This window comes from Hemiscyllium ocellatum, chromosome 32 (genome assembly GCF_020745735.1).
Source record: "Hemiscyllium ocellatum isolate sHemOce1 chromosome 32, sHemOce1.pat.X.cur, whole genome shotgun sequence".
Lineage (NCBI taxonomy): Eukaryota > Metazoa > Chordata > Chondrichthyes > Orectolobiformes > Hemiscylliidae > Hemiscyllium > Hemiscyllium ocellatum.
This window is the reverse complement of record NC_083432.1, coordinates 34,764,994-35,053,351: the sequence shown is the minus strand read 5'-3', so window position 1 is coordinate 35,053,351 and position 288,358 is coordinate 34,764,994. Positions and strand designations below refer to the sequence as shown.

At 40.3% G+C, this 288,358-nt stretch overlaps 3 protein-coding genes across 11 annotated transcripts; 2 read left to right on the top strand and 1 right to left on the bottom strand.

Annotated features, from left to right (window-relative positions):
- Positions 1–53,685: 53,685 nt before the first annotated feature.
- Positions 53,686–141,225, bottom strand: LOC132830933 (breast cancer type 1 susceptibility protein homolog). Of its 4 annotated transcripts, none has more exons than XM_060848891.1 (25): positions 141,082–141,225; positions 140,150–140,301; positions 133,846–133,958; positions 130,285–130,391; positions 123,226–123,279; positions 120,343–120,417; positions 117,949–118,037; positions 113,722–113,861; positions 112,415–112,514; positions 111,488–111,536; positions 106,728–106,876; positions 93,317–96,970; positions 91,899–91,981; positions 90,950–91,109; positions 87,636–87,759; positions 86,515–86,690; positions 84,662–84,885; positions 78,000–78,087; positions 77,238–77,315; positions 75,291–75,331; positions 73,064–73,147; positions 70,852–70,909; positions 58,575–58,648; positions 56,770–56,830; positions 53,686–55,427 (listed from the first exon to the last, which is right to left on the bottom strand). In XM_060848891.1, the coding sequence occupies exons 4-25, from the start codon at positions 130,362–130,364 to the stop codon at positions 55,315–55,317; spliced, it is 5,754 nt and encodes a 1,917-aa protein (XP_060704874.1). In that variant the 5' UTR covers positions 130,365–130,391; positions 133,846–133,958; positions 140,150–140,301; positions 141,082–141,225; the 3' UTR covers positions 53,686–55,314. The 4 variants fall into 4 exon arrangements, with proteins under 4 accessions (XP_060704874.1, XP_060704875.1, XP_060704877.1 ...); XM_060848892.1 differs by having other exon boundaries at positions 141,133–141,225; XM_060848894.1 differs by lacking the exon at positions 133,846–133,958.
- A 248-nt stretch (positions 141,226–141,473) lies between these two features.
- Positions 141,474–220,388, top strand: nbr1a (NBR1 autophagy cargo receptor a). Of its 4 annotated transcripts, none has more exons than XM_060848663.1 (22): positions 141,474–141,710; positions 163,497–163,559; positions 164,678–164,696; positions 167,156–167,178; positions 171,484–171,702; positions 173,436–173,513; positions 177,085–177,302; positions 179,311–179,475; positions 180,734–180,940; positions 182,366–182,504; positions 184,698–184,982; positions 185,621–185,710; positions 187,267–187,431; positions 187,687–187,762; positions 190,655–190,762; positions 194,073–194,228; positions 195,238–195,342; positions 198,082–198,439; positions 199,194–199,300; positions 202,415–202,487; positions 213,362–213,461; positions 216,602–220,388. In XM_060848663.1, the coding sequence occupies exons 1-22, from the start codon at positions 141,609–141,611 to the stop codon at positions 216,773–216,775; spliced, it is 3,030 nt and encodes a 1,009-aa protein (XP_060704646.1). In that variant the 5' UTR covers positions 141,474–141,608; the 3' UTR covers positions 216,776–220,388. The 4 variants fall into 4 exon arrangements, with proteins under 4 accessions (XP_060704646.1, XP_060704648.1, XP_060704647.1 ...); XM_060848665.1 differs by having other exon boundaries at positions 187,264–187,431; positions 194,073–194,153; XM_060848664.1 differs by having other exon boundaries at positions 187,264–187,431; positions 194,073–194,216.
- Positions 220,389–233,957: 13,569 nt separating this feature from the next.
- tmem106a (transmembrane protein 106A) lies at positions 233,958–266,412 on the top strand. 3 transcript variants are annotated; one of them, XM_060848831.1, is made up of 10 exons: positions 233,958–234,015; positions 240,111–240,190; positions 240,430–240,523; positions 245,017–245,253; positions 247,336–247,399; positions 247,498–247,657; positions 257,503–257,643; positions 259,025–259,068; positions 259,950–260,003; positions 261,162–266,412. In XM_060848831.1, exons 4-10 carry the CDS (start codon positions 245,034–245,036, stop codon positions 261,307–261,309), a joined length of 831 nt encoding a protein of 276 aa, XP_060704814.1. In that variant the 5' UTR covers positions 233,958–234,015; positions 240,111–240,190; positions 240,430–240,523; positions 245,017–245,033; the 3' UTR covers positions 261,310–266,412. The 3 variants fall into 3 exon arrangements, with proteins under 3 accessions (XP_060704814.1, XP_060704813.1, XP_060704815.1); XM_060848830.1 differs by lacking the exon at positions 240,430–240,523; XM_060848832.1 differs by lacking the exons at positions 233,958–234,015; positions 240,430–240,523 and adding an exon at positions 238,122–238,181.
- The last annotated feature ends 21,946 nt before the right edge of the window (positions 266,413–288,358 follow it).

Below are 288,358 nucleotides of genomic sequence, written 5' to 3'. Positions count from 1 at the left end.
CATTGCTTTTTGTTATCTTTATAAATGATCTAGAGGAAGGACTTGAAAGCTGGGTAAGCAAGTTTGCGGATGACACAAAAGTCGGTGGAGTTGTGGATAGTGAGGAAGGAAGTGGTAGGTTACAGCGGGATATAGATAAGTTGCAGAGCTGGGCGGAAATGTGGCAAATGGAATTCAATGTAGCTAAGTGCGAAGTCGTTCACTTTGGTAGGAATAACAAGATGATGGATTACTGGGCTAATGGTAGGCTACTTGGTAGTGTGGATGAGCAGAGGGATCTTGGTGTCTATGTACACAGATCTCTGAAAGTTGCCACCCAGGTAAATAGTGCTGTGAGGAAGGCATATGGTGTACTGGGCTTTATTGGCAGAGGAATTGAGTTCCGGAGTCCTGAGGTCATGTTGCAGTTGTATAAGACTCTGGTGAGGCCTCATCTGGAGTATTGTGTGCAGTTTTGGTCGCCTTACTATAGGAAGGATGTGGAAGCTTTAGAACGAGTGCAGAGGAGGTTTACCAGGATGTTGCCTGGAATGGTAGGAAAATCTTATGAGGAAAGGCTGAGGCACTTGGGGCTGTTCTCATTGGAGAAGAGAAGGTTTAGGGGAGATCTGATAGAAGTGTATAAGATGATTAGGGGTTTAGATAGGGTAGATACTAAGAACCTTTTACCACTAATGGAGTCAGGTGTTACTAGGGGACATAGCTTTAAATTAAGGGGTGGTAGGTATAGGACAGATGTTAGGGGTAGATTCTTCACACAGCGGGTTGTGAGTTCATGGAATGCCCTGCCCGTATCAGTGGTGAACTCTTCTTCTTTATGGTCATTTAAGCGGGCATTGGATAGGCATTTGGAAGTTATTGGGCTAGTATAGGTTAGGTAGGATTCGGTCGGCGCAACATCGAGGGCCGAAGGGCCTGTACTGCGCTGTATCCTTCTATGTTCTATGTTCTATGTGTCTCGGAGATGTTCCCTAAGTGCTCTGCTAGGAAGCGCCCAGTCTCCCCAATGTAGAGGAGACCGCATCGGAAGCAACGGATACAATAAATGATATTAGTGGATGTGTAGGTAAAACTTTGATGGATGTGGAAGGGCCTTGGATAGAAGTGAGGGAGGAGGTGTGGGCACAGGTTTTACAGTTCCTGTGGTGGCAGGGGAAAGTGCCAGGATGGGAGGGTGGGTCGTAGGGGGGCGTGGACCTGACCAGGTAGTCATAGAGTCTTTTATGTAGTATCATTTGAATATTGCTGAAAAAAGAAATAGATTTCCAAAGTTTTCCATCTTGCCTTTTTCATGACATCTGTCAAGAATGCCAAATTTCCAAAATGTCTGACCATTTTTTATGACAGGGGAAAGGTGTGCAGGTTTGGTAGCAAGTTGAATTGAATTGGCCGAGGGTGATACAATGGAGAAAGCAACAGGAAACAATAGCTTCCTCATGCTTCCAGGTTATTCAAAAAATACATTAGGCTTGAAAATCCGTATCACAAAGTATCTGGTGACTTTCTAAAGAAGTGATTATACAAGATAATTATAGGTGACACAGACTGGGGAATCAGGAACAGTGCCTCACATTAACAGTGACTATAAGAAAATGGATCACAAATTCGAACCAGTTCAGATGTCAAGAAAGGACCTCCAATGAATATGGAATGAACTTCTACATGGAATATGCAGTCCTACCTGTGGAATAATTCATGCAAAGATTAAAGGTCTTAATAAAAGGGTCTTCGGACTTTTATAGAGAGATAAATATGATGAAATTGATGTCCTTCTTTACCATCTCGATCCTGTGAGCAATGTCATCTCAACTGAGGGGTGGCCAGCACATGATATGTTTGTAAAAAAGAATATTTTCTTCAAATTGCCATGATGGAACCTAATCCAACATATATCAGCATTACTTAGTTTAGCAAAGAATTGTTGTGAAAAAAAAACCTCTCAGCCCTGTCTTGAATGTTGATTTGTGTTAATGAGAAATGTTCTGAACAACAACTGCACTCTGCTGTCTCTGGGGAGAAAAAGGCACGCTCATACTATTTGTTAAAAGAAGAGTTTTAACTCTGAGCTTTCTGGTAGTTTCATTCATTTTATAAACTTATAACTTCTTTATACTGCTTCTAATGTAGTGAGGTTTAAAGTCTCACGTGCCATTTTCCAAAGACTTTATCCCCCACAGAATCACTCATGTCTGTGCATTTTCCTCAGTTACACGCTACACGTGCAGCATTCTCATCCTCCCCCACCCCGGCTCAGCCCTGTAAACAGTTCTGTCGTGACAGCTGCTGTTTACACGCTGACATGCTGGCAGTGCCTTTGCATGGACAGCGAGGTGTAGGAGTCTGGGAACTGCCTGGCAGGCTGGGGAGATTAGGAGACATGTGCATTCAGCAAGATGAGCAGTTTGCCAATTAAGATTTTCAATATCTCAGAAAATTCAAAGTCATTCAGAACAAAATGCATTCCAGGATATGGACACATTCCGAGATTGCAATTAATAGAGGCTGAAAGATTTGCAACTTCTAAATGAGGTTTCTCAGCCTTGGAGCTGAGATTCATAGTCTTGTAATTGTTCATACAGATTGAATTAGAATTAGAATCCACATGGTTTAATAGAAATGTTCAGTTTGAGGGAATATTTACTTTAGCACCAATTTATTGTTCAGGCACCTGACTCACTTAATGAAATTTAATGAAATTGAATATGGGGATCACTGTAGTTGCAGTAGGGTGTTTTCATTAAGGCAGGTATTGTGTTTACATCTTCACATTCTTCCCTTAGAAAAACGTGTGAAATCGTGGAATTAATAACAGATTGATTAAAGATTTTCTGAATAGTGTGAACAGTCCTTCCATGAACTTAACCATATTAATGCCAGCCAATGAGTGCTTCAATAAAACAGAAGCTCTGCAGGTCTCGCAGCATCCGTGCGGAAGACATAGAGTTAAGGTTTAGAGTCCAGGGCCTCTTCATCAGAACAGTTCTGATAAAGAGATACATTCCTGATGAAGGGCTTTTGCCCGAAATGTTGTCTCTCCTGCTCCTCGGATCCTGCCTGACCTGCTGTGTTTCTCCAGCACCACACTCTCGACTCTAATCTCCAGCATCCACAGTCCTCATTTTCGCCTACCAGACTTGAAACATTAACTCTGCTGTCTCCCCACAGATACTGCCAGGCCTGCTGTGTTTCTCCAGCAATTTCTGTTTTTGTTTCCAATCTTTAGAATCTGCAGTTCTTTGTTTTATTTTAGGCGAGTGGTTAGTTTGTTTGCACTCGGGTCTGAAAGGGTTAATGCTGAGGAGTGCATTAAGTCACCACCAAATTGGACTGTGTCATACGGACTCAGGCAATGGAGTGTGGAGGGTGGGAGCAGCTTTGGTCCTCAAAGGAATAAGACTTAAATTCAAGGCTTTCCTCATATTCTTTGTAACCAATAGTTACCAATGTAACTATTTGGCATGACCATGCCAATGTAATTATTTGGCATGACCATACTGATGTAACTATTTGGCATGCCCTTACTAATATAACTATTCGGCATGCCCATATCAATGCAACTGTTTGGCATGCCCATAGCAATGTAATCATTCGGCATGCCCACATCAATGTAATTATTTGGCATGCCCATACCAATGTAACTATTTGGCATGCCTATGCCAATGTAACTACTCAGCATGCCCATAAAGACATTACCAATTTTTATAGATGCACCATTGAAAGCATCCTATCTGGATGCATCATGGCTTGGTGCAGCAACTGCTCTGCCCAGCACCATAAAAAAACTACAGAGAGTTGTGAATGCAGCCAAACCAACCTTCCATCCATTGACTCCATCTATACCTCTCACTGCCTCGGGAAAGCCGCCAACATAACCAATGACCCCTCCCACCCCGATTCTCCTCCCTTCCAATCTCTTCCAACAGGCAGAAGATACAAAAGCTTAAAGCTTAAGTTTACCAGTTAGGTTCATTTTCGGCTTTGTTCAAGGAGACCTTTCGCAGCCTGCCTGAGTGTGAGTGCCTCCATAAAAACCTTGAAAAGTGACTTGCTCCCCTAGAATCGGGACATGAAACATCTCCCAAATCTACTTTGAGCTGTGCTGACAGGTAACACACTAAGTTCAAACCACTGAGGGGAACAAAAAAAGCGTTTTCAATTTCCAAATAATCCCAGTGCACTTGGAACGATAACAGGTTGTGGGTCAAAAGTTCACTTCTCCTACTTAAAGAACTCTTTGTGGCTGTTGTGAGAAAATTAGCTCAAGATAAGGTGTGAGGGAAGAGAAAAATGAAATCAGCACTAATCTTTATCTTGCCTTTCCAATACGTTATTTGTGTAGCGATTATGAATGCTGAAATCACTTGACACAAAATACTTTTGTGTCAAATTTTCTCCACGAGCTTCTGAAAACAATACAATCGTAATTTAATACAAACATGTGAAATGTTTGTATGACCATAGTACCTTTTCAAAGTTCACGTATCGCAGATTTTCCTCTTCCATAAGAGAACAAAAACCATTGGGGCTTTGTCTCAGTTCTCTGACCCATTGAGCAGAGAAATTCATGCTGGGAATTTGCCTCTTTTGCAGTGTTTGTCCAGCCTAGCACCACCACTACAATAGCAGAAACAGCAAAGTGTGTTTCCCAGTGTTCCACCAGACTTTTTCAGTGAATACATCAGCTTCAAGCTATCTGAAAAGACTTTGTGTAAAGACTTTGTATCCTAAATGTTCTGGGGTCTTTGGTACCTTGGACACATGGACTTATGGGATTAGAATAATGTTTTGTTTTTGGCTAACACAGATTTAATGGGCCTAGGTTATGTAGTCATAGAATCATACAGATGTACAGCATGGAAACAGCAAGAAAGCATACAAAACACCTTCTTCACTATCCTATCTACCTGCGACTCCACTTTCAAGGAGCTATGAATCTGCACTCCAAGGTCTCTTTGTTCAGCAACACTCCCTAGGACCTGACCATTAAGTGTATAAGTCCTGCTAACATTTGCTTTCCCAAAATGTAACACCTTGCATTTATCTGAATTAAACTCCATCTGTCACTTCTTAGCCCATCTGATCAAGATCCTGTCTTAATCTCCGCTGTCCACTACACCTCCAATTTTGGTGTCATCTGCAAACTTACTAACTGTACCTCTTATACTCACATCCAAATCATTTATGTAAATGACAAAAAGTAGAGGACCTAGCACTGATCCTTGTGGTTGTGTAAGCCTTAAACCCACAGCCTTCTGTCACAGGGATAAGTGGGCTATCAACTGGACCATTGCCTCTGAGGCTGAGGGTGCTATGAATTGCTGACTTGCTCTCTCAAGTGGCACCTTCATCTCATAACCCGACTCAACAAACCCCAGCAGCACTGCAGTGAAAGCACCACACCCACGCCTCAGATCAAGTGGCCGTCGCATCTGTCCAAAAACAGTGGCAGCTGCAGCAGTTCCTGCATCAGAAGTGACAGGTGCCTTGGCAACCGTTGGAATAATCTCACTGATGGTCTCTAAACTGTGACAGCAAACCTCAGGTGATTTAGCACCGGCAGCTCAACTCCTGTGTAGCTTAATGCTGCCCTTTAACCAATTCAGTGTTCCCACATCAGCCTGTTCTTCAGTCACCCTTGCTTCCTGAAATTTGGCTTTGCTGCCTTTACATCTTTTGTTTTATTGTGTAAGTGCCAGGCAACATAAAGCAAATGTGCAAATGCAGGCAACAAAAAAATGTGGAAATCATTACGTTGTTCCAGCGTTTGTCTTTATCTGCTGCCACTTCTGCACATTTGGAAATGTTTTCATCCAGTATTTCCAAATTGCCTTTCCTGTTTGTTTTCACAATGCTTTTGGTCTGTTTGCATTTTCTTTTGGCTCCTTCTGTTGCTGCTCACTTCTTTCATTTTTATTGCACCCGTAGGGATCATTTAAAATGTGCCTGACCAGTGGAATCCAGGCAGCTAAAAATGAACAGCTTACCTCCCCACGCGGCCCTGACTATTTCCAATCATTTACAATGTTAATTTGCTGGGCTTTGCTCGCTGATGTTCTGACCAAACCAGATTCCGAGATTCATGGAATTAAGAATCCCATTACTTTGACGGATCCCTGGTGCTGTTTAAATTGGAACCTTCACAAGCTCTGCCAGACAGGATCAAGTGAGGGGCTTTTCACTCCTGAACACACCCTGCTGATGACACTTAGAGATGGGTGCTCAGGTGTAAGGGAATGAAGATTGCATTGGAAATAGCTGCAAAGTTTTAGCACCTCCCCCTCCTCAGTAGCTATCAAAGCCCACACAAAGAAGAATGACATTTGGGCGAAGATTTGACAACTTAAAGGTGCCTACTGAAGGGCTAATTCAGCAAACACTCAATCACCTTCAGGAGATAAAACAATGGACTTGTCAGGGAGATCAGGCCCCGTATAAGAATACAATGGTTCCAATTTCCCCCTCCCTGGGGGTGGCTAGTAGGAGGAATAATTGGGTGAGTTTGTCATGGATAGAAATTAAAGTGTAAGTGAGAAGAGCCATGGGTAATCTTCTTGACCTGAAGCCAACTAAAGTCCTTCACCAGTCAATTCATCTCACTTAAGGGCCTCAATTTACCACCTCCCTGATCACCTGCCTCCCTGGAGAGTGAGAGAGGTGGCTCAATTCCTGACTGGAGAACTGTGCTGACCCGCCTGCCAAGTTGAATGTTGGGTGTCTTCCAACTACCCCAATATCGGGGCAATCAGAGGCACCTCGGCTGGGGATGATTCGGCCGCTGAAAGCCACGTCTCTGCCTTGTCTCTGACCCCGGTGAACTCCACCCTGCCAGAGGAGTACAAAGATATCCTCAGCAGGATCCCCACAGAATAGGCTTCAATCGTTGGACTTAAGGATTCAGAGGCTTTTGGCCTCTGATGGGTCAGTCCCATCAGATGACCTGGGACATCATGAAATCCAGTTACTTCCTTATCAACTCTTAATGACCTGATTGGCAAGGGGTGATTAGACAAGTTTCCTCAGCGCTGGGGCTAGTACATTAATCACCACCGATCTAGTACACCCCCACTCTTTAAAATGTATGAGAAAATTCCAGCCCTTGAAACCGTATCTAGAGTAAAGTGTAACTTTTGGTATCCCCATTTAAGAAAGGACATAATTATATAACAGATAAGGCGCACCCAGCTGATTCCTACAGTGTGAGAGTAAAGGTAAAGACACCAGAGTCTCAGAGGATGATAGGACTCCTCTCAGTACAGAGAGATAATTGATGGTGGTTTATCCTGAGGGTCACCCTGCCAAGGGTGAGGGCTGAGGATGAGAAGCTGGGACTTTCATGGTGATCTCAGCCTGCGTGGGAATCGATTCCATGCCATTGGCATCACTCTGCATCACTAACCAGCTGTCCAGCCAATTGAATGCTGAGGGAGTCATCCTATGAGAAATATTTGGACAGATTGGATGTCTATCCATTGGAGTCAAAATGTGTGGTGCTGGAAAAGCACAGCAAGTCAGGCAGCATCCGAAGAGCAGGAGAGTTGACATTTCGAGCATAAACCCTTCATCAGGAATGACATTCCTGATGAAGACCTTATGCTTGAAACGTCGACTCTCCTGCTCTTCAGATGCTGCCTGACTGGCTGTGCTTTTCCAGCTCCACACTTTTTGACTCTGATCTCCAGTATCCGCAATCCTCACTTTCTCCCAGTTGTCTATCCACTGGAGAGCAGAAAACTGAGCGGAGATTTTATTGAAAATCCTGAGAGGACTTGACAAGGTGGACACTGAGAGGATGTTTCCCCTAAAGGCTGAGGTTAGAATTAGGGACACACGTTGTGAATAAAGGCTCTCCTATTTAAGATGGCGATAAGGAGAACTTTTTTTCCCTCAGAGGAACATGAGTCTGTGGACTCCCCTTCCTGAAGGCCTGGTGGAGGCAGGGTCATTGGACATCTTTAATACAGAGATTGGTATATTCTTGACTAAAAAGGGAGTCAAAGCATACTTGTGAATAGGCAGGAGAATAGGGTGAGGCTATTAACAGATCCACCATGGTTTTATTGGTTGGCAGAGCAAGCTCTACTGCTGCTTTTTATATAAATGTTCATATGAAAATCCTAAGCTATATCACTCTGTATCTAAAATATCTCATGAGCTGACTAGAATAGTGTTGCTGACCCTACAGATTTTAGGCTTGCTTCATTTATGGCAACTAACATTTATTTGACTGCAGACGATGTTAGATGGCCATCTGGACAAGCAGACAGCCAACTTGCAAATTAGTTGCGAGGGACACAATTTCCGAGCCTCAACCATTATTGGATACTGGGAGTTTCAAATCACTCAATTTTTTTATTAAAGTGGAGCCAAAATGTTTCATCCGAGTACTGAGTAGCAGCTGGATGCAGGGAGCGGTGGAGAGTGTGTCCAACACCCATCGGTGGGTGAGTATCAATCTGTGAAAAGCTGGGGAAGATGGTTTGAAGATGCTGTAACCAGCAGCCGTCTTAATCAGGCGGAAAGGGTGGAGGCTACTTTTTCTGCAGCTTCCCTCACACTAGGATAACATAAACCTGAATACTGTCTACACACAGACAGACAGACAGACAGACACACACACACATACACACATACACAGACAAACACATGCACGCACATGCGCATAGACACACACAGGCAGACACACACGTATGTAGGCACACACACTGAAACACAGACAGACACACAGACACTCACACATACATACACAGAGACATATAGAAAGACAGACAGACACAGACACATACACAGATACAGACACATTCAGACAGACAAACACACACACAGATAGACAAATAGACAGACACAGACAGACAGATACACACACACACACACACACACACACACACACACCACAAAAGGCTCAGTGTTGCACTCCTCTTCTCCCCTAAGCCCAAATCAAGGCTAAAATACCATAAATGCTAGAAATCTGAAATAAACTTGGAAGTGCTGGAAAAAACTCAGTAAGTCTGGCAGCATCCATGGACAGATCAAAATAATTCATTTTGGACTTGAAACATTAGGCGGCACGGTGGCACAGTGGTTAGCACTGCTGCCTCACAGCGCCAGGGACCTGGGTTCAATTCCCGCCTCAGGCGACTGACTGTGTGGAGTTTGCACGTTCTCCCCGTGTCTGCGTGGGTTTCCTCCGGGTGCTCCGGTTTCCTCCCACAGTCCAAAGATGTGCGGGTCAGGTGAATTGGCCATGCTAAATTGCCCGTAGTGTTAGGTAAGGGGTATATGTAGGGGTATGGGTGGATTGCGCTTCGGCGGGTCGGTGTGGACTTGTTGGGCCGAAGGGCCTGTTTCCACACTGTAAGTAATCTAATCTAATAAAAAAACATTACTTCTGTTTGTCTCTACAGAGATGCTGCCAGATGTGCCGAGTCTCTGTTGTGCAGCATTTTCTGTATTTTTTGAAGGCTTTGCTTTAGCTACTCATTGGATGGTGTTAGAGTCCTGTGCCTCAGCTGTTACTTTCGGGGGTTCCAAGTTTGAGGGGTCACAGGATGAGTATTTGCGGTCTCTGTGATATCAATGGTGGCTTTAGAAAGGAGACTGAAATTAGCTGTGAGGCCCCTTTAAATGCTCACAATTGTTGTTGGGTGAAAACAGCCCAACGTGACTGCCTGAGGGGCCCCGATAGCTGACAGCAATAAGGCCTGAAATTGGGAGATGTTCGACTTTACCTTTGTGTACTTGTGTCCCTGACCCTCGAACTTCCCAACCCACACACAACTTCACACCCTCACCCCAACCAGAACAAGTCACCTCTTTTGCAGATCAATCTTCATTTACAGTGGGCATCACTGGAAAGGTCAGCATTTGTTTCCCTAATTGCCCTTGAGGACAGTTAAGCATTAATTGCATTCCTGTGGGTCTGCAGTCACATGTATTACAGAATAGACCCTGTCCACTCAGGAAATAACTCTGCCGTCCTTCCCTGGTCTGACCAGCGTGTGACTCCAGACTCATAGTAATATGGTTGGTTTTCAAAGTGGTCTTGAAATGGGATGGACGACAAATGCAGCTCTTGCCAATGTCTCCCACATCCCATCAAGGAATATATTAAAGAAAGAATTAGGCAAAGATGGAAGATTTCCTTTTCCAAAAGGCATTCATAAACAAGGTGGAAGTCCTTTATGGAAATTGATAATAATTTCACACTATGCATTCCAGATTTTTTAAAGGGTGGAATTTACATTCTACCAGCTGTCGTGGTGGAATATAAACTCATGGCCTTACAATATTGGGATGAGTCTTAAATTACTAACCCACTACCATACCATCCTCCGTACTAATGTATAATTGCACTTTGTTTAAAGCGGTTATTAAAGATTTTAAATGTTTGTCCACTAAATATTTCAGAATCCTTTATCGGTAAATTTACAATTCATATTTAGGATTATAATTCAGATGGGGATGATCTTGATCATTAATCTGTTGAAAAGGGTTCCTCCAACTGGAAGAGTTTGAGAACCTTTCGATGAATCAGTTATTTGGAGCCCATTGGGATTTTCCAATGTGTCACAGAGATATTCTCCATCGGGTGCGGGAGGGAAAGGGAAATGCAAGGAGTGAACACGAATACATAAAAGACAAGCCGCCAATTTGGTGTAAATTAACTGCAATCATAACCACTTTTAGGAAGCTTTCAGCAATGACATTTTCAATCAAAAATGGATTTATCCTTTATCAACTCGACAAATATCCGACCATACAAATCAGGAGCAGGAGTGGACAATCCTCTCTCTTGACGCTGCTTTTATTATTCCATAAGATCATGGCAGATCCGATGGTGGCCTCAACTCCATATGCGCACTTCCAGCCAATAATCTTTGAAGACTTATTAGCCAAAAATCAAGCTACCTCTGCCTTAACAATATTCATTGACCCCACTTCCACTGATCTTTGGGGAAGAACATTCCAAAGACCCTCAGAGAAAAATAAAACTTCTCGTCGTACCAGAGATATAAGGCTGGTAAAGCCACTTGTCTAACGAGATGAAAATCAAAACTAAATAACAGGTGAGAATTTTTTAAGCAGAGTTTTGTAAACCATCTACAGATGCAGAGATATAACTTTTATAAAGATTAAATGAGCCAAGGCTGTCAATCCATTTGGTTTATATTTATAAAAATAAAAGCACTCATGATTTGTAAACCAGACCCTTCGAACGTTATGAGTTTGTCACTTGATTTATGAAATAATGGGGTTTGTTACTGGGCGAAAGGTGAATGTATAATTTCAGAAGAGCCTTGGTTCCTTAACCAAAAATCATTCATTCTATTTAATTCCAAGTTATGCACAGTCTGCACTGTTCCCCTGAACACCAGGTGGGACAGGCTCCTGATGTAGACTGCCAGGTTTTGACCTGGTGCGGATGACCTCACATTGAGCACATGTGCTTTTGGCTGAGCAATGAGATGAGCTGACATCTCGCCCTTGCTCCCTTCGCACAGCAGATGCTAATGTAGTTACCAACCACCAGTACAGCTGGTCTGACTGGCAGCGTTGTTTGTTCATCCATAACAGGGAGCCTGTCTACCACCATCTGATAATTGTGTGGAACTTTGAGGGAGAGAATTATTTTAGCAAGCCTCCATCTGCAGCTGTTTTACAGTTACAGCGCAGCTGCCATGTATATAATATATAGATGGGAATCAAGGAAATTGCACTTCCAAGGTGTAGAAATACATGTATTCCTCTAAAGATTAATTAAATTCAGAGCTGAGCAAATTAAACACCGTGGAGATTGGTGATGCAGCTAATAATTTGCAACATCTGATATGAGGAGGATCGCTGTTCTCTATTCATGATGTCATATTGAATGACATCACCCTTATTCCTCCTTAATACCAGGGACTCATGCGGCCTTCAACATGAAACACCATCTTGTGTTTCCAACAGCTATTGTGAACTTCTTACTCCCAGAGAGTCTCAATGGTGTGAACCCCAGAGAGGGATAATATAGATAAAAACAAACTGGATAACCAGCAGAGCATGACTAAAGCTATAATGATGATGGCACATTGGACTTTGATAATTAGTTCAGACGGTGCTACATTTACCACACCTTTTGTTGTTCAACACATTCAATTTCTTTACCATTGCTGTCATGATTTGGAACAGCTGGTATTGGACTGGGGTGTACAAAGTTAAAAATCACACAATGCCAGGTTATAGTCCAACAGGTTTATTTGGAAGCACTAGCTTTCGGAGCGCTGCTCCTTCATCAGGTGGATGTCATACCGCCTGGCGAAGGAGCAGTGCTCTGAAAGCTAGTGCTTCCAAATAAACCTGTTGGTCTATAACCTGGCGTTGTGTGATTTTTAACTTTTACCATTGTTGATCACACTTTCTCTTTTGTTTCTCCTGGCGAAAGCTATACAGCCTTAAACAGCTTCAATAGTGGCCTGGTGGGATTTTGGAGACTCCGCCATTCGCTCCAAAGCCAACCACACAGAGGGATTTCAGCTCTCAGCAGCATCAAATCCATCAGATGGCCCTCACTGAATCCAGTGGGTGGGGAACCCTGAAATAGACCCAGAAGGGAGAAAAATAGTAAGAATAGCAGATGACAGGTACTGATCTCATTCATCTTGTATACTTCAAAATGGAACTCTGGTGTGACCAGAGTGTTTATCTCCTGGTATTACTTGTTTTTGTTTTTCCTGTTTTGTCCCAAGGGGAAGAGGAAAAGAAAGATTTGCACTTACATAGCACCTTAGACTTTTCATTGGGTGGGGACTCAATGGTTGTAGGAAAAAGGCAGGAAAGTGGAGTTGAGGATGATTATATTAGTCATGACCCCATTAAATACTGGAGTAGATTTATTGGGACTGAGTCATCTATTTCTGCTCCTATGTTTTATATTCTGTATCAAACTTCCTCTTAAACGCAGCCTAGTTTCAGTTTATTGTTTACTTCTTAAATCAAAATTAGGGTGAATGGGATTGTCCAATGAGGAAATGTTGGACAGGTTGGGCCATATCCATTGGGATTTAGAAGAATGATAAGTGGTACAGTTGAAACATAGAAGGTCCTGGTGACAGCATGGATCCAGGGGGATGGTGGTTGGGGAGGGGGGCAAGGTTTGAGAGATAGAAAGAGAAAGAGTGATCAGGGAGGCCTGAAAGAGCAGGGTGGAGGGGCTGAACCAACCAGAGTCTCATAAACATACATCCCTCTGCCTCTCACATCCTGTCAACCTGCAGCCCTGGTCCTCAATACTATCTTACTCTCACCTTGGCTCTCGATACTCATCAGGTACATCATCCTCATTTCAGCCTTCAAGGTTTATTGCTCCGCCCATTACACACACACACACACACACACACACACACACACTCTTCTCCAGACTCCTCCCTCCTCCTCCTCATCCCCTAACTCCCTCCGGATACTTAGGTTTTGTCAGGACTTCCAATCCCCCGAACCCCACCTCACTCTGAGCTGTACTCAGTTGTTTTTCCCTGAAGAGTTGATCTCCCTGGTGGATATTGAAGATCCCATGGCACAACTTGGAAGGAAAGCTGGGGAGTCGTACTCTGTGCCCTGACTAATGTTTATCCCTGACAGAATTAGATTGTCTGGCTTAGTCTCGCCTTGCTGGTTGTGAGAGCTTGCTACGTGCAAATTGGCTGGTCTGCATCCTGCGTCACACTTTTAAAAGTACTCGATTGGCTGTTAAACACTTCGGGGTGTCATAAAGTTCAGAAATAAACATGAATTATAGGAACAGGAATTATTTGTTTAGAAGTAGATGGGGCTTAATATCTCACCCTGGAAATCAAGTGCAAGATGCAGTGGTGATAACACAACACAATAAATGGTCCCCTTATGAAACACTAGCTCTACGGTCTAGAAGAAAAATAGCTGAACAATGACAATCCGCAATGAAATATGATTGCAATCTATAAAACTATTAACATGAATGCACAAAACACGTTTAACTCTTTTTGATGTATGTTTAATGGCATTTACTGCTTTGCTTGGAATATTTTGTTATTCTGTTTGCCAACCCTTTTTTGCTGCCTTTGATTATCAGCAATTCTCAGTCCTCAATGCCTGATGAAATTCACAAGGTTGCAAGAGATTTGTACATGATAAGCCACCATAAATTAACATACACAGTGAACATCAGAAAAGGTTTCCTCTTCAGGGCATTCAAACAGCTGTGCTATTGGTCCTCACCACCAAATTCTGTCTAAGCCCCAGATAAAACATTTTGATTCATTGAAAAAACTATTTACATACATTAATAGGTTGCTGAGATCCTCTCCAAGTATTCTGTTGCATTCACTCACACTGAGCCTGTTGAAGAGTTAATCAAATTGTACAGCTACTGCAGAAAGTAACCAATTCATAAATCAGGCAGCCTCAGGCTCAATCCCTAGTCTAATCTGTTGTCAACTGGAGCAACAGTGGAGATACAATAGTTGGCCTCAGTCTGCTCGGCTAAGGAGGGGAACATCAGTCTTGGCTTTGCTCCTGATGGCAAAATCGGTGACCCTTTTTGGGAAGGTGTGTGCCTGTGAATGTTGGGGGAGGACTGGCAGTGCCTCAGCTGTGATATTCTTCACGGATGAAAAGCTTGATGGCTCGAGCTCTGTGGTTGCTTTTCCAAGGCTGTGAAGGACACTCAGTGTCCACAGACCCATATTCCAGCAGCCATCAGTGCTGTCAGGAAAGGATGAGAGAACAAACTCACAAAAGACCTTGAACAAGCTGTACTGCGATGGCTCAGCACTAAATACGTTATCGTTGCTACTCTGACATCCTCTTACTCCCACACTACTAGTTCACATAGGAATCAAAAGTCAATCCTTGTTGTAAGCATTCAAGTACTGTCAGAATTATTAAAACAACAGAATTATTAATGCAAGTCCAAGGCTTTAATTTTGCATTATTTTCAACAAGGAAAATATTCAGGTTAAAAGAAGGTTGTTAGTGATGTTATAAACCATACAAATGAACACTGAACTGCTCCCTAAAATGACTGGTTAAACTCGCTCCCAGACAATTACTAGTCATACTCATTGTGCTGCATAGTCAATGAGTCATAGAGATGTATAGCACAGAAATAGACCCTTCTGTCCATCTCATCCAAGTCAACCAGATATCTTAGATTAATCTACTCCCATTTGCCAGCATTTGGTCCCTATCCCTTTAAACCCTTCACATTCATGTACCCATCCGGATGCCCTTGAAATGTTGTTATTTTACTAGCCTCCACCATTTCCTCTGACAGCTCATTGCATACGCGCAGCACTCTCTGTGTTAAAAAGCTGCCTGTTAGTTCCCTTTTAAATTTTTCTCCTCTCACCTTAAACCCATGTCCTCTAGTTTTGGCCCCCTCTATTCCAGGAAAAAGGCCTTGGTAATTCACCCTATCCATGCTCTTCATGATTTTACGAACCTCTATAAGGTCATCCTCCAATGCCCTAGGGAAAATAGTCCCAGCCTATTTAGCCCCTCCCTATAGCTTAAACCCTCCAACCCCAGCAACATCCTTGTAAATCTTTACTGTACCCTTTAAAGTTCCACCACATCTTTCCTATAGCAGGGAGACCAGAATTAAATACAGTATTCCAAAAGTGGCCTAACCAATGTCCTGTACAGTCAATGTACAGGACTGACCGAAAAAGGCAAGCATACCAAACATCAAACATCTTCAATGCCATCTTCAAGGAACTGTGAACCTGCGCCCCAAGGTTTATTTGTTTGGCACCATTCCCTAGGACCCTGTCATTAGGAGTATGAGTCCTGCCCTGATTTGCCTGACCAAAATGTAGCACTTCACAGTCCCAAGTAGTTATTCTGAAATTTGACTTATATATATGAAATGCGATATATGGTACTGTTAATTAACATCCTTTGAGGTCTTACTTAAACATGCTTTGCTGATTTCTCATTATTTAAAAGTCCTGAAGACAATAGGGAGCTATAAACAAATAATTGCTGGTCATTACATGTTCACTAGAAAACTCCTATTGGCAACAGGCATTGCTTTGTGGGGGTATGGACAGCATTGGTATTTTTTTCTTATACGTGATGTGGACATTACAGGCAAAGCCAGCATTCGTTGTCCATTGCATAAGTATGTCACACTGCGTGCCTGACTGGTAATTGTAAATGGTTATCAATGTAATCTTACATACATAGGAATATTTAGCAAATGCTGTCCAAGATGAAACCATTTCTAATGTTGGACTCTGTATATCTCACTGTGCATTGAGAAAACTCATGAACAAGCTGAAGGCTGCCATTTTGGTCTTAGAAACTGTCCAGTCTACATTAGATTATCTCAGATGTATGAGCAGCAGGTGCAGCTGGATAGTTTACATTGCAAAATGGATTGTGTTCACCATTAACAGAAGGTTTTCAACAATCCAAATGACTTTCTGTCTATCACACAGTGAGTAATGTGGTTTATGATTCTCAGTGTTGGTGTGATGCTAGGTATGTAATCCTTTTGCTGGTGGACCATATTAAACAAAATGTCCCTTTGGCTGTTCACAACAAGCAAGTTACTGAACCAACCCATCCTTGCAAATCTCACAAAGCAGTGCTCATAGAACAGTATAGCACAGGAACAGGCCCTTCAGCCAACCATGGATGCCATTCTAAATCTCATCTGCCTGCACACATGGTCTGTACCCCAAAGTTAAATGCATTCACTGCCAAAACCGGGCATTGAACAAGGGACCTTTGAATCTACAATCTAATGCTCTCTGAACTGAGTTATTTTGGCTGTGGATGTACAGCAAGTAGATATGATTCTGCAGTTGGATAACATTTATGAAATAGATGTGTGAATCACTAAGCTGACAATTGGTACTGCTGGTTAGGTCACATCCCAGAATGAAACCTACCTTAATAGACCATATGCTCAGCTTTTGTTTGTTAACATGATGGTTAGTCACTGAAACATATTCACACGAGGCTGCATGAGATTATCTTTAACAATAAAACATAAGTTTATGACACAAAAGATGCAAAATACAAACTGAGCAATAAAGATATAGGAGAGACTCAATGCCAGAGATCTTATTCTCAAGTTCCAACTCCTTAAGCTTCTACATAACTGAGTCAGAGAGATGTAGAACAAAAACAGACCATTCCAACTTGTCCATGCTGACCAGATATCCTAAATTAATTGAGTCCCATTTTCCAGCATTTAGCCCATATCCTTCTAAACCCTTCCTATTCATATACCCATCCAGATGTCTTTTAACTTGTGGGTGGCATGGTGGCACAGTGGTTAGCACTGCTGCATCACAGCGCCAGGGACCTGGGTTCAATTTCCGCCTCAGGCGACTGACTGTGTGAAGTTTACACGTTCTCCCCGTGTCTGCGTGGGTTTCCTCCGGGTGCTCCGGTTTCCTCCCACAGTCCAAAGATGTGCGGGTCAGGTGAATTGGCCATGCTAAATTGCCCGTAGTGTTAGGTAAGGGGTATATGTAGGGGAATGGGTGGGTTGCGCATCAGCGGGTCGGTGTGGACTTGTTGGGCCGAAGGGCCTGTTTCCACACTGTAAGTAATCTAATCTAATCTAAACTGTTGTAATTGTACCAACTTCCACCAGTTCCTCTGGCAGTTCATTCCATACTTGCATCACCTTTCCCCTCTCACCTTAAACCTATGCCCTCTGGTTTTGAACTCCTGGGAAAAAGAACACGACTATTCACTTTATCTATGACCCTCGTGATTTTATACACTTCTATAAGGTCACCCCTAACCTCCAATGCTCCAGAGAAAATATCTCCAGACTATTCAGCCTCTCCCTATAGCTCAAATCCTCCAACCCTGGCAACATTCTTGTATATCTTTTCTCAATCCTTTCAAGTTTCAGAACATCCTTCCTATGGCAGGGAGACCATGCAGTGTTCCAATAGTGGCCTAACTGTACAGCGGCAACATGACCTCTCAACTCCTATACTCAATCCACTGACCAATAAAGGCAAGTGTGCCATCCTGTCACTGGTGCCCCACTTTCAAGGAACTAAGCACCTGCACTCCAAGGTCTCCTTGTTTTCCAACACTCCCCAGGACCTTATATTAAGTGTATAAGTCCTGTCCTGATTTTCTTTTCCAAAATGTAGGACCTCACATTTATCTAAATTAAACTCCATCTGCCAGTCCTGAGCACATTGGTCCATCTGATCAAGGACACCTCCCAGTTTCCTTCCAATTTTACAATTCCTTTCAATGTCTGCAGGCACAGACCTTACACAATACTGAGGATCAAAACTTTCCCAATTCTAACAACTTGAATTGTATACAAGTTCTATACAAATTTTCCCAGCTTGGAAACTCCACTAATGAGAAAATTCTTCTATTGAGGTGACTGGTCCTCCTAAAATTAATTGTACTAAATTTTCTTCAGAACAGAACTGGAAAACTTGCTTCTTATGTCATGAAGTACATACAAACTAATGGCTTTATTCTGTTTACTCTGCCTGTCATAAACTCACCAGTACAAACATTCTATCCATTAACACATGAGGGTTCTCCCAGTCACTTGATTGCAGTTATCTAAAGTGATATATTTAGGTCGCTGTTCAAATGTCTTTTGACTTACTAAAAACAACATTTTCATAGAATTGAGTAAAGTCCACCTGCCTCTACTTTTTAAAAAAATCCAAATTCTAAAAACAACAATAATTTATATTCTATGCCTTTCGTGACATAACCAACAAAGGAATATTAGTGAGGTTTACAAAGGTTGTGCGCTTGAATGCACTGGAATTTACATATATTAATACACAGGGCCGTGCTCTGTACAGGCAGGGAGAAGATGTAAATGCACATTCCAGTTTCAATTCAATGAAATAAGTCAGAAGTCACACGACTCCAGGTCATAGCCCAACAGGTTTATTTGAAATCACAAGCTTTCAGAGCATGGCCCTTTATCAGATGAAGTGAGAGAAGCACACAGATACAGAGTTTATAGACAGAGAGATCACAAAGATCATACAGATGGTGTGAGTGAAATGTCAAATAAGGAATCTCTGCAGGTGATCAAAAGTGTCAGACTGTGTGAGTAAAATGTCAATAACAAGCGAAGAGATTACCTATAACGCAATTATATGAGGCAGAGAAAATTAAAATGAGGTGATACTGGAGTCAAACCAAATTACTGGAATAACATGATTGGTATAAGAGTCACATGCAGAGGGCCTAATCAAAGTAATAAATAATCCAAAACTGCACAAACTAATTAAGGTAGGGAGATCTCAACAATTATCAAGGTCATGGTGTCAAAACTGGATGGTGAGGGAGATACAGAGTAGTATGGTGAGATTACATTTGGCATGTCATGAACCCAAAATCATGGTTGAGGCTGTTTCATGGGTATGGAGGTTGGGTATCAGTTTCTGCTCAGCGATTCAGCGTGGTGTATCTTGAAGGCCACTTACCTGAAGAGTGGAGTGTTTCCCCACAGGGAGGGAACATCCCTGTCTGTCCATGTATCTGGTGTATAGCAGTGGTCTGAGGTCCTGTGCAGCAAAGAAGTCTTGCTTGAACTACAAAATAAGTGACAGCCATTCACTGGTTCACTTCTTAGGGTAATGTCTTGACCAATAAGAGTCAACTTACCTAGTTTAAAACTTGAACAAAACTTGGCAGTTAATTGTCAGTTATTATCAACTAGTCTATCCTCCACTACAACACCTCTACCAACAGAGACTAATTGTCAATCAGCACTCTTTTCTCATTTTGTTCTTTGGAATTTCTTCTGATTTGTCCTGATGAGTGCAAGACAACAGGCTTGACAAAATATGTCCGTTATTAGCAAAAATCTCAAATATGTCATAAATTACATAACAACTAATTTCAGATTTTCAGTAGGGGTTCACTTATGCCTTCTGGAAGCTACGTATATTTATATACACGGGGACAAGTCCTCTGCAGAAAAAAGAAACAAGCCCTGACATTGTATCTCTAATTAATGCAAAAATATAGGAGACCATACTTCCTTGGTGCATGCTTTTGGGACATGGTCTAAATTTCATCAAGGCAGCTAGTGGAATTTAAATTTAATGGATAAAGCATCCAGAGTTGAAAGGTTATCAATGATGGTGATCATGAAACTATCAACTGTCGTAAAACCCTACGCAGTTCATTAATGCCCTTTAGGCAAGGATAATACATTCAATCCTTACCTGATCTGGTTTACATATGATTCCAGATCAACAGGAATGCAGATAATTCTGAAATGGCCTTGGAAACTAGTCAGTTCAGGGGCAGTGAGGAATCTACAACAAAAACTGGCCTTAATAGTGATGCCCACATTCCAAGAAAGACTTCGTGGCATTAAGGGGGAAGCTATTTGAATAAAGACATACCCAGAAAGCAACGTAAATGTATTGCATATAACATAGTATATATGCAATACATACTGATGAATGTCGTTAGCCTGAAACATTAACCCTGTTTCACTCTCCACAGATGGTGAGTTTTTTCTAGCACTTCTTGACTATATTCCAGCATCAGCAGTACTTTGCTTTTTTGCATGTGGTTCAATGTTACTGACATTACAGAAGGGCACAACATCTGACTGAATGTGAGCAACAGCACAGGAACTCAGCTAGCAAATGTAAACAATTTCCAGCCCCTCATGCTTCTGAGCAGTTGCCAGCGATTCTCAGAGAATCATTTTCTCAGGGCAAACTTGGAAAGTCGATACTTTCCAAGAATTCCTGAAGAAGGGCTTATACCCGAAACATCGATTCTCCTGCTCCACGGATGCTGCCTGGCCTGCTGTGGTTTTTCCAGCAGCACATTTTTCAACACTGGTACTCCAGCATCTGCAGTCCTCACTTTCTCAAAGTTGATACTTTGCCAATGTAGTCAAATCTCAAGAACACAACAAAACCCCAAAAAGCGATCAGTTAAGTTTACAGTAAAGTTGTTTTAAAATGTGAAATTAACAGCTATACACTGTTGCTGTTAAAAAAACACCAAGGACCATCAGAGATCATGTAACTCAGACTGAGTCTGGGATATTCTAACCTTGCCTGGATATAATAATGAGCCAGAACTGCAAATGAATTTTACTTCCCTTTAAGAAATTAAACAGTAAGGTTCACTGTGAAAGACATTATGTGAAAATGATTTAAAAGAAATAAACATTTTTTTTCAATTCCTTAGAAATATGTGTGTGTTCATGACAAACTTTAGCACAATGAAATGTGAAGCTTGAGAGAACATGATTGTTGTAACCTGAGTATCTGCAGAGGAGAGGGGCTGGTACACCTGTATGTGCATGACCCTTTGACAGGTTCCATATAGCAGCATCAGGTGAGCTGTCTCCTTGTAGCACAAACAGAACCACTTTTGGGTAAAGGAACAGCTGTATCGTTCTGCAGTGTCAAAGAGCACCTCCTGACCACTCACCCAAGTAACAACATTACAAAGGCCAATCCCTGCTGACAGGAAAGACAGTGTATTATGGGAAGAAAACTGTGGGGAGTACAGGGGAGGGACAGAAACAAAAGCAAAAATAAAATGGGACTTCAGGGAGAGAATTTTCACTTTATATGATAATATAAAATGATTGATAATGAATCAGCAATTCATGTTATGTCCTTTCCCATTCAAGACAATGCAATTAAAAATTGCAAGAGATGCTGATTTAGTAAAATCCAACTTATTATCATATAAAACCAATGATGTTTTAAATCTAAATCATTCTCTAGCGAACAATGCAAAAATAATGAAACTCAAAATCCCTGTAAAGACATTTTATATAATTTGTTATGACTGGGCCAGACCACTCAAAACATGAAACTATCAACTGTCATAAAACCCCAAGCAGTTCATTAATGTCCTTTTGGCAAGGATAATACATTCAGTCCTTACCTGATCTGGTTTACATATGATTCCAGATCAACAAAAATGCAGTCAATGGCCTTGGAAGCCATTCTTAAATAGGCAGCCTAGACCATAACTTTGCAATTTGTTTTGGTAAGTGCTCAATGAAAACTACCCAGATTAAGTTAGCTAGGTAACTACTAGATTTTAAAACAGACAAAAATGTATTCACAGAATTACACAATGAAACACAAAGTACATAATAAAGAACCCCTACAGAACTCAACCTATCCAACTAGACTGAATAAAAACCCAGTATAAATGGAACACATGCTTACAGGTTGAAGTTGAAGGGTAGAAAAGAGACAGAGTTTCCATATAGCTCCCTGTTGAACCTCCCAGTTCAAGACTGAACTAAAACTGTTCAACTCAGGTCAGCTAGAGAGCTGACCAACCCCCCTTTCATTATACAGGTCATTTCTAAAACATGACCACTTTGGCCTGAAGTCTCATCTGTTCACATATAAACAAAAGACCTCTCAAAATCCTTTTCATCTCTGTAACAAACCAGACAGATCAGAGCCCGGCCTGGTTACTGCTTCTCTGACAAAAAATCAAGGATAGAGTCTCCCTGACCTAAGCAACAGCTTTTAGAAAAAAAAGGGACTAGTTTTGTACTTCCAATTCTTCTGTTGTTTTACTCAGGTGCAAGACAGGTTTTAAGCTGAGTATTTTTGCTGTGGTGAGTTTGAGTGGGTGTTAACTCAGATGTGCCACATGTTTAAAACGGACCAACTCAGTTGGCTGCCAGTCAGTTACAACATGTGGTGAAGCCATCTCTCCACCTATCTGCACATGTTCCATCAGCAATCCAAATGACATCATTACACTTTAACATAACTGAGGACTGAGAGAATAAACACCATTTAGTTCACTTTGATAGACAGGATTGTGATGCTGGCAATATATAAGTATGTGAGAACCAGGACCAGGAGTAGGCCATCTGGATCTTCAAGCCTGCTCCACCATTCAATAAGGTCATGGCTGATCTTTTTGTGGCCTCAGCTTTACTTACCCACCCTCTCACCACAACCCTTAATTCCTTTACTGTTCAAAAGAATTATCTATCTTAGCCTTAAAATATTTACTGAAGAAGCATCAACTCCTTCACTGGGCAGGGAATTCCATAGATTCACAACCCTTTGGGTGAAGATGTTTCTTCTCAATTCAGTCCTAAATCTGCTCCCCCTAATTTTGAGGATATACCCTCTTGTCCTAGTTTCACCCACCAGTGGAAACATCCTCTCTACATATATCATATCTATTTCCTTCATAGTTTTACATGGTTCTATAGGATCCCCCTTCATTCTTCTAAATTCAAATGAATATAATCCCAGTCTAATCAATTTCTCCTCATAAGCCAACCCCCTCAACTCCAGGATCAACCTAGTGAACCCCCTCTGCACCCTTCTAGTGCCAGTGCATCCTTTCTCAAGTAAGGAGACCAAAACTGCACACAGTACTCCAGGTGTGGCCTCACCTGCTCTACAGCTGCAGGATAACCTCCCTGCTTTTAAACTCAATTCCTTTAGCAATGAAGGACAACATTCCATTTGCCTTCCTAATTACCTGTTGTACCTGCAGAGCAACCTTCTGTGATTCATGCACTAGGACACCCAGGGCCCTCTGCATAGCAGTATACTGCAAAGTTTTACTATTCAAGTAATCATCCTTTTTACTTTTATTCCTACCAAAATAGACGACTTTGCATTTGTTAACATTGTATTCCATTTGCCGGACCTTTGCCCACTCACTTAAAGTATCTATGTTCCTTTTGCAAAGTTTCACAGTCCTCTGCACACTTTGCTCTGCCATTCATCTTAGTGTCATCTGCAAACTTTGACACAATACACATGGCCCCAACTCCAAGCCATCTATATAAATTGTGAATAATTGTGGTCACAACACTGATCCCTGATGTTTTGAAGTTCTTTTTATTGATATGAATGTATAAATGATGGTAGACAGGAAGCGGATTCTCTGGGTCTGAAAGGATATGAAGGTCCTGGAGAGGATGCAGCAAAGATTTTGAGAACAATTACAGGGATACACTGATTAAGCTGGGGATATTCATTTTAGAGACAAGATAGTTGAGATTGGTAGAGGTTTCCAAAGTCATGATTCAACATCTTGACAGAGGAGATAGAAAGAAACTGTTCACAGAACTACAACATTATATTGGTTGAGAAGGAGGCTAGTTTGCTCATTGTATTCCCAATGGCGGAAAACTGGAAAACCAGCAGGAAGTTTGGATCTGGATTTGAGAGGGTGTTAGAGGGAGATTGAATCTTTCAAAATGGAATTGAATAGTTATCCATGGGGAATGAGGCAGTGAGATGTGCTGAGTGGCTGTTACAGAGACGAGGCATGGATGTGACAGGCCAAATACCTCCTTTTCGTTATTCTCTCATGGAATGTTGGCATTGCTGGCTGGTCAGCATTTATTGCCCAACCCTCCCTTTAGAAGGTGGTGGTGAGCTGCCTTCTTGAACTGCTGCAGTCCTCATGCTGTAGGTAGACCCACAATGGAGAGGTAATTCCAGGATTTTGGTCCAGGAACACTGAAGGAACTGTGGTATATTTCCACTTGAGGATAGTGAGTGGCTTGGAGACAACTTGAAGATGGTGATGTTCCCATGTATCTCGTTCATTTGTCCTTCTAGAGGGAAGGGGTCGTATGTTTTGAAGGTGCTGTCTGAAGGTCTTTGGTAAATTTGTGCAGTGTATTCTGTAAATAGTACACACACTGCTGCTATTAAGCATCAATGGTGGAGGGAATGGATGTTTGTGGATGTGGTACTAATCAATTGGGCTACTTTGTCCTGGATGGTGTCAAGTTTCTTGAGTGTATTCCGTTCTGTGTAGTAACCACACAACGATTCTATAAGTCTATGCTATATTGAGACAGTCCCAGATGATAATGATACCTTCTGCACAGAATACAAATTCCTCTCACCCACCCCAAACAAAACCTGTCAATATTTCCAAGGCTAGTAATAATTTTAAAGCATGTGATATTATACCTTCCAACGGTCTTTTTGGTGATTTAGAAAATTCTACTTCTGAAAATCTGACAAGATATAAAACTCTCACAATAAAATTCAGTAAAATTGCTTTTAAAGACAGATCAAATATCTCTCACAACCTCCTGCTCGTGAGACGTCACATCTAGAACAATACATGGGAATATTTTAGGCAGAAGATGCTCCGAAATCTTAAAGACACCACCACGCTGCCTTCATCAGATTTTACATATTTGCGTGGAAAGATCTAAATATACAAATTAATTTTGCAGAATAAAAGACTGAAGTGAAAGCAACTAATCAGAGGGTACTGAAATCGATGAGATTCCCTGCCTGTCACCACCACTGCTTGCAGTGAAAGGACAGTAATTGCACCCTACGATGAAAAAAATTATAGTCAGTAGCTTTTGTCACTGTCATGGCTATCAGTAGATCCAGCTGTTAGTCCCAAGTCTACAAGGCTTCCTGCAGATGGTAAGTGGGTCGACCTCTATTTAGCTTAATTAAGCAAAATCTCACTGGAGCTAATTTAAAGTTTATAATGAATACATGTGGCTTGTGTATTGGGCTATCTGAACTTAAAAAGCTATTAAAGACAAATGTGTTCGTATCATAAATATAATATCCAGTTTGCTAACTCTTGTGAGCATGACGTTATGTTCCGAAATTGAATTGCAGACTATTGAAATGTGCGCATCACAAGTAACTTATCAGCATTGCAAAGTGGGTAAATAATTAGAATTTGTGCCTAGTTAATCCTTAGAGAATAAGATGGACCAAAGGGTCTGTTTCCATGTTGTACATCTCTAAGACTCTTAAGAGGAGAGGATGCACCTGGGCTCAGGAACAGTGGCTTCCTGTTCACCTACTGACCTGTGATCAGCAGCTTAGCATCATCAAACTCACTGTCACCTGGATAATTGTGTGGGTCTCAGATGGCTTTGCTTTCAATAGCGCCTCACTCCAACTGACCACCAGGTTCCCCTGGATATATGCCCCTCTTCCTCAATTCAGAGACAGCTGCACAAATGTGGGTACTAAGTTCAGCATTTCCCTTTTCCATTCCCCAATGTAGTCAGAGCTAAAGAAACGCACGTTGCAGCCTGCAGCAACCTAGTTGCGATGTGTATCATTGAACTGCAAATTTGAGGCCTGGTCATAGTTGAGAAATCCAGCAACCAAGCAGCCTGCAGTAATCAGCTTTATCGCTCCCCCCTCCCCCATCCCCCACCCCTCTGCCTCAACACCACTGTGCTTCTGAGCTTGTTCTCATTGAACGAAGGACCAACAGACTGTTCTGCCAAAAGCCTGCAGCTTCATTATTGACAGCAAGGGCTGAAAAGCCTGCAGGTTCAATGCTTCTATCATGCTGCTGTCCAGAATTAGAACAAAGAGATCACATGCAAGGCCTGCAAAAAGGGCTGACAGGGAAGAAAAAAATATACACGCACAGTCACCCACATAAGCAAGACAATGGAGTACGTACAGGGCAAGTAAATGAACAAGAATCTAAGAATAATTCTTTTTCTCATCCTCCACTGAGACCTTCCATATTGTCTTTAAGTGTTTACTCTCACGACAGTAATTTTCTGTTTTTGTGCAGTTTATCACAAAGTGAAGCTATTTTGTAATGAGAGAAAAGGAAAATAGAGGTTATGTTTGTGTGGGCTACTCTTGTGAGCCTCTTATACAACACCTCACAGAGTCACAATGAGAACAGCCCCTATTGCTACAAGTTCTTAAGGCAGGAAAAACTTTCTCACTCTATGGAACATTTTAAGAAATAATACAGGTTCACGATTTTTGCTGTTCATTAAGGTGGGAGATGTCACTGCTGTGCAATGGAACAATTTGCTTCTTCTGGTATTTACTGTCAGCACCAGACACCTGGGTACAGCACAGGCAAGACGTAGAGTTAAAGTTAATAAGCTCCTGTAGAGTGTGCCCTGCTCCTGACTTCAGGAGCATATTCTTTAATACACTTGAACGATTGCTTTTCCTCACCCACACAAAACATCCTGTTGGCTGTCTGAGGGACATTGCTAATTTCTCTCAAACCTGTGGGCAGCAGCGTGTTGATTGCCTGTGTTCATTTGGAAGAAGCCTGACCTCATGTGAATTAATAAACTACTCAGGAGTGAAATAAAGATGGGAAAGCAAGTTTGACGAATCCTTCAGGGAGAAAGGGCAAGAGGCTGGGTGAGAGAGAATGTAGTGACATGCTGAGCCACAATAAAATGGAGGTCAGTAGGGCACAGGGACTGAAAAAAAAGGCATTGCTTCAGTGGCAAAACACTAGCAGTAAGGAAAGCATTTCAAAATTTTAGCAGGAAGAGCATAGTCAAAGAAAAGGGAATGACAATAAAAAAATTCACCAGCACTGAAAGCAAGGATAGTTAATATATTGAATAATTATTTCCTTTTTACATACATTTGAGGAACATGTCATCCCTTAACAGAGATAGCCCAGGCAAAATGAATTGATTATCGATTAAATGGAATTCCTAGAAACGCTAAAAGTATTGAAAATAAATAAATCCCCAGAGATGGATAGCATTTATGCTAAAATGCTAAGGGATGCAGGGACGAGATTTGTGAACCATTAGCAAAACCATTAACAATCATTGGAAAGTGTCATCATGGATACTTGGAAGGTATGAAGAGATTGGAAGCTGGCTAATATGGAAAAGAAAGTCACAAAATAAACAATGACAGGCCAAACCACTTGTCGAATTCCTCTGTAAAATAATGAAATTCAGAATCCTTCCATCAGAATACATCAGCTGCACAATGCTGAAATGAGTATCTGTTATTTATACTGCCTTTTGGACAAACCCTTATCCATTTCTAAGGTTTGCTTTAAGTTCTGCCAGCTTCCAGACCATTCATGTGGAACGTTTTCTGGGCACAGCACCTTGTAGGTTATTCCGGAGTCCACTCAAGATGTATGTCACTGCTTGGAAGAGGTCAAGCAGGTTTCAGGCAGGGCATTCCCATCCTGGAACTAAAAGTGGTCACTTTTGTGTGAATTATCAACCTTGATGAAAGACCACCAACCTGAACTATTCACTGTTGCCCTCTCCGTAAATGCTGCCAACATTTTCTCTTTCAGTTCCAGCAAGATATTGAAATCTTTAACCAATAACAAAAGAAAAGGAAATCAAATCAGACTCCTCTGAGGATACTGGGTTTAATTCGGGACACAGATTCAAGCTTTGTAGGCCCAGTGGGAAAGAGAGTTAAAGTTAATCATAGCATCAGGCGATTGCATTGTGAGGAAAGATTACAAAACTTTACAAGAGCTTGAAAGAATATCTCCTGAGAGGTGAAATAGACAGGATAGTCAACAGTTCAGAAAAGATAGATCTGGAATTTTGATAAATGGTATAAAAAGACTCATGAGGGATCATAGATTGAAACTATCTTCAAACAACCAATTCTGAAGAAGAGTTTTTGGACTTGAAACATTAACTCCTGCTTCTCTCTCCACAGATGCTGCCAGGTCTTCTGAGTTTCTCCGGCATTTTTATTTCAGATATCCTGCATTGTTTCTATTTAAACAATCTTCAGCGATTTCTAAATCGTCACTATTTTCCTAGATGATTATTGCTGGCATCTGCTATTGGTCGCATGGCACTTGGATTGTGTTATTTGAAGTAGTTCACTGCCATTTATCTTCGCATTATCTTGGGGCTATCAGTGACAAAGGATACACCGATGCAGAGTATCTACAGAAGAGATACTGATCTTAGTTAACACAAAGGTTTATTGCATGACAGCAATATATACAAAGGTAGACTAGAAGGTAGAGTAGAACTATCTGCCTTTACCCACAGACCGTGTGACATCAATAGAATACATGAAGCCAATGTAATATGAACTTTAACCCCTACAGAACAATTAGCTTATCTGACAGTCCTGATAAGATATTCAAAATAACCCTTCTGAGCAAGAACAGAAAAGTTCTGTGAATCACGGGTTTTAAGGATCATAATGCTTAATATTCAGAGAACAGGGGTTGCATTTATAATTCCGCATTTCTTCCCCAGCTGCTGTGATGATATTAGACCCTGCACTTTGGGCCAAGTATTCAGCAAATGACTTCCCATTGCTCCTCGTGGCACCTCCACGGAGAAAAGCTAACAGCACAGAGCGGGATATTGAGAATCAGAACATTGAGAAAGCCCCTGTTGGTTTTGCTTTCACCTCCCACCTCCCCCCACCTCCCCCCCCCCCCAACTCCCCCCACCCCTCCACCCCCCCACCGCCTGGAAGATGGTTCTAAACAGTTGTTAAAAGATGATCTCCCTGACATCAGCTTTACATTTGTGCTACAGCCTTGGTTTCTCTCCTCTTGTATCTGTGCACATACACAAGCCTGCTCATAGGCCTTTACAAAGCAACACTGCCAGCCTGATCTGGGGATTTATCAGGATGGAAGGAGAAATGAGGAATAATTCCATTTAGTATAATGAATAAAATGATTACAGTATATTCCCACTTAGATACACTGAGGTTGAATCCATTAGCACACATGTTCACTTCTGAGATTGTGTCATCAACTATTTTCTCAGAACAGAAAAGTCTTGATGTTGTAGCAACCCCATTGTCACAGTGTGAACAGGCACTCAGTGTGTGCTGAAGTACCTCTTCTTGTGGGTTACCAAAGTGACAAATGATACAAACAGTGAGAAGTACAAAATGTCTCAAACTGCATGTTCACTGATAGCATCAAGCACTCTCGAACTTGTTCTGGGGAAGACTTGCTGTAACATTGAATTAACCCAGAAAAGGGCCTCAGCTGCATCATCACCCAGGCGTCGCTGCTTTATTGAGCCACTCAGACCTTCCCTTGATTGGAGTAATGCTGAATCGCTATTAATTAGTGCCAAATGTACAGGTTGCTTTGTGTGGTAGAAGCTGGCTTGAAAGTGCCTAAATGCACTGCACTTGTGATCCTTAACAGCCAAGAGAGAGGAAAACATTATCTACCCATCTGTCTGGGTTAGTATTCAACTCAGACTCTCCAGGGTGAAAAGGTTGTTCCAACACACTGGGCCACCCAGAGCTTTCAGAATCAAAATTGGATTATAGCACGTCAAATTACTGCAGCAGTGAAGTGAAATCTGACCCATGGCATGTAAAAATGCCCAAAGCTCCTTTTAGCCTTTTACAGATTGCCAATTAAGCAACAGCTTTTGCGATTGTTCCATTTTGACATCATGTACTTTGGCCCTGCAGGGGGTGAGAGGGGGTTTCTAGGGAGGGAGATTCCCATGTGACTGGGAGACCAGTGCCAATTTTGTTACAGTCTGGTTCTGCGATTGCTGAATATCGACTTCCGTTAGAACCAGGTGACCATTTAACCAGATGTTTATTTTGATTGGTTCGGATTTGGATGTTGCCCAGTGATTTAACCATTCCAAACCAACATAGGTGAACTTGCCAGGGTGTGCACTCTCCAGGATACCAGCCTGTGAGTTTTCTTACTTAATTTAAGTCGAGTGGGACTCTCTTCCAGCCTCTGCCAGTTGTCTTAACCAAGTCATAAATCCGATATGGATTCTCCTGGTTTTTTAATTGCCAAGTAAAACTGTAGTGTCTCAGAATTAGAGAATGCTTGGGGTCATAATATTCCTTAACTATATCTGTCAATTTTTGAAAGGTTTTAGTATCTGATGCCTCAGGGAAAGCTAGGCTCCCAATAACCGAAAATGTTGTGGGTTCAGGAGGTCAGGAGAATTACTCGTTGATTTTCATCTGCCCCAATGTCATTTGCCTGGAAAAATTAACATATTCTTTCCACATACTGGGCCAGTCTTTGACAGCAGGGTCATAGATGGCAAGGTTCCCAAATAATGGCATGATGTCAGAAATGCTCACCCTAACTCAAAGGCGAGTGTGGCGAGTGGATTTCTTCAGAACCGTGCAGTTCTCTCCTCGCCACTAAAATAACACTATAGAGGCCGGTATCCCATCACCGAGTCACCCTATATTTACATGTGGGCAGTCTTTAAAGCTGGGTGGCACAGTGGTTAGCACTGCTGCCTTGCAGCGCCAAGAGACCCGGGTTCAATTCCCTCCTCCGGCGACTGTCTGTGTGGAGTTTGCACGTTCTCCCTGTGTCTGCGTGGGTTTCCACCGGGTGCTCTGGTTTCTTCCCACGGTCCAAAAATGTGCAGGTTAGGTGAATTGGCCATGCTAAATTACCCGTAGTGTTAGGTGAATGGGTAAAGGTAGGAGAATGGGTTTGGGTCGGTTACACGTCGGTGGATCGGTGTGGACTTGTTGGGCCAAAGGGCCTGGTTCCACACTGTAAGTAATCTAATCTAATCTAATTCAACGCCCTCAGAGCCAACTCTGAGAGGAAACAGAACCCCTGCCGCTCCTGTTCTTTTTTTTTTGTGGCCTGTGACGAGCAGTGCCCTTCACATCAAAGGGCAATGCTGTGTGATCAAAACAGTGAAGAGGAGGGCAGGGACTAAATCAAAATAGAGTTGGAGGGGGAAATGATGCACTCCACTCCCTGCGGCGCCCACCTCTCCCTGAACAACTCCAGGGTGTTGGTGGACACCGCGTGCTCCTTCTCCAAGGACACCCGGGCCCTAACGTAACCGCGGAAGAGGGGCAGGCAGTCGGCCCTAACGACCCTCTCCACGGCCCGCTGCCTGGACCTCCGCTCCTGTTCTTATCTGTCACCCAGGGCTCCCTGATTGGATCAAATTAACAGTCTCAATCAGGGAACTCATATTCTATGAGGTCCATCTGGCTGGCCCCATTACAATCTATACACCACTATCACTGCATGACTATGGTGGCAGAGACAGAATGAGATCCTTAATTGACCTTTGATTATCCAGTTAAGGGCTTAATAGACCTAAGGGTGTTTTGAGGTTTTACCCATTTCGCTCCCCCTGCTCCCTGGAATATGGGGTAACAACTGGGTGGGGAGATGCTGAGCAGGCCATCCCTTTATTTCATGCTAGTCTCACCTTCAAACGCATTGGCGATGTGGCAGAACACTCAGCACCTGGTTTTGAGTCACCCTCAGATTTCCATCTGTGTGTATTACTGGTACCCTGTGCTGCAGGGAAGACAGCCTCAGTGGTGAATGCAAGTTTGCTTTCAATCTGGCACTCATTTACAAGATTGACACATCAACATCTTCATTTTTAAACAGTTTTTAACCTTTGCGATAAATGACATGAAGTTTCATGTCAGCTGTGATGATGAGTCATCCAGACTCAAAATGTTAGCTTGTTCTCTCTCCATGGATGCTGCCTGACCCACTGTGATCTCCAGAAAAAGTGGCCCTGATTTCTGTGAAATCTTGGATTAAATACTAACCTGCTTGGAATCATGATCATGTTGCATCCAGTGAAGAGGTTACTTGCACACAAACCAACCCATTGCAGTTAAAGTCAGAATTGGACACACTGATTTATGCTCAGGGTCATTTTCTTCCGTTTACTGTGCAGTTGCATTACCTTCCACCTCATCCCTTCCAAATACCTTCTGATTGGATGGTAATACTAGTCTATTTAACAATGGATTGAAAAAACATTTATCTTGACATGTTGCTAAATGAAGGAACGTGAAACAGGTAAAAGCAGAGTTGATACAATAGGCCAAAAGTATGATGCTTTGAGTGAGGATTTGCTGATCTAAGCTGGTCCCATTCATCTGTCGTTGAGTGAGAGGATTTGGCCCATGGACATGGTTTCCACTGTGCACCACATGTTCCTAATCCCAGCTTCATTTCAACAACTTGTTCATGGCCAGAGAAGGAAAGTCAGGAGTAATATTGCCTGCAGGTAAGCTCATGTAACTTCTAACAGCCAACTCAGGAACAAGGCTTTCAGAGAGGCTCATGACATTCCTTCTCTGGCCATGAGCAAGGTCTATCAGCTCTTTGGGTTGGGGGAGCAGCATACAGCCTGAGAAGTTCCACAAACATTGGAATGGAATGCATTTTAAAATATGAGAGATAAGAATAAGTGGAGTACAAAGCTGAAATTCTTCGTGCTAGGGGTCTCTCATTAACTGCTGATTCAAAACCTTTCCTGGAGAATATTATCGCTGTGTGCTATGTGTAATGAAATCATAAATGTGTTCTTTATTAGTGGGCTTGCAATTCCATTACACAATGTACAGAGGAAATTGTAGTCCCTTAGTTGGTGTTCACTTGCTGCAGTTGATAATAAGATAATATCTCACAATGCCTCCAATCTTCACTCGGCAGTATAATTTCCTCAGGCAGCTTCCTCTCTTACTGGTGCTATAATTTTAAGCAGCAGTAAGTTTTATAGCAGCCACTTTCTGCCTCACTCTGTCCACCTAACACTGGAGGAGGTTTCTAGCTTATTATTGCAACAGATGCAGTCAACTTGGCACTCGCCTTCCAACTCAAATTTTACAAATAGTTTACAGAGTGGAACTGTGCCCTTCCCTTACTGGGCTAGGTGGGCAGAGAAAGGCAAACTACTTTAATTTTAGCCAGCAGTGAGTTTTAAAGTGCTGGTGAAGGCAGACACTCAGAGTGCCCACCACGTGAAAGAAAAATATTCCTGCTATACCCTATCACCTCACAATAGGGCAAGAAACCCACAAAGCACTTCTCCAGCGTTGTGCTCAATAAACTGTGTGACAAACATTTCCATTTCTCTCCAGCATTATGCAGTTTCTTGCTGTGTCCATGCACAAACATCAAAACAGTGCAATAAATCAGAATTGCTGTGTGGCTGTTGTTAATAACAAGAACGTGATGCAGGAACACTAACTGCAATACACATGCTGCTATCGCACAGACAGGCATTAGGTTTTTATGTGGAATGAATATGTTGCTAGGCAGCAAGATATGGTGAAGATGCTCATAATGTCATGTCTCCATCCAGCTGCGATGAACATTATCATGTTTTAGTTAAGTATGGGAGCAAAACCATCATTTCATTTGAATTTCCAGTAGCCTTTGACATAATGCAGCTCCCACTTGCAAAGCAGTTGAGCTCGGATAGAACATGACATTTTTGGATCTTTCAGGATGAGACCTGTTTTAATCTAAGACAAAGCTACATCCACAACTTGAAGTCTCCTAAATTGCAGAAAATATAACATTTACTTTATTCTGACAACACTATTAACTCAGAGTTGCTGCATCTAAACAGCTACTTGACGTTTGACTTTGCTGTAGGATCGTGTCAATAAAAAGAGCTGAAAAGGCCATGGGTTGTAGACATGACTTGCCTCATAAATCTTGATTTAACTTTGATAAACCTTTATAACCACAAGGCAAGTCATGAAGTTGAAAAGCTTATGGCTCCCCATTAGCACTAGTCATTAAATAACTATTAGAAAACAATATTGCCATCCACCATTGAATTATTTAATGAGTTAACACTAATTATGAAATACTCATTATGTTTTAGGCACTAAATTCATTCAGGCATCAAAATCTTTTGTTTGGTGTGTCTTTTTTAAAAACTTTATCCTAGCCCTGTACCTTGCAGCAACTTAAAGACACATCCTCTGTTAAAAAGTGAAGGTTTAATAACATGAAATTATTAACAAAGTTAAGAAATTTTATCATAATAGAAAAGTCAATAAAATTTAGCAAGTATTGATTTTAATTTTCAGAAAGCCAATTTCAACACTTGAAATTAAGTATTGCAAAACTCTGATCCATCTTAAAGCTAGAGTTTATTTCAACTTTAACAACCGGATTAAACTGAATTATATAACTACTTAAATTCCAAATTCTTACACTCAACTTACTCAATCAAATTGGATGATCATTACCTTTTCACCTGTCTTTACCTCTTTAAAATACTGTTTTAAAAATCTCTCCAAATTCCATCTACAGTTAGAGAAACAATGTTGTCTACAGCATGGAAAGAGGCTCTTCAACCTAACTTGTCTATGCTGCCCACAATTAAACTAGTCCCATCTGCCTGTGTTTGGTCCATATCTCTCCTATCCATGTAACTGTCTAAATGTTTCTTAAATGACGGAATTGTACTTGCCTCCAACACTAGCTCTGGCAGCCTGTTTCAGACACTCACCATCCTGTGTGCGTGAAAATGTTGCCCCTCTGGGCCATTTTGTATCTCTCTCCCTAACCAAAAACTTATGCCCTCTAGTTTTAGGTTCCCCTATCACGAGAAAAGCTGTTTGCTACCTACCTTATCTATGCCCCTCATGATTTTATAGACCTGGAAGGTCACTCTCAGTTTCCTACATGCCAGGGAAACAAGTCCCAGTATGTCTACCCTCTTCTATAACTCAAACTTCCTTTGTCTTAACTTGTAATTAGCCCTGAAGCAGGGAGCAGAGCTTATCAATACTTTTCCCCCCAAAGAATCAGAAAATGCTTATTTCAATTTAATATTTACAAAATTACTTGCAAACATCCAATAAAATACTTTTGAAGCGTTACTGTAGGCAATGTGTTGTGCACTGCAAAATGCCACAAATTGTAATCTGGACAAGGCAAAATAATCTGTTGAATGAGAGAGGAATATTGTCCCACACATTAAGGAGGACATCCAGCCTCTTCTCTGAATTGTGTCATTGGATCTTTTGTGCCGATCTGGGAGGGCAAACACTGTTTTAGTCAAATGGCTCTTGTACAAGGCAGCACTCCCATAAGTATGGTCCTCCTTCAGTTCTGCTCTGGAATGTCAGCCTGGATTATGCACTCAGGTCTCTGGAATTTGAACCTTCATGATAGTAGAAGCAAGAGATCAATCACCAAACCAAAGCCGTTCCGTTATCACAAAAAATTAAATGAGTAGCGATGAAATCAACACATTGATCATAATCCATAACAATATCTGATGGAACAAGGCTGTGAAAAGGATTATAAACAACGGCCAGCATTAGCAAGCTCCCATTGTTACTGCCACAGCTTCCAAGTGCTTCAAACTTTGAATGGCAGAAGCAATGCTGGTGGATTATGGAGACAATGGTGGCAGACAGCAGAAAGCACCGTGGGGAGTGTATATAGGCGAGCACAGCAGACAGATGGGAAGCAGCCCAGGCTGTACAGGGTACTGAAACAGAGAAGCCAGTGGGTATTTGAAGGGGGGGGGGGGATAGAATATTTGTGTGGTGGCAAATGCAGATTTTTTTATTTTGAAAAGACATATACGTCTCACTTACTGATTATGACACTCTGATCCAGTCCTCTGGTACAAAGGGTTGGATCCCCCTTTTTTATTGTAAATGAACACGTGCAACTGGCAAAAGCTGAGCCATGGGGTATAGGCAAAGCAAGAGCCAGAGAAAGGATAGATTTGCAACAGTTTAAATTCTCTGAATTGCTCAAGTTACATTTATTAGAATGCACAGGAAAATAACTGGCATATTTCAATATTTACTAATAAACATAGGCAAACTACAAATATTTGTACCTGAAAAGAAGTGATAAATAGCAAATCTTGACAGCACCACTGGCATACAACTACGTTTAGATTTAGATCTGTCACTATATTCTGACAAGGAGATATTTACCTGAAAATTAGGAATGATTTCAACTTTGAGGATTTGAACAATTTTATAGACAGAATGAATGACAAACTCAGTGATCAGAAATACACCAAATCATATCATGCCCTATAACAACATATCCCTGGAAAGCTGGAGAGTGAATAACATTGGGATGGACTCAAAATGACTGCTTCATGTCTTGTTTTCTGAACCATCTTTGGAGACATTTACACAGATGGAGACACAATAAAACTTCAAGCTGAAAGGAGGATGGTGATGGTGAAGCAAAAGCTCCATCATTTAAAGCTTCAATCTTACTTCCCATCATTTGTGACGTGTAATGATATGCAAGAAATATAATGAAGCAGAGCTCTGCTCTATGTTTCCCAGTAGCACGGACATCAGAAAGAGAGAAACACGAAAAGCAGTCAGTATCTCCAGAGAATTAAATACATACAAGGGAGTTTGTCAGGAAGTCAGATTAGACAGATACAGTAACAAGAGAAATGGATAAGATAACACAGAAAATGCTGAAAGCAGAAATAAAAGCTGATCATTAGGGAGGAGACTATGAAAAGAGGATAAGTGAAAGATAATCAAAATAGATGGAGGAAATCACAAATGCAACAGTATAAATTATATCAAGATAGAGGTTGTTGAGATCGTGCCTGAATGAGATAATATTAAATTGTTTAGAGTAGGTAAGCAATAAAAGGTTAAAAATCATTTTTAATTTTAACACAATCCAAATGAAAGTAAATTATCTGTCGCATAGTGCAACTAAACCAGCTTGAGATTTAAGGCAGAATGTCCGCTCCCAAGTCGGGTAAGCAGAGGACCAAAATTTCCTGACACTAGCATCAGAATTAGAACGAGATTACTCAAATACAGGAACATCATGAAAAATGTACAAAGTTATCATTCTATAGCACCATTTTAAAATGCAAAGTACAAAATCAGAATTAAAAAAAACGAGAAGAAATAAAATGAACTAGAGTCAAAGGTAAAGCCAAAAAGGCGGCATGGTGGCTCAGTGGTTAGCACTGCTGCCTCACAGCACCAGGGACCCAGGTTCGATTCCAGCCTCGGGTGACTGTCTGTGTGGAGTTTGCACATTCTCCCTGTGTCTGTGCCAGTTTCCTCCAGGTGCTCTGGTTTCCTCCTACAGTCCAAAGCTATGCAGGTCAGGTGAATTGGCTATGCTGAATTGCCCATAGTGTTAGCTGCATTAGTCAGAGGGTGGATTACTCTTCGGAGGGTTGGTGTGGACTGGTTGGGCCAAAGGGCCTGTTTCCACACTGTAGGGAATCTAATCTAAATGAAAAAAGTGACCAGACCTTAAAGTTCTTAATCCAAAAGGAAAGAAAAAAAAAACAATTTTAAAGTCTTACCTCCCCACCCCCAGCCTCGAGTTTTGGTCAGCCTCCTCCTAGGACAGCAAACCCAATTAGGGGGACCTTTTCCTAAATGAGTGTAGTTTTACTCCAGGGTGTGCAGGTGCCTCTGTGCTCACATGTGCATGTGCTCGTGGGAGGGAGGGTGAAGTCAGATGCTCATTAGAATTGGGGTTAGTAACCTGAAATACAGTTTGGAGGCATCACAAGAGTTGCCAAGCATCGGGACAGGCTGTCTAAAAGGCCCATCTTAGTGCCCTGGGACTTTGTCCCAGTTTAATAAGACCCTGCAGTCATCACCACTCACAACCACCCCCCCAAGTCCCATGCACTCCTTCTGCTGACCCATGTCACTGCCACCCCCTCATACTCTCCATACCAATCTATACATTTCCCCTCTACTCATCCCCATTGACCTGGTTATAAGGGGCAACCCATGACCTCCATCCCTTTGCCCTTACACCCTTTATGCCAATATCCAGCAGTCTGCCATAGCATAATGGCAAGAAAGTCAATAACAATAATTGAATGCACTTTATTTTAAAAAGATGTTGGCTAACTTCAGTGAGCCAAGTAGAAATAAGCAGTGCAGAACTGTAGATACCATTCTGATGGGAGTGCTCAATCAGACAAGAACATAAGAAATAGGATCCACTGTACACCAAAACACTCCAACCCTGTCCAATATTTCAGGTGGCCAATGCCATTGGCCTTAGTGAGTTTTGAGAAAGATCCATTGGCCCACAGAACAGTTTAACAGCCCATGCAAAATGAAGAAATGCCATACAGAGAGATTTCATCAAGTTGGGACGTCATATTGAGGTCGTGCAGGGTGGTGGTGAGGCTGCTTTTGGAGCACTGTGTACAATTCCAGTCACCCTGGAAGGATATTATTAAACTGCAGAGGGTTCAGAATAGAAATACCAGGATATTGGTGGGAATACAGGGTTTGAGGCTGGAACCTTTCTCCTCGTAGCATAAAAGGTTGAGGGGTGACCTTATAGAGGTTTATAAGATCACGAAGGGCATAGATAAGGTGAATACCCAAGGTATCTTTTCTCTAAGGTGGGGGGAGTCCAAAACTAGGTTGCATATTTTTAAGGGGAGAGGAAAAAGCTCTATAAAGCACATGAGGGACAACTCTTTTTTTACATCAAGGGTGATTCATGTAATTAGATTAGATTACTTACAGTGTGGAAACAGGCCCTTCGGCCCAACAAGTCCACACCGATCCGCCGAAGCGCAACCCACTCTTACCCCTACATTTACCCCTTACCTAACACTACAGGCAATTTAGCATGGCCAATTCACCTGACCCGCACATCTTTGGACTGTGGGAGGAAACCGGAGCACCCGGAGGAAACCCACGCAGACACGGGGAGAACATGCAAACTCCACACAGTCAGTCGCCTGAGTCGGGAATTGAACCCGGGTCTCAGGCGCTGTGAGGCAGCAGTGCTAACCACTGTGCCACCGTGAAATGAATTGCCAGAGGAAGTAGTGTATGTAGGTACAGTTACAACGTTCAAAAGACATTTGGGTAGGTACATGAATAGGAAAGGTTTGGAGGGATAAGAGCCAAATGCAGGCAAGAGGGAATGATTTAGTTTGGGAACCTGATGGTGTGGACTAGTTGGACCAAAGTGTCTGTTTCTACGCTGTATGACTAAATCTGCAGATCTATCATGGAAAAAAGGTGTAACTGAAACTAAGTGATTGATTATGAAAATTTCTGTTTTGTTTGTGCCAGTTGGTTTGAGGCTGTGCAGATAGTAAAGCAGGTGAGCAGAAATCTCTGCTGCCCATTCAGTGATACAAAATACTGAACATAAAATCATTGGTTCGGGTCAGCTGCAAGACTGGCCAAAACCTGAATGGCCTGGTAAGAAACAGGATGAATGGCTACCCCAGCAGGTTGGACTTCAATCTCAACTCCATTTTTATACCTTGTCAAGCAATTCCCTGCGTTTCTGGAAACTACCTACAGAGCAACTTTCATTTATTCACATCTGGTGCTTGCTTGCTTGTTGGATGTTCAGTGAAGAAACAAACTTCTGGAAGGCACTATCACCAGATCAGTGCCACAAAACTTGCATAAAGACACCTGACCACCAGCAAGAACAGATTCTGGATCAGTGGTGCTGGAAGAGCACAGCAGTTCAGGCAGCATTGCTGCTCCTTGGATGCTGCCTGAACTGCTGTGCTCTTCCAGCACCACTGATCCAGAATCTGGTTTCCAGCATCTGCAGTCATTGTTTTACACCAGCAAGAACAACTGCATTTTAAACTACAGTCTTTTACTGCTTATATCTGGACTTCAATAGAAATCAAATACATTTCAAAAGTCACAGAGAAAATTCAAAGAATACTTTTTGGAGAATAAAAGAATCGACTTGAATTTCCAAATCACTGAGGTCCTTTTCTTTTTCTTCTCATTGTTAGGTCTCCCCAATTTGTCTGCCTGCTTAACAAGCAAACGATGCACAATCTAATCTCAGGTCTGAAATACTAGAGTGTAGAGCTGGTAAAGCACAGCAGGTCAGGCAGCATCCGAAGAGCAGGAGAATCGACCTTCCTGATGAAGGGCTTATGCCTAAAACGTTGATTCTCCTGCTCCTCGGATGCTGTCTGACCTGCTGTATTTTTCCAGCTCCACACTCTCGATTCTGAGCTCCATTTTCTTCTCAGGTCTCGAATAATCAGATTCCTTAACACCAGGGTTATATAACCCAAAGAAATAGAAGGACTTTTCTTGGGTCATATGTGAAGCCATGGCTAAAATCCCAAGCACTGCAGTGTTAATTTTCATTTTGGCATTGGCGGAGAACTAATGATTATTGGACTGGGTTTCCATTATTTAACTAAATGGTCTGCTCAATCAGTGTACTTATGGCCCCATATCCAAATGAATCTGTGACTTTTCAGCAAGGATAGCAACATTGTGTTCCAAAGAATTCTTGGTTGATTGTGTATCTCCTTTCTCCTCTTAGATGCACTGCTTTTAGTTTAGAACTAATCACCAACTGAAGACAACTCATTGAGCATGAACTAGGAATTAAATTGTTTTTGCAAGAGTGGTATAAAACAATTTAATTTGAAATGCTGATCAATATTGGAACTTATTTGAAATCAACAGTATATTCAGAAATAAATCCCTAAACAGTTATATTGCTGAATTATAATGAAGAGCAAACAGATTACAGTTTCTGAATTTCAATTTCAAAAAGTCTTTGAAATTTTAACTGATTAAAGAAGTTAGATGTTGAGAGGGTTAGTATTCCTTAAAATATCTACATCAATAACAGGCCAGTGGTACTACGTACTTTGTATCTTTATGAAAGTTTTACTTTAATATTGATAAGTTTTTTAGAGTCAAATTGTGAAAAGCAATTGGAGATAAATTTAGTCAGACCACCTTCAAAGGTTGCTGTTGCCTTATTTGGCAAATATCCTTGTTCTTTTATCCTTGTGTCACTGGTTCTACCCTCTCAGAATTTCACCCGCATCTGAATATCGCTGCAATGTGTTCAGAGTTCTATTGCCTCTGGCATAGAACCTGGAAAGTAATTCACGTCTGTCAGCCTCACATCTCTCTCTGAATGCATTGCCAGCCTTTTATACAATATGCAAGGAGCTTTTTTTCCAAAGTGGAACTCTGTTGATGCTAACTTTCTCACACACATCGATACAGCCACATAAAAATTCATTGAGAACTCAAACCATCAGTACTTGATTTCCCCGAAAAAGAGGGGGAACACCAAGGCCAACCTCATCAGATGCAATGCTTCCTAAATTGCTACTACAGATTCAAATATCTTCCACTGCACTGTTAATTCAAATCAATCAGTAGAGATTAAGATTAATGACACTCACAGGGCTGTCGAAAGGCTGGTAATAAGATACAAAATGACTCATGGCAGATCTGATTCAAATTTAAAGTTGCTTGTGACATGAAGTGAGGAAACAGGTTAATTTTCTTTAAAGGCAATTATGTTGTGGAGCGGTTGGGGATATTGTTAGAATACTTCTGAAGAAACACATTCAGGATTTAGGCACCTATTAGAAACTCTTGAATGTCGAGAGCTATTAATTAAAGTGGGCACGTTGTGCAGGCACAAGCCATGGCTGTTTAACCTGTGGCCCACATCCAGAATCTACACGATCATTAGATTTCGGCCCATCTGGGGTCTGCAATGACACATGCACAAAAATGTAACACTCTCGAGCATCTGTCAACTCACTGACATACAGTTGCTGTTGTAGCATTCTACCAAGAGCAAAATGGGCTCCCAGCATACAACTTCCTTTTGAAAAACTGACACTGCCCACTAGAAACTGAGGCAGGAATCCCCAATGGTGTCCATTTGTGCAGGGAGTCCCCACTGACAATATTAGTGTCGGAGGATTATTAGGTAACAGCTGGAAACGTACCACAAGGTATAGAAGCCTGCACTTCTGTGTCAAGTGTCAAACACAATAAAGATTGTGCATCTAAATTTAATTCATTCAATTTTTTAGGGTTGTCCCTCATGTCTCACACTGCCAACTATCCACAAACCAGACAGCATTACATTTGGAAATTAATGAAGTTGTCCAGAATAGTTCCAGGCTGTAACCTCCGATATGCACAGCTATTGCTTTGGCAAGTGTCTTCCTTCTACATAATAGTTAGGTAAATACTGAAGATGGTAAGAACAAAGATACATTGGAACACACTGCTGACCATATTCTGCCCTTCACTTGTTTTGAAGTATACAGCAACTGTATCAGAAGATAAACATTGCAGCCTAGGGTGTTTCGATGAGACTGTGCCCTAATGAGGACTTTGTAGTGGAGCAGGGTTAATGCTTGCTGTGCTGAGTTGGGTAGCATTAACTAGAACAAAACAAGAGCACAGGGTATAGAAATAAAGCCGCAAGACCACACACAATATTTTATATTTGACCTTTGTTTCTCCAAGGGCACTGTCACAAGAATAACAAATTTCAAAGTCATTCAGGCAGCTTGTCAAGTTGAATTTGTCATACAAAAGCTCTTTAAGCTTAGCAATTTAAACAGTGTACACTTTGTGGGCTTTTCATCTGTGATATTCATTAACCCATCAGCTGCCTTGGTAGTGCAGCAATTGGTGAGTCAACCCCTTTCTTTCTGCAACCCACCGCCACCTCATCCCAGCACAGAAAGGTAGAACTCGTTTTGCCTCAAAGTTGAATCCCCAACTTCATTCTCAATGTCATTTCACAGGAGATTTGGAAGATTTGATTCATGCTGCCTCTCCCAGTGCAAGCCAAAGGCAGTGCTGCATTGCCAGAAAAACGGTCTTTCAGTTGATACTTAGATGGAGTATTTCAACCCGAAGTCTGACCTGTCTGTTCAGACAGACATGAAAGAACCTACTTGAAGATCAGGTGAGTTAATCTGGGAGCTGACAAGTCATCACAGAAACCAGAACTGGTTTACTTTTTTTTACAATATGTCTGCTACATTTACCCATGAGTGCAGCTTAAAAAGCTATAAGACACTTTACAACATTGTGAAACATGACAGGCCAAACCAGTTTGGTGCATCACTAGGAATGGCAGATGCTACAATGTCCTCTGATTGTGATTTGTCACTGCTTTTGATTTGATTTATTATTGTCACATGTGCCAAGACAGAGTGAGGAGTATTGTTTCGTTAGCTCTGCAGGCAGATCGTACCTCATGAACTGCAACAAGTATTACAGCTGTAGTGAGAGATCAACACTAATATTTGAAAGGTCCATTCCAAAGGCTGATAACAGCATAGAAAAAGCTGCACTTGAATCTATTTGTAAGTATATTCAAACTTTTATGCATACTGCCTGACAAAAGAGCTTGGAAGAGAGTATAATCAGATTGGGAGGGGTCTTTGATTAGGTTAGTTGCCTTCTAATGCAGCAGGAAGTATAGATGGAGTTAATGGACAGAAGGCAGGGTGTGTGTGATGGACTGCGCTGTATTCACAACACTGCAACTTCTTGTGGTCTTGAGAATTGCAATTGCCATAACATGCTGTGATGCACCCAAATAGAATGTTTTCTATAGTGCATGTATAAACATTGGTAAGAGTCTTTATTGACGAGCTGAACTTCCTTAGCCTCCTGAGGAAGTAGAAGCATTGTTATACGACTTTGTTCATAAATTACTTTCATTAAAGTTCTGTTAAGACCATAAGACATAGGAGTGGAAGTAAGACCATTCGGCCCAACGAGTCTACTCCGCCATTCAATCACGGCTGATGGGCATTTCAATTCCACTTACCAGCATTCTCCCTGTAGCCCTTAATTCCTCGAGACATCAAGAATTTATCAATCTCTGCATTGAAGACATTTAGCGTCCCGGCCTCCACTGCACTCTGCAGCAATGAATTCCACAGGCCCACCACTCTCTGGCTGAAGAAATGTCTCCGCATTTCTGTTCTGAATTGACCCCCTCTAATTCTAAGGCTGTGTCCATGGGTCCTAGTCTCCTCGCCTAACAGAAACAATTTCCTAGCGTCCACCCTTTCCAAGCCATGTATTAGCTTGTAAGTTTCTATTAAATCTCCCCTTAATCTTCTAAACTCCAATGAATACAATCCCAGGATCCTCAGCCGTTCCTCGTATGTTAGACCTACCATTCCAAGGATCATCCGTGTGAATCTCCACTGGACACGCTCCAGTGCCAGTATGTCCTTCCTGAGGTGTGGGGACTAAAACTGGACACAGTACTCCAAATGGGGCCTAACCAGAGCTTTATAAAGTCTCAGTAGCACAATGGTGCTTTTATATTCCAACCCTCTTGAGATAAATGACAACATTGCATTCGCTTTCTTAATCACGGACTCAACCTACATGTTTACCTTCAGAGAATCCTCGACTAGCACTCCCAGATCCCTTTGTATTTTGGCTTTATGAATTTTTTCACCGTTTATAAAGTAGTCTATGCTTTTATTCTTTTGTCCAAAGTGCAAGACCTCGCATTTGCTTCCATCAGCCATTTCCTGGACCACTGTCCCGAACTGCCTAGATCCTTCTGCAGCCTCCCCACTTCCTCAGTGCTACCTGCCTGTCCACCTAACTTTGTATCATCTGCAAACTTCGCTAGAATGCTCCCACTCCATTCATCCAGATCATTAATATATCATGTGAACAGCTGCGGCCCCAACACTGAACCCTGCGAGACACCGCTTGTCACCGGCTGCCATTCCAAAAAAGAACCTTTTATCCCAACTCTCTGCCTTCTGTCAGACAGCCAATCCTCAATCCATCCCAGTAGCTCACCTTGAACATCATGGGCCCTCACCTTGCTCAGCAGCCTCCCATGTGGCACCTTATCAAAGGCCTTTTGGAAGTCTAGATAGACCACATCCACTGGGTTTCCCTGGTCTAACCTACTTGTTACCTCTTCAAAGAATTCCAACAGGTTTATCAGACACGACCTCCCCTTACTAAATCCATGTTGACTTGTTCTAATCAGACTCTGCTCTTCCAAGAATTTAGAAACCTCATCCTTAATGATGGATTCTAGAATTTGACCAACAACCGAGGTTAGGCTAATTGGCCTATAATTTTCCATCTTTTGTCTCGATCCTTTCTTGAACAAGGGGGGTTACAACAGCGATCTTCCAATCATCCGGGACTTTCCCTGACTCCAGTGACTTTTGAAAGATCCCAACCAATGCCTCTGCTATTTTCTCAGCCACCTCTCTCAGAACTCGGTTCACTCTGATTTCATTTTATATTTTCAATGCCTATCCATCAGGCAGTGTTCCTGGGCATATCCACACCGTCATTCTCTAGTAATTTCACTCAGACGAAAATGCTCACAGCTTCCTCTGGGTAGCCATCATTTAGCTCAGGTCAGTTCTGCTCTAACATGGGAGCTCTGTTCTCATGTAATCTCGTGTTATAGAAAAATTGTCTAATAGCAGCACCATTTTAGTCAATACACACTTTAAAATTTTGTGTTTTATAAACAGTGTCCCTAATTCATTAATCATGTTAAGCAAATTCATGTTAATGAAATGCTCTTAGAGCAGAGCAACCTGTATTTCAAATATGAATGACAATAAAGTAATCCCAGGAAAAGCAGTCAATACAATGTTTGTACTGATCACTTTCGCATTGAATTCTGATTGCAAATCAATCCGCAATTGTGTTTTGACACATTTTACTTTAGATGACATTATTGCCAAAATCAACATTGTAACACTGAATGGTTAAGACTCTGGCATTACTTCTGCTTCCTGGTCTGTCATTTTGAAGAGGGAGAAAGAAAAATGATTTTGAGGGATTGAGTGCAAAACCTAATAAAAGTTGTAGGAATTAAGATATGCATCAGCTGAAAGACCATTTAAAATCCTCTGCTGTTCTCAATGCAAGGCTACCTTGAGCTCCCAGCACTGATGCCCAAAGCCTTCCCTATCTACAAACAATTGAAGTTTTAGCTCAGGGATTATGTACGGTTCAAATCAGATGCCCTGAGGGGGGTTTGCAGTCTAAACCAGAGATCTTAAAACAACCATAATCAGAAATCAGGAACTGAACATTGAAGATTCACAGCGTGAGTACACAATCTGGTTGAGTTTGAAAACCACCATTGATGTCAGTCATAGAAACTAATACCAATTAGTCAATAATGAAAAATTTATTTTCAGTAAGTGATGCTAATCAGGTTGACATTCCATCATGCAGACGTGAACAAAATACTGGAAATCTGAAATTAAAAACCGTTTAGATGTACAAAACAGGCTGATTAAAATCTCTAATGGCCAAACCCATGAGTTTTAGAAATACGCAGAACAAGCGGCAGACACCAAACAACTTGCAGATCATTTTTAATAACCAGGAGACCTGCACCTTTACAGGACCTATTAACCCGATGTCATTTGCAGGCGACTAGGTTTTCTGGTCCCCAGAAACCTCAGCAATGTCGAGACTGGCTGAAGCCACAACGAGGTAAGCATCTTTATAGCACTGCTTATCAGCCAAGCACAGGATCTGTTTTCTCTGGGTTCAAAGTTTAAACCTCCCTCCCACCCCACCCTAATAATCTACCTGTTCCACCCTGAATACCATCACAACGCTAAAATCAGTCAAGCTCACATCCACCAAAACAGGAAACTCGCTCAACCAGTCATGATCTTTTCTAGCTCCACTCTTTCCCAACTTGATCCCTTGGTGTTAAACCTTGTGAAGCTGATTTCTCAGCTGAGAAACCTCCATCCTGTCATTCAGGCTGACAGTGGGAACCCCTACTTCCAAATAAGCTCTATGGTTAAATTCAGCAAAATACTTACAAAAATCATTCTTCTGACCCTAGGTCTCCAGCTCAGAAGAACCCTTCAGGCTAAAATACAGGCATTTGCCTTCAAAAGGGAAAAAAAATCTATTTTACAGCACTCAAATCCCTTACCTAATTATAAAAATATTTTCTGATACTTTGTACTAATTAAAAATATAGTGTTTCATACATATCTGGCATGAAATGTCTTTGAAATGAGGCTTCGGCATCACAACTTGAATACCATAAATTAGGGCAGCACATTTCATGGGGAACATATTAGCGATTGCTTGAAATGAGAATAGTCACCAATGAAATGTGCTGTGTTCTGTGGGGATTGGTTCTGAGTCCTCTCTTGTTTGTCATTACATGAATGATGTGAGAATATACAAGGTTTGGATGGTAAGTTTGCAGATGACACTAAAATTGGTGACATTGAAGAAGGTTTTCTAAGATTACAAAGATCAAATGGGCTAGAAAAGGGCAGACAGAGTTCAGTTTGGAAAAATGCAAGGTATTATATATGTTAGTTCAACAAACAGGGACAAGACGAACACAGTTAACAATAGGGTTTTGGCAGTGTTGCAGAACAGAGGTACTAATGTGTTTGTATATGTAATTCTTGAAGTTTGTGTCACATATTGATAGGGTGATTAAAAAGGCATTTAGTACATTTGCCTTCATTGTTCAGTCCTGTGAGTAAATGAGTTAGGAAGTCATATTGAGGTTGGATAGGACATTGGTGAGGCCTCTTCTGAAGCAGTGGTCAGTTCTAGTTGCCCTGTTATAGGAAAGATATGGTTAAGCTTGACAGGGTTCAGAAGATCTACCAGAATGTTGCCGGTTATGGTTGGAAATGCTGTGACATTTTTCACTCAAGAGCAGGAGGTTGAGCGGTGACCCTAGAGGTTTATAAAATCATGAGCGATATAGACATAGTTAATAGTCTTTTCCCTAGAATTGGGACTTCAAGATGAGGGGGCATATTTTTAAAGGTGAGAGGAGAGATTTTTAAAAATACATGAGGGGTAATTTTCTTTTAAACACAGAGTGGAATGAACTCCCTGTGGATGTAAGCACAGATATAATATTTATAAGACATTTACATAACTACATAAATAGGAAAAGTTTGGAGGGATATGGGCCAGAGTTGGCAGGTGGGACTAGTTTAGTTTGGGATTATGTTTGGCATGGACTGGTTGGCCAAAGTGTCTGTTCTCATGCTGTATGTTTATGAATGCAAATCAAAAACTGTTCACTTGACTGATCCTGGGATGAAGGGGTTATCTTATAAGGAAAGGTTGGACCTGTATCTATTGGAATTTAGAATTATGAAGTTTTTTTTAGTGAAAGCTACAAAATCCTGAGAGGACTTCACAGGATGAATGCTGAGAGACTACAACTGGGAGATACACTTTGAAACTACAGGCTTCTTCATTTCAAGATGGATTTAAATTTTCTGAGGTTTATGAGTCTTTGGAACTCTCTTCCCAAGGCAATAGCGTAAGCAGGGTCATTGAATATTTGAAGGCAGAAGTAGGTAAGGTTGACTAATAAGGAGTCAAGGGATTTGGGGTTAGCGAAGAAAGGGGAGTTGATGAGGCCACAGTCAGATCAGCCATGATGTCAGAGAGAGAGAGAGGGTGTGCGTGTGTGTGTGTGTAAAACACACACACAGAGTATATGTAAAGCTGGGGTGGGTGGGGTTGAAGTGACCAAATCACCTATTTAACCTCTTATTTTGACATTCTTAATGGTTTGCACCATTAGTGAATAAGCAAGACAATTCAAATAAAGTTAAGCCATCACCTCGCCTTCTCTGCAATTTGAATTATACACACGAAATAAACACAAAGCTCAACAATTTGGAGTATTTATGCTTACTCAAAATCATTCCTGCAGTGATATAAATCTCTGAAAATGTCTTGAAGTTAATCCTACATCAGGATCTGATGCAATTTTGCTTCTGGGCTAATTCTCTTCCTGGATTTCAGACTCTTATTAGACCCCTGGACTTTGGGTTCAGAAAGAAAATAATTTGGCTTGGACTTGGGGTAATTAAATTAACAGATGAGGACAAGATGATGGTGTAGAGGCAACTTCACTGGATTGGTGATCCGGAGGCCCAGGCTCATGCTGTGGGGTTACCTGGTTCAAATCACACCACAGTAGTTGGGAGAAATTAAATTCAATATTTACATGCATTATGATGTAGCCATCATAAATTGTCATTGGGATAGATCTGGTTCATTAATACTGAGTGAAGAAATCTGGCATCCTTGCATGCAACTCCCGATCCACAGTAATATGGTTGGCCCTTAGTTAGCAAAGGACAGCAAGTGCTGGAATTGCCAGACATCCACATCTCATGAAAGAATTTTAAAAATAAATTATGATGGGCACTATTTTTCTCCTGCTTTCTGACAAAATCAGAGACCCAGGACCAAGATTTGGGTTCATAGGAGGTAACAACAAAACAAAAAAAAAACAGAAATACAGGAGAATGTTCAGCAGATCAGGTAGCCCTTTGGACAGATAAGCAAAGTTAACATTTAAGGTTGAAAATCTAGATCTTTTCTCATTACCTGTAATCTGTTCAGAGATTTTACTACACAGGTCTGGAGCAGGTGGGATTTGAATTTTGGTCACTTGGCTCAGAGATGGGGTCCATAAGAGCTATTGTGCCAAAAGAGCTTGTAAGGTGAATAGCCTATCATCAGAATAATTTAATGATCAAATAATCATTTGGTAGCACAAACTTGAGAATTGATGCAAGAAAACTAATTTAAGGCAACAACCAATATTTATGTGGTATGAAGGAGAATTCTACTTGATTGACAAGTGGTCTCTTATTGAAAGAAGTGTTGCTAGGAAGGAATTTTTTTGAAAAATCTTTGATGGGATGTGGCTCTTGCTGGCTGAGGCAGCATGCATGACCCCTTCTTGTTGACCAAAGTGCAATTAAGAGTCAAACAAATTGCTACGAGTCTGGAGTCACACGTGGGCCAGAAGAGGGAAGAATAGTAGATTTCCTTGCCTGAAATGACATTAGGTTACACTTAATGATTGACAGATAGCTGCAAGACTTTGTTTATATTTTAAGCCAGGCAGGTTGCCTCTGATTAATCAAAGCATTGCCCTGAGAAATGACCCAGTCAATGGCTGTCACCTATTTTATTGAGTTAAAGCAGGCACAAAGAATATGTCACTCATTTTGCTTGCAAAAAACAGCTCTGTGTATTAATATAGGTAGTTTCCAGCACAGAGGCAACACACTATGAGGCTAACTGATAGTGCTAAATTGGCTGTCAGTCTAATTATTCACACACTTAGGATTATCCAGCAAATGTGGTCCATTTGTGAATCACAGCTAATGTTGGACACAGTGTTATCAGCTTTACAAGCAGGTACTGACTGGGTGTAGTCAGAATTTTGCTTGTTGCAAACAAGTGAAGATTGGGTGAGCTATTTGACGTGATCTGCAAGTCTTTGGGATGGCCACACACCAATGTTAAAGGTAAATTTAACAGCAATGAACAAAATAGTGGCCTCGATCATTTGCCACAATAACTCACTTATTCTGTGCCACACATATCTGACAGTCAACTGATTTAATTTGCATAATTATAGTTTCAGTGAAATTAAGACCACGACTCTCAGACACCTGCTGCACTGTTCACAGATCTGCTCCTTCACCTTTCCAGTGCAATCAGCACATCCAAAAAGTCCAAACCAACACTGATGTTCCCCTATAGCTTTCAGCCAAAGATCACATCCAAACCAAAACTATAACATTATGTTTTGTGCAATGGATTACACACAAGAGAAAACCAAAAATCAGTCAATTTAGGGTACAGATAGTAGCTGGACATGTTGAACTGACCAACTACAGTGGGAACAGTATTTTCCTTTTGGTACACTGTGTACTTAGGTGCAGAATTGCTAAACAAAGTGCTGTAACTTTCCACAGTTCTCTGGATAAATATATCCTATATTTACAAGAAAATCTGATTTTATTTTCTGCAAAAAAAATCGCAATCAAATTTGAACACAGTAAATCTGGTAAGTGAAATGACAGCATTTTTCTTGAATACAATGTGTAAATAATTATAAGAAAATGTTACTATAATCCAGTGAAAATGTTATTTCCTATTAATTCTCAACTGGATGCTTAAAACCTGCCTGCATTAGCTACTAAATAATTTTAGAAAGTAATTCTTCAATGAAGATTCAGGCATGTTTGCAAGATACCGCGAAAACATGGCAAAAACATTATATAGAAGAGGCAAAATACTTTGTGTACTAGAATCTGCATGAGGTCAGGCAACATTTGTGGAAAATTGAAACTGACAGGGCAGCACTTTCGTGAGGACTTGTGGTTAGAAATATTTCAATTACAGGAACATATCATTATTTAGTGCAGTGCTTTTTAAATATGAAGAAAAATACTACGTTTGACTCGAGTCGAGACGCTTGAAATATGGAAGAAAGAATTAAGGCAGGGCATCATCCAGGTTTGTAGATATAAATATAACCAGACATCCATAAACAGAAACATAAAATGCAAAACTAGAGGAGATTAAAAATTAGAAGGGAGTTTCTCCTTCTCACCTATCAAGGTATGCTGAAAAAGACTCTTGAACAAAGGGCTACAGCAATGTGTGGTTTAAAAAAAAGCTGCACGAACATTTGGTTAGGAATGAGACTGAAGGTTACACAGATAAGCAAAGGAAAAGATAATCAGGGTGAACACAATGAATTCTGTGGTACAGTCACAATGGAAAGATTATCCACATAAAACAAACATTGATATTTGAATAATGCAGAACATTTCCTCAGGACATTAAACAAGCAGGTTAGAGGCTCCGATGGGATAAATTGGTTACATGGTTAAAGGCGGATGGGCAGACAGGCAAGCTGGAGCAAATGGCATTTTAAAGTTCATGATTTGTTATGATGGTACTAAATTAGAGAAGAGGCATCATGAAGACACTTATTTAGAATTCTATGGGAAACTAATGAATTGCACAGATGTGAAGTTGTGTCAAAATGCAGCCCCAGATGCTTAAAGCCTGTGCATTTGTTCATAATGGCACAGCAATAACGTACTGTTAGTGTTTATCACACATTGACTCTAATGATTCAGGACTCTTAATTCCATAATCAGTTAACCATAAAACAAAGACAACAATAAGTTGCCATCTACTTCCATTATACAGGTATTAGTACAATATAGTTATACAGCAATAGATTTCTAAAGAGTGTTATTTTCTGTGTAATGTTTCTAGTGTGTGGCTCAGATTCACTAATACGTTTGCTGTGTAAGGTTTCAGCTCAGTGTAAGCCTGGCTGCATTCTCTAAACTGCGAAATAACTAACTGTAAATCATAAAACGGACATGGCCAAGTTTGGCGCTCATCCTGAAGCTTTGGTATCCTCCCTATTACATGGTTATCTTTATACCTATCAGCTTGGGACATCTTTCATTTCTATTTTCTTTTAAAAGACATCTTCCCTACATTATCATTGCCAAACATTTTGGAACTGGGTTTAGGCTACCCATCAGCAGGACATGTCCGACTGGTACAGCCATTCATGGAGAAACATCAAACCACTGCCCAGTCACATGAAAAACCTCAAGAGCTATTCAGATGAGCACTACAGTCCCTTTAGTGGCCTGGGCAGCAGAAGTGTTAGATTAGGAATCTAGCAGCCTCTCAGGTGTCTCACTGTATCAAAGCTCTTGCATGGCTGCTGAACACGTAGAAACAGTGGAAGTGAACCGTAAGCCATGTGATCAGCAGATAGCCCTTCTTGCCTACCTATTAATCAATCTTTTTGGTCTTTCCATCTAAACTTTCACTTGTCGATTCAGTACGTTTTAGCTTGGAGATGATTTTCTGCATTAATAGTTTCATGTAAAGCTCAACATTACAAGGATAGTATTGTATTGACAAAATTTGCAAAAGCAAATTATTCATTTCTTCAAAACAATTACACTCAATACCAGAGCTGACATTTTTTGGTTTTGTTTTGTAAAAATGAAGAGCTTAAAGACAAGACAGTGCCCAAACTCTTCCTTATAAAGCAGCACAACATACAACTTGCAAACAGAAACATTCTTGATACAAGAATTAAATCAAGTGAGTTATCACACATACCCAGCTATGGTGTGAACAGATCTTCAAATTAGACGTGAGCGGAACAAAATATTCCTATAGTTCTACATATCCTTGACAGTGGAAATGAGATAATTAGATACTTTATAATTACTGTACATGAATTTCTGAAATTCATTTCTTGAGATAAAGTTTAAGAAATTTTCATTGTAGACCACGGCCCCATTTTAAAAATATTAAATTGTGTTCCTCATTTATATGCAAAAAGCTCAATCGTTCCACAGGATACATGTCTACAGTGGACATGAAATATGCAGATACAGTTCAATTTATTTTGCAATTGACTGCATAGCCCACCAGCCCCAAAACTATAATCGAAACTTTGTTGTGAAGTTTTATTCTATTTTGATCAAACTAACATGAACTCAAATTACAAACAAGGGCAAAGCACGGAGAATGTTCTCAATTTGTTTTAATCATTATTGTCAATGACATAAAATTGTATTTTACACTGTCTACAAATGAAAAAAAAATGTTACATTGGTCACAAGAAGCACATCGGTCTTATTTTCCCTGACCATTTGGGAAAAGATAACCATTGATGAAGTGGACCACCGTAATGGTGAGAAGAAACTGGTTCAGATTTCTGATGCACCACAAGAGTTCCCAACCTCACACTGTAACAAGGAGGTGCTCATCACTTCATATCATCTTACGAGAAATGGACAGAAATACACACTGTATTACTGGTCAACGTTAGAACCAGGATGAATAAGAAATAAATTCAAAAGTAAAAGCAAAACAAATTGTCTATCAAGTTTTCAATCACTGATACATTGTTAAATTTATCAACTGAAGACTTAATATTTTCAAAACTGAGTGAAGTCAGAATGCTTTTGTTAATAAATTGAGACTGCGTAGATTTTTTTTAAAAAAGCTACTGACTTCATCAGATAAAGACTAACAGTTTTCTGTTCAAAGACAAATCTGTAGCTTCTTAATTGAGCAGCTTTCTTCTTCTCTTACAACTCCAGAAAAATAGTTCAGAATGCACTAAGGAATAATAATTACAGAATTCTCAGAGTGAGAGAATTTCATGGGCTACACTATATATCACAGACATTGGAGAAGTTACAGACAGACTCGGGTTTTTGTAGTCTCATTCGCACTCTCGGGACATTTCAGGGAATTTATTGCAATGTAGGAAAGTGATATTACAGCAAACGGAATTACCAGATATTTTGTTTTGTGATGCTGATGGAGGAAAAATATTTGCCATGACAAAAGTTGACAATTAGCACCCTCGTCAAAATAAATGGGCCTTAGTTCAACATTTCATTCAAATAACGACAACTCCAACAGTGCAGCACTCTCTTAGCAATGCACTAGTGTCAACCCTGGAGTTTTGTGCTTAAGTGCACACTCAAACTCAGAATTGTCAATGCAGGTGAATATGCTACCAATGAGCTACGATGGATTTTAGTATTACAAAAGTCAGGAGACATTAGTTCTGCATTTAATGTGAACTAAGATAAGCAAAGCTGAAAATTATTATTTTTTTTATCCACAACTGTCAGCAAAACATTTACTCAGTGGAAAATTGTTTTGCATCAGTAACTAAAAAAAAAAGCCAGCATAATAACTATTGGCTTTGTAGATTGGATTATTGAGTGTTGGCGAGACCTGTATATTGTGTTGCCATCACTGTCAACAGGCAGTATTTTCGATTACTTCCAAAGCTGAATTTTATCACTAGAAAGTAGTGCACCAGCTGGTGAGAGGGTGAAGGTCTACAGCTACCATTTAAAATTGTTTTGTTTGTTTTCATCAGCCCCACATACAATAACGTGTTCACACGGAGAATCTTGCAAAAATAAACAGGACAACTGGACCACTTCTGAAACATTGGACCCAGTAGATTGGGCTGATGAGAAAAACCAAACGAGATAATTAAAATGCAGTTTCTCTGCAAACATATTTATGATTAGAATTTTGCTCAATCTTTTCATAAAGTATTACCAGCTCAGTTTTCTGTTATTTACATTCTACATAAATATTAAATACATTTTCAGAATGTCCAGCTTGTATTGGAGTTTCAACGTGGAACGCAGACCAGATAGGCTTCCAGTTGATGGTTCTGATAGCAAGCAACACTGTCCAAAATCCATTCTCGGGAAACTACAAAGTTGCTGTACTGTCTCTGGATTGCTGTAACAATTTAGAACATTATGCATTCTGAGAATTAACTTCATAATAGCTTTCAACGTAAACATTTAACCATATAAAAAGAATTTCAAATCAACATTAAGTATTTCTCTCATCAATGTCAAATCTTTAGCTGTCCTGGAACAGACAAATGATTCACAAACAGAACCACCTCTGGCCCAGAACATAAAACCAACCTCCAAAGTGTGGATGAAAATGCAAATAGAAATTAATTCAGCTCAGACCATTGAAGCCTTTTGCTTGAGCACAGACCAGTCAAAACTAGGGTTTGAAAAAGAATGGAGATTGCTATGATAGATACTACTTATTTTCAAGACTCTTCATTTGGTTCAAAGGTTCTGCAAATTACTTGTGTAAACAGCTTTTAAACCGGACCTGCACTTTTAGTCTCTATCCATTTACCATTCAATTCTCTTCCATTCACCCCAAGGTGTAAAGTGTAAAAGCAAAGCAAACAGGCAATTTAACCTTCAATGTCTCAAGCACAGATACTTTAAGTATTATTCAGCTGTTACAAATATGTTACAGGAAAGAAAAGGAGAATAAAGAGCTCTATTGGGCCCTGTTTAAGAAAAAAAAATGAAGCAGACCCATACCGCTTGCTTAATAAAAACTGGAGGATGATTTTTGGGCTCTTGTGATAGTGATAATGTCTCTAGCCCTGGAATGAAGGCCTAGGTTCAAATCTCACCTGCTCCAAAGATTTGTAATAACATTTCTTAACAGGTTGATTACGAAAAATAGATTAAATTTAAAAGAAAGCAAAAATTTGGGGTAAATAGAAAATAAATGGCACTACTGTATCCTTTTTAAAAAAAATAATAAAAATTAAGCAGACATATAGGGCCCTCTGTAAGGAAAGAGATAAAAAGGAGTTGTGGACCCTCTTATAGTGTAGAGGTAGTGGAAGCCCAGGTTCAAGTTACACTTGCTCCAGAAGTGCGTAGAAACACCTCAGAACAGAAAAAAAGGTGACAAATAAGTTGGCATTGTTGACACTCCCATAATGGGCTTTGCATGCAAACTTCTAAATAGCTGTACAGGTCATTACTGGTGGCGATTAATCGTTAAAAGGCAAAGAAATGCACGATGATTTGATGGTGGGAAAGTTGTTCGGTCGTGTATGGATATATTAAACAAAACAAAGTTAGTGCTCGCTGTTTTTCAGTCTTCACCAATAGTTATCCTAGGGATGGATGAGCTCGAAATAACATTTATTTAAATATTTATCAAAATGTAAAATTTAAGTAGATAACTTGGCTGATGGTTTTATTGATGTAGAGTAAACTGTACAGTAATGATGCAGATTCAACTGTAAACTCACCTCGATAATCAGTGTTTTCTGGATTAGCATCAGGTTGCACAACCACCACTGCAGTATGATTCTAGGACAGGAATAAATGAAAATTAGATTAGGTTATGCCAAAAACTTCCTTATCCTTTTAGAAGAACTCATGGCTTCTCCATAATCCATCAACAGTAAGAAAACACTTGGTTCAAGAAACACAGTAAAGATTTTCTGTTATTCATTTAGGGATGTCAGCTTCAGTGACAAAGAAAGGACCACCTTGATGTTATACGGTAGTGAATGCTAAAGATCTTCTATTCTGGAAAAGCTACAAGATGCACTGCAGGAATTCAGCAAGGCTCCATAGAGAGCACCTTCGAAACCCGCAATCCCCCACCATGTTGAAGGGCAAGAGCTGCGAATATATAGGAGAATGCCACCACCTGCAAGTGCTGCTTCATGCCACATGTAATCCTGATTTGGAAATATATTGCTGCTGCTGCACTGTTGCTATTGACCCAGTGGTCAGCATTTATTTGGTCAGCCCTAACTGGCCTTGAGAAGGTCACGCTAAAATACCTTTTGGAATCGCTGCAGTCCTTTGAAATAGCAACAGTGCAGCAGCAGCAATATATTTCCAAATCAGGATTACATGTGGCATGAAGCAGCACTTGCAGGTGGTGGCATTCTCCTATATATTCGCAGCTCTTGCCCTTCAACATGGTGGGGGATTGCGGGTTTCGAAGGTGCTCTCTATGGAGCCTTGCTGAATTCCTGCAGTGCATCTTGTAGCTTTTCCAGAATAGAAGATCTTTAGCATTCACTACCGTATAACATCAAGGTGGTCCTTTCTTTGCACAATTTGCACTTTCCATAGATCTTAATAGCGAACAAATTAAAATTGGACTACTCCACTGGTCACAGGAAATTATTGAGACCCAATTTGAACAAAAGGAGATTTAGTTATGAACAAAATAAATAATAATCAGTGTTGGATTTTGACATTCCTCAAAAATTAATGAACAAACCAAAAATTCACTTTTACATATTACAAAAATACATAATTTATTATTAATTTTCAAGGCTTGACTTTGAGGACCAGGTGCTTTGACAAAAAGTCATACTTTACTTTGAGATTAATCATGCTGGACTTAACTGAATGTAATTGTATTGTACAATGCATAGCCTGAGGAGATGTTGGACCTTAAACGAAGAGTCACCTTTTGTTACAAACAAGCTCATACCTGTCTGCTCATTCGTCCAATTGTCCAATGCAAATTGAATTGCCCAAAAACCTGAGAGTAATATGCCTACTGCTTAAAATGGGAAAAGGAACCTGTGAATTTGCCCCATATTTTCAACATTCTACAGGCCAATAGCACAAAATGTAAAGGTTGCTCAGGTGACAGCAATGCAACACTGTTAAGGATGTTTTGGTCAAAGATTGGTAATGGAACAAGCGTGGAGAAAGCAGAGATCAGGGTTGAGTAACATACCAAAGTTCTGCAACTTTAGGTTTAGTCTGATAATGACAAGTCACAGAAAACCCTTCTGCAATGCAAAGTTGAGTCAGGAAAACTTTGCTGATGGTGACATTTAGCTGGAGGAGATTTCAGTTCAGAGATCTTGAAGACAGATAGGCAGATTAAGAAAGTGCCAACGGCCTTGAGGGAATTTAAAAGGCATCATCGCTTAACTGCTCAATTTACTCCCTAAATCATTAGGCAGTCATAATGTACTATTTAATAATACAGGATTTCAATTTCTCTTCATTAAGACACAAATCTAATTTTCTTACTTTACGGGTTCTATGACCTTTAGGCATATTATCTTGTACTTACAGGACTGTACGTGAATAAATAAGGTTCCTTAATTATGGAGGCACCACACAGCTCTACCATCCACTCTAGCTGATCTGCAAGATACAGTAGTATTTATTTATGAAAGGTTTCAAACCTACATTTCACAGCAACAGAAGGCTGGATTTAAAAAAAACATTCCACCACAATTCAAAATTGATTTGTTCAGCTTCAATTCCCAAATTTAGTTGAGCAGAAAACAAAGCAATTGAGAAAACTTATGCAGTGTGTGTGACCTTATGTAGCATTTGTACAATGCCATTATAAAATATAACCATCTACTGTCCACATTACAATAGAATAACTATGGTCTAACTTTCCACTGTGGTTTTATAAAGTGTGACATTGAAACTGCTTGAAAATATATGGATTGTATAGGACTAAAAACACTATTACTGAAACAAAAGTTTACACTTTGGACTGCATCCCTATAAACTGTGCATGTGCTGCATTCAATTTCTGTCCATTAATTTTAATGGACAAAAGAGACAAAAATCTAGGGCTATGCAAAAAAGATACTCCAATGTTCACTGTCCACAGAAGTAATAAAGCTGAATATTAATATTATACTATGAACAAAGCTGAATATTAATGCTTCATATTTTAATGGAAGAGTGACTAATTTAAATACAGCAATAATATTTTTATTTAGAAGATAAAGTTTATTTTAAACACTCAATGCAGTAGAATTTTATAACTCAAAATTTACTGCTTAAAAGGAAGCCCTTCAAACCATCACATTGGGGATAATTCTGCCTCCAATCTAATTTCTCTCTTTCCTTTTCATGTTCTTTTTAAATACCTAGTAACTCCGTTTTCAGAAATTCTAGTGTCAATGTCCATATTCACATGTAATTTTCTAAGCAACTGCAATGTGAAATTGCCTAATTTTCACCTGGATTTTTGAATCTTTGTCCATCTTTCAGATGAAGTAAAGCTGTCACTGCATTTAAAAAAAAACCTCTAACTTCTATAAGGTTTGAAAATTTCCATTAGATCTCCTTTTAACTCTCTGTTTGAATAAAGAAGTTTGTTCTCATTTAAAAGTTACAACCTCTTTCTTGGGTTCTGGTGAACCTTTATTATATCTGGTTTCGAGTGTCAGAGGTACACAGCACAGAAACAGACACTTTACTCCAACTTGTCTATGCTGACCAGATATCCTAACTAAATATAGTCCCGTTTCCAGCATTTGGCTCTTTTCCCTCTAAACCCTTCCTATTCATATACCCATTCAGATGTCCTTTAAATGTTGTTATTGTACCAGCCTCCACCACTTGGAAAAGCAAACCAGGGCAGGACTTATACACTTAATGGTAAGGTCCTGCATGAAAAAGTTGCCCCTTTGGTCCCTTTTAAATCTTCCCCCTTACCTTTAAACTATGCACTATAGTTTTGGATTTCCCTATCCGAGGGAAATGACCTTGCCTATTGACCCTATCCATGCCCCTCATGATTTTATAAATTTCTAGGTCATCCCTCAGCCTCTGACACTCCAGGGAAAACATCCCCAGCCTATTCAGACTCTCCCTCCAGTTCAAACCCTGCAACCCTGGCAACACCAGAAAAAATTTACAATGAACCCTTTCAAGTTTCACAGGGAGAAACAGCATAGCAGGGAGAACAGTACTATACACAGTATTCCAATAGCGACCTGACCCATGTCCTGAAGAAGGGCTTTTGCCCGATTGTTGATTTTCCTGCTCCTCGGATACTGCCTGACCTGCTGTGCTTTTCCAGCACCATTCTGATCTAAACTCTGGTTTCCAGCATCTGCAGCCCTCACTTTTGCCCAATGTCCTGTACAGTCGTGACATGACCTCCCAACTCCCAAACTTAACGCACTGATCAATAAAGGCAAGCATACCAAACACTTTCTTCAATAAATTATCTACCTGCGACTCCACTTTCAAGGAACTATGAACCTGCACTCCAAGGTCTCTCTGTTCAGCAACACTGCCCAGGACCTTACCATTAAGTGTATAGATCCTGCCCTGATTCGCTTTTCCAAAATGCATCACCTCTCATTTACTAAAATTAAACTGCATCTGCCACTCCTCAGCCCATTGGCCCATCTGATCAAGATCCCGTTGTAATCTTCTTGGCTGAGCACGATACTTCCAATTTTGGTGTCATTTGCAAACCAACTAACCACATCTCTCCATGTTTACATCCAAATTATTTATATAAGTGATAAAAAGCAGTGGACCCAGCACCTTGTGGCACATGGCTAGTCACAGGCCTCCAGTCAGAACGGCAACCCTCCAACACCCTCTCTCTTCTAACTTTGAGCCAGTTCTGTATCCAAATAGCTAGTTCTCCCTCTATTTTGCTTGATCAAACCTTGCTAATCAGTCCACCATGAGGAACCTTGTCAAATGCCTTAAGTTTTATTGTTCTATGATTCTAATATACATATTATGAAGTGTAGGTGTGTACTATAACTTAGAGAGAATGGAAGCTGGCATGGACTTAGAGAGGCACAGAGTGTGCCGAAAAACTTAAAAGTGTAACATTTGGTTGTAAAACATATGATTGGAGCGGAGTTGCTATGGTACACAATAAATTTGAATTCGGCCAATCAATTTAAATTTTGCCCCGATTACCAAAATCCAACTGAATTTGAATTTTAATGTTTTGATGACATCAAACCAATGAGGCGGTCTGATGTTTTGGGGTATATAAAATGGGATACTTTGAACAGTTAGCCAGAGTGGCAAAGAGCACCAACAAACAAAGATATGTAAAATTTGTGAAGTAGAAGACTGAAGACCCAGGAAAGTACAGATGAAGAGACCAAACTTGCTGGTTTTGAAATTTGATTTTTTTTGTTGTAAACTTTATCCGGGGTTTTATCGGATCGGTATATTGTAGGGTGGGAGATAGATAAATTGATCAAACAAAGGAGGATTACAGGGGAGATAGTTGGTATTTAATGTTCGTGTTTCTCGGAGTTAAAGAATAAATTATTAATCTTTTTTTCTTTATACAGAAGGATTTTTGTATTTTTTGGTCACTCATACTTTAACAGGTGACAAGGCGAGGTGAGCTTTTCTGTGGGTCTGGTTCAAATTAGCAGAAGGGTTTACCCAATATCACAACATACAGTGTAGAACTGAATATGCAAAGCTCTTGGGAGAACAGAGCTATAATATGTTTAGAAACATTTTGGAGGCTGGTATGAAAAACCTATGTCAAACTTCTGCTAATTCAAATCCAGTGATAATGCATGGACACATGCTAATATTACTGTCCAGACCTGCACTCAAACTGGATTTAGAGCAGAAAAGCAACTTCGATATACAGACACTTTTTAAGCACTGAAACCTGTAACCACAGGTATGTGAATGGAACAGGGGGATTTTATGATGAAGAATAACGTGTCTACCAGTATTTAAAATTACATGAGAAATACCTTTTGTTGCCTTCCAAAGACATTAAACTATATTGTTAGCCTGATCAATGCAGTTCATTCTGACAGCTTGTGAACAGACAGTCTGATGAAACATCACTTATGCAAAACAGAACCTCTGATGAAGCATCACTTACGTACGGTCCACAGAACCATTTTTTCCCTACTCAGAATTGCAAACAAGTAGTCAAAACAGGAACGGAAGACCACCAGTTCAAATAATTTTGAAAACATTTTAAAGATTCATTTTGGGTATTTAAAAAGGAAATTGCCCAGTAGAAGAGGATAACAGCTATGCTAACTGGACAAAGCAGTAGCAAATCTGGTAGGTAAAAGTCATGGCCAAGGGTTTCAGGAACCCTAAGCTGAGAATGCAGCATAAGTGATAACATTCTCATTGATTCCCATTAGGTTCACAGATATTCAGCTTGAGGTTGAATCAGCTAACAAGGCTGAAATCAGAACAATTCAGACTGCAAGAATGGGGCAGGAGAGACAGAGAAAGTCAGTGGCAAGCATAGGTGACAGGAAATCCAAGATGACAAATGTTATAAATGGTTGTCCTGTTAGGAAATAACCAGGACATGCTCCATAGATAACAAAGAGCATATTGGAGCAAAATTACAGGTGCTGGTTTTTCCCAGTAAGGGGACTTGGTTATTAGGGGACGGAGAAGCACAACAGGTCAGGAGGCAGCTGAGGAGCAGGAGAATCGATGTTTTGGGCAAAAGCCCTTCATCAGGAATGAGCCTTGTGGGCCAGGGGGCTGAGAGATAAATGGGGGAGGGGGTGGTGGTGCTTGAGGGAGGTGTAGGTGAGAAAATGATAGATAGATGAAGGTGAGGGAGAAGGTGATAGGTCGTGGGGGGCTGGAACAGATAGATGGGAGGGGTTATGGACAGGTCAAGAGGGTTGGGGGCTAGGGACTGGAACAATTTGTAAGGGGAGGGGGGGAAAATGAGGAAACTGTTGAAATCCACATTCATCCCATGCGGTTGCAGGGACCCAAGGCAGAATAAGAGCTGTTCTTCCTCCAGGTGTTGGGTGGCAACAGTTTGGTGGTGGAGGAGATCCAGAACCTGCATGTCCATGATGGAATGGGAGGGGGAGTTGAAATGTTCAGCCACGGGGCAGTGGGGTTGGTGGGTGTGGATGTCGGAGATGCTCTCTGAAACAATCCGCATGAAGGCGTCCTGTCTCCCCAATGTAGGGGAGACCACATCGTGTGCAATGGATACAGTAGATTACATTGTAAAGGTTCAGGTAAATTTCTGTCAAATGTGGAAGGATCCTTTGGGGCCTTGGACAGAGGTGAGGGGAGTGTTGTGGGCGCAGGATTTACAATTCCTGCGGTGGCAGGGGAAGGTACCAGGAGTGAGGTGTGGGCTGGTGGGTAGCATGAATCTGACGAGGGAACGGTCTCTCTGGAACACTGATACTGGTGGAGAAGGAAATATCTCTCTACTGGGGTCTGTGTGGATGCGGCAGAAGATGATGTAATGTATGCAGAGGTTGGTGGGGTGGAAAGTGAGGACCAGGGGGTTTCTGTCCTTGCTATGTTTGAAGGGGTGGGTTCAAGGCGGGTGATGAGGGAGGTGGAGGAGATGTGCTGGACGGCATTGTCGACCATGTGGGACAGGAAATTGCGATCTTGGAAGAAGGAGGCCATCTGGGATTTCCCAAGGTGGAATTATTGGTCATCCTGAGAACAGATGCGATGGAGGCAAAGGAATTGGATAAGGGATGGTGGTTTATAGGAAGTAGGGTGGGAGGAGGTGTAGTCTAGGTATTTGTGGGAGTAGGTGGGCTTGTAGTAAATGTCTGTGGTTAGTCTGTCACCAGAGACTATGATGGAGAGGTCTAGGAAGGGGAAGGAGATGTCTGAGATGGTGAATTTGAGGTCGGGCTGGAAGACGTTGGTAAAATTGATGAGCTGTTCAATCTCCTCATGGAAGCACAAGGTGGCACTTATACAGTCATCGATATAGCAAAGGAACAGGTGGGGGATAGTGCTGGTGTAGCTGCAGAAGACAGACTGTTCCAGGTCCTCGACAAAGACGCAGGCATAGCTGGGTCCTATGCAGGTGTCCCCATTTGGTTTGAAGGAAGTGTGGGGATTGGAAGGAGAAATTGTTGAGGGTGAGGACCAATTCAGTGAAGCGAATGAGGGTGTCAGTGCAAGGGTACTGGTTGGGACAGCGTGAAAAGGTAGAAATGGAGGGCTTGGAGGCCTTCGTTGTGGCAGATCGACGCATACAGGAACTGGATGTCCATGGTGAAGATGAGGAGTTGAGGGTTGGGGAAATGAAAATCTTGGAGATGGTAAAGGATGTGGGTGATGTCCCAAGGATAGATGGGGAGCTCCTGGACTAAGCGGGACAGGACGGTGTCAAGGTAGGCTGGGGTGAGTTCAATGGGACAGGTGCAGGCTGAGACAATTGGTTGACCGGGGAAGTCTCATCTGTTCTCAAGATGACCAATTCCACCTTAGAAAATCCCAGATGGCCTCTTTCTTCCAATATCACAATTTCCCTTCCCACGTGGTTGACTATGCCCTCCACATCCCACACTACTGGTCTTGAACCCCACCCCTCCCTCACAACAAGGACAGAATACCCCTCCCCTCAGTCCTCACCTTCCACCCCACCAAACTCTGCATACATTGCATCATCCTCCCCCACTTCCGCAACCTCCAAACAGAGTCAATTTCCCTCCCCACCCCTATCAGCGAGCCGGAGGGACCATTCCCTCTGTGACTCCCTCGTCAGGTCCACACCACAATTCTGGCACTGTCCCCTGCCATCGCAGGAATTGCAAAACCTGCGCCCAGACCAGTCCCCTCAGCTCTGTCCAAGGCCCCAGAGGATCCTTCCCCATACGACACAAATTTATCTATACCTCTACCAACGTCATCTACAGAATCCATTGCACACGATGTAGTCTTCTCTACATCGGGGAGATAGGACACCTACTTACGGATCGCTTCAGAGAACATCTCTGGGACACCTACACCCATCTGCCTTGGGACCCTGCAACATGTGGATTTCAACAGTTTCCTCATTCTCCTCCTCCCCCCACATTATCCCAGTCCCTAGCCTCCAACTCGGCACCGCCCTCCTGAGCTGTCCATCATCTTTCCCATCCCATCCGCTCCACTCACATTCCCCCCCAAACTTATCAAGTTCTCCCTCACCTTCATCTAACTATCGCTTTCTCAGCTACCCTTCTCCCAACCCCATCCCATATGTCTCTCAGCTTCCCGGCCCACATTCCTGAAGAATGGCTTATGCCCGAAACATTGATTCTCCTGCTCCTCAGATGCTGCCTGACCTGCTGTGCTTTTCCAGCACCACATTCTCGACTCTGATCTTCAGCATCTACAGTCCTTGCGTTTTCTACATTGAGCAGGGAGTATACTTAGAGTTTTTAAATCAAATTATGAACTGCAAATAAACAACTGTGGAAGACCGACTGACTCCTGCCTCAACAGAAGACAGTAAGTTCAATTTTACTGCTCAGCATGAGGAAAGAGTGCAGTTCATCCAAGAGTAGATTATGGATGACCAGTCTAACTCTGGGATATTGAAGTCAATAAGAAATTGTGGTTATTATTGTGGAAACGTATCACAGGAGGTATCCACAAATCAACATCCATAGGAGAAGACAAAGATAGGCGATTCTAAATGAAACATAACAATATGTTGACAAAAATCACATTGACAGGCAGTATACAGTAAATCAAAACAATCATCATCCTAGATACCTACTGCGTGACAGACTTTCTATACTTGTTCAAGAACAGAATCGTATGCAAGGAAATAAAAATCTTAAATTATACTGAAATTAAGTTACTGTTAAAAATGTTATTAAAAATAACATGAAATCTCAAGAAAATATGTCCATCTGTAACTAATGGATACTGAAGGAAGCATATTAAATTTATCATAACATCCTGAAACTTATTTATATACTAATAAACCATTATTAATTCTGCTTTCACTCTTTCAAGTGTTTAATAATGCACCCAAGAGCCTCAGATTACCAATCACATGTGTGTGGTCTCCACACAACAGTAGTTTATTTTCCTTTGTATAAAGTGTTAAGGCATGTAGGAATTAGAGTAGAATACACAGGAGATTCCTGCCCATCACACAGCATGCTTTAGAAGTTTCAACGGGAATACGCAAAATGACCCATGACCTCTAATCGAGGTGGTTTAATAGTAGCTGCACCCCAGTCATCAAACAAGAAAGAGCTCAGATATTCCAAGGTCCATTGCATAAGGTTAAACATGTGCTAAACCGGTAAGAAACTCCCACTGTGCCTGACTAGCATTGAGGACATTTGAAATGCAGTGAAAAAGTGATGCACAAGAAAGAGGTCTTCCTAGGGTCACTTGTTGTAAATCATCCTTGGACATAGCATATTTTAGCTAAACATTTGCAGTCAATATCTTAGAGATACAGTCCACATAATCACGAGGCTAAGTAAATATTTTAAACTTCTCACCGCTTTCTTTATAAATTAGCTTTCTTAAAAAACAGTGAAGTAAAATGGTGTAAAATTGGTAAAGGAAATGTCAGCGTCATCACTTAAGTAATCCCTTATAGAGGCCGATGTGGTTTATTTCATAAATAACACAACTAAAGAAACCTTAAATACTGAAAGTGGCCAATTAAGAATTTTGTAGCAATGATTCAGAAAGGTCCTTGACATCCATGAAAATAATAACTAAATGCTTTATTGATACTTTAATAACTCAATGGTTTTAAGGCTTGATTCTAGCAAAGAATTTTGCAACTTTACAGAATATGCATACACCAAATTTTCTGGTAATCAACTACAAATTGCCATTTGTGGTAGGACATCATATCCATTAACTCTGTTGTGCACTGCATCAACACAGAATGCATTAGCAGTTGTGTTGAAACTGGCAGCCAATGCCAGAACTGCTGAATTAATATCATTTGCATTGTTTCACTGACAGGTACATCCATAATTTACTATGAATGATTTCCTCAATTACAATATCTGCCCAACATTCTCTCGAAACAAGATAAACATTTAAGATGCATCGACTTGGTCAACAGCATAGCCGACTCAGAGAAAATGCCCCCAACAGAGAAGAGCCACATTTCAGAGAGATAATAGGTGTTCTTGTGGTATAGCATAGTTCATATTGGTCAGTGGAAAAGCCACTGTGCAGCTAGTCAAAGACGGCATGAACATAAAGCCTAGAAGCAGCTTTTCTGTGTCTCTTGGTCATGTTTGGTGAATGATTTACCCAATTATCAGAAAATCCAGTAAAAGAATTCCATCAACACCACCACTCCTAAGCAAACGCTCAATCTCTAGCGAGATGTCAGGATTGGCAATGTTAAGTAACAACGGTGAATGAAAATATCTAAATGTTAAGCAAAGCTCCTACCACTGCTGTTCATTGAATGGAATATCGGTAGCTTCACTTATCTGTGCAGAGCTTGAGGATGAGAGTTTAAGAGCAGATCCATGGAGCTACAACCCTGCAGCAACTATATTTCACACTTGTTCCCACTTCCAAATTAAACAAGGCATCAGAGTTGTTAATAAAAAATACAATTGCATACTTTGATTAGGCAAACATTAAGTGTTATTTCTTCTGCTTGCCTCCAAGCTTTCACTGCTATTTAGGTGCTGGTTTTACTTAAGAGGCTTGAAAGCATTTCAGGAGTTTGAGGTCTGATTACATTTACTAATGTAAGGCTGGATTTTAAAAAAAATCCAGCGGCAATGTGCGGCAATGTTAGGACATGAATAAAAATAGATTAAAACACACCTTTAACCCACAAGTGAAATATGTACAAAATTAATTCCATACCAAATTACTGGACACCTTCACCATGGAATGAACTATGAAAGGTCACTCAACTAGCCCCTATCTCATTTAGGCAATTAGAAAAATGACCTTGAAATAGATGAGAGTACCAGATCAGAGATTTATTTCAATGAAGATATTGCTATCAGTATTTAATCTCCCAAAATGGAAAACACATTTAATGCATGAATACATCCATGTGTACTTAGGTCAGTCTGTAGCCCTTGTGCTTCACTCTCATAATTCAATGCATGCTTTTAAACATTAGGAATCCTGATGTGAAACCAAGATCCCATCCAAATGTTCAAGTGGTATGATTCAAAGAGGAGCAAGGGAGATCTCCCAACACCATAGTCATACAGCACAGTCTGAAGTGAACACTTTAAACCTCCATTTCTAACTGAGATCTTTTGCGTGTAAACCATTTGTTGTGGTTGCCTACATAAGGTTAACAGTCCTGAAGAGCAATTCACAAGGGTTCCATGAATATGGCTTTCTTCTCCTATAAAGCCACAAGTATGCCAATATGACATTATGACAGCACAGACCAGATGGGCTGAATGTTTTTGAGCTGCACATGCTGTGTCAATAAAGAGACAACAAAAGCAGAATAACAAAACTTTTAGTGAATGTAACAGATCCTGTCACGGTATTGAAAACGTTCAGCTGTGCTGTTTATTTATAGGACAAATCCTATACATTCAAGTAAACTTCAGGTAAAATAATTTAGGCCAGCATGCACGTTACAGTTGTATAGCATGGATGGGAGAATAAATGAGACAAGCATCACTAGCTGATCCTGTGACCAGACCCCAGTAGAAAATTTGTTCTACCACATTTCGTTTGGCAAGTACCTGGAAATATAAATTATGGGGGGTATAAGCATTTTATTTGGGTCAACTATGTAACAGGGAGTTTATTTTGCACTGACATTCCAGACTGCTTAAGGGTAAATGTGGTTACCATAGTTACAGCTGGCACTTAGTGATGATGAAATCAGATGCACAGATGTTTTGATTTATTTTTATAAACGCTGGTGGCTTGTGGGTAAGTTTATGTCAATGAAGTCCTGGATTCAAAGGCAGGTGATAGGATTGTTTTCTGGGCAACAATTCTACATTCAAGGAAAAGGATGCATCATTTTCTTTGGTCCCAGTGAACCCCACCTCACATAAGCTCAAGCCAAATAGGTGCACAGACAACCTGTCCCCATTATTCTGCCAAAAACGCTCTGCGAGCAGCTGCTACAAAAAGGGGAGAAAGGAAGAGTAAACTCTTGATTCCCCCTTCCTCTCAAAGATCGCTGCTTGAAGCCACCACACAAAGCATAGTTAAAGGTAATAAAACTAAAGGACTAGACATTTGAGGCACTAAGCAACATTCGAACACTCTGCAACTTTACATACTAGAATGGACATGTGAAACAGAAGCATAACAGCTTCTCGATTCCTCCCCCCTCAATTTCACCTCACACAATGGACACATGGCAAAGACAGAATTGGCTTTAACTGTCAGATAGGCTTTTGATACAAGTTTAGAAACATGAAGAATTGCCATTTGAAAAGATATGTAAGGAGGAATAAAAAATTAGAACTTAAGGCTACAACAAGCAGCAAATACCGCCAATAAAAAGGGGAGTAGCAAACATGCTATTTAAAATGTAATACCAATTAAAATTGTCAAAAGACTTTCATTAATGATAACACATGTATACATTTAGTTTGCTCTTCCTCATGTTTAGAAGGTTGTGAGATGATCTGACCAATCCAGGATATAGAAAATGAGAAAAGATTCACAAGTATAGATACAGAGAAACTATTCCCTCTAGTGGAGGAAATCAGGATGAGAGTTAGAATCTTAAAATCAGTGCTAAAGGCATTTAGAGGTGAAGAAAGTTAAAAATCGCACAACACCAGGTTCTCGTCCAGCAGGTTTAATTGGAAGCACACTAGCTTTCGGAGCGACGCTCCTTCATCAGGTGGTCGTGGAGGGCTCAACCCTAACACACAGAATTTATAGCAAAAATTTACAGTGAGATGTAACTGAAATTATACATTGAAAAATTGATTGCCTGTTAAGCCTTTCATCTGTTAGAATACAGTGAAAAGCATTTTATAATAGTAATGAGGAACACTGGGCTGTCCAAGTTAGGAAAACTGCAGTTTTCAAGATCAAAATTGATTGATGATTGTTCTTGAGTAAAGAATTAAAAATATAGGTTAAAAGCAGCTATATTGAGTTGAGTTGAGATTCATTTCAGCCATTTTCCAACTGAAAATAAACACCTGTATTTATGCAATGATTACTGTGAGTACAGATCATTTTCAGCTTTATTAAAAGTTATACTGGAAGAAAGTACCATTTTTATCTACAGAATATTTCTGGCATACATAAATAGTTGTATTGTGCATGGTTATGCCAGTTAATATTTGTTTCACACATTTGAGGGCTCACAATTGCTAACATCATTGAACAAAAAAAACAAAGGCCAACCAGGAGAGCATACTTGAACACTTATGCCAACTTGGTCATCTACAACCCACTGTACAAAGCTTACTCCCTATTTATGTATTACGTATGCTGAACCACAAAACTAATATTGTTGAAATCATATGCATGTGCTCTCACCAAGCAATTAAAGCCTCAGTAAAACCCTCAATTTTTATTGAATCATTCCATTCACTGCACTTATCAAATGCACATTTATAAATTTGAAGAGCATCTGACAGCACTTGAATCCATTAAGCTCTGGTTTATTGCACCATGAAACACTGATGTAAAGCTAATCTGTGCAGCAAAATTGCATAAATATACATGACAATGACTAATTCAGGTGATTTAATTCCTTTTATGGATGAGAAAGTGACAGTATCCTATCAAAACTACCATGGATCTAAATGCAGGCATTAGCATGGATCTAAATGCAGGCATTAATATAGTTTCAGTCCAAATTAGTCTCACAGGAGTTTGAAATATTATTGAGAATCCCTTACCTCTGCTCATACCTGTAAAAGAACCAAAGCAGCAAACCTCATAATGGCTTAACAGCAGCTGAAAAACATATATTTTAACATTAGCAAAAGAAAGTGAATTTAAGTTAGCTAGTATGAAAAAAATTTCAATACGAATTTATAAAAAGCAATTAGAAGGAAAAAGGCATCAAATACATAGGAACACTATTACTTTCAAGTTCTCTTCTAAGCCACCCATCACTAGAACTTCAAATATATCACTGTTCCTTCAGTGTTACTGCAACAATAACCTGGAACCTCCCAAATGACACTGCGTCTACCTAATCCATCCACACTGCAGCAGTTCAAGAAGGCAGCTCATCACTACCTTCAAGGGAAACTAGAGACGGACAACCAATGACAATGGCATAAACATCCCACTTATGAATAAAAAATTTGTTTCAATGCACTACATTCCCACAGCATTTCCACTTTGAAAAATATCCAAGGCCATTTCAGAAGGGAAAGAAACAATTGCATTTGGACAGACAAATAAATGTGTAGGGATCATTTATTCTGAAAAACCAAGTAGTGCAAGTTGATATGAATTAGGAAACAAACTTAAAAATAGGAACAAAGCTGAGGCTGGAGGTTCTACCAATGGCACATGAAACTTGAATTAGAAGTTGAAGCTTGGAAAGGAAGTGAAAGGCTGAATGAGGAGTTGTTTCCAAAGTTAAGGCAGACAGAACTCTGGGTGAAATTTCAAATTAAGGACAAGGAATTTTAAATTTGAAATACTGGGACAAGGCAATGAGTGACCTGTTCAGGGCATGAAAGAGACAGATGCAATTTGGGCAAGTTAGCATTTATTTTGAGTGAAGAACCGATTAGATTAGATTCTCTGCACTGTGGAAACATGCCCTTCGGCCCAACAAGTCCACACCGACCTTCCGAAGAGCAACCCACCCACACCCATTTCCCTCTGACTAAAGCACTTAACACTATGGGCAGTTTAGCATGGCCAATTCACCTGACCTGCACATCTTTGGACTGCGGGAGGAAACCAGAGCACACAGAGGAAACCCGCAGACACGGGGAGAATATGCAAACTCCACACAGACAATCGCCCAAGACCGGAATCGAACCTGGGCCCCTGGTGCCCAGCAGTGCTAATCACAGAGCCACCATGCCACCCCATAAGGTATTGGGACTAGAAGCAACAAAGAGACGGATTTGGGTGTTAATACTGGCAGGGAGTTGGGGACAGGTAATATTATCAAGATAGAAAGGAGTAGGTACAGGTTGTTCTGCTATAAATGCGCATTTTGTTAATGCGAATTTGCAACAACACAATTGACAAATTGGAGACACTGTTTCTAAAGAGTGAACTTTTAATGCAGGTACTAGTTGTTAGGAGATTCTGGCCCCATTGGTTTAAGTGGTGCTGCTATTACATGATTTTCTTATAACATGGGTTGCACGAGAACAGAACTACCCCATTGTAGCAGAACCAATTGTATATAAAATATCTTTCATATTCAAAGTTTGGGTTAAAAACACAATTTATGTGGCCAAAGCAGAAAACAGTTTGCTAATTAGATGATGGGGAGGAGAAGCATGGAAGCAAAAGATTTAGCTGTCTGCCGCAACAATGGACGAAGGTAGTAAAAATATTCCTCTGTAAATCCAGTCAATTTCTGTTCATTTGTTAGTACAGAGCCTTTTCTAACAGGAATATTAATAACCTGGTAATTGATGTGGGTTGTACCTGCCATATAAATGTTGCCAATCTACAATATAATTAAAATTCTGCACTGCAATAAAATTCTTCAGATATTTGGTAACCTATTTTATAGTCACAAATGTAGATGATCTAACTTGTAGTTAATTGTTATTCCTCAAAAACAGTCTCTAGACTATATTAACAATGAGATTGTCTTGCCACTGGCTATAATTACTGTGATGACTTTTGAACTCAGTGTATATACATTGCATAACAGTGATAATAACAGTCTAACATAAGTCCACTCTATTTCAGACGTCAATTTGATGTTAAACTGTTGGGTCAAAAGAAACCAAAGTTATCAATGTACAAAAGAGATAATTCACCTTCAGAATTCTCATGTTTTTCTATATACACACACACTGAATGACAAATATATATACTAGTTAATAAAATTACAATTTCGATTAAAGAAAGGGATGGGAAAGGAAACAGCAGCTATCACTATAACTCAATCTGTGACCTTACCTTATCATCCGCTGTATTTCTTGCTTTTCTTGGGCCACTGTGACTTCTTCCATTGATTACATCACCCTTCACTTCAAACTCATGCTGCAATGTTTCAAAACAAAAAACAAACTTGTTGGAATAACTTGAAAAACAACAGATTTACTTAACAAAATACTTCAAGATTTAAACTGCTGCACCCTTTATATTTTGAAAGGCAGGTTTCCAACTGTTCTAACTAATAAAACATACAACAAAAAAAACCTCAAATTAATTTCTGGAATGAGGTTGCTAAAACTGTATAGCCATTATGAATGAAAACAATGTACAAGTTATATCTACATCTACATTTAAACTGGATTACCAAAACAAGAGGCTGCAGAAAAACTTGGACATGATAGGTGAGTGGGCAAAGAAGTGGCAGTGGAATAGTGTGGGAAAGTGATGCTTTGTTTTTTGGTAGGAAAAATAAAGGCGTAGACTATTTTCTAAATGGAGAAAGTCTTTAGAAATCTGAAGCATGAAGGGACATGGAGTCCTGGTTTAGGATTCTCTGAAAGTTAACATGCAGGTTCAGTTGGCAGTTTAGAAGGCAAGCTAATGGTACCATTCATTTCAAGAGGGCTAGAATACAAGAGCAGGAATATTCTGCTGAGGCTGTATAAGGCTCTGGTCAGACGACATTTGGAGTATTGTGAGCAGTTTTGGGCCCTGCATCTAAGGGAGGATGTGCTGGCCTTGGAGGCAATCCAACAGAGGTTTATAAGAATGGTCCCAGAGATTAAGGGCTCGTCCTTTGAGGAGCAGCTCAGGATTCTAGGTTTGTACATGATGATGTTTAAAAGAATGAAAGAAGGAATCTCATCAAAACTTACACAATACTGAGAGGTCCGAATGAATTAAGTGTGGAGAAGAAGTTTCCAATTGGAGGAGAGACTAGGACCAGAGGGCACACAATAGGGAGGGAGTTCAAGGAATGTGACCCAGCAAGTGGAGAAATGGCATGATATATTTCCAAGTCAGGATGGTGAGAGACTTGGAGGGAAACTTGCAGGTGGCAGTGGTGTTCCATGTATTTGCCATCCTTATTCTTCACGATGGCAATTTCAAAGGTGCTGCCTACTTTGTGGATGCAGTGCTAATCAAGCAGGCTGCTTTGTGTTGGATAGTGTCAATCTTCATGTTGCTGGATCTACACTTATCAAGGCAAATGAATTGCTATTCCGTTACACTCCTAACAAGTAGTATCTTGTTGATGGTTGGCAGGCTTTGGGTAGCGAGACCATTAGTTACTCATTCCAAGACTTCTAGTCCCTGACCTACTCTGAAAGGCATAGTATTTATATGGCTGATCCAGTTCTTGATCAATGGAAACTCCTGATATGTATATGGTAGAGATTTAGCAATGGTAATGTCATTCTATGTTGAAAGGCAATATGTTGCTCGTCTCATGTTAGCCCAAGACTGGATATTGTCCAGTTCTTGCTACATTTGGACACAACGCTTCAGTGTCTAACAGGTTGTGAATGGTGGTGAACATTGTGCTATTGGCAGCAAACACCCTTGCATCTGACCATATGACTAAGTGAAGGTCATTGATGAAGTAGTTGAAAATTTTTGGGCCTTGGTCAATACCCTGATGAACTCTTGCAGAGGTAACCTAGAACATGGGTAACTGACTTCCAACTAACACTTACTTTGTGCTAGGTATGAGTAGTTAGGAGTCAGTAGGTTCACAGTGGTAGAGGCAAGATAACAGAATAGCCTTTATCAATGCAAAACAATAATGGAAACTTGATTAGATCTTCAAGCTTGAGGAAGAATTTGCACTCTGACTGTATATGGTTATACAGCTTATATTAATACAAATGGGAATAATAAAGGAGGCAGAATGATATGGTTTAAGTTTGTCACAGGGTGACAAATCCATCCAATCCAAGGTCATTAAAAACATTAAGTAGTGAAGGTATTAACCCACCCTAAATCTTCAAGTTAAATTTTGTTTGAAATTCTGAATTTCCTCAGTAAACAAATACCTTCAGCCAAAAATGAATGTTAATATTCAATATCACTGGACTGGGAATGATCAAAGTTAACACACTAGAAATACCATCAGCTTCAACAAATGTACAATGAGATGTGCAAGTGTTTTAAACCTTAATGCACTAACTTCCACTTGACCAAAATTATTATAGTTTTTATCTGGTGATGAAAAAATATTTTCTGTAGGAAAAAAATACAAACATACCTCATCAATCACCATGCCTTTCCTGAAACATTCAATGATCCCTGAAAATAAATTGTGGCAGTCATTTTACAAGCATGATAAAACCTTAGTAAAAATGTTGGTCACGTTAGCCATTTAATGACAATGGCTTTCAATTGGAGGGGCTGCCATGGTTTCACAAAACTGATTTCCAGGTGTTAAGTCTTGGATCAGTGGAAGAAATGTCATTGATTCACAAAGTCATGGCTTTAACTCATGGTCTCAACTCCAGAGCTAAGCTGATAACCTAAGCTGACATACAAATGCAGAGCTAAAGGAATGCTGTACTATCAAATACTGCTGTCTTTTAGAAAGGAAGTTAAACTGAAGGATCCTGTACTTTCACAGGTAAACACAAAAGATTCGCTGGAACTATTTGAAGAGCAGGAGTTCAAGCGAGAACCTATCCTTTAAACAAGATCAACAGAACAAGTTAAGAACATAGAACATAGAAAAAATACAGTGCAGTACAGGCCCTTCGGCCCTCGATGTTGCGCCGATCCAAGCCCACCTAACCTACACTAGCCCACTATCCTCCATATGCCTATCCAATGCCCGTTTAAATGCCCATAAAGAGGGAGAGTCCACCACGGCTACTGGCAGGGCATTCCATGAATACACGACTCGCTGAGTAAAGAATCTACCCCTAACATCAGTCCTATACCTACCACCCCTTAATGTGAAGCTATGCCCCCTCGTAATATCTGACTCCATACGTGGAAAAAGGTTCTCATGGTCAACCCTATCTAAACCCCTAATCATCCTATACACCTCTACCAAGTCACTCCTAAACCTTCTTTTCTCCAATGAAAACAGCCCCAAGTGCCTCAGCCTTTCCTCATACGATCTTCCTACCATACCAGGCAATATCCTGGTAAACCTCCTCTGCACCCGTTCCAGAGCCTCCACATCCTTCCTATAGTATGGCAACCAAAACTGCACACAATACTCCAGATGCGGCCGCACCAGAGTCTTATACAACTGCAACATGACCTCAGGACTCCGGAACTCAATTCCTCTATCAATAAAAGCCAGTACGCCATATGCCTTCTTCACAGCACTATTTACCTGGGTGTCAACTTTCAGAGATCTGTGTACATGGACACCAAGGTCCCTCTGCTCATCCACACTACCAAGTATCCGACCATTAGCCCAGTAATCCATCTTCTTGTTACTCCTACCAAAGTGAATCACTTCACACTTACCTACGTTGAACTCCATTTGCCACCTTTCTGCCCAGCTCTGCAGCTTATCTATATCCCGCTGTAACCTGCCACATCCTTCCTCACTGTCAACAACTCCACCAGCTTTCGTATCATCTGCAAATTTGCTCACCCAACCTTTTAGCCCCTCCTCCAGGTCATTTATAAAAATGACAAACAGCAATGGTCCCAAAACAGATCCTTGCAGAACACCGCTGGTAACTGCACTCCAAGATGAACCTTTACCATCAACTACTGCCCTCTGTCTTCTTCCAGCCAGCCAATTCCTAATCCAAACCTCCAACTCACCCTCAAGGCCATACCTCCGTATTTTTTGCAGTAGCCTACCATGGGGAACCTGATCAAACGCCTTACTAAAATCCATATACACCACATCTACCGCTTTACCCGTGTCCACCTCCTTAGTCACCTAAGGAGGTTAACTGGTCATTTATCTCCTTGCTGCTTGTAGACATTGTTGTGCAAACATCCTATTATTTTTGAAGAATCATCACTTCTGTATTTAATTAATGGTGAAGTACTTTGGGACTTCAGTGGTGAAGGATGATCTATATACACACAAATTCTCTCACTTTCATTTGCACTTCAGTTATGAACTTTTAAACTTTCATTGAATTCAGTCGCCTAATTCATGGTAACTGGAGCCAGCAAACAAATGCAGTTGGTAATCAAATTTATGGCAGAGTTTTTGTTAAATTGTGCTTACATTGATAACTGACGACCCATCGCCTCCCTGCTATGCCCATGAAGTACTTTAGCGTTCTCTCACAAACTAGATCTGCATCTAAAATATAAATTAGTAAATAAACATAGAATTAATTTCAGAGTTTGGCTTAGGTCATAAATTAATAGTTTTCAACATAAAATTTCCAGTATATTTGTAGTTGATCTCTCTTACTTATTTTCTTCTTCGTTAGCAGGGTCACAACTTGCACTGAATTGTAACACCTTATATTTTTATTTTAAAAAAAGTAACCTTAATCAAGTTGGATCAACTAAATTTATAATCTATCAACAGCCTCAATAAGTTGCTTTTCAATATTTTGCCATATCAAATTTGGATTTTACTGGGATCCTAATAACACAGTAACTAAACAAACATTAGGAACTTGTATTTGGTACAAGTGCAACCAAAGTATTGACAGAATTGAGGTGAACACTTCAAAAACTTGATGGGATGTTTTTTCTGAAAAGATTGAATATTAATACTTGGAGAAGGTCATATCCATGCAAGAATTTCTATTAAAAGAATTATTATATTCAAAGGAAGAGAAGAAACTAGAAAAACATGGGAGTATGGTAACAGGTCAGAGTGGGAGGAGGCATGAAAGAAATATAGAACTGGCATTGACCATTTGGTGATGAATGGCCCATTTATGTGTTGCAGATTCTAAGTTACCCTACTTCAAAACATTGATCTTCTTGCTGGGATTCAATAAAATGTCCAGCCAGCAAAATAATACTATACCTGTTTTCATGATGACATGGGTTGTGCTGGATGAAAAAGTACTGTGAAACGTGGCCCCTGTTTTTCTTGCAAACATTTCAACCAACATCTGAAATCAGCAAAAATAAAAAGACCCACTTACATACAAGTAATTTTTGTTAACCACTGACTTAGTTCAGTTCTTGTATAATTAACTTTCTTTCAGTCTCATAACTGTCAAACGGATAATTCCATGGACATGGAAAGTAATTGGAAGTTATGGACTCCAAAACCCTTTCAAATATACCAAGGAGACAACCTAGACCTAACTTTTATCTTATTTAAAGGCAATGTAAGCTACTGTATTCCAGATGTAAATTGATTAGCTACACTGCTCAGCTTTAAGCAGAACACACCTCATTCTTACCCTGTAGTTAAAATACAAACAAAAAGAAAGAAGAATCGATATAACTTTAACTCTATTGCACAACAGAATATATTATTTAACTGCTCAGAGCAACTGCTCCAATATAGTAACATCCCATAAATATACCCTTGGCAAAGACAAATGTAATAAAATAGACTGTCTCACATGAAACTCTCACAGCAGACAGAACTCCCGCTTTTAGCTGCAATGCAGAGGGCAATAACAGCTTCCACATCCAATCTCAAGAGCCTAGCAACTGCTAAAAGCTTAAACCAAAATTCTGGTACTGTGGGAGCCTGACTCCACCCATTCAGGCTGCTTCTATTGTTCCACGCTTAAAAAAAAACCCAAGTCCACAACAAGCTGTTTATTTTATTGGCTTGGAGCAGACTACCCGGTGGCTCTGTCTCAGTCCCTCTTAAAAAAAAAATGAAAGGATAAAACACAACTCTTAAAGCCATAGTATCATCACAAGGTTGCTTTCTGAAGAAATGCACATGAACTGTCTGGTCCACACTTATAAAAACATCAGGCTGGGGCAATAAGACAATGAAATTGTAGAAACAAACTACCCTATGAAATATCAAAGTTCCAGGATCTTTATTGAACAAAAATCTCATTTTGTTTCAACAATTTAGGGTGGCTAGGTGGTTCGCACTGCTGCCTCACAGCACCAGGGATTCTACCTTTGGGTGACTGGCTGTACAAACTCCACAGATTCTCCCTGTGACTGTGTGGGTTTCCTCCTGGTGCTTTAGCTTCCTCCCACAGGCCAAAGATATGCCGGTTCGATGGATTGGCCATGCTAAATTGTCCATAGTGTTCAGAGATGTGTAGGTTACCTGGATTAGCCATTACATTAGGATCACTTGGACAGGGTAAGGGAATGAGTCTGGGTGGGATGCTCTTTGGAGAGTCAGTGTGGACTTATTGGGCCGAATTTCCTGTACCCAGACAGTAGGGATGCTATAAACACACGGGAACTGAGATCTCTTGGCAAACTGACAGCGAAGAAAGTGCTGAGTCATAAGTTCTAGGGAAGAATCAAAAGAAATTATTTGTGGCAGTTGTGGTTATGTTTTATTTTGGTATGCCGGCAGCAAAAGGTGGCACAGCTTGTAAATAATTGCATCTCATTGTTAACTGGAATACTCTGTCAATGCCATCTCTTTGTCAGCAGCAATATTAGCATACAGAACGGAGTATGCAATGTCATGGATGCTGGGTTTTAATATTTTAGTTCTTTGAGATTACAGCCACATTCAATGGTTGAATATGTCATTCACAGAAACACTAGTTCTTTACCTATTTTGGCTTCAGGATTAGTTTCATAGCTTCACTGCTTTCTTGTCCACAGCAAAGATGTCAGCATTTGTTCAGACATGAAAGTATATGACAGCTCAAGAATTAATGAATTCCTATTATAGTTGCCTTCAAGTTCTAGCATCATGAGCATGCTTGGTACAACAGTAGAAATATAGAACTTGTCTTCATTTAAGCTATGTGTCCTCAGACTCAGATGTTGTCTTCAACATAAATGAACTTCTGAAGTTCACTCCAAGAACATGCAATGCAAAGTAACATACTTTTCTGCAATAATATTAAATTCCAGTAAGTTATGGGTCATCAAAACAGCTAAACACTTCTCTGGTGTTTGGAGAATGTCATATTCATACAAGTACTGGCATGGAAACCATTCTTTGCGGTAGACTTGTTCTGCAAGTAGCTGATGTTTTTCAAACGTGAACTGAATAAAGGCTTTCTTCCAATGTTAAGGAGTGAGATGCTTCTGTAGTTATTGCAGTCTCCTCTCTTGTTTTTGTGTCATGTGATGATTTTGCATCAGACCCAGTTTGTGGAATAAAGCCTATTTTCCAACAGAGAATGTAAAAGGTCACAAAGGTGTGGTACTAGAGGGGAATTTGTGCTCAAACAGTTTGTCTGATAATCTATCCTTGCCTAGTGTCTGCATGATCAGCAGACTCTGGCCTCTTGAAGTCCATATCAAGGGTTTTCCATTTAACTCATCCATGACAGGAGACAGCACATCGAAATACCTTAATTCACTGGGGCAGACTTCACTAACCATCAACTTCGGGGAACAACTTTGATGACTGTAGGACTAAGTGACCTCTTGATCATTTCAACATTGCTCAAGGATTTTCATTATCACTGAGAAGTGATTTCTTGACATACATTGGTCCAATATTTATTTGCACAGCACCTCTATCTTTTGTACAGCTGTCTTTGTTTGTTGAGGTCCATAAGAAACTATAGAAGGTTGTGTGCACAGTCCAAACCGTCACAGAAGCCAACCTCACATCCACAGACTCCATTTACACTTCCCACTGCTGTGGAAAGGCTGCCAACAAATCAAAGACTCCTCCGACCTCAGGCAGAAGATGCAGAAGCTTACACACACATATTCAAGAACAGCTTTTTCCATACTGTTGTTAGTCTGATGAATGGACTCCATAACTTCAAATAGTTTTGATCTCGTTAATGCTGATCTTGCTTTGCGCACCTCATGTGCAGTTGTAACCTGTATGCCTTGTTCTGTCTAAGCACCCTTTGATTTGTATGTCCTTGCTTGCTATGATCTGCTTGTACTGTTCACAAAATAAAGGTTTCACTGTACTTCGGTACATGTGACTAAAATAAATCAAATCAAATCAAATCAAATCAAAACACTGAAGCTCCTCACTCTCATCTCCTTTCTCCATAACATCATGTACTGCAGTGAACAACTTGATGGTTCCACTTCTTACAGTTTCAGTGTGAAGATTAGAGTGCAGTAGGACAGTCTTAGCCCTTCAGCATGCCTGCCAGATATAGAAGGATTCTGTCTGCACAGATGGCAAGCTGTACAATTTAGGAAGACTGAAAGCTAAGACAAAAACTTATTCTGACCTGATCAGGAAAAACCTCTTCACTCACAATACCCACAATATCAGCCACATGAAAACTCAACCTCATGCCCATAACTTATTCTGTCCAACTGTAAACATAAAAAGAGCTGTGGTCATGGAACAAGATGATATATCACTACCCTGACCACACTAAATAACTGAAAGTGTTTAGCAAATTCTGTTGCTTTGGCTGCAGAGACAATCTGTCCTTTGGAGCAGAACAATGCACGAACAGAGGTATGCACAATACTAGAGAGAACAGTTCCATCTTTGCTGTTTTAGGAAATGCACAGAAGATAATATCAAACTCACCCTTAGGATCAAAATAATGGTTTGTAAGGCACATGTTTTGGTACCTTGGGTATGGCTACGAAATATGAATGACTTACTGCCAAAAAAAAAGGGAAGTTCAATAATGTCTATCTTCAATGGCTGCATCCTGCCAGGTCAAAATCACAAATCACTCTCAGGAATAGCCAGCACTCGGAGGCAGTTTCTTGGCTTGGACACCTCTACAGAATGGGAGACTGTCATATATCCAAAGAACTGCTGCATAATGAGGTAACTGGAGCCAGATGAGGAAACACAAAGCTTTTCTTCAATAATGCTTGCACAAATGACTTGGAGACTCTAAAATATCAACTATATCTCAGTCTAATGTCTGTTCTCCTATTAATACAATCTAGCTGATAACCAACACAGACACCTCCAAATCATTGTTGATAACTGACACTGTGTCTGTCAATAGTTTTCTTGACAGTAAATTTCTCTTCCTTCAGCAGATGTGCTCTCAGGACTGGATTTCTTATGACTAAGTCAACCCTATCTCCGCTGAGATGGTATTTCAATTGTCTAAATTTACAAGTACCAGCTAGATGCCCAGCACACTTTATATACTGATCAATATTTTCCTCTTACCCTTGAATTCTCATGTTGAGCACATACCATTTTAAAATAACTTAAGAAGTGAGTTCAAAATGTGTCTTAAGGGGTTTCAAAATTTGTCCAACCTGACTTTGTGCTCTTCAGTGAGATCTAGGATGCAGTATAGCTTTTAGCACTCTTTCCCCAGAAATAATCTCACTATTGTTTCTCTTACTCGTTCAGGCTTCCTGAAACACTTTGTTGTTACTATTACATAATTTTGCCATTAAGACTGGAAAAAGTTCCAAATCAATCTCGTATCATCATTCATTCCACAGCATCAAGAACTTGAAAATTCACAATCATTTTCACTCAGCATTTCAAATCTATAGCATTCTGTCATAATTCTTTGATATTGTTAAAGAGTCATGGAGATCTACAACACCGAAAAAGGCCATTTGGCCTATAGTGTCTGCACCAATCAAAAACAACCACCAAGCTATTCTAATCCCACTTTCCAGCATTTGACCCACAGACTTTGTAATGCTTTGACATCACAACTACATATCTAAGTACTTAAATGTTACATGGGTTTCTGCCTCTAACACCTTATAGGCAGTGAGTTCAAGATACCTGAAACAAAAATCGAAACTGCTGGAAAATCTCAGCAGGTCTGGCAGCATCTGTGGAGATAAATTAGAGTTACCATTTCGCGTTGAGTGACTCTTCACAGAACAGAGTTCAAGATGCCCACTACTCTCTGGGTCAAAAAGATTTTCCTCACATCTCCTCTCAACATCTGTTTCTCAAAATGAAGAACTGTAACCAGGGGTGTTCCAAGGATCTGTGTTGGGACTACTGTTGTTTGATATCCATAAATGATTGGAAGGAAGGTATAGGTGGTCAGATGACAATAAGGTTGGTGGAGTAGCAGATCGTGAAGGGGATGTCAGAGATTGCAGCAAAATGTAGATAGATTGGAGAGCTGGGCAGAGAAATGGCAGATGGATTTCAATTCGGGCAAATGTGAGGTGATGCATTTTGGAAGATCCAATTCCAGAGTGAACCATATGGAGTGTAGAACTCAGTTACTAGGGGTCATGAGTTCAAGGTGAGAGGGGAAAAGTTTATGGGAGATAGGCGTGAAAAGTTCTTTACAGAGGTTGGTTGGTTTCTGGAACGTGTTACCAGTGGAAGTGGTTAGGGTTTAAGATGTATCAAGACAGATACACAAATGGAAAGGCCTTAGGGAAAATCATTGAACAGAAAGATCTGGGTGTTGAGATCTATTGTATCCTGAAAGTGGCAACACCGGTCAAGAGAGTGGTCAGAAAGGCATGCTTTCCTTCATCAGATGTTCACTGAATACAAGAGTTGGCAGATCACGTTATAGTTGTATACAATTTTGGTTCGGCCACATTTGGAACACTGCATACAGTTCTGGTCGCCACATGACCAGAAGGATGTGGAAGCTTTGAAGAGGGTGCAGAGATAGTTCACCAGGATGTTGCTTGGTATGGAAGGCACTAGCTATGAAGAGAGGTTGAGTAGATCAGGATTATTTTCATTAGAAAGACAGAGGTTGAGGGTGGACCTGACTGAGGTCAACAAAACCATGAGAGGTATAGATAGGGTGGATAGTAAGAAGTTTTTTCTCCAGAGTGGGGCTCAGTTACTGGGCGACTCAGTTACTAGGGGCCATGGGTTCAAGGTAAGAGGGAAAAAGTTTCAGGGAGATATGCGTTAAAAGTTCTTCACAGAGGTTGGTGGGTGCCTGGAATGCGTTACCAGCAGAAGTGTTCAGGGTGGGCACAATAACGTCATTTAAGACGAATCTAGACAGATACATGAATGGGCAGGCAGCAGAGGGATATTAGAAAATAGGTGACAGGTTTAGATAGAGGACCTGGATCAGCACAGGCTTGGAGGGCTGAAGGGCATGTTCCTGTGCTATACATTTTCTTTGTTTGATCACATCTGAGACAGAAAAATAGTAACATTGGTTGGTGGAGAGCACCACCAGCATGGCCAGTAATTACAGCAGCTTAGGAGATATCAATGCCAAACCCAATAACAACCCACAATTATACCTGGTGTAGCATTTATGGCATAACCTGCCTTTCAAAGATTCATCACTTCAGTAATCAGCAAAGGTGCATAAGAAGGCATTCCATCTGGAATGTATTTGTTCACCGAGCGTCCATCATCTTTTATAGAGAGAAGGGCACTAGCCAGTGAACTACCTCTGAACTCAATTATTTTAACAGGCAATTCTGCAATCTCCAATGATTAGGTTCAGTAATTTCTCATTGTGGGGCAATACACCAGAAATTCTGATCAACAGTCAAAAAAATTAATTGGGAGTATATAAGATAAAAAAACCCCAAAAATTAATAATTTAAAAAACATTAGCTCTGCTAAATGGTGCTCAATGTTTACATCTGAAGAGAATTGATTGCTCATTTGCTTCTAAAAACATGAAAATTAACACAGCTTCAACTTACATTTTCATTTTTGTTCAGCCCAGAGGCTACTAAGGACATTTTACTTTGAACTGTTACAAGTGAGTTCTTGGTCGTGTTTGAAGTTTTATTGAAAACAGGAGATGAAGTTGGTGAAGATGTACTTTGTTCGGAACTTTGCATCGTTGTCTTTCTGTTAGTGTTCTCATTTTCAGGCTGTAATGTACTTGCATTGCCAGCTACATTCTCTGTAGGGTGGCTTTCTTCTATGAGAGACAAAATAGAAAAACTACTTTTTGATGCCAAAACATAATCCCTTTTCGGGTGTAGGTTTGCTTGCTAAGCTGTAGGTTTGATATCCAGACGTTTCATTACCTGGCTTGGTAACATCATCAGTGGCGACCTCCAAGAGAAGCGAAGCTGTTGTCTCCTGCTTTCTATTTATATCTTAGACATGTATATTTATAAATAGAAAGCAGGAGACAACAGCTTCGCTTCTCTTGGAGGTCGCCACTGATGTTACCTAGCCAGGTAATGAAACGTCTGGATATCAAACCTACAGCTCAGCGAGCAAACCTACACCCTAAACCTCAACCTGAGCTATAAACCTTCACAAACCTTGCAATAATCCCTTTTCCTGCACTAATTTGTAACCAGTCTTTCAGCAGTTCCTCGATATCAACAAATTAGCAACTTGTCCAATATTACATGTTGTAGAACCCAGACAATTTTGAAAAGCATTAGCAATCTTTGCTAATACAATTATGACATTTGAAAGATTTTTGCAATTGAAGTCTCTCTTTAAAGGCAAAATGAAAGGGTCATTGGACCAATTCTTTAAGACTGCTTGATAGATAGCAAGTCTGGGTGCTTTGATTGCTAAAGTGGCCCAGACTGATTTGTTGGTAAAGAGGTGCAAAGTCCTGGAGATAATGGCAGCAGTATGTGTACTAGCAGTTGTTAGACTGAGTCTCCAATATTCGTGAACAGTGTTGAAAACATCAGATTATCAACCAGTGTACTTCAAATGCTCCAGGATAGAAGAGATTTGGACGCATAAGGATAACAAATCGGCATTTACAGGCTGGATTCGAGGTCCAGATGATTGATGCTACCACAGAAATGGGCTTTCAAAATGTGGAAAGGTTTTTAAGAAATCCCTGCAAACTTAGACCTAATTAATCTGTCTGCCAGAATGTGGGTCAGGGAGAAATATAGGCAAGATGGTTCACCATGCAGGAAACCAGGTACATGATTCAAACTGTTCCTCATCCCTTGGGGATGCTTACACCTGTAGCAGTGGGAAATGTCACTAAAATATTTGCAAACCACAGTAACAGTACATTCAAATACCCGAAGTTTCCTCAAGAAATTCTGCAGTTATAGCTCTTGATAACTGTCTTGTAAAACTCTTCGAGTGATGTTGCACACTGGCTTTTTGCTACAATAGGTCGCATAAGTGTAAATAGTCCATATTAGACCCCAAATAAAAAAAAGGGTAGAAAAAAACAAAGTGTCATTCTAGGTTAACCTCTGGGAAATTGAGAATAAACTATCAATTCTTCTTTTGCTCAACCTCCACATGTAAACAAGAGGGAATAACCAAATTCCTGCAAAATCATTAACTGTTACAAACTCAGCTGGGTGGAACTCTTCAGGACAAACACACTTAAGAATCAGGCGCATTATATCAAGACAATAATACTAAGCTTGCAGACTATGGCACGCTAGTTTTCTCCATTCTAAGGCAGATCTTTGTGCATTACACTAATTGTGTTAAATTTCTGCAGTACCTTTAAAGCAGAGAAAACATATTGATAGGGTCCCGCCACCAAACTCTAATGCAAACACTTGTGGATATTTTGACTGTTTGTTTTCCTTGACATGAGAAATACCTTCGCAATTTGGGTTTACGTGCACCTTTGTCTTCTCTTTCTTCTGTGCTGCATTTGGAGAATCGATCATTTCATCTTTAGATCCAGCTTTAGCTTGGAATTGGTTCAGCAAGTCATTCACTGCCTGAAGTTTCTCTGGTATTTGTTTAAATTCCAAACCCCCAAGCGACTTTGGGCTGGCAAAGAACAGAAGCAGCAATTTAAAATCATCTTGTTATAAGCACAACAATCGTCAATACCATTTACAATTCCTCAGACACAGAAGTACATCACAACCACATGCAGCTGAATCAGATTTTAATTAGCAGAGATCTGTGACAGCAAACTCAACACATAACAAGATTCAGAAACAACCTTGAACTGAAAAACATTCAATAGCCATTAAATGAAATATCGTGTGCAGTTTTTCTAGCTTAAAAAAGTGATGGAGAAACCAAAGGATCCCAACACTCTCCAAGTTTTTCACATCTTTACAAAAAAAACAGTAACATCATATACTTTAAAATATTCTGAGAAATTATAGGTTATCATGAAATATATGAAATCTGTAGCACTGAACTTTTGCGTTATTGGTTTTTCAAAATAGTCATCATTTGTGTCATTCTATAACTTTATTTTTGTTGTACGAGCATTTTGTTTAGGATAAACTCTGCAGTTCAAAAGATACGAAGAACTGTTATGAAGATTACTGAAGGTTTATCAAGCTTGTAGAATTTGTTTATGATCAGCCTGGTCTTGAAAGCTGTTTCTGACCTTTTGCCAGAGTTCTATTTAACTTGCTGATTGAAAATTTGAGAGTTGGCCATTTTTTCCCATCATCCAATGTTAAATGTTCCCCACAATACCACAGGACAACTTCACACTTGGGCAGAATGGTGACAAGTAATACTCATACAACCCAAGAATGTGCCCATCACCTTCAGATGGTGACCAGCTTGTTGCTAAACTGAACTTTTAAAAAACAGCAATAATTTAGGTTATGCAGTCTGAGGGGAGAAAAAAGAACAAGGGTTCATACTGTGAACATATTCAGAGTCTGCATGTTGTACTTTTAGTCAGGAAATGTATGCAGATTTAAAACACGCATATTATCATTTGGGTTTGTAAAAGTAATATTTTACCATTCAGACTCCTCTTTGTCCTCATGCATAAAGGTTACACTTGTATTTAGGGCTTCAGCAACTGGAAGACATGTTGATCTGCTTTGCAAGTTTTCCGTGTGCCCCTGATGAAAGCCAGCACTCACTGTTAACATAGAGAAGAAGGGGTTTTTAAATTATATTTATTTATTCTTACACAAAGTTACAACATAGAAGCAACCTATGCAACTCAGCCAGTTTGCATCCAGATCTGTAAAGTTTTAAACAAATGTCAGAATTTCATTTGTGCTTCTGAAGTTCCACCCAGGGCCAATTATGCTCCACTGTAATGATTATAAAGAATCAATCAGCATAAATAATTCAAAACTCCACCCAGTAGATTATGAAGGTTTGACTAACTGATCAACATTAACCTGTTGCTACCTGTAATATTTAAGAATTTGCAGCGCCCACCATCAGATGAAGTACCATTTTCCAATGAAGATGTTTCATTGTCCTTGATTGAGGTGAATGGTTCAAGAGCCACGCAAAAACCGTCAAGGGAGAAAACAAAGTTATAAGAGGGTCTGAATCCTCCGAGAAAGGTACACAGCTTTTTTAAAAAAAGCATAGATCTCACTATGAAAGTGCAAGAAGCCAACAACTTACAGAAAGTCATTTACCACAGTGAAGTAGTGTCTCATTATACAGAAACACTGAAAATCAATGGAAAAATATAACCTTCAAAATTAAATAAGAATTTCAGAATTCAAGGAGAGGACAGGGAAAGGATGGAAGTAGTGGTGGAAGCATTGAGTAAACTCAGAATCACAACCTGAATAATCCATGTATTGTAAAGTAGCTTTGATTGACAGTATGCTGAATTGTTCCTGATTTTTCACTGGGGAAATATTTAGGGTCTTCAGTTTAAAGTGATGGGCTGTAACCAGAAACCCTTGATTTTCAAAACTCTGGATGAAAACACAAATCATGTGTCATATCACAGACGTAATCAGTACAAGACTGCACTACTTTTTCAGTCTTGCGGTAATAACTTGAAGTAAAAACTGTCAGTTGTGAAATGCCTTTGGAGTTAAGAACTTGAGACTGTGATGGAATAGCATTTTGCAAACAGTTTAAGATCTCGTGTTAAACAGTCGTACATGTTTTTGATTAAAACAAATGGAATTCTTATGGACTGCACATATGTAGTCACCCACTTGATTGTAAGTAGTGAAGTCAAAAGTCACATCCAATATCACAAGTTCAGCTGCTAGTATGTGCATGTAATAGTTTCACTAACGCCAGATGGAATTCAATTGAAATTCTTAAAATGTCAATAATATCATTTGTTTGGTTTCTGCAGCAAATTTACAACAAAAAAAAACTTAGAGAACCTTTTAAGAACAGAAAGGCGCTAACGCAGATTAACTTCTCAACTGAATAAAAGTCAGAGCAGATTGCAAAAATTGAAATGTGAATTTTTTTTTAGGAAAAATGCGCATGAAAATCACCATTTAAAAACAAAGTGCAGATGTGAAATGATTGCAGATGTGATTTTCAGAACATGCTGAACTGAGCTGATTCAATCTTCCAAGTGCGATTGGAGAAGTCTCAGTGCTCCAAAAATTAAACAAGTCATTAAGGGTACTTGCTTCTGATCAATGTCATGCACCCCTGCTTTAATTCAGATAGTGCTCCCTCAGGCAAGGACAGGAAATGCTTAGATGGGATGCCCCAGGAATTCAATACATGTAAAGATTCAGTGAGAAATTTGCACACAAATAACATTTAGCCACAGAACCACATTCTCCAAGCACTTAGCATCCTAAGTGAAAAGAACAGAAGAGGGAAAAAAAAAGACAAAGTATATTCACAGCAATAATAGATTAGCTTTTGGTGCTCTCAATATAAATCAATGCAAGCGCTTTTGCAGCATAGGTCAGTAAAAGGGTGTTTGGGGCAAGCAATTTGATCCCATCTCGTTTTAAACACTCTTCTGAAAATTTTCTTTCATGTGAATAATATCGCTGTTGAAGTGAGATTTAATTTCAAAGTTATTTCCTTAAATTTATTCCAAATAATGTGCATGTTAAATCTTTCCAGGAATTTCATACTAAAAGAAAATAGTGAGCTTGAAAATTTGATTAGAATCTTCAGTATTAAAACGAGATGAGGTCCAGAGCAATTTAATTTTTAAACTGGCTGATTCTATTCTGGGTTCAGTTCTGCAGAGTCAGCAACAGTTCTTATTAAAACGAGTGGAAACTGACAGTGAAAAGTTGCAGCTTATCTAAAGGGTAGTTTGACTAAATTTTAATTATAGACTTTAATTACAGGTTTAAATTGTATTTTACGGAGAAAGATTGCAATTAAACCAGTTTGCAAATTTAACAAAATGATGCTTCATTGTATCCTGTTCTCTCTTCTACCATCACACACATGACTGCTCCTGTTCTGAAGCAATTATGCAACTGTTGGAAAAAAATAGACTGCAAATTCACATCATGTATGAACTATGACATGATTGGCCAACTATGTTAGTTTCCAATCAGAGATGAAAAGTTAGATTTCAAATTAAACACTAACCAACATGTAATATGAACAAAGTTTAATTCACATCACACAAGCCTCCCATCTTGTGTAAGAAAAGTGTTTCCAAAATTGCTTTGTCATGTAATAACTTCCAGGTGCTTCCCTCAGCTTGAGTCGTTTACAAATTCACGACTTCTGACGATTATTCTCCCATGTCTCCATTTCAGTGAAATCCTTAAGTGACGGTGATATGTCTCTCCCTGGTAACTGGCTCTCGCAGTTCACAAAGTTCATCAGCCTCTTTTCTTTGCTGACCATATCAAAATTGCTGTTGATCATATAATTTGATTTGCAGGGAAGCCTGGAATTGGATCTCAAAAACTGATTTCCTCTACATCTTTCCCCATGACAACTTGAATCACATGGATGTCACATCCAAACAGAAATGCCGGAGCGGTCAATTCTCTTTTCACCTTGGAATTAAATGGACTTCTTAAAGCACAATTGTTTATAATGTGATATTCTAATGTTAACTGCTCATTTTCACTCTAAGATATTGCAAAATCACCTAGATTTACTGTTAGATAGACCATAGAACAGGTCACATCACCTCTTCTGATTTGCCTTAAAAGGCACAGCTCCAAAAAATTTTGAAAACCTAATTTACAACAATCCAATTAAAGTATTGCATTTTCCTCTGTTAATATTCATGCTAAGAGACAGAGAAAGTATTTGCACAAAAACAACGGAATAAATCTCACCTCCAGATTTTGTAACTTCATGATTCATGAACTTTACATTTTGAAAAACAAATGAACTACCTGCATTCCCATCATGTTCAGCTAACTCTGGACAGCCTTCTAAGTGGTTCATTGACAGCAAGTGCTCAGAGTCTTGGCTTCCATGTTCATCCAGGACTGCCTCAAGCACAGCCATTTCACGTTCAAGTTTCTTGATGTTATCTTGTATTGCACGTCTTTGCTTGGAATGTAAAACAAGAAGTCTCCAGTTGAAATAAAACTTGTTTCAAAAAATAACAATGTTGTTTAAATGTAGCTTGTTATTTTCAAAATATTTTCAACAACTCAACTTCTACTCAATTATAATGGTAAAAGACACTTAGTTCTGATCTTTACAGCTCCAAATTTATACGGAGGATTTTTAATCATTATGCAATACTGATGACTGACCTCATTAAAAAAAAAAGGGTTTCTTGCCTAAAAATCAACTAATTTCTTTTAAGTACTGGATTTAGATGATAAATGCACACTACAAGCTAAGGCTACTTGCTGCACCAGACCCACTTTCAACTGACTAGGCAAAAATTACACCATTATGATTTTGACCCTACTTAATGTCACAAGGTAGGCTGATAACTGCAGACAAAATTTGAAAGATAGGGCTCTGAGAAACCTGGAGCTAACCCTTATGGTAACTGAGCAATAACACTTGGACATTGATTTATGTGATGCTATTTAATCCTGACCAGTACATTGCTGGTCCAAAGTGGTACAGTAACCATCATATTCTAAAATATTATTATATCATCTTATTTCAACTTTGCTGTTACCCAACAATTTAAAAATGTAAGAGGAACATGACAGTTTTCAAATAACAGGTCAATTCTACAGATCAGTCTTGTGGGAAAATATTGCCACAAATCTCAAGTCTTGTACTTTGTAAAAAAAAATTAATTCTCTGCAATAAGATTTTTCTCACGGCACATTTCAACCTTTTATTTTGATATCAATTTATAACATTATATTTTACCTGTGTGGTTAGAATCTCACTCTCTGGAGAGGAGTCATCCGTATGGCTGGCTTCACTACCATTACCAGGTATGTTCTGACCTTCTGTTGGCAAACATTGTTGAGAAACCAAGATTATTACAATCTGCGCCTTCAAACTAATACTTATGTGTGGAAAAGGAGATCAATTAATCAAATACTCCCGTCCTGAGCAATAGTTCCCAAGTGTTTCAACTCAGATCCCAAAATCAAATCTAGTGCTCCAATGTTCTAACTGAAGCAAAGCATCACAGACTGCATTCTTCACTACCACCCTTCAGCCCCATTTTCAACCCAAAATAAGTATTTTTCAGTACTTCTGGTTGAAGATTGTTATGTAATACATGGGATATGATTTAAAAAATTAATAGCAATTTGCCTTACAAAGTTGACCAATTCTTTGAATTCTCCCCCTCTTAAATTTATTTAAATTATTTTGAACACTGATCTGTATTCACCTTAAGAGATACACTATTCCAAACTCTAGCGTTACCTCTGATCCTCTTTGGATCATCCCCAGTAATTGTCCTGACTTTTATTTCCACTTCCAGAACCATCAGCTCTTTCAAGTCCTATTAGGAGATCTAGGAACTTGTTCTACTCTCAATCCTGCTTGTCCAGGTTGATCAACTAATTTGATAGTTACACCCAAACTTTCCTTATCGCAAAAGCAAAAAAGTATCAGATAATGAATGCAGAAATCAATGAACAGTAAAAATACTGGAAATTCAATGCCATTAACAATTCAACTATAAAATGCAGAAATTAAAACCACTGCTAAACCTGTAACACATCTTGGACATATTCAAATGCAAATTCCTGCACACATATAGTCTCCTACTAACAAACAACTAGAACGTACCACAATGAAAAATTGACTTGTTAATATGAAGTGATGCTGCTTGCAGTGTCAGGGCACACCAGATTTGGGACATAGAGCATTTAAGGCAACCAGAAATGTTTTTTTTAAAAAGAGTACAATGACCACAATTGACCTTGAAATATTATTCTGAAATGATAATGATTCAGTTTATGTTTCTTTGCCAAAGTATTTTTGGGCACTTACATTTTCTTGTTCACTAGAAACCATGGTCTTAAAATTGATTCGAATTTCCTAGTCAACTGGTAAACCAACAGAATTTAAAATCAGAACAAAAATAGCAATAGTTGGGCCCTTTGAGCCTGCTCTGCCATTCAATAGCATCATGGACTAACCCAACATTCCTCACATGTACTTTCCTACCTTTTCCCAATGACCCTGGGCTCGCCGACTGATGAGGAATCTATCTGCCTCAATCTTAAACTTTGTCCCATGTTGAAACATTAAATTGCAGTCGTTTTGTGGATCAACTCACATTAAAAACAAAAACGTTTTCCCAAAATTACCATTAATTTCCATACCCAAACACGGTGGCTGCAGACATGGAGCTCCCACTGTTTCTTCAACTGTGCTGTAATGTTTCTCTTCTCGATTTTCCAATTCAACAGCACTTAAAGCACTTATTTGTTTCAGAGTCTGACTGCTCATTTTTGGTTGGGGACTGGCATCAAGGGATGAACCATCAGATTGAGAGGAGAACAGATCAGGAGATTCTCCAGATTCTTGGCTTGGGGAAAGGCATTCATTTTTGAGACAGCCTTCGCTACCTACATTTTCTTGCAATTTATTTGCTTCAGTACAATCAGTTTTTTTAACTTCTGTGCTGCTGCTGGGCAATGAAAAGGCTTGCACTGGTGAGCCTTTTAAAGACAGACATCCTGTAACTGAGGGGCTTTCCGACACAGTTGGAGCATTTGATTGCGATCTGTTGAATCCAAAGATCTGAAAACACGGCAGCTCCTCATCACTCGTTTCAGATTCGGAAGTCGATAGTTTAACTGGTCGCTTCCTCCGGCCTCGAAGTTGATCTTGTGTTGAGCTCCTCTCATTCGGTTTCTCTTTTGCAACTTCATGCTGTCTCAGTTGTTTTTCACGCTCTCTCAACTCATAATTACTTTGCATTTCATCCAGTTCATCCACACTTTTTGTACTGATGATATTTCGGCTTCCTTCAGCACCGTCCAGCAGCCCATCAGGAGTTATGGAAGATACCTGTGAATTCTGTGGACATTTGTTCTCGCTGGTTTTATTTTTGACAGGTGTACTTTGTTCCGTGTTCATAAATGTTGACAGCGAGTGGCATCTTGCAACATCAGTCGAGTTATCCAACTTGTTTTCTGTGGTGTTTTTGACAGCTAAGGGACCATTGTGAAGTAAGTTTCCAGTTTTATAAAATTCTCTCTCTTTTGATAATTTTTCCAAAATATTTTCTTGACAATTATCTTTTTCACTTGCTTCTTGCCCAAGCAGATCTCTTGCTGAAAACAATAATTCAGACTCCGGTTGGGCACTGGATTCAAGTCTAGTGCTTAAGACATTGTGCTGAGCCTCCTGGCTGACAGCTACTCCTAGGCCTCTGTTTTTGACTTGTTTTGTGGTTTTTGTATGCCATGAATTGTCTTTTGCGTTGCTATTGAAGTTCTCATTAGCTTTGGCCTCGCTTGATCTATCAGAATCAACTATTTCTTTCTCTGTAGTAACTGGTGAGCTACTACAATTTGATCCTTTTCTTCTGAGTAACCTGGTGTTCCTTTTTCCCTTCAATCTGCTCCTTGATGGAGGCACCACCACCTGGACAGACTGTGGAAGTACAGGCGAAAGAGGCAATCCAACATTTGAGGCAGTTGGAGGCACAATTTCTACAGAATTGCAATTCTCCCGATTCGATAGTTGCTGTACGTTGTCTAACTCAGATGTGCAAGGTTCACTTTTATCATCATTGGCAATCTTAGCATCTCGAATCGGAGAGTCAATTTTATCCAAATTAACTTTCCCCAGTTCCGGAGGTGCATCATTTCCATCAGTGTCTCTGATTACTGTACCTTCTGTATTGATCTCCTCTGAATTAGAAGCAGCTATATTATCAAGACTCTTGGTATCTGGAGCTGTTGCACATGCATTTTGTGCAGCCTGATACTCTGTGGGCGGCATAAGAATGAATGATCTTCGTTTTGATAACCTGAAAGACTTTAGAAGTAGTTCAGTGTCTACTTCACTGTCTTCATTTGTCTCTTTTGAACTTGTCTGTTGCTTGATAGATACATCTCCTCTGCTGTCTGCTTTACCAATTATAGTTCCTACTCTGGAATGACTTCCACATGGAGTCACTTCACCTTTACCCACATAACTGCAATGTGATTGTGGGTCACGAGGTTTTTCCCCATGAACTGGTTGAGGGGCAAGTAGTAACAAGCTGGCTTCTGAACTTGAACCTTTTGAGTGTCTGTCAGATACTGCAATGAATGAGGAATGATCAGAACATAATGGATGTTCAGCTGACACTGCAGCATCCTCAGTTTCTGCTGCTTTGTGGCAGTCCTTTAATTGTTGATGGACAGCATTGCCTTCAAACTCTTGTACAACAGATTTTGCAAGCGATCCATGAGAAGCTCCATACTCTTGCTGTGAATTGTCAGCATCTGGCACATGGTCCTTACAAGCTTGAACTATAATATCCTGATTTGGTAAATTCTCACTTTCTGCACACACCATTCCAACATCAGTATTTTTCTCACTCGGCTCTGCAAAAGGGGCAAAGCTTGCACAAGGTGAGAGGATTGAATGCGACCTGGTCAATTTAGATTTCTTCCCTTTGTTTTTGTCTTGCACGATCAACTCTTCATCCAGCAATTTCAGTCTGTTGCTTCTTCTAGTAATCCTGGTTTCTAGTTCAACCTTCACTTCTTCACTACTAGGGAAACTATCAATCTTGTTCTCATTCAAAACAATTGGGTCGCTTCTCGGACTTCTGTCAGTTCTTACAATGTGATTAACCAGCTGCAAAGGTTTAGTTCTTTTTTTGGTCTGATTTATAAATGACTTTTTTCCTTTTCTCCCCAAACTTTTGTTCAATTTTTTCTTGCTCTTACCATCTGTCTTACATAACTCCAACTTGAGCTGCTGCACGTTTTGCTCAGCGTCATCCACGACTACATCAGTACTAACTGCGACCCTGGGTGGTGTGGTAACAACTAGTTGGTCAATTTGTTTGATATCAGATGACTCATCTAATATTTCTTTACTTGCCTCAGTTTCGATGTCCTTAGATTCAGGGACATTCTCTTTGGGGTCTATTTCATTACTTGCATTCTGAACATCACTATCGTGGTTATTTTCATCATTTACAGCCCTCTTTATAAAGTCTTCAGGGTTTAGTCTATTGCTTTTTCTTTTTGTTTTTTGAGTTTCATTGCAACCAATAAAGACATCTTCTCTTTGAGGAGTTAAATCATCACTCTTACTGTCAGAATTAAAACGCCAGTTTACTGGAACACTTTTTCTCTTGTCTCTTTTATAGGTTTTTGCAAAGATTTTGTTTTTAACATCAGTTGGAGCTGTTTTTGGCATTGTGTGTTTGAAAGAGGAAAGATGATCATTTTTAATATTTTCAGTATCTTCTGCACTGGAAGTTCCTTCCTCAGATGCAGGACTCACTCTTTCTGCTAAGGAATCTGACTCAACGTTCTGGTCACATAGATGTGATTCGACAGCAAGAGTTGCCACCTCATCAACATTAATGTTGGATAACCATTCACTGACTTTCATGATTCTCTGGCTTTTCCTCCTGGATTCCTGTGGAACTGATGAATTCTTAGACTGGTTTACACTTGTCTGAAAATCAGTTTCATCTTTAACCATTTGGTTTGAAACTTTCTGGTTCAACTTTTCATTACTGTCCAACAGATCAGCATCTTTCTCGAGCACACTTATTTCTAACAAAGGCATTGTTCTGTCAGTGAAAAGTTTGTTCCCAGCAGTGCAATTTTGTTTATTTACCCATTCTGCAGCAACTTGCAAGGAATTCTCATTTGCAATGACTTTGCCAGGTGCCTCTGGGCTACAGAAGTTACTTACAGATTTGTCCTCAGTCATTTGCTTTTGCTCTGTTTCTGATTCGGTTGCACAGGAATAATCACCTGCATCTGTATTTTCAGTATTCTCTGTCACATTATCATCTACAAATTAAACACATTTTCAGACTTGGAATTAGTTTTGCTTGAAAATTAATTTTTGATCTCTTATTTTGCTTGTGAAGTTTTTTAATGATGTTTTGAAGTTGAATTTAAATCCAAAACCTTTGATAGTAACTTTCTCTCCCAATGAGGAACAACTTTGAAGAAACTTGTAATTGAAAATTTGGTGAAAAATTATGTTAAATCACAGACAGTAGGGCAGACAAAAAGATCACTGCCATATGATCACAAAGTAATAGCTTCATGTCAGATTCTTTTCCCCCTGAAATTGCAAACAAATTGACATACAATACCAGCAATTAACAATTTATTATGAATATTGAATATCATCCCTAGATCAAATAGTCATATTAGTGAATGAATTCCTGCTTCTTATATTGAACCACATGGGGGCAAGAATCAGCCTGATAACATCTCCAAGAATGGGAACAATGCTTTTTGCCCTAAATCATCCATTTTTAACAATGTAAACGCATCAGTCAGATCCATCTTAGAATTTAACAGAGGGAAATTTTAACTTTCACAAAACTCCACTAAAGTCGATATACTCTAAAAATGAGGAGATAAAATTTGGTGTATTGAAAGCTAACCCCTCGCCTGAAGATGGTGTAGCAAGTAGATAAAACAGAGGGAAATATTTGATATTAGTCAAAATGTCCAAAAGCTGTCAGCAAAATATTGATGTTTAAAACATTATTTAAAATTTAATTTCTCTCATTTCGCAGTCAATCTCTCAACTGTGCCAACTCCTATGGTTTCCCTCAATTTGAACAGTCAGCAATATTTCTGTTACTTCCCCCTATTACTCAGTACTATCAATAAATTTATTCTCAAATTCCCAAGCATTTGCCCTGTTGACCTGCTCAACTAGTTCTTCAACCCAGCCTTTCATTCCCTTGTTCCAAACATTGTTCCATAGTGTGTGCTGTAGGAGAAAGTCAGAGGACTGCACATGCTGGAGATCAGAGTGAAAAGGTGTAGCCCTGGAAAAGCACAGCAGGTCAGGCAGCATCAGAATAGCAAGAGAATTGATGTTTTAGGCATAAGCCCTTCATCAGGAATGTGGGGTGGGGATGGAGGGATGTTGAGACATAAATAAGTGGATGGGGGTGGGGTAGCTGGGAAGTCATTGATGCAGGTGGGGGGTGATGTTGTTAGGTTGGAGTGGAGCGAAGGAAAATGAGCAGAAAGGACATTTCAAGAGGGTGGTGCCGAGTTGGAGGGTTGGATCTGGGATGAGGTGAGGGGAGGAGAGATGAGGAAGCTGGTGAAGTCAAACATTGATGCCATGTGGCTGGAGAGCCCCATGGGGGAAGATGAGGCATTCTTCCTCCAGGCGTCAAGTGGCTTAGATTTGGCAGTGGATGTGGCCCAGGTTTTGCATGTCCTTGGCGGAGTGGGAGGGCAAAGTGAAGTGATCGACCACAGACCAGGTTATTTGGTCCGTGTGTTGCAGAGATGTTCCCTGAAACCTTCACTGAGTTGGCATCCTGTCTCCCCAATGTACAGGAGACCACACTGAGAGCAATGGACACAGATGAGGTGTTTGGATGTGCAGAAAAATCTCGGCTGGATGAGGAAGGATCTTTTGGGGCCTTGGATGAGGGTGAGGCTCAGGCTTTACACCCTTTATTGTGGCAACAGAGGTGTGGGGAGAGGAAGGTGGGTTGATGGAGGGGTGTGGATCTATCAAGGTAATGGTCTCTGCGGAATGCTGATAGGGCTGGGGAGTAAATATATCTCTGGTGGTGGGCTCAGACTGTAGTTGGCAGAAATGGCAGAGGATAATGTGCTGCATCCAGAAATGAGTGGGCTGGAAAGTGAGGAGCAGGGAGAATTCTATCTTTATTGCGATTGGAAGGGTAGGATTATGTAGGTAGTGGAGATGGGCTGGAAGGCATTGTTGATTACATGGAAGAGGAAAATTGCATTCCTTGAAGTAAGAGGCTATCTGGCATGTCTACGAGCAGAATTGCTCCTCCTGGGAGGCAGAGGAATAGAGAGTAAGGGATAGCGTTTTTTTCAGGAGTGGGGGTGGGAGGAGGTGTCGTCCAGGTAACTGTGGGAGTCTGCGAGTTTGAAGTAGATGCCCGTGTGGAGTCAGTTACTGGAAATGGTGAGCCCATTTTTGTTCCTTCAGGTTCAAATGTTGCACTGCAGCATATCTGCCACACACCAGGGAGAGTCATTCCTTTAATTGCAGAATTGGCTTACTTCTGTTAATCATTACTGTGTCTCATTGGGTTTCAGGAGAGTGACTGCCTGCTGCATACTTGTCAATATTTCTACACTCTATTCCGATTCAAAATGGTCATCATGAACTTCCTTCAAATGTCCACCCTTAACCCATCTGGTCTCAAACAACAACATTTCCACTTTTAACTTCCTCACGAAAAAAAAATCATTTGCCATCTCCAAATACTTATCTCTAAAGGCTCTCTGCTCAAGTTTTTCAGTCAGCCCGCTTTACTTGCCAAGAACAGAGACCATTTTAACATGCTAAAGTATTCTCTTTGATGTCCGCAAAATTCAACATTCTTATCTCTTATGCAATGTTTAGCTCCAACTCTACTGTATATAAAAAAAAAGAGAGTTCGCTTTCAAAAATTTCTCTGCTTCTGAAGGTATTATTTTTAAAATCAGCCCCATTGTCCTCCACTTTACCAACAAGCAGCACTATAGAATCATACACAGACATGGGGTCAGCATTCATTACACCAATCTTGATCTCTTCACATTTAGAATGTCACCTTACAGAAATTTTGGGAAAATTAAAATTTGCCTCAGTTGAATTCCACGATGAAAAACAGACCATTCAGTCTCCAATACACATTACATTACACTCCCACTAATTCCATTCTCGTCCCTGGCTGATTACTCAGACTACACAAGAGGATTTCATTTGGCCAAACGTGGAGCTTCAAACATTAATTCCAACCAATTATGAAGATTTTAACAATGTTTCCAACCTCACATTGGTGTTCACATAATTAACAGATTCGCATTTTTCACCTCTAGACTAAATCTGTTTAATACCTTCCTTGCAAAATGGTCATCCCTCCAGCTTGTTTAAAATTCAGGTATTCATACAATGTTACACATTCATATCATGTTCTTCTTCTCCACAGTCCCCATCATCACTGATCTGCAGTGCTTCGATATGCTTCCATCCACAATATAGAATTACATTATCAAAACATGTTAGTATCACGTTCTCTGCTGATGCCTGTTTAGCCTGCCATCAGCATAATCATACATTTCTCCTCCACTCTTCAAAATGCCCTGTTATTGGATCAACTTTTAATCACCTCAGCCCAAATCTCTGCAGTGCCACATGAACTCTTCATAGAGTCATAAGTATAGCACAGAAACAGACCCTTCAGTCCAATTCATCCATGCTGACCAGATATTCCAACCCAATGTAGTCTCACCTACCAGCACCCGGCCCATATTCCTCCAAACCCTTCCTATTCATATACCCATCCAGATGCCTCTTAAAATGTTGCAATTGTACCAGCCTCCATCACTTCCTCTGGCAGCTCATTCCATACATGTACCACTCTCTGCATGACAAAGTTGCCCCTTAGGGCTCTTTTATATCTTGCCCCTCTCACCCTAAACTTCTGCACTCTAGTTTTGGATTTCCCCAACTTAGGGAAAAGACTTTGCCTATTTATCCTATCCATGCCCCTCATAATTTTGTAAACCTCTATAAGGTCACCCCTCAGCCTCCGATGCTCCAAGGAAAACAGCCCTAGCCTATTCAATTTCTCCCTGTAGCTCAAATCCCCTAACCCTGGCAACATCCTTGTAAATCTTTTCTGAACCCTTTCAAGTTTCCCCTTCCAATGGGCAGGAGACCAGAACTGCACGCAATATTCCAACAGTGGCCTAACCAATGTCCTGTACAGCCATAACATGACCTCCCAACTCCTGTACTCAATACTCTAACCAATAAAGGAAAGCAAACACCTCCTTCACTATCCTAACCACCTGCGACTCCACTTTTAAGGAGCTATGAACCTGCACTCCAAGGTCTCTTTGTTCAGCAACACTCCCAAGGACGTTACCATTCGGTGTATCAATCCTGCTAAGCTTTGCTTTCCCAAAAATGCAGCACCTCACATTTATCTAAATTAAACCATCTGCCACTTCTCAGCCCATTGGCCCACCTGACCAAGATCCCGCTGTAATCTGAGGTAACCTTCTTCGCTGTCCACTACACCTCCAATTTTGGTGTCATTTGCAAACTTACTAACTATACCTCTTATGCTCACATCCAAATCTCTCCTCTTAGAATTTTAAAGATAACTTAAGATTATATGGGGCAATAGAGTCTAAATATTTAAATGCATACCTGGAAAGAAAAATGGGAATCCCAGTATGAAACATATCTTAGTTAGTCTAAACTAAATTCTGCAATGAGCATGCTAATATAGAATCAAATGCATGCTAATTGATAAGCTATTGAAGGGAATCAAGTGTACCTTATTGGGAAAAACTGGTGATTCTGGTCCTCAGAAACAGAGTGTTTGAAAAATCCGTGATAAAATGATAAATCAAAACATTAAATTTGTAATACGGTGAATAGTTTTATACTTTTTGAATACATGTACTGAGTGTGAAAGTACCAAAGAAAGTATGAACAAAGAAAATCTGAACAACCAGCCTTGAAGCTACTACTTGCAGATGAAAGGTCCAATTTACACGACTAATCTTTCAGTAAAAGAGTTGAAGAATCTCCTTTAAACATTTTCCAATGAAATGATTGTGCCTGTAAGTAAAAGATTCAGAATAATACCTCTTGGATATCAATCAATTTCACATGACTCAGTGACAAAAATAACACTAGGCAACTCTATTCTGTGTTTTTATTGATTAGAATGAGGCCTTCAATGAAACAATGTAATCTGCATAACTAGTTTCTACTACCGCCAGCAGCACAGGAACCATCAAATGGCAAAGCCTATTCGATCATTCAGGTTTGCCCACTTCAATCAATTTTAGAGTCATTAGTCAGAGAGATACACAGCATGAACAGACCTTTGGGTCCAACTGATCCATGCCAACTAGATATCCAAATCTAATAGAGTCCCATTTTCCAGCACTTGGCCCATATCCCTCGAAACCCTCCCTATTCATATACCCATCTAGATGCCTTTTAAAATGCTGTAATTGTACCAGCCTCTACCACTTCCTCTGGCAGCTCATTCCATACAGGAATCACTCCCTATGTGGAAAAAGTTGCACCTTACATTCCTTTTATATATTTTCCCCTCTCAGGGGACTTTGTCTATTTATCCAACCCATATCCCTCAGGATTTTAGAAAAATCAATAAGGTCACCCCTCTGATGTTCCAAGGAAAACATCCCCAGCCTATTCACCCCCTCCTTATAGCTCAAAGCCTCCAAAACCTGACAACATCCTTCCGATAGGAAGGAGACCAGGATTGCACGCAATATTCCAAAAGTGGTCTAACCAACGTTCTGGACAGCTGCAACATGACCTCCCAATTTCTAAACTCATGGCTCTGACCAATAAAGGGAAGCATACCAAACGCCTTCTTCAGTATCCTACCTCTACTTTCAAGGAACTATGGAACCTGCACTCCAAGGTCTCTTTGTTCGATAACACTCCTGAGGACCTTGCCATTAAGTATATAAGTCCTGCTAAGATTTGCTTTTCCAAAAAAAAATGCAGCACCTTGCATTAATCTAAACTAAACTCCATCTGCCATTCCTCAGCCAATTGGCCAATCTGATCAAGATCCCCTTGTAATCTGCTGTAACCTTCTTCACTGCCCATGACACCTCCAATTTTGGTGTCATCTGCAAACTTACTAATTATACCTCCTCCTATGTTCACATCCAAATCATTTATGAAAAATGAAGAAAGGTAGTGGACCCAGCACCAATTCTTGTGGCACACCAGTGGTCACAGGCCTCCAATCTGAAAAGCAACCCTCCACCACCACCATCTGCCTTCTACCTTCTGTATCCAAATGGCTAGTTCTCCCCGTATTTCACGAGATCCAACCTTGCTAACTAGTCTACCATGAGGAATCTTGTCAAAAGCCTTAGTGAAATCCATACTGATCATGTCTACTACTCTGCCCTCATCAATCCTCTTTGTTACTTCTTGAAAAACCTCAATCAAGTTCGGGAGACATGATTTCCCACACACAAAGCCATGCTAACTATCCCTAATCAGTCCTTGCCTTTTCAAAAACATGCAAATCCTGTCCCTCAGGATTTCCTTCAACAACTTGCCCACCACCGATGTCAGGCTCACTGGACTGTAGTTTGCTGGATTTTCCTTACCACCTTTTTAAAATAGTGGCACCACATTAGCCAACCTCCAGTCTTCCGGCATCTCACATATGACCATCCGTGATTGAAACATTTCAGCAAGGGGCCGAATAATCACTTCCCACAGAGGTGACACCTGATCAAGTCCTGGTGATTTATCTACTTTTACGCGTTTCAAGACATCCAGCACTTCCTCCTCTGCAATATGGACATTTTTCAAGATGTCACCATCTATTTCCCCACATTCTATATCTTCCATGGCCTTCCCCACAGTAAAACTGACAAAATACTCGTTTAGTATCTCCCCCATCTCCTGTGGTTCCACACAGAGACTGCCTTGTTGATATTTGAGGGGTTCTATTCTCTCCCTAGTTACTCTTTTATCCTTAATGCATTTATAAAAACCCTTAATTCTATTTGCCCAAACCATCTCATGTCCCCTTTTTTCCCTCCTGATTTCCCTCTTAAGTATATTCCTACTGCCTTTATACTGTAAGGATTCACTCAATCTATCCTATCCATACCTGACATATGGTATGTCAATTCCTTCTTCTTCTTAACCAAACCCTCAATTTCTTTTATCATCCAGCCTTCCCTTTCACCCTGACAGAATATACTTTCTCTGGACTCTTATCTCATTTCTGAAGGCTTCCCATTTTCCATCCAACCCTTTACCTGTGAATATCTGCCCCCAATCAACTTTTGAAAGTTCTTGCCTAATGCTATCAAAATTATCCTTCCTCCAATTTAGAACTTCAACTTTTAGATCCGGTCTATCCTTTTCCATTACGATTTTAAAACTAATAGAATTATGGTTGTTGGCTGCAAAGTGCTCCCCCACTGACACCTCAGTCACTTGAGTAGGTCAAGTTTTGTACCTTCTCTAGTATATACATTCACACACTGAATCAAATTTTTCTGGTATAGACTTAACAAATTCCTCACCCTCTAATTCTTAAAATACTCTGGCAGTCCCAGTCTATGTTTGGAAAGTTAAAATCCCCAACAATAACTACACTATTGTTCTTACAGATAACTGAAATCTCCATACAAATTTATTTCTAAACTTTCCTGCTGACTGTTGAGGGTGTCTATAATACAATCCTAATAAGGTGATCATCCCTTTCTTATTTATCAGTTCCACCCAGATAACGTGCTTGGATGTTTCCTGAGAATACACACCCTAAATACAGCAGTAATGCTATCCCTTATCAAAAATTCCACTCTTTCCCCCCCTACCCCCCCAATCCTTGCAAAAGCATTTGTATCCAAAATCGCTCCTGTCCATCCCGGAGCCATGTTTCCATAATTGCTATGATATCCCAGCCCCATGCTTCTCATCCATGTCCAGAGTTCATCTGCCCTCCTGATTTGGCCTCTTGCATTGAAGTAAATGCAGTTTAATTTATCAGTCCTACCTTGTCCTCTGCTTTGTCCCTGCCTGCCCCGACTGTTTGACTCAGTCTCTTTCCCAACTGTACCATTCTCAGAGTGATCTCTTTCTCTCTTTCCTCACTATTTTCCTGGGTCCCACCTAAACACCAATCCCGCGCCCCTCCAAAACCCCACCCCACCTGACTAGTTTAAGTCCTTCCAAGTGGCTCTATCGAATCTCCCAGACTGTACATTAGTCCCCTTCCAATTCAGGTGCAGTCAGTCTTTCGTGTACAGGTCCCTTCCATTCCAGAAGAGGTTCCATTGATCCAAAAATGTGAACCCTTCTCCCCTGCATCAGCTCCTCAGCCATTCATCTGCTCTATCTTCCTATTCTGACCCTCACTAGCTCATAGCATCAGGAGTAATCCAGATATTACTACCTTTGAGGATCTCCTTTTTAGATTCTTGCCGAACTCTCTAAATTCTCCCTTCAGAATCTCTTTCTTTTTCCTTTCTATGTCGTTAGCTCCAATATGTACAATGACTTCCAGCTGGTTCCTCTCCCCTTTGAGCAGGGAGATATCCTTGATTCTGGCACCAGGGAAGCAACACATTATTCTGAGATTTCGCTGCTGACTGCAGAAGCGTCTGTCTGGGCCTCAGACTATAGAGTCCCCTATCACAATCGATTGTTTGGAACCTGATGTACCCCTCATTGCATTAGAGCCAGTCTCGATACCAGAAACTTGGTTGTTTGTGCTACATCCCCCTGAGAATCCACCCCCTACATTTTCCAAAACAGCATACTTGTTTGAAATGGGGATAGCCATAGAAGGCTCCTGCATTACCTGCCTACTCCTTCTACCTTTCCTAGAGTTAAGCCATCTCTCTGACTATATCTCCCTTCCTATAACTGCCATCCATCATAGCCCCTACCTTTTGTAAATTCCTCATTGCCTCTAACTGCCGCTCCATGCAATCAGATAGGATTCACAACCAAAAGACCCTTCATGCAGACATAATCATCAGTAACATGGAAACTCTCCCTAAACTCTACATTCGACAGGAAGAGCATACCACTCTACTCAAAGCCATCTTTGCTCCTTCACAATCTACAGACCCAGAAAATAGCTCCACCTTTTTGCTCTAAAAGAACAGTGCTCCAGGCCAACTTAGTACTTATGGATTATATTTTAAAAATTTAGTCAAGAGACAAAACTCAAGAAAACATAATCAGGAAAGAACCCAATCTACTCACTACTGGAGACGTACAGCAAGGTTACACGTTAAAACAATGCACTTATCTGTTCCTGTGCTGTGAGCTCTCCCACACAGGTTCCTCCAAAGTCAGCTGTGAATTGCACTCTTAGTTAATTTTTCCTCAACACACTCCGATATCCAGAGATATACGAACTCAAACAGCAAAGACAGTAACTGTGCAGATTCATTGCTATGTCGGTTAGGAGTGTAGGTTTCTTTCTCTCCCTCAGTGACCATCTGGTTGCTGCTTTTAATCTGTTTTTCTCCTTTTAAAAGTGTTGTTGTTTTGATCTTTTCTCACCATAGTTCCAAAACAATGCAACAGCATCTAAAACAGTAATTGCTGCTCCTGGAATTTGAGGAAATCACCTCCAGCACCTAAAATACCTCAAACAAAAGGAGCAGCTCTTACAGCCACAATTTTTTCCTGTCCTCCATCCTGGAATACCCAGATCCTTTTCCATTTCTTTTTCAAAAAAGCATTTACTACTAGAAATTGCTTTAGTCCAATTACCAATATTTGTTTCAAATAAGAGATCACAATAAATGAAGACAAGGAGGTTGTAAGTGCAGTTCTGAAAAAGTCATGTTGGAGTCAAAACATTTTACTCTGCACAGATGCTGTCAGAGCTGCTGGGTTTCAATAGTACTTTCACAAAACTCACCTGCGACCAGTTTTTAGTGTTTTGAGTCCAATAGTTATAAAGTTGAATTCATTTTGACAGGATATTTATTGCCTCAGAAAAACCAAACTCGGAAGTCTAGGATTTTGGCAATTCAAACAAAAGCATACCTGTTTTTGATGAAAACAGTTCCTCCAGTATTGGTTGAGATAATTTTGTTTTTTTCCCTTGGTAAGGTTTCTCATCATTGTCACACTGATCAATTTTCTCTTTTTGAGGAGTAGTATTCATGTTCACAGTCCTTGAACATAATGTTGATCTATGGGAACAACCAGAACAGCAATTATGGAATTCAAGCTTTAGTGAACTAATTATTAGTATTACAAATCTTCATTTGAAAAATGAAATTGGGTTTTGAAACGAAACTAATCTGGGACATCAAAGAAAGTACAGGGTGAAGTAGTTAATAGATAATCATGCTAACATAGACTTGGATCAGGATGACTAATCAGTAGGAGCAGCAGTAGGAAAGTATATCTGTAAAGTATAGCGGTAACACCAAGCTTTACACCTGTGTTTTCCCAAAATGGGGTGGGATAGGGGGAGGGAGGTGGGGAGTTGGAGCTAAGAAGTTACCTGACCTATTTATTTCCAAGCAGCCCATTTTGATGGTCAATTCAGGAATGTTAAAGCCAGCACTTATGGTTGACAGCAGAACAAGGGTGCTCACTGTTGACCTCAAAAGAAAGCCTCACGATGAGATCTTCTAATCTTATCAAAAAGAACTTTATCAGTCTTGCTGTGCTGTGGATTGTAATATTCTTCAATAGGGACTCAGTGTGAGGCTGCAGTGATGTCCTTATGCTTTCCAAACAATCCAAATCACAGCATTTTCTGACAACCAAGCAGAAATGGAAAAGAACTCATGCACAAATCACTTTTCAACAAACTTAGAGGGTAAAATACAGATGATGCAAAATTTGAAATGAAGGAAGAAGCTGAAAAAAAACTTCAAAAGTTCAGTTTAAATAATACCTGTATAATTAAATCACAATGGAGATACCCAATGTGACACAATACAGAATTATTTTCCCCAGGACTGGATTTGTTGCTCAAGAAACAAGATACACCTTTATGCAGGGACTCCAACAGCAATGAGAGAACTAAACAGTGGCAATTCTCGTCACAGAACTGCTGAACTCAGATTGCTGGCTTGAAAGTGTTGTGTGCACATCAGGGTGACAGTCAGATATTTCAGGACCTGAATGCAAATCTGCCCACGTCCCCATCCTGCTCCACACCTTGCAAAATCTGAGTCACTTGGGAATTAATAAAAATGTGTCCAAAATATCAGTTACTTCAATAAAGGTTACAGAACCAAATGATCAATCATGGAAACAGTAGTGAAAAACTAAAAAATCCTAATGGGTAATAAGGCATTGAAACCCCATCTTTGCCATGGTGGCTGGTCTTCACTCACAAGTCAGTCAATAATATTTTCTAAATAATATCAAACATCGATAAAAGTTAAAATGATTATTTTATCTCTAATCTATGAAGTGCACTTTAATACTAATGACATAGGTAATAATAGGGATGAGGCTCCACAGAACAATCAGAGAGAGGTCGGAAAATGTTAAAAAGCAGGACCTCGTTAGTGATAATCTCCTGATTACTTCCAGTGCCACGTGCTAGTGAGGGTAAGAACAAGAGGATATGGCAGATAAACGCATGGCTAAAGAATTGGTGCAGGAGGCAGGGATTCAGATTTTTAGATCGTTTCTGGGGCAGAGGTGACCTGTTCAAGAGGGACGGGTTGCACCTGAACTGGAGGGGGACCAATATCATGGCAGCCAGGTTTGCTAGTGCTGCAAGGGAGGGTTTAAACTAGATTGGCAGAGGGTGGAGTCCTCAACAGAAGGGAGGTGAGTGCGAAGCTCGAAGGAGACACAGTAATCAGAAAACTAAATTGAAGAGACAGCTCAGGCTGGAACACGACAGAAAATAAGGAATGCCTGTAGGAGTAAATTGCATTTACTTCAATGCCAGAGGGCTGAGATGTAAGGCCGATGAAATCAAGGTGTGGATAGGTATGTGGGACTGGGATATTATAGGCATTACAGAAACATGGCTAAGGGAGGGACAGGACTGGCAGCTTAATTTGCCGGAGTACAGGTGCTTTAGGTGGGGCAGAGGTTTTGTAAGTCGGGTAGCAGGAGTTGCATTTTTGATTAAGGGGAGTATCACATCAGTAGTCAGAGATGAGTCAGAAATGAAATAACTGAAGGATCATCCAGTGAGGCTTTATGCGTGGAGCTAAGAAATAAGAAGGGTATGGTGATATTATTGGGGTTATACTATAGGCCACCAAATACTCAACAGGAAATTAATGGAACAAATATGTAGGGAGATTGGAGAGATGCGCAGGAGCAATGTGGCTGACATAGCAGGGGATTTTAATTTTCCTAACATAGACTAGGACTGCCAGAGCGTTAAGAGCTTAGACAGAGTGGAATTTGTTAAGTGCATTCACGAAAGTTTTCTCAAGGGGTACATAGAGGATCATACTTGGGAAGGGACAAACCTCTTGGGAGATAGGGCAGGGTAGGTGATGGGAGTGACAGTGGGGGAGCACTTTGGGACCAGTGACCTTAGTTCTATCAAATTTAAAGTAGTTAGGGACAAAACTGGTCCAGAGGTTCAAGTTCTAAATTGGGGCAAGGAGAATTTTGATGGAATTAGACTGAAGCTTGCAAGGATTGATTGCAGTAGTTTGTTTGCAGGCAAAGGGACCTCTGGCAAGTGGAAGACCTTAAACTCTAGCTATCTCACTTTTTAAGGTGTACATGTTCCTGTGAGGGTGAAGGACAAGATGATTGGCAGGAATAGAGAAGCCTGGATGACAAGCGATATTGAGGCTTCGACTCGATAAAAGGAGGCGTGGTCAGGTATAGGCAGCTGGGACCAAGGGAATCCTTGGAGGTATACAGGGAATATAGGAGTTAACTGAAGAAGGAAATCACGAGGGCGAAAAGAGGGCATGAGGTAGCCTTGGATGAGAAGATTAGGGTGATCCAAAGAGGTACATTAGGTTTATTAAAGGAAAAAAACACTACAGAGAAAATAGGGCCCCCTAAAGGACCACAGTGGACATGTATGTATAGAGCCACAGGAGATGGGTGAGTTTCTTAATGAATATTTCTGTTTATCATGGAGAAAAATATGAAACTTGGAAAATTGGGGAAGTTAGTGGTGATATCTCCGGGACAGTCGATATTACAGTAGAAGTAGTGTTGGGTGCATTAGAATGTATGAAGGTGGATAAATCTCCTGGTCCTGACAAGATATATCCAAGAACACCAAGAGGCTAGAGAAGAAATTGCGGAAGCCCTGCCTAATATTTTTGCATCATCGTTAGCCAGTGGTGAGCTTCCAGAACACAGCAGGGTAGTGAAGGTTGTGCCATTATTCAAGAAAGGCTACAAAGAAAAGCCTGGGAACGACAGACCAGTAAGCTTAACATCCGAAAGGATTCTGAGGGATGAGATACACAGGCATTTGAAAAGACAGGATTTGATTAGGAGTAGTCAGCACGGCTTTGAGAGTGGAGATCATGCCTCACAAATTTGTTACAGTTCTTTGATGAAGTGTTGATGAAGGCAGGGTGGTAGAAGATCTAGTCTATATGGATTTCAGGAAGCCTTTGATAAGGTTCTACACGGTTTGTTGCTCTGGAAGGTTAATTGCATGTAATCCAGGGCGAGCTGACAAACTGGGACGCAAAACTGGCTTGATGGTAGGAAGCAGAGGGTAACAGTGGAAGGATGCTTGTTGGACTGGAGGCCTGTGACTAGTAAGTTCCTCAGGGGTCACGACCAGGACCATTACTATTTGTTATCTATTTCAATGATTAGGATGAGAATGTACAAGGCATGATTAGTAAGTTTGCTGATAACACTAAAACTGTGGGTAGGGAAGCTTATCAGAAATTGCAGCAGGACCTTGACCAGCTGGGGAAGTGAAACAAGCAATGGCGTTTAATATAGATAAGTGTAAGGTCTTGCATTTTGGAGAGTCAAATCAAGATAGTATTTCGTGGTGAATGGTAGGGCCTTAAGGAGTGTAGTGAAACAGAGGGTTCTTGAAGTTCAGGTTTACAGTTCTCTGAAAGTGGAGACACAGGTAGTCAGGGCAGTGAAGGAGGCTTTTTGACACACTGGCCTGCATCAGTCAGGACACTGCGTATAGAAGTTGGGAGGTTGTGTTGCAGTTTTACAGGATGTTGGTGAGGTCATATGTGGATTATGGTCTTCAGTTTTAGTAACTTTGTTATAGGAAGGATATTATTAAACTGGAAACAGTGCAGAAGAAATTTACAAGGATGTTGTCTGGACTCAATGGTCTGAGTGACAGGGAGAGGTTGGAAAAACTAGGAATTTTACCTTTACAGCATAGGAGACCGAGGGGGTCTTTATAGGAGGTGTATACGATCATAAGAGATATGGATAGGGTGAATGCACTCAGTATTTTTCCCAGTGTTGGGGAATCAAGGACTAGAGGGCATCAGTTTAAGGTTAGAGGGGAACTTTTTTTTTTAAAACACAAAGTGTGGTATGCATATGGAATGAGCTGCCTGTGGAAGTCGTTGAGGCAGGTACATTAACAACATTTAAAAGGCATTTGGACAAATACATGAATAGGAAAGGATTAGAAGGATGTAGGCTAAAGTGCAGGGAAATGGCGTTAGCGTAGATAGGCATTTTGGTCAGCATGGACCAGTCTGGGCCAAAGGCTGTCTCAGTGCTCTATTACTCACTTCACATTTTAAAAATATCAACCCAAACGAGCTTTAGAAAAACATTTATTAAATGCAGTTAGGTTTCTAGCTCCTTACAGGGCAAGATTCTTCCGATTTGTCTATTCCACTTACTTTATATTAATATATGTTTTGAACAAAGGCTCCTCGGAAGAATCTGAATCTGTAAAACAAAAAAAACCCCACACATTTTAAACATCTGTTCGTTGATCAAATGCCAGCTGTTACACAAGCAGGAACACATCTAACTCATGGGTTCACCTGACAAAACTGATGAGATAATCTGGACCACTGCTAGAGGTGTCACCCCAGTACTAAATCACAAAAAGATCCACTGGAAGAAAGCGTCCACAGCAGTATCCAAAGACAAACAAGGAGAGCACCCAGTAACCCTTGCCAGCATTTACTCTTCAAACAATACCATTAAAAAAAAACTGTCAAACAACTTATCTTCAAAGTTGATAATCTTCAAATGAATAATTTAATTAAGCATTAAAGAATCTATGGAACAATTAAACATTAGAACATCGAACATTACAGCACAGTACAGGCCCTTCAGCCCTCAATGTTGTGCTGACCTGTGGAACCAATCTGAAGCCATCTCATCTACACTATTCCATTCTCATCCATATGCCTACCCACTGATCATTGAATTGCCCTTCAAGTTGGTGAGTCTACTACTGTTGCAGGCAGTGCATCCCATGCCCTTACTACTGAGTAAGAAACTACCTCTGACATCTGTCCTATATCTATCACCCTTCAATTTCAAGCGTCCCCTTGTGCTAGCCATCGCTATCGGAGGAAAAAGGCTCTCACTATTCAACCTATCTTATCCTCTGATTATCTTATTACTTCAAAGCAGAATTGACCAGTAGTCAAACAAGATAACTGATTGTTCTAAAGGGGCAGCTGATGCCTTGGGAAAAGACATTCTTCCCCTCACAAATTTTGTTAAGAAAAGTGGGCCTTTGGTCCAGGGAAATGCAATAAGCCATATAAAACAACGATCATTTGTTCATGCACAGCAATCAAAATTCTTACCAATCCCAACATAGGCTATTGTTCCTTCTACTTTCTGCCTTTTATTTCTTGTGGAAACTCTTCTTACAAATTCAGTCAAAGGGGGGTCAGAGCACACGTTCTGCGTAAGGAAATACAAATGTTATTTAGAATATCTTTAATTATACAATCTAAGTTATGCAATATATATAGTTTTTTTTCTAATCAATAATTACAATGATCAAACTGCAGAAATTACATCACAATCATCAATGTTTTGGACTAAATCGCATGCAAGAATCCCACTCGCTGATGTCTGGCACAATGCGCAATGATCAAACAAATTCCCCCTGGCATTCCAGAAACAGAGTACAAACATAAGGGAGTGATCATAAGACTGACCCAATTCAGACTTCAGAAGCATGTTTCACAAATTGTTTAAGACATGATCCAAATCTCTGAGCAAGGTAACTGCCATATAATCAATGAGTGCCTCTAACGTTCATATTTGAAAGTTTCCTTAAAAATTGATATCATGCTGTGTTAAAATACTCACAGCTGCAACATCATTGTGAAATCTTAGAATTAGATCAGTTGGCAATAAAAACTTTTAGCTTTGAACCATCACCTTAAGCACATTTGGTTAGCAATTTGTTTAAAAAGCAACCATCTTTTACTTAGTCAGTTTATCAACCTCATATTCAGAGCATACAAGGAAGTTTAAGTATTTAAGGAAATGTGAAAAGGAGGGGAAAAAAATCAAAACCATAACTTAGAAGTAACTGAAAAAAGAAGAGAAAAATCACAACATTCACTACCACAGCACATTTTAACAAATTGCAAGAAGCATGAGATATGCTATGCACAGTGAGTAACCCTAAATTACTGGACACATTACATCTTAGTTGTCAAACTCCTCACAAACATCAAGGCTGGCCTTGCACAGTAAATTCAAAATGAATATTTCAGCCATTTAGCGAGGGAATTTTATTTTATGATCTTGCTTTGATGACATGTTTTATAGTCCTAATATGCCAGAACTAGAAATGGAACTCAAAAATTGTTTTTTTTTTGCATCTAACTGAACTCCTATTCACAGATTTCCCTGTCTGCCACTTGGTCAGCTTGTCTCTCCATCCTTAGATCCAAAGGTCTATCTTGTCAATGAAAATTAATGTTCAAGATATCAGAAACTCCTGTTGGACTATTGCCCCAGGCATTATCAAATCACATATCCAAAGTCTACTACAAAAATGTTATCTGGATTAGAATGGCTAAAGTAAAATACATAACATTCACTGAGATGTACTCCTCTGGTAACTTTTTAATCAATAAAAGATATGAAGTACCAAAGTGCGATTTTTGGAGATTCCCGTAGCTATAACGTTTTGTGGTGTATTGTTGCCCCAAGCCTGGGTGTCATCTTGCCATAAGTCTCTGTAAGCACTGTTCTCACTTGGAGTCTTTTTTGGTGTGTTATCTTTGGAGACTGTTAAAAAATATGTAAGATCATAAATAATCCAAATTTTTCATTTATTATTCAATATATTTACACATTCACTCACTAATTTTAACAGATTGAGCTTTTATTCTATTTTGTAAAAGCTGTATGGCTACCTAACAGTTTTTGAGTGATAACTTGAATGATTTTTGAATGCATTACTCAAGATCAGTTCTTAACAGCAATTTTAAAAGCTTGATTTGGACAATAACCATTCTAAAACAAATTAAAACTAAAGTAGTTACACAGCCAATTTTTTGAAACAATGAATAAATCTAAACAGCAATGTGGATTACATAATTTTAATAAGATCATAAGGCATAGCAAAAGTAGTTTATTCATTGAACACTGTAGATAGTGACCAGTGAACTGCATCCCAGTCCTTTCCTCCATCCATATCATCCATGTACTTTATCATGCTTGTGTTGAGGGAAAGTTTATTGTATTTATTTATTAAAGTTTCATAATTGTTGACCTGTAGTTTGAATCTATTTATTATAAATAGATAGTTTTTTTTTAAATGAATGGACCAGGCTTTCTGTAGCTCTCGGTCTAAATTAGGAAATTCTGCTATAAACCCACCAAACCTTGTGGACTATACATCTTCACAGCCTGCTTACTGTAAGGAATCCACTCCATTCTCATTTCTCTCTCTCAGACGTATCTATTCTGATGTTGCCAACTTTCAAAGGGGGGGCTCAAATGTCTACCTTTTTCCTCAACTGAGGATTCCCAGCATCAAACATTGCAAGACCCTCAGCAGTGTCTGACCCATTTCCCGCACCTCTGTCCACACCTCTTCTCTTCCCTCCCACAACACCAATTAGGGCCGCCAGTCCTCATTTTCCACTCCACCAGCATCTGCATCCAAGGATCACAAACTGGCATTTTCCCCACATGCGGCAGGAGGCTGCATTCCTTTTCCCTCCCTGGTCAACATATTGGAAGGATTGTACCTTCCAAGACACCCTGTGCCACTCCCAATACCGCCCTAAGGCATCTTCCTGTGCAATCTCTGATGATACAACACTTCCCCATTCCTCACAATTACAGGTGCCAGAGCCTTCCAGGAGACACAACAATGTATCTGTACTTCATTTAATCTTGTCTATTCCACTCACTTCTCATAATGTAGTCTCCACTACGCTGGGGAGACAAAACGCAGACTGGTGGTTACCCATTTTATATAACACCTATGTTCTGTCCCTAAAAATCACCCTGAGCTTCTAGTTGTCTGCCACTTCAATACCCCCCCCACCACTGTGCTGCCTGGCCAACATTTCTGCCTTTGACCTGGTGCAGTGTTCAGCACAAGGACAAGAACAGCACCTCGTTTTCTACTTAAGGACCCTCAGCCTTCAGGACTCAATATTGAGTTCAATAATTTTAGAGCCTGAACACTTCCTTCCATTACCTTTATCTATCCCCGCACCCTCCCAATGACATGGGCTGCTTTCAGTATAGTCAATTCATTTCATCTACTCATTGTCTCCATGAACAGCTTTTGTCCTTCCCCACTTGCAATGAACCATCTGTTGTGTGTCTAACTTGCCATTTGGGCTCCATTTCCAACTACCACCACTACCCAACAACAACCAGCAGGCATGTAAGTGCAGCTAAGTCAATGAAAAGATCAGCCTTGATCTTATTGAATGGCAGAGCAGGCTTTAAGTTCTTATGTTCAAATGGCTATGGAATCTTTTAGCCTGGTGCATTGCATGCTGAGTCCATTTGACATGCAAGTAACCCTGTGGTGTAGCTTCACCAGATTGACATCTCATTTTTAGGTATGACTGGCATGCCCTCGTCCACTCTTCATTGAACCATGTTTGACCTCAGCCTGAACGTAAAATGGTAGATATGGGGATATGCTGGGCCAAGGTTACAATGGTGTGCGAGCACAGCCACACAACCCACAATGTTTCATCGAAGCTAAGTTATGAATTGCTAGAAACAAAAACAGAAATTGCTGAAGAAACTGAGCAGGCCTGGCAACATCTGTGGAGAGGAAGCAGCATTAACACAGAGTCAAGATCAGAGTAGTGCTGGAAAAGCACAGCATGTTAGGCAGCATCGGAGGAGCAGGAAAATCAGCATTTCGAGTAAAAGCCCTTGATCAGGAATAACAGAGTCCAGTGGTCCTTCCTCAGGACTGAATTAAAAATTTTAACTGTTTTCTCTCCACAGATGCGGTCAGACCTGCTCAGTTTCTCCAGCAATTTCTGTTTTTGTTTCATAACTTCAGCATCTGCAGTTCTTAGTTTTATTATACAAGTTGTTAGATCCGTCTGAGGTCTGTCCCATTTGGAGTGGTGGTAGTGACATACAACACGATGAATGGTATTCTCAAAGTGAAGATGGAACTTTGACTGCACAAAGATTGCATGTTGGAAACTCCTATCAATACTGTCATGGATAGATGCACCCGTGATAGGTAGGTTGGTGAGGACAAGGTCAAGTTGATTCATCACTTTGGTTCTCATATTACCTGCTGCAGGATCAGTCTCATAATAATGCCATTTAAGACTTGGCCAGCTCAGTCAGGAGTGGTGCTACCAAGCTACTTTGGTAATGACACTGGAGCATCCCACCCAGACTACATTCTGAGCCCTTGTCACTCTCAATGCTCCGTGGAACACAGAGGGGCACTGATTCACCAGTCAAGTTGGAAGTTTCTTTGCCTACGTTTGCCTCATTCCAATCAGATATCATGGATCCAGAATCAACATTAAGGGATATTATCAGAAAAGGAATCCCCATGCCCTACCAGTGGAATAACCACACACAAAGATGGTGACAGTGGTGGCTGGAACATTGAATTCTACCATATACGCAATGTCAAAGTCAGCCTGTTGCTCAACTAGTTTGTGGGACAACTTTCCCAGATATTAATAAGCCCCTAGATATTACTAAGGTTAACCTTGCAGGGTTGTGCTTTCTTCTGTTGTCATTTTTGGTACCCAGGTCAATGTCAATTGGTCATTCCAGTTTCATTCCTATTTTCAGACTTTGCAGCAGTCTGATATAATGAAGAGGCTTGCTAGGCCATTTCAGACTGTATTTAAGAGTCAACCACATTGGTGTTAGTCTGGGGTCACTCAAGTTCAGGACCACTGTGTTTCAACTCAAAACACTAACTTATTCTTAGAATTGTTAAAATTCAGTTCGGAAGAAAACCAACTTGAAACATCAACATACATTGTACCAAGCTGCTCATAGCCACTATGTTATGAGCAACATTGTGGCTGTATAAGACATTAGTTAGACCACTGTTGGAATATTGCATACAATTCTGGTCTCCTTCCTATCAGAAAAATGTTGTGACACCTGAAAGGGTGCACAAAAGATTTACAAGGATGTTGGCAGGGTTGGAGGATTTGAGCTATATGGAGATGTTGAATAGGCTAGGCTGTTTTCCCTGGAATGTCGGAGGCGAAGGGGTGACCTTATAGGGGTTTATAAAATCATGAGGGGCATGGATAGGATAAATAGACAAAGTCTTTTCCCTGGGGTGGGGAAAGCCAGAACTAGAGGGCATAGGTTTAGGGTGAGAGGGGAAAGATATAAATGAGAACTTACGAGGCAACGTTTTCATTCAGAGGGAGGTACATGTATGGAATGTGCTGCCAGAGGAAGTGGTGGAGGCTGGTACAATTGCAACATTTAAAAGGCATCAGGATCGGTATATGAATAGGAAGGGTTTGGAGGGTTAAGGGCCAGATGCTGGCAGGTGGAACTAGATTGGGGTTGATATATCTGGTTGGCATGGACGAGTTGGACTGAAAGGTCTGCTTCCATGCTGTACCCCTCTATGACTCTAAAAGTGTATAGGAATATCACAGTTTGCTTTTATTCCCACATTTAGTCTTGTGGTTCAGGTCAATTTAAATTTGTTGCAATGTTTGGACATTTTCCTGCCCATTACCCAAATACTTCATAAACTTGTATATCTGTAAACAACCATCCTCTGAACTATAGTTCAGGAGAACATCCCTCACCAAACATACTTGATGAAATATTGTATGGTGTGAAGTGCAACATGATTGCAAAGAATCAAAGCAGTTTACATACTCACACTCATAACCTGTGTCCAATTGAAAGGCATGGATCATTTTCATAATGCCTTCTGTAAGTTGTTTAAAGCGTGTGCTTTCCTGCAGACTCCTGAAATGTACAGCAATAGTAGATGCGTATTTAAATAGTAGATGCAAACTGAGCATTACTCACCTACATTAAATCACTACCAGTGCTTATTATTAAAATTAAACAAAGTGGGATCAAATGGCTTCCCTCTTCTCAAACTCCTCATTGACTGCAAAGCATCATGGTTTGAAATGGATTGTTCGTACCAAAAATCAAATTGGTCAAGTTTTTCTTGTTAACCTCAAGAAAGGGATTAGCTTCATTATTAAATCAATCTAAGAAAGATGATCAAACATGCTCTGCTATTCCTATACCCATTTGAAGTTCACACACTCCTATAAATAGATTTCTGCTGGGAAGGATAGGTTGGTCAAATTATAATCCACGAAAAGTAAAATTAACATTTTGTAGTTGTGTGACTCAGCTGGCTTCAGGCTGAATTTGGCAGTCTTGTGACTTTGCTCTTAACTGAAAAGGATCAGACAGCTGATCTGGCTGTTCCTACGTAAACAGAAGAGTTGGACGAATTTTATTTTACAAAGTCCCTGCCTTTAGCACTGCTTCATGATCATAGTCAACAAACACAGAATTAAGATTGCAAAGTGGATTCAAAGAAAGGGGAGGAAGGAGGGACCCGAGTCAGGTCTTCTCTCTTCAGCTGAGTGATCTGAATATCCTCTTGTCAGGGATGTAGAAGCTTAAAACACACCAAAGGTGTGATATTGTCATATGAATACCATCCAATGATTCAGACATGGTCATCTCTGGTACATTTCCCCTTTGCAACTTTGACCAGTTCACTTCTGGGAATAATCCTCTCAGAGATAGAGTTTTACTGTTCAAGTGATTAGGTTTAAAGCATTTCCATTATAGCTCAATGAGTTTGGTAACCCCTTCAAAATGATTAGGCTTAATGGCAGATTGTCTGGATGCCTTATTAACATGTACAGGATATGTGGCTTATTATATTTGCAAAGATATTGTTCTTGATGGATTTTTTGCAAAGATGCCGTCCCTATCTTACTGGATTGGAATGTGAATGTACGGTAATGCAAATTGGGGTGGCCAACTTTAAACTAAAGTCACCATCAATGTCTGAATATAAAACAATTCGGTTTTTAACAAGGTTAATTCATGTTTTGAGCCAGAGTATGCTAAATCATTATTTGTTATTATTCATTATCATGACATGACAAATTGTAAAGCAGAAGCAATTTTAAAAAAACCTGAAAACACAGCTACATCAAGTACAGCACTGCCTTTCTTAAAACTCCCTGATCACCTAAAACATACAATTTTATGACCCTTAAAATAGAAAATAAGGTGGAAGAAAACGATTGGAGAGATTTAAATGGATGCTATAAATTTACAGAACAACAAAACTGCTAGCAATATGAATAACTGAATCGCTTCATAACATATGCATATACCTGCACAATGTAACATACAGATTTTACTTAATGCAAACAGTTTATTTTTGTTATTCTTCCATAAAAATGAGTGTTGCGAGAAACCCCATCATTTGGTGCCCATCCCCAATTATACTTGAGAAGGAGGATGAGAATCATCTTCTTGAACCGGTGCAGCCCACAAGGTTAATTTTTGTTCTGAAGAAGGCTCACTGGTCTTGAAACATTAACTCCGATTTCTCTCCATAGATGCTGCCAGACCTCCCGAGATTTTAGAGCAATTTCTGTTAGTTAATGTGCTTATTACCTGTCTAACGAGTGTCCTGTCTGGATATGGCATTGATTAAAACACATAAGTATCACCTTACTGGCTATTTCCTCCCCCATTATACATTAGGTTTCTGAATAAACACTGAAGTTTGCTTTCAACCTCCGAACCTTGGAAACCCAAATTTTGATGCAAATACCCTTGAATAAGGTGGAGCCTGAGCATTAGAAATCCCAGTCGACTGAAAAGGCTTGTAGATCTGCAGATGGTTATCAATCTGAAAATGCATTTCTATGTTTTACTAAATAAGGACACGAAGAAATGTAAATTGTTGTTGTTTATAAAATACAGTATCAATTAAATGAAACACCAAACTGGAAACAAGAGAACAATAATCATTGAAGTTATGTACTGCTGCATCTTATGAGGATATTGAAGAAGCAAAGCTGAATGCAAGCATGGAGTGGAAAATTGTGCAATCAAACAAAGCAAATTTAATTAGAGTGTAATGTTTACTGGCACAATCCAATAAATACTAATGCATAAGATCTCATGAAGATCAGTTTGTTTTTGATCTGGAGAGAATGTTCTCCAAAAAAGGTACGTGAATAACTAAAACAATATATGAATTACCTTGATATTGACCTACCTCTTGGTAATTATGTTCTTACATAATGGACACGGTATTGTATTTTTCTTACTGAAAAGCTTCAATATACAGAACCTTCACAAAAGAAGTAAAAGAAAGATTTTTAAAACGTCAGCTAGAAAAGAAAGTAACAATATTTTATTAACGATCGTGGATCATTGTACCATTAGTAAGTTGTCAATGGAAAACAAGAATGACATGCAAATAGTCCCAAATTCTGTTTCACTCTAAATTGTCTTCATTAGTACTCTGACTAATTGAAAATAAGACGAGAACTTTTAAAGTTCTGGTATATCTCCAATGGCACTGCTTAGTTATACATTTAGCTGCTAGCCTGCCTGTCCCTTTAAGAATACCGTTCTTGAGGGGGAATTAATTATAGATACACGTTATTAAAATCAGTGGCAGAAAAGGCACAACTTGTAAGAAATGATACCTTAATAAGAATTATATACTTGAAAAATAACCTCTTATAGAATTGGTAGGCATAGGATAAGGCTACCTTGCAGATAATCTGTTTACTTTCTCTGACTCTTCCAATCTGACATCCTGAACAAGTGCATCCTGTACTCCCTTAAGTGTCTGGCAAGAGCTAATAAATGACCTGCAGCATGAAAAAACTAGAAGGGTGATCTTGAGCGATCAAACAACTGAAATGATGTGTCAGAGAGAGGTACAAGATCGGGTTTCTAACAACTTGGGTACCAGTCCTATAATCATTGGTTTGAAGTGGCAACAAATGTAACATCAAACACAGGATCTTACAAGAGAGAGACAAAACAGAATTTATTGACAAGATTACTGAATGAAATATAAACAAGAGAGCAGAATAAGAACCTATCCAAAAACCTAAAAGATTACCCCAACTTAATCCTGTTCCAAATATTTGCAACAAGCCCCATAAACACAATTTCAACTTCTGGCTTCTATTAGTTAGCCAATTTACTTACAACTATTGTGAAAACTCATCTGGTTTACTAAATATTCTATATGGAAGAAAATCAGTCAGTCAGTCAGTCATTTTCAGGGTCTACACACACACACACACACAGAGTTACAGAGAGACACGCAGCGTGGAACACCTTCTTCCACATAGCTGTTTCTTGGACCAGCAGCCTCAAAGCTGACTGCCCGCTTTCAGTGAACAGCCAGACTGCTAAAAAAACAAACCAAGGAAACACTGAACTGGGAGAACTGGTCAGTCCCCTTTCTTTGTACAAGTCTTTTTTTATTTAAAGCCTTTTGCCTGAGGCAGTATTCATTAGCTATAATCAAACTGACTCTAAAACCCTTCAAACCAAGACTTTGCGGAAGGCTTTTACTACCTCTCTGAAAAGAAATGCCAATGACAGCATAACCTTGTTAAAGGAGCAGCATCGTCACAATTCCAACTCTCTGACTTCTATTAATTAGCCAATTTACTTACAACTATTGTGAAAACTCATCTGGTTCGCTAAACATTCTATATGGAAGAAAATCGGTCATTTTACCCAGCTTGGCTTACATGCGACTCCAGATCTTAAAAGCCCTCATGGTATTTAGGAATAGCCAATAAACACCCACATCCCATATAACATCAAATAAAACTTAGAAACTGCTTCCAAACTTAGGCTACAGACAGCTATTTTTCATGTTATAAAATGTTGTAATGGAGGGCAAGATTTTTGCTAATTCCAACAATTTAGCACTTTTGAAATTAAATGTTTAAACTAGTCCATTGTTTGTGATTAAGTAGCTATTTGAGTTCACCAACACTTGTTATGGTATGAACATTCACAGTTAAACAAGATTATTCTTTCATTATTCAGATGCGAATAATACTACAAGATAATATTTAAACGACAGGTACTCAATTAAAAAAAAAGCTGCTTACAGTACACATGCCTGAACTGGAACCTCAGCATTTGTCTTAAGTGAATTGTTCAAATTAAGGAGGATTGGTTTCTACGTCAAGTATTTGGTCACATTACTATATTGAGAAAATATGAGAACAATCATGTGAATACATATTAAAAGTGCTACTTCAGAGGAATCAGAATTCAAAGTAGACGATTGTAAAAGCAATTAATTTTCAAGCTATGGGGAATCTTTCTACTATGAATATGAATTGTATATATTACTGCTACTTATTGTTTGCTTGTATAATGTTAAACACGTGAAAAGACTTGCTTTTCACTGTCATAAAAAGTCTCAAAGCACTCCACAGCCAATGAAGGTCTTCTATAATGTTGTAATGTGATAAATTTGGACACAACAATGTCTTACAATGCAATTATCAGATTTCTTTTTTTTTGATAAAGTGATCATTATTGTTCGGATGGCTGGTTTGAGATGTGTACTGACACCAACAGATGTGGGTTCAGTCACTGCACTGGCTGAGGTGACCATGACTGACTCTCCTTATTAACTCTCTCTTCAAAATGACCCTCAGGTTAAACTCACCACCAGTCCTCCCTCTCTAATGAGAAAGCAGCCTTATGGTCCTCTGGGACTGTGGCAACTTTAGAATGCCAGGCATATCATCTGCCCTTCTTCAAAGTAGAGTCACGGAATCTTCTGTGCAACTGAGACAGACAAGGTCTTAATTCACTGTCTCATACAAAATATGGGGACTCCATTATCTCAATGCTGCAGCAGAGCAGCAGCCTTTATTTTTAAGCTAAAGAACTGGAATGGATCTAAGACTGCTAGGAACTACAGGTGGCTCACTGGCAGTTTGAAACAAAGTAACAACATCATCCAGACACCTGTAGAAGCAGAATTTACCAAGCAGTAATGCCAGTGAACCAGTAAGGGCTGTCAACCATTTTAGAAAATTACAGGCAGTAACGCTCAGGAATGAATCTTTCGAAATAATTTTTAAAAAATTGTTAGGTTACATACCGACAGAATTGATGATCACATTTTGTTGAAACTGGTTCTTTCATCAATTCCAAGCTAAAATACAAATTAAAAGGAGCAAATTCATGAGTGGTATACATAATACAGCAAAGGCCAAACATTGTATTAAAGGACATTTACAGCACAGAAGGAGGCCATTTGATCCATTGTGTCTCTGCTGAGTGTCTGCAACTCAGCTTATCCCACTGTATATGCCTTTCATATATTTTCTAATCAGCCTGTTCAGGTTGTTAATCTACCGCTTCGGAGCTGGTTGGGGATGTGAATCCGGGTCTCCTGGCTTAGAGGTAGGGACTTGAAATTTGCACCACTAGAGCCCAAAATATTCGATGGCGTTCACTTAAGGTTAATTCAAAGGCCCTTTGGATGGAAAGGTGCCATTGGAATGCAGAATTGCCTGTATACATGGCATGGCTTTAACTGACACAGCCTCCTGAGCATAGATATAGGAGCAGAATTAGGCCATTCAGCCAATCAGGTTTGTTCCACCATTTGATCATGACTAATATGTTTCTTAACCTATTTTCGTGCCTTCTCCCCATAACCCTGGATCCCCTTACTAATCAGGCACTCATTTCTGAGTTGAATATACTTAATGACTTGGAGTCCACAGCCTTCTGCAGCAGTGAGTTCCATAGATTAACCAGCCTTTGTCTGAGGAAATTCCTCCTTATCTCAGTCCTAAAGCGTCATCCCTTTAAATCGGAGGCTGTGCCCTCTAGTCCTCATCTTTCTGCTACTGGAAATATTTTCTCAGGCCTCTCGGTATTCTGTAGGTTTGGTGAGTTTTGAGAAGATTTGTAGCTCAGGTTGAGGTTCTGGATGTACATTTGCTCGTTGAGATGGAAGGTTCATTTTCAGACATTTCACCACGCTACTTGGTAACATCTTCAGTGGGCCTCTGGACGAAGCACTGCTGATGATTCGTGCTTTCTATTTATGTTTGGATTTCTTTGGGCTTGTGATGTCATTTCCTGTTCTTTTTCTCAGGGGATGGGAAATGGAGGTCTAACTCGATGTGTTTATTGATAGAGTTCTGGTTGGAACGCCATGCTTCTAGGAATTCTCACGTGTCTCTCTGTTTGGCTTGTCCTCAGATGGATGTGTTGTCCCAGTCAAAATGGTGCCCTTCCTTATCTGTATGTAAGGATATTAGTGAGAGAGGGTCATGTCGTTTTGTGGCTAGTTGATGTTCATGCGTCCTGGTGGCTAGTTTTCTGCCTGTTTGTCCCATGTAGTGTTTGTTACAATTCTTGCAAGGTATTTTGTAAATGACACTAATTTTGCTTGTTGTCTGTATAGGGTCTTTCAAGTTCATTAGCATGCCAGAAACCCTCGCCACTCTCTCCTACATCAAAGGCATCTCAGAAATGGCTGCCAGACTACTCAGAATCCTTGGCATCATGGTATCCCACAAAGCCACCAACACACTAAAACAGCAGCTAATGAACTTGAAAGACCCTATACAGGCAATAAGCAAAACTGCCACCAGGATACATGAACGTCAACAAGCCACAAAACGACACTACCTTCTCTCACTAGTATCCTTACATACAGATAAGGAAGGATACCACTTCAACTGGGACAACACATCCATCCTAGGACAAGCCAAACAGAGTCACATGCAAGTATTCCCGGAAGCATGGCATTCCAACTAGAACTCCATCAACAAACACATCGAGTTGGACCCCATCTACCACCCCTGAGAAAAAGAACAGGAAATGATATCACCACAGGAAATGACACACCAACCCAAAAACGCCAAACATATAAATAGAAAGCAGGAATCATCAGCAGTGCTTTGCCCAGAGGCCCACGGAAGATGTTAACTAGCAGGGTGACGAAACGTCTGGAAATGAACCTTCCAGCTCAGCAAGCAAACCTCCATCCAGATTCTGTAGATTTCATTGAGACCACCATACCTCAGCTCTCTAAACACTGAGTACATACCAACAATTGTTATGCGATCCTCATAGGACAGGCCCTTCATCTCCAGGATCATTCTGACAAACCTCCTTTGGACACCCTCCAAAGCCAGCACATCCTTCCTTAGACACAGAGCCAAAGACTGCTCACATTGTTTGAAACATGTCTGACCATAGCTTTATACAGCCTCAACAGCATATCCCTATTCTTATATTCTAGTCCCTTTGAAATGAATGTGAATGTGGTATTTGCCTTTCTAACTTCCAACTGAACCTACACTTAAACTAAAAAGGAATCCCATATCAGGATTTTCAAGGTCCTTTGTGTTTCAGATTTCCACCTTTAAAGTAATTTATGCTTCTATTCATCCAAACCAAAGTAACCTCACACTTCCATACATTGTATTCTATCTGCCACTTCTGGCCTATCCAAGTCCTTCCACAGCTTTCCAACTTGCTGGACCCTACTTGTCCCTCCACCTGTCCTTGAGCCATTTGCAAACTTAGCAAAATATTCTCAGCTCCTTCGTCCAGATCATTAACATAGAATGTGATTAGTTGTGGTCCCAACACTGACACGGTCAAATTCCACGAATCACCGGCTGCTATTCTGAAAAAGGATCCCTACTCTCTGCCTTCTGCCCGTCAGCCAATTCTCGAATCATGCCAGTACCTTGCTCCTGAGACCATGGGCTCTTATCCTATTTCGCAGCCTCCTGCATGGCACCATGTCAAAGGCTTTCTGGAAATCCAAATAGATCCTGCCTACTCGCGCTTCTTTGTCTAACTTGCTCATTACTTCCTCAAAGAATTCTAACTGATTTGTCAGGCATGACATCCCCTTGACAAAACTGCATTGATTCAACTCTATTTGCCAATGCACTTTCAAGTGCTCTGCAATCTCATTCTTAACGCTGAACTCTCAAATCTTAGTAATGACTGAGATAAGGCTAACTGGTCAATAGTTTCCTGTCTTCTACCTCCTTCCATTCTTAAATAGGAGTGTTACATGAGTCATGTTACAGTCATCTGGGACCCTCCCTGACTCCAGTGATTTCTGGAAGATCATCACCAATGCCTCTACAATCTCACCTACCTTCTTCAGAACTCTGGGTTGCAGTCAACTATTTTCAGAATGCCAGCATCTTGTCCTTAGTGATGGCTACTACATTCACTTCTGCCCTGATTCTCCTCAAGTTCTGGTATGCTGCGGCTATCTTCCACTGTGAAAACTGATGTAATGTACCTATTCAGTTCCTCCACTATTTCTTCGTTTCTCATGACTACTCCTTCACCCTCATTTTCCAGCAGCCCACACTTGCCTTTCTCTTACCTCTTAGATATCTCAAATACTGTATTACTAGCCATGTTACCCTCATTTCATTTTCTCCTCCCTTACTGCCTTTTTCATTATCCTGTGCTGTTTTTTTAAAGGCTTCCCAACAATTTTCATCGTATTGTCTGCTTTTGTGCTGTCCCTAGTCAGCTATGGCTGCCTTGTCATCTCCTTAGTGTGTTTCTTCTTCCTAAGGATGAATTTCTACTATGGCTCCTGAATTACCCTCAAACTCCTGCCATTGCTGCTCCACCATCTTCCCAGCTAAGTTCTCCTTCTAATCAACTATGGCTAGTTCGTCCTTTCGATCTTTGTAGTTAGGAGGAGAAAGTGAAGTCTGCAGATGCTGGAGATCAGAGCTGAAAATGTGTTGCTGGAAAATCTTTGTAGTTACCTTTACTCAATTATATTATTATTACATCAGATTCCAACTTCTCTCTCTTGAACTACAGGGCAGATTCTATCATATCACGGTCACTGCCCCATAGGGGTTCCATCATCTTCAACTCCCTGATCACTTCTGCCTCATTACAAATCTAATCCAGAAATGCTTGTTGCCTTGTGGGCTCTACCACAAGCTGCTCCAAGAAACCAATTCGTAGATATTCACAAATCCCTTGTCAAGACCCCTTACCAGCCTGATTTTCCAAGTCCACTTGCACATTGAAAGCCCCATGATTATTTTACTAGTGCCTTCTTTCATGCCTTTTCTAGCTCTATTTATTTTCTTCCCCACATCCTGACTACTGCTAGGAGGCCTGTACACAATTCCACCCCTTCTGATTCCATGTTACTTGTTGCTATCGATTTAATTTAGTTTCTTACTAGGGCGGCAACCAGGCTTCCTCTGCCCATCTGCTGGGCCTTGCAATAGGTTGCATATCCTTGGATATTTAGTTCCCAGTTCTTATCCCCTTGCAGCTGCCTCTGTGATACCCACATCATCATATTTCCCAATTTCAATCTGCAGTATCAGCTCATTTACTTTGTTCATAGAATGTGTACATTGAAGTACAACACCCTTGGTCCGTTGTTGACTACCCCTTCTTCTCATGGTTGTCCCCTTATCTGCTGTGCCTGAAGTTAGATCCCTTACCCTTTCCATACCAGATGCTATTACTTGTTCTGGAAAACTTTAATAATCTCTGCTGAGCCCTCCGCCCCTTTAAACTGTTATCATAATATGCCAGGACTCTGGGCCCAGTATGATTCAGGTGCAGCCCATCCTATCGGAACAGATGCCTCCTTCCCCAGTACTGGTGTCAATGTCGCATGAATTTGAACCCATTTTTCCCATACCAATCTCTGCGCCATGCATGTACTTCTTCAATCTTGTTCACCCTGTGCCAATTTGTCTGTGATTCAAGCAGAAGTCAGGTGGCTATTAGCTTTTTGGCTATGCTTTCAAATTTAGCCCCGATGTGCTCATACTCTCTCAGCCGAACCTCTTTCCATCTATATTGTTGGTACCTATGAGGGCCATGACAACTGAATCTTTCCCCTCCCTATCCAACAGGACTCTTGATCCTGGTCAGTGTCGTTTCCCCTGACTAAACCATCCCAATTACAAATATATTTCTCTTTTCTCCGCATGTCTGAATAGCTCCCTGTAACACAGTTCCACAGTCTGTTTGCTGGTCCTCCCATCAGGCCTTTATCCACACACAGAGCAAGAATCTCAAACCTGTTAGACAAACTCAAGGGCTAAGGCTCTTTCAGCACTACTTCTTGAAACCCCCTACCTTCCATGCTCATGGTCACACTCTTCAATCCCTGACCACTTGAGCGAATTCAAGTTAGTTAATCTAAGTGGGGTGCTTGCCTCCTGAAACACAGCGTCCATGTAAATCTCTCCATACCTAATTTGTTGCAATGTTTGAAACTTAGACTCATCAACTCTGAGGCAGAGTTCCTCCAGCAACTAACACTTGCTACAGATGTGGTCACCATGAACCACAATGGAGGTCTACCAGCTCCCACATCATTTATGTACAATACATTGCCTGGCTCTGTAGCTCTATTTTATTTACTTTGTTCAGAATTCGACTTTTGAAAAATGTCCCACAGGCCTTTAAGTTTGTAACTTGTAAATATTTTTCCTATTTACCTTCGATAGGAAAGTAACCCGTAAAAGATAGCCAAATCAGTAGCTATGAGCTTTGATATCTCACTTTTGTGTTGGGCCCTAATTCTGGGCTTCAAATTTATCTGTTTAAAAAGGCCTTACAACTATGAGCTACAAAACAAGCAAAACAGACCTATGGAACAGACTCTGCACGGAGTTCCCATGCTGTCTCTAAATTCCCTGAACTATACACTCACTCAGGCTGCGTATCACATTGGATATGATCTCTTTATCCTGACCATGCACTTTCAACAGGCCCTCCTTGAAATAGAGTTAAGATGACCCACAGGAGTTAAACTCAAGAAAGATTTACCAGTTCTATTCCCACAGTGCCTCCAAATTCCCTGAACTACACACTCACTAGGGCTGCATCGCTGGATATGATCTCTCATTCCATGCCAAGCTTCCCGATCCAAACTGTAATCATTGCAATTTTAAATCAATATGTTCCTAATTTCTCTCTTTCCAGAGAGATATGATTGGACTTGAACCAAGTTGATTGTTTCCGAGGTAGGGACACTATCACTGTGCTACAATGGCCCAAAAGCTCTGGTTAGGCCCCATTTGGAGTACTGTGTCCAGTTTTGGTCCCCACACCTCAGGAAGGACATACTGGCACTGGAACGTGTCCAGCGGAGATTCACACGGATGATCCCTGGAATGGTTGGTCTAACATATGAGGAACAGCTGAGGATCCTGGGATTGTATTCATTGGAGTTTAGAAGATTAAGGGGAGACTTAATAGAGATGTACAAGATAATACATGGCTTGGAAAGGTTGGACGCTAGGAAATTGTTTCCGTTAGGTGAGGAGACTAGGACCCGTGGACTCAGCCTTAAAATTAGAGGGGGTCAGTTCAGAACAGAAATGTGGAGACATTTCTTCAGCCAAAGAGTGGTGGGCCTGAGGAATTCATTGCCGCAGAGTGCAGTGGAGGCCGGGACGCTAGGTGTCTTCAAGGCAGAGATTGATAGATTCTTGTTGTCTCGAGGAATTAAGGGCTACAGGGAGAATGCGGGTAAGTGGAGTTGAAATGCCCATCAGCCATGATTGAATGGCGGAGTGGACTCGTTGGACCGAATGGCCTTACTTTCATTCCTATATGTCTTATGGTCTAAAACATATTGCCAGAAACACATAGTTCCAATGAAAATACCAAGAATTAAAGCTTTGATTGCAAAACAATAGCATTGGCTGGGATGGTGGATTGAACCGACAACCTTGGTGTTATTGGAACCTCGCTCTAACTAACTGAGCTAACTGCCCACCAACTTGCATTTTAAAATATTTTTGCACCAGTGGAGCAGGTGGAAATTGAACCCGGGACCCCTAGCTCAGCGGAACGGATCATACCACCGTGCCGCCACAACTCTGAATCCAAGCCTTTCATATATTTGCAACTCAACTTATTCAGAGTTGTCTTACACACCTCTGGAGCAGGTGGGACGTGAACCTATGTCTCCTGGCTCAGAGCTAGGGACATTACTATTGTACCAGCCTATAAAATGATGTCTTTCTTAAATCAGATTACTAGAAAGAAAAAAAAACAGTATTGTCACTGAGTAATACTATACGAATGTTCAAAGCCGACAACTAAAAACTGCATCTCAATTCATGCATTCTGGTACATCAGAAACAGAAAAAGTGTAACTCACCATATTGGACACTCCAAATTCTTCAGCATTAACGAGAGAACCTCGTGCACGTGCTCAATCTCTGACTTACACAAAGACATTTCTGTACAACTTTGGTTGGATGACCTCTGCAAATAAATTTGCAATTGTTAGAGAATCATTTGATTTTTATCTTACTCTCCAGTTCAATCTGATGCAGTGGCATAGTGCTGATGTCACTGCATAGGTAATCTAAAGACCCAGGACAAAGCTCTGCAGACATTGTGACATCAGCTGTAATTTGAATTAAATTATCAAAGAAAATCAATCTGGAATTCAAAACTTCTCACTAATAATGACCAAGAACCAATACCAATCCTTTTTTTTAAAACTCACCTGATTCACAAATACACTTTGTGGGGAAGAAAACTGGCTATCCAAATTAGGATTGGTTCCTACTTTGACTCCAAAACTGCAGCAATGTGGTTGAAACGGTCAAGTACGGTTCAAGAGCAATTAGGGATGGGCAACAAGTGCTGGTTTTGACAGCAATATTCCCTGAAACGATTTTTTTTACTCCGAGGTCTGTTTGGCAGCAGCTTCTAGAAGCAGGCACGCACCAACACTCAGATTGACATTCACATAGTTTGCCAGCAGCTACAGACTCGCCAAACTTAGAGGGACAATTTGTCAATAATGTTTCCATCCCATGGAAGAATGCTGATAGAGGTTCATAATATAATTAGTTCTGTTTCAGAGCTTGAATTCTGAAGCAAAGGAACGATGTATTGCTTTAAGTTATTTAAAAAATTGGAAATGGGTATTGCTGGCTACTTCAGTATTTATTATCCATTCCTAGTTGCCATTGGTGGCAGTGAGCTGCTTTCTCAAATTGTTGCAGTCCACTTCAGGAACTGTAATACATTTCGAAGTCAAGATGGTCAGTGGCTCAGAAGAAATGTTGAAACTGGTGGTGTTTCCAAGTATCCATTGCTCTTCTCCTTCCAGATGGTCACTGCCAGGAATTTGGAAGATGCTGTCTGACGAGCCTTGGTGAATTTCTACAGTGCATCTTGTGGATGCTGTACACTACTACTACTAAGCATCAGACAGAGGGAGCGAACATTTATGGATGTGATGCCAATCAAGGGGGATGCTTTGACCTGTATGGTGTCAAGCTTCAAGTGTTGCTAAAGCTGCACTCATCAAGGCAAGTGGGAAGCATTTCATTACGGTCTGACATGTATCTTGTAGACAGTGCACAAGCTTTGAGTTGTCAGGGCAGGAGTTACTTTGCGTATGTTAAGGAGGGGAGGACATGGCTTTTAGTTTCATTCAGGATTTGTTCTGAAAGTGACACTGGAATGACTCAAGATTAGTTTTAATTACGTGCATTTCAATGAGGTATTTAAAATTAGAGTTGAATAATTCAGTGCGTTCTAAACAGAGGAGAAAAACTGCCATTGCCAGCTACAATAATCTAGTAACAAAAACCGAGTGATTCAGAAGGCAGACTCTGGAAAGAAACACCATCTGGATTACCATGACAAATGGGAGAGAAGTTTTGTAGAAATGCCTTGCAGATGATAATCGTATCAATGGACTTGATGATGCAAACTGTTTGGTCAGATAAAATGGTGACCAAGTTGATAGATGAAGGAAGGGCTGTAGATGTCATATACATGGTCTTTTGTAAGGTGTTTTGTAAGGTTCCCCATGGTAAACTAATGGAGAAAGTGAAGTCACATGGTGTGCAGGGTGTTCTAGCTAGGTGGATAATGAACTGGTTGAGCAACAGGAGACAGAAAGTAGTGGTTGAAGGGAGTTTGTCAAAATAGAGAAAGGTGACCAATGGTGTTCCACAGAGATCAGGGCTGGAGCTGCTGTTGTTTGTGATATAGATAAATGATCTGGAAGAGGGCACTGTTGGTATGATCAGCAAGTTTGCAGATGACACGAGGGTTGGAGGAGTAGCAGAAAGCATAGGGGACTGTCAAAGAATACTGGAGAATAGAGATAGACTGGAGAGTTGGGCGGAGAAGTGACAGATGGAGTTCAATCCAGGCAAATGTGAAGTGATGCATTTTGGGAAGTCTAATTCTAATTCAGGAAATGGAAAAGTTGATGAGCAGAGAGATCTGGGAGTTCAGGTCCATTGTACCCAGAAGGTTGCTGCACAGGTGGATAGAGTGGTCAAGAAGGCATATAGTATGATTGCCTTCATCAGATGAAGTGTTGAGTATAAGAGCTGGCAGGTCATGTTAAAATTGTACAAGACATTGGTTCAGCCGCATTTAGAATACAGTGTACAGTTCTGGTCATCACATTACCAAAAGGATGTGGATGCTTTGGAGAGGGGGCAGAGAAGATTTACGAGGATGTTGCCTTGTGTGGAAGGTGTTAGCTATGAAGAGATGTTGAGTAGGTTAGGATTGTTTTCATTAGAAAACAGGAGATTGACGGGGGGGGGGGGGGGGGGGGACCTGATTGAGGTCTATAAAATCATGAAGGGTATGATCAGAGTAGATAGAGATAAGCTTTTTCCCAGGGTGAAGGAAAAAAAACAAGAGGTCACGCTTTCAAGGTGAGTGGTGAAAAGTTTAAGGGAGATACACGCGGCAAGTACTTTATACACCGGGTGGTAGGTGCCTGGAACGCCTTGCCAGCAGAGATGGTAGAGGCAGGCATGGTGGATTCATTTAAGATGCGTCTGGACAGAGTCATGAGTAGGTGGGGAGCAGGGGGATACAGAAGGTTAGGAATTGGGTGACAGGTTTAAACAGTGGATTTGGATCGGCTCAGGCTGGGAGGGCCGAAAGGCCTGTTCCTGGGCTGTAAATTTTCTTTTGTTCTTTGTTCTAAAATCTACACTACGAGAACAAAAAAAAAACCCAGCACATTGTTGAACTGTCCATTTTCCACTACCACTTTCATGCAAGGAATGCTTCAGGTTATATAAGAGGGTATTTTTCTTCCATCTAATACTCAGTGAAAATGATCAAGTTAAGTGGTGTAACTTGTACTTGCACAGATTGAATCAAATTCAATTAATAATAAAGGTTCAAATGTGTTCTGTTAATAATTTCTTCTTTTGGAGGAAATGCGAATTTTTGGGTTATAGCTTCCCCTGTGAAATCCTGATAATGTAAACAACCAGATCCAAGAAAAGCAAACTGGCCATATTATTTTCAATGACAAAAGTCAAAGTTTCAAGCTATCTAACTATCACTCATACAGATTGGGCACATCATATTAAGGAACTTGAAATTCTGGAAGCTATCAACTTTTATCTAATAAAACATACTGATGACAGCATAACTGCAGATGTGTGGCAACTTAAATTGTTATCATACAGCCAAATGCACTGGTCTCACACCCTCCCTAACATCCAGTTGACCACCATAATTTTCCTTTCACCCATTCCCATTCCCATTCTAGAGATAACAGTCTAGTGGTATTATGGACTGTTAATCCAGAGACCCAGGTTCCACTCCTGCCACAGCAGATGGTTTTTAAAGAAACCTGGAATTAAGTGTGTATTGCTTAAAAAAAAACCCCTCTAGTTCACTAATGTTCTTCACTAAGGGAAACGGTCATCCTTACCTGGTCTGGCCTACATGTGATTCCAAACCCACAGCAATATGGTTGACTCTTAACAATGCTCTGGCAATTAGGAATGGGCAATAAATGCTGGCGTAGCTAGCGACACCCTCATCCTGTGAATGAATAAAAAAAATTCTAGAGAGATAATGCTGTTTCTATCTACATATCGATTCCATGACAAAAGGTGTATGGGATTAAGTTGCATAGCAGAATTTCTTCCATCTTTTAAACACAATTTATTTTCTTTATCTGCATGTATATTGCTGGCACAAAGACACAGAAAATTCCACTGCAATAAGCTGCAGTCTTCCAAACAAACACTGCATTGAGCAAATAAATGATCTAACTAGATCACACAAAGCCTTGTTCATCTGATATTTATATCTTATCTTTCTACTTCAAGTATGCTTATCTTAGAAATCCTACAGCCTTTACATTGATGTGAGGCTTTCACATCAGATTTCTGTCTCTCACTGTACCCCAGTTTTTCACATTTGTGTGGCTCTTATTGTTTGTCTCAATATCCAGAGATGTGCACACCAAGGTTAAGACAGACAATTCCAGAATTTTATAATCAGAGTGGTGAAACTGAGGCTGAAAGTCAGGTGAGTGGGAGAAGGACAACATGGCAGTGCTGGAGAAACAGATTTGCGTTTTCAGGTTGGTTTGAGATGAGAGGAATGAGCCTTTGAAGTTTTGACGTTGAGATGGATAGCCATTATTATCTTATGAACTATCAGATGGCACATGCTGGATGTGCATTACAAAGTTTTACATTAGTTAAACTGGCTGGAAGATAGGAGGTGTGGTCAGAAGAACATCAGAATAGGTGACCATGGAATCAGCAAAAGCACAGGTGGAGAGTTTAGAAGCAGATGGGCGAAGTGGGAGATGTCATGCAGGTGGACAATGCTGGAAGCTTGAAAGTACAGCAAGATTATCAAAAAGAGGGCTTGAAATTAGACATCAAGATGAGAACGTGTATGGGCATAAGCAAGTAGGGAAAGAGCTTTATACGAGTTTTGTGAAACAAGAGGTTCAGCTGAGCATGACTGAGATCAGATAAGAACTTGCAGTTAACAATGGGGTGCTCGAGGCAAGGGTAATGAGGTTAACAAGGTGGAAAAGCATTCACTACGTAGAGCCATTTAATATTGGAAGCATTCAGTATTAAGGTCAGTTTAACAAGGTGAGAAGTATTCATTATTTGAGGCCAGTTATTCATTGTGTAACATCAGATGGCTTAATCTTTACTATTGCCACTTACTGATTGTAACGACTACCCAATCAATATGTATGTTGCTTTATCTGGATGCTCCTCCCTGTTGACTAGATAATTCATTAAGAAACTGCCATTCCAGAGAAGACAGTGAACTCATGTCCCTGTGCACATGGGTGTTCATTCTCTCCCCCTCCAGGGCCCAGAATAAAGATGAGGGAGGTAAAACTACACTGTCTCTGAGCGTTTTGCTTTGACTAAGGTGGGGGTGGATGGGGAACCTAAACATTGGATCCTGCTGACTGCACCAAATGATCGGTGTCAGCAGGCACCTGGTACATCAGTGTCTTGAGGCAGATGGGCCCACAAGCTAAGATTTTAAACCTTGGTCCCCATCAATATTCCTGTGTCCCCAAAACGGTTCCTTAGTTGAATCATGCTGTATTCTACGGATTCCTTGAACGGCAATTAGATTAGATTAGATTACTTACAGTGTGGAAACAGGCCCTTCGGCCCAACAAGTCCACACCGACCCGCCGAAGCGCAACCCACCCATACCCCTACATATACCCCTTACCTAACACTACAAGCAATTTAGCATGGCCAATTCACCTGACCCGCACATCTGTGACTGTGGGAGGAAACCGGAGCACCCGGAGGAAACCCACACAGACACGGGGAGAACGTGCAAACTCCACACAGTCAGTCAGTCACCTGAGGCGGGAATTGAACCCAGGTCCCTGGCGCTGTGAGGCAGCAGTGCTAACCACTGTGCCACCGTGCCGCCCTTAGTTCAGTTGAGAGACAGTTTCATTGGCCCCCTTCATATTGCAAATTCAAAGAAAGGTGGTCTCTACTAAAGTTGCCACTGTAATTCTTTTATTTGGGAAGTTTCATTTGGAGAACATATTAAAATATATTCTGCATGTTTCCCTCTGAATATCGGAGTTTAAATCTGAACTGAAATGACCTATTCAATTGCTAAAGCATAGGAAACATTGTTGTTGTCTTGCTGTTCCAGATTTTTGAAATATTTTTCCTGACAGCTTTCACATTAGCCAAGTCTCAATTTGTCGAAGGAAAATAAATTTTGAATAACCTGAATAAGGTATACCCGAGGGTTTGATTTTAGGACCACTGATTGTTGTTTATAACTGACTGAATTGTTTAGGCAGTACAATTTAGAAGTTTATAGATTGTATAAAACTTAATAATGTCATAAAGATTGAACAGAGTAACAGACTTCAAGACAACTGAGAAAGTTGAAATAGGCAGACGATATATTGCAGTTAAACGTGTGACTGTCTTCATACTGATAACCACCTTGGCAAGGAAGAAATGAGATAGGAAATGCAAAGATGCTTTCAGCAGCGAACATTGTCTCTAGAGTTTCTCGATTCACAGGTAAAGCACACCTTTGGACCACTGCCCACCCCTCCACAAACCTGATCTAATGGATTCAATCAGCTCCCCAGTCATTAGCATGACAAGTGAAGAAGCTAACAACAGTAAAGTGGAGGGATATGAAGGTTCATTGATTAAGCTAACATCACAAAAGCCAGTTGGCTTTGTTACATTTAACAGCAGAGCGGAACAGAAGCAGCAAACAATGCTGTGTTCACCTAGCCTGCAGCTGCAGCACACTCAGATGTGCGGGTATCCTCTATCTGAAGCACCTCCAGAAGGATGGAGGTCTCGTTAGCTTTGTTAAATATTTAACTGCCCTGATCCAAGGAACCAGATTTCTCCGTGGAGTGCTGTGCAAGGACAGACTGAATTTTGTTTTTAGGTTGGACTTGACTGAAGGAGATTTTGGAGAACTGACTTGTTTCCACTCGACTTGGAGGGGATGGAGTGGTCACTAAGGACTGTGCATTTAGCAACTTCAGTGGTGAATTTTTTCCCACATGGAAGGATTCTACAAATTCTATTGACTGTAACAGACTTGTAATTTGTTGTTATAATCATTGTATGCTGTGTGTCAATGACTTGCTTGGATGCTGGCTGTCAGAGTCTTATGAAAGCTGGTAATGCCATTGATTATCATGAAATGATAATGAGATGTGCATGGGTATAAGCAGCTAGGGAGAGTTAAATTCTGAGTTTTGTGAAACAATAGGTTCAGCTGACAATGACTCAGAAAAGAACTTGCAGTTACCAATGGAGTGCTGGAGGCAAGGTAATGGGTTAACAGGGTGGAAATGTAGAGTTATTTAACAATATTGGAAGCATTCAGTATGTAAGCGAGTTTTGAGAAGATTTGTGGCTCAGGTTAAGGTTTTGGATGTAGGTTTGCTCACTGAGTTGGAAAGTTCATTTCCAGACATTTTGTTCCCCTACTAGTTCTCCCCGTGTCTGCGTGGGTTTCCTCCGGGTGCTCCGGTTTCCTCCCACAGTCCAAAGATGTGCGGGTCAGATGAATTGGCCAAGCTAAAATTGCCCGTAGTGTTAGGTAAGGGGTATGGGTGGGTTGCGCTTCGGCGGGTCGGTGTGGACTTGTTGGGCCGAAGGGCCTGTTTCCACACTGTAAGTCTAATCTAATCTAATCTAGGTAATGTCTTCAGTGTGTCTCAGGCGAAGCAATGCTGAAAATTCCTGCTTTCTATTTATACATTTGGGTTTCTTTGGGTTGGTGATGTCATTTCCTGTGGTCATGTCAGTTCCCAAAATTCAGTATGCAAGGTCAGTTTAACAATGTGAAACGTATTCATTATGTGAAGCCAGTTATTCATTGTGTAACAGCAGATGTCTTAATCTTTACTATTGACACTTGCCGATCGCAATGGTTACCCAATCAATATACGTTGCCTTATCTGGATGCTCCTCCCTGTAAAATGACAAGAGAATGCTATTCCAGAGAAGACCGTGAACTCATGTCCCTGAGCACATGGGCGATTGTTCTCTCTCCCTCCAGGGCCTGGAAAAAAGATGGATGAGGTAAAACTACACTGTCACAGAGTGCTTTGCTTTGACTGAGGCAGGGCATGGACAGATGGGACGACACAGAATTAAAAGTGGAGGCAGTTTCAGAAGAGGATTTCACTGGTTGTTTGTGAAGTATGCAACTTGCTTTTGTGCGACCTATGAGCCTTTGCTGATCTCATAGGGATGATTGATGCAGACCCTGATTCTCAGCTGTGACCTGCTCTGTGTGCACACACGTGAGTCACTGCATGCAGCAGAGCCTCATCTCCAATCAGGTCTGGCATCCCAGCCAAATTTTTCATCTGGTCACATGGTCAGTGTACAACAGCCACCCCACATTAAGAGAATTCAAACATCTTCCATTCATCAAAATGGAGTTCTGGGGCCTAGAACATCAGAACAATCTATCATGGCCAGTAGTAACAGATCTAAATGTCATATCGTTGTCATAGCCCAGAAGCTCTGGTGTTTTGACATTTGCTGGCAGGATGTGATCAGTTTAAATAAAGACGAGATGGTAAACGCACCTTCTGAAAGGCTACATCTGATATTTCCCCAATCAAACAAAAAGAGAAAAACCAAACAAACACAGACATTCTAAACTAAATGCTTAATACACAAGACTGTTTACTTTACTCATTAGCAACAAACCTCTCAGTGATAAACTCCTATTAAACTGCAAGAACTCTTTCATAGCTAAAGAAACACCTTAAAATTCATCACTAAACTTCTTCAGAGACCAAAACTCCTTGTGCCATTGGTTTAAATTCAAACTGACGTAAGAGATACTGAAATAAAGAAATTACACAGGTAACATTACCACACACAAACCTCTTCAACAGATGGTGATTGGTAAGGAAGGCAATCATTAATGGAGTTGTCCTCCTGGGGAAATTGCCCAGAACACACCATGGTTATAATGAGAATTTCTTTTGTCAAAAAGACAAATTCAAGACCTCATGGCAGCATCCTTGTTTGAGACACAAAGTTGAGCAAATGCCATTGTTCTCATGATGGATCTCAAGAGGTACATGTTATCCATAGCATGCCAGGGTCTGCGACTGCTGGACCGATCATTTGCTAATACAGTTTGGTATTGCCTTCTGTCTCACCCAAAAATAATTGTTGCTGCAGGAAATTCAGTTAGTACCTCATAGCCAACCTGATTACACGCAATGAACAGGAACCACAAAATGCACATAGTTCTTTGTCTGCCCTTAAATCCATCTTAAACAACTCGTGAAGAGCCTCTAGTTTTCTCTACCACAATATATCAAAACCAGTTTGATGAGAAAGTCAAATCCAGGGAGGCGTTCTTGAACTTGAAGCATCTCCAAAAACCTGAAGGAAAGAAAGTAGGGAGGTACAAATAGAGTTGTGGAGACGTACAGCATGGAAAGATGCTTCAGTCCAACTTGCCTACGCTAACCAAATATCCTCAATTAATCTTGTCACTTTTAACAGCATTTGGCCCATGCCCCTCTAAATCCTTCCTATTCCTATATGCATTCAGATGCATTTAAAATGATATAATTGTACCAGCCTCCACCACCTCTCCCAGCAGTTCATTCCAGACCGGCATCATGCCGTGTGAAAAATCTTTCCTTCTCACCTTAAATCTATGCCTCCTCATTTTTCCCCTACCCTAGGGAAAAGTCCTTGACTATTCAATCTATCCATGTCCATTATTTTATGATGCAGGAAATCCAGTAACTTGCTAGAAACTGTGACATGCATGAACTATTTAGCACAGCCACGACCATTTATGACCCAAGCACCTACACTGAAACTAAGAACAGTTATGCTCATTGGAATAAGCACATTATGAAATACCACTACCTGCAAGTGCCCATCACACACCATCCTGACTTGTGATTCCTTCACCATTACTGTGAAAATCGTAGAACTCCCTTCCTGATAGAACTGTGGGTGCTTATTTTTCTCCTTCCCAGCTCATTGCCAGCTGAACAGTCATCCTGAGTATCTTTGTTTTGCCTGTGACATCTTGCCATTGATGTCGTTTCTCTAGGGTAAGGCAAGAAGATGGATCTACTTCAGTCTGAATGGGAATGAAATCTGAATGATTATTATTACTTGAGTTTATTTTAAAAAGTTTGTTACATTATTGCAGCTTGTGATATGAACAAAAAGTTCACTGACCTGAAATTTTAATGGTTTCTCCCTTTTCAAACACTGTCTGACCTGCTAATGTGAGATTTCCAACATCCACAATATTTGTGTTTTGCTCTTATTTCCACAGATTTGCAATCAGATTCATACACCTCACATCATATTTCTCGATTTTCTCAGTCCTGTGGCAAAATCAATGACAGACATTTAAGTTTGTGTTAATCCATTGTGCAAACTGTACATAATTTAAGCATATCTTTGACTAAAGGTTGAAGGGGGTTTCTGGAGTCTGTTCTGGAGAACACTGCAGCCTTCTCTAGGATAGCACCCATGGCTATACAACTTCTTCATTTCACTTGCTTGGACTTGAAAACCAGGAAGAAGAACCAGAATCATTCTCACTGTCTTCTGCCCATCACAATTAACAATTAACAGTAACAAACGACACAGATTCAGTTGCTAAACTATCGTTACTTTTGTTTCGAATCAGCAGCTGATATTTCAATCCCAACCACAAAAAACAGCAGCCCAAATAGTTAAGGCTGACATCCCAACGTCACGCTGTCAGAAGTCTCACTCCTCAAGTCAGATCCAAAAGCTATTAAAGACTACTCCAAAGCAAAACAAGGAAATTATTCCAACTACCGTACTCAATTAATATCACAACAGATTTTTTAAAAAGATGATCAGGTAATTATTTAATGTTGGGAGCTTGCTGAACTGAAATGCTCCTGTATTTCCTGCATTATAACTGTAATTATATTGCAAAGCGAGCACTCTGTGGGTTCTAAACGTTTCGGGAGGAACAGCAGTAGTGAAAGGCGCTATAGAAATGCAACTCGCGTTGTTTTTCGAACACTCCCCCTCCCTTCAATCCTCACACAGAACACAATACCCTCCTGGGGCCCGCTCCTGGAAATGCGGCAAATCGCACATCTCATAATCAGAAAAACATAAAATACCAGGCGTAATGAGAAGTTGGAGCGGAGTAAAGGGACGGTGTTAGGTCGTACCCTCAGCAGAGAAGCACCGCCATATTTTGGGTTTCCCGCGCTAACCCTCACGTCACACGACACAACGCGATGACGTCGCGCGCATGAACGTGCCGTTTGTGGCAAAAAAATGACGCAAGGCAACTCGTCAAACGCGATGGCATCTGCCAAATTGTTTGTTTTTAAACGATTCGACGTCTGACGGTCCAACATCCGACGCTTTATCCGGGTTTCTGATTGACTTTGACGATTGCAATGCAATCTCTACCTTATTGCGTTAGGCCTGACGTCACGTCCTGCCAGGTGACTGGATCGTGGCCAATGGGTGACCGTGTTTACTCTTGGCCGCGGTGAATGCTGGGTAACGTCGGGGCTCTGATGTAAACAGAAGCCGCTGGTGTCGAGGGGGGTGAGAGCGATCACCATCACTGTCACCACCACGACTATAACTATTACTGTTATTAGGTTGCTGCCAGCTTCTCAACCACCGGGGAGATATGGGGGAGCAAATCAAACTCAACGTGACCTTTGGCGGCGACACACAAACTTTCCTGGTGTGTGACTCTCAGAAGACGACGTGGGCGGATCTGGAAGCTATGGTTAGTGCTGAGTAGGGAAGGGGGCGAACCCCGCCCCGTAATAACTCTGCACTCCTCCCCGTATCAACGCTTCTTCACTCCCCCCATCAACTCTTCAAACCTCCCCCATCAATCCTTCACCCCTCCCCCAATAATTCTTCACTCCCCCCATCAACTCTTCAAACCTCCCTCATCAATCCTTCACCCCTCCCCCATCAATCCTTCACCCCTCCCCCATCAATCCTTCACCCCTCCCCCAATAATTCTTCACTCCCCCATCAACTCTTCAAACCTCCCTCATCAATCCTTCACCCCTCCCCCATCAATCCTTCACCCCTCCCCCAATAATTCTTCACTCCCCCCATCAACTCTTCAAACCTCCCTCATCAATCCTTCACCCCTCCCCCATCAATCCTTCACCCCTCCCCCAATAATTCTTCACTCCCCCATCAACTCTTCAAACCTCCCCCATCAATCCTTCACCCCTCCCCCAACAATTCTTCACCCCTCCCCCAACGATTCTTCACCTCTCTCCCCCGTCAACTCTTCACCTCTCTCCCTGCAGCAGCTCTTCACCCCTCCCCATCAATTCTTCATCTCTCCCCATATTAACTCTTCATCTCTCCCCATCAGCTCTTCACCCCTCCCCACCCTCCATCAACTCTTCACACCGCTTGCCATCCCACACCCCAAAATCAACTTCTCTCTTCCCATCCTACATCTATGCCCACCCCAGCCCTGCACTTCTACACCACTCCCAAGCCCTGCATGTGGTCTCACTTCCCCCTCAGACTTTGAATCACACTTCCCAATCCTCATTCCCATTTTCAGACCCTGCATTTGCCCTCCCTACAATCCTGAATTTACCACCTTGCAGATACCGTGGTTACTCTGCACTCCCCCATGTTGCCTATCTGTCACACCCTGTGTTTAATCCCTTCACTCCCGAATCCCATTTGGACTGCTCGCCAACTGGGGCAAGAATATGTACCCCAAATTTTCCCATCTCTCAACAATAAGGACAAGGTGCAGTTTTATCACACTCATAATCCTGTTTGTTTGTGATATAGCTGTTTCTGTGTTGGTATTCAAGCTATTGTTATTCTATAGCATTTCCCAAACATTCTCAAATATTGCCCTTCTGTGATACTTCATACAAGTTTGAGTGAATTTTGATTCTCAGTAGTTTTTTGTAATATACTTTCAACATCAGATTTGAACTATGTTTTGTTTCTCTGACCAAATCTGGCTCTCTCTGGTCTGTGTCAGACGTGGGATGATGTGCTCAATTTATAACGTTGCATCACATATTGGTTAAAATGTTCAGTAATGACTCCTTGCATTCGTGATTCTGCTCTTTCATCGAGGTTTCCTGGTTAAAATAAACAGTTTGGTTATATGTGGTTTTGCTAGTACATTGGTTACAAATATAAATATTTACTTTGTAGAATGTTGCTGCCACCTTTGTTGTTTACTTGGGTTTATGTGAACATCAACTCTGTTTAGCTTTTTCCATGAGACAAATCATGATATGACATTATTACCGATCTCAGTGGGAACCATTTCAGATCCTGAATTTATTTATAATGTGATGCGCCCTGACTCATGATATTTACTTCAGTATGCGCTGATCATGTTTTTGCTGGTTAGCAAACATGCAGTTTTTTTAAGGTAGTAGTGTTAAATCTAATTGAAATTGATCAGGATATCAGATCATGCTTGCAGTTTTAAAAGATTCTGACTTGCAGATTTAGGCTGAAACTGTTTGACTAAGTCACTCAGCATACGATGGTGTCCCAAATTCCTTGACAATGTACTTTTGCTATCATAACTTGCAGTGGTAATGGATTCTAACTTTTTCTACAAGGCTGTCTTGTTAATCTTTTATATGTAAGCATTCACTCAATGATCCAGTTGACTTGCACTTGTACTTTAGAAAGCGATTCATTCCAAATTATTTTAAAGCATTTAAAATATTTTGCCCCTCGTTATCATCAAGTTGTAAGCAAAAGCTCCTGAACAAAGCCCTAGAAATGTAGCTTGACGTGGCTCGATTAACCTAAACTGATAAAACTTTATTGACACCAAACGTCATTGTGATTTGTTTGGGCAATCGATGCCAAAATCAGATGGGTGAGATGTTTATCCTACCAATGGTAACTTAAACAGTGAAGAAAGCTTGTTCAAGGTAACATTCATGTCAGTAATAGAATAAGAATCTAATCGAGACAAGAAGCATAAAAATGGACTTGAAAAGTTTCTTCAGTTATGTGAAAGGAAATGTGATAAATTGGGGGACTTAAAGGAATGATGATAGTAGATAGGCAATGGCAAATGTTTGAAGAATTCTCAGAGGGACTGCAATAACTGTTTATTCCTATCTGGCATAAAATTAAAACAGGAAAGATGGCCCAAGCATGGCTAACAAGTGAAACTAAGGATAGTATTTGATCCAGGGAAGGGGCACATAACTTGTCCAAAAACAGCGGCAGACCTGAGGACCCAGCAGGGTGTTGTTCATATTTCAGTAAAGGAGTATAAATGGATTAAGAGATTGGTGGAAATCAAGTATGAGATCAAGCTTGCAGGAACATTAACACTAATTTCAAAAGCTTCAGTAGTTATGTGAAGAGAAAATGATTAGTTGCAAAAAACAATATACATCCTAACAATCAGAAACCGGGAAAGTTGTAATGGAGAGGGAATTAAATGTATAAATTGTTTTTGCTATCATGAAGGACAGATAATGTCCCGGAAGTGTTGGGGAAGACAGGATCTAGTGACAAGGAGGAACTGAAGGAAATCAGAATTAGTAGGGAAATGGTGTAAGGGAAATTGATGGGATTAAGGCCAATGAATCCATAGGGCCTGAAAATCTACATCCAAGAGTACTTGAGGAAGTACTCCTAGAAATAGTGGATGCATTAGTGGTCATCCAAAACGTTTTGAAAGACTGGAACAATTTTTTATCGATTGGAGGGTTGTTAATGTAATCCCACCTTTTTTTTTGGAAAGAGGAGGTAGAGAGAAAATTGAATCATAGCATGATATTGGTTATCAGGAAAATGCTGGAGCCCATTATAAAACATTTAACGGCAGAACAATTGAAAAATAGTGATAGTATTTGACAGAGTGAGCATGGATTTACAAAAGAAAAATCATGCTTGAAAAATCTTCTAGAATTTTTTTTACTAGTAGAGTAGACGAAGGGGAAGCAGGAGGTATGCTTCGACTTTCAGGAAACTCTTGATAATGTCCCACAAGAAATTAGCATATAAAACTAAAGCACATGTCTGTATCAGTGTATTGATATGGACAGACAATTGGTTGGTAGACAGGAAACAGAGTAGCAATAAATTGTTCTTGTTCCAAGTGTGGTACTTCAAGGCTCTCCGTGATTGGACCCCACTTACTCGTAATGTACACTAGTGGTTTAGATGAGGGAACTAAATTAATAACTCCAAGTTAGCAGACAGCCCAAAGCTAGGTGGATGGGTGAGCTGCGAGCAGGATGCAGTGATGCTCCAGTGTGATTGGGTACGTTTTTTTGAGTATGCATGCACATGAAACACAATGTTGATAAGTATGAACTTATCCACTCTGGTAACAAAAACAGGAATTATGATCTGAATGGGGATAGATTGGAAGAAGAAGTAGAAATACACCTTTGCTGAAAGCAAGCATATAGGTGCAACAAGTGGAGAAGAAGGCAAATTACAATTTGGCATTGACAACTAGAGTATTTGAGTACAGGGTAAGCATATCTTGTTGCAATTGTACAGGGTCTTGGTGAGATCACGCCTTGACAATTGTTTGTACTGTTGGCCTCCTTTTTCAAGGAAGGATGTTCTGGCTCTGCAGGGAGTGCAGTGATGGTTTACCAACTAATTACTGGGCTGGCAGGACTGACATATGAAAACTGTGGATTGATCAGACTATAGAAGAATGAAGGAAGCACCTCCATAGAATTTTTTTAGGGTTTCTAACAGGACTCAACAGGGTCTACACAGGAAGGATATTCCTGAAGACCAAAGGTCACAGTCTTGAGATATGAAGTAGGTCATTTAGGAATGAGATGCTAGGAAGTTTTGTACACCTAGAGACTGATGACCCTCTGGAATTCTTTGCTACAGAAAGTGGTTCAGGCCAAAACATTGGATGACCTGCTATGATCATACTGAATAGTAGAGCAGCCTCAAGAGCCAAAAGATCTAGTCATCCAATTTTCTACATTTCTAGGAAATGATTAACGCTGACAGGCCGACGAGGGGCGAGGCCATTCTAGACTTGGTGCTCGGAAACGAGCCAGGGCAGGTATCAGATCTTGTGGTGGGCGAGCATTTTGGTGATAGTGACAACTGCCTCACATTCTACATAGCTATGGAGAAGGAGAGGATTAGGCAAAATGGGAGGATATTTAATTGGGGAAGAGGAAACTATGATGCGATTAGACATGACTTAGGAAGCATGAATTGGGAGCAATTGTTCCATGGTAAAGGCAGTATAGACATGTAGAGACTGTTTAAGGAACAGTTGTTGCAAGTGATGAATAAATATGTCAGGCAAGAAGTGGTAAGATAAAGGAACCTTGGATGACGAGAGCGGTGGAGCTTCTCGTCGAAAGGAAAAAGGTAGCTTACACAAGGTGGAGGAAGCTAGTGTCAAGCTCAGCTCTAGAGGATTACAGGCAGGTGAGGAAGGAGCTCAAAAATGGTCTGAGGAGAGCCAGAAAAGAGCACGAGATAGGCTTGGCAGAACGGATTAGGGAGAACACAAAGGCTTTTTACACTTATGTGAGGAATAAGAGAATGATCAAAGAAAGAGTAGGGCCAATCAGGGATAGCATTGGGAATTTGTGTGTGGAGTCTGAGGATGTAGGGGAAGCCCTAAATGAGTTTTTTTGCTTCTGTCTTTACGAAAGAAACAAACTTTGTAGTGAATGAAACCTTTGAAGAGCAGGTGTGCATGCTGGAATGGTTAGAGATGGAGGAAGCTGATGTGCTGAAAATTTTGTCAAACAGTAGGATTGACAAGTCGCCAGGCCCAGACCAGATTTGTCCTCTGCTGCTTTGGGAAACGAAAAATGCAATTGCTTCGCCACTTGTGAAGATCTTTGCATCCTTGCTCTCCACTGGAGTCGTACCTGAGGACTGGAGAGAGGCAAATTTAATTCCTCTCTTCAAGAAAGGAAATGGGGAAATCCCCGGCAATTACAGACCAGTAAGTCTCACGTCTGTCATCTGCAAGGTGTTAGAAAGGATTCTGAGAGATAGGATTTATGACCATCTGGAAGAGCATGGCTTGATTAAATGCAGTCAACACGGCTTTGTGAGGGGCAGGTCATGCCTCACAAACCTTATCGAGTTCTTTGAGGATGTGACTCGAAAAGGTTGAGCTGTGGATGTGGTGTACATCGACTTCAGCAAGGCATTTGATAATGGGATACAGGGGAACTTAGCTGTCTGGATACAAAATTAGCTGGCCAACAGAAGACAGCGAGTGGTAGCAGAAGGAATATATTCTGCCTGGAAGTCTGTGGTGAGTGGTGTTCCACAGGGCTCTGTCCTTGGGCCTGTACTGTTTGTAATTTTTATTCATGACTTGGATGAGGGGATTGAAGGATGGGTCAGCAAGTTTGCAGACGACGCAAAGGTTGAAGGTGTCGTTGACAGTATAGAGGACTGTTGTAGGCTGCAGCGGGACATTGACAGGATGCAGAGATGGGCTGAGAGGTAGCAGATGGAGTTCAACCTGGATAAATGCGAGGTGATGCATTTTGGAAGGTCAAATTTGAAAGCTGATTTCAGGATTAAGGATAGGATTCTTGGCAGTGTGGAGGAACAGAGGGATCTTGGTGTGCAGGTACATAGATCTTTTAAAATGGCCACCCAAGTGGACAGGGTTGTTCAGAAAGCATATGGTATTTTGGCTTTCATTTACAGGGGGATTGAGTTTAAGAGCCGTGAGACCTTGTGGCAGCTCTATAAAACTTTGGTTAGACTGCACTTGGAATACTGCATCCAGTTCTGGTCGCCCTATTATAGGAAAGGTGTGGATGCTTTGGAGAGGATTCAGAGGAGGTTTACCAGGATGCTGCCTGGACCGGAGGGCTTATCTTATGAAGAGAGGTTGACTGACTTCGGACTTTTTTCATTGGAGAAAAGGAGGAGGAGAGTGGACCTGATTGAGGTATACAAGATAATGAGAGGCATAGATAGAGTCGATAGCCAGAGACTATTTCCCAGAGCAGAAATGGCTAACACGAGGGGTCATAGTTTTAAGCTGGTTGGAGGAAAATATAGAGGGGATGTCAGAGGTGGGTTTTTCTCACAGAGTTGTGAGAGCATGGAATGCATTGCCAGCAGCAGTTGTGGAAGCAAGGTCATTGGGGATATTTAAGAGACTACTGGACATGCATATGGTCACAGAAATTTGAGGGTGCATACATGAGGGTCGGTGGTCGGTGCAACATCATGGGCTGAAGGGCCTGTTCTGTGCTGTACTGTTCTATGTTCCATAAATGTGTGTCAGCTGCAGAGAGAGTCATGAATGGGAAGTAGACAAATGGCAGAGAAGTTTAATTATTATGTTGTATCTATCCTCACCTGAGAAGAGCCACAAATCTCCCTGAAACGTAAATTCAAGGGAAGAAATCGGTGCTGTAGTGTTTAACAAAATGAAGCAGTGTTTTGGATATGGAAATAAATGTAGTATTTTCAAGTTTGCAGATGACAGAAAGCTAGGTAGGAATGTGTGTTGTAAGGAAAATGCAAACTCATTTCAAGAGAATTTGGGGCAGACTTGATAAGTGAGCAAGTTCATGTAAGATGGAATGCCACGTGGAAAATTCTGAGGTTATCCAGATATGCAGAGTATTTCTTAAATGGAAAGAGATTATAAGGTATACATCTACAAAGGAATTTGTATGTCCTTGAATATCATCACTGAATCAAACTGATTTTTAAAACTCAAAAATTCTTAAAACTTGTTCACTTCTTGGAATAACCTCCTCAACTCTTTTATGCTGTGAATGGTGTTAATTCAGCATGTTTAGATTTGAGTTCTTTTTTTTCCCAGTTATTTCCTTCCTGCTTTGGATTCTGCAGTTTTCACTTGGTCAAAATTCTTATTTTATTCTCTAATATTGTGCATGATTAAGCATTCTTAAGATATAATCTGAATGCTCTGTGACATATGATGGTTTAGATTTGAAAAAACTATTGACTGGCTATTTTATTCCAGAAGCAGCACCAACTTCCACAAGGAACAAATAAAAGTCGATAAGACGTGAGAGCAGATAGACCATGTAGCCCATCAGGCCTACCCAAGCATTGAACGAGATAGGAACAGCAACCAGCCATTCTGCTCCTCAAACCTGTTCCACCATTCAGTGGTTGATCTGTGGCTTAACTACATATACCTGCGTTTCACCCATATCCCTCAACATCTTTGCTTAGCAAAAATTTATCGATCTCAGATTTTAAGTTAGCAAGTGATCCAGCATTCACTGCATTGGTGGAAGAGAGAGTTCCAAGTATCTACCACCATCTAAAGAGTTGCCCCATCAATCTGTGACTGTCTTTGTCTCTCCTGCTAGTGGGAACATCATCTTCATATCCACTCTGTCCAGGCCTCTCAGGATTGTGTAAGTTTTAATGCGATCTCACCTCATCCTTCTAAACTCCTTTGAGTATAGACCTAGAGTTGTATTTATTCATTTCTAGGATATGGGCATCTCTGGCAGGCCAGCTTTTATTGCCCATCCCTAGTTGTTCTTGAAAAGATGGTAGTGAGTTGCCTTCTTAAGCCACTGCAATCCACCAGCTGTAGGTTGACCCACAATTCCTTTATGGAGGGAATTCCAGGATTTTGACTCTGCAACTGTGAAGGAACAGCAGTATGTTTCCAAGTCAGGATGATAAGTGGCTTGATGGGGAACTTGCAGATGATAGTGTTCCCAAGTACTTGCTGCCCTTGTCCTTCTAAATGCAAGTGGTTATGGGTTTGGAAGATGCTATCTAAGGACGTTTGGTGAATGTCTGCTGTGCATTTTGTAGATAGTACATAGTGCTGTTCAGCATGTCAATGGTGGAAGGAATGGATGTTTGTGGATGTGCAGCCAATCAAGTAGGCTACTTTGTCCAGGATGATGTCAAGCTTCTTGAGTGCTGTTGGAGCTGCACCCATCGAGCCAAGTCGGGAGTATTCCATTACACTGCTGACTTGTCTTGTAGATGGTGGACAAGGCATTTGGCAGTCAGGAAGTGAGTTACTCAGTACAGTATTACTAACCTCTAATCTGCTGTTGTTGCTTCTGTGTTTATGTGGCAAGTTTGTTGAGTTTCTGGTCAATGGTAACATCCAGGAAGTTGATAGTGGGGGATTTGGTGATGGTAACACTACTGCGTGTCAAAATATGGTGGCTAGATTGTCTCTTATTGGAGATGGTCATCACTAGGCAATTGTATGATATGAACATTACTTGCCACTTGTCAGCCTGAGCCTCGATATTGTCCAGATCTTCATGTATTTGAATATGGATTACTTCACTACCTGAGCTGTTGCGACTGGCGCTGAACATTGTGCAGTCATCAGTGAACATTCCCACCTGACTATGTGTGATGGAGAGAAAGTCATTGATGAAGCAGCTGAGGATGGTTGGGCCGAGGGTACTACCCTGAGGAATTCTTGCAGTGATGCCCTAGAGCGGAGATGACTGACCTCTAACAGCCTCAACCGTTTTCTTGTCTGCTATGTATGACTCCAACCAGTAGAGAGTTTGCCCACTGATGCCCATTGTTTCCAGCTTTTCAAGAGCTCCTTGATGCTATACTTGGTTAAATGTGGCCTTCTATCAGGGACTGTCGCTCTGTCTCTCATTCTTACTCTCATGTCTGGAATTCAGCCCTTTGTTTCATGTTTGAACCACAGCTGTAATGATGTCAGAAGCTGCGTGGCTCTGGTAGAACCCAAAATGGGCATTGAGTAGGTTATTGTTGAGCTGCTTGATTGCACTCCATCACTTTACTGATGATCAAGAATAGACTGATTGGGTGATAGCTAGGTTGGATTTGTCCTGGCTTGTGTAAGGGCATAGTGGACAAGATTCAACATTGTCAGGTAAATGCCAGTGTTGTAACTACTGGAAGAATTTGGCTAGAGGAACAGCAAGTCCTGATGCACAAGTCTTCAGTACTGTTGTTGGAATGTTGTCAGGGCCCATAGTCTTTGTAGTACTCAGTGCCTCTAACTATTTCTTGATGCTGTGACAATGCTGCTCCTTTAACAAGGTTATGTTGTCTTATTTTTTCCCAGAGGGGTTATAACTGCATAGATTCAGATGTATCTGGTTTGGATGGATTTTAGGGCCAATTTGATTTTGGCTCACTAATACTGACTCAGGTAAAATGTTTTTAAGTTTAAAAAAAACACTTGTAAACTAAAAGGCCAATTCTCTCAGCCCAGATTTTCTCTGGTTTGGTTTGGTTTTTGAGCATTCTGGCTGTTCAGAGCTGCTGGTCAGTTGTTAGCTGGGAATCCAAAAGAAACAGCTACATGGATTCATGCTGAATCTCTCTGTCATCTCTCTCTCCTGGAAGACCCTGTGTTTTTCCAAGGAATGTTAATTCCAAGGGAACTTGGAACAGCATCATGAAGTTGGGATAATCTGCAGTGTTTTTGGGCTAGGTTGTTATTCTGTATTCTGTTCTCTTTTGTATTTGGTACTCTGTAAATAAATTCTGTTTTGTTTAAAACTGGGGTTTTGACCAGCTGCATCATTCCTGGAATATCCACTTTACATCTGTTCAAAACAACGAGGTCTGGGCTACCTTCTAGAAATGTTTTGAGAGTGTCTGGCCTCGCCCATAACAGTATCACATGGAGTGAATCGAAATGGTTAATGACTGGCACCTGTAGTGTTTGGGATGACTGGACAAGGCTGGGATGGATCATCCACTCAACACTTCTGGCTGAAGATTGCTGTGAGTGCTTCAGCCTTATCTTTTGCACTGTTGTGTGAGGCTCTTCCATCATTGACAATGGGGAGCTGCCTCCTTCAGTGAATTGTTTAATTGTCCCTCACCATTCACAACTGAATATAGTAGGACTGTAGAACTTGTTGTGGGCTCACTTGGCTCTGTCTGTTTCTTGCTGCTTATGCTGTTTGCATGCAATTTGGCCTGTTTGGTCACTTCACCAGGTTGACACCTCATTTCTCTGTCTGCTTGATGCTGCTCCTGGCATGCCCTCCTCCATTCTCCATTGAGTCAGGATTAATCCCGTGACTTTTTAGTAGTGATTCACCAGGGATATGACATACTGTGAGGTTGCAGGTCAAGCTGGAGGACAATTCTGCCACTGTTGATGGCTCTCAGTGCTTCGTGGGTACACAGTCTTGAGTTGCTAGATCTGTTGGAATTCTGTGCAATTTAGCATGTTAATAGTGCCACACAACATAATGAAGGAAAATGTGAAGGCAGAGCTTCGTCTCCAGAAGGACTGTACAGTGGTCATTCTTACCGATACTGTTTCGGACAGATGCATGTGCAGCCAACAGATTGATTAAGGATGAGCATGTTTTCCCCTCTTGTTGGCTCCCTTTTGTCTGCTGCAGTCTAACAGTAGTGTATTTTAGAACCTGACCAGCTTAATCAGTGGTGTTGCTGCCGAGCCACTCTTGGTGTTAGATGTTGAAACTCCCCACTCAAAGTACATTCTGCATCTTAACCCTAACCCTCAGCATGTCCTCCAAGTATTGTTTAACATGGCAGAGTACTGATTAAACAGCCAAGGGAGAACAGTATGTGGTAATCAACAGGAGGTTTCCTTGCCTGTGTTTAATCTGAAGCCACAAGACTTAATGGGGTCCTGACTCCATGTTGAGGACTCCCAGGCCACCACCATTTTGACTGTATACCACAGTGCCACCACCTCTGCTGGGCCTGTCCTGCACATGAGACAGGACTTATCCAGAGATAGTGGGACACTGTCTGTAAGGTATGATTCCATGAGTATGACTGTTAGGTTAGTGCTTGACTAGTCTGAGAAAGCTCTCCAAATTTTGGCATAAGCCCCCAGATGTTAGTAAGGTGATGGATGGTGAATTGGTAAAAATGGTTAAAAAAGGACAGGACTTGGATAACTAAAAGTAGGTCCTTGGTTTGTGGTGTAGAATAGAGAGACCTAGGGGTTCAGTTGCATAATTCCTTGAAGTTTGCTTCACATATGAATAGCTATTTAGTGTGCTTGTCTTCATTGGTTAGACTTTTCATTGTAGGAATTGGGTCATTATGTTGCGATTGTACAAAGTGTTGGTGAGGTCTGCTATGGGATACTGTGTCCATTTCTGGTCTCCTTATTATAAGAAGGATATCATTAAGCTGTAGAGGCTTCTGAAAAGATTTACCAGGATGTTCCTGGCAATGGAGGATTTGAGTTATAAGGAGAGGCTGGATTGACTGTCTTTTTTTAATGGAGGGAAGAAGATTGAGGGGTGACCTTTTAGAGGTTTACAAAATCATGAGGGGTATAGTTGATGTGAATGGCAGGTATCTTTTCCCGGGGGTTGGGGAATTCAAGACTTGGGAGCATGTTAAGTTGAGAGGAGAAAGATTTAAAAAAAAGACATGAGGGACAATATGATGTGTATGTATGTTTGGAATGAACATTCAGAGGAAGTAGTGGATGCAGGTCCAGTTACAATGTTTAAAAGACATTTGGATAAGTATGTGAATAAGAAATGTTTTGAAGGATATGGGTTCGGCACAGACAGATGGAACTAGTTTAGTTTGGAATTATGCTTGGCGTAGATTGATTGATTGGTTTGAGGGGTCTGTTTCTGTGTTGCATGACTCTGAAGACTTTGAAGGGTTGAAAGGGCTGTTTCTACCACTGTCGTTTCTGGTGCATAGGGTGGTGCCAGGTGGTCCATCCAGTTTTGACTCCTAGTTGAGACTTTGTAGTGATCAATGTACTAACTGGCTTGTTTGGCCATTTCAGACTGCAGTTGAGAGTCATCGTATTCCTGTAGGTGTGGAGTCACATGTAGGCCAGGCCAGGTGAGGATGATAGATTTCCTTTCCTGAAGGATATTAATGGTCCTTAACCACTCCTCATGTGACAAGCCCTTCATACCCATGATCTTTGTTTAAAACCTCCTTTGGATCTCTGCCAACACCAGACCATCCTGCTGTAGAACCTAGAACAATACAGGTCAGGAATGGGCCCTTAGCTCATGATGTTATGCCAAACGTGATACTAAAGTAAACTAATCCTTTCTGTGAGCCATTGGTCTATATCCCTCCATTCCTTGCTTGTCTAAAAGCCCTTAAACACCCCATCGTATTTGCCTCCACCCTGTCACCCTTTGGCATTACATTCTGGACTCCTACCACACTCTATCTTAAAAAAAACTTGTCCCTCATATCTCCTCCTTTTGAACTTTCCTCCTCGCACCTTAAATGCATGCCCCCTGGTATTAGACACTTCAACTCTGGGAAAAAGATTCTGACTGCCAACCCTAACTACACATCTCATAATTTTATAGACTTCATCCTTAGTGATGACCAATACACTCACCTCTGCTCCCTGACTCTTGAAGTTCTGGTTAGCTGCTAGTGTCTTCCACAATGAAGACTGATGCAAAGGACCTATTCTGTTTCTCTGCCATTTCTTTGTTCTTCATTGATACTTACCCAGCTTTGTTTTGGTGCAATGCAATTTCTACTCTTGCCTCTCTTACCTTTTCAGATTGCTAAAGGAACTCTTGAAATTCTTTTATATTGCTAGTTAGGAGTACCCTTATATTTCATCCTTTTCCTCCCTTATTCCTTTTTTGTAGTTATCCTCTACTGGTTTTTAAGGTTTTGCATTCCTCTAAGTTCTCACTAATCTTCCCCATATTACATGCTTTTTCTTTCTCTTTTTCTTTTCGTCATTTTGTAATCAATCTACTCTGGGATGTTACTATACACCTTTTAAATGCAGGATGAATTCTGTCATATTGTGGACGCTGGTTCCTAGAAGTTGCTTTACTTTCAACTCTCCAATCATTTCTGCCTCATCAGTTGATCCAGAATTGCCTGTAACCAAGGTGAGGTCTACCACAAGATGCTCCCAAAAAAACATCTTGTGGGCATTCCATGAATTCCTTTTCTTGGGATCCACTGCCAACTTGAATTTCCCAGTCCACCTACATATTAAAATCCCCAATGAGTTGTATAATGGTTATTTTCTTGCACCACTTTTCTATCTCTTGATTTATTTTCTTCCCTGCATCCTGACTACTGGTTGGAGGCTTGTATATGACGCTCATCATGGTTCTGTGGTTCCTTGACTCTACATGCAAGATTCCATGTCTCCGATTCAATATCACTTCTGTACACCTACCTGTCCTTTCAATAAGATGAGTATCGTTGGATGTTTAGTTCCCAGCCCTGATCCCCTTGCCGCCATGTCTTTGTGATTTTTGACAATATCATGTCCACCAATTTTAATATGCGCTACAAACTAATTTGCCTGATTTTGTATAGTTTGCGCATTTTAAGTACAACACCTTTCAGTCCTGTGTTGATTTACCCTTCTCTGCTGTTGATATTATCCTCCTCTTTTTATTGTTAAAACCGAAGCAAAGGAATTATTCAACATATCTGCCATTTCCCATCATCGTTGACGATATCCTCACTTTCAACTTCCATGGGCCAACATTACTCCTGACCACCCACTTTCCCTTTTCCTTTCATAACATAAAACTACTATTTACTGATTTTCATGTCTCTGGCAAGTTTCCATTCCTGATCCCTTTAAGTAGTTCTTGTTTTGTGGCTCTATACTGGTCTTTGTATAATTCCCATTAAACAGAATTTTTTAAATTTGCTATTTTGTGCATTTTTGTCAGGCCTTTCTTTTAACTTTATGCTGTCCCTTTTCTCGAGTTGTCCATGGCTGTTGATGGTGGCTGATCAATCTCACTTTGCTGCCATTTCCCCCATAATCCTCAATTCCTTTACTGATTTAAAATCTGTCTATCTCACCCCACAATATACTTTAACAACCCAGTCTCTACATCGAATTCCTTTTGAGACAAGTTCCTCCTCTTTTCTGTATTGTGTTGGCAACCTCTTATGCTGAGATTATATCCTTTTGGTCCCAGCCACTTTCAACATCTATCCTGTCAAGTTCTCTAGAAATCTTAGGCAACCTTATTTAAAAGGTATACAATCATTCTCAATTCAACCTCTCCTCAAAAGACAGTCCCTTCATATCTGGGGTCAACCGATTGAACCTTCTGTGGACTGCCTCCAGTGCTTGAATATCTTTTCTTGGATAAGGGGACCAAAATTGTTTGGACTCCAAGTGCTGTCTGACTAGTGCATCATGTAGTTTTAGCAAGACCTCACGATTATTAATATACTCTGTTCCTTTTGAAATTAAGGCTAGCATGCATTTGCCTTCTGTAATACCTGCTGAGTTTCTGTGTTGGCTTTTTATGATATATGGACTCTGAAATCTTTGTACTATAGCTTTGTGCTTTTTTTCCCCCCATTCAAGTAATACGCAGGTTTTCTATTCTTCCTGCCAAAGTGCATGGCCTCAGATTTTCTCAGATTATATACCATCTGCCAAGTTTTTGCCTGCTTGTAGTCTGTGTCATTCTCTTATTTACTTTCCCGCCCATCCATAAACTTGGCAATAGTACATTCACTTTCCATATCCAAACACCGATGTAGCTTGTAAATACTTGTGGCCCCACCATTGATCCCTGTTGCACTACTAGGAATAGGTTGCCATCCCGATAATGCCCTCCCACCACCACCTCAATTCTGTCCTCCATCAGTTCGCCTATCCTCAGTATATGCTTATATACTAGCTCCAAGAGAAAAGAAAAACTCTGTGCAATTTAGTTTGAAAGAAATGAAAGCTGAGAAGATTTAAATCGACTTTCATACTTCTTATTTTGGACCTAGAATTTTCTTTTAAATATATGTTATGGTGATGAGTTGATTCAGCTTTAAGTGTACTGTTGGAGTAAATTTAGTTTCTATAGTCATGGTTAACTGTCAGCCCAGCTTGAGGGGAAACTGCAATCAAATTGGCTTGAAAATAGTAATTATTTCATTGTGAGTCTGCCTGTTAGTTGTGCTGAAATGTAAAAACATCAAATTTGTGGAAATTTAATTGAAAAACCTGTGCAACTAATTCTGATTTTCAATGAAGCACATCAGTGAAGCCGAGATGCAAATCCCGACACAGCCTTTCTTTCAGGAGCGAACGATGCAGGCAACAGGACTAAATATATTTCCTGAACTGATTCTGTTGTGAGTGTAGCATAAGGTATAATATGGCTGGAATGTTCTGGGGAATCATGTAAATAAAGTGAGTTGACACATACCAGGTACTATACCTTGGATCTGGGTATGGATGCTTTGAAACACGTGAAAAGTACCAATGACCAATCACAGCTCACTTGTTCACCAGACTACACCCATGGGTCAATCACACCTCTCAAAATAATATGCAATTTAGAAATTGAATTTTGACTGTGCAACCTGAAAGCAACTCTAAATTCACACACTGATTTATACTTCTGTGTGCTGCTGCTCAATGTGCCCAACACAATTAATGGTGAGAATCATGTTCATACCTTTTGAATTGAAGGTCCTTGTGACTTTTGTATGGAGATATAGATAATTTTTTGAGATACTTTTGCAGATTGTGATTGCTGATTACCTTATTTTAAATACTTACAGGTATCAGTCTTAAATTTACCATTTCCTTATTTGACCCTTGTGCCCAACTCTAACCATTAGTGTCACTACTGATGTCTAACAGCATAGGGAAATTCATTTTCATCTTCATTGACTGAACAATACTCTATAAAGTTGTGAGAAGGTTTGTATCTCAGTTTGAGATTCTGGATGTAGGTTTGCTCGCTGAGCTGGAAGGTTCATTTTCAGACGTTTTGTCACCATACTGGGTAGTATCTTCAGTGAACCTCCGGACGAAGCACTGCTGGTGTTTCCCGCTTTTCTATTTTATATGTTTGGGTTTCCTTGGGTTGGTGATGCCATTTCCTATGGTGATGCCATTTCCTATGGTGATGCCATTTCCTATGGTGATGTCATTTCCTGTTCTTTTTATCAGGGGGTAGTAAATGGAATCCAAGTCAATGTATTTGTAGATAGAGTTCCGGTTGGAATGCCATGCTTCCAGGAATTCTCGTGCAGGTCTCTGTTTGGCTTGTCCTGGGATGGATGTGTTATCCAAACAAGCAGAAATCTAGCCACCAGGATACATGAACATCCACAGGCCGCAAGGCGACATGACCCTTTCTCACCAGTATACTTACATATATCGTAGGACAAGCCAAACAGAAACACGCACGAGGATTCCTAGAAGCATAGCATTCCAACTGGAACTCTGTCAACAAACACACTGACTTGGACCATTTACCACCCCTCGAGAAATAAACCAGAAATAACATCACCAGCCCAAAGAAACCCAAACAGAAAGCAGGAAACACCAGCAGTGCTTTTATCTGGAGGCTCACTGAAGATGTTACCTAGTATGGTGGCAAAATATCTGAAAATAAACCTTCCAGCTCAGCGAGCAAACCTACACCCTGAACAATACTCTAACAGAGCGTACAGCTTACCCAATTTTCATTCCATAGATTTCCAAGTACCTTCTGACCTGTCCTACCTGTCTTCCTTCCTTCCCACCTGTCTGCTCCACCTTTATCTCCAGTCCAGACACTGAGATTCAGTGTCTTTTACATTTTTGGTTCCCTGATGAAACTATGACTTCCTCCAACTCAGGATTCCTTCTACAGTAAAAGCAAAACAGTTGGAATTTTGTTTTATATTCATTCAAAAGACTTCAATGATAGCTGAAATAACTAGAACAAGGCCAGTATCCCGTCACCAAGCCACCCTTCATTTACATGTGGAGAGCCTTTGACATTGATCCAACTTCCTCAGAGCCAACTCTCAGAGCGAACAGGATGTCTGACACTCCTGTTTTTTTTGTGCACGAATCTTTATTCAATTTCCACCACCACCAAGAAGAAAAGAAACACCCAAGTGGCCATGGCAAACAGTACTCTTCACATCAAAGGGTAATGCTGCGTGATCAAACATTGAAGGGGAGGGCAGGGATTAAATCAAAATAGAATTGGAGGGGGAAATAATGCACTCCACTCCCTGGGGCACCCACCTCACCCTAAACAACTCCTGGGTATTGGTGGACACGGTGTGCTTCTTCTCCAGAGACATACACTCCTTTTTTTTTCAAGTCCTAATGGAGCGGACAAATCCAAATCCACCGGAGCGGACAAATCCCAAACGTCAAACAACTTTATACACTCCTGTTATCTGTCAGCCAGGATTACTTGATTGGACCAGTTAACAGCTGCAATCAGGGAACTCCTATTCTATGAGGTCTACCTGGCTGACTTTCTTATAATCACTACATTCCTTCCCTTTTGAAACTGAGAACTTAGGCCTGTTCTTTTTTTTTGTTGCTCCTCCTGGGGCATTTTAGCACTGGGTCAAGTTCTTTCCACTCTGCCTCTGATACGGCAGTGTGTAATGCATTAGAGAGCCCAGAGCGTCTCGGAAAAAATTCATTCTCCTCTTCAAGTGGCTACGGTGTTGAAGTAGTGACATCCGCAGTGTCCATGTCCGATTCAAAGGTATCTTCAACATTTGACAATGAGGGAGAACCCACAGGCTTCCATAGACCCCTGTTGGAAATGCAGTCAAGGAGTTGGGCATGGTTTGCTTTCACACCGTTTCAAAGTTTCATATGATCTACATGCTTGTTCAGGATTGTCGCACCTATCCGAACTTTATATGTAACTGAACCTGACCTCTCGTTGGCCACGCCTCTTACCCATGCAAGGCTATTGCTGAGGTTCCGACACCACGTGTCATGTCCTGGAGTAAATTTGCTTAATGGAGTCTTGTGTCTGGCATTGCAGTTTCACCCACCTCACTCCCCTGGATTTGGAGGATCAGATTCAACCTGGTGTGGAGTCTTCTCCCAATTACCAACTCTCCTGAGCATCTTGCCCTGTAATCAAATGGGAACTGTGACAGTTTGGTATCTAGTGAAGCTGTGGGCTAATTCTGGAAGCCTGTCTTCAAAGTTTGGACTGCAAGAAATGCTTACCTTAACTCAAAAAAACAACTGTTGCAAGCAAATTTCTTGAGCACGTTTCTCGTCACTACTGAAATAACTCCGCAGAGACTGCTATTCTTTCACTAAGTCACCCTTTATTTACATGTGGAGATCCTTGACACTATTCCAGCTTTTTCAGAGCCAGCTCTCGGAGTGAATAGGTATAAACAGGAGTTTCAGAGGTTCTATCAGTCAGGGTTTCCTGATTAGACCAAATTAAGAGCCCCAATCAAAAACCCAGAATCTGAGGTCCACCTGGCTGACCTCGTTACAATAGCATTTGAAGACCACAGAAGTATGTGTATATATCTTCTAAATCCATATATTCTTAGAGTTTGTTCTCGGTTTGGAATTTAAAATGCTTACAGGTCATATAGAATTGGATGACGCAGTTGTCATATTCTTAGTGGTTCCCAGCCAAGTAGGAAACCAGGGTCAACATACCTTATGTTTCAGTGGACTTTGTAAATCCCAAACTGTGTACTGTACACTGGTTTCATAAACCTTGTCACCAAGACAACAGCCCTTCTGAAGATGTAAGATGCATGCTCATTTCAGGTTTTACAGGCCGACTTGTATATTTATGGAGCTTTGGAGAACTTTTGGATGTTTTGATGCATTTGACTGGTAATTGTCTTGAACTTTATACCCAAACAAGGGAATTGACTAAATTGATGTATGATGTGCTAAACCTTTGTGTAAATTCCATTAATTCTCACCACTTTACCTGGAATTTATTCTTGACCAGCATTACTGTAATTGTGGGAAACAACTAGTTGCAAAGGAAAGATTATCAAAACGTAGTTTCTTATAGCCGCAATGTGTTTTTTTTTATCAACCCACCAACTCCCATAGCTACCTGGATCACACCTCCTCCTGCAAAAATGCTATCCCTTATTCCCAATTCCTCTGTCTCCGCCACATCTGCTCCCAGGAAGACCAGTTCCACCACAGAGCACACCAAATGGCCTCCTTTTAAAGACTGCAATTTCCCCTCCCACGTGGTTGATGCATGATCTCCAGCGCATCTCATTCACTTCCCACACCTCTGCCCTCGAACCTCACCCCCCCCCAATTGCAAAAAGGACAGAAGCCCCCTGGTCCTTGCCTTCCAACCCACCAACCTCCCTATACATCGCATCATCCTCCACCATTTCTGCCATATACAAACGGACCCCACCACTAGAGATATATTTCCCTCCCCCACCCCTATCCACTTTCCATAAAGACTGTTCACTCCGTGACTACCCTGTAAGGTCCACGACCCAACAACACACCCTCCCCTGCTGGCACCTTCCCCTGCCACCGCAGGAATTGCAAATCCTGTGCCCACACCTCCCCCCTCACTTCCATCCAAGAACCCAAAGTTTCACCTGCACTTCCACATGTCATTTACTGTATCCGTCATTCCCGATGCGGTCTCCTCCATATTGAGGAGGCAGGACGCCTACTCGCAGAGCACTTCAGGGAACATCCCCAGGACACCAGCACCAAACACTTCAACTCCTCCTCCCACTCCGCCAAAGACATGCAGGTCCTGGGCCGCATCCATCCTAACCACCTCTTACTACCCGACGCCTGAAGGAAGAACGCCGCCTCTTCCACCTTGGGACCCTCCAACCCCATGGCATCAGTGTGGTTTCCTCATTTCCGCTCCCCCCACCTTGTCCCAGTTCCAACCTTCCAGCTCAGCACCACCCTCATGACCTGTCCACTTTCCTTCCCACCTATCCATTCCACTCTCCCCTCCGACCTATCACCATGACCCCAACCTCCATCCACAGTTTGCACTCTCAACTTACCCTCCAGCCCCAACCCCTTCTATTTATCTCTCCACCCCCGAGGCTCCCAGCCTCATTCATGATGAAGGGCTTATGCCTGAAAAGTCAATCCTCCTGCTCCTCGGATGCTGCCTGACCTGCTGTGCTTATCCAGCACCACACTTTTGACTCTAATCTCCAGCATCTGCAGTTCTCACTTTCGCTTCTGTTTGTTTCTGCCTGTCTTTTCTGGTGCTTCGGTCAATGCCAGATTGTCCATCTGGTTTCATTTCTTTGTCGAGACTGATAAAACTAATAGCTTGCTAGACCATTTCAGAGGCCTGTTGAGAGTCATCCACAATGTTGAAAGTATGGAGTCATATATAGATCAGAACAGGATGGTGAATTTCTTTCCCTGAAGAATGTTAATGAGCCAGAGAGATTTTTTTTTATGGATTATTTGTAGATCAGTTATCAGTTGCAGTTTCGAACCCAGGTCCCCAGAATATTAGCTGAGTTTCTGGATTAATAGTGTCCCGATTAATGCCAGCAGGCCCTTTTTATTTTTCTCTCTGATTTGTTCCCCTTTACTCATTTGATTTTCCTCACTTTAAAGCTGGAGCAGATAATGGGGTTGTCATAGATTTCAGGAGATTGTCCCAAGTCTTTACAAATAGCCACTTATTTGTCCTTTCATAACTTGTTGACATCAGATTGTATTTTCTTTATATTTTTGCTAGTTGTCCCAGAGTAGTGCTTGTCAAATCGTTTGAGCTGTTACAAAAATGCCGCAGTGGTATGTCAGGATGTCATAATTTGTGAAATTGTGCTGCACCTTTTCAAGGATGAAATCAAATGCTTTGTGGATATAACTTTACTAAATATACAGTCTTCACTGGCCATATGAATTAAATATAACATTAAAGATTTTGGCAGAATACGTTCTCTGCTCTGCCCTAAAAATTTCAAAACTTGAATATTGTGATCAGTGCAATGCATTTAGAGATTTCTGAATGTTCTACCAAAATGTTTTTATCACCACATTAGAAAGAATACTGTTATTTTTGAGAACAATTTGCCTGAGGAGATATTCTTTGCCATTTCAGGCTGAAAAAAAAATTGAATGAGCTAACTCAAGCTCATGTTCTAATGTCTCTCAAACTGTATTGCCTCCCAGCAACTAGTATAGATTAGCAAATCTGTAGGTGGTAATGTCAGTGAGAACATTTGTATTCCAAGAGGGCTTAATAACATGAATTTGAAGGAGGGACTAAAAAAATTAAAACTGAAAAATGCGGATGCTGGAAATCAGAAACAAAAACAAGAAATTATTGGGAAAACTGAGCAGGCCTGGTGACATCTATGGAGAAAAAGCAGAGTTAATGTTTTGGTTCTAGTGACTTCAGTCTTCGGTGACCTGAAACATTAATTCTGCTTTTCTTCAATAAATGCTGCCAGACCTGCTGAGTTTTTCCAGCACTTTGTTTTTTTTTGTTAGTAAAGAAAATGTTTTTCTATGTAAGACTTCTGGGAATACTCCTGAAAGTTTGGAAAATAACTGTGGTGTGGTGTTGACCTGATGGATCAGGAGGGTAGTGTAGTATGGTTGAAAAGCTCTGCTCCTGTCACATTCTATTTTTTAGATGAATTCTCAATCTTAATTTGAAATGGCAGTGCTAATTAGAACTGATTCGCTTTCATAATCTAATTCCAGCAGTGCAGATGCTGTTTACTAAATCACCTCCCACAAACTGTTTTGCTGGAAGTTGGGTACACTATATGTGTTATGTAAAGTGTTACTATGGTTGACAAATTCTGTAAACATGTCAGAAATTAAAGTACTATGTATTTTGTTTATTTTTTTCAGGTACAAGTTTCCTTTGATCTCAACAATATGCAAATGAAGTATTTTGATGAAGATAATGAAGAAGTGAGTGCTTGTAGTGCTCAAATATTTTGGAATGCTTTTTTGTTTTAATACTCATACCCTGGCTTTTAATTCTCTAAGTAGGAATGTCTTTTACTTGTGAAACCTCTAACTAATACAGGTATTTTATGCAAAGTTGTGCTGAGAACTCCTTAGTACCTGTAGTCCACCAGTAATGGCTTAAACCTGTGCTTGAATATTGTTTTAATGACCAACTCATAATCATGTTCATCGACAATAAGTATGAACAAATACATTCTCTTGGCTCAGTTTGCTGCAAATGCACACTGGAATTGGAATGAGGTCAGGCAGGTAGATCTCATGGAGTCAGAGGTCCCTGATTGGGGCTGTTAACCTGTTCCAAACAGGGAGTCCTGGCTGACAGACATTAAACAGGAGTGATACAACTCCTGCTCACTCTCTGAGCCAGTACTGAGCTAGCTGCATTAGTGACATGTGTAAATAAGTGGTGACTTGGTGACGAGATACTGGCTTTCTGGAATTATTTCGCTAATAATAGACTGGAGTCATGCTGAATCCCTAACAGATTCAGAAATCCGATAATTGAACTAGTTCTGCACAGGGCAGTTGATGAATGACTAGCCGGTCTAGCATTTTAATGGGATGTGTCAGAATACATCTGTCATGAGGACCAGATAAAGCTGACACATTGGCTAGTTTTATAAACAGTGAAAGCTTGCCAGTGATCTCTGCTGGTATGTAATCTGGAGGGTTTTAACTGGTTAACCTCCAGCTGTTGTCCTGTGCATGCCTGAGGTCCATAAACCTTGGATTTTGTCAATCTGCTTCTAAATTTGCAAGTCTGTGTCTTGTACACAGACAGTATGTGATCTTTCTCAGAACTTGGAGACTCGTGCTGAGTCTTCGCAGGAGTCATTTGCCTTGCTGATGAAAATTCCATGTTCACACCATATTAAATATGTGTTATTGCTTTGATATGCTCTTTTGCTCCAAAGCACCTCCGTGCTGAAGGAAAAGGATACTAAAGATAGGTCATTACTCTGACCATTGGTTTTGAAAGCTATGTAAGTCCTTGTTTTTCGATGTTCAGAGTATTTTGTAGTAAATGTCTTATTTCATTACTTTTTTTTGTTTTTTAGGTATCTGTTAATAGTGCAGGTAAGTATGCAATAGAATTAAATTTCAAGATATAGAAAACTGGCACGTCAGAATCACTTTTTAAAAAAATATTAACAATGTACCTTGGTTGGGCTTTTCAAACATTTGGCTTGCTTGCAGAAAACAAAGTTTTACTGTGCCTCCAGGAGTTTTAATTTTAAGAATAAGCTTAAAATATTAAAGTTTATATGAAAATAAATTTTATTTTCTTCCCTCTTCAGGCCTGCCATTTTCACAAATAACACAAACAATTCCAGGTCTCTACTAACAAAGTTTTGAACTATTTTATTGATGTACAAGAGTACTGTACTTACACAAAGAGCAACAGGACTCACTGTATGCTGAATATCACCTGTAATCTCCAAATGACCTGGTTAAATTGATGTGCTTTGCACCTTATTATGATTCATACCTTTTTTAATTTAATAAGTGGGTTAAAACAAACCTGTATCTGTAACATATTATGAAGAATCATCTTCTGTTAAACATGTTTAATTGCTTAAATCTAATTGTTTACTGTATCGTTTTTGTGAAACGTTGCTATTAAGATTCTCTTATTCACAATTCTGGGTTTAAAGTGCAATATTGGACCTAATTGCTGATTAATTTGCCTGGAGGTTTTCAAACTGCAGGCTTAGCATTAGTGCCTGAGCACTGATTATATATTTCTGTGGCCTCTAAATACCTATTTTTACTGAAACTGTGGATGAAAGGTGGACACCAAGTAGAAGGTTTTGGGTTGGGTTGGCTCGGGGACACGTGAAGAGGTCACATAGATTATCTTGCAAATGTAGAGAAGAGGAGGGATGCCCTCTACCTGCAGGGGTGAAGGAGTCCATCTCACCATCCTATCCCTTTCACCTCCAACACCTATTGCTGTTTTGTCTGATGTCTTATTCCTTCTTCAGACCGGAGGGTTCCTGAGAAACATATTGACAGAAGGAGGTGGTCATGTTGTGATTATTAATCTAAAATCCCAGACTTGCCTTCTGGGGTCATGGGTTTGAATCCCAACATGCTAATTAGTGGAAATTTAAATACAATGAAAGTCTGGAAGAAAAAGTGAGCCTCATGGTAACCACTGTCAAATGTCATAAAAAACCCATCTGGTTCACTAACGTGAAGGAAAACTGTTGTCCTTGTCTGGTCTGGCTCCCATGTGACTCCAGACCTGCAGCAATTTGGTTGATCTTAACTGCCTCTATCTCAGGGTAATTAGGGATGGGCAATAAATACAGGCCTAACCAGCATGCTGACATCTCACCAATAACAACACTTTTTTTTGAAAATAACAAGTATTACCTTATCTCCAGATTATGCCTACAAGGTCAGTAACACAACATTCACTTTTTAAAGTGAGGTCCTCAGCGAATTTCCAATTTAACTGTTGATAGAGTATTGATGAAGTCTTGACAAAGCATTCCATTATGTTTTAAAAATACGCTTCAAAGCTCCAACATAATAAAAAAAGTAAATAGAAACAATGTATGCCTTTTAAATTGTGCTGAAAATCCTTAGCAGTGATGCATTTATTCTGAGTCAGCTTGTTACTAAGGACAGGTTTTTTTAAAGATTAGATTACTTAGTGTGGAAACAGGCCCTTTGGCCCAACCAGTCTACACCGACCCGCCAAAGCGCAACCCACCCATACCCTTACATTTACCCTTCACCTAGCACTATGGGCAATTTAGCATGGCCAATTCACCTGACCTGCACATCTTTGGACTGTGGGAGGAAACCCACGCAGACACGGTATTGCATTGAATCCTCTCCACAAGCCATGTGGTCTCCATGGAAAGATCTAATAAATTGAAGTGGTAAGTTACAGCTTAATCTTTTTGGCAGTAATTTCAGCACATATCAACTCCTTTAACCAAGTGGGTTCTTGTTGTAAGCCCAAACCAATCCAATACTTCAACTTGATGCCCTATCTTGACCATGAGATATAGCAGTAGAACTAGGCTATTCAGCCCATAGCGGATGCAGTTCTGAACTCCATTCTCCTGCCATCTCCCTCTAACACTTGATCCTCTTCTAATCAAAAATGTACCTATCTCTGTCTTAAAGACACTCAATGACCTGGCCTGCTCAGCCCTGAGCAACACAGTATGTTCCCTGTAACTTTTATTTTGGATATGTAGTTTAGTCATCTGGGGGAGTGCAAGGTTCATTGGCTAACTGGCTACAGTATGGTGCAAAAGGCATCTGCAACGCACCTGGAATCCTTGTTCTGACAGTGATCATGTATGGAGGCTTTTCTCCTTGCTTTGACCCACAGTTTATGTGGAATTCAAGTTTGTGTCCTTTAAATAGTTGTCTCCCTCTCTCATGCCCCTGTGCTCTTTGGCTGATTACCAGTACCATCCTAGCCCCATACATGTTTAGAAATTTTAATTGCATATTTGTACTTAGTTCTGTATGTTTTTTTTAAATTAATTGTATTTTTTTCTTTATAACAGAGGAGTATGAAGAAGTTTTGAAGGTAATTTACAAAGTTTAACTACTGAATCATTTAATGCTGTGTCACTTGGTGTTGCTAGGAGAAAGTGAGGACTGCAGATGCTGGAGATCAGAGCTGAAAATGTGTTGCTGGAAAAGCGCAGCATGTCAGGCGGCATCCAAGGAGCAGGAGAATCAACGTTTCGGGCATGATTCCTGAAGAAGGGCTCATGCCCAAAACGTCAGTTCTCCTGCTCCTTGGATGCCGCCTGACCTGCAGTGCTTTTCCAGCAATACATTTTCAGCTCACTTGGTGTTGCATCAATCCTGTACTTTCTGATTAATAATTGTGTGAAAATTCAGCAGCATTATTAGAAGGAAAATGGTTCAGATTACGATAATAGAGATGACCTTTGTATAATGTACGTACTGGCCTGGTTCCTTCATTATAACCAAATATGGATGTAGGTTTGCTGGCTAAGGTGGAAGGTTCGTTTTCAGACATTTTGTCACCATACAAGGTAACATCTTCAGTGAGCCTCCAAATGAAGCACTGTTGGTGTAACCTGCGTTCTATTTGTATGTTTGAGTTTCCTAGGGTTGGTGATGTCATTTCCTGTGGTGACATCATTTCCTATAGTGATGTCATTCCTACTTCTTTTTCTCAAGATGTGGTAAATGGGCTCCAAGTCAATGTGTTTGTTGATGGAGTTCCAGTTGGAATGCCCTACTTCTAGGAATTCTTGTGCGTGTCTCTGTTTGGCTTGTCCTCTGATGGATGTGTTGTCCCAGTCAAAGTGGTGTCCTTCCTTATCTGTATGTAAGGATATCAGTGGGAGTGGGTCATGTCGTTTTGTGGCTAGTTGATGTTCATGTGTCCTGGTGGCTAGTTTCTGCCTGTTTGTCCAATGTAATGTTTATTACAGTTCTTGCATGGTATTTTTTAAATGACATTAGTTTTGTTTGATGTCTGTATAGGGTCTTTCAAGTTCATTCGCTGCTGTTTTAGTGTGTTGGTGGATTTGTGGGCTGCCATTATGCCAAGGGGTCTCAGTACCCTGGCAATCATTTCCATTTTCTGAGCAGCAAACCCAAACAAGCAAACCAAACGTGTCCAGAAACCCTAGAATCTCTCCCCGACATTAGATATCTTGGAAATGAATGCCAGACTACTCAGACCCCTTGGCATCACGGTAGCCCACAAACCCACCAACACACTAAAACAGCAGCTAATGAACTTGAAAGACCCTATACAGACAACAAGCAAAACTAATATCATTTACAAAATATCTTAGAAGAAATGTAACCAACACTACATTGGACAACAGGCAGAAAACTAGCCACCAGGATACATGAACATCAGTTAGCCACAAAAAGACATGACCCACTTCCCACTAGTATCCTTCCATACAGATGAGGAGGGACAACACATCCATCCTAGGACAAGCCAGACAGAGACACGCATGAGAATTCCTTGAAGCATGGCATTCCAAACGGAACCCTATCAACAACACGTTGACTTGAATCCCATTTCCCACACCCTGAAAAAAAATAGGAAATGATGTCACCACAGGAAAGGATGTCACCAACCCAAGGAAACCCAAACTTAGAAAGTGGGCTAAATCCCAGTGCTTCATCCAGAGGCTCACTGAAATGTTAGCCAGTGTAGTGATGAAACGTCTGAAAATGAACCTTCCGGCTCAGCGAGCAAACCTACATCCAGGGCTCACTTGAATTTTCATTGATGATCCTCTCCATTTTAGTGTGGTTAATACTGGTTGAGCTTCCCAATTTGCCAAACAATGTTGATGCCTCTATCAAAATTAGTCCCCATTTTTATTCTTTGTTGCAGTGGAAGAGTCAGAGCTTCCATTTCCTAGCTGATTTTAATTTTGTTTGAATGAATTTGAATTTGAAAGAGATGTATTTTTGTTCAGTTTTCTTCTGTAGAGTGTGTTCCTATTCCAGGTCTGTCTAGTTAATGTTGATGTTCATGTGCTTGACCTCACAAATTGGTTTTTCTGCAAGCATTTTTCTTTGTTTACACCCAAAAGGGCAAGCAACAATGCTTCCATATCAGTTGCCTAATTATTTTCTTAGCTAACCCTGAGGGAAGTAAGAGATAATATTGTAAGATGTGACTTGTCTTCCACAAGCAAACCAATTCAGGCTCACAACTTGCATTAGTATCCTCTCACCAAATATTATAGTCTTGTAAGCAACTTGGTCTCTACTCCCTGCTGAATACCAGTCTACTTTGATTTTAAAAAGAACCTTTTTCAAGCTAAAATATTTGAAGTTCAACTTACACTTTACTTGTGGTAAAATATTTCCAAGATTGCAAGAAAAGGAATTTGTGGAATGTCTCAACATTGCCAACTTGTGGTGGAGCCCACTAGGAAACAGGCAATACTGGACCTAGTGTTGTACAATGAGGCAGACTTGATCAAGGAGTTTCAGGTGAAGGAACCCTTAGGAGACAGTGATCATAATATGATTGAATTTACTCTACAATTTGAGAGGGAGAATACAGAATCAGAGATAACAGTATTACAGCTGAATAAAGGCAACTATAGAGGCATGAGGAAGGAGCTGGGTAGAATTGACTGGGATTGGAGCCTAGCAGGAAAGACATTGGAACAACAATAGCAGGGGTATCTGGGAGTAATTCAGGAGACACAGCAGAGATTCATCTCAAGGCAAAAGCAGCATGGTACAGGGAGGATGAGGCAACCACAGCTGACTCGGGAAGTCAGAGATATGCTTTCATGCTATAATGTGACAAAGTGGAGAGGATTGGGAAGCTTACAAAGACCAACAGAGGGCAACAATTTAAAAAAAAGAGCAAAGATTAAATATGAGGGTAAGCTAGCCGGTAATATAAAGGAAGACTAAGAGTTTTTTTAGATATATAAAGGGCAAAAGAGAGGTAAAAGTAGGCATTGGGCTGCTGGAAAATGATGCTGGAGAGATAGTAGTGGAGAACAAGGAATACTTGGAACTATATGGTAAAATAGGGCAAAGTCAGAATAGCTTCATCAGGGGAGATCATGCCTAACAAATCTGCTAGAATTCTTTGAGGAAGTAATGTACAAATTAGACCAAGGAGATTCAATGGATATTATCTACCTGAACTTCAAGAAAGCCTTTGCGAAGATGCCACACAAAAGACTACAGAGTAAGATAAATGCCTATGGTATTAGAGACAAGGTGCTAGCACGGATAGAAGCTTGGCTGTCTGGCAGATAGCAGAGAGTGGGAATAAAAGGGTCTTTCTCAGGGTGGCAGCTGATGACAAGTGGTGTTCCACAAGGCTCAGTGTTGGGACCACAACTTTTCACTTTATACATTAATGATCGAGATCATGGAACTGTGGGCATTCTGGCTAAGTTTGCAGATGATATAAAGATAGTTAGAGGGAACAGTAGCATTGAGGATGCAGAAAGTCTGCAGAAGGATTTGGATAGGTTGGGAGAGTGAGCACAGAAGTGGCAGATGGAGTACCAAGTGGAAAGTGTGAGGTCATGCACTTTGGTAGGAAGAGTAGAGGCATGGCTGCTTTCTGAATGGGAGAAAATTCAGAAATCTGAAGTGCAAAGAGACTTGCGAGTTCTCGTCCAAGATTCTCTCAAGGTAAATTTTCAGGTTGAGTCAGTAGTTAGGAAGGCAAATGCAATAATGGCATTTATTTTGAGAGGAGTTGAATATAAAAGCAGCGATGTACTTCTGAGGCTCGATAAGGCTCTGGTCAGACCACATTTAGAGTATTGTGTGAAGTTTTGGGCTCCATATCTCAGGAAAGATGTACTTGCCTTGGAGTGTGTTTGAAGGAAATTCATGAGAATGCTCCCAGGAATGAATAGCTTAACATATGAGGAACGTTTCAGGACTCTGGGTCTATACTCGATGGGAGTTTAGAAGAATGAGGGGGAGATCTATTTGAATCATACAGAATTCTGAGTGGCCTTGACAGAGTAGATGTTGGGAAGGCATTACCGTTGGTAAGAGATTAGGACCCAAAGGCCTTAACCTTAGAGTAAGGGAAGACCTTTTAGAATGGAGATAAGGAGAAACTTCTTCAGCCAGAGAGTGGGTAATCTGCGGAATTCATTACCACAGAAGGCTGTGGAGGCCACATCATTGAATATATTTAAGACTGATATGGGTTCTTGAGAATAAAGGGTTACGTGGAGAAAGCGGGAGAATGGTTTTGAGCAACTTATTAGCCATGCTTGAATGGCAAGGCAGAGTCGATGGGCTGAGTCATCTAATTTCTGCTCCTGTGTCTTATGGTCTTAATATTGCGACCTTTTATCTTGTTACTGTTATTTGTGCTTCTTCTAATTAGAGTGCAGTTAAACAAGGAAATCAGATTGAAATGAATGTTTATGAAGTAACGCAACTGAAGGAAAAAGTGGAAAGCCAGTGTGCAAAACGAACCTTTGAAAATAATGAAAAGAAAGAGTCTCAGAATAAGAAGGCTAAGAAAAAAGAAATGAAACACTATTCACAGTTGGTGAAATGCATTGGCCAAGGCATGAAGGTCACAGAAGAAGCTAAAGGAAAGGTAAAGTATTTTTTATGAAGTGCTAAAAATTTCAAAGTTGAACGGTTTTACCGGATATAGGAGAGGGAGGTGGACATTGAGATCTTTTCTGGAATATGAGAGACTATCTGGAAAAGTGCAAGAAGGATCTTGATTTGCAATAGGACCCATGCCTTGCAATTGAAGATTCTCCACAGGGTCCATCTAGCCCCAGACTGCCTTGCTTTCTTCAATGTGTCCTAAATGTAAAGTGTGCATAGACGTGCTTATGCATTGTCTTTGATCCTGCCACAGAATGTAGGCATACTGGAGTGCTGTGGTAGGTGAAATCGAGAAGGCCTTGGGGATGGAGGTGGAGGTGGACCTGGTATCTCTCCTTCTTGGCTTTGTTAATTCTCTTTCATTAGATGCACACAAAAAAAAGCTTTTCAGTATCCTCATTTTTTGTGCCAGAAAGAACGTTCTGTTGGGGTGGGTGTGGGACAACCCCCCAGGGCTGGCAGGCTGGCATAAGCTAGTCATGGAGCACATTCCCTTGGACTTTCTGGCGAGTATGGTGCACCGTAAAACTGAGAATTTCTATAAGACGTGGCGGCCCTTTTTGGACTATCTCGGTGCAGATTTGTCTGCCATACTAAGAGCCTTTATATCCCATGGCAGTTCTAAGTAATGGGTTTGGTATTCAGAGGGGAGGAACTACGAACATCTGAATATTTATAAACTTATGCGCTGGATGATCAATGGCTATTGCTTTATTTTGCTGAGCTGTGTTACAGTTGTTATCATTATTATTATAGTTAAGACTTTACAATTAAGCTGAAAAAAGTATTATAATTAACTTTTTTTAATATTGGTTTGAATTGTTTGGCTCTGTATGTGTTGTGATATTCAAAAGGGAAAAAAAACTTTCCTTTCAATTAAAATATATAAAAAAAAGAAATTTCTAAGTCAAAAAAGTAAGTTAAATGTAAGTACTGAATATTGCTAGCCTTTGATATTCATAATGCAATTGAAATAGCGTGCTTTAACAAAGGATCCCTTCAGAACCATGCCTTTTCTTTTATTCCTCTTAATACTTCTATATTACTTTCCTGACTTGGAGGCCTGCTACTTATTGTCATTTTTTTTGCTATTAGGTGTTTTATTTTGAAACCTCCTATCACTTGATTTGTCTTTTCAAGAGGTTCATCATTCCACAATAAGGAATGCGTGACCTGTTTTCAGTTTGTGTGTTATAATTTGGCTAGCCAGACAGCAGTGTGAAAGCCACCTGTAAAGGAGATACGGCAATTCTTCCTTGTGAAAACTTGCATGACTTTAGCTTCCGTGAGACACCTAACATTATAATGCTAAACGACTGACTTTGAGCAGATTAAATTGTAGGCATGGACGATATATCATTATTGCATCATGTTGATGTTTCACTTTTTATTGTTTCACAAATCTATCACAGTCTTGAATTAACTGGTAGCAAATTAAGTAACAGCTAAAACAACCAAGTTCTGAGGAAGGGTCACTGGATCCGAAACGTTAACTCTGATTTCTCTTCGCAGATGTTGCCAGACCTCCTGAGCTTTTCCAGCAACTTCTGTTTTTGCAAGTAACAACTACTGATGCTTATTTACCTAGTATTTGAAGCTTTCTCTCTCCTATCTTAACACTGCAGCCACTCAAGGTATAACTGTCTGTGCTGTTTTATTTTCTTTTTGTTTTGAAAATGTAGTAACTTGGTGTGCTTATCAATATTCTTGTAGGTGATGTCAAAAAATGTAGATCAAAGCAAGGAAAATTGGCGATTGCCTCCAGTTTGGTTCACACGTTACATGGAAACAGTAAGTATAGGCATTTCTGTTGTTCTGGTGGGATTAAAAGGCAAAAATTGAAAAGTCTTATTAATGATACGTCTCAGTAGCTAAGAGCACGCGTTGGATAGAGGTTGGGCTGTAATTTTGCAACACTGATTGTATTCATGTCTGTGTGAGACTATGTTGCTAAAATGTCTTCAGTTTCTGTCCTTCTAATTCTAAAGCATGATATTACAGCTGCAGTGAAGGGAATGCATGTCTAAGTACTCTAACCTGATGTTTCCAAACCACTGCAATTTTTACAGTGGGTAACTAGTATGAGGATGACACAATCTTGTATTTCTGAATCTCCCTTTCATTACTTTGTAGCAGACTTGTCTTTTTTTTGGTGTTGTAGGAATGCTTGTTCTTGCCATTCAAAGGACAGTTAGATTTTGGACAGTTCATGCCATATTTGATTTTGATGATAAAACTTGAATGACATGCTATCAAAACCTTGAAGATCTTGTCATAAAATTATAAAGCAGCGCTATTGCCTAACCTTAATTATATAACTGTTGCTGACAAACATCAGTAACAGAACATTCCTTGCTTCCTGTGATGGGAACACAATAAGTAGCATCACTTGATAGTTTTCTTTTGGTGTTGTTAAATCCAACTGAATATGCCTACATTTTTAAGATGAAAATAGGTGTTTCCTTCCATTATTGTAGAAGAGGGAACTTACATTTGCATGCACCTTTCTTGACTTCAGCATATCATAAAGAAATTCAAAGAAATCGAAGGATAAACAGGTAACAGAGATTAATGATCAGATAATCAGATCTATTTTGCTTATACTAACTATAGAATAAATATTGGCCAGAATACTTGAAAAATCCCTAAATTTCTTTGAATATTTGAATTTAATTTTGAAAAAATCTGTTAAGAAGTATAGGAAAGGCCCCTCTTTCAGGTGAGACATCAAACATAGTTATAAAGTGTTGAGCCAGAATACATTGCTAAAAGTCTCCGAGCCTTGAATCCATGACGTTGGCTGTCAAGGCCAAGGCCTGTCAACCCCTATTAGTGAAAACCTCCAGGTGACAGTTCCTACTGGTACTTTCATTATGTGTAATTCAAAATCATTCCTATATGACAGATTAACCCAAATGGGTTTGAAAGCTTTGCTTCATTTGTTTGACATAATAAGACTCCATTTGCTCAGAACAAAAATGCTAATTCTATTTAGGAGAGCTCCAATAATTTAAGTCAATTTTGCTCATTGTGATCATTACAACAACATGCTGTTACATTGGACAGTTATATGAATAACATAAGTACAGGTAACTGAAAGCAAATTATGCAAAAGCTTTTGGAACCAGACACTGATAGAAAATTCTGTGAATTTTCAGTGAATGATCACTGTTCACAAACCTGATGTTTCTTTACTATGGATTGTTGGTGTACACAATACTGTAATTGGATAGGCCAAGAGATGAAATGGAAGATGATAGTATAACCTCAGTATTTCTGTGTAGACTTGGCATTCAACCAGATATCTTCCCAGTCTGGTCTGAGGCCTACTCGAGACAGAGATTACTTAGTTTATCAAGGTTAATTACTAGCAAAATGGTGCTGGGGCATTGCACTTATCATCTGTTCCTGGACTGGGTTAGGGAAGACATGGGTAGTGAACTATTGAGTGAACTTTACTGCATGATGCCTGTACATCTGACAACTAATAAGGACAGGATCGACTGCCTTGTGATGCCCTGGCAGTTTAAGTGATGACTAATATTTTCAATCTACATTGAGGTATTAAGAATGTCTCCTTCATTGGGGTATTAGAGACTTACCAAAAGGTATAGAACTAGACTCCAACTTGATTCATAAAACAGGATGTGGAGTTAGAATTTAACTAAAAGAACAGAATAGATATTTCCACTATTCAAACTCAAAAACTGGAAGGGCAGATATTTGTTCGTTCGTAGAGACATGAAAGTCAGTTCTGCTGTTGATCAGTGCCTGAAAGGAAACTATGTTGATTCTGTCCAAACACATTTACATGGGTTACAAGTTGGCTGTCATTCCCGATAATAGATATTTCACCCTAAATTTGTCTGGCTAGATTCAAGACAGGTTTATCAAAGGACTTCTGAAATTATCATTTGTAACATCTTAGGATCAGTTTCATATTGAACTGGTCTTCTGGAAATGTACACAATATTCAAATCCCAGCATTTAATCCTACCTGAATTGAATAAAGTTATCCTATTTATGGTATTGGTTGATCATGGTGAATCTTGAAAACCATTTTCATGGTATTATGAAATATGAAATTATAGCTCTGCTTACTCGTTGCTTTTTATATATAATTGCATCAAAAAAGAGAGTTAGTGTGAAACATAGTGGATTTGCAATCTGAAAAGCAAAGTGCTGCAAATACTCAGCAGGTCAGGCAGGATATTGCTTTTTTTAATATAACAAATTATATACTTGCCACTTTTCATAGATCTATTATTGACAGACTAAGTATAGATATACATGCCCAAATCTGGTTACTCAAATCTAGAATTTCTATGTTTCGTCTTTTATCATTTTAAGCAGGTTATGCTGACACAGGAAAGTTGAAGAAGAGTGGAAGAGTTCTTAAATCTAATGTATAAGAAGTAAATTAATACCAGCAGTGACCATTACCTAGGCTGAAACAAAAACAGAAGTCGCTGGAAAAGCTGAGCAGATCTGGCAGGATCTGTGAAAAGAAAGCAGAGTTAACGTTTTGGGTCCAGTGACCCTTCTTCAGAACTGAGATTTCTCTTCACAGATACTGCCAGACCTGCTGAGCTTCCCAGTAACTTCTGTTTTTTGTTTCTATTTACCAGCATCTGCAGTTCTTTTGTTTTCATTATCTAAGATGGTTTGGAATCATATGATTTCATTTTCCTGCATCCTCTGTTCACTGTATTTAGACATTCTCTGTAATTCAAATTAAAGCTTGCTGGGTTTTTTTTTGCCTGCTCTGTAAAAGGCAAGGCGTTGATACTGAGAGTGAGGAATTTGAGAGTGCACCTGTATTCTCACAAAATTAAATCTTTTTGTTCTGTTCCACAAAATGGATTGGGAATATGAAATACCTTTCATTGCTCAATTTTGCCTAAATTTATGTTTTCTTTGCTTTTTTTTAAGGCAAACTGTTAAGCTTATTTCAATTGTGTTTAGTTATATGCAGATGGAGAGCATTGGGGTTTCACTTAAGCACATTATGAAGAGACACAGAGTGAAACTGTGGTGTGATTGAATAAGAAGGTGTGTGCTTGTCATGTTTCACTCTGTAAATGTATGTAAGAGTTGAGGCTCCTTTACTGGCTCAGCTTTCCTGAATAGAACATAAGCTTTTGATACACAATACTACCAAAGTGCGCCCTGAGGTTGGAATTCATTTGCTTACCCATCATTATTCACAGAAAATCATGGGCAAAGCAGCCATGAATTGCCACCCGTATGTGAGATCCTCCTGGTAGCCATGGGCTCACTGGGATACTGCAATGTGTTATAGCTACATTTTAAACTCTATGTTTGCAATTTAGAGCTTTGATTGTGTACATTCTAATTTCAGTTCAAAGAAAAGCTTGTGAATGAAACAGTTGACCGAATCTGTTGCGACTTCTTTGAGAAGGTGACCATTCAACAGCAGGTGCATGACCCATTCAGTACTTCAGCTGCATGTACTGTACAAGTTCCAGAGACCCGCACTACACAGATTGGTTACCATGATTGGCTAATGGCTTGTAGCAATTGCCTGACTCGAATTATTGGAATACGCTATCAGTGCAGGTAATGTAAAGTGTAAAATATTTTCTCATTTTGAAATTTGCTTTAGGGGATGATTCCAAATGAATGAGAAATCAGTGGCATGTGAAATAGGTGACTAATATGCTATCACCTGTTCTGGGCTGCCACCCAAGATTAATTTTACTTCCAAAGTATCTGGTTCTGTTGCCTCCTCCAAATTTCTGTAGCTCAATGTAAATATCTTGAATTTGAGGTCAAAAGTCCTTAATTTTGTTTTGTGAGTGCTTACATTTTACATTTTAAATGGATCACCCTCAATATTGAAATTCAGCAATGTAAACTGAATTATATAGTTGAAATTTCTTTTATACCATTTGGCAGCCAGACATTGAACAGCGTGGATAAATGTCGGAAGTTTATGTGCCTTGTTTGTAAATCTGTTGCTCTGCTGTGCAGATAACTTTGCAACTAAATTTTACTTGTGTTAGGGTACCTTAAGCCTGTAACAGCCACATAATGTTCAAAGTTCTTCATTTACACTGATATTGCAGTTATTTTGTAAAAATAATCTTAGCTTTGGCACAAAAACAAAGCAGTAACACACAAGCACATTGGAGAAGAGAATCTTGCTGCACTTTTCTCAGAGCCCTTGATGTTTAAATCAGGTATGAAGCCAAGTGACTGAGTTTTGTGTTGCCTGCAAAAGAAGAATAAGAGAGTAGGTATCTGGAAAATGCTGAAAGAATGTGGGGCTGATTGCCAAATAAGGGATTTCTTATGCTCTGTCGTTTTACCAGCAGTTGGTGGGCCTTCTGTCAGTCTGGGCAGATGGCCTGGTAAATCCTGGCATTGATTTGAGTTAGGGGAACCTTTTTATTGGTCACTTGGTAGAAATATCCTCTCCTATGGCATCACTGGTCCTGCCCTCACCAGCTGCACACCCCTGGCCAAGACCTGTCTGTCTGGTCCTGGTGATTGTCAAGTGATCTCACTTGTTGCAAGGACATTGACCATTGCTGCATCTCTTGGCTGGCTGCAGCCCTGCCAGCGATCAATGTCTTTTTGAGCCTACAGGCTCTGAAGAGCTCCAGCCCTCCAATTAGATTAAAGAGCTTGAAATGTGACACACAGCTGGGCATCAATCCAACAGGGTTATTGCCAGACAACTGAAATTAGGCTGTTTCCAGCTCATTTTTGAGGCTACCGGTGCTCCGATGACAAAGTCTGTTCCCAAGTTTCATGTGATTTTTGGTCTTGCATTTTCACAAAACCTGTGGAGTGTGTTTCTTAAATAAACTGATTTTATCTCCTGACAAAATATGGCATGTGCATAGTGGCTATGTATCTTTTTTTATCGTTTAAATGCAACTCAGATTATATGTCGTTGAAATGCAAAGCGAAAGCTGTGTGCGGTTAGATCATGGTTATTGATTCCTGAGATGATTCTTGGCCCAAATGGTAGTTCACTGTTTCCATCAGTGAAAGACCAAAGGCATTTCTTATTCTTACTAACTATAACTTAATTGCCCTAAATTGTACCTAAGAGAATGCAGAACTGACATATAGTTTCACAGAAAAATCCTGTACAAAATATCTCAACTACATGTCTGTGAAAACCTTAGCATAATCTTTGACTTTTCTTTTCCTCTGTGTTGAACAGTCTGAGACTTTGGACTTGTTTCTAGTTCCCATTTGCAAATATAAAAACACATACTTTCTGTTTTTGGTTAGCATTCAGGTTGCTTGAACCTTTTCTACTGTTCTTGACACTTACTGTAAAGAGATCACAATGTTGGAAATAAGTGTCATGCACGTGTTTTCTATTCTATGTGCTTCCACAGGTTATTTATAAGTGCTTGTTATTAGGAGAGATATTTTCACAAAATCAATAACTAAGAACATAACAAGTTGGACTTGCAACCTTTTACTGGAATGGGTTCTCATTATTCAGTGCAATCTTTTGTTGTTAGAAAACTAATCATTGCATATATTGAATATAAGTATGCAAAATTGTAAAATAATTAATGCAATTTAAATCTTATTTTCATAGCATTTGCCCCACATACACCATTTGTGAGTCCTGTGAAGCTGGTAACTACAGACATGATCCTAACCACCCTTTGCTGAAGCTGAGAAAACCTTCAACGTCTTTGCCTGAGCTTACACCAGCGCAATTTATTGGAAGTGCTATATCTGGTACAGCAGAACAAACAAGGTAATGTCAATTCTGCATATGTTGGCATTCTAGAATTTTCTTTCGAGGATTCTACCTGGTGTGAAGAAATACAAAGTACTACAAAATGGGTTTTTTTATTTGAATAATGTAGATTATAGAGCAATAAGTTTTGAGGTATTCAAACTTACAGAAGAATGGAATGGAGAGGTCAGAAGGGTATTTCTGACAGTTATGCAATCGAGCAAGTTGGACCATGGGTAACAAATTAAAAACAACTTTATAACAGCAAGTGAAAGAAACTAGACTCCGTGAAATATCACTTGCATTGTGCAGTGGGTGGGGAAAAAATTATCAGAAGTTTAGATTGAATGGAGTTTAAGGAATGTAAAAGTAAGACCACCAAATGTAATGCTGGTAGTTGATTTATGAGCTGTAAATTCTGATGTGTCTTCGTTATTTTGAATGGCCATGTTTTTGAGTTGTAACTTTAATGTGCTAACATGCATTTGCATTTGCAGTTGTTGAAGTAACAGTATTTCTCAGTTAATTAGGCCTTTGCTATATTTGTCATGTTGGAGTCCAGCACTTTTCTCGGTTTGCGCGGAGTGCTGCCCATGATGATGGAGTGTATAATATGTATATAAAATTATTTCTGAAAAGAACCTCTAACAAACGTGACGTTTTTGCAATGTGCTTCTATATTGACTTTCTAATCAACTTGTAAATCTGAACCTTGAGCTTTGTTGGCGTAAAGTTTGTTCTTTAAGTGTCAGCTACATCTTGTCAGAAGATTATGGGATACATCCCATTCCAGAACTTGAGCGTGAAGATCTTTGTTCCCCTCACAAGAGAGTGCATCCTCCACTGTCCAAAATGCTGTCCTTCATATAAGATTTTGAGCTAATGTGTTCTCTACCTGGATGTGAACGAACTCTTGGCATTATTTTGAAGTGATTTATCCCTCAATGATCATCTCTAAAACTGATGATCTGGTTGCTATAACATTGCAGTTTGTGGGAGGTGGTTGTGTGCCAGCTGGCTTTTGGGTTCATTATAAAATAGCAATTATACATCATTGGGTGTAAAGTGCTGTGGAATGATTAATGATTGTGAAAGGCACTGACATAAATGCAGTTCTCTCTGCTTTTGTTTCCTTTGGGCTAGTTGCATTGTCAACCATGCTGTATCTTTCTATTATGCACTATTTCAAGACAATATTAGGAAGATTGTTTTCTTTATGTTTTAGAAAGGAAAATTTGGTGTAAATTCTGAATTGTGCAATTTCAACTTTTCTTAGGCTGCAGAAACAAATCGATAAAACCTTTTGGAAAGCGGAAAAACAAAGATTACGAACTGAAAAGAGGCAACGCAAAGCAGAGTTTAAGGAGATTAAAAAGCAGTTAAAATTGCAGAAGAAACATTTGCAATGGAATGGTGTGCACCTTGGTGAGCACTTGAATCAACCAACACAAGAACCTAAAAGAGTTCAGCGGGTTTCAGCAGTGTAAGTAGAGGATCATTAACTGTTGGAGAACCATTGCAGCATTTTCTGCAGCAAACATCGAAGTCATGAAAACCTTCTTTAATGTTTGAACAAATGCAGTACCTTGTATCTTTCAGAAATCCGAAACAGTTGTATAGAATGCAGCATAATTTATTAACCATACATCAGAGATAATGGGTCTGTATAAGTTGTTTATCTGATATACCCAATTGATAATTGTGTATTTTCCATAATTTGATAATCTGTGAACAGACATCAAACACCATCACCTGTCACTGCAAAATAACCCATAAGATCCAGGAGCAGGAGTAGGCCACCTGGCCTTTCGAATCTGCTCCGCCGTTCAGTAACATCGTGGCTGATCTTTTTGTGGCGTCAGCTCCACTTAACGTACCCTCTCACCATAACCCTTAATTCCTTTACTGTTCAAAAAATTATCTATTTTAGCTTTAAAGATGCTCAATGTGGAAGCCTCAACTACTTCACTGGGAATAGAATTCCACATATTCTCAACACTCTGGATGAAGAAGTGTTCAATTTAGTCCTAAATCTGCTCCCCCTAATTTTGAGGCTCTGCCCTCTTGTCCTAGTTTCATCTGCTCGTGGAAACATCCTCTCTACCTCTATCTTATCCCTTCATAGTTTTATATGTTTCTGTAAGACCTCCCCTCTAACAACATTGACTTTACAGGGCCAGAGGCAGAAGTGAGTTCTGTGGATTGCAGTCTGAGAAATTTAACTTATTTTTGTTGGTACTGGTCTCTCATTAGTGTGCACTCAAATAGATTTTTTTTTGAAAGCTAATATTTAAATTTGACAATTTTAGGGGATACATAATGACTGAAGTTGAAAGCTGTATGTTTACAAGTGAGTTGTGCATTATCACAAAATTGGCAACAGAAATAAAAAAATACATTCACAGAAAATTTGGCTTCTATTGTGTTTTGGAGGTATGTGGGACTGGAATCCATTCTAAATCCTGATAACCTAGATAGCTCGTGGAGAGTCATCATTTTCATACTGGATCATTCATATTTGGGTAGCCTGTTAAGTCTGTCTGGTAAAGATTGACATTTTCAGATAATTTGATTCATGAATTAAAGTCAGTATGGTCCACTGAGTCCACGCTGCCTCTCTGAAGAATAATTTAGTCAATCATGTTCCCCACTTGATTCCTATGCACATGTATCAAATCTCCACTCAACCAAATGTTTTAGAATCATAGAGTCATAGAGATGTACAGCATGGAAACAGACCCTTTTGAGGAAAACAACTCCCTATCCTTAACCATGGAACTTTTCGCTAAATCTACTTTGCACCATTTCATGAATTTTCCCTTGGATTTAACAGTTAAGTTGTTGTCAACACAAAGTAGTCTTGCTTTATTCTCTTTGTTTTTACTCGTATTTTTATTTCGTTTTGCAGGCCTGTTATTTTAACATTAGGTGCTGAATTTGTGGATGAGAACTTTCCAGATGGTACTTTTCTTCAGCCAGGACTCAAATTTATCAAACACTGGAGAATGAAGAACACAGGCAATGCTAATTGGACATCTGCTACAAAAGTAAATTGCTTTTTTGTTATATTACAATTTCGAAAATATTTCTTCATGTCTAGTTTGATAGCTAACTGATAAATGGTTATAATCAAACTTGAATTTTGCGGGTGTAAATGGATAACCTATTTGAATACGACAATTAGCAACATTTTTAATAGCCTGTCACATCAATGCATTCTAAATGTATTTTTCATGTGTAGGATCATTATATATCATGCACATCTGCTCTCTCTTTCTTATTGAGTCATGCACGGTCTGGTCTTCATTGAATCAGTGCAGGAAGGTGAAGAACAACAGGCCAAACACAGTGATTTCCCAATGCCAGTGTTTCAATTGTGTTGTGTCAAGATAATGAATCACTCTTGAAGTCAGATAAATCCTGGAGGAATGGGGTGTGTGTGTGTGTGTGTGTGTGTCGTGTTTTTGTCTACTCTGACCAAACTGTAAATTTTACATTTTGTTATTCCATTTTGTTAATCAAATTTAAAGAATTAAAGAAGTTGGGATCTAAAAATAAGTCAGTTGAATTGGCTAGGAAATTGCAGGAAAGCAATCACATTCTTTAGAATTAAATTGAAGACTGTCTATACTAAACAAAACAAAGCAAGTAAAAACCACTGCTCTGGGACCAAGCAATTAATTGAAAATAAATTGGAAGAGACACATTGTTTGTGTTGAGTCGGGTATATTGTGATTTGCTGTGTGTTCAGGGCTTTATTTTTAATCAACAAGAGAGTAGGTATCCTTGATGCACGTGAATAAGAGAAGCAAGAAGATGATCTAAATGTAATTGGGTTTCAGTGAAAGAAAAGCTTTTTGAATTGTGCTACTTTCCCAGAAAGGCAAATTGCAGTGAGTTAAAAGAACAGTTCGGAAGGAAAATTTGGTAACGCTAGATCCAGAATACAAAGCATTTCTGCGAATGGTAAGGGTATAGTGTATTGTATTACAGGCAAAAATTAATGGAATGGTGGTAGGATTTGTATACATAATTTGAAAGATGAGATCTGTTTTTGTCAATGAAATATACTGTACAGTCTTGGAGAGAGGCAAGACAAATGCAAATTTGTCCAAGAACATTACAAAACCCAAATTAGAAATTATAGGAAGTAGTAAGAGGGGAAGGTTTTTATTTTGAAATGAAGGCAATAAGAAACGTTGTTATTATGGTCATCTAAATATATGTTCAGTAACAGTAGAAGAAGTGACTCCTGAGTTTGTTTTGCACAGATCCCTATTTGTTGTTCATTTAGTGGAAGTTAGTGTTGAAATAAGTGGTAGTAACGAAAAAGTTCCGAGTTCCTGAACTGCTGACAACATTGATCAATAAGAGTAAAAATCTGGATCCAAGACATTCAGTTAAGTTACAAAGTCTTGACCAGTTGCCAAATGGTTTGTGAGAAGGGAGAACATAAGAACTAGGAATGTTAGTAAGTACTTCAGTCCCTTGAGCATGCTCCATTCATCAGTTTGATGATGGCTGATCTCCCGTTCGCCTCAACCCGACTTTACTGCCCACTCGCCATAGAACCCCTTCCCAATTAAAGATCTGTCTATATCTTCCTTAAATTTATTTGGTATCCTAGCTGCTGCCATGCTCTGGAGTAATGAATTCCACAGATTCATGTCCCTTGGGCACTGTCCCATAGGGCAGCAAGATGGCTCAGTGGTTAGCACTGCAGCCTCATCGCTCTAGGGACCCAGGTTCAATTCCAGCCATGGGCGACTGTCTGTGTGGCGTTTGCACATTCTCCCATGTCTGTGTGGGTTTCCTCTGGGTGCTCCGGTTTCCTCCCACAGTCCAAAGGTGTGCAGGCCAAGTGAATTGGCCATGCTAAATTGCCCGTAGCATTAGGTGCATTAGTCAGAGGGAATGGGTCTGGGTGGGTTACTCTTCGGAGCGTCGGTGTGGGCTTGTTGGGCTGAAGGGCCTGTTTCCACACTGTAGGGGAATCGAATCTAATCTTTTTAGAGAAGGGCTTCCTTCTCATTTCTGTTATAAATCTGCTACACTTTGTCTTCAAACTCACCCCCCATTCTAGATTGTCCCATAAGGGGTAACAGCTGCTCTACATCTACTTTGTCAATTCCCTTTAACATCTTTTGTGTATGGACAGATTTTGTTTAAATAAAGCCAGACTTAGTTTACTCTCGTGCTTATTAAAATTCATTTCATTTATACTTTTCATATTTTGACAGCTTCAGTTCATGTGGGGCAACCTCATCCTGGTTTCTCCTGCTAAAAAGGAAGTTTCTGTTCCATTCCTACAACCAGGAGACATTGGTGTTGTGTCAGTGGAATTTGTTGCACCCACCTTTGAAGGCACTTACACTTCACATTGGCGCTTAACTCATAAAGGCGAGCAATTTGGGCCCAGAGTATGGTGCAGCATTATTATTGACTCACCATTGCACACTGAAGCTGTAGATGGAAATGAAACCTCCCTTTTTAGCTCTATCAAGACTAGATCTCCTGACAATAGAGTAAGTTGATTGACTTCAAATATTTTTCTCAATGTAAATTGTTTTTGGGGTAAAATTTTGTATTGTATGTTCAAGTGACCAAACTGCATAAAAACATCATTTGCCCTTTTTCACACATTGCATACCGCAATGCAAATAAAACATACACATTTGCCTGGTTGCTTCGCTTAGTTATGACACATTCAAGTGAACACAATAGCAAAATAATTTTATTAATACTTTTTCATTGCTGTGAAGAAACGTGGCCATCTTTGAATATGTTCCTGTAAGTTAAATATCTGAATTCTGTTTTATACCTGATTACACTAAAGCCAAATGAAGTGAGAGCCTGCGGTTTATTTCCTGTTCCTTTTCATTGTCTAGCAGAGAGATAGTTGACTCTGTGCAGTTTAGGTTTGCACAGATGCTTCATGTGGATGAGCATTTTGCTGATAGCCATGCAGTTTTTAGACACTGAACTCTCTTCACCAACTCATTTTAAACAAAAAAAGGGATCGTTACCAACATCATGCAGATGTTCTGTTGTCATTTTGACTGAGGTCCACTTACTTGGGGGGAGTTGTAAAATTATTTGAGTACTTGAGGATGCAGTAATTGAGTTAATCGTAGAATAATACAGTTGGAATTTTCTTCTTTAGATTCAAGCTCCTTTGGCTGCGGGTAATGAAGAGCAGCACGTTGCTCCTGATCCTGAAGAAGTGGAATGTGCAGGCACAGCAACTACACAAGTAATCACTGATAAATCCATGTTTTGGAGAGCTGAGAATTCTCAGCTTATGTGCTTATCATTGGGCATTTCAATCTTTTTCCTTTAAAAGGAATGTTACTTTCTTTTTTTTCCCTTTCTGATCTTCTACATTATTGTTAATGTTTGAAAACATGGATCTTCAATTTTGTCACTACTTTTTCTCAATGGATCAAGGTCAGGCATGTGAAGATACTGGAGGACCAGCATTGTCTATCATGTCCACCCACCCATCCTAACCCTTGGCTCATGCAAGTTAAATTGGGGGAAAAAAAAACAAAATGAAATTGCTGGAGAAATTCAGGTTTAGCAGCATCTGTGAAGTGAGGTCAGAGTTAATGTTTTGGGTCCAATGAATCATCTTCAGAGCAGATTAAATTGCCCCAAATGAACTAGTGTCCAGCAGTTTGAGGCTGGTACAACTGATCACAGAGTTTGATTGTTAGGATCTTATTTACCATCTCAGATAACTATGCATGAGCCATATTAGCTATGGTAAAGATTTGAAGCTAAAATGATTTTCTTCTTTCAAATTGGTTCACATCTTTATCCTTGCCACTGCTAGCTAGCCATCCTAATCTGGCATGAATTCCTGGTGGAGATGGAAGAATATGCATTCTAATTAACTTGAGTTGAGAAATTTGTCTGAAGCCAAGGCGCATCTCTCTGGTGAATGTTAGTCCTGTCCCAATAAAGAATCCCATTCATGTTATCTAGATCATTGAGTATTAACAGGCCATTATTGCTTGTAGACATCACAGCTTAGTCCAAAGCTGTTGATCTGCACAATCAGCATGCACACTTTGCTATCCCTGTCACTGCTGTAATCAAGACTGACTGATAAGGTAATTCTGTCTAGACAAGGGATCAAAGTAGTTGGCTTTATGGCTTGTGCACAAGCCCCATCCATTGGCAGGTGGGACTAGATTGAGTTGGGATATCTGGTCGGCGTGGACAGGTTGGACCGAAGGGTCTATTTACATGCTGTACATCTCTATGACCGACCTTGTTGTTTAATTTAGTTCATAAGTTTTAGCTTTGGACTCATTTGTTCCTTTTAACTTTCTGTAACTGTCCATTTTAATATTTTTTTGTTCATGTGATACGTAAAGGTTTAACTGACTGCTGTTGTAGAGTTGAAAATGTGTTGCTGGAAAAGCGCAGCAGGTCAGGCAGCATCCAAGGAACAGGAGACTCGACGTTTCGGGCATAAGCCTTTCTTCAGGAATTCCTGAAGAAGGGCTTATGCCCGAAACGTCGAGTCTGCTGTTCCTTGGATGTTGCCTGACCTGCTGCGCTTTTCTAGCAACACATTTTCAGCTCTGATCTCCAGCATCTGCAGTCCTCACTTTCTCCTGCTGTTGTAGACTATCCGCTATTGCCTTTAATAGTTCCAAAGAATTAGCAAAAGCTTAAATGGAACAGGGGAGGGGGGGTGGAAATGTGGAAATAGATTTCAAACATTTCAGTTGATCAGTTCGAATTTGATAGTGCTTTGACCAACATGGATAAAAGTTATAATTACCTTCTTTCTAGAAGCAGGCCTCCTTGAATAAAGAAACTGAGAAACAACCAACTGTGCCTGATCTTGAAGCAACAGAGTCAGCAAAAACAGCAGGCATTGCGTTGGGCAAACTTCAGCGAAAAGACCAGAATAGAGATCTGTACACGATGGTGCCATCTGTAGACCTTCTGACTGCTCAGGTATATAGCATATGCTGCAAATCCTGAACTACACTGAATAAGTATTTTTTGTTTCTGATTTGTTTGTAGAAATACATTTATTGACATGATTTGCACATTATGAACTGATGCAGTGGATAAATGCAGCTCCTAAAACAGCACAACTTGTTTTTACCCATAAGATTGGAATACTGTCTGAATTCTAATGTCGAGAACACATTTTTGAGGATGACTGCAGTAAGGCATCATTGTATGCTTGTTTGCTTAATATTCCAGGACTTGCTTTCATTTGAACTGTTGGATATAAATATTGTGCAAGAAATGGAGCACGTACCAAACAACACCCCAGTTGGTAAGATTTAAGTTACTTGAATAGTCTAAAGAGTTGGTACAGCTTTAACAAGCCTTGTTATTTAACTTCTATTTTGATAGAAAATCTGAGTCATTTAATTCACTTTTTTGCATTTTAGTCTTAAGATGTAAATCAAGCTTATTGTTAAAAGCATCAGTTAAGAATGTAAGATTATCATTAGAAGAGTGTCAAGAAGTGTGGAGCTGGAAAAGCACAGCAGGTCAGACAGCATCCGAGGAGCAGGATAGTCAATGTTTTGGGCATAAGCCCTTCATCAGAAATGCTTCATCACTACAGCAGTGCCTTATAGAGCAGCCTGTGACTGCTGTGATGGTATAGGTCTTTGACCAATTACTAATTTTTCATCTGTGATTATTAAAAGCTCGACTACAGATTCATGCTCCTTATTTCAGACTTGGATTGAGCTAGTAACTACCTCTCGATCATTCTGTGAGACTTGAAACTTGATTCAAATTGAGAAAACCTTTAGCATTTTGACTGGAATTGAATCGGTATAGTCTATTGAAAACATTTCTCTGTGGTGTAATAGAGTAAGCAAGCTAATGTCATCCTCTAATTAAATTAACCTAATACAATATAATTTTACTACAATATGTCTGGTATGAAGAAATGCATATTCAATTACAATGAGAGATATAAACTTGTTTCTGTTTTCCATTCAGATTATTTGGAAGAGAAGTGATTCAAAATTAAGATTGAACCCAAAATATTTTGAAAAATTGACCATTTGTAGAATTTAAATTGCCAAATGGGTCAGCTGCTTTCTGTATTTTAATCCATATTCCTGCCAATTGTTAATGGGCTTCAATTTTATCATATTAGAGTTTGTCAAACAAAGCTATGAAGTTTTTTTTCAGGGTTGTAAATAGAATAATGAAGAGATGGATAAGATTTGCTTAGTCACAGTAGAGACTGGAAGGTTTTTCCAACATTATAAATTGTACTTTCATTTAAATGTCAAGATTTTGTTACTGCCTGTAATGTCCTTGTCTCTCTTTTTTTTTACATTGTGCATTTATTCCATAGTTGATATCGTTTCAGATTTGGAGGTCGTCTGTACTTGTGGCAGGATAATGACAATATGTATTGTGGCAATTAGCAGTGTGACTGGAGAAATGTTACTGCAGGACTGTGTGCAGTAATGCACTGGATAATCATCAATTTGCGCATAGAATAATGTTTCAGTTATTTTTCATGTCTTTTGGGCTAAATTTAGATTTGTTCACAAAGTAATCAAAATTGAATAAAGTCAATATGTGCCTTTATTCTCTCTGTAATCTAACAGGTTATGGCAATTCTGCATAATAAGTTGTGGTTCCTCCTGGTAATGACCAAAATAGGGACATCAGTTTGTAAACTTGCATTAAATGGTAACAAATCAAGACAATTACACCAGTGCAGGTTAACCAGTCAGTCTGCCCGGAGGACTGTTTCCTTGTTGGAAGCCTAAATTTACTATGGAGTAGTAGAATTTAAAATCTTAACTGCACTTGGAGTGCTGTGAGCAGTTCCCACCTCCAAAATACAAAAGTGAAACAGCGGTACAAACACACAAAAGAGGAACCTGCTGTCTCCATTCATCATGATCATGGCTGATTCTCTAACTTCGTGTGATATGTTTTCTTCCCCCCCCCCCCCCCCCCCCCACCCCCGTCATCCCCCACAACCCCATACTGCTCAACATCTTCTATCTTCTAGGAATCTACTTATGTATTCAGTGACTTCCTTAAATATATTCAGTGACTGGACCTCACGGTCATCAATGGTAGAGAAAATTCCACAAGTTTCCCACCTCTTAAAGAAATTTTCCTCCTCTCTACCTGAAGTAGCCTACTATGTAATCTGAGACCCCGTGATCTGGACACTTGTTTTTGTCCTCTCACTCTCCCTTTCCCTCTATCACTCCCACCCCACCTCCAAATCGTGCCATATCTGCCATGAGAAAGAAAATCCCTGCATCCAGTCTGTCCGTCCTCATCAGAATTTCATTGGGAATCTCTGTCATTATTCGAGACTCTAGTGAATACAGGCTAAGTCAACCCAACCTCGTATGATAAACCTGTCCCCCCAGGGTGTTCGCTTTCAATAATGCCAAAATTACTTGTGGTGGAAATGTAAAAGTAGATTTATAAGGTTGGGAGCTCTGATTACAACTATCAGAAAAATACTGAACAGGCTCGGGCCTGGAAAAGAAGCCTGCTTGAGGTTGTTTAAAATTTTGAATGTTTTTATGAGGAACCTTGATTATCAGAAGGACACGGACGGGGAGTATTTTGTTCGGTTAATCAAATGCTGGATAACATAGTTTAGCCAAGTATTGGGACCTTGCAATCTTACTGGATAATCTGATATTCGGATAATTGAATGCTGGATAATCGAGGTTCCTCTAATTGCAAAATCATGAAGAACATGTCCTTGTGGGTAAGTCAAAAACAAGGACTTGTAAATATCAGTTAGCCAGTAATACATCAAAACAGGAACTTGGGAAAAACCATCTTGCCCATGAAACTTGCTACCAAATGGTACAGTTGAGGAAAGCTGCACAAATGCATTTTAAGGGGAAGCTTGTTTGGATTGATAGGTGAAGAGACAGGAATAAACAGTTATTATCGAAAGGCATAATGAAGTGGCTCATGTGAAGCATAAATATTGTCATAAATCAGTTAGGCCAAGTGTCTTGTTTCTGTGCCATAATTAAGCAAGTATCTAGTTATGTAACTACCATTTCTAAGTTTATGTATCACTTCACTTATTTAAGTGTTGATCTATAAAAGTGCTCATTGAACATTCCTTTTTTAAAGTTTTTTTTTCTTAAACTTGTATCTTTTTACATGTAATTTTTAAGTTTAACATTGTGTTTTTGTTTCCAAGACATGACTCCATGTATGTCACCTTTGCCACATGATGGCCCACTGATGGAGAGGCCAGGCTTAGGTCAGATTGAAGAGGAAAGTGAAGCGATTTTCAAGTCACGGTTTGGTGAGAAATTTTTTTAATTAGATACTGTGGACTTGGAATTAACAACTTGGTTTGCTATAGTTGTTATTCAATGCATTTGTATTCTGAACAACATCATCTTTGATGTTAAATTCACCTTGTGTTGCATTCTCTACCTTTTTGGATTTGAACTGTGTAGTTATACTGCATTTAGTGGTGAAGTGGAATCCCAAGTTCCGTGTAAAACTTTTGCTAATGTTTCACATTAAATTGGTAGAATTTACACTGGCAGACTTTAAAATTATCCTTCATTTTGAACTTATTTTATCTTTCATTGGATTTTTTAATTGTTGCTTTCCCATGAATTTCTGGACTTTAAGTATATCATAAGTCTATCATTCTCCTCTCTTCAGGGGATGGCATCTAATATATCCGGTTTTTCATTTTGAATCTCTTCACTGCAGTGCCAAAGGAAGTTAAAAATCACGCAACACCAGGTTATAGTCCAACAGGTTTATTTGGAAGTGCAAGCTTTCGGAGCGCTATTCCTTCATCAGCTAGCTAGTACTTCCAAATAAACCTATTGGACTAAAACCTGGTATTGTGTGATTTTTAACTTTGTCCACCCCAGTCCAATGCTGGCACCTCCACATCGTGCCAAGGGAAGTTTGAATTAAATAAAATGGATAAAATTTAAATAGGATATTTTTTAGGAAGATTTTACTCCAAGATTATTGTGGTGGCAGTCGTGACAACTGCTAACTGCAACTTTGCGAGATCGCACAGAATTCCAAAAATAGCAATTGTTGATGTAATAGTTATGCAAGGATATGACCAGCCCCAAACCCTACCAGCTAGAAGATGGAATTCAATGGAATAACAAGACAACAACAGCTACTCTTGCCCTGTTATCCCTTCAAGTAACCTTGATAAATTGTTTTGTAATATTTACTGAGTGAGGTGTAACTGGGTTTTTAATGGTGTACAAAACTCATTTAGTATTGCTAAATGCCCTCACTGAAAACAATAATTTCTCCATGATGAAAAATTCAATTTCTTTTAACACTGTTTGTTTATCTTTATTTGAGCTTCTATTTTAATCCAACCATAACTCATTTATTTTACTATCAGAAATCTTAAGTTACAAGTGTTTCTGTGGGTGGAGCTTTTCCCTCCCTAGGTAATGATGGAAAGGTTGGGAATATACAGTGAGAATGAAAAACATCTGAATTTAGATGTCAAAGTTTGACCATTCCCCTCTTCAGGGTTAAATGCTAGCTTCAGAATCTTTCCAATAAGCAGTGTTACCTTTTTTTATGTGTATTTAAATTTCATTGTTAGTCCAACTCATTTATATTATCACTTCTAATTCCCCTCTCCTTGCCTGAGAAGCTAAATGGCACAAATTCCCAAATGGTACCTGGCAACTGCAGTTTGCTGAATGGTTGTACCTGTCATCATCCAACTGTGTATGCAGCATAACATCCCTGCACTCTCTTTTGACCATTGTCATGGTACCAGCCTCACCCTATCGTAATAGTTGCTTTTGAACCATATCTCTCAATGCTTCAACACTTGGAAGCTCAGGGACATGCAAACATGGCATGCTTTTGACAGAGAGCACATCATCTCATGCATCAACACAGCTTGAATCTTAAGGATTTTAGCTTGCTTTCTTATTCACTCACTTTATGCTTACTTGGAGATTGCCATCTGTGGCTTGGAGAAAGTGAGGACTGCAAATGCTGGCTTGCATTGCTTTTTAGTGCAGAAAGATCCGAAGACAGCTTGCCACAGTGGGGACCATTGAACAGTCAAATGGGTGACCAGTTTACCAACTACCTGTGAACAAACCTGTCTGCTTTTCCTGTGCATTTTGAAAACTTCTTTAATGGTAGTGTATATGGAATCATCGTCTAACTGGGACAGAGCAAATTTCTGATCTCTGACAGTTCTCTGAATGACAGAGACTTGGGGTGCTTCTTCCACAGTCACCCATGGAGACATGTCAATGAAGGCCTCACCAGATTGTGGTTCCAAGTATATTCTAGTTTGAGAATCCACCAAGTTGAAAGTCTTTGAGGATGGTGTAGGTGAACTCCTTGCTACAGCATCCCTTGAGTGGCATCTTTCATGGGTGGAGGTTCTCTGGGTGCTACTAGTGCTGGCAAAAGAATTAGTTCTGTAAGAAAGATTGAAGCTTTGTGCAGATTTAGGAGTGAGTTAGCAGTGGAGTTAATAGGACTGCAGGGTAGAATAGCATATTGAAGCTTAGTGAGTTGGTTTTTGAGATGGAGGTCATCCTCTTTCGAAATGAGCAGCCATGTTTTGCTCTGGCCATAAAGTAGAAGGCCAACTTACCTTTTTGGGCCATTTCCTCAATGATAATAGTCGAGCACCACATTGTGAAGGGCAGTTGCTAGCTTGCAGCATCTGAAGTGGTGCTATGCTTTAAGTATGCCACTAGTGGTATGGATGTCCTGACAGTAGTGATCACTTCTGTCTCTCTTGCCACGTGAATCCATGGCTAGGGTACCAAACAGCTGTTAGTGAGGTGAAGAATGGAAGATTGTCAAGGTGGACTGGCTGCCATAAATATCACTTGGCAAACACTGTCTGAAAATGGGAGAATTATGCCTGGAGCTTTTAAGTTCCTGATTTGCTGTTTGTATTTTGAATTATGTTTCCTGGTAATGTAATGTACAAAGCATAACAAAAGTCTTTGGATTTATGGGCATTTTGACAGCTTATCTTTATTCAATTTTTTTTCAAAGCTGCAACTAATCAGAGAATTGAAACACCATTCTCTTTTAAAAGTGTCATATATATTGTGTATTTGAATTCAGTAATTCTGCTCATTTGTGGATCAGCACCAGAAAAAATAAATGAGTGCCATTCAAATTGTTCAGTGTTTTAAAACACAATTATTAATAGCCTTCATGATAAGGAGCTTATCTCTTACTGATCTACCTCTTCTGCACATTCAGAGATTGATTCTTATTGCCTACAGGATAGCTATTCATGAGCAAATAAATGCACCATTTGAATCCCAAAGATGGGTTGAAGATAAACTGAATAAATGATACTGCGGTGGTCAATACTTGGATAGATATCTTGGTTGAACATTGGGTTATCACTTAAGTGGTTTGGAAACTACTGTTTACAGTTGTATAAAGGATGCTTTCTTATTATTTGTTTTGAAGTATACACTTTTATGTATGGAAATTAGAAGTTGCACTTCTGAATATTCTGCCTCACTTAATCCTGCAATTTCTACAAGATGGGTATCAAGATATCAACCTAGTTTTAAATTTGGTCATTTGCATCGTTTTTGATGCTTGTTTCCTTACAGATATGACACTGATGGAGAAGCCAACAGATCATCCTCATTTAGAAGAAGGCGAGGAAGACATCAGTGGAACTCAATTTGTCTGTGAGACAGTTATTCGTTCTCTAGCTTTAGATGAGGCACCTGATTTGCTGCCACGCCGCAGGGGTAAACCTGACAGTAAGCATTTGTCGGGGGTTAAAAATACTAAACAATATTGACTTGAGTGCCACATTAGCATTGTAAATTTGTGTGGAAACTCTGAACATTTGTGGAGGGTTGAATGTAGGATTTATAATAACCCCTCAGTGGATAAGTCATCTTTTATGTGTTTCATGATGATAAATAGTTCAGTTTGTTGCTAGGAAATAGCTGTGTTTGACAGTACTATTATTTCTCAAATGGAGAATTGTTAAGGTGAAAAATTATTTCTTGTTTAGTGTTCTATTCTAGATTGCTCCCTTGTTTTCCAGTGGAGTTGTTTGATTGACGCTACTTATTTGCTTTGGAGCAAAATAGTTTCTTTAAAGTAAACATCTTGAAATAGTAATATTGGAGATCAGACTTTTAAAAACATCTGATCATTTCTATAAACTGTACACTGAAGATCATGTAGGGTCTTTTTGATGTTGTGGCTATGCTACCATTTTGGCATACTTGCAGTAATTTTTACAGTCTTACTAAATGAGTAATAGATTTATACTTCCACAGTAAGCTTTGTTCTATATAAAATTGTCTTAACTGTAATTAATCATTTTTGTGATTAGTGTTACACGATGGCATTTAAAATATCAATGAAAGAATGATGTTTTTAGTTGTTGTAGAGGATGTATGTTATTCAGTTTTTAAGAATTATGAGAATTATTTTTAAAGTAAATTTTAGAGAAAAGGGGAGAAGTAAAACAAACGAAATGTGCTTGAGTAGTTGTAGAAGTTCTAGAATTTTACTTTCATGTTACATGTGCAGTCCTCAAAATTTCTTAACATCAATGGTTTAAGAAAAACAGCAAATTGGAATGAGTAGCATCATCACTTTCTGATTTTGTTAATTGTTCTGGTGATAAAGGCAAATTAAAAGGGAGATAAGTGCATTTTAATCATTTATAGACTGTCTTTCTCTCTCCCCAAGTATAGGCAAAAGTTATCCATTAGTCTTTCAGCCAATTTTTTTTTTCATTTTTTTTACCAGGCTCCTCCCAAGATCTGCAAGAAACCTGTTGCTCTGTTGGCATCAAAGAAGGAAAACCTGGTGGGATCATTCTGACCACAGAAGAACAGGTGTTGCCAGAGAAAGGTAATAGATCTTTGGAACAAGAGTCGCCCTTCTATCCATAAGAACTTAATCTGCCACTGTTCAACAAAGTCATGGCTGTCAGTCACATAAAGTGAATAATCGCTTGTGGCATCTGGTTTCATAGGTTAGACCAGCATTTATTTCCCATCCCAGTTGCCCTAGTAAAGTGGTGGTGGGCTGCCTTCTTGAAACACTATAGTTTTGAGGATATGGACTCACCCATAGTGCTCATTGGAAGGGAGTTCTACGAGTTTCACTCATGACATTGAAAGAACACTGATATGGCTCCAAGTCAAGATAATGTATGGCTTGAAGGAAAATTTTCAAGGTTATATTTGTGTTGATCCTCTGCATTTGTTGCCTTTGTGTTTCAGGTTGATAGAGGTCAAGGGTTGTAGTTGTTATGGGTATGTTCGCTGAGGTGGGAAATTGGTTTGTAGGCATTTTGTCCCCTCTCTAGATGACATCTTCAGTGTTGTGGAGCCTCCTGTGAAGTGTTACTGTCCTGTATCAGTTGGAAATTATTTGGGTTGGTTTCTGCTGCTTGTGGTTGCTAGTTTCGGTTGTTCATTGCAAGTGGTTGGTATATTAGGTCCAGGTCTACATGTTTATTGATGGAGTCTGTGGATGAGTGCCATGCTTCCAGAAATTATCTGGCTTGTCCCATTATTGTTGTGTTGTCCAATCGAATTTGTGGTCCTTGTTGTCTCTTTGTATAGCTACTTGGGACAGTTGGTTGTGATGTTTAGTGGCTAGTAGATGTTCAGGAATGCAGGGCACTGGTTGTCTGCTTGTTTGTCCTATTTAGCCGCTGCATGGGATCTTGTACACCAATTTGTCCTGCACTTGGTGGGTATTGGGTCTTTTGTTCTGGTGAGTTGTTGTCTGAGCGTGGCTGTCGGTTTATGTGCTGTCATGAATCAGAGTGGTTAGAGAAGTCTGGCAGTCAGTTCCGAGATATGTTTTATATAAGGTAGAGTGGTTAGTATGTTGAGTCATGGCATGTCCTCATCACGTTGTTTGTCTGCCAGGCATCTGCGGTTAAAGTTGCAGGGATATCCGTTCTTGGCAAAAACTTTGGAGTGGTGTTCTTCTTCCTCTCTTTGCGGATTGGGAGTACTACCGTGTTCTGTCACCCTTTTGAACAGGGTCCAAATGCAGCTTCTCTTGTATGCGTTTGACAACCTGAATAGGATAGACAGGCAGACAACTTGCGATCTGAATTCATGAACATCAACTAGCCACTAAACGCCACAACCAACTGTCCCTAGTAGCTATACATAGTGAATACAAATTTGACTGGGACAACACAACAATGATAAGACACACCAAATAGAGGACAGCCAGAGAATTTCTAGAAGCATGGCGCTCATCCACGGACTCCATGAATAAACACATTGACCTGGACCCAACATACCGACCACTGCAACGAACAACCGGAAGCAGCAGGAACAAAACCAAACAAATTCCTACCGACACAGGACAGCAATGCTTCACAGGAAGTTCCACGGCACTGAGGATGTCACCTAGAAAAGGGTCAACAGCTGCAGACCAATTTTCCAACTCTACGAATGTATCCATTACAACTGCAACCGGCTATGAAACTTTACACTAAACCTTGAAAACCTACAGACTAGGGATGCTAAGTCAAGGGTTTGCAAAGTGCTGTTGAAAGAACCTTGCTGGGTTAGTGCATTTTGAGATGGTGCACACTGCTATCACTTTGGGGAAGGAACTAAATACTGGAAATGATGAACGGAGTGCAAATCAACTGGATTGCTTTATCCTTGATGATGATGAGTTTTTCAGGTGTTATTGGAGCCACACCATCCTGACAAATGGAGTGCATTCCGAGATATTCCCTGTCGACAGTGGATAGACGTTGGGAGGATAGGAGACTAGTTATTCTCTACAGAATTATTCTTTCCTAACCTTCCATTTTGGTATTTATATAAGATGCTAGACAATCGTTAGATTTACAATTATCAGTTGACCCAGATGTTCAGAAATGCTGTTTTTTTGTTTTTTCCATTACTGATAGTGCCTAGCAACACAATTTCTGACATGTGGTACGCTTTTGTTTATTTTGAAATGATTTGTATTGTCTTTCCCAGCCAAGAGTTTTTTTTCTTGTAAGTATCCTATTAATTTCAACTATTAAGACTCTGCAGAATGAGGCTAAGCATACTTATTTTGGAATCTTCTGAGAACAACAATAAAGTTATTTTAAAAATTCAATTAAGCGAAATGTACTAGATATTACAATGTAATATTGTTGTAAGCCTAGAAGGATTATTTTCTATTCAGAGTAATTCTTGTCTCTGTATCAGAAAGATAGGGAAATTATTTCACCTTTCATAAAGATTCACCATTCCAATTTTTCTTAGTCCTTTCCAATATAATTTACAGAGCCATGTACTTCAGATCCCGTAAAGCCATTGCATTACTAGGCAACTCTTGGAAAAATGCATTCCTAGATTGCAGTTGAATTATACAGCATTTATGCCATCCTTATTCCTTTTAATGTATTTTCCAATCTCTCAAAATCTTTTGCAATCATGGTGACCAAAACTAAAGGAAAAGCCAATGCATAACCGTTATCTTGTTGAGAATGAGCATCAAGTCTTTGAATTTCATACATGTCACTCTTGAGCATCATTTAAGCTGCAGTTTAAATGGATGACGAGGTTATTGATCCATTTTTTAATGAATAAGCTGTTGTTTGCTTCTGATTTGCAGATAATGAGCTTGAACCTGATGTGGCTGATAGTTCCACTGTAGATGTTGAAGAGAAGTGTGACATACAAAGCCAAGTGTCCTCAGAGTGTTCAGAGGATTACATAATCATCTTACCAGAGTGTTTTGATACTAGTCGTCCTCTGATAGAATCTAGATGCAGTTCTGCCGTTTCCCAACCTGAAGAAATGGAGGATGAAATAGAATTGGTATCAGATGCAGAGGTGAATGAGAGTGCAAATGGAGTTGATGAAAACAAACTTCCGTTGCAAAACATTAATGACATATTGTGCACATCTCAGACACTGGATATGGAGCCCCTTAAGCCAGAGGTGCTGTCTGCACCTTTACTCCACCAAAGGTAATGTTATTTAGCAGGTAATATACACTGCAGTAAATGTTCTCATGTATTCTGTTTAAATAACTCTCATCTGTAAATTTACACTGATTACATTTGGAATGTTTAAGTTGCAGCATTGCCTCCCCACAGCATATAATTTACTTTCTGCAAGCCAAAGTTTTGAAATTTAGTAATGTCACAATACTCATGATTTTGATGATTATAAAATGTTTTAGAACTAACATTCAGAAAGCTTTTATTGGCTCTTTAATGGATTAAACTACATATCCTGTATGATTCAAGTTCCTGAGAATCCAGTTTGCGACTGGTTAGCTAAGTTAATCAATTATCCATTATGATCCTGATTTAGCAACAAATACACTTCCTGTGTTTTTTTTGTTCCTTTTATTGATTTTTATTGTCTCTTTAAGGTAGTGTAGATCCTGGGTCAAACAGAATCAGGTCATGTTGCGTTTTTACTGAATTCTAATACCTTCACCTTTCCTGTAAAAAAACACTCATGAATAATATTCCCAAGACACCTATGAAAATTCATACATGCAAGAAGTTAGAGGGAAGTGAAGTGGTTGTCAATGGGAGCATTTATTTAAATGAGGCACTTCCATGAAAACATTTAAAAACCCTAATCTAGTATACATTTTTTTTGTAATGTTAGAATGAAGATGTTTGACCTGAGTTTATAATTTAAGTTAGTAATAAATTAAATTCGCATGGACAACAAATTTTCATTTGATTTCATGCTTTATTGTTGAAGGAATGATACTTCGACTCTAAATTCAAATGAAGTTCAGCCTGATGTATTGGTAATGGCTGATGTGGAGGATACTGCAGTTACATCACCTGTCCATCAAGAAAACAATGGTAAATATGGAATATCACAGTTGCAAATGTTTGTTGCCAATTGCTGTATTGTTGTAGCTTCCCTTTTTCATGAGTATTCATTGCTGGTTCTTTTAGTTTTTCTTGATTCTAGCTTTCAATTGAATGTTGGCTGCTGTATTGCACTGGAGTATTTCAGCTGGTGTTGCAAATTTTGAAGACAGTTATAGTCATAACGATATACAGCACGGAAACAGACTCTTCAGTCCAACTCGCCCATGCTGACCAGATATCCTCACCTAATCTCGTCCCATTTGCCAGCACTTGGCCCATATCCCTCCAAACCCTTTCTATACATATACCCATGCAGGTGCATTTTAAATGTTGTAATTGTACCAACCTCCATCATTTCCTCTGGCAGCTCATTCCATACATGCTCTACACTCTGCATGCAAAAGTTGCCACTTAGGTCCTTTTTAAATCTTTCCCCTCTCATCCTAAACCTATGGTCTCTAGTTCTGGACTGCCCCACCCCACAGAAAATACCTCCTCTATTTACCCTATCCATGCCCCTTGTGACTTTATAAACCTCTATAAGGTCATCCCCTCAGCTTCCGCCACTCCATGTAAAACAGCCCCAGCCTATTCAACCTCTCCCGGTAGCTCAAATCCTCCAACCCTAGCAACATCCTTGTAAATCTTTTCTGAACTTTTTCCGAGGGCGGCATGGAAGCTCCGTGTTTAGCACTGCTGCCTCACAGCACCAGGGACCAACCTCAGGCAACTGTCTGTGTGGAGTTTGCACATTCTCCCCTTGTCTGCGTGGGTTTCCTCTGGGTGCTCCGGTTTCCTCCCACAGTCCAAAGATGTGCAGGTTAGGTGAATTGGCCATTCTAAATTGCCCGTTGTGTTAGGGGAATGGGTCTGGGTGGGTTGCTCTTCAGAGGGTTAGTGTGGACTTGTTGGGTCGAAGGGTCTGTTTCCACACTGTAGGGAATCCAATCTAATCTAAATTGCCCAAAGTGTTGAGGGATATACATGTTCTGTGTGCTAGTCACGGGTAAATGTAGGATAATAGGGTAGGGATATGGGTTTGAGTTGGTTACTCTTTGGCGGGTTGGTGTGGACTTGTTAGGCTGGAGGGCCTGTTTCCAATCTGTAGGCATTCTCTGTATTCATTGGAGTCTGGTTGTAGGGAGACCAGAATTTCACACAATATTTCAATAGTGGTCGGTCCAGTGTCCTGTACAGCCTCAACATGACCTCCCAACTCCTATACTCCGTGTTCTGACCAACAAAGGCAAGCATATCAAACGCAGCCTTTCCTGTCTGTGACTCCATTTTCAAGGAACTATGAACCTGCACTCCAAGGTCTCTGTTCAACAACACTCCCCAGGACCTTACCATGAAGTGTATACGTTTTGCTCTGATTTGCCTTTCCAAAATGCACCTTGCATTTATCTAAATTAAGCTCCATCTGCCACTCCTCAGCCCATGTTATTATTATTTTGAATGATGAATTAAAACTGGAATCATGGAAACTTTTTAATTAAAAACAGAAGAGTTAATTTCAATAAAGGTTGAAACTCGTTACGAAGTGGATGCTGTCTTAATAAGACAAGATTTTGAGATGCTGGTGTTGGACTGGGGTATACAAAGTTGAAAATCACAACTCCAGGTTATAGTCCAACAAGTTTGTTTGGAAGCACTAGCTTTCGGAGCGCTACTCCTTCATCAGATGGTTGTGGAGTACAAAATTGTAAGACATAGCAATTCTGTGTCTTACGATCATATACTCCACAACTACCTGATGAAGGAGAAGTGCTCTGAAAGCTAGTGCTTCCAAATAAACCTGTTGGACTATAACATGGAGTTGTGATTTTGTTTAAGTTAATAAGACAAGTCTGCTTGATGCCTGGTATTAGTTTGGTTTTGGTTCTAATTAATGTTTACTGTAATTTGGACTTGGAGGCTCTAAAACAGCTTCAGCATTTGAGGGCTGATTGAGCACCACTTTTATTGGGCTGTGTATATGGGCTGGAAACCACCACTTCAAATGAAGGTTATAATGTGCTGCTGATGTGCAGCTCCAGGATGACAAGGGAACCAATAGGCAGGGAGCACGAGATTTTGGGTGCAACATCAGAAATTCAGGTGGGCAGGATCCAGAGACGGAGAAATGTTCTGTTTTCAGTGGGTAAGGAAACCTTTACCTTTCTCTTCCCCTCTCCTGCAGTAACTGGTTCTGCTCTTCCTAGTTTAATCTATTTTCTTTTCATCCTGTAAACTAAAAGGAACCTCGATAAGTTACCAATGACCAAGCATTCTTGCTTTTTCTCGTTGTGACTCAATGCGTCAGTCATGCGAAGTAGCTCAGCTCTTACTACTTTTAGGTGAAGCCCTCAGAATTTTTCAGATAACTTCTGCTGGAGTGTTGACAAAGTCTTGACCAAGTACCCCAGGAAGTTAACTGTGTTCAAAAATCTTCTTCAAACTTGCAGTAGCAAGTGAACTGTGAAAGGGGTTATAGCTTGAAGTGCTGTACAAAATATTTTGCAAAAATAGCTTTCTCTCAATCAGCTGGTTGACGTTGGGAGAGGCCCTTTGGGCATGCACTATTCACAAAATGCCACACAGCCATTTTAATGAATGCTAACAGGTAATTTAAGTGGCAGTCAACTGTGTATTGATTACCTAGTGTAAGCTTTCATTCTTTGCTGAAATGGGCTAGTCTGGGTGTTTTGACTTTGGACAATTTAGCCACTGTAGTGCTCATTCGGACCTAAAGGAACTGGTGAAAATACACAGATCAGCATTTGAAAATTGACAGATGTGAATAAACTATCTCAATCTGGTTTTAAATAGTATGCAGTTCAGCTTTCATTCTCCTATTTATTGTACAGTACTGTGCTTAAATACAATATTAACCAGATACTCGGCTCGGTTGTACAATTATGATACAGCTTTTTAGCTATTGTTGATAACAAATATTAGTTAAAGCTAATCACAAATGAATTTTTGTCAACTGATGACCATATGTCAACTTTTCTGGCAGTGGCAAGGAAATTTTGTATTAATGATATAGACACCTAGTGGTATTTTGCTTTTAAACCATCTTGCTATTTTGAGACTAATTGTTATACCATCTGTTTTCAGAGTCTACACGTTCAGAGATAAAGTTTGCAGAACCACCAAAGATCATGAAAAATAGACAGTGCCCTCATTTAAGGTGAAAGCACTGTTTACACAGACTTGCTATTAAAAATGCTTTTGCAATACAGCATCTGCTTGCTTTTGATGGAACTAGAAACGTTCAAGATTGAAATATGCATAGGAACAAGCAAGTTAGGACTAGGATTTTGGCTCTTGACCTTTTCCATTATTTAATAAAATTGTGGCTAAGCTGATTGTAGCGTCAATTCCAGATCCCCGATTACCTCAATAACCTTTAAATCCCTTGTCCACTAATTTGTCCACCTCTGCCTTAAAAGTATTCAAAGCTTCTGCTTCCATTGGCTTTGTGAGGAAGAGAGTTCAGAAGATTCACAACTGTTTGAGAGAAAATAATTAACTTTGTGTCCAGTTTTGGTTGCCCTGCTATTGGAGGTATATTATTAAATTGGAGAGAATTCAGGAAGGATTTACCAGGATGTTGCCAGGACTGGAGGCTTTGAGTTAGAAGGCTAGGCTCCGGATTTTTTTTTTAAAACAGGCATGTAGAAGGCTGAGGAATGACCTTAGAGGTTTGTAAAATCATGAGTGTCATAGTAAAAAGTGAGGTCTGCAGATGCTAGAGATCAGAGCTGAAAATGTGTTGCTGGTTAAAGCGCGGTAGGTCAGGCAGCATCCAAGGAACAGGCAATTCGACGTTTCGGGTATAAGCCCTTCATTCCTGATGAAGGGCTTATGCCCGAAACGTCGAATTTCCTGTTCCTTGGATGCTGCCTGACCTTAGAGGTTTGTAAAATCATGAGTGTCATAGTAAAAAGTGAGGTCTGCAGATGCTAGAGATCAGAGCTGAAAATGTGTTGCTGGTTAAAGCGCGGTAGGTCAGGCAGCATCAAAGGAACAGGCAATTCGACGTTTCGGGTATAAGCCCTTCATTCCTGATGAAGGGCTTATGCCCGAAACGTCGAATTTCCTGTTCCTTGGATGCTGCCTGACCTGCTGCGCTTTAACCAGCAACACATTTTCAGCATGAGTGTCATAGGTCAAGTGAATAGCAAAGATGTTTTCCCTAGGATGGGTGAGTTCAAAATCAGGAGAAATATTTTTAACGTGAGATAAGAAACTTAAAAGGGATCTGATGGCCAGTTTTCTCACATACAGGGTGGTGAGTTTCTGGGATTAACTGCTAGAGGAAAAGGTAGATGCAGGTACAGTTATAACATTTCACAGAAATTTGGTTAGGTACACGGGATATCGGCCAAACGCAGGCAAATGAGGCTAGTTTCGTTTGGGAAACTTGGTCGTCAGGGACGAGTTGGATCATTAGATCTTTTTCCATGCTTTATGACTCTGACTCCGCCTTAATGGCGATCCCCTTATTTTTAAATAATGTCCCTAGTTCTAGACTCTGAGAGATATTTAGCATGGAAACAGACATTTCGGTCCAATTCGTCCATGCCGACCAGATTTCCTTGGTAAATCTGGTTCCATTTGCCAGCATTTGGCCCATATCCCCCTTAACCCTTCCTTTTCATATATCCATCCAGATGCTTTTTAAATGTTGTAATCATACCAGCCTCTACCGTTCCTCTGGCAGCTCATTCCATACATGCAGCACCTCTATGAAAAAAATGCCCTTGAGGTCCTTTTTTTAATCTGTCCCTTCTTACCTCAAACCTATGCTCTCTGGTTTTGGACTCCCCCACCGCAGGGGAAAAGACTTTGTCTATTTACCCTATCCATGCCCTCATGATTTTATAAACCTCTATAAGGTCACCCCTCAGCCTCTGATGATCCAAGGAAAATAGCTCCAGTCTATTCAGCTTCTCCCGATAACTCAAATCCTCCAAACCTGGCAACGTCTGTGTAAGTCTTTTCTGAACTCTTCCAAGTTTCACAACACCCTTCCCAAAGCAGGCAGGCTAGAATTGCATGCAATGCTCCAAAAGGAGCCAAACCAATGTTCTAGAATCTCTCATGAACAGAAACATCCTTTCCTGTTCACCACGTCAAGCTCCCTCAGAGTTTTGTATATTTCAATCAAGTCAAGTCTTACTCTTCTAATCTCAAACGGATACAAGCCAAGCCTGTCCCACCTTTATTCACATGATAATCCACCCACTGCTTCCTTAAATAATATACACTCTCTAGCAGATATGTTTTGATCAATGTCCTGTGTAACTGATGCAAACCTCCTTACTTTTGAATTCAGTTCCCTTTGCAATGTGTGACAACACTCTATTACCAAGTACTTAGGAAAGCTGAACCCTGTGTGCTAGTGTTTCGTGATTCATGCACGAGAATACCCAGACTCTCATCTCTGCAGTCGCTGTCCATTTAGTTAAAATGTTTTTATATTTTTTCCTGCCGAAATGGATAGTTGCACATTTTTCACATTATACTGTAGTTGCCAGATCTTTGTGCACTCACTTAACTTAGATATATCTCCATTTATTCCTTGCAGCTTACATTTTTGCTTTTTCTATAGCAGTCATACTATCTGTCCCTTTATCCAAATCATTAATACGAATTGTCAAAAGTTGATTCATTGATCCCTGTGGCACACTACTTGTTTCATCTTTTCAACCAATTTGTCTACTCTTTCTTGTTAGCAATCCAATTTTCTGTCCATGCCAAAATGCTACTCTAACATCATGCTGCTTTTTTTTTCTACAATAATCTTTTGATGTGGCACCTTTTATCAAGCACTTTTTCCACAGGGTACACTACTATTTCAACAAGACCAAGAAGTTTTGTTTTTAGTGGTAACTCCTATACCTGACGACAGTCCATTTGAAAGATTAACCATGGCTCACTTGATTTCCACCTTTAAGTAGAAGGCTAAGAGCAAGTTCCATTCCACTGGCTTGAGCACACAATTTAGAATGACATGTCAGTCCATACTGAGGTGTAATTTTTTCAAAAGCACATTCACGTGAGACTCCATCTATCCCCTTACATGAACGTTAAAATTCCCAAACCATTACTCAAGAGCTGGTGAGTTCACAATCCAAAACTACTGAAATCAATTATCTGCTTATATCATTGCATGTTGAACTTAGCTGTTGTGTTGTCATACTTATGTCAATTGCGACATTTTAAAAGTTAATGAAATATTACGACCAAGATACCTTTTGAGACATTTTGAAGATGTGAGAGCTCAGCATACTGTGGATCTCTCTCTGCCTCAAAAATAGTTGAGGCTAAAACATTGAATGTTTTTGAGAAGGAATTAGATATGGTTCTTAGGGCTAAAAAAGATCAAAGGGTTTGAGGACAATGTGGAAACAGGGAACTGAATTGATGGTAGGCCATGATCTTGCTGAACAGTGAAGCAGGCTCAAAGTATTGAATGCCCTTTTCCTATTCCTATTTTTCACACAAAAATAAATATTTCCGTGCAAAAGCACATTTGTCGAAGCTTTCATTTTGCCCTTATCAATACAGGTCTCAAAAAATATATAAAGAGAAACCTTGACCAATCAGCACATTAGACTGGTTATCATCATGGAGAGTGCTGAACTCAGTGATAGCAGATAGTTAACTGCTAAGTTTTGTTGAAATTTTAATCAGGAATTGCCCAGGAAATGAGCCAGAGAATAGTTGGCACTTATTCTGTTGTATCATGGTGTAGCATGTGTATGGTTCTTTCTGTCTGCCTTGTTTTTTAATATATTGTAGTTTCCAGTACATGTACGTGGACTACACTGTGAACTTGACCAATTCTAAATTGATTGTCAGTGAAATTCCTCATTAGGTTATTTAGTAATTGTTGTCCAAATGCAGAATTAAATCTAATGTTTCATGCTACGCAAGTTTTGTAAATACAGGTTGGGCTGGCCATTTCCGTGCATGATCTGCCAGTCATTTGAATGTATGGATGACACCAGTATGATCACACCAGCACTGAATTTACACATGAATAAACCACATTGCCCATTTGTGTGATAGGCAGGACATCTTTTATTGGCATCCTGTTAGCGATGAACACCACTTGTGTTGCTGCAGCCTAGTATCAGTGTGAACCAGTTAGCTTCACCAACTGCTTAAACATTTGAGATACTTTACCTTACCTTTCCATAGTAAGCTGTAGTAGACAAGGCATTTATTTTTTTCAGGATGAAAAATCACCAGCGTTAGGCCCCTTCAACAAGAAATGATCTGATCAGGATAACCATTATTCTGCAGGATGGCTTTAATGTGCTCTGTTTCAGCATCAGACTAGTAGTAGAACATCCCTGACTAGTTTTCCTTGATCAAGGAAAAGAAGCTGATTTGACTCATCCATTTCACTTGTCAATTTGAACACAGAATATAGCTCATTAAGGCATGTCAGGAATCTCTTATTGGCAGCTGCAAGTTCACGTGTACTAAACGTATCATCTAAGTATTGGAAGCACCTAAAGGGAGGAGATTAGGTGCCATTTCATCACAAACAAGTTTCTCAGGATCCTGAAATATATATGTAAGAACTAGATTCCACAAGTGATCCCATAGTGGCATCATACTTGTCCTTGCCTATGATTGTTTCTGTACAACATGAATGTGTCAAATGGTTGATTGACATTTTGAGCAAGTTTTCCACAAGAGGTGAAGGATTAATGCACGTTTGCGAAGACCATTTGGTAACACTGCTCATTTATCATTGTCAGCCATTTGCCAATGTAGTGTTTGAGGAAGCCATAGACAATTACGTTGCTGTATTATATTGTGGCAAACTAGAACTAGTCCCTTGTGTGAATTAGAATCATTGAACCTATGAACTCAGTAAATTGTGCAGGTGAATTCAGTTTTAATGACGTGGTGTAATATCCAAATAAATGTTGCTGTGGAATTCCTGCTAGGCCCAACTCTTGCAAACTTCTTTGCCGTGAGAAATGTGTCTTTGAAGAAATGACATCCAATTTTCTACTCCTTGTGTATCTCTCAATGTTAATGATATGTTTGCTGTAATATAAGCAAAGTACTGGAGAAACTCAGCAGGTCTGACTGCATCTGTGAAGAAGAGAGAAAGAGTGAATGGTTTGAGTCCAATATGAATCTTCAGAGCTGAGCAGAGTTCTGCTGTACAGGGTTCTGAATAAGACTCATGAGACTTGAAAAGTTAATATTCTGACTTGCTGAGTTTCTCTTGCATTTTGTTTTTATATCACAATTTCCAGTAGTTTGCTTTTATTTGATATGTTTGCTAAATTTGAATCCTCAGCTGCATGTAAGAATTTCCTTGTGTCTTAATGAGTTTCATCTAATGCTTAACTGCATTTTTTTATGGAATCTGTCAAATCCAGTTACTTTGGATTTTTTTTATTTCAAAAGTATACTTTATTCATAAAATACTTTGATGATCTATACAAGTGGACATGCTATACTTATGTAAATATTCCATTTCTTTGCATACCAAAACAGTAATCATTCCTATTTACAGGTCTGTACAATTACATTTTTTAACTGAGGCGTCAGCAGAGCCCAAATGACTGCACGGGCCCCCTGTTCTTCTTTAGGCAGGCAGATGTTACACAGTGGTCTTTCCCCACTGCGCCTTGGCAGCAGTTGCCCCAAGCTTCAGTGCGTTCCTCAAATCCAGTTACTTTAATATGCTAGTTAAGAAATTGGCTGGGGGTATCTACCTTAGTTGTTAATATATGCATTGGGATTCCTATAGTTGCATGCACTGTTTGCCTTGTGGTATGTTTGATCTCAAAAGATGACATTAACATGTCCTGGAAGCTACATATATTAATACATCAGACTCTGTTCTTTGCAGACAAAAAGAACTGTACATGTGCTGCACCTATTGACTGTCACTATTGTGTTGCATTCTCTGATTCATTTCTTGGAGAATATATTGACCAATCAGCATTAACTTGCACAATTTAAAACAAAGCTTGGCAATTAACTGTCATCATCACTAATTGCTAATTCTCCATTGTAATGCCACTATCAGATTTCACTTATCATTCTCCTCTCAGAAGATTTTTTTTTCCTTTACATTGATATTTCATGCAAATTGTTTTGAAGGTTGTAAGAGAAATATCATTGACAAAATGTGTCTGTTGTTAAGAGCACTCAAATTCTGTAGTACCAATCATCTACAAGTGCACAATCCTTTATCTGAAATGCTCGGGACCAGTTGGTTTTCGGAATTCAGAATTTTTGGAATTGCAGAATAAGTGGCAGTTTAATGTGAAATTTCTTAGAATCTTTCCAAAGAACAGACTTACTGTGAGTAAAACTGGTCCTGAAACAAAATTGAGGCCTGCCAGTACTGGGCCATGCCCCACTACGTCGCATCTGAGTGACACACCGAGTGGGTGTTGACTTGGGTCAACTGTTTGCGCGCCAAATAGAGTCATAGAGATGTACAGCATGGAAACAGACCCTTTGGTCCAACCCTGCCCATGCCGACCAGATATCCCAACCCAATCTAGTCCCACCTACCAGCACCTGGCCCATATCCCTCCAAATCCTTCCTATTCATATACCCATACAAATGCCTCTTAAATGTTGCAATTGTACCAGCCTCCACCACTTCCTTTGGCAGCTCATTCCATACAGGTACCACTATCTGCGTGAAAAAGTTGCCCCTTAGATCTCTTTTATATCTTTCCTCTCTCACCCTAAACCTATGCCCTCTAGTTCTGGACTCCCCAACCCCAAGGAAAAGACTTTGACTATTTATCCTATCCATGCCCCTCATAATTTTGTAAACCTTTATAAGGTCACCCCTCAGCCTCCGACGCTCCAGGGAAAACAGCCCCAGCCTGTTCAGCTTCTCCCTGTAGCTCTGATCCTGCAACCCTGGCAACATCCTTGTAGGAAGGAGACCAGAATTGCATGCAATATTCCAACAGTGGCCTAACCAATGTCCTGTACAGCCGCAACATAACCTCCCAACTCCTGTACTCAATACTCTGACCAATAAAGGAAAGCATACGAAACACCTCCTTCACTATCCTATCTACCTGCGACTCCACTTTCAAGGAGCTGTGAACCTGCACTCCAAGGTCTTTTTGTTCAGCAACACTCCCTAGGACCTTACCATTAAGTGTGTAAGTCTTACCAAGATTTGCTTTCCCAAAATGCAGCACCTCGCATTTATCTGAATTAAACTCCATCTGCCACTTCTCAGCCCATTGGTCCATCTGGTCCAGATCCTGTTGTAATCTGAGGTAACCCTCTTCGCTGTCCACCACACCTCCAATTTTAACCATGTTAATGAGAAAAATACTTCACAAAAAAACCTTTGGACTTTGGAGCTTTTCAGATTTTGAGCTTTCATATAAATGGTTGTCTACGTGTACTTACATAAAAACAGGTTGTTTCTATGTTGGATTGGCTGGCTGGTAGAAAACCAAATATGCATGAAAATCATCTTCTTTAAATATCAGGATGTGACCAATGAGACCCTACAGAATCTGAGGTAGGCTCCCAACATTTTACAATTTATGTCAATGACTTGAATGAGGGGATTGAAGGCAAGCTGGCTAATTTCATAGATGCTGCAAAGGTAGGTAGGAAAGTTTTGAAGATGACGTAATGAGGATGCAGACTAGTACGCATCAATTCAGTGAGTCGGCAAAATCTGGCACTGGAGTACAATGTGGGAAAATGTGAAGTTACTCATTACATAAATGGAGAATGACTGCAAGGTCTATTGAGATCTAGGCATTCTAGTGCAGGAGTCACAAAATATTAATGTACAGCATGTAGTCAGAAAGGCTAATTGGATTCTAACCTTTATTACAAGCTGAATTGAATATAAAAGTAAGGAGTACTTCAGTTGTGCAAGGCACTGTTGAGACCATATTTCAAATTCTTTGTATAATTTTGTCAGTTTTTCTTATGGAAAGAATAAATAAGTTTGAAGTCGTTCAGAGCATATTTGCTCGACTAATATCTGGAAAGAGTGGGTGGCCTTATGAGGAAACATTAGACAGCTAGGTTTGTTTTCACTGTGGTCCAAAAGAACAAGGATGGTTTGATTGAAGGTTATAAGATCCTGAATGGTTTTACGAAATGGACATGGAAGGGATGTTTTACTCTTATGTGTGAGTTCAAAGCTAGGGAACATTATTTTAAAATTAGTTGCTGCAAGTTTTGGACAGATTTTGTGGAAATATTTTCTTTGAGGGGGTTGTACATCTTTGGAGCTCTGCCTCAAAGTGGTGGAGGTGGGGTCATTGAATATTTTGAAAGCAGAGGGAGATGGATTCTTGTTGGGCAGGAGATTTGAAGGTTATCAGAGGTTGATGAGCTTGTGGAATTTGGAAAACAAACAGATCAGCCATAATCTTCTTGACTGGTAGAGCAGGCTTGGAAGGCCAAACGGCCTCATAATGTCCTAGTTCATATGTATATTAACGTATTCTTATTTTGTCTTCTATTTGGACTTAAAACATTTTTTCAAACCTTTGTTGTGGGCAAATCACCATAAGTTACCTTTAATCTGACTATTAAGAAATCTCCCAGGCAATCAAGTACTGAAGCAATGATTTAAACTTTAATTTGTGTAGCAACCAAAATAAATAAAGCAAGTTAAGCCTCATACTTCAACTTAGCTCTTCCCCAATTAATGGTGGAGTTTAGCAATGATTCCAACCAGAAATGTCTGTCTCTGGAACCATTCAGGGTTCAATGCTTGTGCATTGTTGTTCTTCGGAGTTCTGCTAATGAAGGGTTCTAGTGTTAGATTCTTGTACAGATTTTTGTCCTCCAGATCTATGTTGTGATATTAATGATGATTCTTTAGATTTTTTTCATCCAAAATATTGCAGGTCTGCATTTTGCCCTCTTTTCAGAACTAGCTTCCTTGTTCCTTGTTGCACTTAGGATTGACTGTCTGTTTGAAGACACAGCTTTCCTGTGATTCTCTCCTTAAATTCTTCAGCAAGACAATCCAGTGCAGGACAGTTCTCCCTGTGGCATGAAGCAGCCAGTAACCAAATAGATGTCAAAACCATTCTGTTCACGTAGTTTCAACTCCTCCTGTTCCCAGGCATGACTAATTGCTTTCAATTCCTGTAGAAGTTTGTCCTTGTCATTTAATAGTTTATTCCAGGCACAGTTATTGCTGCTTCTTTCAGTGTGTAACTGTTTATCTTTATTGATTCTTTCAATATACGAGCAGCTACTGAAGTTCTGATGTTTATAAGACCATAAGACATAGGAGTGGAAGTAAGGCCATTCGGCCCATCGAGTCCACTCCGCCATTTAACCATGGCTGATGGGCATTTCAACATCATTACCAGCATTCTCCCCGTAGCCCTTAATTTCTTGCGACATCAAGAATTTATCAATCTCTACCTTAAAGACATTTAGCGTCCCGGCCTCCACTACACTCTGCGGCAATGAATTCCACAGGCCCACCACTCTCTGGCTGAAGAAATGTCTCCGCATTTCTGTTCTGAATTGACCCCCTCTAATTCTAAGGCTGTGTCCATGGGTCCTAGTCTCCTCGCCGAACGGAAACAATTTCCTAGCGTCCACCCTTTCCAAGCCATGTATTTTCTTGTAAGTTTCTATTAAATCTCCCCTTAATCTTCTAAACTCCAATGAATACAATCCCAGGATTCTCAGCCGTTCCTCGTGTGTTAGACCAACCATTCCAGGGATCATCCGTGTGAATCTCTGCTGAACACGCTCCAGTGCCAGTATGTCCTTCCTGAGGTGTGGGGATCAAAACTGGACCCAGTACTCCAAATGGGGCCTAACCAGAGCTTTATAAAGTCTCAGTAGCATAACGGTGCTTTTATATTGATAAATGACAACATTGCATTCGCTTTCTTAATCACGGACTCAACCTGCATGTTTACCTTCAGAGAATCCTCGACTAGCACTCCCAGATCCCTTTGTACTTTGGCTTTACGAATTTTCTCACCGTTTAGAAAGTAGTCTATGCTTTTATTCTTTTTTCCAAAATGCAAAACCTCGCATTTGTTCATGTTTAATTCCTTCAGCCATTTCCTGGACCACTCTCCCAAACTGCCTAGATCATTCTGCAGACTCCCCACATCCTCAGTACTACCTGCCTGTCCACTTAACTTCGTATCATCGGCCAACTTTGCTAGAATGCCCCCAGTCCCTTCATCCAGATCATTAATATATAATGTGAACAGCTACGGCCCCAACACTGAACCCTGCAGGAAACCGCTTGTCACTGGCTGCCATTCCGAAAAAGAACCTTTTATCCCAACTCTCTGCCTTCTGTCAGACAACCAATCCTCAATCCATCCCAGTAGCTCACCTCGAACACCATGGACCCTCGCCTTGCTCAGCAGCCTCTCGTGTGGCACCTTATCAAAGGCCTTTTGGAAGTCTAGATAGACCACATCCACTGGGTTTCCCTGGTCTAACCTACTTGTCATCTCTTCAAAGAATTCCAACATGTTTGTGAGACACGACCTCCCCTTACTAAATCCATGTTGACTTGTTCTAGTCAAACTCTGCTCTTCCAAGAATTTAGAAACCTCATCCTTAATGATGGATTCTAGAATTTTACCAACAAATATCACACCTTGCTCCAGTGTCACAAGAAATTCGGGGCGGTAATACCTTGGTGTCCTTTGGGGATGACAAAATTAGCTAAAGTGCCTGGTCACCTTCAGGAAGCCTTAATTTTGATCGGGGAAGGACAAGATAGGCTTTTGTGTTGATGCTCCGAGTGTTGAATACTTTTCCCAGCATTGAGTGTCTAGCCTCTTATGTGAAATTATAGTTGGGAAGTGACGAAAACCTGTGGGACTGCATGTTTACCAGGACACTGCCTGCATGAGAGAGCAACAAAGTCTTTGGAAGGGAGAACATTTAAATATGTTACTTTTTATTCTTGAATGTGGTTTTTTTTAATATCCCGACTTAAACTTGGTTAGCAGACCTAATCAGAAACAATTTTACAAATTGAAATTGCTATTATATGTTATTGATTTTTCTTTGTAGACACCACAGTGGGATTGCAGGTGAGCTTGTGAAGGGAGCCCTGTCTGTAGCAGCCTCTGCTTATAAGGCTCTTTTTTCAGGGGATACCAGTGTGACTCAGGTATTTATTTTTTAAATAAAACCATTGGATGACTGTTATCATAGATTCACAAGATGGTTTTTAATGCCTTAAAGGTTAATGTGATCTGTGTATTCTTAGTGACATTACACTATTAATAAAAAATTACGATCATCCATTTCTACATTGAGGCCTATTCTGTGCTTCAAAAGTTATAGCTACTTGAAACTGCATACCTTCCCAGTGATACTAACCCAGCTGATGAATAGTATTAGCGGAAGCCAGACAGCTGCTCATATACTTAGCCAGGTAGGAGGAACACTGATAAAAGAGAGGTGAAAACATTTTGCTAAAGCTCCCTTTTTACACTTCATAATAAGACCATAAGACATAGGAGTGGATGTAAGGCCATTCGGCCCATCGAGTCCACTCCGCCATTCAATCATGGCTGATGGGCATAATTCAATTATGACTGCCTGAGTCAGGTTAAATTAGATATTTAGACAAATTATGTCACATTGATCACTGTTATTTCTCAATATTAGTCCGAAAAACCAAGTGCTGTCATGGTAAATCTTTTGTCTATCTTCAACAATTTACAATATTGTGACTGGTAAGGACTTTTTAAAAAGTTCATCATGGAATATTGATATCACTGGCTTAGGCTAATATTTGTTATCCATCCCTCATTTGCCAGGAGAAAGTAGTAGTGAACTGTCTCCTTGACAGTTCAGTGGGCTAGGGTGACTCGCAGCTGTTAGAATGAGTTCCAGGATTTTGACCCCGTGACAATGAAGGAACGGTGATAGAATCCGAAGTCTGGTATGTTCGATCCTATTCCTCCCCTTTTTCCACAATGTGTACTCTCAAATGGTGGAAAGGTTACTGTCACCAAAGAAAGTTGTAACTTAGTGAATAAAATAGTGAGTGTCTGACTGAATTTAATACTGTTTTATTGAATAGGTTGGTGCATAATTTTCAGGCCGGTGGTGCAGATAACCATGAATTTTTAGGATTAGCTGGCTGGTTGGTAGGTAGCTAGAATACTGGTGTAAATGCCCTGAAGATAGCTGATTTTTAAGATCAGATGTTAGAATATCTCCTAATAAATGAAAATCTAATTCTGTCAAGTTGATTGAATTTTCATAGAATGCCAAATTGGAAGAAGTGACAAATGATGGTTTGAGCACTGTGCACAAATCAAAAAGATCACTGGGAGCTTCATCAGTTAATGTTGCAATTTCATATGTAAATTTGAGTTTCAATTACAAATGCTATGTAGAAAGATGATAGGTTAGATGATACAGATAGATGGTTAGTTTCTCAATAAGTAGTAGATCTTTTGCCAAAACAATTGATACCATGGTCACAGGCACTTGGAAAAGTGAAAAATCAGATATTGTGTTGATAGATAATAATTTATAAAGAGATGCAATTTTAAAATTACCTGACCTTGCCACATTTCGAATACTACATGCAGTTTCCCTATTTGTTTAAAGTATAGTATCTCTTGAATATGTGTGCTTCCCTAATTCTGAACACTTGATTTGATTTCAATTGCTTCACCATGTTGTGCTTATACTTTCAGCTACCTGAGGTCTAAGCTCGGAATTCTCTCCCTAAGTCTCTTCATAATCACTATCTTCTTAAAGTGATCCTTGAAACCTACACCTCTGATCAAGCTTTCCGTCTTGTGCCCTACTATCTCCATCCATAGCTCAGTGTCATTGTTTCACAACATTCTGTGAAGTGCCTTTGGAAAGCTTAAACATTAAAGACCCAATAGAAATTGTCGATGTTGTATCAAGTTCTTGAAGGAAATGGAAAAGAGTGATACTAAATTACGTCTAAAGTAGTTTTGAATAAAGGCTAAGGAGGGAAAATTCTGTTGCAGAATATATTGGAAAAGGCAAAGATTTGGTTGAGGATGGGGGAATGCTTAATCTGAAAAAGCATTACTGTAATAAATTTTAAAATTGCCTTGTGCAGTTAGATGCAAGTGAGTTGGCAGACCAAACAACAGTAACATAAAAATACTGTGGCTACACGAGCATGTCAGAGGTTCAGAATCCTTCAGTGAGTAACTCACCTTCTCAAAGCCTGACCATCCTCTGCAAAGTACAGTGTGATGGAATCAACTTGCTTTGAGTACTGCTACAACAACACTTGAGAAACTTGACACCACCCAGGACAGAGCAGCCTGTTGATTGAAACTCATTACAAACATTCAGTCACTCCACCGCATGTACTTAAAATTAGAAGTAGTTTTTTTTTGTCACATGTACTCAAGTACAATGGTACAGGAATATAGTAAAGTGTAAAAAGCTGCCACTTCTGGCGCTGACTAGGTACAAAAGTGCCCAGGTACAAAGTCTTAAGTATAAATTAGAAAAATAATGAAACAAAGTTAAAAGTTCAGTGTTACTGTCCTTCTAAAGCAGAGAAAGAGTTCTGGGAAAAAAAAAGCAGATGGAGCAAATGAGTCCATGCTGGACTTCAACTCAGGCCCACTCTGGGCTTCACTTCAAGGCCAGGAGTCCCTTGAGTCCACACTGGACCTCAGTTGGAGTCTGAGCAGCATTGTATACCATCAACAAGTTCTCTTGCAAAAAGTCATCTAGGCCCTTGAGCACCTTTCAGCCCCACAACCGATACCATCTAGAAAGACAAGAGCAGCAGTTGCACAGGAATGCCACCAAGTGCAATTTCCCCTCAAAAGCGCTCTCCATCAAAACTTGGAAATGTAATGGTCTTCCTTTAGTGTCACTGGGTCAAAAATCCTCCAACGCCCTCCCTAAAAGTACTGTGGCTGTGTCAATAGTAAATGGATTGCAGCAGTTTGTGATGTCAGCTCAACGTTCCCTTCTCAAGGGCAGTAGAGAAGAATGTTGATAATATCAATAATGTGCGCAATCCCTCAATTAATTTGTTTTTAAGAGTCATGAACGGAACCCTTTTAGAAATGAGGTTAAAGGATGAGCTGGTATGGGTCCTCTGATAATGATTGGATTAGTGATAGTAGATTTTATTCTCTGATCGTCTAGAGGGTAGATATTCAAAATAATTAGTAATAAAATTAAATACTTCCAAAGCATAGTGTGGATGATGATAAATTTCAGCTGTTTATGTGTTGAACTGAACTCCTGCTGAACTCAATTTCTAACTTGTTTTTCTCTGCTTAGGCTGAAGCAACAGAAAATCAAACTGCATCTATGATGGATATTCTTTTTGAAATGGGATTTTGTGACAGACAACTAAATATGAAACTGCTCAAAAAACATAGCAACAATCTTGTTGAAGTTGTCACTGAACTTCTCCACATCAATGAGAACAACTGGCATGCTAATCGGCATTGAATATACACGTTTACATGGATCACATCTTAGTTAACATGAGCTGCCACATTTTTTTGCACAATAGCAGTAATCAAGGATAACACCCACACGACGATATCAATATTCTAAGAGTTCATTTTCAGCGATGTGCTCCATTGCATTAACGTGGAGCTCATTTATTATTGAGAAAAGTAATGTGCTTACTTTCTCTATTCCATATTAATCCACAATTCACGACTTAGTGGAGGTTTTTATAAAGTTAAAGCCAGAAGAAAAGCAGCTCAAGATGTTTGTGAGTCTTTGAGTCTGTTTAATTTTTTTTTTGAAAAATTGGTCCATGTTGTTGGTCCTCATTACACTAAACTCAGAAAATAGTACATTAAACACCTCTTTGCATTGCAACATAATGTATATATTTGGTTTTGGAAAAGCAATATAACATGCAGAGTATGATTCTGCGTACAGTTAAACACTACAGTAAATGTGTATCAATGCAATGTGTGTATTAGGGACACGTTCTCACGAACATGTTTTTTTAAAATGTGATTCTTCCAGGGCAGAACATTCTATGAGCTAATAGTACCATTTGGATAGATACAGTTGAAAGTTTGTTTCAGATTACCCATTTTGAAGAAGCAGTGTGAAACTACTTCTGCAGTTTGATCATCTTTTAAATTTGCTGTATAACTCAAATATTCAGTGTGGCTGAAACATGCATTAACAATAATAGCACTTGACATAGCCCTTATTCATTTACTAAACAAGTCTGCTGTTATTAGAGATATTATTTAGGGCTGTGGAAAATAGAATGTGTGCGTTGTGCATGGTTAAATTCTTGTACTTGATAATTTCTTAAGCAGCCACAATATGCTTAACACAAAATTCGAAGTGTCATAATCAGACTGTTAAAAAGCGTTAGTGTGATGGAGGTAGGAAAAGCTTAATTTGAAAAAAGAATTCTTCTGGAAGTGGGTAAAAAAAATTACATTTTCTTAATCTTTTATTTATCTTTTCTTCAATTGGTTTATTGTATGGAAGTTATGCATTTTGGAATAATCATTGTAGCTTTAGTTGGCTATACTCAATATATGCTTCTGAGGTCTGGTGTCCTCAGTAGATTCGTCTCGGCTATATTGCAAAACTGACATTTAATATTCTAATGATCTAGCCATGTTTTGTGTCCAGTTTTTAGTAGCAACATATGGTAATGTTTGGTTTGAAATCACTCTGTAGGGCTTTGAAATAATGTAATTCTCTTTAAAGGTACTTTTTCTGTTTAAGGACTGGAGTATATTAAGGATTTTGTATTGATCCCATTGCAGATAATTCCAAATTTGTAGGAACCAGCCTTTGCATGTATTACAATCCATGCAATGATATTATCTTCTCCATCCAAGTAGGCCAGCTATTCTTTTTTTCAGTCTGGAAATGTGGTATTAATTTGTGATACTTGTTAGTTAAATATTCCGATAAAACTTTGCTATATAGTTGGGATTTGAAGAATTCTGCTAATACTGCGATTCCGTGAGCTGTTTGCTCATTCTAGCAGTTTCACAGTTTGGTACTTTTAAAGAATTTAATGTGTATATAATCATTAACGTCTACACACTTTTATCCAAAGGTGGAAGCACATGGTGGGATGTGCATGCCAACTGTTCTATTACTCAAAAAAGCCTCTAACAACGCCAGAATCTTGAGATCTGACTTTCTCTCTCTCTCTTTTTCTCTCTCTCTTTTTCTCTTTCTCTCTCTCTCTCTCTCTCTCTCTCTCTCTCTCTCTTTCTCTTTCTCTCTCTCTCCCCCCCCCCACCCTTTTATCCCTCACCTATGAAGAATAAAACTTTGTTCAAGTGGTTGGTTTCTGTGACTGAATTGGTAAGCAGTGATTTAGACATTTTTGATGAGGACATCTGTAGTTAGATTCATTAAAAGTTGAAAAAAAATCGAAATGAGCTTTGGATGATCTTGGAGTTTCCATAGTTTGGAACTAGTATAAATGTAGTTAATTGGTTACCAATTAGTTTTCCAGGGAATCCTGATCTTTGAGTAACACAAAAGTAAATATTGGATACGCTAAAGGAAACAAATACTTAACATAATGTCAATATGGACAGCCAGTGTTCTTGGTAAAAGAACATTTTAGGCAAGAAGCAAAGTGCTTCTTTTATATAAACTTCCATATCCCGTCATTAGTGATTAAAAGAAAAGAAGTGCTGGTAAATCCATTTTTGAACTATGTTTATTATGTTCATCTTTTTTAAAAAAGTGAGCATTTTAAAATCTCTTTTATAATAATAGCATCATATTTCAGTTTATGATATGGAAGTCCAGATTCTCAAGATTTGCTCAATACCTTTAGATCAAGTTTAGCTTCATTGCTGCCAAGATGAAATCAGCGTTGAAGTATCCATTAAAATAAGCATTAAAAGCAATAAGCAGATAAGGTAAATAAGATTGGGTTTGATTTCTGTATTTGCCATTTCTAAGATTCTGATATGGAGGCTACAACAATATTTACAGTTTTGGTGGCTATTTTGCAGTAGTTACAAATGTCTTTTAATACTTAAAAGTGTGTTCATTATAAGAATTTCCACACTAGTTGCTATTGAAGTTGTCCATTCAGTAAGTTGCAGTACTAGTACACAATATGTTGGATAGTTAAGGTGGACCTCCTGGACTTCTGTTATAATTAGCATTCTACAATTTTACTCTAAGCTGCAAGCCTTTAAAGGTCATGAGTACTATGCTGTACTGAATTGTGTGTTGCTGTTTCTTTCAGATAATTGTGTGGTCCTAGTCTAGAATTCTTGAAATTGATATATTGTATCCTATAGAATGCAAGAAAAAGTTGCTGTTTCCCCTTAAACTTGCACCATGACATAATTTGCAAATTAGCATCAGTTATAAAAAAGTAGTTCAAAATGTACATCCAATGACTATGTACCTTTTTGAAGTGACACAATTATCAGTTTACCTTAAAAATCAAGTATTCAAACTAAAATCAAAATGCTTGCATTTTTAGAGGATCTAAAACTAAAAGATCTATTGGTAGATCTGTTACTGTGTAGGAATTCCCTGGTCAACAGGTTTTATACTAACAAGTGATTTACGTTTACACAGCTCGTCTTCACAGTATGGGCTGAATGAAGGGTGCGCACTTGCATTATTCAATTGACAGGTTCTTCCTTGGTTCAATTCCACCTTAGAATTAATGGCTGGTGATATTATATTTTGAAATAAGAATTGGAGCAAAAATCCTTTAATAAAATTAAACTGGAGATAAAAGTATACTTCCATGTTTCAAGGACATAATGGATATTACATACATAGGAGCCATTGAGTTTTAATTTATACTGTTCATTCATATTCTGCATCCATTCATCCTTGCACATAATTTATCAAAACATTTGCAGTTTATTAAGATAAAAATTAATGCTTTAGTAACTTCTGATGGCTTCATTTGCACATTATCTATATTTGCATGTAATTGTCTTAAATCAATTTTAGAGTATCAACTTGCATATATTGCTCAACCTTCTTCACAGATCTGTATTTTTCTGTCCTTTTAAAATGTGATGTAAATGAATTTTGAATCCCAGATAAATGAATCAATAAAAGTATTGTTTAACTACAATGAAGTCGTTCCCATATTTATCTTCAGCATCTGTACCATCACAAAAATGGATTGAATTGGTGTTCTGCCAAACGGGTGTTTGTCACTCATCATAAATGTGATATTGGCCCTTGACTGGTATGAAAAAATGAGCAGCTTCCAGGCAAATATTGTTTTGAAAGGTAATGTGTTCTTTCAAATGTGAATGATGTCTGTTTTCATTTTGTTGCCCTTCAGGAATGTGCGCAAGGTTTCATTTATTTGAAGCAAGAATATCTGTAACTTGAATACTCTGTGTAGTGAAGAAAATGCTGTCTACTTGTAAAGCCACTCCAAACTGGGAAATATTAAGATGATCCACAGTAAATTTTCTCTTGCTATATATTTTATATATTAGAGCCACCGGGTATACAGAGGAGGAGAGGACCTGCCCCACCTGGCTCCTTCCTAGAAGGGTCTCACAATAGATTCATATCTTTTCCTCAATCACTCATGAGATGTTGGTGTAAATGGGTGTGCCAACATTTATTGCTTGTCCATATTTGCCTTTGAGATGTTGATGGCATGCTCTCCTCTTGAACCACTGCAGTGCATTTGCTGTAAGTATGCCCACCGTGCATTTGGAGAAATCTTCCAGGACTTTGTCCCAGAGGTACTGAAGGGACCGCAATATATTTTCAAATCATGTGTGAGTGGCTTGGAGGGGATCTTGCAGGTGGTGGTATTTCCATGTACTTGCTTCCCTTGCCCTTCAGGATGTGTATGGTGGTGGGTTTGGAAGATGCTGTCTAACATCCCTGTTAAATATCTCATCCAAGCAAGTGGTGAGTACTCCATCACACTCCTGACTTGTGCCATGTAGATAGTGCATAGGCTTTGGGGAGTCAGAAGCTGAGTTACTTGCTGAAGTGATCCTCATCTCTGACCTGCTCTTGCAGCCACAGTATTTTATTGTTAGTCTAGTTCAGTTTCTCTTCAATGGTAAACCATAGGATGTTGATAGTAGACAATTCAGCCATGATACTGCCAAGATGATTGCACATTCATTAATGGTCCCACCTCACCTCTGATATTGACAGTAATACTAAATTAAAAGCAAACATAAAATAAACATGCCAGGCTCAATTTATAAGTCGAGCTGTACCATTTCATACAAAATGTCATCATGCAGTCCTTTAATACCTGACCTCCATGTGCTTTTGTACCTCTTCTCTGCTTCAGTCGCAGCAGCATGGCTAATGAAAGGCTACAGACTTTTATTATGGGGAGCTTGCTGTCCAGACTTGAGCAGTTAGTATTGCCCATAATTGGGCTTTCTGTCTCAGCATTTGTGCCAGCACTACGGCAGCAGTCAGTGTGTCAGCAAGCTGACCTTAAGTTCTGAAGTAGGGTCACTGGGACCAAAACATTAACTCTGATTTCTTTTCACGGATGTTGCCAGACCAGCTGAGATTTTCCTGGCAATTTCCGTTTCTGTAATTGATTTTACTCGATTTCAGCTTGAGCTTCCAACTATTTTTAGCACCCAGACATTTAGATGGGATTCTGCTTGTGATTCTATGGAAGCTGAGTCATCGTCAGAATTTAAATCGTGGTTGGGTTGGCAAATATGATAATGAAGTTTGCCACCACTTCCATGCTGATAAGGGTGAGCTCCAAACTCTGTGGAAAATACTCCTAAGTTGATGCTAGACTCCTGTATGCTCCTGAACACAGCCACAGGCTGTCTGGTGGGCCTGGCAAAGCATATCCATTGTCTTCCTCCTGTAAATCAGAAGTAATTGTCGATGAGCATTAAGCAGGTGAGGATACCAATAATCTTTGGTTTCATTCACACTGCCTGCCATGGTTGTCATCTTTGCCAACTCCAGTGATAATCTTTGCCTTCTGCATCAGGTTAAGGGCATGCAACCATGTATGTCTTCACTGGTTAAGTCCTACAATCTGTCCTACGAAAAAGAAGCAAGTGTTACCAATGAATGTAATGTAAATTAGAAGTGCTGTGGCTGTCATGCATGTGTGGCTGGCAGTGTGTATAAGCTGAGAGAGATGGAGCAAGGTTTGCAGCTTTCCCAGGGTGAGGTAAAGCTTTCGTTGATGTTTATGAGTCATAACTGACTGAGCTTTTACTCAGTGAATGCATTGAGCAATGTGCGATGGTAGAATTGCAATATGTTGTTATTGGATGGATTCATTGACCTTGATCAGTCATTCAAGATCATTGAACCTCTTGAAGCACAGTATCCAAGTCATTAGATTAGATTTAAAGTGTTGATTACCATTTATGTCAAAGTTTGGAAAATCTGAGAACCCACCCTCCAATTGAATGTGTCGTTCTTGTGTCCCCAGCAAGAAAATCATTTTACCTTGACCTTCTGCTATAATGGCACCTCCATTTTAAGAGGTGTTGGCTGGCTGAAATTTGCACTCACCTCATGATTATGTAATTGTTATGCAGATATGTTGCCACTCAACATGCTCACTGCACATGACAGTCTTTTAAACTTGATACCATGAAGTTTATAATTCTCTGCATTGCTAATCTCAGTGCAATTAAACATAACTACAGTAAACCATTAAGGAGATACTTCCTGCATGATTGCCAAGAATGGTCTTTATTTCTCTTTATTTGTTCATGGGATGTGAGTATCATTGGCTGGGCCAGCATTTATTGACTGTACCTAATTGCCCAGGGGGCAGTTAAAAGTCAACCACATTGCTGTGGGTTGGAGTCACATGTAGGCCAGACCAAGTAAGGATGATCGTTTCCTTTCCTAAAGAACCTGAGTGAACCAGGTGGATTTTTCTGACAATTGACAATGAATTCATGGTCATCATTAGACTCTTAATTTGTTTTTATTGAATTCAAATTCCACCATCTGCCATGGCTGGATTCAAACACAAGTCCCCAGAACATTACTTGGGTCTCTGGATAAACAGTCCTGCGATAGTACCACTAGGTCATGGCCTCCCCTTAATATAGATCCATTAATGCCTTTTGAACATTACCAAAATTAGAGCCCATTAAACTAGCAAAATGACAATGGACCTGTGCAAAGCATAGATGCAGATTTTCCCCTTCAATGGCTTTTCTTCAGTGAAAGACTGCAAATCACTGTACCATAGAGAGTCACAACTGACTGAGGTTATGTTGAATGACTAGCCAAGCTGAGTAGTGCAATTGCTTTTCTGAAATCGGAGGCAAGCTCGTTGTGATAAACCTTTCAGCTGAAAGATAGCTTTTTATTTGTGTTTGCACAACCCAATGTAGAAAAGAAAATAAATTGCTGTAATCTTGAGGAAGGGTCACTCAACCCGAAATGTTAACTCTGATTTCTCTCCACAGGTGCTGCCAGACCTGCTGAGGTTTTCCAGCAATTTCTATTTTTGTCTCTGATTTAGAACATCTGCAGTTCTTTTGGGTTTCCCAATGCAGGGAAATGTGGAATTTGGGAAATTCATTGTTCTTCTCCCTCCTTCGTCTATACTCTTGCTTCATTTCACAAATTTTTCTCCCCTGCACCAAATATATTGTAATATAAAACAAAGAACACCGGATGCTGGAGATCTGAAATGAATGAAAATAAATTGCTGGCAACATCTGTGCAGAGAAAACAGAGTTAACGCTTCAGTCTAGTAACCCTTCTTCAAAACTTTGTGAACCAGATGTATCATGCTTTAGATTAGAGTGGTGCTGGAAAAGCACAACGGGTCAGGCAGCATCCGAGGAGCAGAAAAATCGACAATTCAGGCAAAAGCCCTTCATCTGGAATGAATTTTCATTCCGGACGAATGGCTTTTGCCTGAAACGTCGATTTTCCTGCTCGTCGGATGCTGCCTGACCTGCTGTGCTTTTCCAGCACCACTCTAATCTCGACTCTGATTTTCAGCATCTGCAGTACCCACTTCTGCCTGTATCATGCTTCAGCCCTGTTTGTGAATTGTCCCCATCTCATAATTATTCCTGTAAAAGTTGAATGAATATCTGTTTTAAATCAATCAAGCATTAATTAAGGTTTCTTTTGATCAGTTTGGTGCACAAACACAACATATAAAAGGCAAACGATAATTTTCATTCAGTGGGAATATGAAATTCAAGTTTAAGTATGATATGAAAGAGTCCTGTATTTTTCGATTGCCTTTCGGCAGTCGTTGCTGCCAATGCTTTGGTTGGATTTTCTGATGTGACTTATTGTAATGGACACTGTGACTCCTTCCAGTCTGAATATAGTTCAAGGGTTTCGCCAGATCCGTTCTAAACAGCGGACAACAAAGTTACCATAGTCCCACTCACTCAATCGAGAGAGATGATTGGTGATGGTTTAACCTGAGGATCACCATACCTCGGGCAAGAAACAGTCATGGAGACCTCAGCCAATGCAAGAATTGGACTGATGGCTGTTGGCATTCTTCTGCATCACAAACCAGCTGTCTGACCAACTAAGTTGAATAATACTTCTATAATCAATGCAGAAACATGAATGATGCTGTCACTGCTCTCTCAAACATCTGGGAATCTTCATCGTTGGAAATTGAAACATTCCCATGTTCTGGGTGTAGGTTTGCTCACTGAACTGGAAGGTGAACCTGAACCTGAGCTACAAATCTTCTCAAAACTCGCTAACTTTCCTATGTTTTTTAGTTGAAAACAAACTTTGTGCATGTGCAGTTCTTCCCGAGCTACAGCTTCAGTGCTAAATCCAACCTTGAAGGTACTTTGGATAAATATGGAGTACATCACTCAAATTGAAGAAATAGTTTCATGTTGGAGTCGAAAGCTATTTGCCCTCAGAGAGACATCAGGAAGCAGGTCTCTTGCTTTCTTGATCAGGCATAATATGCAAGAACAAAAATGTAGACATACTTTTCCTCAAATTTCCCTTTTTACTGTTGCTCTTTCTGAATTCGTGAATTTCTTTCTGGCATACGATCCATTAAAGGACATTGTACTAGTGCTTTATCTGAATGTCTTATTGGTCAGGTATAAGTCCCTGGCTATGAGCAGAAACCAAAGTCAATTTGGCTGGAGGGGCACAGAGGTTGAATGACTAAATTAGCTAACTCAGAACAGTATTCAGACACTTAATTCGATGTCAATATAAATTCCCTGGTGGTAGCAGTAATTTTCATGGGTGCTTTTCAATTGATGAGAATCTGCATGTGTATACTGACATTCTATTTACTAAATTTTATTGTAAAGCTTGGTTAATTGCACTGAATCTTTGGCAAGAAGTAGTTTTTGTTTCAAAATTTCTCACTTTTTAGTTTAACTGGACAATATTGCAGCTCATCTATGTTTGCAAAAAATCTTAAGTTGACATCACAATCAACTCTGCAAGTTGTGAACTGAAATGTCTAAAACTCGATTGTGATTTGTTAGTGATCGGAAGAAGAGAGCCATTAGGTAGTCATGTTTTGTGCAGTGAGAAATTGCTAAAGGTTCAAGCCACAGCCACACTTGTTCTAAATTGTAACTATCTTAACTAGTTATGATTTAGATTCCACTTAGAATTTGATTGTTCACTTTACAGTCCACAGGGTAGACGTGAACCAAAGAGATCCTTGGCAAAAGTGAAATATGATTAGCATTCACTTTGTAGCTGTCCTTTTAGATTACAGTAGGGAAAGTGATGGGACGGCAAACAGGATTTTGTGAATTTTAGGTATTGGTTACAAGTTCAAGACACATCTTTAATCTGTTTGATTTATTAATGCCAAACCTCACACCATGATGTAATGTGCTTTTGGAGCAAAACAGATATTTGGTGTGATGGTCCTCTTCAGAATGAGGTTTATATAGGAAATGATTTCTGATAAGCATCCGGTTTCTAGTAATTGATTGTGGCCAGGTTACCTGTAAATAAACAATCAAAGGGTCAAGATTAGAGTAGTGCTGGAAAAGCACAGCAGCATCCGAGGAGAAAGAAAATCAACACTTTGGGCAAAAACCCTTCATCAGCACCTCCTGATGAAGGACTTTTGCCCAAAATATTGATTTTCCTGCTCCTCAGATGCTGCCTGACCTGTGTTTTTACAGTACTACTCTAATTTTGACTGTAATCCCCAGCATCTGCAGTACCCACTTTCACCTAAACAATCAAAGGGGTCACTTCCAGTCTTGGATGACTGTGCAAACTTCACACAAACATTCTCTCCATATCTGCATGGCCTTCTTGGTGCACCAGTTTCCTCCCACAGTCCAAAGTGTGCAGATTAAGTGGATTGGCCATGTAAATTGCCCCTAGTATGCAGGGATGTAGAGGCTAGGTGAATTAGCCATGGGTAATATGGAATTACAGAGATAGGGATAATGGGCTAGTTGGAATGCTGTTTGGTGGGTTATGACAGACTTGATGGGCCAAACGACCTATTTCCACACTCTAGAGATTCTGTGATTCTAACAAACTCATTATACAAGGTGAATAGATTGTGGTTGCAGCTCTGAGCTCAAGTAGTGCTTTAGTTAGAACAACCTGTTTGCAAGAAACATCTATTTCCAGCGGGGTTCATTTGAAATTTGTTGGCTGAAAGAGTTTTTTTAAAAAAGCTATTTTCCAATCAACCTGTTCAGAGATGTTATCACACATCTCTGAACCAAGTGGCACTTGAATCTGTGTCTCCTGGTTCCAAGGTAGGGACACTACCACTGTACCCTCTGAAAGAGTTTAAACCTCTTGTTAACTGAAGGAATCCTAACAGCAAGTTGGATTTCTGGGATCACCAAGCTAAATAGAGAGTTATATGGAGGAGAGCAAAAGATTTTTGGATACAAGACTCCAGAATTAATGAATATCTGAACCTGAGGAGTTCTAACTTGAGGGGTGGCAACACTTAAGACTCCAGTGAAACCTGTGTTTAATTAGAAGTCTACAACTGTGAGATGATTGGCGTAGATTTGAGGGGACAACTTTGTTTGAAATAAGCACAAGGCTCAAGAACACTAATATTAATCTTCAAAGTAACACTGACACTAAGTGATTAATCTCCCAGTTTCTATCACATAGTTTCAATTGCACAAATTAAATAAGTCAAATAGGTCTTGAAGGAAATTTGAATTAAGTTTAATTTCAAGTATAAATAAATGTTCATTTTAACCTATTTGATTATTGAAGGTAACTATTTGGTTTTTTTTTGTTTTCATGTAGCAAAATTACTTTTGATCTCAACAATGGCACTTCATTCTTTTTGTAAATACCTAGGCTTTTGACTAATAAAAAAATTGTTTTTTCAATATTTAAATGTGAATTGTTTAAATCCTATACATCATATTTTGTGCCCAATGTCTACTGACCAAAGAGGTGTTACATAAAACAGTTTGCATTTATATAGCAGTTTTCATAACTTCAGAATGTTCTAAAGTGCTTCTTTTTAAAGGATAGTCTCCATTCCAGGGAAATGCAGCAGCAAATTTTAAACAAACCATTTTATGTTTTGATTAGTGGTCAAAGTATAAAGTGTAGGTATTAGCAGAACATCCAGAGCACTCCCATCTTTGAGAAGTATCATTGGCTCTTTTAACATCAATCTGAGGGGAGCAGACTGAACCTGTTTAATTGCCTCATCCCAAAAGGTAGCATCTATTTCACTGTAATTCACAATGCTGTACCAGTGTTGATTATGTACTCCGGTTTCTGGAATGAGCCTTGAAGCCATAACTACCGACCAGTCAGCCTGTATGTAAGTGGGAAAACTTGTCGGAACAATTATTCAGGCAAGGAAAACAAATTAGCTTTTCGCAAGTATCATATAAGTAACAAGTTAATTTGTTAAAGAGCCACTCTGTTTATCCTTTCCTGATAGATTTTAAATGTGTTATCTTTGCAAATCCTTTTGCATCATTAACTAGTCCTTAATCCACTACTCGACAAAGATGGATTTTGCAGACAGCATCACCCTACTGGCCAAAGAGTTAAATGTGTTTCAGTGTGTGACTTATGAATATTGGCATCAAGGTTGGGCTACGTGTTGGGTCTGAAAAAATTCAGCTACAACTGAACAGCGACATGACCCTCCCTCATCTGTCATCACCGGACAACAAAACATCAACAATACCAACCACCTTTCCCACCTAGGGAATACCATGTCTGAGGAGGGTGAAGTAGGTATTGATGCCAATACAAGAATTGGCAGAGTAGCATCAGTTTGCAGTGACTCCATATGGTCTCAATATGTGATATTATATGAAGCTGTGACTCTACATTTTTTCATAGTGGTATAACTGCATTGTGTGCCACTGAGATTTGGAGGGCAACAGCATAAGTGTCGTCAAAGATCAGCACCTTGCCAGACCGCCGTCATGTTATCCTATTGTATCACATGGAGAGACAGCATCCCCAACAGAAAGTGCTATAGCGGACTAGTCCAAACTGCTTGCAGGATATTTATTTCACTCTCCCCACCCTACACCCTGGGTTGCTAGCATAGCAATGGAGTAGACATTGGCAGGTGGACGAGGATCTGGGTTAGAGCTGAAAATGTGTTGCTGGAAAAGCGCAGCAGGTCAGGCAGCATCCAAGGAACAGGAGATTCGACGTTTCAGACATGAGCCCTTCTTCAGGAAAGAGTTTTATTGTAAATCATCCCAAACGAGACCAGAGGAACTAAATCTAATTATATGTAAGTTCCTCTATATTTGCATTTAGTTTTATTTTATTATTTAAAAGGCTGAGACATGAATCAACATTATCTGCAAAGTCACTGCCACAAGGCAGGGTGCAAAGACCATCATCCTTTGTAATTCTGCTGTAGCTCAGGTCTTGACAGCTTAGTATTGGACCCTGAGCATCAAGTCAGTAAACCTGACTCATTGATAATCTTTGGATTTTTAAAAAATATTTGTTCATGGGATGAAGGCATCACTGGCTAGACCATCATCTATTGCCCATCCCTAACTGCCCAGTGGACAGTTAAGTGTCAGTCAACTTGCCGTGGGTCTCATATCACATGTAGGTCAGACCAGGTAAGGATGACCGGGTCCTTCCTTAAAGGACATTAATGAATCAGATGACATTTCATGACATTTGTCAATGGGTTCATGATAATTATTAGACCCATAATTCCAGATTTATTTTTGGATTGGATTCAGATTCCATAGTCTGCCATGTTGAGATTTGAACCCAGGTCCCCAGAACATTCCTGGGTCCAGGGATAATATTAGAGCCATCACCGTTCCTTAATTTTGAGATCATTAACTGTCCTCTCAAATATTGCCCTCTAATTTCATCAGGATGGAGCAACACAATTCCTGTACCATTAGTAACTTGAAGTTCCCTCTCCATAGAGATCTTCAACATCCCTTAGCTCACCAAATAGCATAACAATGCCTTTCTGGACATGAATCAAATATCTTTTTATTTAACACCTGGTCAGAAAGCATCGCCTAAATAAACATCATGTCTCTAAGTCAAAAAGTGTGGCATGGGAAAAGCACAGCAGGGCAGGCAGACTCCAAGGAGCAGGAGAGTCGATGTTTCAGGCATAAGCCTTTCATCAGGAACCTGTGCCCAATATCTTGACTCTCGGCCTTCAATCTCTCAAATTCTCTCCTTCCCCCTCTCTCTTGTGTGCACACACACACGTGAACTGTGATGACCACTTCTAAAATCACATAAAAGGAGAAAAATTACTTCAGCAATGTGTGAATTTGTACACTTCTTTTTTTTTATGTTGCTAGATTAGATTATTTACCGTGTGGAAACAGGCCCTTCGGCCCAACAAATCCATACCGACCTGCCGAAGCGCAACCCACCCGTTCCCCTACATTTACCCTTTTACCCCACACTACGGGCAATTTAGCTTGGTCAATTCACCTGACCTGCACATCTTTGGACTGTGGGAGGAAACCAGAGCACCCGGAGGAAACCCACGCAGATGCAGGGAGAATGTGCAAACTCACACAGTCAGTCGCCTGAGTCGGGAATTGAACCCGGGTTTCTGGTGCTGTGAGGCAGCAGTGCTAACCAGCGTGCTGCACACAAAGTAATGTGCTAAATAATGTGTAACTTTGTTTTCCTTGTCACAATGCAATAAAACATTTAACAGGTTATTATTCATCATACACAATTTGGCAAATCAATGTAAGGGAATGATTTAATGATTAATGGAAAATGTGGTTGATAATGTGTACATGGACTTTCAAACAATGTTTACCAAAGTATTAAGTAATAGACTTTTAAGCAAAATTGGAATTAATTGTGTAGTTATTGCATAGATACAACATTCTGCAAAAATTTATAAGCAGAGTTGTCATAAATGATGCTTTTACAGTTTAGATTTTTTAGAAATAAAGTTTGTAGCTGATGCAACATTTAGAAATTTATTAAATTGAAAATTGAAAATAGGAATGCAGCAGACATATGCTGGATAAAGTCCCTGGTTCTTGCACCATCAAGTAACAGGAAATGTTTCACATTTTCCCATTAAAGCCTTAGCGAACTACATGGGTATTTACAACAATCAATAATGCTTACATCATTGCCAGTAGATTAGCTTTCAATTCCAGATTTTACGAATTCAAATTTCACTATTTCTCACTAAAGCCTTCAAGGAACTTTTGTTCAAAATGTAAGTCAACCAGTTCAGAGATGCTTCTGGAGCTAGTGTTTTGAAGAAGAGTTGCTAGACCCGAAACTTTAACTCTGCTTTCTCTCGGCAGATAAAGTCAGGTCTGCTGAGTTTTCCTCGCAATTTGATTTTGTTTTTGATTTCAGTAGCTACAGTTCTTTGTTTTTCTTTAAAAACATTAACTTGGGCCTTTTGGCTTCAAGGTAGGGACATGACCAATGCACCTCAAGAGCCTTCAGGAAATTGTACATCTTTAACAACTTTATTGAAAGCTACATTAGTCTCTATACCTCAATCATATTACCCCTACAATAAATAATAAAAAAGCAGAGAACTGCAGATTCTGGAAATGAGAAGCAAAATCAGAAATTCCTTCCTCAGACCTGAAGAAGAGTCACTGGTCCCAAAATGTTAACTCTACACAGATGCTGCTTTTTTCCCCCGAGCAATTTCTGATTTTTGCCCCTCACTATCCCTTGCCGTCTTAATTAAAGAAACTGCACCCACATCTGGTACAAATTGTCCTCTTCGCTCACTCACTCCTTCAAATAAAATTAATGTCAGACAAGTAATTTGGAGGTGGATTGTGGCAGGGGGATTGTGACACATGGAGAGGGAACACGGAGAAGCAGAAATTGGTCATTTGGTTAAAAATCACACAACACCAGGTTATAGTCCAACAGGTTTATTTGGAAGCACTAATTTTCGGAGCGCTGCTCCTTCGTCAGGTGGTTGTGGAGTATAAGATTGCAAGACACAGAATTTATAGCAAAGGTTTGCCGTTTCAATTATATATTGAAAAAAGACCTAGATTGTTTAAGTGTCTCATCTTTTAGAATGAACATGTAATCATGTCTCACAAACTTGATTGAGTTTTTTGAAGAAGTAACAAAGAGGATTGATGCGGCAGAGCAGTAGATGTGATTTATATGGACTTCAGTAAGGCATTCGACAAGGTTCCCCATGAGACACTGGTAAGCAAGGTAAGATCTCATGGAATACAGGGAGAACTCGCCATTTAGATAAAGAACTGGCTCAAAAGTAGAAGACAGAGGGTGGTGGTGGAGAGTTGTTTTTCAGACTGGAGGCCTGTAACCGGTGGAGTGCCACAAGGATTGGTGCTGGGTCCACTATTTTTCGTAATTTATATAAATGATTTGGATATGAACATAAGAGGTACAGTTATTAAGTTTGCAAATGACACCAAAATTGGAGGTGTAGTGGACAGTGAAGAGGGTTACCTCAGATTACAACAGGATCTTGACCAGATGGGCCTATGGGCTGAGAAGTGGCAAATGGAGTTTAATTCCGATAAATGCAAGGTGCATTTTGGGAAAGCAAATCTTAGCAGGACATATACACTTAATGGTAAGGTCCTAGGGAGTGTTGCTGAACAAAGAGACTTTGGAGTGCAGGTTCATAGCTCCTTGAAATTGGAGTTGCAGGTCAGTAGGATAGTGAAGAAAGTGTTTGGCATGCTTTCCTTTATTCATCAGAGTATTGAGTACAGGAGTTTGGGAGGTCATGTTGCGGCTGTACAGGATATTGGTTAGGCCACTGTTGGAATATTGCATGCAATTGTGGTCTCCTTCCTATCGGAAAGATGTTGTGAAACTTGAAAGGGTTCAGAAAAGAGTTACAAGAATGTTGCCGGGTTGGAGGATTTGAGCTGTATGGAGAGATTGAATAGCTAGGGCTGTTTTCCCTGGAGCATCGGAGGCTGAGGGGTGACCCTATAGAGGTTTATAAAATCATGAGGGGCATGGATAGGATAAATAGACAAAGTCTTTTTCTGAGGTGGGGGAGTCCAGAACTAGAGGGCATAGGCTTAGGGTGAGAGGGGAAAAATAGAAAAGAGACCAAAGGGTCAACTTTTTCATGCAGAGGGTGGTATGTGTATGGAATGAGCTGCCAGAGGATGTGGTGGAGGCTGGTACAATTGCAACATTTAAAAGGCATTTAGATGGGTATATGAATAGGAAGGGTTTGGAGGAATATGGGCTGGGTACTGGCGGGTGGAACTAGATTGGACTGGGATATTTGGTTGGCATGGATGTGTTGGACTGAGGTCTTTTTCCGTGCTGTCATCTCTATGACTCTCTGTTGGTTTGTTCTTTCATGTGTAAATTGAAGAACATTTGAAAGTTACATTCTCAAGTGAACCTTAACAAATGCTGTCATATTGGCCCAGATAATGCATTTAAGGTGTGAGATTGCCTGTGCCACGATGGTCAGACTGATTTCTAATCTTAAAAAGGATCTGTTCAGATGAGGAGGAAAGTGACTTACTCAAGTACTCAAAGATACTCTGATAAGAATAGGATACTGTCTTATACTCCACAATCAGCTGATAAGGAGCAGCGCAACCTCCCACCCCAGATATACATACACACACACATGCAACCTCTCAGACTTAGACCCCTTTACAGTCACACACACACATATACACTCTCTCTCCCACAGAGACTCACAACCCCCCATATACGTTTGTGGGGTGAATTTGTACTTGCAGAGTTACGTTGTCCTTTGCTCGAAAACTGCATGAATCCATGTAATGTTGACTTTTTTTTAAGGTTAGAATCAATCTAAACGTTATGGTACAGACAACAAAACACAGGACTAACACCTTCAACACATTATCTGGGCTGACACCAATTGTTACAGTTAACCTGAGAATGTAACTTTTAAAAAAATGTTTTGTGATATACATATGAAAGAACTGAAACTATCATGGTTATTCTCACAGATGAGAGTCTTAAACAATTAAGGTATTTTTCAAAATATAATTTCAGTTACATCACACTGTAAACTTTTACTATAATTTCTGTGTCTTACAATTGTGTCCTCCACAACCACCTCATGAAGCAGCAATGCTCCGAAAGGCTTCCAAATAAACCTGTTGGACTATAAACTGGTCATGTGTGAATTTTAACTTTGCACACCCCAGTCTACCACCTCCACCTCCACATCTTGGTTTACTGCGTGTTGCTGTTGAGTGGCCTGCAGTAACCGGAGTTGCCGGAGAGGGGCGGTAGAGGCTGCAGGCGGCGCTGAGGGGAATCGGCGGCGGTATCGGTGGCGGCGGGTGAGTGAGTGAAACCCTGGGCTGTGTGTGTGTGTGGGCGGGCAAAGGGGGGTAAATACTCCAGGGGCAGGATGTGTGAGTAAGCCCCACTGAAGGGTAAACGGTGTCCGAGGCGGTGCGGGCCTTTGACGAGGCAGCGGGCGGTGGGGTTTGGGGTTGAGGATCTCCGGCCTGTGCCTCCCCCTCCCCCCCCCCCCCCCGGGAGACACCTCTGTGTAGAAGAAATAACATAACTTAAAAAGCAAAAGTCTTCGCACGGTGATCGCACATGAACAAGAGTGGGGCCACTCAGCCCTTCGAGCCCCCTCCTCCATTCAACACGATCACGCCTGGTCTGGATTTCACCCCGAATTCTACATTCCTGCGAACCCCCAAAATAATCCTTCATCTACCCCAACCCCCACCCCCACTCCCACCCCCACCGCCTTGGAAAGTCAACAATCTGTTTACCTTTAACCCCCCTTTCCTATTTGGAAAGTCAATAATCTGTCAACCTTTACCCCCCTTTCCTATTTGGAAAGTCAACAATCTGTCAACATTTACCCCCCTTTCCTATTTGGAAAGTCAACAATCTGTCAACCTTTACCCCTCTTTCCTATTTGGAAAGTCAACAATCTGTGAACCTTTACCCCCCTTTCCTATTTGGAAAGTCAATAATCTGTCAACATTTACCCCCCTTTCCTATTTGGAAAGTCAACAATCTGTGAACCTTTACCCCTCTTTCCTATTTGGAAAGTCAACAATCTGTTTACCTCTGCTTCCCAAAGAGAAAACTATTTGACGATTCTGACACTGCCTTTTTGAGGAAAGGGTTTCCAAAGCCTTTAACCCGCTGATAAAATTTAGTTTCTTCATCCGCCGTCAGTGGTTGACCCCTCTATTTTAAAACGGTGTCCCCTTATTTTAGATTATCCCATCAGAGGAAACATCCTTTTTGTGTTCACCTGGTCAAGTCACCTCGTCTCTGTGTTTCAATTAACTCACCTCTGACTCTACTAAACTCCAGAGGGGAGAGCTGTCCAGCCTTTCCTCATTAGGCAGTCTACATATTCCAGTCTATTAGGCCGTCTCCTGAATTGCTTCCAGTGTGTTAATGGTCTTCCCTAAGTACAGTCACCAGTACTGTACACAGTATACTAGATGTGGTCTCACCAATACCCTGTAATTCTGAAGCATAACATCCCCCTTTTTGCATTCAGTTCCATTTCCATAAAGCATAACATTCTATTATTTTTCCTGAATATTTGCTGTGCCTGAATACTAATGTTCTCCAATTTATGCATTAGGATACTTAGATCTCTCTGCATCTTAGAGCTGTGCAACCTTTAGGTAATATGCGTTTTTAAAAAAAATATCTTTGCCAAAATAGACAATTCCAAACTTTCCCCATTATATTCTCATTTTCCAGATCTTTGTCCACTCAGTTCTCCAATCTATATTCCTTTGTAGGCTCTTTTCATCTGCTTTTCACTTCATTTTTCTACCTATGTTTGCGCCATCAGCAAATTTAACAATCATGCCTTTGATCTCTACATCAAAATTATTTATATAAACTGTAAAACGTTTAGGACGCAGCACTGACCTCTGTCGCATTCCTCTCATGGCATCGTACCAGCCTGAAAAAGACCAATGTATTCCTACACCAATTCCTGTTAGTCAGCCAATCTTTTATCCAAGCTAATATGTTACCCCAACACTGAGCTCCTATTTTCTGTGATAACCTGCAACTTATTGAATGTCTTCTGGAAATCTAAGTACAATACATCTACTCGTGCCTCATTATCCACAGCAGCAGTGACTTCCTCAAATAACTCTGATATGTTAATTAAATGTGATTTCCCTTTGACAAAACCAAATAGCTCTGCCTGATTTCCTTGATCTTATCCAAATGCCCTGTTGTAATGCCTTTTAATAATAGCTTCTAATATATTTCCTATGACAGATGTTAAGCTAACTGACCTTGATTCTTATTTTTGCTTGCCTCCCTCCCTGTTTAGTTATTTTCCAATGTTACTCCTTTATTCAGTCTAAAGTAAGCTTGTTGGAATCTGATGAGTTTTAGAAAATTAAAACCAACACATCAACTATCTCAACACATACTTCCTTTAAGACCTTACGATGAAATCCATTTTTGTCAAATCACTGTTCCAACAACTTACTCAGTACTACTTCCTTGGTAATTGAATTGTTCTTTAGTTTCTCACTCCTCTTCAATTCCTTATTTTTGGGATGGTATTTGTATCTTCTTGAATGAGCACCAACACAAAATATTCGTTCAGTTTGTCTGCCGTCTCTTTATCCTCCACAACTAATTCCCAGACTAATTTTCTATAGAAACACTTACTTTGTTAACTCTTCTTTTTTAAGTATCTGAAGAAATTTCTCTCTGCTTTCAAGGGATTAAACTGATAAAGTAATACCAGAAATATCTGAAGAAGATTGACAGGGAGAGTGTGTTTCTTTTTAAACAAAGGCTGAGGGCTAATGTGATAGAAGTCTTTAAACTTATGACACATTTAATGGGTGGAGAAAAATATGAGAACACAGTCACCCAGAAATTCAGTGGAGAATTTAGAAGGATTCTGTTGAGTGATGGGAACTTGGAATTCACTATACCATACAGACTGACAGAAGCAAACAATTTGGATGCATTTCTGGGAGAGCTAAACAAGCTTACAAGTGAAAAGGGGAATAGGATACAATGATTAGATTTACATGAGGAAACATGGGAGATGGCTCTAGTAGGTCACACCAGGATGAACTGGGCTAAGTGGCCTGTTTTTATGCCATATTTCCTACATTAAATGGTTGAAGGTAAATCTGCTAAATTTTAGAAGAGTAAAAGGCGATTTGATTGAAACAAAAAGTCCTTAAGGGTGTTGACAGTTCAGATATAGAGAGGATGTTTACTTCTAGGAGAATCTGGAACAAGTGGTCACTGTTTGAAAAGCAGGGGTTGTTCATTTAAGGTAGCAATTAAGAAATAAATCTTCTCTCAGTGTTGAGAGTCTTTGGAACTCTCTGTGAAAAGGTGTTGGAAGCAGACTCCTTGAATATCTGAAGGGCAAAAGTAGATAGAGTTTTGTTAAGAAAGAGCTTGAAAAGTTATCAGAATAGGCAGGAATGCGGGTTTAAGATTTCAATTAGTTCAGCCGTCATCTTATTGGCTGGCAGTGCAGGCACAATGGGGCTGAATGACCCAGTTCTGTTTCTGATTTGTATATTCACGAATCCATGCTATACTTTCAAAATATTGTCAGGGAAATGGGAACATGGGAAGTAAGGCAAATTAATTTTGGCAGAGTTTTAATGGGCACGAACAAACTCTCTAAGCTGGCATAGGCAAGTTTGCCAAAAGAGCAGTTACGAAGAATGCAAAGAAGAAATTATAGTGAAGCTTGACAGAGAGATTAAACAGATATGTCACTGAGGTCAGGTGTGGAAAGCATCTCAAAAATGAGGATAAGAGTTTTGAAATTGTTCCATAAGCATTCATTGAATTAGGTCTTACAAGCGGCTGGTATTATGGAAGAGTCACTTATATGGAGCAAAAATAGTTATGGATGTGTTGGGTTAAGGATAAGGTGAGTACGAGCAAGGGAAACATTTGAAAGGTCAGGACTTGAGCTAACAAAATTAAGAATGGATCTCAGAAGTAACTGCTTTGGAAATCCCTGCTTCGTATTTTGTATCTTGGGAAAATATATGGAGATGTATGTACAGAGGTTTGGGTTTTAACTGATACCCTGGAAATGCCACATATTCCCACAGTTTATTTTTATACTAAAAGTAGTATGAGATATTATGTTACCTGAGCTATTTAATTATCCATTTATTCCATCGGGAATACCAGTGTTATTCATGCTAATTGCCTTGCTTTCGGAAAGTACTTGAAATGGCAACACTGCAAAATGATAAATCCTTCTAACTGAAAGTGTAAACTCATCACTTGATTTTATAATTGGTCACACAGTTATTTGAACTCTCAGATTTAATTCCAAGACTATACTTTGTTAGCTAACCTCAGCAGGTAGGGAAAATAAAAATGATTTTTATCTCAGTGCTAACAGCAATCTTGTGACTCTTACAGGGTTTGCACAAGTGAAGATTGATAATAACAGGATTGAGCCCCCACAGAAAACTAATAATTCTTACACACTGTCTGGGTAGGTCACTATCATCTTTTCTGGCCTGAGGAACTCCTACAAATACTGGCACTGTCTGACTGAGATCCCTCATTGCTTTACACTTTTTGTTGACACTTACATCGTAAACTCTTACCTGTGGCCTGAGTCAGACCTTAATTTTTTTTTGACTGGGGTGTTAAGTAAAGTGCAACAGGAGATTTAGCATTCTCAAAATCAGCACATCCATTTGTATTTCTGTAGACCCCAGTTTAAAACGACTGGCGTCTGGCAGCAGAATTTTGTGCTCAATGAATTTGTGTCTGTGAAAAACATGGATCTGTGCTGACTGAAACTTGAGCCTGCAAGTTGGGCTAGTTCGAAGAGATCTGTGGCTACAAAGCTTTTATATGTGCAAAACTAATAATAATTCTAACATTAATATAAATTGAAATATGACCATATAACCACTAATTGGAGCTTTCAGATCACAAGCTTGTATTTATGAGCAGTAATAGTCTCATCAGCATATCGGGGCAACTATTTTGAGATTAGGGGTCCAAATGTTTACTTGCTTTATATGGAGTTACAGTACTCAAGTGGAGTTAACACTGCACTAAAGTAAACATCACACAGGAAAGACAAAACAGATCATTTCATTCCTGCCAAACCCAGTATCTTTCCAAATCAAGAAGCTCATACACCAAAAAAGTATTAGTATCTGAAATGCCTTGTCTGAAAAGGTGGTGGAAGCAGATCCACTAGTAACATTCTGGAAGGAATTGGATAACTACTTCAAGGAACGAGTATTGCAGTGCTCTGGGGAAAGAGCAGCAAAGATGTCGTTAAAAGTAAAAAAAAATTTCGCTTCTGTGGTATTCATTTGTACCTCTTATTTCTGGATTCATTAAAACTGCATAGGTTGCATTGCCATGGACAGAATTTGTTTTTTCTCACTGTCAGTAAAATGTGTGTTTAGCGTGAAAAGAGGTTTGTTTCCATCCCTTTTGGTTGTTTATTCCAAGTAAGCCCTTCTGTGAGTTTGTAGTGGAGAATGTTATTTAATCGGCGATGTTTGCTGACAGCCTATTGCTAAGCACATGTTTCCAAAGAAAATCATGTCAAATTTTGTGTGTGATGTTATACACAAATGCAGCACTGTAGATGTGCATGGAAATGCGTGCATTTGAAATGTACTTCAGCTGTGGGGAGAGGGGACATATGATCGGGTTGGAGTCCCCTGGAAGGAGAAGGGCACAAAAGCTGGAAGACCCATGTCTCCTCTCTTGCACTCCTTCAGTGTTTGCCCAGTAGCTCCCACCCACCAAAGGTTTCTGGGTCTCGCTGTTTCCCTCACCAATTCCTCCATCTCCCGGGGATCTCTCCCTTACTCTCATTTCTCTTCCCAGCCCCCCCCCCCCCCCCACCTGCCTCTCTCAATTTGATCATACCCTTTTGGTTATTATTTGTGAATGGCAATGGATTCATGTCTGTCTGGAAAGTTACTTTGCCCTCTCTTGAGAAAGGGGTGTAATTCTTGTCCAGAAAAGAAGTAATGTAATTCTTTAAATAAAAACAAAAAAATGTAGATGCTGGAGATCTGAAACAAAAACAGGAAATGTTGGAGAAACTCAGCAAGTGTGCTAGCATCTGTGGAAAAAAAGACAAAGGGGTCACTGAAGTCGTAACATTAACGTCAGATGCTGCCAGACTTGAGATTGTCCAACATTTTCTCTGTTTTTATTTGCACGTTATCTTTTGGCCATTGTGCCCAGTTTTTAAAATATGAAATATAGTTTGGAGTAAAAAAGAGGACGTGTCAGCATCTAGCAATATATTCCAGTTGTATTTTGTGGATTGAAATGAGTAAGTTCAGTGATTACAGGATTGTCTTACAGGCTTCTAAACAAAGTACAATCTCCTAATCAGTTGCTAACACAGAATACTCTGGCACGTTGCTTTTTTTCCCAGATTCCTTTGGAATGGAATTACCTTGGGAGAAGTAGAGCTGGAATCTCAAATATTCTGAAGTCACCAGCTGTTCAAAAGAGGTGAACAAAACCTAAATTTATGAATTTTTCTGACTGATTTCTCGGTACTGTGTAAATTTCAAGTTGCAGCATGCATGTGGTTAGAAATTGGTTTGACTATTTCTAGTTTAAAATTCAGCAGCCTTGTTGGTCAGATCCTTAAACCTCAGCAGAACTGGGGGTTATTTCAAGTCACAGCAAGTATCACATCTCTCTTAAACTATTAAGCTGGCAACTGTCATTTTGTCTGTCTTCCACAGTTGAATCCTTCACTACTTATTGATCCTTTAAGACTCATAGATTGTGTAGTCACAGCCTTCAGTGATCTGTTTTTCTCCTTGCTGTTCTTAACAGGTAGGTCCTTACATCTAAAGCTCTGTTTTAAAATTAATTCTTATGATGTGGGTGTCACTGGCTGGCCAACAATTATTGTGCATTATTTATTGCCCAGAGGGCAGTTACAAATTTGGCTGAGGGACTTATTGATGACCCTCATGGTCACAGAAGCTGATTGTTAATGGACAGGGAATTATTGACATTTAAATTCGTTTTATCCTTTAATCCGAAGAATTGGCTTGTAAATATAGGATGCTTGCCACCAGCCTTCACTCTCTATGTACCTTTTGATGTACATCAACCATTGGATCAAAAGGTGGATAAGTAATCTGCAGTTTGGATTGGCTAACTAGGTAAAACATTTGACCTGTATTAACTGCCTGAACAGTTATCAAAGGCATTGGTTGTGTGCCGTGACCATTAACATGATCTCAGGAACTCCTGTGTAGGTTCCACATCGAAACTGTTCTAAGATAGATCACTTGAAATCATGCTTAAAGACTATGGAATCTGACCTATTTTGATTTTCTGTTTTCAGTGACATTTTTTCACAATTACTTTTGCAGATTTTGCTTGCTTTTCTGCCAATGTCCTGTTTTGAAATAATATTACATTGTTTGGTGTTTACTGTTTGTGTTTAATACATTTACTTCACTTCCATTATTCCTGGAGATTTGTCCTAACTTCCTTTCACATACTTTCACGTTTCACCATTTTATGGACCTAGATAGGTAATGAATAGCATGTGGTTGCCAGGAAACACTCCAGGTTTTGTGACTATTAATCAACTTGTATAGTAAAGAATATTTATAATTTGCAGCCCAAACATCAGTAATCTCTAAAGGTTAGCTCGCAATTACTTTCTCAGACCCTCTGACATCTGCAAATAGGTTGTCAGAGGCTTACAGGGCCATCAGATTTTTGGTTGACTTGTCATTTTCTCTGGTTGATAGTTCTGGTACTACATAAAATAGGTAATGTTTTCAGTTATCTTTGTAAGCTTGGAAAACTGCAAACAAATTGATGGTTATCAATGGGTGAAAAAATGCCAAAAGAAACTGCTGTTTCCTGTTCTTGCTGCTATTAATATCCCAATGGTATCACATTATTTTACATCAGTTCTTCAGATATATTTGGAGAGGGGCCTTGTCAATAGAGATTGTATATTTATTCATGATCCCTCACGCAATATTTTTAAAATCATTTCTTTTTAGAATAAATTCTCGTTATTTAATTCTTTTGTTTCTTTGCCTTTTCTAACCTTCTAGGAAAAAGTGAGGACTGCAGATGCTGGAGATCAGAGCTGAAAATGTGTTGCTGGAAAAGCGCAGCAGGTCAGGCAGCATCCAAGGAGCAGGAGAATCGACGTTTTGGGCATGAGCCCTTCTTCAGAATTCCTGAAGAAGGGCTCATGCCCGAAACGTCGATTCTCCTGCTCCTTGGATGCTGCCTGACCTGCTGCGCTTTTCCAGCAACGCATTTTTAGCCTTTCTAACTTTCCCAATTTTCTTATACTTGACAAAGTTGTGGCAGCTCTGCAAATATCTTGGCTAGTGGCAATTATTTATCTGTAACATCTACAATGAATGTTAGCAAACAATTTCTTACCAAGGTTTGAGCCATTTTCAGTCACCTAAATGCCCACATTATCTAGCTTTGCATCATTATCAAGAGCTTTTGTCTTCCATGACAACCTGTGTATGAAAAATCTTTTTTACACTCTGGCTGTAATAAAACAAATTCAAAATATATTACTTTTTCTGCCTGTCACTTTTATCTTTCTCAATTGCATTTTCCTTTCCCAATTTTTATTTCACTTTTTTGGATTTGATTTCTTAGTTTATACTTTTTTCTTTAAACTTTTAGTACCTTAGTAAAGGCTTCTAAATCTGGTCAGTGACCTGTGTGTATGTACACTCATGTAGTTCATTTCACAACTTTTGACTTCCCAAAGCACCTTAAACTAATGAAGTGTAATCTGAGTTTAATCTATGAAACATAGTAGCAAATTTACCTTGGAGCAGAGGAAATTGAGGAGGGAACAAGATTGACATGTATAAAATTGAGGGGCATAGATAGCGTAGACAGGAAGGAATTATTTCCCTTGGTTGAGGGATCCTTAAATAGAGTCATAGAGATGTACAGCATGGAAACAGACGACCTGATAGGTGTACCCTAGAACTCTGTGGGAAGCTAGAGAAATGATTACTGGGCCTCTTGCTGAGATGTTTGTATCACCGATAGTCACCGGTGAGGTGCCGGAAGACTGGAGGTTGGCTAACGTTCCACTGCTTAAGAAGGATGGTAAGGACAAGCCAGGGAACTATAGACCAGTGAGCCTGACGTCGGTGGTGGGCAAGTTGTTGGAGGGAATCCTGAGGGACAGGACATACATGTATTTGGAAAGGCAAGGACTAATTAGGGATAGTCAACATGGCTTTGTGCGTGGGAAATCATGTCTCACAAACTTGATTGAGTTTTTGGAAGAAGTAACAAAGAGGATTGATGAGGGCAGAGTGGTAGCTGTGATCTATATGTACTTCAGTACAGCGTCCGATAAGGTTCCCCATGGGAAACTGGTTAGTAAGGTTAGATCTCATGGAATACAGGGAGAACTAGCCATTTGGATACAGAACTGGCTCAAATGTAGAAGACAGAGGGTGGTGGTGGAGGGTTGTTTTTCAGAGTGGAGGCCTGTGACCAGTAGAGTGCCACAAGAATCGGTGCTGGGTCCACTACTTTTTGTCATTTACATAAATGTTTTGGATGTAAGTATAAGAGGTACAGTTAGTAAGTTTGCAGATGACACCAAAATTTGAGGTGTAGTGGACAGTGAAGAGGGTTACCTCAGATTACAACAGGATCTTGACCAGATGGGCCAATGGGCTGAGAAGTGACAGATGGAGTTTAATTCAGATAAATGCGAGGTGCTGCATTTTGGGAAAGCAAATCTTAGCAGGACTTCTACATTTAATGGTAAGGTCCTAGGGAGTGTTACTGAACAAAGAGACCTTGAAGTGCAGGTTCAAAGCTCCTTGAAAGTGGAGTTGTAGGTAGATAGGATAGTGAACAAGGCGTTTAGTATGCTTTCTTTTATTGGTCAGAGTATTGAGTACAGGAATTGGGAGATCATGTTGCGGCTGTACAGGGTGTTGGTTAGGCCACTGCTGGAATATTGTGTGCAATTCTGGTCTTCCTATTGGAAAAATGTTGTGAAACTTGAAAGGATTCAGAAAAGATTGACGAGGATGATGCCAGGGTTGGAGGATTTGAGCTATCGGGAGAAGCTGAACAGCCTGGAGCTGTTTTCCCTGGAGTGTCAGAGGTTGAGGGGTGATCTTATAGAAGTTTACAAAATCATGAGGGGCATGGATAGGATAAGTAGACAAAGTCCTTTCCCTGGGTTTGGGGAGTCCGGAATTAGAGGGCATAGGTTTAGGGTGAGAGGGGAAAGATATAAAGAGACCTAAGGGGCAACATTTTCACGCAGAGGGTGGTACGTGTATGGAATGAGCTGCCAGAAGAAGTGGTGGAGGCTGGTACAATTGTAACATTTAAAAGGCATTTGGATGGGTATATGAATAGGAAGGGTTTGGAAGGGTAAGGGCCGGGTGCTGGCAGGTGTGACTAGATTGGGTTGGGATATCTGGTCGGCATGGACGCGTTGGACCGAAGGTTCTAGGGGCATAAATTTAAGGCAAGGGGCGGGTGGTTTCAATGCGATGTGAGAAATTTTTTTTTAACCACCCAGAGTGTGGTGGAAATCTGGAATTCACTGCCTATAAGGTGATAGAGGTAGAAACCTTCATAACATTTAAGAATTACTTAGATATGCACTTGCAGTGGGCATGACAATAAAATCATTAATTCGTTTGTACAGGGCTCGAAAATGGAATTAAAATAGTTAGATGCTTGTTTTTGACTAGCACAAACTTGATGGTGCCTTTTCTGTGCTGTGGATCTCTGAGTCAGTGAGAACTTCCTGCTTTTCTTCTTGTAATTAAAAAAAACTCTATTGATTAATTTATTCGCTGAGATAAGGATGACTGTCATGATATTTGTTAAGATTAACATTGATTTGTGCATCTGAATATTAAAACATATTGCCTTTGCATGGGAGCAGTTACAGCTTCAAGCGAACACAAGATGGAGCCTTGATTTGTCCTTTCATTGTTTAGCTTCTGAACCAGAAATTAGTTTTGAAGTTAGTGATGAAGGACCTTTAGTTTAAATTTTTGCCCAAGTAGAGGGATGCAAAAAAGGTTGTACAATCCTTCAAAACTTCTTTCTTTCCCCAGCCTCATTCTCCTTTAGTCAATATACACTAAACAAACAAAAGCTGTATTTCAAAGCACAAAGCTTGACCAGCACATTGGCTCCAATGTGACTTGAGAGACTGTAAATGTTGTGATACAGGTTTGTAATTTTAAGCTTTAAAATGTATTTTGAAATGTTTTCAGTAATTATTATCTCCATACAGTATGACTCTTTATTTTGATTTCATATTACAGGACTAGTATAAGAAGCCATGGGTAAATCATTCTCTCATTTGCCTAATTTTGCAAGACAAAGCAAGAAAGGGGATGCAGCACCCATTGTGCCCGAGACTGAAAGAACAGTTCCGGAAAACACAAATGAAATACGAGACAGTAATGGAGAAGCCAGTTCTCATGTTCCTTACGTAGAGTTTGTGGGAAGAGAGAGTATCACATGTCCCACCTGTCAAGGAACAGGACGAATACCTAGAGGTAGATAATTTTCTTATCACATGAGCAAGAATGATGGTGGGAGTCAAGCAGAACATGCTTCATTCTCCCTTTCTCCAGTAGTAACTCCCTGCCACTGTCATTTAAAGGAGAGGAAAATTCCACTGTAACCAAACAATAAGAATTCCAAACACAGTGTTATTAGTAATACATCTGTCAAGTTTGGGAAGAATTAGGGACTATGTTTTATGAAATAGTATTGATGCCACAAGTATACTATTGGCATTCTACTTGACATTATTTTAACATTTGTTTTCATTTCAATGCTGTGCCCTCTCCCATAGCTACATGTGTTCTTTATACATGCTGTCTGGCCTTAGTTGATGCTGCTCTGGATCTAGAAATTATATGATTCAGTGTTGCCAATGCTTGTGATTTACCAGAGAGAACATTGCTAATGGTTTGGACACTCTCCAGATATCTACAATACAAACAAATGCCAGTTTCCATTGAAACATCTTTGTTCCTTTTGAACAAATATGAGTTTTAGCAAAAGTATCTTGGCGTTGGCTCTTTGGGAGAATTTTTTGCAATTCCGCTCTGTAACTTGGATCCATGTTACCTTGATGAGTTTTAATGGGGTTCAGACTGTCTCAGGAATTGGAGCAAGTAGGAGAACAATGAAGACCAAAGTTAACCGATTTAGCTTTATCACAAAAACGTTGCAAATGTTGGAGACTGAAATAAAAATATAAGAAGCTGGAAATACTCTACAGGTTGGATAACACGTTGTAGAGAGAAACCAAGTTAACAATTCAGGTCAATAACCTTTCATCAGTTTATAACCAGAAATGTTAACTCTATCTTTCTCTCTCTACTGAGAAACAACGACTCTTAGTAAAAGGTGATTGATAATTACTTTGATCACCCGCATGTTACCCCATCCTTATATTGAATTAGTCAGCCAAAGATTTTCAGAGATTTCCAAAGGTATTTTTGTAAATATAAAAAGTTATTTATGATAACACGTCATTTCCCTGTCCAGAAATCAACACTCAGAATTCAGCTCTTTTAGTTATTTTAATCAACCATCTTATGACACACCTCAGAGATAGATGGAACTGGAACGTGGATATTCTGTCCCAGAGGTAGGGACACTCCACTACACCATAAGACCCTTGAATTCAGCTCTTATTCTTATAAATAAATCTAGACATATTATGGTACACCTTAGGAGTAGATGAGTCTTGACCAGTATAAATCTGACACAAGAGCTTGATTGGTGCTGAACTCAGATCTTTGTCCATCAATCTGTTCAGGCGTGTTATGGTGCACTGGAGCAGGTCAGACTTGAGCCCAATCTTCTTAGGTCAAAGGTAGGGACACTCCAATGCACTACAACAGTTAGTGGGAACTCAGCTTTTTTAAAAAATTAACTTGTTTGGACACATTACAACTGATGGGACATGTACGCGGATCTTCTGGTTTCAAGTGTAATCTGATCAAGATGGGTCATATCATGTCTGAACGGGTTGATTAAAAATACCTAAGAGTTGAGTTTAGTGAGGTACATATGATTTTAAAGAAACCTTCTTAATAATGGTGCATTGCCAAATATTACTCTCGTGCCTTTTTAAAACACACTAAAAGAAAAAAATGTTTTTTACAACCTTAGCATTTTGGAAAGCAGTTCAAAGCCAGTGAGGCACTTCGAAATTCTTGGTAGTCTTGTGAGGTAGGAAAGCAGAGCAGTTAATCTACCCTCAGTAAGTTTACACCAACAATATTGATATTGTTGAGCGATAGTCACTTCTTGCTGATGTTGATTAAGCAATAATCTTGGCTAAAATCTGTACAATTGGATCATTTTATGGCTACCTAAAGGACTTTGATTGGATGTCTCATCTGAAAGCTGACACCTTTGACTGTATAGCCCACCCTCAGTACTGCCTGGAGTGTCAGCAGAGACTATGTGCTCAATTGTCTGAAGTTGCACTTTATTGAAAGCTAGTGAACATAATCCCACAGACAAAAGCTGGCATCAAATTGCAAAATTTCACTTGTAACGCTACAGGTAATGTGATATTTCAAAAATTTTATTTCTTTATTTTCTTGCATTTCCAGGCCAGGAGAATGAGCTGGTTGCTCTTATTCCATACAGTGACCAAAGGCTACAACCACAGCGAACGTCAGTATTAATAGTTTATTGTTATAACAGTTCAGAATATCACTCACAGCCAGAAAGAATAAAATTGGTTCCAATGCTGGGATATGATTTCTTTGCAGGAAGCTTTATGTGGCAGTTGCCGTGCTGATCAGCCTCCTGATTAGTGGACTTGCAATCTTCTTCCTTTTCCCACGTTCCATTAAAGTGGAACATGTGGGTATTAAGTCAGCCTACATCACCGATGACACAACGAATTATAGAGTTATTCTTAAAATAACGGTAGGTCCATCATATATTAGATGTAATTTAAATTCTGGGAGGAATAGATTGGTACCAAAAACAGCATGACCTGTGTAATGTGGCTTCTGTGATCTATGCTGTCTATTGTAAAATGAGAAAATATCAGTTATATTGGGACTTTGATGGGTGCTTAAATTTGAGTTAAGGTAAATTATTATGGCGCATTTAGGGCAACTTTGTTCTGCAGCATCTAATGCAAAGAGTGGCAGTGGAGGACAACAAATGCTGGCCTTGCCATTAACACGCACATCCCTTGGAAGAATCTTAAAAAAAATCCAGCAGTGACTGCCTCTCTATTCTAAGGAAGATAAGAGAGAGCAGCACCTGGACATCTATATCACACTGTTGAACTGCATGTTTCCTCATTGTTTCAGTTAAGCATCCAGAAGATTCTAGTGCATAACATAGAACTGCCCATAGCTCAGCACTATTTAGTACAAATTTCACATTTTACTCTGAAAAGCCCAAATGATGGATGTTATGGAAAATGGAGAAGGGTGTGCTGCTTATAGAGAATAAAAAATAATGAGGTTATGGTTAAAAACTATGATCAGAATTAGACAATTTACCCCACTTTCCTGCCCACTGTCCATAACCCTTCAACCCATTACTAATTAACAATCTGTCTCCTCCTCAAATTTATTCTGTGTTGTGGTTCTGTTCACCGAGCTGGGAATTTGTGTTGCAGACGTTTCGTCTCCTGTCTAGGTGACATCCTCAGTGCTTGGGAGCCTCCTGTGAAGCGCTTCTCTGATGTTTCCTCCGGCATTTGTAGTGGTTTGAATCTGTCGCTTCCGGTTGTCAATTCCAGCTGTCCACTGCAGTGGCTGGTATATTTGGTCCAGGTTGATGTGCTTATTGATTGAATCTGTGGATGAGTGCCATGCCTCTAGGAATTCCCTGGCTGTTCTCTGTTTGGCTTGTCCTATAATATTAGTTTTATCCCAGTCGAGTTCATGTTGCTTGTCATCTGCGTGTGTGGCTACTAAGGATAGCTGGTCATGTCGTTTCGTGGCTAGTTGGTGTTCATGGATACGGAGCATTAACTGTCTTCCTGTTTGTCCTATGTAGTGTTTTGTGCAGTCCTTGCATGGGATTTTGTTCACTACATTAGCTTTGCTCATGCTGGGTATCGGGTCCTTTGTCCTGGTTAGTTTTAGATTAGATTAGATTAGATTACTTGCAGTGTGGAAACAGGCCCTTGTTGTCTGAGAGTGGCTGTTGGTTTGTGTGCTGTTATTAATGCTACACTCACAGGAATCTGATTCACTAGAGAGGATGAAAAGGACAACCAACTCCCATTCCTAGACGTGATGGTACAGAGAACACCTAACGGAGAATTCACCACAAAGGTATGCAGGAAAGCCACTCACACAGACCAAGTCCTGAACTACAAAAGCAACCACCCCAACACACACAAAAGAAGTTGCATCAAGACACTATTCAAAAGGGCCACAACACACTGCAGCACACCAGAACTGCAAAAAGAGGAAGAAGAACACCTATACAATGTATACAATGTATTCGCCAAAAATGGATACCCGCGCAATTTCATCAACAGATGCCTAAGGGAAAGACAACGGAACAAGGACATGCCACAACCCAAAGGACGAGCCACACTACCATACATCAGGAGCATTTCCGAACCGACAGCCAGACTACTGCGACCACTAGGACTCATAACAGCACACAAACCAACAGCCACTCTCAGACAACAACTCATCAGAACGAAGGACCTGATACCCAGCATGAGCAAAACCAATATAGTGTACAAAATCGCATGCAAGGACTGCACAAAACACTACATAGGACAAACAGGAAGACAGCTAACGATCCGCATCCATGAACACCAACTAGCCACGAAACGACACGACCAGCTATCCTGAGTAGCCACACACGCAGGTGACACGCAACAGGCAGAGCAGGTAAGGGCTGTTTGGCGGTGTCTGTTTGTAGACACAGTTACGTTTGTTTAACGGTTTAAATTTAAAAGTTTTGCTTTAAAAAGCACGGAGCGGACCCGGAAGCTGGTGTAGCGCAAGCTTACCTGGGTAGGTTTTTCCTATAAAGACGCGCAGGAGAGGAACCGAGGCACTACAGGGGTAGTGCCTCCCACCCGCCCTCCTCCTCTAACCTAATAATAAGACCCATTGTGGTAAGCAGGTAAGTGCTGCATTTTGCTTGTACTATTCTTTAGACCTAGTTTTTTTTAAAGGTTACTTTTAGAGGGATGGCTGTGAAGGCAGTGCAATGTTTCTCTTGCAACATGTTTGAGGTGAGGGATGCCATGGTCGTCCCTGCTGATTACACTTGCAGGAAGTGCACCCATCTCCAGCTTCTCCAAGATCGTGTTAGGAAACTGGAGCTGGAGTTGGATGAACTTAGGATCATTTGGGAGGCAGAGGGGGTCATAGATCGGAGCTTTAGGGAAGTAGTAACTCCAAAGATTGCAGACAGATGGGTGACAGTGAGGGGGACTGGGAGGAAGCAGCCAGTGCAGGGACCCCCTGCGGCTGTTCCCCTCAAGAACAAGTATACCGTTTTGGATACTTGTAGGGGGGAACGACTTACCAGGGGTAAGCAATGGGGTTCAGGCCTCTGGCATGGAGCCTGTCTCCGTTGCTCAGAAGGGAAGGGTGAAGAAGAGCAGAGCAATAGTTATTGGGGACTCGATAGTTCGGGACACAGGTGGTTTTACGGGGGCGAGAGAGACTCACGATTGGTATGTTGCCTCCCAGGTGCAAGGGTACATGATGTCTCTGATTGTGTTTTCTGGGTCCTTAAGGGGGAGGGGGAGCAGCCCGAAGTCGTGGTCCACATTGGCATCAATGACATAAGTAGAAAGAGGGATGAGAATGTTAGGCAGGCTTTCAGGGAGCTAGGTTGGAAGCTCAGAGTTAGAGTAAACAGAGTTATTGTCTCTGGTTTGTTACCCGTGCCACGTGATAGAGAGTCGAGGAATAGGGAGAGAGAACAGTTAAATGCGTGGCTACAGGGATGGTGCAGGAGGGAAGGATTCCGGTATCTGGATAACTGGGGTTCTTTCTGGGGAAGGTGGGCCCTCTAAACAGGATGGTCTACACCTGAACCTGAGGGGCACCAGTAAGCAATGGGGTGGTTTGGGGGGAGGTTTGCTAGTGCTCTTTGGGGGGGGTTTAAACTAACTCTGCAGGAGCATGGGAACCTCGACTGTAGCTTTAGGGTGCATGACTTTGAGTGTAGGGAGGTTAAGAGCATGGCAACAATCTCGAAGGAGGGTGCCTGTAAACAGGAAGGTGGCTTGAAGTGTGTATACTTCAATGCGAGAAGTATACGAAATAAGGTAGGTGAACTTGCAGCGTGGGTTGGTACCTGGGATTTCGATGTTGTGGCTATTACAGAGACATGGGTAGAACAGGGACAGGAATGACTGTTGCAGGTTCCAGGGTTTAAATGTTTTAGTAGAGTCAGAGGTGGGGGTAAAAGAGGGGGAGGTGTGGCATTGCTTGTCAAGGATAGTATTACAGCAGTGGAAAGGACGATGGATGAAGATTCGCCATCTGAGGTAAGAAATAGAAAAGGTGAGGTCACCCTGTTAGGAGTTTTCTACAGGCCTCCTAATAGTCCTAGAGACATAGAAGAAAGGATTGCGAAGATGATTCAGGAGAAGAGTGAAAGTAATAGGGTGGTTGTTATGGGGGACTTTAACTTTCCAGATATTGACTGAGAAAGCTATAACTCGAGTACGTTAGCTGGGTCGGTGTTGTCCAATGTATGCAGGAGAGTTTCCTGACACAATATGTAGACAGGCCAACAAGAGGTGAGGCCTTACTGGATTTGGTTCTGGGTAACGAACCAGGCCAGGTGTTAGAATTAGAGGTAGATGAGCACTTTTCGGTGACTTTACTCTAGTGATGGAGAGGGATAAGTGTGCACTGCAGGGTGAGAGCTATAGCTGGGGGCAGGGAAATTATGATGCGGTGAGGCATGACTTAGGATGCGTGGCTTGGAAAAGTAGGCTTCAAGGGGAGAGCACAATCGATATGTGGAGCTTGTTCAAGGAGCAACTATTGAGTGTCCTTGATAAGTATGTCCCTGTCAGGCCGGGAGGGAAGGGTTGTGTGAGGGAGCCATGGTTTAATAAGGAATTGGAATCCCTTGTTAAAGGGAAGAGGGCGGCCTATGTAACGATGAGGCGTGAAGGTTCAATTGGGGCGATTGAGAGTTATAAGGTAGCCAGGAAGGATCTAAAGAGAGAGCTAAGTGCAGCAAGGAGGGGACATGAAAAGTCCTTGGTTGGTAGGATTAGGGAAAACCCAAAGGCTTTCTATAGGTATGTCAGGAATAAAAGAATGACTAGGGTAGGAATAGGTCCAGTCAAGGATAGTAGTGGGAAGTTGTGCATGGAGGCTGAAGAGATTGGGGAGACACTGAATGAATACTTCTCGTCAGTATTCACTCAGGAACAGGACATTGTTGCCAATGTGAATATTGAGCTACAATTAATTAGAATGGATGGCTTTGAGATATGTAGGGAAGAGGTGTTGGAAATTCTGGAAAGGGTGAAAATAGATAAGTCCCCTTGGCCTGATGGCATTTATCTTAGGATTCTCTGGGAAGCAAGGGAGGAGATTGCAGAGCCATTGGCCTTGATTTTTATGTCTTCGTTGTCTACAGGAATAGTGCCAGAAGACTGGAGGATAGCAAATGTGGTTCCCTTGTTCAAGAAGGGGATTAGGGATAACCCTAGTAACTATAGGCCGGTGAGTCTCACTTCTGTTGTGGGCAAAGTCTTAGAGAGAATTGTAAAGGATAGGATTTATGAACATCTGGATAGGAATAATGTGATCAAGGATAGTCAGCATGGTTTTGTGAAGAGCAGGTCGTGCCTCACAAACCTTATTGAATTCTTTGAGAAGATGACTAAGGAATTGGACGAGGGTAAAGCGGTAGATGTGGTGTATATGGATTTTAGTAAGGCGTTTGATAAGGTTCCCCATGGTAGACTACTGCAAAAAATACGGAGGTATGGCATTGAGGGTGAGTTAGAAGTTTGGATTAGGAATTGGCTGGCTGGAAGAAGACAGAAGGTAGTAGTTGATGGTAAAGATTCATCTTGGAGTGCAGTTACCAGCGGTGTTCTGCAAGGATCTGATTTGGGACCATTGCTGTTTGTCATTTTTATTAATGACCTGGAAGAGGGGCTAGAAGGTTGGGTGAGCAAGTTTGCAGATGATACGAAAGTTGGTGGAGTTGTTGACAGTGAGGAAGGATGTGGCAGGTTACAGCGGGATATAAATAAGCTGCAGAGTTGAGCAGAAAGGTGGCAAATGGAGTTCAATGTAGGTAAGTGTGAAATGATTCACTTTGGTAAGAGTAACAAGAAGATGGGGTACTGAGCTAATGGTCGGATACTTGGGAGTGTGGATGAGCAGAGGGATCTTGGTGTCCATGTACACAGATCTCTGAAAGTTGCCACCCAGATAAATAGTGCTGTGAAAAAGGCATATGGCGTACTGGCTTTTATTGGTAGAGGAATTGAGTTCCAGAGTCCTGAGGTCATGTTGCAGTCGTATAAGACTCTGGTGCGGCCGCATCTGGAGTATTGTGTGCAGTTTTGGTCGCCATACTATAGGAAGGATATGGAGGCACTGGAACGGGTGCAGAGGAGGTTTACCAGGATGTTGCCTGTATGGTAGGAAGATCGTATGAGGAAAGGCTGAGGCACTTGGGGTGTTTTCACTGGAGAAAAGAAGGTTTAGGGGTGACTTGATAGAGGTGTACAAGATAATTAGGGGTTTAGAGAGGGTTGACCATGTGAACCTTTTTCCACGTATGGAGTCAGCTATTACGAGGGGGCATAGCTTTAAATTAAGGGGAGGTAGGTATAAGACAGATGTTAGGGGTAGATTCTTTACTCAGCGAGTCGTGTGTTCACGGAATGCCCTGCCAGTAGCAGTGGTGGACTCTCCCTCTTTATGGGCATTTAAACGGGCATTGGATAGGCATATGGAGGATAGTGGGCTAGTGTAGGTTAGGTGGGCTTGGGTCGGCGCAACATCGAGGGCCAAAGGGCCTGTACTGCGCTGTATATTTCTATGTTCTATGAATTCGACTGGGACAACACTACTATTATAGGACAAGCCAAACAGAGAACTGCCATAGAATTCCTAGAGGCATGGCACTCATCCGCAGATTCAATCAATAAGCACATCGATCTGGACCCAATATACCGGCCACTGCAGCGGACAGCTGGAACTGACAACCGGAAGCGACAGATTCAAACCACTACAAATGCCGGAGGAAAGATCACAGAAGCGCTTCACAGGAGGCTCCCAAGCACTGAGGATGTCACCTAGACAGGGGATGAAACGTCTGTAACACAAATTCCCAGCTCGGCGAACAGAACCACAACAACGAGCACCCGAGCTACAAATCTTCTCACAAACTTTGAATTTATTCATCACACTCATCATAATTTTATGACCCTTTGAGAGAAATAATTTCTCCTCATTTAGGCTTTAGATTTCTACCCCTAATCTTAAAGCAATGACCTCTCATTTTAGACTGACCAAGGAGGTATCATTATCTCAGCATCTACTGTGCCAATCCCCTTTAGCATCTTGTATACCTCAAGAATGATCTCCTTTCATTCTTTTAAACTCTGTAGAGTGTAGGCATAAACTGTTCAATCCCTGTTCATAAGGCAAACACATTATCTCTGGAACTGATCTAATGAACCTCCTCTGAACTGCCTGCAATGCAATTAAGTCCTTCAAGGATAGGGCCACCACAGTACGCAGTACTCCAGGTGTAGTCTCAGTAGTGTCATGGACAGTTGCAGCAACACCTTTGTACTCTCTTCCTTCAGCAAAAAATGTCAAAATTCCATTTGCCTTCCTTATTACCTTCTAATTATCTGCTGTTCATACCCTCGTACCCTGATCTCTGCACCGAAACACCCTAACGTTCCATTTACCTAATAAGTTGCCTTTCCATTCTTCTGATAACCTCAAATTTAATCAGGTTAAACTCTATCTGCCAAATTTTGGTCCATTCACATTACTTATACATTTCCATTTTTAAATTTCGTATTTCATTATGAAACTTACTTTCCCATATATCTTAATGTCATCTGTTAATTTGGCTATTGCACCCTCTATCCCTGCATTTATGTTATTAATATAGGTTGCAAATAGTTTGGGTCTGAGGACCGAATCCTGTGGCTTTCCGTTAGTTACATCTCGCTAACCAGAAAAAGACCTGTGTATCCTGATTCTGTGCTTTCTGTTGGTTATCCAATCCTCTATTAAAGCTAATAAACTAACCCTAACCTGAACGCCATGTTATCTCTCCTTGTATATTAACTTTTTGAGTGGGGCCTTAACAAATGTCTTCTGGAAATCCAGAAATACTACATCTACACGATAGCGAGTTTTGAGGTTTGTAGCTCAAGTTGAGATTCTGGGTGAAGGTTTGTTTGCTGAGCTAGAAGGTTTAATTTAAGACGTTTTGGCACCATACGAGGTCTGGTTACCCTCCGGACAAAGCACTGCTGAACACTGGCACCCTGGCAACATCCTTGTAAATCTTTTCTGAACCCTTTCAAGTTTTACAGCATCTTTCCGATAGGAAGGAGACCAGAATTGCACACAATATTCCAACAATGGCCTAACCAATGTCCTGTACAGCCGTAACATGACCTCCCAGCTCCTGTACAAAAAAAAGCAAGAATCATCAGCAGTGCTTCGTCCGGAGGCTCACTGAAGATGTTACCGAATATAGTGTTGAAACGTCTGAAAATGAACCTTCCAGCTCAGCGAGAAAACTTACATCCACATAGAGTCATGGAGACGTACAGCTGGAAACACATGCCAACCAGATATCCCAACCCAATCTAGTCCCAACTGCCAGCACTTGGCACATAACCCTCCAAACCCTTCCTAATCATATACCCTTCCAAATGCCTTTTCAATGTTGCAATTGTACCAGCCTCCACCACTTCCTCTGGCAGCTCATTCCATACACGTATCACCGTCTGTGTGAAAAAGTTGCCACTTAGGTCTTTTTTATATCTTTCTCCTCTCACCCTAAAACCTATGCCCTCTAGTTCTGGACTCCCCCACCCCAGGGAAAAGATTTTGTCTATTTGATTGAATTAGATTAGATTCCCTACAGTGTGGAATCAGGCCCTTCGGCCCAACAAGTCCACACCCACCCTCCGAAGAGCAACCCACCTAGTTCCATTTCCCTCCCCTTTTATCCTATCCATGCCACTCATACTTTTGTAAACCTCTATAAGGTTACCCCTCAGCCACCGACGCTCCAGGGAAAACAGCCTGAGCCTGTTCAGCCTCTCCCTGTAGTTCAAATCCTCCGACCCTGGCAACATCCTTGTAAATCTTTTCTGAACCCTTTCAAGTTTTACAGCATCTTTCCGATAGGAAGGAGACCAGAATTGCACACAATATTCCAACAATGGCCTAACCAATGTCCTGTACAGCCGTAACATGACCTCCCAACTCCTGTACAAAGGAAAGCATGCCAAACGCCTTCTTCACTATCCTATCGACCTGCACTTTCAAGGAGCTATGAACCTGCACTCCAAGGTCTTTTTGTTCAGCAACATTACCTAGGACCTTACCATTAAGTGTATAAGTACTGCAAAGATTTGCTTTCCAAAAATGCAGCATCTTGCATTTATCTGAATTAAACTTCTCAGCCCATTGGCTCATCTGATCAAGATGCTGTTGTAATCTGACGTAACCTTCTTTGCTTTCTACTACACCTCCAATTTTGGTGTCATGCGCAAACTTATTAACTGTACCTCTTATGCTTTCATCCAAATCAAGGCAGATGGAGTTTAATTCAGATAAATGCCAGGTGCTCCATTTTGGGAAAGCAAATCTTAGCAGGACTTATACACTTAATGGTAATGTCCTGGGGAATGTTGCTGAACAAAGAGACCTTGGAGTTCAGGTTCATAGCTCCTTGAAAGTGGAGTCACAGGTAGATGGGATAGTGAACAAGGCGTTTGGTATGCTTTCCTTTATTGGTCAGAGTATTGAGTGGAGGAGTTGGGAGGTCATGTTGCGGCTGTACAGAACATTGGTTAGGCAACTGTTGGAATATTGCGTGCACTTCTGGTCTCCTTCCTATCGGAAAGATGTTGTGAAACTTGAAAGGATTCAGAAAAGATGAACAAGGATGTTGCCAGGGTTGGAGGATCTGAGCTACAGGGAGAGGCAGAACAGGCTGGGGCTGTTTTCCCTGGAGCGTCGGAGGCTGAGGGGTGACCTTATAGAGGTTTACAAAATTATGAGGGGCATGGATAGGATAAATAGACAAAGTCTTTTCCCTGGGGTCAGGGAGTCCAGAATTAGAGGGCATAGGTTTTGGGTGAGAGGGGAAAGATATAAAAGAGACCTAAAGGGGCAACTTTTTCACACACAGAGTGGTATGTGTATGGAATGAGCTGCCAGAGGATGTGGTGGAGGCTGACACAATTGCAACATTTAAGAGGCATTTGGATGGGTATATGAATAGGAAGGGTTTGGAGGGATATGGGCCGGGTGTTGGCAGGTGGGGCTAGATTGGGTTGGGATATCTGTTCGGCATGGACGCGTTGGAGCGAAGGATCTGTTTCCATGCTGTACATCCCTATGACTTTGTTTATATAAATGATGAAAAGTAGTGGACCTAGCACCGATCCTTGTGGCACTTCACTGGTCACAGGCCTCCAGTCTGAAAAACAATCCTCCAGGATCTCGATTATCCACTTTGTATGATGCCTTCATGTCTTATTAATGGGCTGTCGATTGCTAATTTCCTTTTTTCTTTTGCAGAATATTATAAATGTAACAAACTATAACTTCTACAGCATCAGTATTACAGATCTCAATGTGCAGATTGTGTTTTTTAATGAAGTTATAGGAACTGTCAACATCAAAAACACTACAGTTTTCAGACCCTTGGGAGGCGGCCAGGTAATGAATATTGGCTCAGCTACAGTATGTGCTATTGATGTCGTTGCTGTTTTAACAGCAATGTTAATTAAGTTTTCAACAGGTTACCCAAAGCAATGTGATATCATATCTTTTGAAAATGTAAAACTTGTATCTACTGATACCAGTAGCATTTACTTCGATCCTCATTGGTTTTGTTACTTGCATTAAGCTCTACCAGGGGCAGCACGGTGGCACAGTGGTTAGCACTGCTGCCCCACAGCACCAGAGACCTGTGTTCGATTTTCACCTTGTGCGACTGTCTGTGTGGAGTTTGCACATTCTCCCCTTGTCTGTGTGGGTTTCCTCCAGGTGCTCTGGTTTCCTCCCACAATCCAAAGATATGCAGATTAGGTGAATTGGCCACGCTAAATTGCCCCTAGTGTTCAGGGATGTATAAGTTTGGTGCATGAGTCAGGGGTAAATGTAGAGGAATGGACCTGGATGGGAGCCTTTTCGGAAGGTCATTGTGGACTTGTTGGGCCGAAGGGCCTGTTTCCACACAGTAGGGATTCTAATTCTGAACTTCTGCATCTTGTCAAAAGCAGATCTAGCCAGGTTTTGGCAGCTAAATATATACAGTGAAAGTCTTTAACTTCAGACACATGCCTCACAGTCACACACTTGAAAATGAAAAGTAATAACAAAATACTATGGACAGTGGAAAATGAAAACAAAGTATTGGTAATATAATTTAAGATTGGGACTTGCTCTGACATATGATTTTTTGCAATTACAACAGCATATAGTATCCATATACATTAAAACAAATAATGGTTTCCTTTTGTTCAGTCAAATTTTAGCAGTTTCTCAGACAAGTACATGAGAATACAGCATCTTTATTGTTGCAAAAGCAATATGGTTATTGTAGCCCCTGCAGGATTTAAAAAAAACTGTTAGGGGAGTTTATTGGAGGCATAGTTAATTGATAGGTATGAAGTCAGCTTTTGCAGATAAGGAATATTCCTTGTTAGAAATGCATTTTGAGTTTTGCTTTCTGTTTTTCTGAAATTTAGACCAGATGCACACCATACACCTCACTAATTATTGAGGATCACTAATTAATAATGAGTGCTACATATAATTAATTCAGTGTGGACAAGCTATCACAGATTATTTACTAACACAGATGTAAGGAGGACATCACTATAATACTGTTGTCAGAATTTCAAACTTGTTATGTTTTGCTTTACAGTTCAAACACTTCAGTGAATTTCATTGTTAGTGTGATTTACATTTGTAAATGATCACTGTTATCTTCATTCAATAGATAAGACGATTAGCACATCTCTTTATACTCTGTCAGGATCATGTGTCTATTACTGTTCTGTATAGTGTGATTACATATTTTCCTGTGTTTCAGATTTTCTATGAGGTGACTGCCATCCTAGATGATTTAGGCATGTAGTAAGTATTATAATAAATTTTTGTTTGGAATTGTCTGGTCATAACTGAAGTGGCAGTGGTTAGGTAACTATTCCCTTGAGTTTTACGTAATGAAAAATAGTCTCACTATTCAGTGTAGAAACAAACAAAAGTTACACTGTGATGTGAAAGAAATAATTAGCATTCATTTCATGCCCTTCATGACTTCAGAAAGTCTTGGAATGTGTCACAGCCAACTGAATAATCTCAACGACAAGGTCGCACAATTTATGATGAGTTGCAACTCAAGTTGTATTGGTTGAAGGCTGCATTTTGGCCAGCACCAGGAGGATTTGCTGCTCTTAATAGATCCTATTGTGCATGTTTTACGTTCAGCTGAGACTTTGATATTACGTTAAGTGCCGCTAGCCTCTGACAACCTCTCAGTGTGATATTGACCTGTTAATCTCAATTCTGTACTCTGTTTTGTACCAATGTTTAGCCCAAACGTTTCTGATTCAGGTGTGAAAATAACTAATTGAGCCAATCTAACACATTTAAAATTCACCTTTAGAGGATGTCTAAGGCAATTGTAATAATGTAACACTCCTTCCTTTTGGGCATTTCCAAATAATAGTTATATCTTTCAGTTCTGTTGACTTGTTTCCTTAAGGTGACATCTCTTGTTGAGCTACTGTTCTGCAGTCTCTGGCATCTGACATTTCTTCATTATGTGAAGATCAGACAGTGATTGCATTGATAGCATTAAAATTAATTTAAAATTAGTGATATCCCTGAAATAACCTATTTATGGTGCATAGTAGATTCATTGATAGAACCACTAACAGTATACAAATGTTAATGAGTAATTTGCAGTATGTATCAGAGAATCTGTAACATTATCTTTTCTTTTTATCTTGAAGCCATTACTGTACAATGCCTGAAATCAAAGTGCACAATATTGTGATCTCGATACAGTAAGTACTGCAAGACTCGGCCATTTTCTTTAGTTGATTGAGTCTATTTGCAGATGTAATTGAAGTAAGTGAATAGAGTTATAAAGTCATACAGCATAGAAACGGGCCCTTCAGTCCAACTCGTCCATGCTGAACTTAATCCCAAACTAAACTCGTCCCACGTGCCTGCGTTTGGCCCATATCCCTCCAAACATTTTTTCATGTCATTTATATAATGTTTTTTAAACGTTTTAACTGTATCTGCACCCGCCATTTTGACTTGGAAGTTTATTCCACACCCGAACCGTGCTCTGTATAACCACACTTATGTCTTTTTTTAATCTTTCCCCTCTCACCTTAAAAATATGACCCCAAGTCTTGAAATCCCACACCCAAGGGAAAAGACACCTGCCATTCACCTTATGTGTACCCCTCATGATTTCACAAACCTCTGTTGTCTGATTTCTTTTGTTTAATTAGATCTCTACACTTATCCATTTGCAGAGCATGCTTTCAGTGCATCCCAGATCTAAAGAGAACAATGTAATGGCCACATCTCCACATATGTTTCCCTTCTATCATGAAGGACAGGATGTTCTGTTCTGCATTGGCAGCTTTCTTTCTGTGGAGTGGTGATTTCTTGAACGAGACCATTTGTTTTTTTGTTGCGGTTCCCTAATAAACTTGAATATTAGAATAAAAGAGTTTCATCCTGGATTACTCCTTTTAATGCTGTTCTGTACCTGTGCTTACAACTTCTTCTCCTCTGGCATGCTTTGCACAAGTAATCTGATCTTCTGTACAAAAGCAAGAATGTGCTGTCCTTTTCAATTTCAATACATGCTTGTAATTCAGAGCCTCAGTCTCTATGTCCTTGCATCCAGAGATGACTTGCAGTTTCTATCACATCCTTCACATCTTCCATTTATCCATGTATCACTGCACTTGGGAAGCTGCTGCTAACAGCTAGTCACATTTAAACAATCAACTTGTGAAAGCCAGTTATTTAATCCTGTTAATGTAGAAACCTTCCTGAAATATAAACAGAGTAGGAACTACCATTGACTGCCAAAATCGATTTTCAAATCAAATGCAGCACCAGTCTTCCAAAAATGTGTTTGTAAAAATAACAGCATGAAATTATTGTTCATTCTAATATTTTTTTCCTATCTTTTCCAGAGCAACAGTGACCGCTTGGTATTTGTCGCATTCTGAGCAAGTCTCCTTTGATGCCTACCAATATGTTGATTGTGGCTCCAACACCACCCACCTTCACAGCCCCTATTACCCTTCTCAGGGCAACCATTTGCAAGAGTTGCTCAGTTAACGCAAATAGTATTTTTGCCCTTTCACTAAAGGCTTCCAGCATGGCACAAACATGTCCTCCTCTGTGTGTAGGTATTGTGCTCCTGGACTGATGAGATGATCCATCAGCCAGTTCTGCACTTGTCTGCCTGATTATTTTATAGTGCTCTGTGTGGCAGTGTTACACGTGTAAGAGGAGTACATTAATTTGGAATGTCAAGCGTGTAATGGTGATTTGATAATCTGACAGTCTAGTAATAGAACATTCTGCTGAACTATCAGAGCTGGAAGATCAGATAAATTTAACTAGGGAATGACTAGGAACTGAACTGTGAACTGATATTTGTTAGTTCATTTCAGATATAATAGCTGCATCTTTGTGGCCTCTAAATTTAATTATACATTCCCTTAAAAAAGTCACCTTTCATTCATTAGGCTGTTGCCCCCTGTTAAAAGGGACACAAATGTATAGAAAGCTTAATTTTATGCAACATTTGTATATGGCATTCTGGACAACATCTGGAAGGTTCTTGTGCATTCATGGATAATGAACACTGCTATCTCTGAAAATACTTAATTGCAGAACAGCAGTATTCCCAATCACTAATGTGCAGTGACAGCATATACAAAGTTAGAGACCCAACACATTCTGAATGTGTTATTTACTGTGTTCCGAAAAGCCACATTGTTTATTATACTAGTGCCACTTATGGTCAGTGGATAAATGTATAGTGATATTGAGCTACACTGGTCAAGATGACCTTCCTTTTGATCCTGACTTGTTCTGATTTTAGATGATCTTTAATGGTTTCAGTTCAGAGAGAGGGGTTATATAATTCAAATGTAGTTATTTCACTGTCCCTGAACTAGGGCACTGTGATTTCTGCTTTAACTTTGAATGTTAGGTGAGTTTAAGACTGGTCTGATGGTTCCTGTAACTGAATTGATTGCAGACCTTCAGTAACAGCCCCAAACCGGTGCCAAAGGATGCATAAGAAACCATATTGCAGCAGGATGACATCCCTTTGACAGAGGGGAGAGGAATGTTGGAGGGGATTTTTTAAAATAAAAAAACCTTAGAGATGAATGCTTACCAAAACTTTACAGCCAGCCCCCAGTACGTAAGCATTAAAGATGACTGAGTGTGACTGTGTCTCGGCCATACAGAGCAAATACCCCTATTTTAAAAGCCTTAGATTTACTATTGTAGTTAATAGTCATAATTCAGTATTTTCTCTGTAATGTATGTAGTGTTCCCTCCATTCATTGGGGAGGACATTAGCACTTACCGCTTGCATGCACACTTCAAATTCTTTTAGTGATGGGGAGGAGGGTACAATTATTAGCACAGAAGATGCAATACACCCATATCAGTCACAGCTGACCACATTGTAAGTGCAGTTGTTCATCCCAGCTCGATCACTTTTAGCGATCGAAAATTGAAAGTTATTTCAAACAGGATATTGTTCTTGCCTTAAACCAAATCATAGGAACCCAAGCAAACTTTTATCTGAAGTGTATGTTGATGGGCAGTTGAGAAGAATTCATTGTTATCATACTTGGTTGTTGAGTCGTTGCTATCCATTGGATTTTGTTTGTTGCCGAGCAGGAACATTCTTTAAAACTTAGTTTTCCACTTTCACCATGTTTTCAAAAGTGACCCAGTTAGAAATTGATTGATTAGGTGTGGCAGAATTTGTTTCCATTGAATTTGCACAAACTACATCAAATGCTTTTACTGTAGGCCTCAGCTTGCAATGATTCACGTGGTCTTTTGCATTATTTTCACCTTCAGTTTTACTCATTGTTTCAATCACCTGGAACATTACTTCACATTTGCATCAGCAATAGAAGTAAAGCTATCCTATGTTATGCCTCACAGATAATTAAATGTTGTAGAATTGTCGGTATTTCTCGATTTAAAGAATACTTCTCTGCTTTCAGTGTTTCAGGTCAAACTATAATCTTGTCATATCAATGTTTCAATTTGAAATTACACTTCCTCAAGTAACTGTCTTTGTCCATAGATCCAGTCGATTTGGGCACCAATCATTGGTGCATTCTGAATCTTGTAATAGGAGTAAGCAAATATTTGGTAGATTGGGCTTTCTTCCAGGAAGAAAGATCTGTTTAGTTAGATTCTGCAGGACTTCAGACTCAGTGCTGAATGGAACTGCAAATCAAAGAAATCAACCAGAACTAATCTTATGATTTGTTAATCTGTCTCATGTTGAATTATTGACCAAAGTAATAGTTATATTGAACCTGATTAAACCAATTTGTTCTGTCCTTTGTGGTGGTCGCTGATGTTTGCTGATGAGAGTAAGGAGAAATTATATGACCTTTTATTTGCATTAAATACAGCAGATTATCACAGAATTGGTTATTTTAAATGACCAAAACAAGGAAGTACATTGGATTTGTGCTGATGTTAGTCCTTAAAATTTACCCATGCTTCTGATATTTTAAAAATGATTAAAGTGCAAATTTGATAAAGTTTGGAAACGTTTCATTGTCTAAGAAAATGTATTTATGATTTCACTGGCTAGATGAAGTCGTTATTTTCATCCTAATGATGTTTGTACCCATGGTAGTTAGGTGAACTTGTATTTTGATAAATATTGTGTTTAGTCATTTCGATTTGCTAAACTTTCTCAAGTGCAAAGATATTTAGAGATTAATTTCTATTTAGCAGTATGATCACTTTTATGTAATGGCTGTGTTTCTTTCACAAATATTACATATAAGGTTCATTAGGTAATGTAAGGACATTTTTTTCTACCAGGAATAGTGTTTATGTAATTGACACCATCTATAATTATACATCATCAAACTTAAAATATATTTCAAATTTAAACTGATAAATGTGTTTTAAACTTCTGCAGTAATATTCCTTCTTTGTCTTGCTTTGCTATACTTACCTCCTCACTTTTCTTTATTATGCATGACATGAGCATTGCTGGCAAGGCCAACGTTTAGTGCTGATCCTTTATTTCCCTTGTGGTATCCAGTTGCCTTCTTGATATTCTACAGATCATGAGGTGTAGGTGCACCAATAGTATTTATAGGGAGGGATCTGGGATCTTCATCTAGCAGCAGTGAAACAAGAAGAATAGCTTGTGTATAGAAAATGATTTCAGTGCAGATTGACATGACAGAATTTATCATTCTTTGACTTTTCCTGTGTAAGTGTATTTAATTAACTTTTATGCCTGACCCTGCACTATTGTAGACACAAAATTGAGAATTGGTGTGCAAATTTGCAGGTGTACAAATTATATGTTTTAAAGTTTGAGCCCTTGACAGCCAGTGGGTGTAATGTAAGAAATGGGAGTATATTCCTCAGAGATGTGTCTCAGTTAGTAAATTTGTGGCCTAAAATGTACTTGGCCATGTAGACCAAAAAGTGTGATACTCCGTCTCTGATCTGTGTACATCTGAGCAAGGACAGAGTTGGGCATGCATGGGTGGCCTCAGTGCTCTTGAGCTAGTTAACCCGAAGTGTGTCTGAGTTCTTGGTCTTGAGTATGACACCAACTCTGGCTAGTAACTTCAAATGATAGATTTAGATGGGATCAAGTCCTGAGGCAAAAAAACTCCACATTTGAATCATCCATCACTGCCTATGCTGAAGCATAAAAAATATAGTATTTTGGGCAAGCTGTACCTAAGTGGAACTTTTGTCCACAGTAAAATTTTCAGGAAATTGAAGGAGTAAAAGGGATTCATTTTGAGAACGTGTTTGGTACGTGTACTAAAGTTAGTGACTGAAGTATATTAAATAAGGAATTTCAACTAAAGTAATTTAGTTAACATCTCCATTCTCTAATTATATTTTAAGAATTTTAGATTTTTAAAAATGTTTTGCAATTGGCATGTTATTTTATTATTTAAATTTGCAGAGTATTTCACTCATTTATGCATAAACCTGTAGGTGCAGTAACAAAGAACACATGACCTTCCTGCAGAGTTTTGAGCTTGCTGTGTTGCACTAAAATCGCACCTAATATAAATCGACTTGAATGGAGCTTAAATGCAGTTAACATAAAATTCTATTTGCATAACTGTATTCACTTTTAAATGCATAAATTGCCAGATATAAGGCAGTAAATTAAATCCTGAACATCAGCTTTGTTCAGCTTCCTTCTAACGTGATCTGAACTGTGGATTAAGTTTCAATTTCGTAATTCCTTTGCAGGTATCATTATTTCACATAATTAAGCATTCTAAAGACACCTTTCAACGCAGCCCATGATAATTAGTTAAGCCTGTGAAATAGATTGCCTCATTGCAATTAATGTTTTCAGTCTGTAGTACTGATAAATCGTGGGATGAACACAAAAGGTTATTAAACTACATTAAATAATGACACAGCTGGTAAACCACTGCTGAAGTGTGATGTGGTTTTACTCAGCTTTTCTTAATTAAATCTGCTCAGTGGAAAGTATGCTAAACATTTTATTTAGTAATTGAGCCTTAAAGTAATTTGAAATGTTGGTTAACTTGGTGATTAAGTAATGGGGGGGGGCTCAGTCAGCCAGGTTGAAATCGATAACTGATTTGGGGGAGTATCCCAGTTATACATCTGTATATTGGGAGAGGCATCACTCTTTTATGTAGTTGTGGACTGGGAACACCTTGTTCTGAAAGGTCTTTAAATCCTGCCATTGTGAAAACTAGCTCTGAATTGGCTACTGTACATCAACTGGTTGTGAAACTCTCAATGCACTGTTTGTACTCTTGGATTTGATTGTTCAGATAATAAAATAATTTCTGATGTTAATAATTGATGGCATGAAATTGCATCACCAATAATATTATTGAGCACTTTTCCATGTGTAAACCCAGTGACACTTTAATATGGTAACCACACTGCTGCAGTCCAGGAAAAATTAAGTGTTGATCTTAATGCTACTCCTTACATTAGGTTACAAAAATGGGAAAGATGCTTTCATTCATTCCTTATGTATAGCCAATATGCACAACAGAAAGATAACTGAAAATTGAATTATTGTTGTCCAACTTAATTGCAAAATGATAAAATATTACTTTAAATGTAGTGAGTTTTGTAGAAAGTATTGTATCACACTTAAATATTGTTTTAGTTTGGTACTACCCTATGTTTTCAAATGGATTGTATTGTAACTGTGGCTTTGTTGCTAATTAAAAGATAATTGACATTTCTTTGTGAGGTTGAATTACTATATAAATGCATAATGATTTGTAATTAATGCTAATCATTTGCAAGATAACATGGTAGTTGTGACTTGGATATCAACACTCAACATTTTGAAGTGGATTAGGAAGACTTAAGTCAAAAAGAAAATTATCACCACTTTGGGTAAATTTGATTTGGAGATGCCGGTGTTGGACTGGGGTGTACAAAGTTTAAAAACCACACAACACCAGGTTATAGTCCAACAGGTTTAATTGGAAGCACACTAGCTTTCGGAGTGACATTTCTTCATCAGGTGATAGTCTACCTGATGAAGGAGCGACGCTCCGAAAGCTTGTGTGCTTCCAATTAAACCTGTTGGACTATAACCTGGTGTTGTGTGATTTTTAAATTTGGGTTCACATATTATCATTACAACTCATTTGCGTTTACAGTGGTAGAACATAAATGGAATTCTATCAAAGAGTGTAACAGAACATGTCAGTTCTAAATATGGCATCATATTCTCATTCAGAATTAATGTTAATTTCTTTTTATTGAATTTATAAACTCGTTCACAAGCAGATTTCCTTAAAATGCTATAATATCTACTGGTGTTCCTTACAATAACAACTTTTATTGATATAGTGTTTTTAAAATAAAACATTCCAGGATATTTCACAGGGTCTATATAAAGCAGAATTTCATGTCACATTACATAAGGTGACAGAAGGGCTGATCACCAAAAGCTTGGCCAAAGAGGTATGTTTTAAGGAATGTCTTAAATGTAGAGAATTTTAGGGAGGATTCTAGAGTTCAACATCTAGGTGAGTCTAGGCACGGTGACTATAAGCATGACGCATTTGAAATTTGGGGATGTTCAAGACAGCAGAATTAGAGTTCCGCAGAGATCTGATGGTTATTGGGTCTGTAGAAGATTCCAGAATGGGGACGTGGAGGTATTTGAAAATGAGGATCAGAATTTTAAAGTCAAGACATTGGTTGACTGGGAACCATTATTGGTCAGCAAGCACTGGCACAATAAGTGAATAGTATGAAGGATGTAGACAACAGATCTTATCAATGACCCCAAGTTTTTCAAGGTTAGTCTGAGATATTGGCCAAGGATGCATGGAAATATTCAAGTATAGAGGCAAAAAAGGCAGAGTTGGGCATTGTTCTGGAGATAGGAATAGGCAGTCTTAGTGCCTATAGATGGTCAGAAGTTCATATTCAGTTTTCAAATGACACCAGGTTTGTGAACATTTGGTTCAGTGTTCAGATCATTCTCATATGGGGTGGTTTTAGTAGCTGGAGCAAATAATTTGCAGGGCTTAAATATAGTGGCTTTGATCCTCACAATATTAGAGGAAATTTCTGCTTATCCAGTTGTGGATATCAAGGAACCATTTTGATTATTTAGTAACGGTGATTGAATTGTGAGAGGTGATAGTGGTGAGGTAACGTTGGGTGTGATCAGCAAATAAATGAAAATAGTTTTCAAATAAAATCATGGAAGAGCAGTGTGTAAGTGACAATTAGAACAGAGTTAAACCAAGGATAGAGTCTTAGGAGCCCTGTAAGATAACCATGAAGGAGCAGCAGGAAGAGATGCCATTGATGGTGGTACTCTGGCTATGATTCAATAGGCCAATGTCAAGCTGCCATAGTTTTACTTGACCATTGGGCTGCTCTCTCATTAGAGAAATGACTGATGGTGAATTAACCTGAGGGCCACCATATCTCAGGTGAGGGGAAAAGTTGAGAAGGAGAACCTTGCATGGTAACCTCACCTTGCAATAAGAATTGAATCCATGCTGTTGGTGTAATGCTGCTTTGCAAACCAACTGTCCAGCCAATGAGCTAAAATGGATAAGAATGTAACCATATGGATATAGTCCACACAGATGGATAACAACTGAAAAGCACTGAAGATGGTGTGGTCAACAATGTCAAAGGCTGCAGGCTGGTCAGGACTATTGTCATCGTCATGAAGATTGTCATTTATGACATCATACTATTTTAGTGTGATAACTGGGGCAGGTATCCAAACAAGGTAACCCTTGATGCTGGGAGGCATGATAGTGCTACAGAAAGTAACAATGGTGTTTTAAAACTGGGTTATTAAGAAAGTACATTTTTACTTGAACCAACAAGCCTCAAGTTATGGCAATAGATCTAAACGTATCCTCCAATGACAATGGCCACATCTGGATCCGGGTTACAACTGCTTATTTTGGCATGTTTTGAGTGATGTGTTTGATCAGAACTCAGCACTGCTGGAATGTTCCTCTTCATAATGTCCAAATGGGGAAGACTGCACCTATTTAATGCCTCACTTCACTCTGCTGGAATAGAAGGTTATCGCATTACAAAAAAGCTCCCTTTGCTGCTTCTGACCAAAGCCTAAAATTTGGAAACTTTGAAAATTATATTGTGTGAATTTTGCATGAAATGTTTACCAAGGATAGAACATGGGAGACTGGCTAGGGATGCATTGGATTGGTCATGTATGCAGGTAACAAGACCATAAGACATAGGAGTGGAAGTAAGGCCATTCGGCCTATCGAGTCCACTCTGCCATTCAATCACGGCATTCCAATGCCACTTACCTGCACTCTCCCTGTAGCCCTTAACTCCTTGCAAGATCAAGAATTTATCAATCTCTGCCTTGAAGACATTTAACGTCCTGGCCTCCACTATGCTCCGTGGCAATGATTTCCACAGGCCCACCACTTTCTGGCTGAAGAAATGTCTCATTTCCGTTCTAAGTTGACCCCCTCTAATACTAAGGCTGTGCCCACGGGTCCTAGTTTCCCCACCTAACAGAAACAAATTCCCAGCATCTACCCTTTTTAAGTCATGTATTATCTTGTAAGTTTCTATTAGATCTCCCCTCAATCTTCTAAACTCTAATGAATACAATCCCAGAATCCTCAGCCATTCATCATATGTTAGGCCTACCATTCCAGGGATCATCCGTGTGAATCTCTGCTGGACATGCTCCAGTGCCAGTATGTTCTTCCTGAGGTGTGGGGCCCAGAATTGGACACAGTATTCTAAATGGGGCCTAACCAGAGCTTTATAAATTCTCGGTAGCACATTGCTGCTTTTACATTCCAACCCTCTTGAGATAAATAGCTACATTTGCTTTCTTAACCACGGACTCAACCTGCAAGTCAACCTTAGAGAATTCTGGGCTAGCACTCCCAAATCACTTTGTACTTTGGCATTATAAATTTTCTCACCATTTGGAAAGTAGTCCTTGCCTGTATTTTTTTTATCAAAGTGCAAGATCTCACATTTGCTCACGTTGAGTTTCATCAGCCATTTCTTGGACCACGCTCCTAAACTCTAGATCTTTCTACAGTCTCCCCATCTCCTCAGAACCACCTGCCTATCCGCTTTACTCCATACATTGGTACACTTCGCCAGAATGCCCCTAGTCCTCTCATCCAGATCATTTCTATATTAAGTGAACAGCTGCGGCCCCAACACTGAACCCTGCGGGGCACCACTTGTCACTAGCTGCCATTCTGAAAAAGAACCTTTTATCCCAACTCTCTGCCTTCTGTCAGAATAATGATAAAGCACTTAAAATTAATCGCTGAACTCAGTCTCTACCACAATGTTGTGGAGGTGTAAATAGGTGGCCTTAGTGCTGGTGCAGATGGATAATTAGACATTCATTCCAGGTTCATAAATTGGCATTTGTAAACCCGTTCGCTCAGCCTCAGACATTAATCTTTAAATGAGAGCCACTTAATCAGGTTAAATATCATGCTACTACCATACACAAGCTAGTCTTAACTGAGTTGCTAGCACCTAGCATGAATATTGCTAAATAGCTGTGAATCATGAATGGACTCAAATATATAATTCCTCACTATTAAACTCCCAAGCTATTCTGTGAAAAGCAGGTAAAAAACATTCAACATTAAGGAGAAGGGATGCATGATGAGCAATATCTTGAAACAGTGCTGAAGAATATTAATGACAAACATGAGAATGTATTTGGATAAAGGTCTTTTTGATTCAAATCTTTAATCTATTTCATACAGATACATTAATGGATTTTTTTATTAATAGTATTGCACATGGTAATTCCAATCCCAGAAGGCAGTCAGACCTGTTTTCAAGCAATTTAGGCAAATGGTGTAAAAGAGTTGTTGATCAAACCTGGGAATTTTGTGGCCTGCTGTGGAACAGATACATTTTAAATTACAGTACAATAGGCCACTGAGACTTCTTTATGAGGCTCATAGAGGGGTATGGAATTGTATAGTAAATTTCAGGATTGAACAAAATTACTTATAGTTACAGAATCAAAGTGATTGTAGAGGAAAAGTAGTGTTGTGCTGGCAGGTGACAGCTGTTGAGTTTTTCATATTTGTCACCTGCTAGCACAACATCTCCTTTTCTTCTACAATCACTTCGATTCATTAGTTAGGTGGGGTTGTTCAACAAGCTACATATAACAGGACTATTTTACATTCTAGTGTTGTCCAATTAAAACACGGCTAATACAGAACTTTTCTCAGTTAGAGGAGAAGGGTTTTCATTATCTTGAGGTTAAAGAGCCTGACAGTTCAGTTCTTCACCACTGTTGATTATAGTCTGTAGACTGAAACCCAAAAAAGGAACAGAGAAAAGGGCACATTAAAATCATCATCAGATGTGTGTTCAACAAACAAGTGCTTTATGTGCAGTCCTACACTTCAATGTTTAACATATTTATGTTTTAATTTGCATATTTTATTTTGGTTCACTTCCAGTACACTTCACGCAGGTTCACTTAAAAAGACAATTACATAGCATCTTTTTGTCAACTACAAGCCCAAGCATGCATTCTCATTTTATCCACTCATGATCTGCTCTTAACATTTAACCCGTTTATTAGATATTTCAGAGATTTGGCGGAACATCATGCTCCCATGTTCACTCCAAGCAGTTGTTCATTTAACATTCAGACTGAAATAGCTGAAGGTATTTGCTAGTAAGTGGACTTCAGTTGAAAGAATGCAGCAGATAATCAGCAATACAATGTTTGACCAACAGACTATTTAAGGGCCTGCAATTAAAAGCTTGTCTCCTTTTCAAGGTCTTTAATCTGAGCTTTCAGTTTGGAAAACAGTCAAACCAAAGCACCACTGACCCACAGAAAACCAGTAACTCCTCCAGTTCATCTTTGACTCCAAAGGCAGATTTGAATACATAAGATCAGGAAGCTCTTTCACTCAGGTAACAATAAAGCCTACCACGCAACCACATAGTCACATTGGTGTTTTAACTACCTTTAGAAGGCAGACTTACATATGAAAAAGCATTCCTGTTCTTGTGGATCCAGTGATGATGAGTGTGTTTCCTATGCATGCTTAACCTTGTATTAATATTTCAAGAACAACAGGTGTCATTCACTGATACATATGCTTTTATGTATGAATGTATTTGCGTGGTTTGTATGTATGTGTATATAAGGTGTATATATAAAATGTGGCTGATCTCAATGAACTGGTCATTTGGACAGATAAGTGCCATAACGGCTTTTAACTCTGACAAGTCAGGCGTTTCATCTGGAGAGGCCAAACAAGGCAGAGGGAAATGTAATTAATTGGAGAATATCAAGGGGTGTAGAGTAAGTCTGGGACCTTAGATTGAATGTCCACAGATGCCTGAAGATAATAAGACAGATCGATAAAGGTATTTAAGGCGGCAAATGGACCCTTTTACCAGCTCAGGTATGGAATATAAGAACCAGGAGAATCTGAGGGAAGTAAATAAATCACTAAGTAAGCTATAACTTGAGTACTGTGTTCTGGTCACAGAAAGGACGTTAAGTGCACTAAGGAGGGTCCAGAGGAGATTGCCAGTGCTGGAAATGTGCAGCTACGAGAAAATATTGGACAGGCTGGTGTTGTTCTCTTTGGAATAGGGGAGGCTGACAGGAAAAATCGTTGAGCTGGACAGAATTGTGAGTAGTCTGGCTGAGTGGATGAGAAGGAAACTCTCTCCAAAGGAGAAACAGCCTTTCTGCATCTATCATGTCAAGTGTCCTTGGAACCTTTGTATGTTTCAGTGAGGTCACCTCACATTCTTCTGAACTCCAATGAGTACAGGTCCAACCTCCCTTCATAAAGTATTCCCTCCATACCTGGTTTAAGTAAGTGAACCTTCTTTGCACTACCTCCAATACCAGTATATATTTCCATATACAGGGGAACTGAGACTTATTCGCAGTATTCCAGAGCATATGCATAGATAGGGTTGATAGTCAGAAAATCTTTTTCCCAGAGTTGAAATGTCTAAAACTAGTGGACATGCATTTAAGGTGAGAGGGGGAAAGTTCAAAGGAGGTGTGAGGGGCAATGTTTTTTAAAGGTGTATGTTCGGAGTCTGGAATGCATTGCCAGCAATCATGGAGGCAGATATGTTTAAGGGACCTTTAGATAAGTACATGAATATGCAAGGAATGGAGGGAAATGGACTAAGGACAGACAAAAAGCATTAGTTCAATTTGGCGTCATGTTCGGCACGTCATGGGTGGGGCGGGGGCGTTCCTGTGCTCTACAGTTTTATGTTTTATTCCAGCTATGATCTGACTAGCGCCTCATACAGATTTAGCATGACATCCATACTTTTATGCTATATTTCCATTGAAATAACATCAATATTCCATTCGCCTTCCCTATTACCCACTGAACTTGGGTGCTACGTTTTTGTGATTCATGGACAAGGATTCCTAAATCTGTCTGTTCTGTAACTTTTTGCCCAGTTTAAGATGTGGAGCAATACCGGTTTCAGTTCATAGAATCTGTATCTGCATTTTGGAAATGGTACAATTTCATTTAAGTAAGTGAATACTTACTGAGTATCTTTTAACACGTTTATAACCAGGGGTCTGACCTTCAGGTGGAATTTCAGACTCAGAAGCTTCTGGGAAAAGAGAAAATCTCAGCAACTATGATCTTACATTCATATTAGCACATTTTAAAACTTTACAATTTCTTTTCCTGCCTTCTTATCTCCTCCCCTGACAGGTCAGCTTTGGAATTCATTGACGTTTCAAGGAATCTTTAGCCCTTGACTCCTCACCTAAGAATCCATTTCCAATACTTGTTTACAAATAGGGAATACTGGTAGGCTATTGGGTTGGATTGGATATGTTTCTATCCATAAATGCATACATTTAAAAACAGAAACTACTGACGCAGATCAGGAATCACAGCCCTAATTAGTTACGCTCCTCTTTGGACACAGAACCTCCTGTGGTTCCAGTCACTGTCTTGGTTCAGTTCACCACTGAACGGACAATTAATTTGACTCAGAGCCTCCTCCTCTGTAATGGTTAGTTCAGCATCACAAGGTGCATTTATCCATTAAGCTACTGGGGCAGCTCCATCTTGCACTTTAATCATTAGTGTATTGGGAAAGATGTCACAGAGTGAGGCTCCTATCTTCCCACCTTAATTTTTAATCAAAAAGATCACATTTATTCTAAATTTTGTCTGAAATTGATCTTAATTTTGTAGTGTGGACCTTTGAACTTTTGTACTGACTTAAATCATCGCAATCCTTGCTCTAGCCCAGTTCGGAGATATATGGGGAAAATAACCACCAGAACACCAAACCTCATCTGTTACTGTCTGATAACTCAAACACACAAAGCACGCAAAAAGCAGAACCAAGTCCTTGGCCTTAGGTCAGGGTAGATGGGGAAATGGCAACATAACATTGAAGATATAGCCTTAAGTGAGTTTGTTTGAAAGGAAATGAAAGTAGTTTTAAAATAAAATTGAAAGCTATGAGAAAGATGTCAAGACAAATAGGGAATGGGTGACATTGTGCTTTGATTCTAGAGGAAAGAAAAACTGATTATATAAAAGGAATTCTACAGTTTGTCCTTAAAAAGAATAAAATAGAGCAGGAGTTAGTGTGATGCTGATGATTTTGGCAAGGAGGAAAATTTTTGAAAGATTACAGGTTTGCACTTGAAAGGAATAGGACAGGAAAGTTTTTAGAAATATTGACCTTAGAAAGTAACACAAAACCAGCAAAGCCAACAAAAGGAACTGTCTTAATTAAATATATATCCTTAATTAAATATATATCCTGTACATATTAATGGTATGTATACCTTTGCTTCTTGCTGGTTGATTTGAGGGTTTGGATTGTTTCCTTCTCATAATTTCATCCTGAAACAGGAACAATGAAGGTCAAATTTTCCAACTGTGGCCTAGAAGATGTCAAACATCTTGTTAAAATGAACTGGTGAGTGTTTATGGCCTCTGGAACAATATCAAAAAAAGTGACAGAAACCAGGTATGAATTAAATGGTGTTTTTAGTTGGTCTACTAAAACTTTCCAGCCTGGGCATAATCCTGGGAAATCGCCTCTCCACCCTCCCAGTGTTATTACATTCCCTCTAATGTGGATTCCAGAACTGTACAAAATACCCTAGCTGTCACCTACAAGGACAGCTGTATGTGGTACTGCCTGGACTCAGCTTAATGCTAAGGTCTTATTATGCGTGTTGATACAATTAGGGAAATGAGGAGAGACAATGACTGTGATAATCAACTATGATCCAGTAGTATGGTGGGGTGGGCCTGAGCAGCCTAATATTCTATATCTAGTCCTCTGTTCCTCAAGCATGAGGGACAGACCAGCCACAATTCTCAGGGGAGAATACACACAGGGAAATCATCCTGTTCAGAAATGTTATTAAAAACTTCTAGAACAGGTAGGATTTTAACCTGGGCCTAAACTGCCTGTTCTTGCACACAGTGTAACATGCTGTATTACTAATGTTAAAATAATCTAGCATGGATTATGGGCATCTTCCATAACTGTTGCAATTTGAGTGAAATTGTCTGGATTCTCTGGGGTCCCCAGTGGGCATATTTCTCAAACACCATCTTTAACAATTGACTTTTGGTTGCTGTGGAGTGTACAAGACACCCAGGAGCCATCACCATACTGCAATATTTAAAACAGACAGTAACAGCAACCCAAATGACTTTAGCAATAATCAAACACACCGTGACTAGGGTTTTCCAAATGATTTGCTGGGTCATACAGATTGGGAAACTGCCAAGTTTGATCAGAGCTGTGTTGCAATGTTGGGACAGCAACATCCCGAGGTTGACAAGTTCAAACAAATCAGCCAGATTTTGAGTGACTGATTTTTACCCAATGGTGCCTTTTAGAGAAATGGAGAAGTGTTGGACATACGAGCAAAACAAGTCTTCATTACAGTCATAGAGTCATAGAGATGTACAGCATGGAAACAGACCCTTCGGTCCAACCCGTCCATGCCGACCAGATATCCCAACCCAATCTATTCCCACCTGCCAGCACCCGGCCCATATCCCTCCAAACCCTTTCTATTCATATACCCATCCAAATGCCTCTTAAATGTTGCAATTGTACCAGCCTCCACCACATCCTCTGACAGTTCATTCCATACACGTACCACCCTCTGCGTGAAAAAGTTGCCCCTTAGGTCTCTTTTATATCTTTCCCCTCTCACCCTAAACCTCTGCCCTCTAGTTCTGGATTCCCCAACCCCAGGGAAAAGACTTTGCCTATTTATCCTATCTATGCCCCTCATAATTTTGTAAACCTCTATATGGTCACCCCTCAGCCTCTGACACTCCAGGGAAAACAGCTCCAGCCTCTTCAGCCTCTCTCTGTAGCTGAAATCCTCCAACCCTGGCAACATCCTTGTAAATCTTTTTTGAATCCTTTCAAGTTTCACAACATCTTTCCGATAGGAAGACCAGAATTGCATGCAATATTCCAACAGTGGCCTAACCAATGTCCTGTACAGCCGCAACATGACCTCCCAACGCCTGTACTCAATAGTCTGACCAATAAAGGAAAGCATACCTTTTTCACTATCCTATCTACCTGTGACTCCACTTTCAAGGAGCTATGATCTTGCACTCCAAGGTATCTTTGTTCAGCACACTCTCTAGGACCTTACCATTAAGTGTATAAGTCCTGCTAAGATTTGCTTTCCCAAAATGCAGCACCTTGCATGTATCTGAATTAAACTCCATCTGCCACTTCTCAGCCCATTGGCCCATCTGGTCCAGATCCTGTTGTAATCTGACGTAACCATCTTTGCTGTCCACTACACCTCCAATTTTGGTGTCATCTGCAAACTTACTAACTGTACCCGTTATGCTCGCATCCAAATCATTTATGTAAATGACAAATACTGTGAGTTATATAGAATTAGATGAAAATAAAGATCTCAGACACAGGCCATTTTAGCCTCAGGCCACAAACAATGTTTAATTATCAATCCAATTGGAGAGGCGGCATTGAAGCCAGACTTTCTGCTCAGGGGGAAGGGACGTTACCACTAAATCAGACATCCCCCTCAGTTGGTATTGATATTACACATAGTTGATCTTTAATCAGAACTTGTGAAATAAGATACAAGTTCCTTTGATCTGTCAGGGTTTCACAGTCATTGCTCTGTCCAGCACAGAAAAAGGCCCTGCAGCTCATCGTATCCATACTGGTCAAAAGCAACCACCTAACTATTCTCATCCCATAACCTTGTCTCCCTTGGCATCGCAAAAGCACATCTAAACACTTCTTAAATATTATGACGAATTAATGAGTTTTGAGAAGATTTGTAGCTCAGGTTGAGGTTCTGGATGGAGGTTTGCTCAGAGCTGGAAGGTTCCAGGTCAGCGAGCAAACCTACATCCATTATGATGAATTCCTAAATGTATGATAGTTTCTGCCTCTACTCCTCTCATAGCCAGTGAGTTCCAGATGCCTACTACCCTCTGAGTGAAAGTCAATTGCACCACATCTCCTCCAAACCTTCTGTCTCTTACCTTAAATCTCTGGTCCTGGTCACTAATCCCTCCACCACAGGTAAGTTCCTTCCTATCTATGCTATCTGCATCATCCTCTTCCCAGCCTCCATTTCCTCTGCTGTAAGGAGAATTATCCAGTTTACCTGATCTCTCTTTGTAACAAAGGCTCTGCAGCCCAGGCAACGTCCTGGTAAATGTTCTCTGCACCTTCTCCAGTAGTGAACTATCACATCCCTCTTCTAATATCGATTCCAGAACAATACTCTAGCTGTCACCTATTCAATACAGTTCCAGCATAATCACTCTGCTCTTTAATTCATCAGGGACATAGAATTTAAGCAAATCACTTTGTCTCCCTGCACCCCCCCCCCCACCCCAGGGTTATTACAGGGTGAACTTGCAAGCAAGAGGGCGCTACTGTAAAGGAAGGAGAGACTGGGTTACACTGACTGGGTCACAGATCCACCAGCTAGGTCACAGATACACCTAGATACACCGACTGGGGCACATGTACACCCAGATATACCTACTGGGGTACAGGTACACCCAGATACACCGCCTGGGGCACAGGTATACCCAGGTACACTGACTGGGGCACAGGTACACCCAGGTACACTGGCCGGGGCACAGGTAAGCCCAGATACACCGCCTGGGGACAGGTACACCCAGGTACACTGACTGGGGCACAGGTACACTGGCCGGGGCGCAGGTATGCCCAGCTACACCGGCCGGGACACAGGTATGCCCAGATCCAACGACTGGGGCACATGTACACCTAGATATACCGGTACGTCCAGATACACCGACTGGGGCATAGGTACACAGCTATACCAGCTGGGTCACAGGTACATCCAGGTACACTGGCTGGGGCACAGGTATGCCCAGATACACCGACTGGGGCACAGGTACACCCAAGTACACTGGCCATGGCACAGGGACACCCAGAGACACTGGGTGGGGCACAGGGACACCCAGACACACCGGGTGGGTCACAGGTACGCCCAGATATACCGACTGGGCACAGGTACGCCCAGATACACCAACTGGGCACAGGTACGCCGACTGGGCACAGGTACAAAAGGTGGGCACAGGTACACTGACTGGGGCACAGGTACACCGGCTGGGTCACAGGTACAAAAGGTGGGCACAGGTACGCCGACTGGGTCACAGGTACACAGACCAGCCCAACACAATAGAAAGGACCTGTACGCCCGGTTGGGGCTCGGATTAATCAATGTGTTCATTGCCTAGTTGCGGTTGTTCCCGTGTCGACCAGCCTTACAGAGAGGATGTGGGTGGAGAGAGCTGTTACCTCCTGTGCCTTGACTCTCTTATCCAGAATCCACTGCCTGCGCCGGCCTTCCCAATGCAGTGCAGAGGCCATTGCAAAAGGAGACTGTAGCTGCAGAGCGGGGCTGAGAGAGAGATCACAGCTCAACAAAGCAAACTGTCTGTAAGGGAGCTCCGACACACACTCTCACACACACAGTGCAAGCGTCACTTAGCAACTGGTCGCCAAAAGTAGCCGGTGGCGGCGCTTGTGGTCTGCTGTTGCTTTCCCGCAATAAATGCTTTCTGACAAACTTCAAAAGTTTTACTTTCGAACGCTGCCAAACATTTGCAAGATGTAGTCACGGCTAACCTGGTTTCACTGCCCCCACCCCCTTCCCTCTTGGTATCGGGGGAACCCAATGCGAGCTCCCCATCTCAATCTCCACGGTCAGCAGCCCTGCTCCCTGCAGGTTAAATGCTGGATGAAGAGTGGGGTCTGTCATTGGTAAAAAGGAGCAGCCACATCTGAGGCCAGGGGCTGTGTGTTTTGGTTGAGAGCAAACCATTACATTGCAATTTCTCCCAGGCATCATTCAAACTTCACCGCCTCATTCTTGATGAGAAATGCACATCTCTTTGGAATTTTAATAACCGAGCAAAACTAAACATTCCAGATGCCATGAAAGTCACATCAGATGAGGCACCACCTGGGGAGTTGATCAAATGGTTCAACCCAGGAGTGCATACAGTGAGGACAAATGAGTTAGAAGTTGCATGAAAATCAGGCCTCAGTAACCCACTATGAGTTTGTTCTCGTTACATTTTTTTGATTAACTGATCTAATTATCACGGCGAGAATGGTTTGCTCCCATCCACTGGTCACACTGTGGTGCAAGTGAAAGCAGAAAGCATCCAACTGCCTCCTATAGCCAGGACTGCAACAGATTAAATTGTGTCACGAGACATGACCACGTATCAAATATCTAAAATGTGCACAATATAAGGAAAGTAACATTGAGACTCAGTATCCCTTGTCTGTGCAAGTATGAGAGAATCCAAAAACAGCACATGGGCAATTGTGTGTATTTGTCCTCATTAAACAAAGGATGATAATGGGGTCATTTTGTTTTAGTTAACATCCAGTAACAGCAAGAACCTTGTAAACATTTGGTGAAGCAGATGATACAATAAGGCTCTACTGAGCCAGCAAATGAAAACCGTGTAGAATTAACAATGAGACACCTAAGCTTGCTATGGAAACACAACCGAACTGACATTTTCTACAAACCCACCGACTCCCACCCAGGCTCCTGCAAAAATGCTATCCCTTATTCCGAATTCCTCCACCTTCGCCGCGTCTGATCCCAGGAGGACCAGTTCCACCACAGAACACACCAGCTGGCCTCCTTCTTTAAAGACCGCAATTTCCCCTCCCACGTGTTGATGATGATCTCCGGCGCATCTTGTCCACTTTCCACACCTCCGCCCTCAAACCCACTCCTTCAACCGCAATAAGGACAGGACCCCCCCCCCCCCCCCCCAGATCCTCACCTTCCACCCTAGCAACCTCTGTATACATCGCATCATGCTCCGCCAAAGGAGCATTCCACATCCATAAAGGTTTTGCCTGCACTTCCACACATATCATTTACGTGTTGCTCCCGATGCAGTCTCCTCTACAGTGGGGAGTCAGGACGCCTACTCGCAGAGCGCTTCAGAGAACATCTCGGGGACACCTGCACTCATTAACCCCACCATCCCATGACCGAACACTTAAACACTCCCTCTCACTCTGCCGAGGGCATGCAGGTCCTGGGCCTCCTCCATCGCCATTCCCTTTACCACCCGAAGCCTGGAGGAAGAATACCTCATCTTCCATCTCAGACCTTCCGACCCCATGGCATCACTGTGGATTTCATCAGTTTCCTCATTTCCTGTCCCCCCATCTTACCCAGTTCCGACCTTCCAGCTCAGCACTGTCCTCATGACCTGTCCCATCTATCCATCTTCCTTCCAACCTATCTGCACCACCCTCCCCTCTGATCTATCACCTTTGCGCCCAGCTCCATCCACCTATTGCACTCTCAGCTATCTTGCCCTCCAGCCCCACTTCCCTCCCATTTATCTCTCCACCCTGGAGGCTCCCAGCCTCATTCCTGATGAAGGGCTTTTGCCCGAAATGTCGATTTTCCTGGTCCTTGGATGCTGCCTGACCTGCTGTGTTTTTCCAGCATCACACTCTTAACCATATCCCTGTAAACCCTTTCTAGTCATATACCCATCCAGACGCCTTCTAAATGTTGTAATTATACCAACCTCCACCATTTCCTCTGGCAGTTCATTCCATACACACACCACCTTATGGTGGTGAAAAGTTACTCTTTAGGTTCCTTTTAAATCTTTCCTCACTCACAATAGACCCATGTTCTCCAGTTTTAGACTCACCAATCCTGAGAAAAAGACCTTGACTATTCACCATATCCATGTCCCTCATGATTTTATAAACCTCTATAAGGTCACTCTTCAGCCTCTGAGGCTCCAGGGAAAATAGTTCCAGCCTATTCAGCCTTTCTCTATAGCGAAACCCTCCAACCCTAGGAACATCCTTGTAAATCCTTTTTGAACTCTTCCATGTTTAATACCATCTTTCATATAGAAGAGTGACCAGAATTGCATGTAGTATTCCAAATGTGGTCTAACCAATGTCCTGTATAGCATCAACTTGACATCTCAACTCCTATACTCAATGCACTGACCAATAAGGCAAGTGTACCAAGCGCTTTCTTCACTATCCTGTCTCCCTGAGACTTCATCCTCAAGGAACTATGGACCTGTACCCCAAGGTCTCTTTATTCAGTAACACTCCCTAAGACCCTACTATTAATTGTATAAGTAATGTCCTACATTGCCTTACCAAAATGCAATGCCTCACAAGTTGTAGATGATGCTGTTTGGATGATTTATGATATATTATCTGCTTTCTCAGGTTATCATAAAAGATCCCATTTATACCACTTGGAGGAATTCTGCCATATTTGCTGGCCAGGGCCATACTGCTATTTGCTGTTCGTAAACTTAAATACCATCAAAAGTAATTTAACACTCTAGGTCATCCCAGTATTGTGAAAAACGCTTTTATTTAAAAGATAGAAGGATGACTTGATCCAATATTTTCTATTCATATGTTAACTGGTCAATCTGCAGACACTAGAGTTGAGGAAGCTCATAGGCTTCTAGTTATGGATAAAATAAAGAAGTACACTTCCGCACAGACAATCCAATATTTGGAAAGGAAACCAGACTGAGATGGCACTTCTTAATTATTGACCTAATTATATTTTCTGAAAATGTTAGTCAAAAAAGGAACATGTTAAACCCATTGAAATGGAGAGGCAGAATCTATGAGTGGGCTTACAGTCACAGCAAGTTTTTTTATTTATTACTGTTCGGGATACATTATCGTATGCCTAGATATTGGGAAATGGAGCCATATGAACAGGAAAAGGCAGTTTAACCTCCTTAACCCTGTTCCAGCGTTCAGTGAGCTGATCTGAATCTCAACTCCATCTACTCTCATGGCTCCATAAAGGTTTGATTGGAAAGAGGCAGAGCCACCTATTGAAGAGACTAATGTTGCTGAACGTGAGAAAGTATCTTGAGCAGCCAGGAAATTTTTAACTCTGCTGTTTTACCCAGCAGTACACCTCTCAATCACTTCCTTTCAAGGCTGAAAAGCCAAGTTTATCCTGTCTCTCCTCAGAACTTTCTCATAACCTTTAAAGTTAGGAATTTGCTGGGGTTTTTTCTGTACGCTCTTCACGAGTGAATCTCTCAACTGGCTCTTCATTTCCACAAATCAGAACTACACATAAACCTAAAGTGTAGTCACTCGATACGAACCAGTCCAGTGCTATATGACCCATTATTGTCTGCACCAGTTTTCTGAATGAATTGTTCACCGAGTGCCATCTTCTCCTCATTACCTTGTATGTTCTTCCTTTTCAGAGAATGGCTGAGTTCTTCAGCTGAACTTACCCCCACTAGACTCTCAGCCAGTGCATTCCATATCGTTACCTTTCATGTGGGGGTTTTGCTTCTTTTGCCTATTTTTTTGTCATTTACATAAATGATTTGGATGGGAGCATAAGAGGTACAGTTAGTAAGTTTGCAGATGACACCAAAATTGGAGATGGAGTGGACAGCAAAGAGGATTACCTCAGATTACAACAGGATCTTGACCAGATGGGTCAATGGCTGAGATGTGGCAGATGGAGTTCAATTCAGATAAGTGCGAGGTGCTGCATTTTGGGAAAGCAGATCTTGGCAGGACTTATACACTTAATGGTAAGGTCCTAGAGAGTGTTGCTGAACAAAGAGACCTTGGAGTGCAGGTTCATAGCTCCTTGAAAGTGGAATCGCAGGTAGATAGGATAGTGAAGAAGGCGTTTGGTATGCTTTCTTTTATTGGTCAGAGTATTGAGTACAGGAATTGGGAGGTCATGTTGCGGCAGTACAGGGCATTAGTTAGGCGAATGGATCTGGCTTGGTTGCTTTTTGGAGGGTCGGTGTGGACTTGTTGGGCCGAAGGGCCTGTTTCCACACCGTAGGGAATCTAATCACACAGATGCTGCAAGACCTGCTGAGCTTTTCCAGCAACTTCTGTTTTTGTTTCTGATTTACCGCATCTGCTGTTCTTTTGGTTTTTATTCCACTGGAGTTTAGAAAATCGAAGAGAGATTTGATTAAGGTTAAATGATCCTGAAGTTGCCTTGATTGGGTGGATGCGGAAAGGATGATTCCTTGCATGGACAAATCCAGAAATAGAATGCACTGTTTTACCATTAAGTGTTATAGTTTTAGGACTGAGATAAGGGGAAATTTGGAACTCTCTGCCTCAACAGGCAATGGAGGTGAGATTATTGAAGGTTTTAAGGCTGTGGTAGATAGATTCTTTTGGGCAGGGTGATCAAAGGCAGATGGGAATGTGGGATTCTGAACACAAGTACCCTTCGGTGTGATCTTATTGAAATGTAGAGCAGGAAGAGCTGAAAGGTCTACTTATTCTCCTAATCTGTGTGTTTATAAATATTAGAATGATGATCTTTCAGTATTATCTGATAGACTATTAATCCCAAGACCCAGTTAATGTCCCTAGGAGCCAGATTCAAAACTCACCATGGCAGATAATGGAATTTAAATACAGTTTTCAAAATATCTACAATTATGAGGTTAATGATAACCATGAAACCATTGTCGATTGTCAAAAGAATCCCATCTCGTTTAAAAGACATTTGGACAAGTACATGAATATGATATGGGCCAAGTGGAGTCAAATGGAACTAGTTTCGTTTTGGAAACTTGGTTGGCCTGGTTGAGTTGAATCAAAGCGTCTGTTTCTGTGTTGTATGACTTTATGACTCTGCAGTTTGTTCACTAATACCCTTTAGAGAATGACACTGTCGGCCTTACCTGGGCAGCCTTAAATTCCAGATCCGTAACAAATGGGTGGCACGGTGGCACAGTGGTTAGCACTGCTGCCTCACAGCGCCTGAGACCGGGGTTCAATTCCTGACTCAGGCGACTGACTGTGTGGAGTTTGCACATTCTCCCCGTGTCTGCGTGGGTTTCCTCCGGGTGCTCCGGTTTCCTCCCACAGTCCAAAGATGTGTGGGTCAGGTGAATTGGCCATGCTAAATTGCCCGTAGTGTTAGGTAAGGGGTAAATGTAGGGGTATGGGTGGGTTTCGCTTCGGCGGGTCGGTGTGGACTTGTTGGGCCGAAGGGACTGTTTCCACACTGTAAATCTAATCTAATCTAATATGGTTGACTCGAAACTGCCCTGTGGTCAGTTAGGGGTGTGCAATAAATGTTGGCCTAGCCAGTGCCACCCACATCCTGTGAATGAATAAAAACGAAAGTAACACATTTGTTTTCAGTTAAATACTGGTAAGTCTCGAAATCAAGTGATCTGCTAATTCAATGTGACAAAATGTTTCATAAATTTGATTGGAAGGAAAGAATCTTCATGTTGCTAATTGAATTGACCAGTGCTGCTGAGAATAATTTCTAAATGATCAGATGTTTGACGGCAGCTCGCACAGAGAAAAATCTTTAAAGACCCATTTGGGAACCATGTAGCTTTTCCTCAAGATGTTGATCGCAGTGCAAAATGCTTCATCTCCTCAGATCATGTTTGGTTCAAGTGAGCACCAGCTTGTTTGAAAAATGCAAATGGTTCACATTAATCTTTTCATGAATTCCGGCCACCGAATGAAACATTCAAAAGCATGTTTGCAGACGTTTTGATTCTGTATTATTATTGTTCTAAAAACCAATTTTCACGAACCAGTTTGAAACAAAAACCATTTGGGTCTGTCCTTTTCACCCCCCGGGCAATGTAGCATTTTGATAAATCGAGGTCGCGCTGCTATCAAATATTCACCAGGTGGCGCTCACATCCCATTGTGAAAGAACAAGTAGCAATCTGGAATTGAATGGGTCCCTTGAATAATTCTTTCTTCAAGTGTTTCTCAACCTTTAGATATTTTCATATCAAACGACTAAGTATTGCACATTTATGAAATGTAAACATGTAATTAGCGATTCATCTCATAATGCTGGTCTTCTAGAAAAAAGATCCCTCAGTAATTTCCAAAATCAAACACAACATTTTGAAGTGCCTGTATATTTGGGAGGGCGAGTTTCTCAGATTGATCAATGAAATACACATGTTTATTTCAAAATACCTGTATTACTTAATGCCCGATCTTTCAACAAAAACTGAAATTGCTGGCGAAACTCAGCAGGTCTTTCAACATCGAAGACAACACCAAGACAAAAGTAGTGTGACTTAAGAGATGTGATTAGCAAGATCACCGGCTTGATATAACCCAAAGCTCATACATTAATGCTGTCTGTATCACTCACTGGTTTTGAGGGCAACATGCATTCATCTTTTTTTAAAGAAAAGCTGACATAGGTTACTGAATATGGATGAATTGAGGGGTAACAGGCTGTTTCTGTCTTCTCTGATGGAGCTTGATCAGGGGAAATGCTTCAATCTACCCAGCAAAACTTAAAGAAAAACTGCAAATGAACTAATATCAGCTCGAACTGTTACACAATGAGGAGGTTTAAAGGAGTCATGAAAATTTGCTCATCACCTACAAGATGTTGGTTCATAGAGTCATAGAGATGTACAGCACGGAAACAGACCCTTTGGTCCATGCCGACCAGATATCCCAACCTAATCTAGTCCCACATGCCAGCATTTAGCCCATATCCCTCTAAACCCTTCCTATTCATGTACCCATCCGAATGCCTTTGAAATGTTGCAATCGTACCAGCCTCCACTTCTTCCTCTGGCAACTCATTCCATACATGCACCACCATATACGTGAAAAAGTCATCCTTTTGATTCCTTTTAAATCTTTCCCCTTTCACCTTGAACCACGCTTTCTAGTTTTAGATTCCCCTACCCCAGGGAAAAGACCTTGACTCTTGATCCTATCTGTGCCCCTTGTGATTTTATAAACTTCCTGATGAAGGGCTTATGCCCGAAACATTGACTCTCCTGCTCCTCGGATGCTGCCTGACCTGCTGAGCTTTTCCAGCACCACACTTTTTGACTCTGCCTCTCCAGCATCTGCAGTCCTCACTTTTTCCTAAACTTCTGTATGTTCACCCCTCAGCCTCCGACACTCCAGGGAAAACAGCCCCAATCCCTAAAGCTCAAACCCTCCAACCCTGCTAACATTCTTGTAAATCTTTTCTGAGCCCATTCAAGTTTCACAACAGCTTTTGGGCACCGTTTTAGAATAAGAGGTCTCACTTTTAAGACAGAGATAAGGAGAGTTCTTCTTCTCTGAGGGTTTGTCTGTGGAATTCTGGGTGATTGAATGAGGCTGAGTTGATAGATTTTTGATAAACTAAGATGTCAAGGGTTACAGGAGGACAGAGAAAGGCGGAGCCAAGACCACAACCAGATCAGCGTGATCTTATTGAGTGGAGGAACAGGCTCAAAGGGCTGAATGGCCTACTCCTGTTCCTGAGGCCTATGCTCCTATGAAAGCACTAATTGTGAAGAATGCATTCTGTTATCTGAAAGTAAACTTGATCTGTTCAGTATGTAGCAAAATTATAAAAATAATAATTTTAAAAATTTAAAAATATAATAATTGTCTTTGCCAAGTTATTGCAGGTCTCTGCTAGAACAAACGCATCCTTCACCTGCCTACCTGACCGAGTGCGAATCCAAGAGGGGAGCATTTTATACACCACGTACAGTGAAAATGTCTTTTCAATTCTCCCCTGTAGGCAGCAGCTAGGTCTTTGTCCTCACTCTGATAACATGTATATCTGAGGTCATGAGGGAGGCACAATCTAAACAATTAGATATTAAGACCTGAAAGCTTTGTTTCACTAGCAGCAGCACTCGCCTTTGTATCTGCAGGCTAGGGGTTCAAACCCTGCATTACTTAAAGCATATTGTTCATTGATACCTCTTTGCAATGTAGTACTGTGAGTTATTAGATTAAGACTCTCTTTAATTCTCAGGCAAATATAAAAGATCCTTTGTGAATTATTTGAAGAATACCCATCCTGGCTATATTTAAACCTCAAGCAATATTGTCGAAATGCATTGTGCAGACCTTTAACTCATTTCTGTTTGCAAAATAATGGACTGCCACATTTGATTGTCTTAACGGAAATTTCATCTGTTGAGATTCTCATTGGCTGTAAAGTGCTTTGGGACGCCTTAATGGATGTGAAGGTGCTAAATAAATGCATGCTCCTTCCTTAACCAACTTTGGGCGGCATGGTGGCTCAGTGGTTAGCACTGCTGCCTCACAGCACCAGGGACCCAGGTTCGATTCCAGCCTTGGGTGACTGTCTGTGTGGAGTTTGCACATTCTCCCAGTGTGCTCCAGTTTCCTCCTACAGTCCGAAGATGTGCAGGTCAGGTGAATTGTCCACGCTAAGTTGCCCATAGTGTTAGATGCATTAGTCAGGGGTGAATGTAGGGGAACAGGTGGGTTTCTCTTCGGAGGGTCGGTGAGGACTTGTTGGGCCAAAGGGCCTGTTTCCACACTGTAGGGAATCTAATCTAATAATGTTTGTGAATGAACTTTTGATGGGCAGGTTATTTGTGAAACACATTTGAGGACCTTGGTTTGTTTCAATTGAATTCCCAAAGAAAACCTTACAGGCAAAAGTTAGCCCTCCCATTATTTAGTATTTATGAAGTAGAGCCAGAGAGGGAGCTCCTTAGTATCTACATCTCCACCCACTCAAACAAAACTAGTCAAACCTAGGAGTGCAAACATATGTTTTATTTCCCAATTAAAAAGATGTTGCAGTCTAACGTCGGCTGTTGGTGTGTTCCGGACACATGAGGAAGTGGAATTTGTAAAATGTCAGGGAGGCATACTTAAATGGGCAAAATAGTCTTTTTTTCTGTGACTCTATGAAGGCAGAACAGTGAATTTTATTAATGTAGCGTGTAGTACAGGAAGAAAAGGTCAGGGCCTCCGAAACGATAATTTTTGACATATTTCAGTATTTCTAAGGTGCCATTCTATATAAATATTTTGTGTGTACTTTATCTGACAGAGGTCAATATTATTAAGATACCACATAACAATTAGTCTATGCTGTGCCAATATACATTGCTTGAAATAATATAATAGAGTGGTCAAGAATCTTCACCTCTGCAATTTTCCATACCTGCCCTGAGTATCCTGGACTCACCCATCAGAACAATGGAAAGAGACAAGATGTTATATAATTCAGGGAAAAATAGTTCAT

What these genes read in the sequence shown, in the direction of transcription:
- LOC132830933 (XM_060848891.1), bottom strand. Translation starts at nt 130,364, where the DNA reads ATGTCTTTGTGTAAGTCAGAGATTGAGCACGTGCACGAGGTTCTCTCG. An exon ending in TGTGATCATCAATTCTGTCG is followed by an intron (nt 120,418 to 123,225) that starts GTATGTAACCTA and finishes TCTTTTGTGAAG; the next exon opens with GTTCTGTATATTGAAGCTTT. An exon ending in CGTAAACCCAAATTGCGAAG is followed by an intron (nt 84,886 to 86,514) that starts GTATTTCTCATG and finishes TGTCTCTCATAG; the next exon opens with AAGAAAGCCACCCTACAGAG.
- nbr1a (XM_060848662.1), top strand. Translation starts at nt 141,609, where the DNA reads ATGGGGGAGCAAATCAAACTCAACGTGACCTTTGGCGGCGACACACAA. An exon ending in ATTGGACATCTGCTACAAAA is followed by an intron (nt 182,505 to 184,697) that starts GTAAATTGCTTT and finishes ATATTTTGACAG; the next exon opens with CTTCAGTTCATGTGGGGCAA. An exon ending in CCGCAGGGGTAAACCTGACA is followed by an intron (nt 194,229 to 195,237) that starts GTAAGCATTTGT and finishes TTTTTTTACCAG; the next exon opens with GCTCCTCCCAAGATCTGCAA.
- tmem106a (XM_060848830.1), top strand. Translation starts at nt 245,034, where the DNA reads ATGGGTAAATCATTCTCTCATTTGCCTAATTTTGCAAGACAAAGCAAG. An exon ending in AGGCTACAACCACAGCGAAC is followed by an intron (nt 247,400 to 247,497) that starts GTCAGTATTAAT and finishes ATTTCTTTGCAG; the next exon opens with GAAGCTTTATGTGGCAGTTG. An exon ending in CTAGATGATTTAGGCATGTA is followed by an intron (nt 259,069 to 259,949) that starts GTAAGTATTATA and finishes TTTATCTTGAAG; the next exon opens with CCATTACTGTACAATGCCTG.